Source organism: Talpa europaea, assembly GCF_964194135.1.
Source record: "Talpa europaea genome assembly, chromosome: 1".
NCBI classification, from domain to species: Eukaryota; Metazoa; Chordata; class Mammalia; order Eulipotyphla; family Talpidae; genus Talpa; species Talpa europaea.
The window spans coordinates 99593309-99802754 of NC_140073.1; the positions used below are offsets into that span (position 1 = coordinate 99593309).

The following is a 209446-nucleotide window of genomic DNA, read 5'->3' on the forward strand; positions in this document are numbered from 1 at the left end:
ATACCGGACTTTATTCAGCTGGCATTGATTGAGTGCCTTTTAATTCTTTTTGAAAAATGGACTTTCTGACATGTCTTCAAGATTCTTTCTCTTTTCATACCAGAGACTTATTGCCCATGCCATAGGCTCCTCTGAGGGATCCTTTTTTCATCTGTGGTGCTGGTTTATCAACTGCTGTGATTACAATGACCTTATGAACAAGAAATAGGTTCCCCCTTAAAGTTGTAGCACCACAGGTGGAAGAGACTTATAATTAAGTCAGTTGAGGAGGAAAGGAGCAGTATTCCTGTGAGTCCAAAAAGGCAAAGTAACTTGGCCAAAGTCATTTTGCTTACATAATGCTTCCCACCTCTATTAAGGGAGTTGTAACAGTCACACATCGAGAAGGTGGTTAACGTGAGTTGGACATCAGACATCTGTTGTTTGATACAAATGGAAAACTTACCAGGGAGAAGAGGGCAAAAAACAGAATATCATCAGTGTGGTTGTTATGGTGTGGCCCACCTTAATGGGGGTTGGGACTTGAAGTCCAGTCCCTAAACCTTACAGAGAGCACAATCGTCCTCCACAGAGCTGCATGAGAGAGGATAGGACCACATTCAAAGACTGTTCAGATTCTAGGTGGATCTTACAAGCTTTTGAAGCCTTAATGGGGTCCAGAGTTGATGTTAGCTTCTCCCAGTTCTCCTCGGATCTGTAACAACTATACATTCACCCTCCTGCCAAAGTCACCTTTACTTTAGGGTTTGTATTCTGTGCTGTCCTAGTCTCCTTCCTGCCCTCCTCTCCCCTAGTTCATTGAGGACTTGGGGGCAGCCACTCTGAGTCGGAGCTTTCAAGTTACACCTGCATGCACCGAAGACCAGTTCCACTGTTACTAAGTGTGTAACCTTCAGAAAATTGATTTCCCTAAGCCTCTTTCCTTATTTATAAAATTAAATAATAAACTATTTCATCGCTGAGGTTTTTGAGGACAAAATATGATTATGTATGTATATATAACTCTTCACCTTACCTGACACATTGTAAACACTCAGTAAATACTAGTTGTTAGGATGGTGGTTGATGTATGTTTCCAGTCCTGCCTCCATTACTGCAGTAGCCTCGGAATAGCTTTCCCTGGACCAGGCATCAATTTCTTGACTTCATTTTTCCCCAACATTCCTTACTTGAGAACATTCCACTTTGTCAAACCATGCTATTGGCTGTGTGTGGGCTTTATCATTGTTTGGAATTGTTCCACATCCAAAATTTCAAATTTAAGAGGACATACTCATTTTCAGTTTCCTCATTCCCTTATTCCAACTGCATTTGCTCCTTGAGCTCACTGAGAGACCATCTCTGGTTACCACTTCCTGTGCACCTTGACTCCATGGCATGCCACTCCAAGCACTCCATACGTGGGCCCTATTCCCCTTGTTGCACCTGCACTGCACACGCCCAGTTGCTGAGCAGTCCTCTCATCTCTGGGTGGGTTTGCATTTCTTCAGAAATGCCTCATGTATTTATTATTGACCAACTAGTGCAGAAGCATGCAAGGAAAAATCACTTCCTAATAAAATTTAATCAGAATATTAGGGATGTTTCTCTTCATCTTTTGTATCCTTTGGTTGTTTCCAGTGCATGGCTGTTGTGAATAATGGCTCCAGTAAACATGGGGATACATATATCTCTTCAAAACTTTTCCTGAAACAACTTGTAGTTTAGAACTTAAACATGAATTCAGACTTCATGCCCAGAACTCTTCAATTCACATTACTTGTGCCTTTAGATTTACTCTGCCTTTTAATAAGTCAGACTCATATAAATCTAAGATCAAACCTAACTGTAGAGATCAGTAGGTTAGAGGCTCAATTTGTAAGAGTTTTATTAAAAGAGGACCAGATGGGTTGGTCCTGTGTGTCTCAGGGAATAAAGTTCAGTCTGATGTTGCCATATTTTCCAGCTGTGCAAGTTAAGCAAAACCAAAGCCCAATTCTCATGATCACAGTTGTTTTCCAGTTGCACGATCAGTAGCCTACTTTCCTTTTCTCTGGTTTTTCTGGGAGAACCACCTGAATCCTCTAGAAGTTCAGTGACTTGTTTCAGAAACAATGCTAGGACCAGGGTTGTCTTTTGATTCCAAGACTCTTTATACTACAGGGAGGAAAAGTATGAGGGAGACCTCCTGGAATTTCAAGTATTCATCAAGGGTTGATTTTCCCCAACCTCACGGGATCGCTAAAAGAATGTTGTATAGGTTCTTGCTTTCAGGAAGCTTCTGTAATAAAAATTTCCATGAATTTCCAGCCAAAGCCAATGTCCCCTTTAGCTCCATCTTTGTCACCTCTCCTGTGTTCTGCTTTATTTTCTCTAGCTCTGTTCTATTCTAAATCTGGCAGTCTGCTTCACCTCTCACCGCCACCACCCATTTCCTTTCTTTTGATAAATACTAAAGGTTGCTTATGCAAAGAAAATTTCTCATCATAATTACACAGGGATATTATTTATGAGTCTGATACCCTGAAAAAATATTTTTGAATCCCTAAAATTGAGGATGTTTTTGATGTCTCTTCCTTCTCTGAAATGAAAAAAAAAAAGTTCTTATGTTTATCTCAGTTTCCAGTGCTTCATTCATAAATATTGCCACCCTGGTTTTATTTTAATAAAAGAAGGGAGGCACTCTTAGAAACAGGATTGCTTTGAGGTCAGCTGGTTTGATGGGAGAAGCTTCTTCTAATGGAGTATGCACAAAGTGCATGCATTTAGATACTCTGTAATTGGATAATAAGAATTTATTATTTAAGGGTAATTCAGGTGTGGACATGAAAGGGATATTATGAAATGCAGTATTTTGCTTCCTAGTATCTCATTGTCTGATGTCACATGGATTTAACTAACATTCTTGCATTCCTTGAGAATGAGAATATATAGGAATGTTCTTTGTAACTGCTATAAATATTGGTTAATTGCTTGATTTGGAGGAAATCGCTCATCTGTGTTCATTGCAGCCTAGTAAAATCTGTCAACAAATACTGAGAACAGAGTGGGTGCGAAGGCTGTGTTCTGGCTTCTGTTTGTATCTATTAAAGAATAAACATAGTCCCTGCCCTCAGCTCACAGATTTGACTTGCAATTGTGTAAACAGGCAGTATGGCACTCCAGAAGAGGAAAATTTTAATGTTAGTGTTCTGTGATTTCAGACAAGGTGGCCATGGTTACAATAACTGCCATTGTGGTTACAAGTTGAAATAGATTTTGTCTTGTTTTGAAATCATCTCACTGTTTTATGAAAGGTGATTTTCATTTTATATTGCCAGTATAATCTCTGTGCCGAATTCATAGTGTGGAAATATTGTGCCTGTCCTCAAAGACTTTATGTGTTAAATGATAAAAGAGGAAAGCTTGATAGTTGATTTAACTTTTAGGCACTTTAAAAGGAAGAATCTATGATATTGGAAATACAGGTGTCGACTGATGGTAGAAAAGCAAGGACATTTACTTGACATTAGGTATTTGGCTGTTAAGGGTGATGTCACATATGTTTTATTTTCTATAAATAAACATTATAGGAAATTTTCTCCCACTGGATAATTTCAGCTGTAATGTGGAAGCTGGCCTTGCCTCTCCTTTTCTGAGGTATTTAATTTGAGGTAATGGCAGCTGAAGTTCTCTATTTTCTGAAATTTTTATTTTTAAGTATTTAGATCTAACCATATATTTGTACTTATGAACAAACTTATAAACTTGTGTCATAGAGGCTAGAAATTATGGCGCAGAAATTGAAGGATTCGGTTTGGTCATTATTTCAGTTATATCTGTTCCTTTTGGTCTATGATATTTAAGGTAAAGAAGGACAATGTTTCTTATGTTTTATCCTGTAAGTACTTCACCCACCTGTATGGTTCTCTCATAGCACTGTGATAGCTTCTGGCAGTTTATTTCAGTCAGTTAGGCTAGCCATTTAATCAGCTGGGTCTGAATTACTGTGTCTGGAAGGCTGGTTTACATCATTTCTATTTGGCTCTTGGCTGTGGCAGGTCAGTGTGCATCCTTATAGGTGAAAAATGATAGTATTTGAAGTTGCTGTGGGGAGGAAAGTGTATAATGGTGCCCAGGGGCTTGTTCAGGTAGAATCTGCTGGCTGCCTCCACGAGACTGCATCACAGTGGTGTTTATATTCAAGAATTTACCACTGTCTTCCTTTGGTGCTCCACCTGGGACCAGAAATTTCAGTATGCTCCCTATCTTAAAAGGACAGTGCTTAGCAAAGTGACTGTCTTTAAAAAAGCCCTTCAGGGCCTCCCTGGTGGCACAGTGGTTGAGACCTGGGTTGTAAAGCTGCCCGCAGCCTCTGCAGCGCTGATACGATCCCCACCTGCCAAGCGAGGGTCCCACATAGTGCGCAGACCTCTCCTGCCACCCGCTGCTCCCCTCAGCAGTGTACTTCGTCAGTCTGCCTGTTCTGCTCTCCACTCTGGTGAATTCTCTCACCCTCCCGCACCTCTGACTGTACCCAGTGCTTGTATAAAAAAATAAATCTTAAAAAAAAGAAAACGTAAGCTTTTAAAAAAAAAAAGTCCTTCAGAGCTTTTGTTTCAAGCCAGAACGCTAGTTTATTAATTTATTCCCAGAATCATATCCGTGGACAACTCAGACAGCTGTAATGGTTATTTGACCAGTACTCATCCCACTGTTGTTAAGACCCATATTATTTGGTACTTCTCAGTGAAAGCAGAATCAGAACAAGGGAAAGTGGTTATTTGATGCCATGTTAATGCATCCAGAACTGGATGTACGGGGGGAACTGTGTTTATAAGTACATAAATACTTTGTGTCAGATAATCTTTTCTGCATTATGCCACCAATGTTGGCCCCTCTAGCCTCTAACTAGTTGCTCTAACTCATTCCCCTGATGGTTACAGTCTTTGTTGATGAGATTAAGTTGGGGTTCTGACTTTGAGACCATGGATGACTTTACATGTATAACTCCACTTTGATTCATGTTAATTTCAGAATTTAACTCATCATGAACAAACTTAGTTTTTTCCTTTCAGGACGCTGAAGTCGCCTTAATGTCAGCACTCAAATATAATCAAAGTTTCTCTAGGTCACAGTTTGATTAGCTTTTAGAATATAAATGTAAGGTCTTTCACTTGCTGTTTAGGTAGGAAAGCAATCTGATGGCCTCTTTCATTTAACTCAGGCCCACTGATGTGGAAGATGTGACTATCCTGAAAACAGCTGATTTCTGCCAAATAGGAACAATGGTGGGGGGTGGGAGGGGCAGTCTGTGATGAGATACCCTAGTCCTTGCCTTGTGGGATGTCTTTTCCGAGTGGCACAGCGACTCCGCCGTGAGTTGGTGGTGACCAGGGTGATAAATCAGGGACACCAGCACCACCAATGTGGGGCCCAAGCTGGTGGTCAGTGATCCAGGGAAGCTTGGGCTCTGGAAGGGTTCACTATCAGAGTCTTGGACAAGCTTTGTTGGCATGGCACCATCAATATTTTTCTTTGTCTTTATTTTTTATATATGTAGATTTTACTAAATGACAAATCTGAGTGTTGGTTGATTGATAGAAGACAATATCTGTGCTTACCAGACAATTTAGTTAGGATTTAATATTGGCCCCCCCCCCCTTTTTTTAATGCAATAGCCTTCTGCATTGTTTCTTTTAATTTCAGGAGAAATTTGTGTTTCCGCAGTTTTCCAGTGCAAGCACACTGTGGCCCTCTTCCAGATTCAATGCTGGCTTTTTAGGTGAAACTTTTAGGAAGTCTTTTCACCAGGGTTCATTCAAGTAACAATTTTAAAAAATAATTAGGCTCTTAGCCATGCCCTTTTTGTCTGTGAAGAATCTCCTTGGTATGATTTAACCCTAATAACTTCATTACAACTTTCTCCAAATTCTGGCTAAGATAATTATCTTCCCAGTATCTCTCAGGTTTGTTCTTGGCTCCTGGTTTTTCTTGCCTGTTTGTTTGCTGTTGTCTAAAGCTTTCATTGAGAGGGGAGGCCTGGAGCAGCTGGGAGGACCCTTGCTGGGAGTCTCCAGGGTTGGATGCTGGCCCTGCTGGTAATGAGCTGTGTGCACCCTGGGCAGGTCTGCCTCAGGGTCTCTAGTTTCTTTAGTGGGAAAACAAAGGGCTTGGAAAAATAAATACTGACCTGGACCAAACGATAAGAAAGATCATCCAATGAGCTTATTTTGTGTATTTCTGTGAATGACAAACAGCACACGGGGAGTCCTCATCCCTCTCAGTGGTCCTCCAAACCTCTGCTTTACTCTGAGGTTGAGAGGTTGTACTGAGGCCATTTTAAGCATTCAAGCTGCAAGTGCTGCCTTCTTAATAGTGTTGCTATTTCTCTCTCCCTCCCCTTTTCTCTCTCTTTCTCCTTCAGGAGCAACCTGCTTGCCTTTTACCATCCTCTCAGTGCGTTAGCAAGCTGCATGAGATGGGTAACTCTACCCTCTCAGGTTCGTCACTCTTTGTAATTGTCCAGCCATCTCATCTGAGTTAGTGGAGGGAATAGAGAACTAAAGGAGACTGGCTAAATGATGAAATAATGGTCCTTTTGTTCTGTCTTTTGCTGTAGGGATGGTTTCATGTTTCATCTTAGGCCTGGACCCATTGTGGTGTTTTTACATGCTCAGAACAATCCTGCTTAGAAATACAGCTCATTATTTAAAGGATTCAGCTGTAATGCCACAGGCCTGTTCTACTTACCTTCTCACCCTCCACCCCCCACAGTTATAGGTACTAAAAGTTCATTGTAGTGTGTGTTGTTTGATTGGATCCCCAGACATTAGTGTTGAAATGTAGTCCTACTATATTCATTTTACAAATGTTTATAAGGAATGTTTCATTCTGATAACCTTCCGGAATGTTTTCCTTTTTGTATAATAATCAGTAGCAGCTGTGAAACATGCCTGTAACCATGTCACTTCCTTCTTAACCATTATCTTTGGATTCTCTATTTTAATGCTTTCTTTTGATGAATTTGAGTTTGGAGACCCACATTTCTATGCCAGACATCTTACAGCAACGTGCCCGGATTTAGCTTACAACCTTAATTAGATGTGGAGTGCTGAGAATGCAGTTAGGGTTTTTCAAACTTTTATAACAAGACAGTGAAATTCTGATCAGTTTATTAAGTTATAAAGCATTCCTTTTTTTTTTTTTTAGCATTTAGTTTCCCATTTTAGCTTGTCTATAGAAAATTAAAGTAACGCTCAAGATAGCTTTATATTATCCTAAGCGATCTGTTTGAACACAAGTAACCTCTTGTATTAATATGCAAGTTATATTTGACTTACAACTCTTAATAATTCTTCCCTCTCCTCTCTTTTTCTTTAGAAGCAAAAGAGCATTGAAAATGTTGAAGGCTGTGCTGAAGAAGAGCCGAGAGGGAGGAAAGGGGAGCAAGAAGGAAGCAGGTATGTGTACAAGAATGAGCAGCAGGGTCTCCCTGGTGGCGCAGCGGTTAAGCGCTGGGTTGCGAAGCTGCCTGCAGCCCCGGCTGCTCCCCGGCCACCAGAGGAGGGTCCCACATGGCGCGCAGACCTCTCCTGCAGCCCGCTGCTCCCCTCAGCAGTGTACTTTGGTCCTTCTGCCTGCTCTGCTCCCCGCTCTGGCTCTGGTGAATTCTCTCACCCTCCCGTGCTTCTGCCTGTACCCAGTGCTTGCATAAATAAATAAATAAATAAATCTTAAAAAAAAAAAAGAAAAGAAAAGAATGAGCTGCACTGGTGTGGGGGGCATGAAGCAGCAAAACTCACTCCAGGCTGGGTGGATTTCACTGCTTTGGAATGGGTCAGAGAAATGATCTGGCTTAAAACAAATAGCATGCTGGAGGCTATAAGAAATGAAATACATTTCTGAGTTTTCCTATGAGAAGTGACTTTGAAAACTGAGTTGGGTTGTGACCCCAATCTTTCCCCAGAAATCTTTTAACATTCATAATTTTAACAAGTCATTCACAATGAGACAGTAAAGTTACTGATATTGAGGGATAGCAGGTGTGTCCAGGAATTTGGTTTCTAGAAAGCTCTTACCCTTTTCCCATACATGATTGCATTTTATATGTTTGACCAACTGCTGGCTGACTGGTCCTCATCTTTTGAGTATCAAATTTTCCTCCTAACAGGTGTGGCCCCACTCAATGCCAGACTGCTAGTTTTCATTTTGATGAGAGCTGCTTAATTTGGCTTGGATTTCTTTCCTGCTTGTAGAGTTCTGGTGCCTGTGTGCTCACTGAGACTCTGCACTGCATTCCATGTGATAAACTCCTCTAAGAATATTTCGGTGACCAGTCAAGCATTACACCCTATTTCTCTCTTTAGAGCTACATAATGTTACCTATATTACACAATAAAAATCTGTTAGTTGTGGGTAGATTTCCCTAACCTATGCCATTTCTTTCTGTAATGTAATGTTAATCCAAAAATGGCTAATTTTCTAAGTTATTATATATCAAAATATTTCAGTTTTAATTGTTATTAAAATATAAATAAGAATGCTTATTACCAAATAACACTGAATTTCATAGTTAACTCTAATCCAAAGGATCTTGTAATACCTTGTGATATTTTCTAAGTTTTTTTAATTTGGCTAAAATCTGTAGTTTTTGTACATATAAGAGAAAAAAGTAGCTTATAAACTTCTTGTTTATATGGAAACTGGACAAAATTTTATTAATTGGCCTTTAAACATTTTTGCAAAATGAGAAACTTACCTTAAAAGTTAGAGACTTTATTCTAAAGCTCTTCAGATTCCATTAGAAGCTTCTCTGTAATGCCTGGGTAAGAAGATACAAAGAAAAAAAAAAAAACAGTTTTTAATGATAGAAACAGGAGACCATGGTTCACTCTTAACCTTAGAAAATCAACCCCTAGCTTTGAATAATTAATTAGATACGTTACTATGGAGAATTTTCAGTTGACAAAATTTCTATTCAGGGTGGACATTTTTACCCTCTGCTTGGGTGAAGGCCAAAACATCCTTTTCTTTATTTCTCTGAATGCTGTTTAAAGCAATTTTTTTTTCCAGTTTTGGCTCATCTGGCACTCATCTTAAGAACTTTATGTGCTTCTTTGGATGCCTTTGTAATTTCTAGCCTAAAGTTAGATCCTAACCTGTCTGTTGGACTGGAGCTGCCAACCAGTGGGTTATTTTTCTCAGGACCACATGACATTCAAGCCAAAACCTCCTACTTAATCACTTACAATAGACCACTCTTTTTGACCAGTGCCAGACTCATGAAATAACAGTATATTAATGACTTTCAGCACCCTGCCTTTCAGACAAGCTAGACAGTGGACATAGTTTGCTTCTGAAGATTTTCCAGTTTTTGAGCATGTGAATTTTGAGTTTATTTCCCTCTCTTTAGGAGTAACTACTGCTTTTTCTGAATCATTTTATAATAATTTCCACACTATTACTTTTTACTAATGCAGACCAACTTGAAAAAGCATTGGGAACATTTCTCATAAAACATCTGTATAGTATGTGCCTTTTTCCTCTTAACTAGAACCTGGTTGTATTACTTGGGGAACAAAGCAGATGGAATTTTAAATGTTGATGAAGTTATGTCACAAAAATGATTGGGGGAAAATACTTTGAATTTAACCATTCATATGTTGAGCTCTGTGCCAACTCTCATTATGTAAGTAAAGCATAACTGTTTCTCTGTAAATTAAGGCTAGCTAATCTACTGAGACTGCTCTGAAACTTGGGTAATAATATTTCCTGCAATATGGAAATATTTTCCCCTACTGTTTCCAATTAAACCAATCTTTGTTGCTTAGACAAAGGAAAACTCATTGTTGTGTATTTGAACTCACAATCATAGAAATTTAGGAAATATTTATCTGAAATACTGAGTTCAGCTTTTCATGTCCTTTATAGATTGTTTTTATAGATAGTCAAATTACACTTTAATGTTGACTGGAGAAGGAAATATCACTGAATTAAATTCCTCAAAAAAGGAAAATATTTCTGAAGTATTGAAAAATTGTCATACCCTCGGCTCCTATCCTTGAAAGAAAATGTCACGTGTCTATTTTAAACTATGGGTAAAGTATTAGCTAGTATTGAAATACAAGTAGTATGCATATAAGATAATATGAATTATATACCAGGAGATACTATAAAAACTATGGAAAGTCATTGAATGAACTCTAAAAATAGCAAAATTCTTTTTTTCCCCCCAGAATAGATGTTTCTCATTATTTCTTTTGAAAGATTTATTTATACCTACAAGAACTGGGGTATAGGCCAGAGGTGGGGGGGGTGAGAGGATTCACTAGAGAGAGCGGGGAACAGAACAGGCAGACTGAAATAATACGCTGAGGGGAGCAGCGGGCGAGTCAGGAGAGGTCTGCTGCACCATGTGGGTAGCTCCCTGGTAGGTTGGGGATTGAACTCGTGCTGCAGAGGGCTGCGGACAGCATCATAGGTTGCGTCTTAACCCCTTGTGCCACCAGGGAGGCCCCTCTCATTATTTTTTTTGATAGAGGTGGAATTTCAACACTGTATATGATTTAGAGGAATAGGTTCACACCTCCTCAGATGGCTGTCTCTTCATCACATCCACCACTGAAGCTCTCTTATCCCTTTACAGTAGGCCATTGAGCCCTCTCCCAATTTTCCCTCTCTTGTAGCATCAACCCTGCAGACATATTTCTAGTGTTTGTTTTGATTTAGTTCTGTCAGTCCCTTTGTTTAATTTCTCTATACTCCACATATGAGTGAAATCATTGGTGTTGGTCTTCTGACTTATTTCACTCAGCATAATCCCCACCAGTTCCATCTCTCTTGTCTCAAATGGTAAGATTTAACCATTTTTTTTTTTTTAAATAACTGTGTGGTATGCTATCATGTACATGTGTATCTTCTCAACCCACTCAGCTGCCATTGGGTATTTAGGTTGTTTCCTTAACTTGGCTATTGTAAACAGTGCTGCAATGAATGACAGAGTGTATATATCTCTTTGAATTAGTGGGGGTTTTTTTGCATTTTTTTTTGATAAATACCAAAGGATGGGATGACTGAATCACATGGTATGTCTATTTTTAATATTTTGAGGCTCCTCCATATTATTTTCTTTAGGGGTCGGACAGTCCACATTCCCACCAACAGTGTATGAGGGTTGCTTTTTCTCTACACATTTGCCAACATATGTAGTTTTTTAATTTTCTGATATGGGCCATCATGGGAGTGAGGTGGTATCTCATTGTGGTTTTTATTTGCATCTCCCTAAAAAGTGACGTTGAACATATTTTCATGTACCTTTTGACCATCTGTGTGACTTCTTTGGAGAAGTGTGTGCTTAGTATTTCTGCCCATTTTCGGATTGTGTTCTTTTTATTGAGTTGTGTGAGTTCTTTGTAGAATTTGGATATTAACCCCTTGTTGGATGTATGATGTACAAATATTTTCTTCCATTCAGTAGGATAATTTTTCATTTTAATGACTTTTCTGTGCAGAAGCTTTTTAGTTTGAATCAGTCTCAGTTGTTTATTTTTGCTTTTATTTTCCTTGCTGTTGGCATTAAGTCCCCAAGACAACACTGAAGACAGTGCTGTGTAGTGTATTGCCTGTGCTTTCTTCTATATATTTTATGGCTTCTGGTCTCACATCCAAATCTTTAAATTCATTTTGAGTTAATTTTTGTGTATAGTATAGGGTAAGAGAGTGCTCTTACTTCATTTTTCTGCATGTGACTGTCCAGTTTCCCAGCACCATTTGTTGAGGAGACCTCCCTTTCTCTGTTGTATACTTTTGGCTAGTTTGTGGTAGATTAACTGTCCATATAAATATGAGTCAGAAATGGTTATAACAGAGCAAAAAGTGTTTAGTGAAGGCTATGGAATCATGTCAGAATGCAATTAAAAACTTTAAAATGTTTTTTGGAAAGTACATTTACCTTGTCCCCACCATTCTATCATTGCAAATGCGCACTTTATTTTTATTGACCTTGAGTTAGGCTTACGGGAGCAGAAATCAATACTAAACCATAATGTGGGGAGACCAGACATGGGCATTTATTTTTTTCTCTCGCTGATGTTATATTAGAATTTTTATCTGAAACAACTTAATGAGTTGTTAATATTTATTTTGAAGTTCCCCAGAGACATCTACAACCTTCTGTCACATGTCTCTTTAAATCTTTATTGTCAGAAAATTTTCAGGTTGCTATCATTAAAGATTATTTAGAGATAAAATAATTTTTGCACTCTTGAGAATCGTCTGATATCAACTCTGGAACTAATGAGAGTTTAGACTGACTGTATGAGCAACATAGAATACAATCTAGTCTATACAGCTGTGTTGTTGAGTAAATGAATAAGACAATTCTATTTTATCATAAAAACAAAAATTTTGTCAACCTTAGAACTGTACATATTTTATACCAAGGAAAATAAAACATCACTGAATAAGGAAAGGACAGGAAAACCTGAATAAATAAAAAGAAATAACATATTCCTGAATGGGCAAGTTCATTACTTTAAATTAACCAGCTCTTAAACAAAATTATTTTACCTATACATTCTACCTAATCCCTAATGAAATCCCAACTATTTTCTTTTAAAGACTTCGTTCTTTTTTTAATTTAATTTTATTATTTTTAAAATGAATTTTTTATATAATTCTTACATCATTTTTCATTTTTGCATAATATATACATTTTCATTTTGGTTATATTCCCTGTACAATTCCCACCCAGTTTTTCTGACCCTAACCCCTCTTCTCCTCCCCCGCCTCCCACTGTAGTGTGTCTCTGGTCTATAGTTGCTTGTTGATTTTTACTTTATTGCAATTAAGACTTCATTTTTTTTTTTTTTTCTTCTTCCGGGTGGGACCCTCGCCAGTGGCCGGGTATTGAACTGGCGCTGAAGAGGCTGCGGGGAGCCTCGCAACCCAGCACTCAACTGCTGTGCCACCAGGGGAGGCCCAAGACTTCATTATTTTTAAGAGCAACTTTAGGTTCATGGCAAAACCCAGAGGCAGATACAGAGATTTTCTGTATCCCCCTGCCTCTCCTTGCTCATAGTTGCTCTCCTTATCCATAGTCCTGCACCACAGTGGTTGATTTGTTACAATTGATGAACCTACATTGACACATAATCACTCAAAGACCATAGTTTACATCAGGCTTCACTCCTGTACATTGTGTTTGGACAAATGAATAATAATATGTACACACTGTTCTCAATCCATATTTTAATTGTATCAATTGTGAGTATCAGTATTTTTCACTGTCCTAAAAGTCCTGCCATTTCTTTCTCTCTCTCTTTATTTTTTTAAAGACAACATAACCAGTTGATTTAAAAAATTCACATTGAAGAGAAACATACTTAAACATAGCCCAGGAGAAAAATGAGAGTGAAGCAGACGCATCTAAATGGCTCAACCTGGTTCCCATGACTGAATTCTAGCTGTAAGAGAGGCTGGACAAGTATGTATTTGAACTTTCAGCATCTTGAGGCCAAGGTGGATTTTACCTCCTACCAGTATGCACGCTGCGCAGAGTTCTTCACTTGTAGACATTGGGCAGGTTTGTTCCTCCTTCAAAAATGTAGCCAAGCACAGATATCCAGTATAGCTTGTTATAATAGCTGCTGCTCCTCATAGCAAGTAAATGTCTCTGCTAGCTCTTATTTTGGACCATCCCCCTCTTTTTCTTTCTAGTGGTTTCCAAGGAGTGAAATATAGTTTTAGCTAACATTTGTGATATAATGAAAGCTCAGTTGATTGTGCTTTCATTTTTCTTTTAACCCTACAGAGACTGGAAACATAGGTGCTACTTCTGCCCCTTTTCTGTGAGACCTTTTTCCTGCCTTCTGCCAATCTGGAAACTATATTTTTCCTTGCTCTAACCAGCTCTTCTAGTTGTTCCATATTGGTGTGAAAGTAGTTCTAAGTTGAGGCAGAAGAACAAAGATTGGTGAACTTTTTTAACTGTGGTATTGCCACAATTAAAATAAGGAGTGATTAAGAAAAAGTAGCTTATTATGCAAAAATGTTCATTACTGTGTTCTTTTCTATTTATTTTTGTTCTTTTTTTTTCTTTTTCAGCAAGGGGGCTTGGTTTAAAGCAATTTATTAAAAAAATCCCAAAAAACAACAAACATTTGACCTTCACCTTATTTCATTGTTAAAACCCACCAGTTGGCTAAATACACTTGCAATGGTATTAATTAAGGCATGGGGTAGTCTCTAGGCTTGAGTGTGTGCTGAATCAATCTATTAACTTTGCATCTAATCCTTCACTTTGAATTTGTAGTAAAAGGAAGCTGTTTGCTGCTAAAGTTTAAAAGTCATTGAGGTGATTGTTAAATGTGGTATTTTAAGCCATTCCAGACTGCAGTCTGCTTTTCAGTGGTACCTTCTAAAAATGCCTCACTACAAACACTGCTTTGTTTTATCCAGAAAATATGAAGCTGCTTTTGATTATTCTGTGCTGCATTGCCCATTTTCTGTGGTTGTAGACTATTATTTAGGAATTTAGTGCAGTGACTGTCTTGCTGAGCTATGGATATTTGTATCTTGTTGTTAACTGACTCCAAAAATGTTTCCCAAGCAACAAAACAAGCAGAAATAATTCAATGTAAAGGTATTGTGTTTCTTTTTATCAGGCATTTAAACATATTCTGCAAAATATCAGGGTGTGATTTAAACACAGTGGAATAAATCTGATTTTTAGTAGGAGCAGGAATATTGTTTCTTCTGGTTTGTTCAGTACCTTCTTCATTTTTCTCTTTGTTCCCCAGACATGTTGCAAAGTTTAGAAAAAGTACACACCTTGGAATTAGAAGACATAGGTTCAAAACCCAGCTTGATCACCTTCCCTGTTTACTTGTACTTGGACAAATTAACCTTGCTGTGTCACGTTACAGGGGTGTTATCAGAGTAAAACAACTTTTTTGCAAAAGTGTCTAGCTTGTTATCTAGCATCTGCTCCATAATCAACAGAGCTTTGCTTTCTTGAGAAAGCTGTGTGGTTGTGGTACCTTAAAGAACAAGCAAAACCCTTCAGAATTTGTTCTTTTCCCTGTTGAAGAGAAAGCAGGAATGATCTCAGACAAATACTGATCCTGCCATTGACTTAGGATACTGGAAAAACTCTGTGTCATTTGTCAAATGGTGTTTTCTACTCTGAAAAATATTAATTTTTCCTTTTAGCCTATTTCAAGTACTCTATTCTTTTCATTGTGAACTTAAATGAAAGGCTTATTCCTTGCTTACAAGATTTAAGGAGTTAGCAGCAAGCAACTTTCAGAATGGATTTCTAAGTATAGTTTCTAAAGTTTTTGAGCGATTTCATCTCAACACATCCTTAATGAAGTTCTCTCTATATGGAAGACCTCATCTCCCATTTTTTTTTTTTTAAAGATTTATTTATTTATGTGTACAATAACTGGGTACAGGCCAGAGGTGCGGGGGTGTGCGTGTGAGAGGATTCACCAGAGACAGTGGGAACAACAGGCAGACTGAATGAAATACACTGCTGAGGGGAGCAGCGGGCGAGGCAGGAGAGGTCTGCTTCGTCATGTGGGCTGCTCCCTGGCCGGCCGGGCATCGAACTCGTGCTGCAGAGGCTGTGGATTGCTTCATAGAGCAGTGCTTATCCACTTGCGCCACCAGGGAGGCCCTCATCCCCCATGTTTTTTGTAGGTTCCATGTTTTATGGAAATACAAAGGGTGAAAGGGTTATCAAAAGGAACAAATGCTTAGCATTTTTTGTGGGTCAGGCACCTACAGAAGGGACTCAGCTGGTCCCACTTGCTTGCCTGTGAAAGGGCGTAATTAAAACTGCACTGAAAGGAATGCAAAATTAAGACTCATCTTGAATCTTCTACTTTTTATGTAGGACCTCCAGAATGTCAAAACACACTGAATCATCATAAAGGATTTGGCCAAAATCTTAATCTTTCTTTATTGGGCCTCTTCAGTTTGTATATGTGTAAGTGCAATAGGAAACATACTAGGGAAATATAAATTAACAATTTAGAATCCATTTTTTTGGTCAAATCTAATTTCACATCACCGTATTTTTTTTTTTCATTAAATCTACTTTCCTACTTAAATCTTATTTTGCATAAGCTACTTTTTTTGGCATAGACCACTTCTCAAAGAATTTTGTCATATGTGGCTTAATTCCCATAAAACTTCATATTTTAATTTTAAGTGACCTATTTGCATTTCTTAGAAGAGGAATTCTAAAGTTTAATTGCTATTCCACAGATGAATAAAAACTTGATTTCAGATACTGTCCTGACAAATACAGTTCCTGACGGAGGGGGCAGGTAGGCTACCAAAGATTTTGACCTAGATTGCCTTTTGTTTTGGTGGAACATGACTTTAAACCTGAGACTTTAGCCTTGCAGTTGTCCTACAGGATGAACACCAGAAGTATTCAGTTAGATAGACTTAGTTCTGGTGAGGAGCTTTAAACTGAGATACCCTTATTCATATCGGAAATCATGGAGTTAGAAAATAGGATCTGATTCTCTCCACACTTTATCCAGTATCCTCCCCTTTTTGGTGGCACCCATATATATTAACACCCATATAGGTTCAGAGATTTTGGCCTATGTTCTAGGGACCACACTACTGTTTGGCTTAGGGATGAAGAAAAAAAACATCTGAAAAACTGGTTTTCAATGCTTCACTCTTTTACAGCTTATTTGTGTCAGAGTTGCCCACTTTATAAGGATTTTGGGAGCAATTAGATGGCTAGATTTGGTATGAGATGGCATTCCTTTTGACCTGAGACTGACTCTGAACACAGAGTGCTTGGAAATGATGCTGCCTGTGATATGAGACATTCCACAAAAGTGGTTTGGGCACTTGGCTGAATGTTTTTCTAGTTTATGGTACTGACTGGTGGCAGAGGCCAAGAGACTGGATGCAAACTTTGAATTAAGGATGTTGAGAGAGCCACCTGCCTGTATATGGCAGACTTCCTGATGATTGTATTTTCCATTTCTCAAAATTGAAAAATTTATGTTAATGGTGGATTGTTTCCCACTGCCCTCCCTTCCCCAAGTGAATTTTCTAGATAGCATTAGAGGTACATAGGCAACTTCTTTTCAAGTACCAAATGTTAAAAAAAAATTTTTTTATTTTGCTTTTTTAAGCAAGTACCCTTTTTCTTCTATTATCCTTGTTAATTTTTTGACAGTATAGGATTTCTCCCCTCAGGTATGCCTTGTCCAAGTCTTCTCTCCAGGACTATTTTTAAGTTCTCTTTAGCTTCTCCTCCCCACTCAATGTTACCTTTCATTAGGTGGGTCAGGGAACATGGAACCTTCCCATTTTATGGAGATTACACTCTGTAACAGTTGTTCTCCCACCAACCAAACACCAAAGCACAAAGTCCATTGTGCTCCTCCACATCTAATTTCCACCTCCTCTTTTCTCTCCCCTCCTGGATGCCTGAGATCTGTGGTCAGCTTCCAGGGTTTTGTCTTTGTCTCATCCTTTGTTTGGTTGCTCCATATTTCACATATAAGTGAAACCATCCGGTATTTATCTTCCTCCTCCTGACTTATTTTGCTTAGCAAAATCCCTTCTGTTTCCATCCATGTTGCTGCAAATGGCATGAGTAACTTTTGTGATCCCTGAATAATATTCCGTTGTGTTGATATATCATGTCTTGATCCATTCATCTGTTTTGGGGCGTTTAAGTTGTTTGTATCTTGGCTATTATAAATAGTGCTGCAATAAATATAAAGGTACAGGTTTCCTTTTGAATTAGTATATTCATGTGTTTTTGTCTATGTCCTCTCCAGCACTTGTTTCTGGTTTTTGTTTGTTTTTTTAAATACGGGCCATCCCCAAAGGTGTGAGGTGGTATTGCATTGTGGTTTTGACTTGCATTTCCTTGATGATAAATTTTTTTTCATATCCCTGTTGACCATCTGCATATCTTCTTTGGAGAAGTGCCTGTTTAGCTCTTCTGATCAGTTTTTGATTGGGTTGTTTGATTTGCTTTTGTTGAATTGTATGAGCTCTTTATAGACCTTTGTTATCAGTTCCTTGTCAGATGTATGGTATGCAAATTTTTTTTCCTTCTTCATTTTGGTTACAGACTCTTGCTGAATAGGAGCTTTTTAGGTTAATATAGTCCCAGTTTATATTCTCCTTTGCTTTTCTTGCTGCCAGAGAGGCGTCCTCAAAGTTGTTTCTGAAGTTTGTCATAGTGTTTTGCCTATGTTTTCTTCTTTGTATTTTATGGTTTATTTTGATTTTTGAGGGTACATTTTGTTGTTGAGGTTTCAGGCCAATATGACAAAATATAGACAAGTGGTTAACAGCAGAAATGATTTTCAATGCATTTCTGGAAGCGAGAAATCTGAGATCAGGGTGCCATGATGATCTAGTTTTGGTAAGGGTTCTTTCTGACCTGAAGACAGCTGTCTTCTCCATGTGTCTTCACATGCGGGCAGTATGAGAAAGAGAGGAAGAGGAGAACGGGCATGCTAGTGCACTGGGATCTCTCCTTAGAAAGTCATTAATCTCATGAGCACCCCTCCCTGGCCAAGACTTCATTTAAACTTAGTGTGCTTCCTAGAGGCTCCTTCTCCAGATAATACCTCAGTGGGGGATAGGGTTTGAACATATGAAAGGGGGAGGGGAGACATAATTCAGTCCACAGCACTTGTCTTTATTCTGAGTTTGAATCTAATACCATATTTTATTGATGATAAAACACCATTTTATGTAATATTAAGGAAGAAACAACTGCTGTCAATTAAATTGACATAATACTTTTACCACTTGGGATGTTTGTTATACTTAAGATTTCCTTTATTTAGTTATTTTTGTTCATCTGAATTTTTTTTTTTATAAAATTGAAGGAAAATGTGAATGAAATGGTTCAGGTATTTAAAAAATTCATTCAAAGCCTGATTCTTCTAGGTTCATCTTTTTCAGCTATTGTCAATAACCATTCTCGCCCAGCCTCCTCATTGTCATTTTCACCATTAAGAGTGTTGTTGATGTAGCATTTCTTGAGTACTTCATTTTCCTTAAGATACTCTTTCAAGCTGCATTATGCATTTTTGATGCCATTTTTCCACAGTTTTCAAAAGGTTTTAATGAAAGGCTTTCAGATAAAATCCAAGACTTTTATTTCTTCCACAATAGACCTTAAGTAGTTAGTTGACATCTGGAAGAGGTTACAATTGTGTAGTCACTCTAGCAGATGCAATAACCAACGTTTAGTGTGGCTGCCATATTATAACCAGTGCCTGGCTGATGTAATTTTAAGATACCATCAACTATACATACGTTTCGGTTGTAGAAGAGTTCAAGAAAGAATGAATATGGGTCTTTAAATCAATGCCTAATACTGTGTGTGCATCTTGTAGAAAATACTGTTAAGAATAAAGTAGAGACATGGTCTCACTCATAGCAGGAATCTAGAAAACTTAAATAAGGGACCAGGAAAATGAATAACTATAAGATAGTGAAAATCAAAATCAACAAAAAACTATGAACCAGAGACACTTTTAGGGGGGCGGGAGGGGAGGGATTGGGGTCAGAATGGGGGGGCTGCAATTGTATGGGGAATATAACAATAAAATTTATTTAAAAAAAAAAAAAATAAAAAATAAGCATATGTGATTAAAAAAAAAAAAAAAAAAAAGAAAAGAAATTGAAAGCGTAGAAGCTGGAATATGAAGGTGCTGGAATATGACAAAGACATGTTTGTTTAATGTTGTACATCTGGTTGAAAAATAAAGACACTGGAAACAGATTATAAGAATAAAACAATGATTACTAGAAAGAAAAGGGGGGTGGGGTGGGTGGGTAAAATGGGTAAAAAGAGTCAATTATGTGATGATGGACAGAAATTAGACTTCTGGTGGCCAGCAAAATGGACTAAATGTAGATATTGATTTGTAAGGATAAATACCTGAAACCCGTATGTTGTAAACCAATGTTACTTCAATTTAGAAAATGAAAAGAGAACAAATAAACTTAGGTAAAATAAAGTAAAATAAAATAATGATGTTGGTCAAAAAAAAAAAAAAAAAAAAAAAAAAAAAAAAAAGAATAAAGTAGAGAGGGCCTCCCCGGTGGCGCGGCGGTTGAGCGCTGGGTTGCGAAGCTGCCTGTAGCTGCCCGTCAGCCTCTGCAGCGCCGGTTCGATCCCTGGCTGCTCCCCGGCCACAGGAGGAGGGTCCCGCATGGCGCGAAGACTTCTCCTGCTGCCCGCTGCTCCCCTCAGCAGTGTACTTCGGTCCTTCTGCCTGCTCTGCTCCCCACTCTGGCTCTGGTGAATTCTCTCACCCTCCTGCGCTTCTGCTGTATCCAGTGCTTATATAAAATAAATAAATAAATCTTAAAAAAAAAAAAAAGAATAAAGTAGAGAAACCCAGGATATTCTGTATCTTTTGCTTTATCTCTTTAAACACAATGTCTGAGTCTTTGAAAAATGACAAATAGTTTATTGTATTAATACATCATGATTTTGCCTTTGTGTATTTTTAAAAAATATTTATTTATGCATACAAGAGCTGGGGTGCAGTCCAGAGATGCGATGGGTGAGAGGATTCACCAGAGACAGAGTGGGGAGCAGAACAGGCAGATCTACTGAAACACTGCTGAGGGGAGCGGCGTGGGAGACAGGAGAGGTCTGCTTCGCCATGTGGGTCACCTCCTTGGCCAGGGATTGAACTCTTGCCACAGTGGCTGCAGCTTGCCTCATAGTGCTGCGTCTTAACCCCTTGCAGCACCAGGGAGGCCGGTCTTTGTGTATTTGTCTCCGTGTTCTTTTCTTAGTCATTAAACCTGTAAAACAGTTTTTTTTTTTTGTTTTTTTTTGTTTTTGTTTTTGTTTTTTAACAAATCTGATTATTTCAGTAGAATGTTTCCAGGCCTGGAATGAATAGTGACAGGAAATGAACTTGTATAGAAGTTTATGGTCCTTTTTGCCACATTGTTTTTCAGAAGGATTATATTGGTCACCACCTGTGTAAGCAGCATATGAGCTGCATGCTTGCATGGCTCTCACTGGTAGTGGGTATTTGTGAATTTTAATCATCTAATTTTCTGGGCTAAAATATTTTTTCACATCAGCATTTCTTTGCCATTGGTAGACCTCTTCATATCTTTAGTGCCCACTTATATTTCCTTGTCAATGATTAATTTTTATTTGCATTTCATGTATTTTTCTCCTGGGTATGTGAGAGGCTCCTCAGTCTGGTTCTTTTTTCTTTGAGTGGCCCCTGCTGTGTAGTAGTGCGGTTTTCTTAAGTCATTCCTAAGAAGGTGATCATTGAAGTTGCTACTAGGGAAACTGCCTATGTTTTGTGGGTATAAGTGTCTCTCTACATTGTTAAGATGTCTTGTTTGGGGCGTCCCCGGTGGCACAGAGGTTGAGCACCACGCTGCGAAGCTGTCCGCAGCCTCTACAGCGCCGGTTCGATTCCCCGCCAGCCAGGGCGAACCCCACATGGCTCAGTAGGCCTCTCCTGCCTCGCCCGCTGCTCCCCTCCACAGTGTACTTTGGTCCTTCTGCCTGTTCTGTTCCCCGCTCTGGTGAATTCTCTCACCCTCCCACCCTTCTGACCTGTACCCCAGTTCTTGTATAAAATAAATCTTAAAAAAATTGTGCCACTGTTAGAGATCTGCTAGTCTGATTGGCTTGTAATCAAGAAATTTATCGAGCAACAAAAATGAAAGCATAAACCTAGTCAAATGAATCATTGCTGTTTCCACAGTACTTGAGAGCATTCTGTCCCTCTGCACAGCCCTAAGTCTGAATGCTTCCTGCTACCTGGATGTACTGCAAGCCTGACTGCTGCTGAGCTTTTAGCAGCAGGCAGGGTTAGCTCCAGAGAGTTAAGCATTTTCTTTATAAATTGCTGTATTCTTAAATATTAAAAGTTTGTATCCATGGTGCATATTATCAGATTATTATGTTTAGGGATTCCCCCCCCCCCAAACTAATTTTAAAGTAATGAGATAAAAGATTTTAGATCTGGAAAGATCTTAAATGTTGAATTCAATGTCCTCATTTTTTTGAGGAACATTTGGAAAGGAGACACTGAACAGCTGCTTGGTTAAGCAATGATGGGATCAAAGTGTAGTTTTTGACTCCTGACTAGCTCCGTTTCTATGTCTCTGGCTAACTCCCTTAATTTTATCTCTAGTGATGACTTTGTAAATGCAAAGGATGATATATCCCTGAAATAGAAGATAGATTTATAATTTTTTTCCTTTAGGGATATATATTTTGATGTTTTTAATTTTCTAGAAGTTTCCCCTTATCCCTTGGGTTATTTCAGAGATTCTTACATGGTCTTGTATGGGAGAAAGAATTTTCCTTCTGTCTTTAAATTCTTTGACTAGTCTAATAATAAAAATGATATGAGATAGATAAACTAGAAAGACTTAAATTTCATACATACAGAAACCCCACAAGAACATGGAACTGCTTGATAGACAACTGGGCTTTATGTGAGACCTTGAGCTAGGGAGAAGAGAGTGGAGCCTGAGGTGGATAGCAGCCAGGGAGCTACCCACATGGCGCAGCAGACCTCTCCTGTTTGACCTGCTGCTCCTCTCAGCAGTGTATTTCAGTCAATCTGCCCTTTTTTGCTCCCACTCTGTCTCTGGTGAATCCTCTCAAATCCCCTGCAGCTCTGGCCTACACCCCAGTTCTTCTACACAAAAATAAATAAAAATCTTAAAAAATTTTTTTATGAGGATCATTGAGTACATTTTTAGGCTTTTTTCCCCCTATCAGCATATATTAATGTATAGGCTTTTAAAAAGTTGCTAAGTTTCATGTTAGATGAGTATTTTACAATTTATTTATCTCCCTCTTTCATAAGAATGGTTGTAAGAAAACACATTGACTAATAAGTTTGATCATTTATAAGTTTCCTAGGTTTTATCAAATTGCTCCTCCAAAAAGCTTATAGTTCCACCTTCAGTATTAGAGAATGCTTGTTTATTCACATGCTCACCAACACAAGTTATAATGAAGCTATGTCATGTTTACCGATATGATGGGCAAAAATGCTATCATGTTCTGATTATGCAGTTCTTTAGAATGAGTTAAGACACATTTTTTTTTCCCCAAAGATTCATTTATTCATTCAAGTACTGGGGTACAGGCCAGAGGTGCGGGAGGTGAGAGGATTCACTGGAGACAGAGTGGGGAACAGAACAGGCAGATAGAAGTACACTGAGGAGAGCAGCGGGCGAGCCAGGAGAGGTCTGCTGCGCCATGTGGGTTGCTCCCTGGCCGGCCAGGGATTGAACTCAAGCTGCAGAGTCTGTGGACAGTCTCACAGCTGCGTTTAATCCCCTGTGCCACCATGGAGGCCCATAATGAGTTAAGACACATTTTTATGTTTATTGGCCATTCGAAACCATACTACCTGTTTTGTCTTCGGACTGCACAGCTTACCAGCTATGTGAACTGAGCATATCACTTTTCTGTGCATGATGGATCATTTATGAGGTTTAAATGGTTATGAGGTTTAAATGTGTTATAAATGCTTAAATTTATGCTTAACACAGAATGTGTTACATAGATATTTGTCAAAAATAAAAAATTAGGTTTCTTTTTCTGTCTTGCCTGTTCATTTACTTCTCTTTCAGTTGGGTTCAGTAGCTGTTTTAATATTTTGGTATCTAACCATTGTTTTGTAGTTAGTTTTAAGCAAACAAAATTGTTAGATTTCTAGAAAGATTCATCTGAGTCATCCTTTATTTTTGATAGGATTAGGTAATGGACCTTGTTTTGAATCTAAGTTTCATATTGAAAACTGACTGAGTTTACAAATTTCAGGGCGGTCAGCTCTTTCTTTCCCTGCTTTGTGTGTGTGAGTTTTGATGCTGTTAATCTGATTGAACCTCTTAGAGCTGCACCCTTGCTCTAAGATACTAAAGATTAGAGAACTGGAATTTTCCCCTTCCCATCAATTAATTGTTACCATGGTTATGGGACTCATTAAATAGCACCTTAAATCCCTTCTGATTTATGGAAGCAGCATGAGGCTCTGCTGGTTTGACTTCAAGAAACTTTAGGTTAGAGTCCCAGTTTGAATGTACCTGCTATTCTCTTTGAACAAGTTATATCACTTTTCTCAGCTTCAGTTTTCGTGTCTATAAATTGAAGGTAATAGTTTGTTATACAGTGTTTATGGGGGTGTGGGAAAATGAAATTTGCTTTTTTTCCCCTCTGACTATCAGGCATGGTAATGTTGAAGAAGTGGAGGATGTGTTTTGTCCTTTACCACATGGTGTCCTTGGGCTGGAATAATACCCATTAAACAAAAAAGTAAAATGTATTCATTCAAAGTTGTAACAGACGTTTTTGATACTCAAATCTTCAAAGCTTAAGATATTTCTTAAGATATTAAATAAAGAGACCAGGAAATGAACCACTTTTCACCAGGAAGTGAATCCCTGGGAGGAAATATGGCAGTACTAATAAAAGTTATTCTTTGAGTATCTACTGTGTAAGAGAGCATACTAAACATTTACAGTTAGCTCGCATAATTAATACCTCCCATGATTATTAGTAGAGGTTAAAGAACCCACTGAGGAAAGCACAGTTACTGAGCTACAGAGCCAGAATTTGAACCAAACATGTCTTAGTTGCTACCACCTGTGTTCAGGGTTGTGGAGCTTAGTCAGGGCCCGGGTTAGGTTGCTGGCCTTCACTGTTGGCATTTCTGTATCAGTAAAATGCGAAGGATAATCATTTTTTTTCCTTTTAAGGTTGTTGGTTGTCCTGAGGATTCAGTGAGTTAAGGACTGCAAACAGTGCCTGGGCTATAGTAAGCACTTTATATAAATGTTCGTTTTGTGGTAATTCATAGTAATTTCTCCTTTATTCTGGCTTTTTGGTTTTCTATCCCTTGACCCACTGTTTCAGGCTTTAGTAAAAGTGGTGCCCTGGATATTTGTTTCCTTTGTTGCCCTTCCTGTGTGTCAGCCAGGACCTGGACCATTCCCTCTGGTGCGGATGAAGGAGCATTGTGGCCTAGGCCTGGCCTTGGCTGCTTGCAGCAGGTATGGTTGCTGTAAACCACCTGCGTGGGCAAGTGTTAGCTAGGAGAGGGAAGGGGGAAGGAATGTGAAGCCTGAATGCAAGGATTTGCCACCGGCATTCTCTAGATCTGTGATGCGATTGTGTGCATTCGCTGTGTTGTACCCTTGTGATTCAGTGTTCACCTTGGTTAACAAGAATGGACTCAAATATAGTTGGCTTGTGCAAGGATTCCTAAACCTGCCCACTTCACCTGAGATGCTCATAGTCCCCCCAGACCTCCCAGCCTGCTGTATTCTATTTAATAGTCTTTGAATGGCTGGTCAAGTTTGGGAACTTCTGGAATACTATTTGTTTCTTTGTGTAGGCCCAGCCCTAAGCAGTCTCAGCCATGGCAGAGGTTAGTGTATGTGACTTTGAAAACTCACAGGAGGAGGAGCTCCTTCATTATCTAGTAAACCCTTTTCTTGGCAGCACTATAAAGATGAGTTTGAAATACAAATACACAAGCAGATGAGTAAAAAGATTCCATTACAGAAATAACAGGGGACAGGATTTGATCAAAGTAATTTGTCAGTATATTTTATTTGGTTCTTGTGTTTATGCTGATTCATCATCATCATTTGCTTATTTTTCATTCTTAGAAGTTAGATACATAAAAAGTAATAGCTAGTGAATAGAATTTTAATGTTTAATTTGCATGAAACTTTATAGAAATTGTTAGAGGACTGCTTTCCCAGAGTGATCCGAAGAGAATGAATGAAGTGACTCACATTCCATTTTATATTTGAGAAATCATGATTAGATAGGAATGTTAATATGGCTAGCTGTGGTGAGACAATATTGACATTGTTGCTAAGATATTTTACCAGCCATGTCATTGAGGCTGCTGTTTTGAAAACTGAATTTTCTTTTTGGGGTGGTGGTGATGGAATGGGAATAGAGCAAATAAAGTGACAGATGCAGAAAATGTAAAGTCATCTCATTCTCGTTCCCACCTCCACCCTCCGCTAATACAAGCCTGAAAAGGATCTTGTTAAATAGTCACATGTGCACAATTGATTTAGTCTGCTTTCTAGAGTGTGCACTGAATTGGTTGTGTTGCTTTTTTTTAAACGTGGGGAAGAAACTTTAAATGCTGCCTAGAAACTTTGAAGCATTTTCCCCCAAATGTTTATAGATCCCATTTTCCTTGTAAGGAACTGAAATAAGATAAATGGTAACTGCTCCCTTTATTCTCCCTCCCTCTGGTAATGAGGCCTGTTGGCAGACAGCTTTGCTGACGGGACTGCCAGAGTTTGGATTTGAGTAGATAGTGAGGGGGTGGTGTACTGGTTATGGTATTGTTCTAGAAGTCTTTTTCCCTCCACTATTTTTCCACCCCCAAAATGTCAGCATGTCCAATATGACAGAATGTTCCTGGTGATTATCATTTGGAGAAACATGACTTGCTAAATTTTCTGTGGATGACAGAATTTTCCTTAAGCACTGAAAAGTACTCCATGCTCAATATGCACTTTGGTTAGGGAATCCATGATGTGGGAAGGCAGGTCAGTAGGATGCCACGGTGAAGAGATTTTAGGATCCTATTGCCTGGGTTCAAATCATATCTGGCACAAAGTGGGGACCATAGGCAACTTACTTGGCCTCCCTAAACCTTAGTTTTCTCATCTGTAATGAGGGGGCAATGGCAGTATTTGCTTCAAATGGAATAAGATGAATAAATAATGCATATGAAAAATGCTTAGCAAAGGTTCTGGCATACAAAGTAAGGTGTTAATCCCTACTAGCTTATTTAGGCCCGATACGTTGCATGAGCACACATGCATAGTTAAAGCAGAGAACTCAGTGTAAATCCTGACTTGTCATTTGGGTACATACTTACTGTGAAGTTTAAGGGTAAGTAAGCTCCAGCAGCCACAGCAGGGCTAGGCCGTAGTTGAGAGGAGAATAGCTTCAGGAGTTGCTGTTGGTAGTTACAGTCCCCAGCCGCCACATTGCATGGTTCAAAGGCACCGTGCACATAGATGTGAGAAGTAAGCCATGGTTTGGTCCTACCCTCATCATTCTTCACATCAATGCTCCCAAGAAAGTTCTGCTTAAAAAGTCTGTTCTAAATCAAGAGGGCATTTTCTGGTGGTTGTTTTTGAGAAGGTTTAAAGAGAATGGTTGGAGGTTAGAAACTGAAAGAAATCATAGGACCTCCCCTGGTAGCGCAGGCAGTAGAGCGCCACGCTGTGAAGCTGTCCTCAGCCTCTGCATCTCCAATTTGATCCCGGCCAGCCGGCGAGGGTCCCACTTGGCATGGCAGACCTCTCCTGTCGTGCCCGCTGCTCCCCTCAGCAGTGTATTTCGTCAGTCTGCCTGTTTTGTTCCCTGCTCTGTCTCTGGTGAATCCTCTTACCCTCCCGCACATCTGGCCTGTACTCCAGTTCTTGTGTAAAATATATAAATCTTAAAAAAAAAAGAAAGAAGTCATAGTATATAAGACAGATCCAGGGAAGTGTGTTTCCTTTTAAGTTCTCTAAAGTAAGTATGGTACGGCTTCACAGTAGCTGTAGGAGGAAGGCAGTCCAGGACTTCAAGGTCAGAGTGATAAACAGCAAAGACCACCCACCATCAGTGAGAACCCCAGGGGTGGGGAGAAGGTGGCTTTGAGTGGTTTAGGGTGGATGCACAAGGGCAAGTGTGAGTCCAGGGGGATTGAGTAGAACCAGTGAGGGCTAGAAAGAGCTAGTGGTGCCTGGAGAAAGGAAGAGTGAGCCCTTCTTCCTTGTGAAAGGGATTCATGAGAGCAGGAACTTGAGAGAGGTAGCCAGTCAGGGGTCTTGCTGGGAAACTTTAGGAAGTAAAAAGAGATGGATACAGATTTATATTTCAAATAAATGTTTAATGGAAAATAACATGTTTTATCTTACAAAACATTCTCATAAAAATGTCAGAATATCTGTCAACCGTAAAATGTAAGAGGAAACATCATCAATACTTCCACCCCCTTCAGAATAACCACTAACATTTATTGAATTTCCTTCTAGCTTTTGGTTGTGTGTATTAGTTGCCTTGCTATTATCAGGCATATATATAAGACCGGATTTACCGGCTTAATGTTTATTCCACATGTTTTTTAAAATCTTAATCATATGGTAAACCTGAGTTGGTTTTTTTTTCCTTTTGTAATTTTAGTTCCCTGGCAATGAAGATGGTCATTGTGTGTTATGCATGTGTGTGTGTTGGAGGGGGAGTTGGGGGTTGTCTGCTCAGTGTCACAATCATGTACAAAATTTTAGCCATTGTTAGCAAGTTCTGGCACCCAGCACTATTGTTTTAAGAAGTCACCAGATAAGTTAAGGGATTCTTTCTGTGCTAGGGGGTGAAGGATATGGTTCAAAAATCACATTTCCTGAATGAGAAAGGGGTGGAAGCAGAAGAGGGATAGCAAGTGAAGTGTTTGAAGCCTGAACTTGGGTTATAGTTTATTGCTTTATTGTTTTTAAATAATGTCCCACTGTTGAGTAGTTATTCTTTATTCTGAAGTAATTTTTTTTTCTCAAAATATAAATGGGCCATGTATTTTCTGAGCCTTGGAGTATCTGAGACTGTTTTTTGGTCGATACTGTACTGAATAGAAAACTTGGTGAAGTTTTAGGTGGTTTGGTCATGCTGTTTGCTCCCTCACATTTCATAGATGTTGCTTTTTGATCCCAGCTTTTGGTTTTGGAGAGAAGTGTTGTGGGTTAAATTGTGTGTCATTCTCCCCCACACCGCCTCCCAAAGACGCACTGAAGTTCTCATCCTGTATATTTGTGAACGAGACCTTATTTGGAAATAGGGTCTTTGTAGATGTAATCAAGTTAAAGTGAGGTCACACTGAAGTAGGGTGCCCCTTAATCCATGATGACTAGTGTCCTTATAAGAGGAGAACCTCATGCGACTCCAGAGGCGTGTTGGAATGATGTGTCTACAAGCCAAGGAGCACCCAGGATTGCAGGCAACTCCAGAAACTAAGAGAAAGAACTGGAGTCTATTTTCTCCTGTAGAGTCTTTGGTGAAAGCTTGGTCCTGCTGGGCACTTGGATTTTGGACTTCCAGCTGCCAGAGAAGTGAGAGAATAAATTTCTCACCTAGTTTGTGGTCCTGTGTTACAGCAGTCCTAGAATTTATCTCACGAAGTCTAGAGGCAATTGGGTTCTGATTCCTCTGAAAGTCTTAGTGATTTTGTAGCCTGTTAATCTTTTTATTTAACTATATGCTTAAATCAATGCTTGTGATTTTTTTTTTTCTTCAACTGTCAACTTAAAAGTCTTGTCAGGAGGAGTCTGGGTGTGGTCTTTCTTCAGAGAAACAACCTAGAGCATGGACATCCTTTTCACTTGTGTACTTCAATTAACTTTTTTTTTTTTTTATAGAGGCATGCTTTTATTTATTTATTTATTTGTTTGTTTGTTTGTTTTTTGTTTATACAAGCACTGGGTACAGTCAGAAGCACAGGAGGGTGAGAGAATTCACCAGAGCCAGAGCGGGGAGCAGAGCAGGCAGAAGGACCGAAGTACACTGCTGAGGGGAGCAGCGGGCGGCAGGAGAGGTCTGCGCGCCATGTGGGACCCTCCTCCTGTGGCCGGGGAGCAGCCGGGGATCGAGCCGGCGCCGCAGAGGCCGCGGGCAGCTTCGCAACCCAGCGCTCAACCGCTGCGCCACCGGGGAGGCCCACTTCAATTAACTTTTTAAAAATTTATCATGTCCTTATTTTCAGAACCCTTTTTTTGTTTTTCATATTCATAATCTTTCCTCACAAAAACTTCTAAACATGTTAGCCTCTCTCCTCTGCATGCACAGCTCCTCCTCAAGCTTGTCCCTTATCACTGAGTGGACTCTCATCAGTGTCAGTTCTACTCTTAGTGCTTGAGGTGCAGACCATAATTTTGTACTGATTTTTAAATTCCTTGCTCCTCTTCCTTTATTTTTACCTGCGGTATGACGTAATTAAGTAGGCACCAATTGAAAGGTATAGAGACCATGTTGTCCTCTTTCTATTCTATTGAGGTTGCCAAACATTTTGCTGAAGTTTCTTCATCTTGAGTCTTGAAGACAGTGCCTTTTACCAGTAAGCTATGTGTTTTCTCACTTCCCCCCATTTATTATTTTGGGGGTTGTTTGGGAGAAGCCTTTCACTAACGAGAAAAGAAATCACCAGCCCTCTCTCACCCCAATTCCTTGGTCCCTGCAGGTCGGCCTGGGGTAGAGATACAGGGGCAGACTCGAGCAGGAAGGGCTCAGTGTTGCCCCCACCCAGGGGGCTGAAAGCGTGGTTAGACCACCAGTTGTTGCAACAAAAAGGATGCTCCATTTTCATTCTTTTTTTTTTTTTTAAGATTTATTTATGGGGGTGAGAGGATTCACCAGAGACAGAGTGGGGAGCAGAACAGGCAGATCTACTGAAATACACTGCTGAGAGGAGCAGCAGGCAAGGCAGAAGAGGTCTGCTGTGCCATGTGGGTAACTCCCTGGTTGGGGATTGAACTCATGCTGCAGTGGCTGCGGAGAGCTTCATAGGTTGCGTTTTAACCCCCTGCGCCACCAGGGAGGCCCCATTTTCATTCTTAAAACTACTGGAAACACTGCTTTTCTGCTAATCCCTTATCTTTTGATATAGTTTGTGCTCTGTTTTCTTTTACTTTGTGGTTACATGTATTTTGTCAGGGTGTTGGGAGAGGCTTTGTTAGGGCTGTTATCAGTTGCACTTGCCAACAGAAACAAGAACACTTTCTTTTTTTTCTCCCACCATGTGTGCCCCACCTCCATACATCCTTGACTGTGCCCCACCTCCTTCCATCCTTGACTGTTCTCTTTCCTTTACCTCTGCATCCCTTAGCCCTGTGCTGCCTCATTGCTTTCCCTTGTAGCATCTGCTTTCTCCCATCCATCATCTACTCTGCCTCCCCTAATATCTTCTTAGCTTCCCTCTCCCTGCTACCTGATATTTCCCCAGGTTCTGGATTATTCTGTTTGTACTGCACCCAGGTACACCCACACTCCCCCTCTAGCAACAGAGAAGACTGAGCTGAGAGCCAGAATGAAGATGGGGAGAGGGGAAATTGATGCCTATACTTACCCAAGCCCATCGACCATGGGAGCAAGTGTGCCCAGCACTAACAAGAACCTGACCTTCAGAGCAGGGCACTGGTGCTCTTCTTACCCCCCTATCCTCTGCCCACCGCAGCTATCAGAAACCACGTGGTCAGCACCACCTGCCATTGATCTGTCCTTGTGGCATGAACTTCATTCACCCACCTGTCTAGTTAGGGCATAGGGCGTGGGTCCTCCATATGTGACTCAGTCCTAGGGAGTGTAAATTTAAAATATCTTTAGGAAACATACACACACAGAAAAGATAAAGGTATTTCACTTTGTATCTCCTCCCCACACTCACAGTGTGACCAGGATTTTCTGTTCTCTGGGGATTAGCTGCTTTTTGAGAATTAGTTATGACGTACGAATAATATTTTGGAAAATAACTTTCTTAGGTACATTTAACTTTCTTTCTGAAAATGCACATTAATAATCAGTAGCTTTAGGGCCTCCCCGGTGGCGCAGCGGTTGAGCTCTGGGTTGCGAAGCTGCCCGCGTCCTCTGCGGCGCCAGTTCGATCCCTGGCTGCTCCCCAGCCACCGGAGGAGGGTCCCACAAGGCACGCAGACCTCTCCTGCCGCCCGCTGCTCCCCTCAGCAGTGCACTTCGGTCCTTCTGCCTGCTCTGCTCCCTGCTCTGGCTCTGGTGAATTCTCTCACCCTCCCGCGCTTCTGACTGTACCCAGTGCATGTATAAACAACAACAACAAAAAAACAAACAACCAAACAAATAAATAAATAAAAACATGCCTCTATTTAAAAAAAAAAAAAAACAATCAGTAGCTTTAGCTGGATGCTTGGGGAGACATCCTGTAAGACTTAGAATGGTTTTAAAGTGCTTACTGTTGCAGAAAGAACCTCCTGAAGTTTCCAAAAATGATACTGGATCTTGTGGGAGGAAATGTTTCCCAGTTTTCTAGGTTTCTGTAAATATACATGAGTTATATGGTTATAAAACCTTATGATGGAAAATATGTTTAAGAAACATTGGTGCACTCCCTGGCAGGGACCGCACAAAAGATGCCCTAACACATTTAATGCCCTAGTTTAATGTATTGCACAAGTCTTATTTTCTGCAACTGGGTAGACAGAACATCTTTTCTCTTTTTATTCTAAGCTTCCATCTCCCCCCTCCTCCACCTTGCTACTTCAATGGCATAATAAATGGAAATCTCATTTCCTGCTTTTGCAGACCTATTTACCTGAATGTCTAAGCTCACCCTTGCCTTTCTCCTGTCTACTCTTTCTGAAATAGGCTTTTACTTTGATCTCCCTGGCTTCGTTACCCTCATTTTTATAAGCCTCTTCTAATCCGGCACTCCATGTACTTTTATCTGCAATGTTGGACATTGCCGTTCTGCATAGCCACCTTTCAACATGCGCCATCTCCCAGATTTGCATTTTCTTCCATTATAAATTAAAATCCCTTTCTGCAGTCTGTAATGGTGAAAAAAATTTAAAGAACCATTATCAAAAGGCATTTCTGCCAATTTAAAATGTCTTTGTCCCTTTTAATTCCATTATTTTTGTAAACTAAGACTTGGATTTACAGGTTGTACCTGTATGACTATATGTATTATTTTTGTTACAAACAGGAATACCCTTATGCCCCGTGCCCTTTCTGGTCTTATTTTTGGAGCTCAGAATTGGTGATTTTAAAATAATAAAATATCTTTGTGTGTAAGAATGACAGAGAATATATATAATCTATAAAGCATAAACATGTACAGTAAAAATGCACTGACCCCTTAAAGACTTTAACTCATTTAAAAACTTATCTGTTGGGTGGAACATTTTTTTTTCCCAAAATAAAGTTCTTACACATGTAGAGAAATGAGTACGTAAGAGACTGAGCTGGCCTATTGAGATGCCTTTATGGAGCAGTTCTAGCAGTTCTAGACTCCTTCTCCTTATGGTTAACTCCCAGATCCCGGCTTCCTGTCTGTGAAATAGTGCGATCGGACGAGATGCTCTGAGATTGAAACCATGTCGGGGTGGATGTGAGTGTGTATGGTGTGTAAATGTTTCATGGGAAACACCTGCCAGTGGAACTAAGAGGTGGTCTGGTAAATCATCGTGGTTGATGGCAGGGTTTATCCTACCCTGGAGAGGATGTTTCTCTTACTCAGCCTGGATATTTCTGCTACAGCAAGGGTGGTCGATCATTTAATTGAGGTGGGAAAAATACAGGGTACAGTCACAAAAGAAAAATATGGTTTTCAGGCTTAAAAGAAGTATTCAAGCCATGCTGATTGTTGCAGTGACACGTTTTTAATTCCTCTTAAACCACTTTAAATATCTGCTGAGGGATGTTAAATCAACCCCAGCATTTGTAGTGTCATGTTGCCCAGAGCCAATACTGTATAGTTTATATGGATGCCCCTAGGAGATTTCTGCCCCTGCATTGTGGTAATGCAGTTGGACTTCTTTGGAGTCTAACCCTTTGCCCTCTTGCAGTGAAGCACCAGGCTCCAGAGTTCTGGCTCCAGCTTCTAAGCCACTGGATCACTCGACTTGCTTCATGCTGTCTGTACATAAAACTTCTCTACCTGCTTTATGCCTTTCTAATAAGGAAGTTGAAAGTTAGGGTTCTTTAATTGTGTCTGAAAAACCAACAGAGCAACATGTTTGGGACCAATATTTTAGTGAGATGTCAAAATAAACTCAAAATAGAAACCCTTCTTTAAATCCCATTTCTGAGTCCCCTTTTATTGCAGACCACATAAAATCAAAGTGCTGGAGCACAGCTGTTCTAAATGCTGAAGGTCCTCATGGTTATAGCATGCTTTGGAAACTCAACCCTATCAGATTTTCAGTTAATGAAAATATTTGTTTTGCTTAACAAAGTTCCTGGGCAACATTTGTTATCAGGAAAGTCTTTAATTCTTTTACCTTTCAGATCCTGATTTCTCCTTTATCACATTGGGGAATTCCAAGGGATGAGTTTTACTTTTGTTTCTGGTATTGTTGCAATAGATGTCATTTCTCCCTAATTTTGTGTCCTCATCCAAGAAAGAGACTTGAAGTCTGAGTTTTTTTGTGTAAGTCAGAAATACTCCTGTGTGAATAAGAAAGACCGTGCCTGTCACAGCACCTGCTCCTGTGTGGGCCATCACATAGCCATTTGGCTTCTTGGCTTGGGGCTTTAGGCACTATAAAGGGCAGCTCTCTTCAAGCCACCTGAGAAATCAGTATCCCCTCCAAATTCTTTTTTTTTTTAAATTTTTTAAAAGATTTATTTATTCATACAAGCACTGGGTACAGTCAGAATCGCGGGAGGGTGAGAGAATTCACCAGAGCGGGGAGCAGAGCAGGCAGAAGGACCGAGGTACACTGCTGAGGGGAGCAGCGGGCGGCAGGAGAGGTCTGCGCGCCATGTGGGACCCTCCTCCTGGTGGCTGGGGAGCAGCCGGGAATTGAACGAGCGCTGCAGAGGCTACGGGTAGCTTCGCAACCCAGCGTTCAACCGCTGCGCCACCGGGGAGGCCCTCCAAATTCTTATTTATCTCCTAGTGTGTTGTTTTTGGTTTTTGGGGTTTTTTTTGCCTAAGCATTAGGAATCAGGTGACCAGATGCCATTCTTATAGGCAGCACATTTGCCTGCATTCCTAAAATCAGACTGATGTGGCAGTGGGGATGGGGCATAAGAGACAAGTATTAGGCCAGAAGAAACAACTGTTCCTCCATTTACAGTCTCCTTGGCATGGCACTGGCGGGCACTCAGCCCCAGCAGGACTTGGCATCATGGTGCACCACCCCCTGCTTTGCCTTAACATCCATTTCACTGCCAAACAGCTGAAGGGGAGGCAGCTGGGAAACTTCATGTCCTGACTCAAGACCTCAGAAAGTTGTGTTTTGAAAGATTTCAGGCTCATCCACAGTGGTCTAAGCCTAGCTCCTGGGAGCTAGTTGGTCATGGTGTTACAGCACCAGCTTGGGAGCCAGGTTGAGTGAGGGTTGCAGCAGGACCAGCATAGGGGCAGCACTGTGCATAGCACATGTGCACTCAGGGGGTAAGCATCTCCCTAACTCATGCCCACTTTCTTTGGGACAAAATGTTACTTGGGCGTCTGTGTGAATGTTCTAGTTATTGAAAATTCTTGTGAGGGTTTCCTGGTAATTTTCATTTTTGTTGCAAATACTAACCATTTGGGCATTTAGTGATAAATTTTTAGTTTCCCAATTTTAGTAAAGTTCCTTCAAGCATAGCTCACCCAGGTGAGACAGAAATTACCTTTCTGTTTCTGCCCGCTTGCCTGTTGCGGAATCTCTGGCTTTTCTGTTCACATTTCTGCTGGTTTTGAGTTGCCTTTGAAAGTCAGGCATGAGTCTGTCTGCCTGTTTTAACCCCCTGCCCCCACCCAGGTCTGTGGAAGGGGAAGCCCCTGACTTCACCATGTCTCTTCAAGTGAAAAGCATGTACAACAATACAGTTTCGAACTTGATGGTTTGAATTGAATCCCCTTTTGAGCCTTGTCAATGAAATGGAGTTCCCACCTGGTTGGATAGCTTTCATTTCAAAGCCAGGCCTTGGATTTTTCAGTCAGGCATGGTAAGGAACAGTTGGGTAGATTTTGTCAGAGAAATTGGTTTGCTTGTGGAAAATTTTCTAACTCTTTCCTGTTCTGCTATGTATAATTTAGATCACAAGGATAGTGACTGACCTTTTCTCCTTGCACTTCCCTACTCATACATGCTTGGGGAGGTGCGGGTATGAGGGAACAATAAATGGAGAGCACATTTCAGGAGAGGCTGATACTAGCCTACACATTCCCTTCTCTGTATTTTTTTCTTTGGCTCTACCATCCTAGAATGTTTAATTTCATAGTAGTAAGTTCATTCCTAAATTCATTGATGGATTAAATACCAGGGAGAACCTACTTAATAGTGAACCATGGTTCCAGACTCATGAGTAGTATTTTGGGTTAGTTGAGTTGTAGGAGGGTGGGCCCTGTGCTATGGGGAATGTAGAAGAAATACATGGTCTCAGGGAGCAGTAGCAAAGTAGGCTTGGTTCTTCATGACACATTCTTACTAGAAGGTAGTAGTGGGAAGCCAGAGAGCTGTGGAAGGGATCCAGATGTTTAAGTCTATTTTGCTGATGCTTCTGTAAGACCAGTAACCGCCTCTCCCTTGCTTTAGTTGAAATCAAAGATACTTGTGGGTCATTTATTCTTACTCCTCATCTGATCTTAGGTCACTGGTTTCTGTGACCTGTTGTTAGGAGTGAAACCAGCGCTGTTTGGTGTGATGCAGGAAAGGGATGAGGTACATGATTAATGTTTGAGTGGTGAAACTTGGATTTTTCCTCATAGGGTAAAAAGTCGTAAGACTGGTAGAGGGAAAAAAAAAATCATTAAAACATTAAACACACATATCGGGGGTGGGGGTGGGGGGTGGTTGTGTGTGTGTGTGTGTGTGTGTGTGTGTGTGTGATATCCATGTAGTTCTTGGCAAGTAAATTGCACCTACCAGTGATGGATGTTCTAACCAAATGTTTTTTTTCTCTCTACTCTAGGAGGTGACTTTGGTCCAGAGACTTCCACTCCAGTCCAGCCCCCTGGCCATAGTGGTGACTTTTTGAGCAGTCTTCCTATGGCAGAAGACAACTACAGGGTGAGCTTGGCCAAAGGAGTGTCAATGTCTCTGCCTTCATCACCCCTTCTGCCTCGACAGTCTCACTCTGTGCAATCAAGATCAAACAAAAAATCCCCAGGTAAATGCCCCAATTAGCTCTCTTGGTTATGTAAGTTAATACATGTATTGAAATTAAGCACAACTAGTGTTTAATAGGAAATCTTCTGGTTTAATAAGACATCTTCTGGGAGAAGGATTTTTTTTTTTTTTTAACAGTAACATCTAATATAATGAAAAAAAAAATTTTTTTTTTTTTTGCTTCAGATTTGAATAGACTCTTCAGCCAATATCAAAATCATTTTTATTGCCCAGGCTAGACTTTTACAACATTCCAGATCTTATATCAATATTAATGTTAAGCATAGGTTTTAATGCATTCTTGCTTATGAATTAGGGAATGCAATAGTCTAATCTCATTGTGGTGTATTACAAGGTTATGAATTTCCGCCAGTGTGTCTGACAACAGTATTTTTATTAACACCAAATGTTATATACTGATGTATATTCTTGATTACATGACCCACCATTTGAAGAGCTCTAAAATTGGTTTGTGAATATTCACATTTGTAAAGGGATGGTGGCAAGAGATACATGGATTCTCTGAATTGTTTCCTCCTCATTACCAACTCTCTACACTTATCTTTACCAGTAATACCCCAAACATGCTTAACATTGAGAGGTTATGACTCAGATGTGAGGAAAGCCTTTCCACAAAGCTGATACCTGGAACTGTAAACGTCTTTGATGTTATTTTAGTTTTGCTGAGTATTTGTTTCCTGAGGGAAGGCAGAATAACTTGGAAAGTTGTTGATCATAATGCCAGAGAGAGATTCTTCTCATTTACATGTAAGCATGTTTGGAATCATGTTAAAGTGTGCTGGGCTGTGGAATTGGTATATTTCTCTGGTTTCCTAAGTGTTTGTGTTACTTGATATGGCACATGCATTATTTCTGAATCATTTAGTGGATATTTGTGGTTTATGTGGGAGTAAAATTAAGAGAGGAAAATCTGAAAACTGAATAGAAATAGTGCTGTGAATTGGTGAGTGTCCAAAATGTTTTATTGTTCTAGAACTGTCTTATTTTGGACAGCATTGTTTACAGTGCAGTCATTAGCTGGAACTTGGAAACCTTTTTGGTATGAAGTGATTTCCTGTGCCAAGGAATTTGACCTGTTTATCACTATTTGGGGAAATTCCTGGAATGTCTTTTCTTCTTTCTTTGTCCTCCCTCCCCCGAGTGATATATCTCTGTCAGATTTCTTCTCTTCTTTTGACTCATAGTTCCCACACTGCCTCTCTTACAGGTTATTACCCTATTTGAATTGCTCTCTATAAATTGTGCACAGTATTTTACTTAGTCTTTTATCAGCCACGTAATTGTCCTTTAGAGTGTGTGTGTGTGTGTGTGTGTGTGTGTGTGTGAGATGGTTGAGAACAAGTGTGATGTCTTCTTTACATTGTTCTCACCTATATAAAACAGAAGAGAATCCTGAACCAGAGTTGAGGGTAATGACTAGTGCAGATTTGAAGTTTAGGGCAATTTACCTTCCTATAGCCCATGCTGCTGCAAATGAATTGGTGCTGCTTGGGCTTTAGGATTGTGAGCAGTGGAGAGACTCTAGGAAATACTACATTTAAGATATAATTTTAATAATAACAAATTCAGTGTTGGTTTCAGTGGACCTTTTTAAAATTTATTAGCCATAGTAGTGATTTTATAGATGTACATGTTGTAAAATGATTATCACAATAAAGCCATCACTTCACATCATTACTACTTGTTTACTTGGTGATGTTTTGGTGGGATGTTAGGTCTCCATGAGTGGTATGACAGGTCCTGGAGTGCGTGGCTGTGCAGAAGGGCTCAGCCTTCATGCGTGCCAGAAGGGAAATCCCTGACATGACCTTGTCTCCTCCTGTGTTCTGACCAAATTTAGGTCATCTTTAATTTTGAGAAAATCTTAAGTTTTTCTCCATAGGTGTAATATTTATTTCTGCTAAGTTCCTTACAAGGCCATATGAATAGGAAAGAATAGTTCTGCAGTAGTCAATCTTTTAATGAATTGAAGAAACTATTCTCCATTCTAAATGCTTTTTTTCCAAATGGTAATTAAATACACTAAACTGATACTTCTAGTGGAGCAGTGCTTGTGTATTGCTCAAATTTGTGAGCAAATTAGTGTCTCACAGTGGTAATTCGGCTTCATTATCTTGGTAAATTTACTTTGAAATGAAAGGTTAAAAACAGACATTCTTACTTAAAAATGGCAGTGATTCAAATACACCAGACAATAAACAATATCTTTTTCAGCGTCTAATACATAGGTTCCAGTTTAATCCATATTATTGGAAAAAGTATCTAGAGCCTTAACGTTCTACCTGCCTGTGAAAATAGTTGGCATATGTTCATGAACGTGCACTGGATTTTAAAACCGCCATCTATTAAAAAAGCTGGCACTTTGTTGCTTATGATACAATATAAAGGATGCATTTGCAGTGCTGCCCGTAGGCATTAGCTCTCACTTTGCTCTCCCCACCCCACCTGAGCAGGGACTGTGCTTCAGAAGATCCTCATCTATCAGACCCAGCTCTGAAATCACCTTAATGACTTTTGTTCTCATTTGTAAGGAGACACCCCCCCCCCCCACCTTTCTCTCTCTTTTAAGAAGGTGCTTTTTTAAAAAAAAAAAAAAAAACCAAAAAAAAAAAAACCAAAAACCAAACCAAACCAAACAAACCCAAACCTGTTTTACTTGTTTGGATAGCTGCTCTTCTCTAATTGATACTAATCTAGGAACTGCCAGGGACCTGAACTATTATTCTAGCAAAGGTCAAACACTGTACACCTCTGTAATGGGAACTATCCGAAGCCTATTTTTTTTTAAATTTTATTTTTATATTCCCCATACAATGCAACCCCCTTATTTTGACCCCAATCCCTCCTTTCCCTGTCTCCCCCCCCCATAGTGTGTCTCTGGTTCATAGTTGTTTGTTGGGAAGCCTATTGTTGATGAAAGTTGGTATGCTAATATGATTAGTGATTAACTCCTGGGCCATGGGAACTATAGGCCAGACAGAAAATTTTATTCACATTGCAATAGTGTGACCCTGAATTTTATGTGATTGGGTTTCTTACTTTACACTTAATTTTGCTGGCTATCTTTATTTAGTCTTCTTTCACCTTGTTCCATTTATTTATGTATTTTTTTGCACTGCTAGTTGGAAGATTCAGTTTTCTGAATAATGCTTCAAATTTTTTTTCCTGTTTTTTAAATGGAAAATACATTTTCTGACAAAGAAAACAAGGACCAGTATCCAATTAAAGTAGTTCTGTGGCTGTTGCAAGGCTTTTGGATTAAGAATTCATTAACATTTGTAATATATCCTTTTGTCTTCCAGAGAAGGGCAAAGCCCATTTCCTGTGGTTTATTTATTAGTAATATCATTAGTGGCTTTATATTTGAATTACATTTCCCAGATCACTTTGGGCCCATTACGAAACAATCAAAAGGTAGGACATGAATGAGAAGCAACCTTTTAAAATGCTGTGATGGTGTAGGGCAGCAGATGGTGAAAAGTGGGTGATGCTGCTTTTGCCTTCCTCCCTTGTTTAGGGAGACCAGGCAGTGCTGGCAATTTGTACCTTTGCAGCTTCCAGTTCCATCTCCATAGACAGAGCTGATGGAGAGGCTATGAAAGCCCCTTTGGCTGGCTGTCTCTTTCAGGGAAAAGCCTCAAAACTGACAGGCTGCAAAGTGGCAGTCATTCTGCCCGTGGGTCCTGGGACCCTGAATTGATGTCTACCAAGGCCCTCTCTTTTCTCACCAAAATAGTGTTTCTTGTAGAAAATTTGGAAATCCTGGCTCCTGCAAAGATACGGAACAACCAGTTGTGTTTTAATTTTCTAGTTTTTTAAAAAATATTGATTCCATTTAAATCTGCAACTGTATATTCTGTTTTTTTTCTTTCCACTTAATATTATAACATGAGCAATTTCAATCTATTTGAAGAGCTTAAGGTCCATTGTTTGAATATTCCATAATTGATTTTTAACAAATTTCCAATTGTTGAATCTGGATACATTATTATTCAGTTTAAAAAAATTATGGCATTAGCAAAATGTTTTGTTTTTCTGTTAAATTCCTATAATTTGCTAATTTTTCATTTTAATAAAATGCCTTCCAAAATTTACCATCTTAAGTGCTTTTAAGAGTGTAGTGCATAGTTATAAGGTCACTCAACAGTGTTGTGAAATCAGTTTCCAAGAGTACTGATTGGAACATTTTTGTCCAGTAATTTTTATACAGATCTGATAACTCAAAGAGTGGCAGATTCCCAGAAGTGGAATTAGTGACCTAAATGGACTGCATTTTTAAAGATTCTTGGTACAATCTGCCCAGTCACTTTACAGAAAAGCTGTATTGATTTCACATTCCCTCTAGCATTCTTTGAGAGGCTTCTTTTTTGAAGTTGACATCATTTGGGAATCAGCCTTAAATGGATGTGCTAGTAGGTTCTCTGTCAGGCCTAGTGACGGACTATAGAGAATTAGAGGAGCTGAGAGAAGTCTTTCTGGAGCCCTTCTCTTGTGAACTTCCCTTCTGTCTGCACTTCTCAGACAATTTCCATTTTCTTCCCTTCCACAGGACTGTCAGGGGAATTATCACAGCTGAGTCAGATCAAGTTCATGATCAGAAAAACACTTAGCTGGCTTCCAGTTTTTGCTTCCACGGTAGTCTGTTGCATGGGGAGGAGTACATTGGCTCATAGACATGTGAGGGGTGGCAAGACCTCCAGAGCGCATCCAGTCAGCCCCCTCTGCTGACATGGACACAGACTTTTCATCGTTGCAGCACTTGTCCCATGTGTAGGTTGTTAGTGGAGCTCGGCCTAATCCAGGTTCTCCTCCCCTGACCTCAGCACTCCCTCTGAGACCATCCGCATTACTCTGCTTGTGCGTTGTTGAGCCATGAGCTGTAAGTGACATAGCTTTGTGTTCTGGTAGCACACAGAGGGGGAGGTCGCCTGCCTCTGAGAGGCTTCTTCTCAGGAGGTAGAAAATGACACAGGAAGCACACAGTCCCAGTGTATGTCCACTTGTAGAAATAGCTAGTTCTATGCCCTGATCCCACCTCTGAGCAGTGAGGGCCAATATCAGGGCTCTGACCTTCAGCAAGGACAGTTCTTGCTGCTGTGGTGAATAGCAGAATGCTCATTTGCTCCTGGAGTTTTCTTATATGTGAGCTTCTTTCTAGGAGTATAGGTGATCCTGCCTGGACCTTAGTGCCATGCCCAGTGCCTAGGACTCTTAAAATTACAATACGATCTATTGGGGAATCCACATTACAGTGTAATAATACAGGTGTACAATTCAGTTGGCAGTAAAATGGGCAAATTATGAATCACGGGAGACCAGCTGTAGTGGTGCTCAGGATCCTGAACTTCCCTTGTGGTGTACACTTGGAGCATGGGTGGGAGGGGAGTACTGTTTCTCTAGGCAGAGCCCCTCGGTACAGAGACATCATGGGCATGGAGCCCAAAGTGTCTCAGATAAGATAGGCTTATTTCAATTCCTACATTTATACTGTTTGAGAAGTGTATTATCAGAACCACCTTTAGTTTCTTGGGGGACTTGACCTCTGGGTACAGCTAGACTTCTGTCTAGGACTTTCTGTCCTTGCCTCATGCAGGACATGCTCCTTTTGTTGTTCCGCGTTCACACACAGGTAGTGTGCAGAACTCTGCTTCACTGTGGAGCTAAGGACCTTTGCATGCTATTTATTCCCATGTCCTTGAGTCCTGGTTCACCCCTTCACAGATTGGTTGTAACCTTGGAGTCACCCAGTGAATTTTAAAGATAACTGAGGCCCAGGTCCTGCCTTCAGAGATTCTGATTTAATCCACGTGAAGTTTGGACTGGGTTTTGGGATTTTTATAAAATTTCCCAGGTAATTCTAACAAAGTTAGAGAACCAGTCATAAACAATGTGATTATTTCATAACTCCTTTTGAATAGTTACCTTTATTTTCTGAATTTTAGAAATAATGGTTGAGGAGGAAAGCACATTACAAAATTGTGCAAAATAAAGATACACTCCATCTTGGTTGCCTCTTTTGTACCCCCAGAAGGATGATACGTCTGACACTTTGTCTATTCTGCCTTGTTTTTGTAGTATGTAAAAGATGGATTGATTTGCTCATCTCCACCCCCCAGCAATAAACATGTAAAAAGTTTGTTTTCTACTAAAGAACCATATGAGAACATTCTAACATGTCAATATTTAAAGATCTCTCTGATGTTTTTGCTGGATCCAGACTATAAAAATGGGATCACTGGGTGAAAATCTGTTAATGTTGCGAATGAATTATGTATTGGACCTTTGTAATTTTTCTTTTGAGAATTTTGTCATATTTTTCCTTTATTTTACTGGGGTAATATGTATTTCTTACTGAATTATCTCAGCTTTTTTGTTTGTCTTAAGGCTATTGGTTATATTATCTTATTAAAAAGCTATCCATTTTTTACTTAATTAGGTTTATAGTTTTTTATGACTCGAAGTTTTTCATCTTCCCAATTCAAATGTAAACATTTTTCCATTGTGACTTAACCCATTGTTTTTTTTTAAAAACAGCTTAGAGATATTTTACAGGGCATGTATTTCATCCATTTAAAATTTACAGTTTAGTGTTTAGCATTTTTATAGGACTGTGCAACCATTGACACAATCTAATTTTAGAACATTTTTATCTCTGTTTAAAAAAAACCCATTTGCATTAGCAGTTATTCCTTCCAAACTCCCCCACCTTCATCTTCTATCCCCTTTGCCTAAGCAACCTCTAATCTATTTCTGTCTGGATTTGCCTATTGTGGGCATTACATATAAATAGAATCATATAATATGTGGGTGACCACTTCTTTCATGCAGTAATGTTTTCTAGGGTTATTCATGTTGTAGCATTTATCAGCACATCATTCCATTTTATTACCAAATATTGTACTGTGTGTATTATCCATCTCTTTAAAATCCATTATTCAGTTTATGGACATTTGGATTACGAGCAATGCTATGAACATTTGTATCTGGGTTTTGTGTGGATGTCTCCTTTCCATTTTTTCCTTGGGTAAATGTAGAATTTCTAGATTTCTTTACCTTTTGAAGTACTGCCAAATCGATTTCCATAGTGATTGCATCATTTCATATTGCCACCAGTCGACTTTGAAGCTTCCAGTTTCTCCACATTCTGGCTCACATTTGTTATTGCCAATCTCTTTGATTGTAGCCATCAAGTGCTTGTAAACTAGCATCTTGTTGTAGTTTTATTATTAAGTTATAAGAATTCTTTTCATATTCTAGATACAAGTTATGCAGTACATGAATATTTTTCCATCCTGTGGGTTGTCTTTTTCATTTTCTTGATGTAGTTGTTTCTGACAGTTTTTAATTTGATGTCCAGTTAATTTATTATTTGATGTTGAACTAACTAACCCTGTCCAATCCAAGGTCACAAAGATTTATGCCTAAGTTTCCTCCTGAAAGTTTTTTTTAAAAGATTTATTTATTTATGCATACCAGAACTGGGGTACAGGCCAGAGGTGTCAAAGGTGTGTGGGGGTGAGAGGATTCACCAGAAACAGAGTGGGGAGCAGAACAGGAGGATTTACTGAAATATACTGCTGAGGGGAGCAGTGGGCAAGGCAGAAGAGGTCTGCTGTGCCATGTTGGTAGCTCCCTGTTCAGGGATCAAACTCGTGCTGCAGTGGCTGCAGATAGCTTTATAGGTTGTGTCTTAACCCCCTGCACTCACAGGGAGGCCCTCTCAAAGTTTTAACTCTAACATTTTAACTCTAACATTTAGCTCTATAATCCTTTTTTAAGTTAATTTTTGTTCATGGTGTGAGGTTTTTTCACCTGTGCATATCCTCTTTCTCCTAGCAAAGTTTATTGAAAAGATTCTTTTCCCACTGAATGGTCTTTGACTAAATCATGGTGTGCCCTAAGCCAGCCCTGGACTTCTGCTGTCCCCATTGCTTATTCTCTTCCTTATATCCTAATTCAGAAATTCCTCCATCAGAGTTGACCTTTGGTTTGGCTTGCATCTCTTGCTTCATCCAGCCTTCCTTTCCCCTAAGAAGTAACTTATGTTCCTACCTGTAGCACTGAGCTTCCTCCTCCCTCGTACAGCCTTTTGTGGCATTTCTCTGCTCTGACAGACAATAAGCAACTTGTCTTCGTTTGGGTCTTGTCTTTGTTTCTCCTTGGAAGCCTCGAAAACAGGGTCCAGTCACTTCCTTCAGTTACCATACTGAAGGCACATAGGTGTGAATCTAAGTATGGGAGACAGTGCTCATAGGCTCCACATGATTGGTTGAAAATACTCAGGAGCACATGATCAATTTAAATGTGACAGGTGTCTCATAATTACAAAACTAGGAACATACCCTCCCCATAGCTAGAGAGAAATAATAGTTTAATTAAGGTCCTATCACTCTATCCGGGCTTTGCTGTTACTAGGCAGTGAGTGAGTAAAGGAGAGTATGTTTTAAACTAGATTTTCCAGTAGCTTTCTGATCCCAACTTTGTACACTTTTTATACTCTCATCCCTCCTATTTTCTCAAACTTTTAGTGTTTCTTGCTGCATATTTCCTGACATTTGGGGTTAATGACAACTGGAGGTTTTTATCCAGTCACACTTTGTAGCAGTGTCAGCTGCACCCTGTGGTGTGTCTGATGGCATCTAGGATGAACACAGTACCATGCTCAGAAATGTTTTTACCTCAAGAAAATAGGTGGAGACAGGGGCATGTGTGGTGGGTACTCTTCTTTTTGATAATTTCTGATTCACAGAGGAACAGAGAAGTCACAGAAGCCCATGGAAGCAATAGTGTATTTATGATTTACATTAATGTGTGTTGGTGTAAAGCAGAAATAGTCAGGAGATAAGATATATGTTCCAGCTTGTGTCATGAATTTGTCGTGTAATAAGTCTGTGTGTGCATCAGCAGGGATGCTGGCTGTGTTCCAGGTAGAGGGGCCAGGGTTTGTATAGACTGGAGATGGAATACTAAGTGAACACAGAATGGTGATCATTAGACAAGAACAGAATCGTTAGAGCACCTCACAGTAGGAAAACTGGCACCATCAGGTGAATTTTCATTATTGTGGCCTGGAGAGTTGAAACCAGTAAGCTTTGCCTCTGGGGCTTATGTAGAGTAGTTAACTGACAGTTCTACACATGGTGCTCTTTCTCTGTACAAGGGTTCTGGGAAATAGAATTTGGGAAACTTTCCTAAGGAGGTATGACTTTATTGTCACTTGCATTACCGACAAAGCCCTTTGTTTGTCAGAGGTCCTAAGTGTCAGATAGTAAGCACATTAAAAAAAAAAAAAATAGATTGGTATTTCTTAGGGACTTTAGAACTCAGTGGAAGGTACAGTCATTTCCCATTTACCCTCTGCCCTCACTCAACTGTTGAAACTACATTAACACATAAGTACCACCTAAGTGTGTAATGGTTCACTCTTGGTTTTGGCCATTCCATGAGTTGAGATAGATGACATGTATCTACCGTAGTCCCGTACAGAATAGTTTCACTGTCTTGAAAATTCTGTGTTTCACATATTCAGCCTTCCCTTCCCACCCCAACTGGAACCACTGATCATTTTAGTGTCCATAATTTGGCCTTTTCCAGAATATTGTATAATTGGAATTATATAGTGTGTATACTTTTTTATATTAGTTTCTGTTGTTTCATAATAGAAATAAAAATTTGTCCATGTCTTTTCATTACCTGAGACAAAGTTGTTTCCTCATAGAGCTGAATAATTTTCTGGTGATCTCTAGATAGAACTAACCACAGTTAGTTTATCCATTGGTCTTCCGAAATTGTGGTAACTTCTAGATTTTGGCACTTATCAAGCAGCTATAAAAATCTGTGTGCAGTGTTTTGCGTGGATATATTTCCAGCTCCTTTTGAGTAAATACCAAGGAACTTAATGGGTGGATCGTGTGATGCATTTAGTTCTATAAGAAACCATTAAACTGCCTTTCAAAGTGTATCATTCCCATCAACAATGAGTTAGAGTTTCTAGTACTCCACATCCTCATCAGCATTTGCTGTTATTAGTGTTTCGGATTTTGGACATTCTAATAGGTGTGTGGTACTGTCTCCTTTTATTTTAATTTTAACATTTATCATTTTTTACATTTTTTAGACATTATTTGCTTCCCCCCACCCCCTCAGATTGAGTCCCCATAGAATTTCCTTCCCCAAGGCACCTGTGCACCATCACCACAGTCCCCTGTGCTTGAGGCCTCCCTCTCACCCCTCTCCCTCCTCCTCTGTATGTCTCTGGTTTATAATTTACTGTTTTTGCTTTGTTGTGTTTTGTACTGTTATTAATATCTTTTTTACACTGATATCTTACTTGGTTCCCCTATATTCCTGTTATAAGTGAAACCATCTGATATTTTTCTTTTTCCTTCTGGCTTATTTCACTGAGCATAATTCCTTGTAGTTCCATCCACATTGCTGTGAATGGCATGAGTGTATCTTTTTTAATTGCTGAATAATATTCCATTGTGTGTATATACCACATCTTCTTGAACTGTGTTCTTTTAATTTGCATTTCCTTGTGATTTGCATATCAAAGACATCTTTACAGACACATCACCCAAAGCAGTGATAGTGAAGGCAAAGATCAACAGCTGGGACTACATCAAATTAAAGAGCTTCTGCACAGCAAAAGAGACAATAACAAAAACAAAGAGAAACCCCACCAACTGGGAGAAAATTTTTGCACACAACACTAATGATAAAGGACTGATTACAAAAATCTGCAAAGAGCTGATGAGACTCAACAACAACAAAGAAAATAATCCAGTCAAAAAATGGACAGAGGAACTAAAAAGAAACTTCTCTGAAGAGGAAATGCGAATGGCCAACAGGCATATGAAAAAATGTTCAACATCACTTGCAATCAGGGAAATGCAAATCAAAACTACCATGAGATACCATCTTACACCAGTGAGAATGGCACATATTAAAAAAACTAGCAACAACAAATGTTGGCGAGGTTGTGGAGAAAAAGGAACTCTTCTGCACTGTTGGTGGGAGTGCAAACTGGTCCAACCACTATGGAGAGCTGTGTGGAGATTTCTGGACCTACTAAACATAGAGCTTCCACAGGATCCAGCAATTCCACTCCTAGGTATTTACCCAAAGAACACAGAAACATCAATTCCATTCCACTCCTAGGTATTTACCCAAAGAACACAGAAACATCAATTCCAAAGAACACCTGCACCCCTATGTTTATAGCAGCGCTATTTACAATAGCTAAGCTTTGGAAACAGCCCAAATGCCCAAAAATAGATGACTGGATCAAGAAGATGTGGTACATATATACCATGGAATATTACTCAGCATTCAAAAAAGATAAACACATGCAATTTGCAGCAACATGGATGGCGCTGGAAGGGATCATGCTCAGTGAAATAAGCCAAAAAGAAAAAGAAAAATACCGGATGGTCTCACTCATAGCAGGAATCTAGAAAACTTAAATAAGGGACCAGGAAAATGAATAACTATAAGAAAGTGAAAATCAAAATCAACAAAAACTATGAACCAGAGACACTTTTTGGGGGGTGGGGGGCGGGAGGGGAGGGATTGGGGTCATAGTGGGGGGATTGCAATTGTATGGGGAATATAAAAATAAAATTTATTAATTAAAAAAATAAAATAAAATAAACTGATAACTGTTCTAATCAAGAAAAAAAATTTGCATTTCCTTGATGACATGCGGAGCACCTTTTCAAATGCATTTGCCACATTTTAGTATGTTTTGGATTACAGCCATTAATCAGACGTATCTTTCACAGGTATATTCTCCCAGTCTGTCTCTTATCTCATTCTCCTGACGTTGTCTTAGAGTAGACATTTTAAATTTTAATTTAGTACAGCTTATCAATTATTTCTTAGATGGATCATGTCTTGGGTTGTTTCTAAAAAGGCATTGGTATACCCTTGTTCATCAAATTTGCTCCTGTGTTACTTCTAAGAGTTTTATGTCAATAGTTTTGCATTTTACATTTAGGTTTGTGATCCATTTTGTGCTAATTTTTGTGAAGGGTGTAAGATCTGTGTCTAGATATTTTTATCTGTGTAATTTTGCATGTACACATCCAGTCCCAGCACATTTGTTGAAAAGCCTCTCCATTGTATTGCCTTTGCTCCTTTGTCAAAGACCAGTTGAATATATTTACATGGATCTCTCTCTGGGCTCTATGTTCTGTTCCTTTGACCTATTTGTCTATTCTTTGACCAGCACTACACTATCTTGATTACTGTAGATTTATAGAAAGTCTTGAAGTTGGGTATTTTCAGTTCTCTGACATCATTCTTCTTCAATATTAGGAGGGCATTCTCCATCTTTCCCTTAATTTTAAAATCAGTTTGATAACCACAAAATAACTTGCATGGATTTTGAGTGGGACTGTGTTTAACCTATAGGGCAAGTGGAAAAGAACTTGACAATATTGAGTCTTCCCATCCATGAATATAGAACATCTCTGCATTTATTTAGTTCATCCTTGACTTTTTTTTTAGTTTACCTCATAAAGATCTTACATAATTTTTAAAAGATTTAATCCTAAATATTTCATTGGGGAGGGGGCATGCTAATATAAATAGTATTGTGTTTAATTTCAAGTTCTGCTTGTTCATAGCTGGTATACAGTTTATTATTGTGTATCCTGGAGCTTGCAATATTCACTTGTTACTTCCAGGAGTTTTTCTTGATTTAGATTTTCTATGCAGAGAATCACGTTATTCATGCCACCCATGAACAAAGAAAGTTTTATTTCTTCCTTCCAAATCTGTATCTTTTACTTCCTTGTTTTGCCTTAGTGCCTTTGCTTAACTAGAATTTTCAACACGGTGTTAAAAAGGAGAGCCAAGAGGGAACATCTTTGTCTTGTTCCTGATCTTAGTAGGAAAGTGTCTAATTTCTAACCATTATGTATTTTATTAGCTATAGATTTTTATAAATATTCTTTATTGAGGAAGTTCCCCTCTTAGTTTACTGAGAGTTTTTCTTATGATCAGGTGTTGGATTTTGTCAAATGCATTTTCCACAAATACAAAAATGATGTGATTTTTACTTCCCCGTTGATATGATGGATTACATTGATTTTCAAATGTACCATCAGCCTTGCATACCTGAGTTGTATAATAAATCCCACTTAATGGTCATGTATAATTCTTATACATTCTCGGAATCAGTTTGCTACTTTTATGTTGAATATTTTTACATTTATATTAATGAGTTATTGGTCTATAGTTTTGGCTTTTTTTTTTTTGTCATGTTTTTGTCTGGTTTTGGGTGTTAGAATAATGCTGTCATCATAAAATGAGGAAGAATTCCCTCTGATTCTTTCCTCAGAAAGTGATTGTAGAAAATTGGCATAATTTCTTCCTTAAGTGTTTAGTAGAATTTACCAGTGAATTGATGTTGACTTGGTGCTCTCTGTTTTGGAAGGTGATTGTTGACTCAATTTCTTTATTACATAGAGTCCTGTTCAGTTTAAGCTCATTTTTTTGAAGTGTGTCTAGGAGACTAAACTAGACACAAATTGAGGAACTGTGAAACTGATTTTAGTCAACTGAGTTGTTAACAGTCCTGATATGTATACAAGTCTTTGTTCACCCTAGTCTTGGGCAGGTTGGAACTTGATTCACTTCCCACGTGGTACACTTGGGTAGGAGAGGTGAGGGTATGTGGAAGATGGGCATAATATTGGTAGTTCTCTTATAGGGTAAGCAAAATTTAAATGAGATGTAATGTGTAGGACCTGATACATACACACTTTTGTGATGGTTGCTATTTCACTGTAACCATCTACCTTGAAGTCCATCACCATCTTTCTCCATCTGACTTGGTGGCCATGAATGGATTCCCACCAGGGCTTCTCAACCAGAAGCCTTCTATGGAATTTCTCCCTCAGATCTGTTTTCTAGCAAGCATATGTCCTCTTGATGTGCAGCAGGCTTTGCTCCCTGTGAATAGGACATAAAAGTAACACAGCACCGTGACTTACCGACAGGGTTCCAGTCCTAGCTTTGCAAGCTACTACTTGTTTTTCACCTTCTTTTAACTTACATGTGATTCAAGTAGATGTGATTAAAATTTCTCATCTGTAAGATTACCCTATAAAGGAAGGCAACTCTTAGAAATAGTGATGCAATTGCAGAGGGTTAAGAAAGCAGTAGCTCTTAGCAGAAAAGACAATTAGGTGAAGCAAACGGGGGGATACCCAGTGGTGCCCTCATCGGTCATTTGTGAAGCTCTTGTGACCTCTCTATGAACATAAGAGATACTGATTCATGAAGGGTGCAGAGTGGGTGCTCCAGAATGCCCCAAATGTACTCACCAGGCAGTGAGAGCAACACTCTAGTGGGCAGTTACTTCAGTTACAAAGATACATGCATATGAGAGCAGTTAGAGCGGTTCTTTATGCAGGCAAGTTATAAGTCAGCCCGCTAGGCAGAACCCATTGTGTCGGTTCCCTTAAACACTCTTACGTTGCCCATGGATTCCATATGCAAACATACTGTCTCGTGATGGCATCATGGTTTTTCTTATGTCTTTGACACAGATTGTGGTTGATTTGGATGAGCACCAGATGAAGTAGATAGCTTGTAATTGGGACTGCTTTAAAGCAAAAATGCATACCTATTATATGAGGAGCACAGAGGGGCTGAGACTGGCAGGGGAAACAGCAGGTACATGTCTCTCTTCCTTCAGACACATCATTGTAGAGCACATGTAGTTGAATGCTAGTGTGGTAATTGTGCCCAAGTTACAATTCCTACTATACTGTTGCAGAGTAGTGTCCTTTGACAATGCAAGGAGGAAATATTATGGATAATTCTGTCTTGGGCATTTTAATGTTTCACAGATGTGAAACTGGATATTGAAGACGTGCAATAATCAAACGAAAGTATATGCCTATTGTACACATCCTAAAGTCTAGTGTTAATATTTGATATAGAAATTAAAGGCTTTGGATTGAGGCTTACTGGCTAGGAATCTCCTGTTGTGTCAGTCACAACATGATTTTGGACTTCAAGCATGTCAGCAAAAATTTAATAGCAATTTCCTTCACTAAAAATAGGTTATTTTTGCAAAATAAATGTTTTTTGTTACGGTGTTTTTTAGAGCAAGGTATGTATGTATACTTCAAAATTGGAATACATGTATGTATGTACTCTTGTGAGTACACTTACATTTGCGTGTATATATATATGTATATATATATACACACACGCAACAGATGGCGTGTATGTCTACTTTTTTAGAAGTTGCATTAGGTAAACTTCCATAATTTCATTCTTATTGTATTGCATTCTAAATAGAAAAGTGCTACTTAATCTAAGTAGTTTTGGGGGAAGTTTCTTTCATGATGGACAGACCTAGTTCTAGTGCCGAGTCCCTGTTTCCAGCAGTTTAGTGTGCTTGGAAGTTACATGGCGACCTCTCAGAGCCTTGGTTTAGTCATCTGGAAATGAGGATATATTATCTCAGTACATATCTTAGGATAGAGGGAACGTTTGTAAAGGGCCTGATTCCCAGAACCTGCTGGAAAAAAAGGTGTTGCTGTCCGTGATTTCTGAGAGTGGGTGGGTTGCCCCATTCCCCTTTGTCAGCTCTGTCATGCTGCCTCCTCTTCTGACTTTGTTTCTCTGACAAGGATTGCATGGAGGGCACCATTGCTTAAAATCTAATTGCTAATATTTGGATTTGGGTAAGGAAATACTGATGAAACCTTTCATCCTAGATTATTCATATTTGTGTCTGGGTGCGTTAAGTTCTGGGCATTGCTCTGTGGATGAGCTGACCCAGCTCCAGCTTCTGTGGAAGCATCTCATCAGATAGTTCATTGTTTCCTGTGATAGCATTGGTCTGGCCAAATGCCTTGTTTATTCTTGGTCCTTTTGGAGCTTTTATTGAAAGTGATAATGATAAGCTAGTGAGAATGCATGTCACTAAGTTTGGAGGAGTGTGAGAAGCGATTCACAGGGAATCAAACTGATTCCAAAGGTTTTAGGGGTACAGGTAGGGAAATGCCGCTGGCATCTGTGCATTGTTTGAGATGCGGATTGATTCTGCCTGGCTGTAAAAGGTGCTGCAGAGCGGCCACCTGAACCCTATAAGATTGTCTAGGAGAAATGCTATCAGCAGGCCAGGGCAAGGACACACATATTCAACAGTTTCTGGAGACTTAATATTTATTTGATGTCAGGTTTTACTGAGCATTTTTCTTAAGTGTGTGTTTTAAAAAGCAATTGAGTAATGGCAGGTCTTCTTAAGGTGGGGAAAATCTTACTGTAGCTTGAAATCCGAGTCACCTTGACTTAAACACTAAGGGAAACAGTAAAGACCTGTCCAGCCCAGCATGTTTACCCTGAAATAAAAAGCTGTCTAGCAGACTGCTGAAGAGAATCCTTTTTTTAATTTACATTTTCATATGCTTTCATTAGTTTTGTGGTTTACTTTATCTGTTTGCTCCCCCCCCCCCCAACTGGAAACACTTAGTTCATGTGCGTTGGCCTTTAAAAATGGACCCTTTTAAATGGACTGATGCCATCATGTCTTTCTGCTGCCCCAGCTCTCCTCAACTTGTTGGCAACTGATTTGGCAAGAGGCTTTTCCAGGATCCCTTTCACCCTGAGAAGACACTGTATAAGGGGATGTGGCCCCAATTTTTCTGAATGATTTCATGGACACCCTGAATTACTACAGTCTTTCTTTCACTTAGTGATTTCACAGGCTTCATAAAGATTTGTTTTATGCAGATTTATACTAAACATCAGGTATGTTTGGGCTCTGGCCTAAAAATGAGGTGTATAAAAAGGTAAATGATTACTTGGCCCTAAGCTTTGGGGACCTCCCAGTCTAGTGGGAGGTGACAATGATTTAGACAGTGCCTTGTCTGCACAGTGTCAAGATATCATGGAGAAGAGCGAGATTATCTTGGGAGGAACTGGTGCTAATGAGGTTCCTCCAACCCACTTGCTGCTGGAGGAGCCTCCTAAAGCATGAGTTAGGGGCAGTGTGGGCATCAGGCGCTTCCAGGAGTCAGGTTTGGTAGGAAGCTTGTCCTGTAAGAAAACGACAGCCCTACAAGTGGTCCAGAGGGCCTGTGTGCAGGTATGTGCATGAGTGGCCCACAGTGGGTGGAAGTCTTGAGGCTTAGTGGGGCAGGCAACCTTAGAGACAAGATGGAAATACTGTGGGAGCCAGGAGGATTTCTTTTTTTTGGGCAGTGGTTCTTCTTTGACCATTTTTAAAGTAGAGAGATGAAATAGATTTGGGTTTTAGGACAATAACTATTTTATACAGACCATCTTGGAGTTGAGATTGGTTGAATTTCTTGTAATGACTTATACATAGTTTAGTAAATTAAGCCCCTGCCATGGCGGAGGAGGTGGATAGAGGTGGAGGTTGATTTCAGAAGGTTTTAGGGAAAAGAATCCATAGGTTGTGGTGAGGTGTTCGTATGTAAGAGTTGGGAAGGAAGGAAGAAAGTGCAAAATGACTGGGTCCAAGGCCTGCTAGCCTTTTTATATCATGCACATATAGCACCTGCAGTAAATGGACTGTCCCTTGAGACACTGCCCTAGGCTTCCCAGCAGCCCAGAGACCTGTGGGGCCTAAATCTTGGCACACCATTCACTCATTCTCTGCACACCTGTTGGGAAGTTAAGGGCTCCAGCTCGGTTTTCTGGATGACTGCAGATTCAAAAAACGGTTGCACTAATGACTTTATGTTTTACCACATTTAATTGTTAAGGTCTCTCCAGGGTGGTCATTATTTTCATATTTTTGTAAGGACACTAAGGCTCTGAAAGGTGGAAAATCAACTCCAGACCTGGGACCCAAATTCCTGCTGTTACTCTCCTGACATAGGTTTGAGTGCTGGCGTAATTAACTACAGTGTGGACACACAAGCAGGCTGGTGAGTTTGGCTTTGAGTATCTTGCACCTTGGGTGTTCCACAGACCCTAGTTTGTGAGGAGCAGCAGGGAGCTGGAAATGCAAACTTAAGCTCAGAGGAGGAAGAATTTCAGGACATGGCATCTGTGATGGATGCTGTGAAGCTCAAGTATGATAAGGAGTGAAAGTGTGTTAGTTTGTGAAAATAAGGTAATTGATGACTTTAAAGGAGTGTCAACAAACTTTTTCTGTCAAAGGCCAGATAGTAAATATCTTGGGCTTTGAGGGCCATGTAGGGTGCGTTTAAACTGCTCAGCTCTCTCCCTGCATTGCAGATCAGCCATAGACTGGACATGAGTGAATGGTCAGATGGTGTCCTACTAACATTTTATTTATAAAAACATTGAGTGGCGTAGATCGGGCCTGTAGTCCATTGTGTATCAACCTGACTTTCACTTTAGAGAAAAGGGAACTAAGTATTTATTCAGTACTTACTAAGAACTTGTCACTTACAAATATTTTTTTTACCCCTGAGGTTAGTACCTGTACTTATAGTTGATGGAAGGACTGTAGAGTTTAGATAACTTGCCTAAAGGACTGGCTCGGATTTGAACTCCATTCTGCCTGATAAAACCCTGTTATTTCCACTTCACTTCATTGACTCCCAGAACAGCCTTAGGTCAGATTACCCCTCAAAAGGTACAGATGGCACAGCAGTCAGCAAGCTCTGCATTCCCACCATTGCCCTGTTGCACTAGTGACTTTGTTTTACCACATTTAATTGTTAAGGTCTCTCCAGGGTGGTCATTATTTTCATATTTTTGTAAGGACAACTAAGGCTCTGAAAGGTGGAATTTCAACCCCAGTCCTGGGACCCAAATACTGCTGTTACTTTACTTCATGTCTCCTACATGACCGTCAAATAGGGCAGAATTTTCCTGCTTTGCCCTTGTATTAACTGCCATAACAAAGTACCACAGACTGGGAGGCTTAAAAACAGAAATGTATTTTCTCACAGTTCTGGAAGCTTAAAGAGCAAAAACAAGATATGCACAGATTTGGTTTCTTCTGAGGCCTCCCTCATACCATAGCTTGTACACAGCCACCTTCTTACTGTGTCCTCACATGTTCCAGGTCTTTCTCTCTGACCACATGTCCTCTTACAAGGACACCACTCAAATTGGAATAGGGCCTACCCCACTGGCATCATTTTAATACTATTTCTTTAAAGTACTTATCTCCAAATAGGTACTGGGAGTTAGGAATTCAACACAGCAATTTTGGAGGAAAACATTTAAGCCCATTAAATAACCCTCCCCCTGCTGTGGCAGATGTCAAGGAACTATCAGGAACACAAACAGGAGTTCTCTTGTGTGTGAGGGTGTCTCTTAGTTTATCATTTGAATCATGGAAAATATTTATTTATTTATTTATACTTACATACATACATACATACATACATACATACAAGCACTGGGTACAGTCAGAAGCGCGGGAGGGTGAGAGAATTCACCAGAGCCAGAGCGGGGAGCAGAGCAGGCAGAAGGACCGAAGTGCACTGCTGAGGGGAGCAGCGGGCGGCAGGAGAGGTCTGCGTGCCATGTGGGACACCCCTCTGGTGGCCGGGGAGCAGCCAGGGATCGAACCAAATCATGGAAAATTTTAAATAAACTTTTAGTTTGGGATTTAAAGAAAAGTTGCAGAGATAGCAACTTGGGACTTTCCTGAGTGAGAGAGTCATCTCTTCTTCTCACTTATTTATAGCAGTGTTGATTCATAGGTAGATAAAATTTCCCTGTTCCCATGTGAGGAAACTCACTCAGGGGTACCCTGGCCCTTCCTCCCCACCTGCTGCCTTGTTGACTCTAAGTGAGGTTGATCAGCCTTTGCAGGATCTGAATATATTGGAATTCTTTTACGTCCAAGCTAAAATGGGAATGGAGTTGCTGCCTTAGCAGTTCTCCATATAGACTGTTGACCATATGTGTCAGAAACCTTAAAGAAAATGCATTTCTGGACTCACTGCTCCTGAACCTCTAAGGATGCAAGCATTTTCTTTACGGTGAAGAAATACCTGTTTGGAATTTGTCTGCATTAGCATCGAAGCAGCACCACCTTGTGGTAAACGCTGAAGCATCAGTGTGTTCTAGGAACAATTTCTGTAGATTTTTGTGCTACTTACCTGACCCCAGTGTTGTCTAGTAGCTAAAGTACTTAACAAAAAAGATATTTTAAGTTTTTGAAAGAAGGCTATCTTCTGACCTTGCTTTTAGACATGAATGGATTTACATCAAAAGTAAATGGTTAAAATTCCCAACAGTTCTTTTTGGCAACAGTTTTTTTGCGGTTAACTTTTAATACCAGTCTTAGACTGAGCTTTTCCCCTGATTGTTTGAAATTTCTTAATAGTTGAGGTATGAGAGTACAACAGGTTGAAACTCTGAACTTATGGAGCTGTGTTTCTGTAGTATAGGGAGGTTGGGGGCTTACTTTAATAACTTCATTCTTTGCCAAGATTTTTTAATATGCTTTTTCACTCATGCCTAAAATTTAAGCCTGTGTGGAAAGTAGCCAGGGGACTGGCTAATGCCCACCATGATGTGTGGGAACGCTCTCTGCCTCCTTGTAATGTTTACATCCATAGGAAGAGTCTTCAAACAGGAGAGGTGGGAGGTTTGGTGGGATAATTTAATACGACCTTGTGATTGGCCTGGGTGATTATTAGCAGGTGCTAAGTTGGAGATTAGCATGACAGCCTGTGAGAACAGTTTTGGCTTTTTTTTTTTTTTTTTTTAAATCAGTACGCAGCTACTTTTTGTTGTTGTGGGGATTCTAAATTGAATGTTAATCTCAATCAGCTTTTGAGAGTGAGGTATAGGGTAAAATGATAGTTGCTCTTACAAATGAGGAAAATGCTAAAGGACTGTAACTCAGTATGGAAAGCCTTCCCCTGTTATGTCGCGAACCCAGGACATTGGTAGAAAGTGCAGCATTACTGCTGAGGGGGTCCGTGCAGGGGGTGCTCATTCACTGAGTTAGGTGAGCAGTGTGGAGCTGCCTTTTTCCTGTGACTCTTCCTCTGGCTCCTGTCAGTGATGTCATGGGTTATCTATGTCATTTGTGAACAAGATTTGTCCTGTTCAAATTCAAGAGATAACAACTAAGCCTCCCAAATGTCATATTACTGCTGTTCTTTAGCTTCCTGATGTTTTAAGAGGTGTTTCAGATAATGGAAATCATGTGTGAGGGCCTCACCAAAGAGGTCAGAGAAGGATATTTGTCTCAGGCTCACAAGCCCAAACTCCGCCCTGCCCTTGCCGTCTGTCTCAGATGAGCCTGTCCTGGGACCGGGCATTGTTAGTGGCCACTTGGGTGTGGTGGGCCACACCAGTCCTCTGACTGTGTGCAGCAAGATTTCAGGCTGCTCCTGACTCAGATAGCCTGTCAGAGCTGAGGGCCACCTCTGTATAGACGCCAGGAACACAGCAGAGTGAGTTGCTGGGGACGCAGACCTATACGAGCAATGATAGTGAGAAGCACTGCAGGGGTACCTGGAACGTACTAGAATTTAGCTGAAGGGCCAGAAATGCATGATGGCTAGCCTTGCTTGGCAGGGGAGGAAGGGTAAGCAGTAGACAGTGCTGGACTTCAGTTATGGGAATGTGTTTTTCCTGTTTGTTTGAAGATGAGAGTATCTTGAACTCCTTCCAGTGAGCATTTTTAAAGTGAGAGACTGCCTTTCTACAGGAGAGAGATCATTAAAATGAGGCTTTTGATGTCTGAGAGCTCTATTTTGTGTACAGATGATGATATGAGTTTCAAATTAATGTTTAATATATTTTAGTTAAAAGTTAAAAACATGACTTTCTATAATTCTTCAAATTCAATTTGTAGATCTTGTATTTATAATCTAATTTTAAATCATTCATTTTATGTGTTTCACTTAGATCTAAACATTTTATATTGCAAGTAAGAATCGCAAAATGATCGGTCAGCTATGCCATATTTTTAAAACATCAAAAATTCTCTGTTAGGTGATAGGCTCCTTAATTCTGCCAGTGATGGCATACTTATTCCTTAGAGTAACATACTTGTATCAGTATGTGGAGTTCTACTTCCTCAGCTGTTCATTTAATTCTCAATTTTATCAAAGATACAAAATAATCAATATGATCAACTCAGGCAAGGTGAGGTCAGGACTAGTAATTCATGATCTCAGTATTTTGCTGTTTTAGTTTGGCTTCAAGTAAAAAATCTCATACACAGTTGTTTAAACAAGATAAAAATGTTTCTCTGTTGTTCATAGTGGAAGTAGGTGAATTTTAAGGTGGCATAAAGGAACCAGGATCCTTTCTTGTTGTTCACCATTTGTGTAGTTTCCTGTGGCTGCTGTAATAAATGACCACAAACTTGGCGGCTTAAAACAACAAACATTTATTCTATCACATCACTGGGGGCCAGAAATCAGAAATCAAGGTATTAATAGAGCAGAGTTGGACATCTCCAGATACCCTCCCTTGCCTCTTTTAGTTTCTGGAGACTCCAGTGTACCTTGGATTGTAGCTGCATCACTCCATTCTCTGTGTCTGTCTGGTCACATAGTCGCCTCTCTGTGGAGTGATTGGATCGACCCCTTTCTCTCTTTTATGAGGATACTTGTTACGGTATTCTGGGCCCAAGGATAATCAGAATCATCCCTTCCTCTAAAAACCCTGTCTTCATTGCCATACACACTTATCCTAACAAAAGAATATTTGCTTATTTCAGGTAGATGTATCTTTGGGAGCCATTTTTGGGCTACACACCCTCAAACCACAAGGTCACCTCATGGTCCAATATGATCATTCCTGGCTAGCATGTCAGTATTTCCTGCCAGGAGGAGCAAAGAGAGAAGAGCATAAAGGGGGCCTCTCCCAGCTGGGGCTGCTCCCTTTCAACAGTCTTCCCTGAATTCCTCCCCAATACTCCCGCTTCCTCCTCGGAGGCCTTGTTTTCCTGCTTACTGTCTTCTATTAATTTAATATCCTGTGCTGTTGAAGTATAATTTTTAAAGATGTAAAAGTGCAACATGCAAATATTAAAAGGTCATGTCAATAGTTTTATTTAGCTTGTTAATTAAGAAGGAAATGAGTAAGAAATTAAGGCCTGTTTAAATGAGAATTTGGATTAGAGATTTATATTCTTTGCCAGACACAATTCTTTTGCATTGCTGTGGACAGGAATCATTTGCATTGCTGTCAGTTTCTGCAGTTTGCAGAACTCTAAAATAGTTGCTTGAAAATCAATCAAGAGTATACCTACAGAATATGATGATCCCCCAGAATTTGCTTTACATAAACACCCCCCAGCACCCTACTGAACAGACACTTTATGATCTCGTTAGCCTCTTTCCAAGTACTGTATGCTTTTTAAGACAGTGGAGAGTTTAAAAATTAGTGTTCTTACCAAAGTGCTCCTGGCAACCGCTGAGCTATTCTCCAAAACTATAGCTTGCCTTTTCCAGAATGTCACATCAATGACATGATAACAGTCTCTAGCCTTTTGAGTCCGGCCTCTTTTGTTGAGGATAATGTATTTGAAATTCATCCATGTAGTGGTCGATACCTCTTTTTATTAAGTGTTATTCTGTTGTGTGATAGTACTAGAGTTTATCCATTTGTGAGGTGAAGGGCTTTGAGTAACTTCCAGTTTTTGATGATTTTGAACAACATGCTATAAATATGAGCAGATAAGTTTTTTTGGCAAACATACCTTTTCATTTGTCTTGGGTCAGTGCCTAATTGAGGAATTCTTGGTCATAAGGTATGTTTAATTTTATGAAAATGCCTGCTGTTTTCTAAAGTGTTTATACATTATGCATTCCCACCTGCAATGTAAGAGAGTTCCTATTATCTGCATTTCTACCAGTTTTTAATCATCACATTAAAATCATTATTGTTTAGCCTTTCTACTATATGTGTGGTGGTATCTCAGTGTCTGATGTTGGACCCTTTTGATGATCTCAGTCTAACGTAGTCAGGTTGTAACTAAAATCTGTGATTACTTTTGACCTAGTCTGACTTAACTTGTAAACCCTTCTGTCTAGAGTAACAATTCTAAGGTATTTCTCTATAGAAGTGGTTGGATTCTTCATCTATCTCAGCTTTTCTTGTCCATGATCTGGGTATCCTAAGCACAAGAAGAAGGGTTGGTTTTACATAGATGTGACAGGGTAAGTACTGGGTGCCAGAGCTGGTGAGAATGGCACTGGAGAAAGATTCAGGTGATTCTTTCTGTTGCCATTATCTCTGTGATGTAGGACATGAAGGCTCCAATGTAGGGTGAGAGTGGAGTGTGCAAGCATGTGTGTCTGAGGTTGGTGTGAAGAGGATAGAAAAGTCTTGACTAACCACTGTGGAGGATGAGGGAGTGAGGCAAAGGACTGCTCTCCCCCTGTCCTTTCCAGGATTGTCCTTTCCAGGGGGTTCAGGTCTCTGGCCAAAAGATGGGAACCTCTGGATGAACTGGAACATATATTCTTCCCCATCCCCAATTATTTTGTCCTCCATAGGAAGAATGAATGAGATCATAACAGGATTTCATAGTAGCTACTAAATCAATATTTGAAAAATATGCCCTTACTGTGTGCTTGTTAGAATGGCTATTGTCAAAACAACAAAAAATAACTACAGTTTGATGATGATGTGAAGAAAGGGAAGCTTTGTGTGTTATTGGTGAGATTGTATATTGGTGCAGCCACTATATGAAACATGGAGGTTCCTTGAGATTAAAAATGGAGGCTACCATATAAACCAGCAACTCTATTTACTTCTGGAATTTATTGAATGAAAATGAAAACACAAATTAGAAAAGGTACATCCACCCCCATGTTTAGTGCAGTATTATTTATAGTAGCTAAGATATGGAAACAACTTTAGTGTCTGTCAATGTATGAATGGATAAAGAAGTTTCTCTTGGCTTGTCTGGTGGGGCAGAGGGTTGAATCTCAGCACTAATGAAGCTGTCACCAGCCACTGCAGCACCAGTTCAATCCCCGGCCAGGGAGCTACCCACATTGCATAGTAGACCCCTTCTGTCTCTCCCGCTGCTCCCCTCAGCAATATATTTCAGTAGATCCATTTGTTCTGCTCCCCACTCTGTCTCCTCCTCTCACCACCCTTCCCCCACCCACACACACACCTGTGGCCTACACCCCAGCTCTTGTATGCATAAATAAATAGTAAGTTTCTCTCTCTCACTTTCTGCCGCCCCCCCCCCCCCCATAGAATACTAGTCAGACATAAAAACAGTGAAATCTTGGCATTTTCAGCAACATGGATGGAAGTTGAGGGCATTGTGCTAAGTGAAATGTCAGATAAAGAAAAACAAATACACTATGAGCTCACTTATATATGGAAAACTGTTGAACAAATTAACAAAACAACTGAGCTCATAGATACAGAGAAAAGATTGGTGGTTTTCAGGGGCAGGGGTTGGGAGGTGGGAGAGATGGGTTAAGGAAATCAAAAGGTACAAACCTCCAGTTATGAATAAGTCACGGGGACGTAGTGTTCAGCATGGTGACTGTAGTTAATAATGCTATATTGTATGCTTGAAAGTTGCTAAGAGAGTAGGTCTTAAAAGTCTTCTTCACAAGAAAAAAAAATTATTTTTGTAACTATGGTAATAGATTCTAACTTAAGTTTGATACATACAAATATCAAATTATATCATATGCCTGAAACATGTTTTGTTTCCATACCTGTAAAAATATCCTCAACTTAGGAAATTATTACTCATTTTTAACTTAAAAGCTTTTAGTTTATAGTGAATAGGTATAATTCGTTTTAAAAAAGTAAAAGTAAACCTTTTCAAAGTTAAATATTTGTGTATCTACAGCGTTCACAGCACTATGCTAAGCACTATAAGGAAGCCAGCAAGAGGCAAGGTTCTCTTCCTCCAGCTGCTTGCATTCTGTGTGAGAATGAAATGAGTAAACTACTGTCTCCCACTTGTGTGCCGCTCAGGAAGACCCTCCACTGCTGCTCTCCCAAATCACTAACTTGGGCTGGCAGGGGGCTCTGTCTAATCTAAATACTTGATTGCTAGCAGCTTCAGGACATGGGTAGGGCTAACCCTTACCCATGGTTTTCAAACCTGCACTGAAATCAGAATCACTCAGTGGTCTACTGTGGGGAAGGGGCACGGAGAATGTGCGTCGATCACCAGATTCCACAAGATGCTCGTCTGGGACCACGCTTGGGCACTGACTGTTCTGAACTCACAGGAAAGAATGTTCAAGAACCTGCCTTCTTTTTGGAGTCAGTTAACTTCCTCATGCAGCACAAAGCTCCTTTCTCTAGTGTGACTAACAGGACCCCCCTCCCCTGAGGGGCTCCTTCCTTAGCTCCTTAGAGAAACTCAAAATGCCCATTCCAGGAAGATCTCCAATCTTTCTTCTGGGAGAATCTTAAAATCAAGATTTGTGGGTATTCATTTATTTTTAACGATTTAGTTAATGATTCTTACCAGCAAAAGGAAACCAACTTCAGATATTGAATTATTTATGGTAAGTTACAATTACTAGCAAGAGTTAGAGGAGGTGAGTGCTAGTGACTTCCTCCCTGTAAACTCACTCAGCTGTGAATGAAAGCAGGGCTCCAACTGAGCCTGCCCTTACATAGTTTTATTAGCTGGCTGGCACAACGCGGCCATATAACCTGTTTTATGTGCCTAGTAAAGTTCCAGCCCTCTCCTTTTAGGGGGTTGGTAACCTGATAGCAGTTTGCATTCATGTTTACCAGTTGCAAGTATGACTATTTCTTAGATAAAGTATTGATTAGTTTTCTATTACTCTAAGAAATTACTACAAATGTTTCAACTTAAGACAGTTATCTCACAGTTCTGTAGTTTAGATGCTCTGCAACTTTGAGGCACAACTGGAACTTAGTGTTGGGTTTCTGGAGGCCCAGTTGATGATGTTGGCAGGGCTGCTTTCCCTTGTGGAGACTCAAGGGATGAAACACTCCCAGATTTGTGTGGGTTGGCAGAGTTTGGTGTTAGGTGGCCATAGGTTGAGGTCCCTTTTCCATTCCTTGTTGGCTCTCGAATGGGGATCGGTCTGACTTCTGAGCTATAGAGTTGCATTCCTTTGCTCATGCCCCTTTACTTTACTTCAAAGCTAGCAAAGTGTCAAGTCCAGAAGGGTTAAATCTTTCTCACGCTTTGAGTCTCTCAATACCTCTCCCCCTTCTGCCTCATCTTGCTGCCTCTTGGTTCTTTACTCTTCCTTTACTGCTTTTGAGGGTTTATGTGATTATTTGGGTCCACTTGAAATCTGTCGTCAGGTCAGCTGACTAGTAATCTTAGGCACTACTTGCATCTGCAGAGTCCTTTACAACAGACTGATTTTGTATCTAGGGGATGGGAACCTCGAGATGACTTCCTTAGTGTCTACCACAGACAAATTTCCGGTTATCCTGCCATTGTGCCTACTAGTTCTCTGTAATCAGCTGCTAGACATGGGGCCATTGACTTACTTAACCAAGGACTCCTTTCTGAGGACTTGATACAAGTCATGCAAGAGTCAGAGTGCTTTGCTCATATTTTCAAGTGAATCATCTTGCATCAAATATCATAAATTTTATCACTAAAAACATTTCCAACAACAGAAATACTATTAACATAGTAACTGAACCAGAGTGAACATCCACGTCAAACCTGGAGTGAGCGTGTTAGCGTGACCTTGGTGCAGGCTGGCAGTAAGGAGGGCTAATGGACCCACCTGTGGTGGCCTGCTCTTGAGTGTGGCCTTTTGATTAAAAGCTAGTTAACTGCTCCCAGAGTCTGCATTCCAGACAACTAATTGCCTTTAGGTGGTAGATTAAAGTCAGCTGACACACATTTATATCACTGTTTATGTTGAAGTGTTATGAAATAAAATTCAGATGATGTAATAAAGATCCCTGTTCCCTTAACTTCAGAGCTACAGGAAAGTGTGATCATGTCTCTTTCTTACCCTATGCCTGGCACACTGTCAACATGAAGCAGATTATGGTTGAGGAATAGAATGAATTAGTATGTTTTCATCTTTGAATATCTAAAAGCAGTTAGATACAGTATAGACACAACAGCATGACATCAAAAACCGTGTTGGAAGAAAGTGGAAATGTTACTAAGGTTATTTTGCTGAAGTAGGAATTTATCGTACTCTTATTTCCATAACCATACACACTATAAACTAAGACTTAAATCTTTGCCAACATTTATTTTAATGCTTCTTTATTGCAAGGAACATGCTGGATTTTGATACACTCGTTTCCTGCTAGATTTAAGTGCCTAATGACCATACACACAGAGCACAGTGCCTTGTGCATGGCATAGATGAATCAAAGGGTCCCTTCCCAATGAACTCTTAAATATAAGGCATCTGAAATAAGATTTATTGAGAATGGTGTCAGGTAACTTTTTATACTTCATTCATCATTAGCAGCATTTTCCTTTCACCTTCAGTTTTTTCTTCCCTGGAATTGTCTGAATTTCCAAAGACTTCACATCTCTTTGGGTATGGGTGAAAGCACAGTAGTAATAGCTCAGAGCATACTGACTTGCTATCCTCCTCTCCTTTCACAAGGCCCCAGGCCCTTGGAAAAGTATTTCTGGAAGTCTCCAGGGGGCATGTCCCATGTGTTCTTGACCAGGGGAGCTGCTGGGGCAGCAGATGCACCTCTCTGCTGAATCCTGTTAAGCTTGGCTAACAGTGTAGGTGCAGGAGTGTAGCTGGCTGTGCATCTGTGATTCTGTCACAATTGTGATCAGCACCCAGCACCCAGGCCTGTGGGATGAGGGGAGCCTCATGCTGCCTTTTGACGGTCCCTGGAATAGAGCCATTTCCAGCAGCCTTTTAGATTTTCATTTACAGCATCTCCCATGCTTCTTGCAGGAGGAATCCCAAGTGGCAGACAACACGCTGTGCTTGAAATTGCCCTTCCTTAGGGCCTAGGCTTTTGACTGGGTTATTCATCATCTGGTCTCTCTTCCCTCAAAGTGAAAACTCCCATGAGGCTCTCACCCCTCTCAGATTGGATTTTCCTATCCATCTACCCCAACTACCTTGACTCAGCCAGGGACATAGCAGGCAGGCAGGCAGGCCAGGTCCATGTTCCTGTGCTCTCTTTATGCTGTAAACTTAGACAGTCTGCTCTCCTTTCTCTGTCCCAGGCTCTGTTTCCTCCTCCCAGCCCCACAACACTTTCTTTTTGGGGGATACAGGAGCAAGAGGGGTCAAACTTCAAAGCTCAGTTTTTATATTGTGCTCTTCAAAAATTCAGCCCTGTGATCTGATAGTTACCATTTGGAATTGGCTATTTAATGACAATTCGTTTTCTTGATAAAATACCCGCCCCCCCCCCCCACTCATCCCCTTTGTATTTTTCTCATCTTGTGACCATTTTCGAATGAGAAATGAAAACCCAGACTAGATAAAATTGATAGAAACCTTTCCTGTGAGAGTTCAAGATGCTAAAAAAATCTCTAAAATGATTGATAACACAAAGTGTCACTTTTCATAGTCTCCAGATGTTGTGAAAAATGTAAGATATGCTTTAAATGCATTAAGTAGCCTCAGGTGTTCTCTGTTCCAAGTATTGCTTTCATATATATAATTATTTTTAACTGAAACATTCAGAAATGAAAAGTAACCCCTGCCCTTCTCTCTTTCACTGCCTGGAGATAAAGCCCAGTTTGGTTTATTTCTGCATTCCCTTTTAAAAAATGTTCCTTATATGGCAATTTCTAAGCAGCAAAAGAGTCAACTGTGTGATTAAAATGTCACAAAGAGTAGGGAAACTGGCCGCTGGGAAAAGGATGTTTGGAGATTTACATAAAGACCGAGGAGTGAATGGGGAGAATGTGTGCCTTCCAGCTTGCAGAAGGAAGTGATGAAGGGTGGTTGTGGCCACTTCCTGGCGGACACAGGCTCTGGTGTACAATGCAAGGAGCTGGCAGAAGTTCTTCTCTGTATGCTGAAAGCTTGGGTATCTGCAAGTTTATGGCACTTTTAGCCTTGTGAGTGCGGTTCTGTGTTTTGTTTTGTTTTGTTTTGTTTTGTTTTCCCATCTTCAGAATCTATTATCCGTAACTTGAAGAGCCCCCTTCCTTGGATCACACCGTAAACAATGGGGAAGAGGGGATGGCATCAGCAAAGGGATCCAGACTTCAATGAAGTGGGTTTATTGATTTATCATCAAGAACGATCCCCATTTATCTTAAATCTTATAAACTGAACAAATTGGTGTCTAACCACCCCTGGGCCTGCTTAGACCTTCCTTAGAAGGCCCCCTAGTGTGGGCTATATTCTGTCTATTTGATGCCCTACTAGTGTGGTCCTCAGTGACAGCCTCCCCTAGGAAGGATACATCAGAATCTGCATTTTAACAAGACCTGTGTGTGTTGTACCAGTGCCATGGATCAGCTGCCCAGGTTTGACTGGAAGGTGAGTTAGCTGTGGCAGGGAAACACATTGGCTTCCATAGAAGCCACTTTTCAAGCTCATACCGGACAGTCTTGTCCTGTTTTTCAGAGCCTATTGCCTTACAAGCTACTTGTTGGCATACCGTGCTTTCTGGGTGCTTATAATGTGGTATTACATTCTGGTTAACTTAGGAGTGGTTACCTTAAAGCCTTTCATTTTTATAAATGGAGGGAGCTTATTTCACCTTGAGGTAGCCTGTCTTTGGGAGTGTTGAGTATTTCCTCATAAACAAAAAACTGTGAGAAGGTTCTGGGTTTTCCAGTATTGATGACTATTGACAAGGAATGTGGCCACTTCATTTAGGGGGAGTTTTTCATTTCAGTGGCACAGAAATTAGTGTCCTTGTAGTTTACTAGCTGGTGAGAACCTGGGGATTACCTTGAAAATGTGATTGTTCAGGAATCCATCGTTTCTTTGGGGCTATGTCCCCACTTATGATTATTTCTATGTCTTTTCTCTTGTTGAGTTTCCCTAGAGAGAGGAATCATCCATCTCTTCCTAACATGGTGTGCAAACTTGGTGGGGGGTGGGGAGTAATGTATCTGGGACCTACCAATATGTACATAGAGTTTTTCCTTTTTAAGTTTTTTAGTTTAGTACTCGAGAGTTTAGCTCTGTGTTTCCATGTTTTCAGAACTTAGCCTTTCCAGAGAAAAACTCAGCCTCCAGTTTGAGGGAGCGATGGTCCCTGTCTTGGAAACGGGTGGGAGTCAAGGTCTGTCTTGCCCTTTGAAAAATGGAATTTCAGCCATCTTCCTTTCTTTGGCCCCACAGGTGTCTGTCCCAAGGTATCTGTGAGGTTGTGTGGTATGACTTTGCTCCATCCACTGCTCCTTGGCCGTCTATTTCCCATGTTTAGAAGTCTGGTTTCTTGCCTGTGGTTGTCTCCACTCCCCACTGGCCTCTTAAATCCCTTTACTACAACATTAATGGTGTTTTGAAAGGGATTGAAGGCAAACGAGTGTTCATCTACTGTGTTTAATGGAAAATGCACACAAATTCTCTAATGAGCTATTGAGAGGGGGAAAGAATAAAACCTCTATAGTTATACATTTATCTTGTTTTATGGTGTTTGGGGTTCAGCTGTTTGTGCAAAGCAATTTAAATAAAAGGATCATGTTGAAGAGCAGTTGTTTATAGTCACTTCATAATATTTCAACTCCTAGTAAAAGTTAAGGGAGATCAGAGACAAGTAAGTGTGAATAAAAGATTTACTGTCTTACCTAGCCAGGATCTGTGGATGATTAGGTGGTAGAAGGTTCCACTGCCCTGGCCTTATCTAGAATTGTTTGCTTCATCTGGATTTCTTGGTTTTGTAAGTGCTAAGTGGTGGTTCAGTCCATTGGCTTCAAAACCACACAGGCTACAGAACTGTTAAAATTCCTATTTTGCCATATGTGGGCTGTGGCAAATTGCTTAACTGATTTGAGCTTCAGTTTCCTATCTGAAGAGTGGGTGGGGGGGGATATTGCTTTCCCCCCCAAAGTAATTAGGATCATATTAATGTATTTAAGAGAGTACGGAATACATGTTTTATTTATTTTGGTATATTCTAGATCTCCTTTTGTATTTAGCATCACTGTTCACTGTCCAAGGCCTGGGAACCAGACTTACTTGCCCCCCTACTCTCATGCATTCCCCCTGTGTAACTGATGCGCAGGATGTGTGCTCATTCACCTATTTTAAGAGTGTACTTACTAGACAATATTTTTGAAGCATGTATGTGGTAGGTAGAATGGAGCTTGGAAGTAAATCTCTGGATTTGCTGTTGCTAGACCCCAAAGAGCGAAGGTGAGCTGACATTTAAGGTATCTTTGGGCAGTGGTATGCTTGCTAGTTGGTAGACTTGGAACCATCGCATGGTAGCAATAAAGGGCTTTACCTCCCTCAGTTGTTTAAATGGAAAAGAGCAGGAGCATAAGAGGTCTGTGATCTTTTATCCCACAGAGATTAGGTCAGGAACCAAAAGTTTAGAAAGGTTCCATTTTTATCTGCCCCAGTTGGGCACTATTTCCTAGTTTCTGTCTCCTCCACAGCAAATATTTTAGTTTCCCCTCTTTTCCTGGTCTGCCCCCCATTCATACTTATGTGTATGTGTGTGTTTTAGATAAAATCTTTATCATTACTTATATGCTGTTGTGTAGCCTACATCTTTCACTTATTTTGTGAGCATATTATCCCACCCCCGCGTAACCATTCCATTTTACCCTTAAAAAATTACCTTTCTGACTGGGGTAAATAAATTATTAAGGCAACCATATGATTAAATACTAGATTAGGCACTTTAAAACCATGATTTCTTAAGTTTGGAAAGAGATCCCTTTTGGTCAAGTACCATAACATTTCTTGATAACAGCCTATTTTTTAAGATAAGGCACACGACACTGCCAAGGAATTGGGTTGGTTTTATAGCAGTGTGGATGTTTCTGCAGTAAGCCTTTAGATGGCAGCATCTCTTGCCATAAACTGGATTCCAAATAGAAATTCTGAGATGCATAAGATGTTTGACACAGAGGATGCTTGGAAACCACCTGACTCACCCCTCAGTGTGTGGCAGCAGGGCGGAGACCCTGAGAGGCTCAGTGCTGTGGCTCAGGACTGGGAGGAAGAGAGCTGTGGGCCCCTGCCTGGCAGGCTGCCTCCCCCATTTCTCTTGCTCGTTTGAAATGTTCCCTGTCTCTGCAGCCTTGTTAAAAGGACTCTTTAAGTATAATGCCACCAAAGAAATGAGAATCAAGTGGGTGATTCTGAACCAAAATGTAATGTGATGTTTGAAAGGAGCAGGCAAATAGGCTTTTTTTTTTTAAAGCAGCTTAATTTAGATATAATACCTTACCCTCACCCATTTAAATTGTACAGCACAGCAGTTTTTAGTATATTCACAACATTGTACAACCATCACCACAACCTAATTTAGAACAGCTTTTATCACTCCAAAAAAGATGTCCCAGAGCCCTTAGCCATCGTCCCATAAGCCTGCATATCCCTCATCCCCTGACAACTATTCCTCCTTTGTTCTGTGGATTTACCTCCTCCTGAATTCTGTACGAATGGAATCATAATATGTAGTCCTTGAGGATGGACTCTTTTACTTATAAAATGCTCAGGTTTCATCCGTGTTGTAGCATGATTCAGTACTTAACTCCTTTGTGCAGCCCAATAATATCCCATTGTGTAACTATATTGTATTTTATTGTCAACAATTTGTTGATGAACATTTGCGTAGTATGTATAGTGCCATGTAATTCCATGCATGCTTATGCGTAATTTCATATACACACATTTTTTTTAAAAAGATTATTTATTCATACAAGCACTGGGTACAGTCAGAAGTGCGGGAGGGTGAGAGAATTCACCAGAGCCAGAGCGGGGAGCAGAGCAGGCAGAAGGACCGAAGTACACTGCTGAGGGGAGCAGCGGGCGGCAGGAGAGGTCTGTCGTGCCATGTGGGACCCTTGCCAGCGGCCGGGGATCGAACCGGCGCTGCAGAGGCTGTGGGCAGCTTCGCAGCCCAGCGCTCAACCGCTGCGCCACCAGGGGAGGCCCTTCATACACAAATTTTTGTGCCATATATTCACACAGAAGTGGGATTGCTGGGCCATGTGATAACAGTTTAACCTTTCAAGGAACTGTTTTCCAGATAGGCTGCACTGGTGCATTCCCACCCTCATGGGTGAGAATTCCATTCTGTCTAATTAAAAACTCCAGATTGTCTGATGATAGTCAGGGTTGAGGGAGAAGTGAGAGCAGTGACTGTCTCGTTGGGTCCTTGAATCACTTGCCGCACTGGCTGCTGCGTCTTTTTGGAGGCAGCTATGTCCTCTGCCAGGAAAGTAGTCATCTTCTCTGCCCCCCACAATCGCCGTGCGTAACCAGCCTGATAAAATGCTTGAGTTCTGTGGCCACTCAGAGTGTGCTGATCTTGCAGTTGGCTGTTTGAAATCCTTGCCTCCTGACTTTAGAGATACCAAGCAACCCAATCGTCTTTGTCCCAGTTAGAAAAAATATTCCAAATAAAAAAATCCTCCACCACAAGCTGTCCAGGTTTGAACATGTCAAAATCACTTAGTTGACGTACACCGAAGACAGCTGTAGAGACTTCACAGCGACAGAGCAGCTTTTGTTTTTGTCAGAGTTTACATTCTAGAAACTGAGCTTACCCGTGTCGTCTTTGGCAGCCCAGCCTAGACATTCCCGAGTCTGTGCTGAAATGACTGTGCTGTGTGTTCAAGGGAGGGGAAGGGGCCGGCTCTTCCTTTAGGCATATTTGGGTCCTGGTGAGGACACACGCTGTACATTCTGAAGCTTTGTTTGCATCTGGAAAAAATTAGCCACACTCAGATCTTTCCCACTGCAGGTCCCGTCAGGAAGCCCAAGTATGTGGAAAGCCCCAGAGTGCCTGGAGATGCAGTCATAATCCCGTTCAGAGAAGGGGCCAAGCCAACCGAGCCCAGTGAGAATGGTAAGAATCTGTTTTCAATGATCCCCCCACTAAAGATTTTACATAATGACACTCCATTTTTGAGTGAAATTTGAGTGCCTCTTGCAGGAATGCTTTGCTAAACTGAACGTATTTGGGCAGTTTTTCCCTTGGGCAATTCCAGAGATCTGTTTTAGCTAATGTAAATTCTTGTTTTATATGCAGAGTATAGGAATAGGTGAGTGGGTGCATATGCATTTGTTTATGGGTTGAATCTTTTTTCCTCTCAATTTTGACCCACCAGCCATTGGGGGATATGAAAAACAAGCCATTTGACTACTTCTAAGACTTTCTGTTTTTAGCGTTCCATCATTTTTAGAATACTCAACAACAGACTTGGAAAAGCTGAGACTATAGCTGGACAAAGCTTGCAATAACTAACCTTCTTAAAAGTATGGTAGCTTTGAAAGCTTTTTTTTTTCTTTTTTTTTTTTTTTAAAGCTTTTAAAAGTTTTCCTTTAGGGAATCTTAGTAGGGGCAAAAAAAAAAAAAAAAAAAAAAATCCAAATTGACTGAAACCTTTCCATGAAGATGTTGGGTGCTTTGCTTACCCCCACCCCCATCTGGAAATATGTGTAACATACATTATGAACTTAAAGCATTTCAAAAAAAGATTTATTTATTTATGCATACAAGAACTGGGTGCAGTCCCAGAGGTGTGGGGTGGGGGTGGTGGTGAGAAGATTCACCAGAGACAGAGTGGAGAGCAGAACAGGCAGATTGACAGAAATACACTGCTGAGGGGAGCACTGGGGGAGACAGGAGAGGTCTGCTGTGCCATGTGGGTCAGCTCCCTGCCTGGTGATCAAACTGGTGCTGCAGTGGCTGTGGATAGCTTCATAGTGCTGCAACTTAACCCCTTGCAGGGAGGCCCTCACAGCATTTTATAAATGCATTAATAGTTCATTTTTTAAAAGACAATTTAAGAATTTGCCTGTTTGTTCCTTTTTAAAAAAGATTTATTTATTTATGCATACAACAACTGGGGTACAGGCCAGAGATGTGGTGCGGGGCTGGCGGGGGGGAGGTGAAAGGATTCACCAGAGACAGAGCAGTGAGCAGAACAGGCAGACTGACTGAAATACACTGCTGAGGCGAGCAGCGGGTGAGACAGGAGAGGTCTGCTGCACCATGTGGGTAGCTCCCTGGCCAGCTGGGGATTGAACTCGTGCTGCAGAGGCTGTGGATCGCTTCAAAGTGCTGTGCTTAACCCCTTGCACCACCAGGGAGGCCCGTTTGTTCCTTTTTGAGGAGTCCTGAATTCACTACTTTTTTGTTTTTTGATTTGTGTGTTTTGAGTTTATATCCTATTTTCTGGTTAAAAAAAACCCCACGTGGTTACGAATCTTAACCTTTGTGGAAAGCCTATTTAACCCCCAAAGTGGACATAAGTCTATGTAATAGTTCTGCAAAAGACCTTGGGAAGACTTGCCCATACTTCCACGGTGGAATACTGGCATCTTCCTTGCCCTACTTGTGAGTGGTAAGGGTTAGGGTTAGCTCTCCCCACCACGTGTGTACTTTGAGTTACTGATGTTGCATGGAGGGGAGGCGGTATGAGGTAAGATGACATAGGATAATGGAGTGGGGGTGATGATGAAGATGAAATGAAAATTGACCTGGAAGGAGAAGGGAATGGCAGATGAACATCAGGAAGAGGTGCTCGGGATGCAGGGAGAGAGCAAGCGCAGGCGTTCTAGGCAGGGAGGAGGTGCTGTTGCCTGCATCTTATGATTAATTCCACCCTTTTCCTTCCTGTCCAGGCACTCAATTGTTTCATTTAGGTAATAGGTTTATACTAGGAGTTTGTTGAGGAGGGGCAGAGTGCTGGGTGTGTAGTGGTAAAGAGGGGAGAGTCCACAATGGTTAGGGCCCCCTTAGTTGTGAATTCATGTGGACAGGTTGTCATTGTGTCCAGCAGTTCTCTCATTTCTATTCTGGGTGTCAAAGGGAAAATAACCTTTTTGTCTGAACTGTGAATATCAATTATTGAATTTCCCAAGTTGCCCGTTTCAGAGTAAGTCTGCCCTCACCCTCACTCCCAGTGCTTTTGAAGTCCTGGTGGGTTATGCCCCTGGCATTTTAGCTGGCCTAGACTCCATGATGTAACCTCTTTCTCCCTAGCTGGGAGCATCTTTGAGGACATCTCTAGCAGTTGAAGACTCTCCTGAGGTGTAAGGGTGGGGGAGAAAATCAGGATTTTATTGTGCAAAGAAACAATAAAAATAAATCGGTCCCATTGTCAGCTTTTTTCCCCTTACCCAAATGCAAAATTGGCTGCCTTTCTTGGGAGGGGGAAGGGCGTAGAGGCTTCCTTATGCTTGACTGCCATGTGACCTCAATTCAAGCACAGTGATTGATACTGCTGGAGGAGGCTGCAGTTTGCTCGTGGACTCACTCCTCAGACCCATGCTCTTGTATGCAGCATCATCAGTCTCCAGTGGGGACTGAAATGACACGCCTGTGAATATGGACCAGAAGTTTCCATTGCATATAGAATTAGGAATCATTTTTCCTTTTGTAGGTATCTGGGAAAGGGATGTAGTTAGGGTTTGTGGGCACACTGTCCATCATGTGTGGATAGCTGTGATGGTGGAAGCCCCAGCAGAACTGTTGGTTGATGGGGAGGTAGTTGACTAACAAAATTAAGTGTGACAATTAGTAAGGGATGGTGTGTTTTGTAATTCCCACGGGATCTTTAAATTTCAATGGGGTTAATTAAGTTTGCCATATTAAAGTGTAAATTTTGTGTCCAGGTCATTGAACCTAAAGAGGAGACAAGAGCAAACTTAAAGTAATTCAGTTTAATATTATCCCAAGCATGTAAGATGCATGGTGGACAAACTCTAATTTCTGAGATTTAATATTGGCATCATCAGTGAAGTTTTAATTTAAAATTCTGGCTTATGATTTCCATATTTCCTTTGGGCATTTTTAAGTCTCTAAGACACTTTTTTCTGGGTGCTGTCAATAATACCATTTCAGTATTCACTAGACTGACAAATATTGAAAACAGCTTCTTGTGAAATTTCACATAGATTTGTAAAATAGCAAGATATTCCTTAATGTTTGAAATATCCTTCTCAAATTAAACTGCCTTGCTTTATGTCAGGTAGCTCCATAAAGTCTAGTGTTAACTCTGTGTTTGAAATTTTAATCAAAGTTAAACAAAACCATTTGCTCATTAATTTATAAGCAGTTTGCATAGTAACCATCTGGGAAATGGGTTATAATATGGGCAGATGAACATTTTTATTGTGAGCAGGAACCTGTTTATTAAAGTTTACATTCACCTAGAAAACATCTTCAGGGAAAGATACTCTGCTTTGTTCAGAATTTTAAATCATTTTTGAAAAATAACATTTTATACTCTGACAAAAAGAGTGATTTCATGAGGTCCTCAAGGAGAATGCAATCCCCAACAAAGTGCAATCCCATTTTCCCTATAAGATGGTCCTAATAAGCTGTGTGTCACATAGAAGAAGTTTTCCACAAATAAGCCACCTGTTGCTAATGCAACATAATGTTTAGGGGAAACTATCATTCACAAAATAATACCTCAGCCTTAAAGGAAAATTAAAAAAAAAACATAAATTGGAGACTATTACTACATTATAATAGGATTCACAGCTATGTTTCTTAGAATTAGGGGAAACCATAATCCATTTAGGTTTGTTTCAAGCTGTCATTAGCTACTTGAGCAAGCGTTGATGGGGAGGGGTGAGAAACTTTTAGTCTTATGAGTCATTGCTCTGTGAAGATAAATCTCAAAATATGATGAAACTTTTTTTTTTAATGGCAGTTTGGTTGGCAAGTTAAACTAACACATATGAAACTGCAGAATGATTAAGTATAAAACTACCTTATTGGGAGGAGGTCTTTTTAAGATATATGTTTAAGTAGTAACATCTTAGGTTTTTGATTATTCCTTCGGACTTTGAAACAGTTGTAGGGAATGAAAAAAATGTAAAAAAGAATGGTACTTATCCACCACTTCATTTAAAGCAATAAATAAATTGTATTTCCCCTCATCATATTCCCCGTTCTTTCCCAAGAGGTAGCTTTGCTCCTGCTGTTTTTTATCTCCTTATAATGGTGATGCACCATTTGATCAGTGACTGAATAAAGTTTTAATTAGTGGAAAGTACAGAAGGGGGACATACCTGCATTATGTGTAAAAAGAGACTAATGGTAGAGTAGCCATTCATTGTACATTTCCCTGAACGAATATTAATTACATCCCTGTGTTGTGGAAAGCACTATGCTGGGTGCTGCTTGAGATGGTTTACCAAGCATACACCCTTTCTTAATGGCGCCTACAGTCTGCTCAGGGATTGAAGACCTGAATATAGAATAGCCCTAATACAAGCTGGAAAGTAGTGTATAATAAACTGGCTGCAGATGGAGTTTCTGAATCTGAAAAGACTTTAACTGGAGCTCTGCCTTAACATTTACCTAGCAATAATGTATAGGATAAAGTAGGGCAAGATAGAAACTAAGATGAGGAAGGAGACTAAAATGAGGCTAAGGAATGGTTAAAAAATGATTTTTATAGTTAAGTGAGAGTTAGACCTCAAATTAGAACTGAATCAGGAAAGAAGGCGAATGGAAAATTCTTGAAGTTACAAGGACCTGAGAGCTGTAAGAGGAAAAGATGATGACCTCAAGACTTTGAGAGACTACATTAAGAGGAGGCTGAAGGAGAGGGCACTGTTTTTGGCTTGAGTGCCTTTATAGTGCTGGTGGAATGTCTAAGCAAAAGTGTCTATTGAGCAGTTGGAAAATCAAGCTAGTGTTCAAGAAAGTGCTCAGAATGTAGACTGTGCAGCCCTTTGTTGAGAGGAACATGGTGATGCTAGATGTGCTAGGCCAAGGTACAGGTTGTTGATAAAAGAGAAATGAGAAACTTTGGCATTTTATCTGTGGATAAGGGGCAAAAAGCATCAGCAAAGGGTAGGAGAAGGACCCCAAGACCACACAGTTTCTTGGAAACCATGCATTTCCCCTGTCTGTCTGATGAGACAATTTGCAAGGTCAAAAATGTACAGGCTAATTGAGATTACCTGTTTTTTAAAAAATGACTGTACTTCACAGGGTTGTTTGAGGAGTGTTGTGGTAAATGAGTTTGAGTTGTAGTAGGTGATAAGTTAATGGAGTTGGTGAGGGTAGACCTCTTTTTCACCCCAAGGAGTTGAGCAGATAAGGAGAGGATAAGAGATAAATTACTGGGGGCAGAAGGGTACTATGTGTGTCTTACGGTTTGTTTTTTTTTTTAATTTATTTATGCATACAAGAGCTGGGGTACAGGCCAGAGGTGTGGGGGGTGAGAGGTTTCACCAGAGATAGAGTGGGGAACAGAACAGGCATATTGACTGAAATACATTGCTGAGAGGAGCAGCAGGTGAGACAGGAGAGGTCTGCTGCGCCATGTGGGTAGCTCCCTGGCTGGGGATCGAACTCATGCTGCAGTGGCTGCGGATGGCTTCATAGGTTGCGTCTTAACCCCTTGTGCCACCAGGGAGGCCCTCTATAGTTTTTTATTTTTAAGAGAAAGGAGAAATTAGTACAGTTGAAGACTGAAGGCAGGGGTTCTCAAAGTATAGACTGTGAATTTTAGGCATCCCCAAGACCTTCACTGGGGTTCATGGAGTCAAACTCTTTTTTACATAATAACACTAAGAAGATATTTCCATTTCTATCGCATTGATACCTGCCCTGGGGTGCACCAGCAATGGTTGGTAAAACTTCTGATGCCTTCGTACAGACCAGGCTAGGGACACCTGCTCTCCTGGGGTACGCATGTATTTTTCACCACACATTTTCCTCAAAAATAATTCACTGAAGAATGTTCTTTCACAAAGCACTTAAAATGTTATTAAATCTTGACATTGAATATCCATTTTAAAATACTCTGTCATGAAATGGGAAATCCATGTAAACACTTCTGCTTACCACTGAAGTCTGATGGTTGGCTTGAGGAAAAGCACTTGTGTGTGGTTTTAATTGCAACCTGAACTAGCTACTTTTTTTTTAATGCAATGCTGTTTTTACTTGACAGACTGACAAATCATGGTTATTCAGAACTGGGTATTTGATACATTTTTTTCTCCAAAAGGAACAAAATGAGCATGTCACTTTAATTAAAAACAAAACAAAACAAAAAAACCTGACAGGATTAGTTGCCAATGATAAAATTTGACCTTTGAAATGAAAATTAGATTTTTGGGAATTTGCATCTGTCACATTGATCTTGGTAGTCTCCCTGGATGTTTCAACTGAGATCTGTGGTAATACTAATGAATATGAGTTTTTGGCATAGTATAATAAAATATGTCAACATTTGCAAGATCTTCAGTATTTTCCAAATCTTCAATGCATGATACAAAAATCTTACATGGGTAAAAATCCATTTGAAACATGAAACAAACTGCTGGATTTTTACTGTAATACTATAAAAAGTTCATTGATATGAATTGAGTAAACATTGGAACTAACCTTTAAGAAATTACTACTTGTTAAGTTTTGGTGAGATATCAGAGAAGAATGTCTACAATTAACTAAAAAGGGTCCCCACCCCACTTTCCCAAATACATGTCTGTCTGAAGGCACAATTCTTCACACACTGCAACCAAAAGAATAAATCACAGCAGATTGAATGAAGAAGCAGACATGAGAATTCAGCTATCTTCTATTAAATCAGACACTGCCATGAGATTTGCAAAAATGTAAAAATAGTAGCTAGCTTTTTAAATTCTAAAGTCATTTTTTATTAAAAATGTTAGTAATAATTTTCAACAATTTTAAATGAACTAATAACACATTTAAAAATTCTAAGTTTTAATCTCTACTGACAAATATCAACATGTAACCCACATAACTCTTTGAAGTCCTCAATCTTTAAGGGTGAACCCTGAGACCAAAAGTTTGAGAAGCACTGGCTTAGAGGAAAGAAGAGAGGGAGAAAATAAAAATACATGAGAAAATTGATCCAGAGTCTGATCCTTAGCTACACTTGAGGGAATGAAGACTTAGCGTTCAGTGGCACTATGACTAAAGAAAAAAAATCTAATTCAGGGGACATTTTTGAAGCAGAAATAGAAAGATTTGGGGTGAGTAAGATTAAAAGCTTAAAGGTGATTTGTATAGTGACTGTGCTTGTACCACAGCAGAAACCAGTTATCGACATCAATAGATCAGCTTTATGTATAGTTAGTCCTCTTTAAATATTATTTTGGGAGCAGCAAGGAGAAGGGGAACAGTGATGCCTTAGGAACAGCCAGAAACAAACAAACAAACAAAAAAACCAGGAAAATACTGGTTAATAGAAAGCACAGACGTCCAGAGGTTAGGCCTGAAGTACATCTTCCATGACATGGGTAGGGAGACACAGAATGAGGTTTAACCTCACAAGGCCTTGTCTCATTTAACAGACTTGACTTAGAAATACTGTCTTGGCAGCTAATTAAGTCATTTGTTCAATGTTACATAGCTAGTGAATGGCCAAACAATGCCCAGAGCTCTCTAGAGTTTGAAGATGAGAATGAAAAATAGGCATTGCTTGATGGAATGATTGTTGGTAATCTCCAGGGATCCTCACAGTTCTCATAGATCTGGTTTGAAGAAGAGGGGATGATTTACTAAGTGTGATGATTAGCAGCAAGTGTGGGCCAAGCAGGAGCAGTTGGATAATCAGAAAAAGGATGGAATTTATTCTCTCAAAGGAATGGGGAGTTCACAAAGTTATTTAAGGCAGAAAAATGATAATCAGAAAGCTGGGGTTTTTTGGTAAGAAAAATGTAAGCAGGGAGACAGAAGATGAAATAATAGAAAGTGGTGTTACAGGTGGTAGAAATAATGACCAAGTTGGATACAGCACTTTCATCTTAAAGATGTTTGGCTTACCAAGTGTTTCTCACACATATCTTTGAGCCTCACAACCTATAAGAAGGGGGTTGTGGCCCCTTCGCTGATTAAAAAAAAAAAAAAATTGAGATTCAGAGAGATTGACACTATAAGGAATTAAGGATAGCTTTAATATGGAGTGTTGTTTTTTCTGAGACTATAGCGAAGGACAAGATTTAAATTTTACTAAGTCATCATTGAGGAACTGGTTAGAATATGGACTGCTTCTGAGTGTTAATGCCTCAAATGTGGCCCAACAGATGTGAGTAACAAAAAAAAGGGTGATCCAAAAAATTCCATTTGCCTTTCTTCACTTGGTTATTCCTCAGTGGTGTAATATCGGGGATTCTATGAGAACATTATTGGAAGGAATGTCACTCTCCACTTGCCTAGTGGGTTCCTAGGGAGTGTGAAGCCTGTTCTCTCAACTCCAAAGTTAGACAGCATACATTCTTTGGATATATAAATCTATGAGATATAAAGTGTTGCTGACAAATGGGTTCTCCGTACCTAACCCTTATCCCACTAGGATAAGGTAAAGTTCACCTATTACTGATGAGGGATTTCATATTAATTATATGAATGAAAATAGATTCTCCGTTTAGTGCCCCATTAGATTTTGGTTTGGAATTCAGTTTGGGGATAGTTTTGGAGTCAGAATTAGTTTACAATCATGTCTGCTCACATGTCATTGTTTGATGATCTATTAGGGAAGTAGAAATGAATTTCCATTTCACAGTGGAGCATATTGGTGTGAGTTCCCAGGCAAGTCATCTGTCCTGTAATGGCACTGTCACACCTCAGCCAGGACTCCTTCCGCCAGAATGAAAGTTCAGTGAGAGAAAAGAAAAATGGGAACATTTGACATACATTAGGAATTGAGACTGAAGGGGATTTCTGAGGGGAAGGTCACTGGCTTGACATTTTAGAAGAGAGAATAATATGAAAAGACAGTTGGGAAGCCTTGCAAGAAATAAAATTGCAGTGACTTAATGGCTACTATAGCTGAAATAAAGTGTATCATCCTGATCTCAGGTAGGGCTTGTAGAACTTCGATGGCAGCACAGCCCATGTTGAACAATGAAGAGAACAAATTTATTATGAGTTTAGATTCCACCTATTAATTCATACATTAAACTTGGAATTGCCATCCCTTCCTAACTTGTCTCAGGCAGCAGGACTGGGTCACTGGCTATGCTGGGATATACACATCGATGTTTTAATGAAAAGTTAGAGGATCTGGGTTGTCTTCAGACACAGTGTCTAGGCAACAGTGACTCCATTGGGTCGCCCTCCCTCCAGCTGACACAGCATGCAGGGCTTCAGAGTGAGCCCCAAATGAGCCGTAGGCTGTGGCTGCTTTATTGTTAGGGTAAATTTCGTGGCACCCAAGCCTGTGCAGCTGCTCGCTGCCTCCACAGCAGCTGCCAACTGGGAGTAGTTTCTGGCTCTTTCCCCAGAGTGTTTCAGGTTGAACTAGAAGCTACACATTCTGGGGCACAGTCACAACTGGGTAGCAATATAGAGATTGTTTTGAAAGGAAAAGGGGGCATGTATGGAGTAAGAGAAAGTGCTGTGTTCTGCCCCCTCACCCACTTCTTCCCCTTCTCATCTGCATCCTGTTCCCTCCATAGATCCAGCTGCCATCTCAGATAAAGTAGCTGCCTTGCCTGAGCCCTGGGGTGAGGGAGGGTGGGACTGATCAGTTTCTGAAGTGGTTCAGCCTGTGGGTGTGCCTGGGTTGTGCTGATTTAGTTTGGTTTTTGCCTCCCTTTCTCAAAGGTCCATGTACCTTGAGAATCAAAATGTGATTGGAGATCTCTGGTGGGAAGGAACCTTCTAGAGTGGCTTTCAGGGTGTGGTTGACTCGCCCGCCCCTGGTGACTCTCTCACTCCTGTTGGTTTGGGTCCACTGGCCTTTCATGTTTAGAGTTTAACTCAAATGATCCAGGTGCATCAGGCTGTCTTAATCCAGTGCAAACTAGCCTTGGTTAGCTGTGTATTTTTCTAGAATAACTAAAAAAATATACACACTGGCAAATAGCTCTTCTCACCCCAAACATTGGGAGAGCAAGCAGAGGGTGGGTGTTTTCCTTCCTTGAAGCTTGCCAGCCTAATTTCCTTTGTAGCTGCCATCCTGGGAGCGAGACTTAGCAAAACTTATGAGTGAAGAGGACATAGATGATCTTAACTCTGTTATTTTGATTTTTGTGGTTCCTTACATAGGGCAGAGTCACCTTTGAACTCTGGTGGTGACACTGTAGCTTGAAGCTAGGGAAAACAGGTCCGTGAGTGTATGGGTTCAGCTAGAAGATTGAACAAAAGGGAACAAAACATTAAAAGATTAATGACTATTTTACATGTTACATATTGTTTTAAGTCCTAGCTTTGTAAGCATGGATTATTTAATACCTTACTTCACCCCAGTGGATGCTTACTTAAAGATGTGCGAGAGAGATCAAAATGATGAAAATGTTGAATATTATTTTGTTAGCCATAATTAAGTACCGTTAGGCTTTTGGACACAAGGTTCACCTACAGCTCAAGACTTAAACCCAACAGTAAAACTCCCTTAAGTGCAAAGAGGGAAAAGGCCAGAGAATGGCAAGGATTCCAAGCGCCCTGCAGTCTTCAGGTGGACATGCCTCCAGCATTACCGTGGATTAGTGTTACTGGAATTTTTTTTTTAAAGATTTATTCATTTATTTATTTATACATACATACACACATACATACATACATACATACAAGCACTGGGTACAGTCAGAAGCGCGGGAGGGTGAGAGAATTCACCAGAGCGGGGAGCAGAGCAGGCAGAAGGACCGAAGTACACCGCTGAGGGGAGCAGCGGGCGGCAGGAGAGGTCTGCGCACCATGTGATGTGGGAACCCTCCTCCTGTGGCCTGCCCCGGGAGCAGCCAGGGATCGAACTGGCGCTGCAGAGGCAGCGGGCAGCTTCGCAACCCAGCACTCAACCGCTGTGCCACCGGGGAGGCCCCTGGGATTCTTACTGTATTACTGTGATGTGTTGCTGGGACTCAGTAACATTACAGGGTCCTGTCTCCTGGAACACATTTTACTGGGATTTAAAAATCTTTGTTTCAGTGTGGATTCCTGGTGATTGACCCTTGAGTTAGAATCCTGGTTTTGACTTCCACTGCTGTGAGATACACTGTGTTTCCACGGGAGCAGTCATGGCCCGTCTATTTAATGAGGGCTTGGATTTCAGTTTTACCCCAACATCTAAGTAGCCTAGGCCTCTGCCAGCATGCCACTTACATTATGCTTTCCTTCAGCCTCCTGTGGGCTCTGGCCATATTGTGCTTTAAGAGCAAGATGAAGGGTAGCCCTTTTTCTACTGTTGCTGTCTGAAGTCCCCATTTTTCACATGGCATGGAAATAGGAATCGCTATCACATAATGACGCCGTGTTCTCTGATTCAGGTCAAATACTTCACCCTTTGCACTTGGAGTTTCTCTTTTACTGTTTTCTTAACCTGTCACAGCCTCTTAATTAGAATGTATTGCTCGAGGACAGGCAGCATTGTCAAACTTTGTGCATTTTATAAAAATACACAAAAGCGCCAGACAAGCAGCTGTAGTGCCAACTCATCCAGATGCGATACTGAAATTCCCCAGAGGGGCATCTTCATTGTTTTCTTTCTTTGTTCCAGAAGCAAAGACCGATAATGAACCGAGCTGTTCGCCGGCAGCTCAAGAACTGTTGACAAGGCTGGGATTTTTACTGGGAGAAGGGATCCCAACTGCTACCCACATAACCATTGAAGAAAAAAATGAAACCATGGTAATACCCCAGGAAGACACTGCATTTCATACCTGCTCAGAGGAAGAATTAAAGGGATAACCATCTTCTCCCCCTCCTGGGTGGGGAAGCCATTATTCAGTCAAATGATTCTGGGCTGTTGTGTATTGAGATTTATTTCCACAGTTTGTAGGTTTTTGCAGTGGGGAGGTGGGGAGAAGCAGAAGGGTGCAAAACTTAAGAAAACATCCACATTAACCTTCTAGTCACCACTGGAGAAGTGTGGCTAAAGGAGTTAAAGTGGCAAAAAGAAATCCTCAGTGTAATATATGACTTTTATCTTTATAGCACCATTCTTCTCATCCGGCTGCTTTGGTATATGCTTTCCTGGGCTTTTTTAGCAGTTGAGATTTTGAAGGGTCAGTGGGGTGAAGAAAAGATTTATAGCAGATGAGGCGGAGACAAAATAAGACGAGATCAAATGGTTCATCTACTTGGAGAGCACTCACCATCCTGGGGAGCAGCAGCCAGCCACTTCCGAGATGTGTGTGTTTGAATAGCAATGAGGGGCCAGAGCTTCTGCCCCCCTGCCAGGGTCTCTGCAAGGGTGTCATGTGTTGATTGAGATTGCAGTGGCCACCAGACTCCTTCCCCTGATCACAGGGCCCATAAATCTCCAGGAATTGAATCAGCTTGCAGTGCTTGTGAAACATTACAAAAACCGAATTCCCAGGTTTTCCGTACAGAGGTCAAAGAACCCATTTGTCTTCTGCAGACTTTAAATGAAGGAAGTCTGCCTGTTTACCATTTTGGTTTTACAGATGTGCCTTTCCACTAAATTATTTCTAAGACTGCCCTTATTAATAAAAAGTGAATTAAAGGAAGGGGAACAGAATAAGGTTATATTTCTCTTTTAAAACATGCAAGACTATATATATAAAGCTCCCTAGATTTTAAAGGCTGTTTTCCATTTTCCTGTTGTGAGTTTTGTTTTAGCATCAGCAACAAAAGAATGTGTGGCAGTGTCCTGTGTAAGCCGTGCTAACTCCTCCTTCCATTCGTCTTGCAGTGCACAGCTCTGAGCCAAGGCATCAGTCCTTGCTCCACACTAACAAGCAGCACCGCATCACCTAGCACCGATAGCCCCTGCTCAACCTTGAATAGCTGTGTCAGCAAGACGGCAGCCAACAAAAGTCCCTGTGAGACCATTAGCAGCCCTAGTTCCACCCTGGAAAGCAAGGACAGTGGAATTATAGGTAAGAAGCACATTGCTCGGTAATGTCATGGCTCCTTGCACGTCAGCCAGAGCATTCACCAGGCACTTCTTAACAGGGTTTTAGCGTGGTCTGTGAAGGTCGTCTGCCAGAGCCCGCCCTGTCCTTTGCAGAGGATACCGGCTCCTTGTATAGTCCAGAGAAGGAAGCAGCTTTTACATTCCTTGGTGTTTATTTGGTATCACTGGGCTTATTTGATAAGAAAGACTCCAGATAAAATCTGGCCTGTGAAATTGTAAAAACCTTCCCTCCTCACCAGTTGATTGCATTTGTGGGGTATCCAGACCCACAAGGACACATAACAGAACCATGAAATAGCTGCATGAATTGAGAAGTCCTCTCAGCCTTACCTTAAGATCAGCTATTTCCCCTTAGGCATTTGTTCTTTGGTGGGTTTTGTTTTTTTTTTTTTTTTTTTTTTAAACAATAGATCCTCACTTAACACCATCTATAGGTTCTTGGGAACTGACTTTAATGACTATAATGCTTGAATGAAATATATTTAGCAAAACAGTGGCATTCAGGGACCTGCTTTACAGTCATGCGCCACATGACATTTTGGGCAGCAAGAAACTGCATCTATGATGGAGGTCCCTCAATATGGCCCAGCTGTGTGGGAGTTATGCCATCAGTTTTATGTAAGAACAGTATGATTTTTTTTTTCTCCCAAAAAAATTTTTTTAAAGATTTATTTATTTATTTATACAAGCACTAGGTACAGTCAGAAGTGAGGGAGGGTGAGAGAATTCACCAGAGCCAGAGCAGGGAGCAGAACAGGCGGACAGATGAAATACACTGCTGAGGGGAGCAGCAGGTGGCAGGAGAGGACTGCGCGCCATGTTGGACCCTCGCCCAGCAGCCGGGGATCGAACCGGCGCTGCAGAGGCTGCGGGCAGCTTCGCAAGCCAGCGCTCAACTGCTGTGCCACCGGGGAGGCCCAGAACACTATGATGTTTGTACAGCGAAACTGCCTAATGAAGCATTTTTCATTTTGTATCCCTGTCATTAAGTGACATGTGACTGTAATGGGGTCTGACCACTGTTCTAAGGTTAGCTTTTTCTAAGGATGCCTCCCCCATCCCTTCAGCTACATTCACCACTGTGGGTCTTGGGGCACAGACTGAGTCCTGACTCTTAGGCTACTAATTAGTCACTAGGTGACTTGAGTAATATTTAATTGAGTTATTTGCATACTACTTTCCTTCTTTGTAAAATTAAGAATTCTTTAGTCCAGTAGTGTCTAATCCCGTCCAGAACCATCCAGAGAATTTAAGAACCCTTATTTTTATATCTCATCCAAGACAGACTTCATTTACCTTTCTGAAGGTGGGCCTGGGCCCCTGGACATCCAGCTTGGTGCCTTTTAGGTACCAGATGTATGGGGCCACTGGATGGATTGCTCATTTCAATAAAAGATTGAGCTGTTGAACAGCGGCCCTCCATTTAGCAAGTCACCACTTAGCTGAATCACACCCATGTCCTTGAGAAATATTTTACAATTTATTATGGACTGAACCCCACTTCCACAATCAAATGGAATCACATTTGAGCCCCATATTTTCTCAGTCACTGGCAATTTCAAGTACAATCTGAAAAGTTGCAGGTTTATCCAGTTTGCAGGTTTATTCTGTTTTGGAGATTGCCTCAAAAGATTGTGAGATGCCTGGGAGCGGATTGTGGGCACCCTGGTCTGGACCTCACTGTGGCTTTGTGAGGGGCCCCTCACCATGAGGGAGGAAGATGATGCCCTCTTCCCTCACTTTTCACTTGATCATCATCTTCAGTGGGTCTTTGTTTTGTTCAGTTTGATTTATTAAGATACAATTCACATACTATAATATTCACCCGTTTGAACTATTGAATGGTATATCCAGAGTTGTGCCACCATCCCCACAGTCTGATTTTAGAACCTTTTTTATGACCCCAGAAAGAAACTTTGTATACATTAGAAGTCACACTCTACTTCCTCCACCCACCTCAACCGATAATTTGCTTCCCCTCTCTATATATTACCTCATTCTGGATATTTCATAAAAATGGTTGACTGAGGATTTTTAGCAAATTTAAGTTCTAATTCTTCATTCTCATCTCACGCTGCTTCCCCTCCTGCTGTTTGGACTAGTCCAACTAATTTTTCCCTTTGTTACTTCTGTTCTCATGCCCTGTCTCTCTCCGAGCCACCTACTGTTGCTAGATCACTGGTGTTAATTCTATGGTCCCCAATGATTTTTTCCCCAGCCTTCTTAACTGTTCTGAAATATCCTCTCCTCTGTAGAGTTTATCTTCCTTTGAGGAGCCGGCCAATGCTACAAGGTTTCTGGTTGTGACAAAAATTTTCCAATAACAGAAAACCATCCTCATTCACTCATCATTCATCCATCCATTCATCCCTCTTTCTCTTGTAGAGATTCAATACTTGCAATTTCAAAAGTGTTCTAAAGGCAGCAGTTGCTGGTAATGTCAATAAAAGATTGGGCTGTCGAATGTTAAGACCCTTAATTAGTACTTAATGCTGTTCTACCTATTCCTTGTTTAGCCCTGCTATGCTTCTTATAGCGCCTCAATATTTTCCTTCCATTTATTCTTGTTTTATTATGTAATTTTGTTCCCACATGAATAAATACCTCATTTATATTATTTTGGCTACCTCCTGGGCTCCTAGCACAGAGTTGGGAGTGAGAAATTAAGAATCGTTGCTAGCATCAGGTTGCATTGAGGAGAGACTGTTAATTGGTTTATAAAGAAAATTCAGAATTCCCGTTCTCATTTGGCATTGTCACATCTTTCTAATGTCACCTGCACTTGAAGCTGTGTCTTGCCATCAGTGTTAAATTACACATTTCACGTCATTGAGGCTGTCCTTCATTCTTGGCTCAAGCCAATATATTGCCTTAACTCAGTAGAACATGAATAGTGGTGACAATCAAGATGAAGTGGGAGGCACAAGGAAGTGCTTAGTAAGCTTCTCTTCTAGGAAGACCCCCAGTTTCTGGAGACCGTGCCTCTTGCAGGGAGCAAGGACCATAGGTGGCTGAGAGGGGAATCACCATGCCAGGGACAAGGTTCCTCTGTTCTTTTCCTTCCATGACCTGCAGAATTAGAATCTGTTGCCAGAGAACACATTGGAGGTGTGTAGGGAGGAGAAGGAAAAAGCCTGTATTTCTTCTCTAGGCGGGCTGTCACCAGAGCTCTTTGAAGAGGCAGGAGTGGTGGTGCCTGGGGAGGGAAAGCACTTCCTCCTAAGTCAGTACAGGGTATGCAAGTTCCATTGCCTCTGAGGAGCAGGGACCTATGACTCAGGTGTGGTTCTGTGATTTCTGGGGGTGGGGTATGTGCTTTCTCTACCTGAAGAACATGCCTGTTTTTAAAAGGTGTAGCCTGGGAATGGCAGCCTTTGGGCATCTTAAATGTTTAGCAGGGTAAAATATTCAAGAGCACAGTCATCTTAGTGGCCAGAGATGAAGGTAAGATATCTTGGCTTCCTGCTCTGGAAGGCCTGGCAGCTGCTTGTAAAATAAGCTGGTTAGGATCCATGTTCCAAATTACATAGGGCCTGGAGAAGGGAGAAAGCAGCTTTCCATTTAATTTTCCATTTTAAGTTAAGATTTGTCAACCCAGAGAGCTGGGGTTGGACTGGCAAAGGTTTTGGGGGGTGGGTGGCATAAAGCTCACAGCTGCCATGGCATTTTAAGCTTTAAGTAGCTGCCGGCTCCTACGGGACTCAGGCTAGAGTTCCATGTACAGCTTTAGCAGTTTATTTTGGGGCATTTAAGGGAAATTTCAAACAGTGCTAACCCATCTTTAAAAATTCCTGGGCTGCCTCTTAGTATTTTAGCTGATTTCCACTGCATTGATTATATTTAATCTAATTTTTTTTTCAGCAGATGCTGCGAAGGGACGCTTGTGTCCCCACAGGTCCAGACAGTCTTAGGGTTTTCACAGTGTCCCCTGTCTATGTTCTGTGTCCACTGGTTTTGGCATATTACGGGTAAAGAGAGTTTGTTGTTTTTTTTAAAGGAGCTGCTTAGTGGGAGAAAAGGCAGGCTAATGACTATTGGGAGAATTGATTGGGCCCCCTCCAGTCTTTCTGTGTTTAGACCAGGGCTTAACAGAATCCTCACCACCCCTTGTTCCAACCTTACTGTGCTCTGCAGAGGGAAGTTTCACCATATCCTATTTCAGGAGGCCTAAGTTCTTCCAACATAAATGTCTTTAGAAGTATAATAATTCTGTCATGTAGAAATATTGTCTAAGCTGTACGGGATTATCTGAATTCCCTATGAATATCTTCTTTATTTTTAAGTAAAATTCCTTACTGTCTGCACATTAAAATCTTTGCCATTACCTAGAAGTTGGTATCTGACTTGCAAAGTGAAAACCATCCAAATGTGAAACCCAGGTGCACCCAATCACCATAAAGCAGCTTTTACATTACTTGCTTTGAAAAGGAAAACTCTATAGAGGATTAACTTTTAAAGGTGTTTCCTCCGTGCCTGAGAAAGCATCTTTTCTTAGCGATGTGCCTTTGAATATAACTTGCTTCCAACTGTTACAAATGGAAATTGTAGACTGTACTAATCAAATCACACGTTAGAAAAAAAATTATGCATTTGTATTTGTTGGAACGTGTGTGAAAACCAATGTGATTTAACAAAGCATCTCTGCCAGTAGTGAACGTTAAAGCACTTCTTGATTTAAACACTGTTCTTTATTGATGTCCAGGTCGTGATCAACATTTTTATGTGTCTGCTTTTTATGTATTTTATGTATCTTTTTCAAAGAAGTGGGCTCTTTCTCTATTTAGGAAGAGAGAGGATGCATATTAGATGAAGAGAAACAAACAAAACCTAGCTTTTTTATTATAGTCTTTAAAATTAATAAGTCCTTCCTATCTGCTGCTGATAGATGTGCCCTAGAGAAGGACTTCCAGGTGGCAATTAGAAGAATTCTGACTGAGGGTGAGGCCATCAAGCCAGTCATTCCTTCTATTCCCTTCCTTTGCTGTCTGCTTGTACCTGCTGACATAATCTCCAAATTACTTGTGTAGTGTCTGAATCTGCTTCCTTCTGAGAGGTGTGTTAGGAGAGCTCCATGCAGGGAGGGCATTCCGCGTGAACATTGTGGCTATGTCTTACCCACTGGGTACGTCTCCCAGGTGGAGCAGGTGTGTCCTTCTTCACCTGAGCCACCACATTCCACCAGGCCAGGTAGCTTTCAGGATGATTACATGCTCAGAATTTGAAGAGGGTTAAGCAAAAACCAGGGCTCTTCCTGCTGCCTCTCCCCTTTCTTTGGGGAAAATGGGGCCTTGCTTTCCTTTTTCTCCTGCTCACTTTGGAGCTGGAGGCAGGTATGAACTTAAGCAAGGGATGCCTTCATAGAAACACTTCTACAACCAAAGAGACTTGCAGTAAAATACCCGACACTTGATTGGTATCCTCCTGGTGCTTTCTAGAGTCTAATATTACTAGTTTATCTGCCTAGTTGCCTGGGACATAATAACAATGTCATTGTGGGTTGACTTGATCTTCCCACAGCTCTCCCCTGTGCTCTCCTAGGTTGTAAAATGTAGGTGATTCCAGAGGTAGCTGTAGACCTGGACTTTGTGTACCCAGGGAATTATCAGCTTACAAGTTAAAATTGGCCTTCATTTTCATTTTTCACTTGCAAACCTTGCCCATTTGAGTTATGCTAATGCCACTTTGTTGCCACCTGTATTGCCCTGTTTGCTACTCAATGCACATTCTCTGAAATTGATTTGGTAATAACTATTTAGCATGTTTCAGATCTGTGTTAATATTCATTTTGCTAACATTGCCTGCAATTTAAAAAACTCATCCTTAATTATAAAAGCTTTTTTTAATCTCTTGGGTGAAGGAGGAAAATTTGTCTTTACATATAATTCAGCAACAACATATGTAATGTGTGCAAAAGAAATCCTTGTTGATGATTCTAGTCAGCAGAGCACCTGTTGTACTTTTATTCAGACAGTGGTTGGATTCTTTAGGCTGTCCTGTTGGTATAGCAAGCATTTATTGGCACCTGCTGTGTACCAGGAACAAGTTTGTTGAGTACTGGAACAATAAAGAGAAGGCATAGTATCTATTTCAAAACATCCACCTATAGGACTAAAGAATGGCTTTCTGTCCTTAGAGAGTCTGGGCAAAATGTCAACTGCCTAGATGGGTTTGAAACATGGTGATGATTGACACCTCTGGTGGAAGACGTATGCTCTGAAGTAAATGATGATATCAAGTGCTAATAGGACCTTGTGCCATTGGTCTATGTCAGAAACTACAGTGTCTCTACCTGCAGTGCACAGGTTAAGCAATGTTTTACCAGAACACTGGTCCCCAGTTGCCTCTAGAAAATTTGATATTTAAATCCACAGGCTTCCTTTGGAGCCTCTTAGTTGCTGTGTCACACTGAGTTTGGGCAGTGTGGCTGAACAAGGCCGACCTGTCCTCCTCTCCCCCACACCCAGCCCAGGTGTTCCTCTAGGTGTTTCCACAGTCAAAGGACCTGCCGAATGCTGCTGTGAAGGCATGGCTCAGGTCCCTGGCCTGCTCCCTGCATGTCATAGCAGAGCAGGCCTTGCGCAACACAGTGAGTGCTGAGCTGGAGATTAGGTACAGAGATCTGTCTGTCACAAGCCAGAGCACAGGGCCCTTATGCAAGGCCAGAAGGGGAGCAGGGCTCTTTGGCGTGTCTCACAACAGCCAGAGGAACCAAGCTGTTGTCCATGGAAAGTGGCAGAAGGAGAAGCCAGAAAGTTCCCTGGAGCCACAGGTAACTCACACTGCCCTCCCTGCAGCTGCGGAGGAGAGTGTGCATGAGTGCCTTCTCTGGAGCCCTCTTCTTGCTGGGCTGAGGGAGATAAAGCAGCCATTCCAGGGAAGCTTTAGTTTGCTCCCCGTGTGGTGTGTTAGTTTCTGGGTGGGGTGGAGGGAGAAGCACAGTTTGGAATTTCTGTCCAGAGGTTTCATGCAGGCTTGGTTTCATCCATGCTGTCTTTCTCCCCCTTTGTCCCTTGAGAAAACCCAAAAGACACGACGGCAGCCTGAACCAGGTGGATGTCAGTGCTAAGGAGAGGGGCAAAACCTTCTGTCAGGTCCAGGTAGCAGGAATCTTTAGCATGGGTTTCCTTGACTGGCTCTTGGATATCTCTAATCTCATTTAGACTTTTTGCGTCCTCTTTTCAAAGTTGTTAGTGATGTTTATTCATCCAGTTAAAGGAGGAGGCATCTGTACTAGCTGAATGATGCTTTTTTTATTTATTTCTTCCCATCTCCCACTTTTATAAGCAGCCATTATGTTTGATCTTTAACCCATTGGTCCAGTGTCTTAACTTTTAAACTTTTCCTGTCACCATTAAACTGAATATAGAAGTTAAGAGGGGTTTGCTTTTCTAGTACTATTTTACTTTTCTTCAGCTATATGGGGAGGAAAACATTGAGTACTCATGATCTGTGAGGCACTTTGCATATGCTCTTGTATCTAATTTTGCCCGCTACCCCAAGAAGGATAAAGGACTCTTTTCATGGAGCCCTGGCTTTGGAAATCAAGACTGCAGTCAATCTATGAAGTACTTGAAGAAAATCCCATTTCTGGGTTGTTATTTTTTTTAATCCTTTAAAAATATGTATTTTGTGTGTATGGTTTATATTATAATAATTAGAGTGCTGCATGTTATTTATAAATACATGTATCTGGGATACATGCTCAAAATTTGCGGCTAATAGTGCAGCATAATCAGAACAGTGTGGCGCCCATGGAGGAGCACAGCAAGACATTCCTGCCCACAGGGATGTTAGCAGTGTTTAGTGAGTTGATAGGAAAAAGACTTAGAACCCAGTCCCTGCTAGGTAAGCCCTGTTACATTATTTATGTTGATTGTCACTGTGACTTCCTAAGAGTAGTTATTTATTTAAACTTATTCCCTCCCCAATGAATTTGAATGTTCACAAATAGACACTTGGTAGAACAAAATTTTTCTTTTTCAGTGAAGGTGCTGTGTGTTAGGGAAAGGAAATAAGGATAAGAGAAAAACCGAAGTCAGGAGTTAGGTTCTTACAACATTTTTGGCTTTTGCTTATAAGTTGGCAGAAAATTTTACTCTTTAAGTTTCTAGGTGGTCAGTATAAAGAAACAATCAAATATATGAGATGGTGGTTGTGAAGGGAAGACCAAAATGGTACCATTCCTAGTATTAGACACATTCCATGTGTCCAAGAGACACATCCCCTTGTGGACCCTCAAAAGGGAAGAAGCCAAGCTTCGACCTAAGACAAGTATATGTCTTTCTATACTTCAAAAGGAGCACTCTGCCCTCTGCACATGGTATATATTTGAGGACAAATATATGGCCCTTACGTCCTAAATATTTCTGCACTAATGCTTACTCAGTTTAATTTTCTGCTTAATGTTCTTTTAAACCTGTAATCTGACATAGGTATCATCAAGCTACGTATTGAGTCCTGGATTTACACTGATAATATTTTTTTTCCAATCCTATTTTAAATATGCATTTAAAAGAGGGAATAAAGAAAACTTGGTAAGGGAAAATAACTAAATTTTATTGTAGAAACTTACAGAGCAAAACAATTTGACTGAGTGGGTGGCCATTTTTAACAAAGCTGACTTCATGCACAGCAAAATATATTCTACTCACAGATACTTAGTGGATTTTTCTGTGTTGGCACTGTGTGTTTAGGCAAAGGGAATTTTTAAAAACACTGCATGTGCGATCAAAAAGCCTCATATTAGACATACTACTAATCGTGTGGGGGGGGGGTTTGAGGGGAGAGCGAGAGACTGGCAGAGCATTCTCTGTTTCTCCTAAGTCTGTTTCCGTATCTATAAAGCAGGGTTGATGGTTCTCAACCAATCTACCTCTTCTCGCAAACAGTATGATTATGTAAGTGTTTGGATAGTGCTGAATATGTTTGGATAGTTCAGAGGAAGTAGCACTACTAGTTCTGGTTAAAGGTGCTGTTTCTACAGAGGAAGATAAGTTAATCTTCAGCTAAACGATATTTTCAAACTACAGACTCAGAAGTAGCATACGAGTGTCCGTAGTGGTACCAAACTTAGCCTGATACTAAATTATGAGGCATGATCTATCACATAGCCTGATAAAACTTCAGGCCTGATAAATTGTTCCTTTTACAGAAGCTTGCATGTCAAAGGAGTGGTTGAAACCCATTCTGAGTGACCACAGCAAGATTTCATTTACAGAATGAAAACAGTTGGCATCTGTTCTGGCTGAAGGAATACAATGTTAGGATTTTTGAGTTACTGGGAAATTTAGCTATAATCCAGTCTATGCAAAGTGTCAAATGTCACTTATTTTTCAGAACTTCAAAAAAATCATTATAATGTTGCTAACTTGAAGGTGACTGGGTTAACTTAATGAGGAGTTTAAATTTCTGTTAGTCTAGAAGAAAAATGGGTGTGTTTGAGGAGCCTGGCAATTGTTGTAAGAACCAGTATTCACTTAAAGTAACAGACTGTGAAGCTGCTGGGTTTGGAGCGCTTATTGGGTCATGTAGGGAAACTGAACAGGTTGGGCTTTTTATATGGCCCCCTGGGTACTTCAGAACTTAATCATGCCTGAGCCAAGGTGAAAGTTTCCTGCCTAGGCTTTCGACCATATAGGTCATGTCTACTGTTTGCTCCCCAGAGAGGGATTTTGTGAAGAGGGGCATTGTTGGGGGAGCATCTTTAGAGGAGAACTGACTCCAGAGCTTCTCCCAGACCTGTGTCTTAGGACCCTGGTGATTGTGGTCAGTGGAATGTTTCTTAGCTGAACTTCATGAAAATAGTGGGGAGTCTCCTACTTACAGACATGTTATCAAGTTACATATGCTCCTTTTGGAATGGTGACCCCATTTGGGACTTCTCTTCCCAGCTGCTGTTTCTGCAGCTGCTGATCCTGGCCCCCCACCCACTCTTCTTCCTCTGCCAGGACCTGAAAGTTTCACTCATCAGGGAGGGCCTGGGCACTTGTCACTGTTTGGTAAGGATGGACCTATAGCAATCCATGCCGGCCTCAGCTGCTTCCTGGGACCCTGAAGTCTTGCTTCTGCTGCTTTTACTTGTATTAGGAAGCAGAGAAGTACAGTCCTTGTACCCACTGCTTGAGGTCTCAGTTAGGATTCAGATCTGTCGGCATTTGATTCTGAAGTGCAGGACACTTACAACAAATTAGGAAAATCATTTATTTTCCACCCCCAAGTAAAACAGCAATAGCAGTAAAACCAAACAAAAATCAACCTCACCCTTGGAACTTTTCCTGTAACTCGCCTGCTGTGATGCTTTTATGGGTTTTTTTTCCCTAACTAATTTCAACCTGTCTCCAGGAAAACCATTCTGAGCCCCAAAGACTGGACTTGTAAACTAGGGTTTATCACACAATGACAACTTACTGACCGAGTTGCCATAAATGATTAATTGCCAAAATAATAATAGAAATGGCATGAATGCAGTTCTTAGTACAGTCCCTGACATCTATAACCTTCAGTAAATGCTAGCGACTCCTAGGACCACCACCACCACTGGTGTTTTTAGGATAGATGCTGTCATACTTATATTATTCTCACAAGTGGGCCATTTTTTTAAAGTACAGTGAAGACCGTGATTGATTTCAGATAGATGGAGCGGTGGCTTCATGTTGCTGAGAGAATGCCTGGAAATACTGGAAGTAAATGACAGACACCCAAAAGGTGTGATAGGTCTATCCCAGATCAACTTACATTTTGGCTAGAGACATAATACCAGCCAATCTGAACCAGTAACGGACTTAATGTAGTGGCTGAATAGATGCAGTATCTCAGGAGCAGAAGTTTGCTCTTTTGTTCATTAATTCAATACGCAAACATTGTTTGAGTACTTAGTACAGACAAACTGTGCTGTTCAGAAAAGGAGACCTGATGGTCCTTGTTGGAGCACTTTGTAAGTAGAAAGTGAGCAGAGGACCGTAGTCCAGACTGGTGCAGCAAGAGAAAGCCAGCCTTCGAATTGTGGCACAGTGCTCTGTGGTCACAGCAAGGAAATTATTTTGTCTTTAGAGCATTGTAAAATAAACAAGACAATCTCTCTTTAGACCCTTTGATCTTCGATAACAGAAAAGACTATTGGATCTAATTCACCAGTCTCTGCTTATCCGTGTGTATCATCATGGTGTGTTCCAAGCTGCTTAATCCAGCCAGCTGGGTTCTGAATACACTCTGACCCCTGGTGCTACTCTGACCCTTGCTGCTCCCATTTAATCCTCAGTTAAGGGCTTGAGCCGCTGGAGCCCAAACAGGGAACACAAAGGGATCAGAGGACATGGCCCCTGCTCTCAAGGACACAAGCCAATGTTAGGTCCACGTGACTGGTGGTTGTGAGGAGGACACAGAAGTCTTACTGTCTTTAAACTGGAAGTGACTGCGTAGATAAACTATGTAGGATGAATATTGCTTCTTTCCTTTGTCATATGCCTCCTATTTTGCTAGGATGTTTCTCCATGCTGGCTAAATGTTAATCAAGCATCCCTTTCCATGCTTGCATTTTCCCTGTGCTGTTTACATAGAGGTTTTCCATTCTATGCTGCTAAGGGAACAAGTCAATCTGGGTTGTTTTGAACAGATGTTACAAAGTTTAATTCTAAGGATCAAATTCTCTGCTTGACTTTATAATTGTTTTTATGGATTTCTCTCCTGCATCTTTTCTGCATTAACCATTGTGTTCCCCCTGCCCCTCACCCCCATACACAAATGTTGTTAATTTGGAAAAACTTTGTAAATGTTCGAATGAATTTAATGAGATAAGAATTCCCTCCCACCAATACACAAATGTTGTTAATTTGGAAAAAATATTTAAAGCTTTAAAGGAATTTTAATGAGATATGAATTCTTCTGTGAGCAGTTCATCCTTGTTAAAAAGCGAGGATACATTATCTCCAAATTACATAGACTTACATTAACTCTCAGATAGTTTCAGACAGTGTTTTCATTATCTTCCTATCAGTTTTTTTTCCTTCCCTATAGAATGATTTAGCAGTTTATTTCCCTTGATAAGCAACATTCTTCTAATTTACCAAAGTACATTGTATGAAACATACTTTGATAAAAATCTTTGTGGACCGGAAAACTTTCCATTGATTGTGGGGAGGGCAGTGTGTGTGTTAACTCTCTGCAGCCCCAGCGTGGTCTGGCCTCTTTCAAAGTATTTTGGTCTCTCATTTCAGCCACAATTACAAGTTCATCCGAAAACGATGACCGGAGTGGCTCCAGTTTGGAATGGAATAAAGACGGAAGCCTAAGGTTAGGGGTACAGAAGGGTGTGCTTCATGATCGCAGGGCAGATAATTGCTCCCCAGTGGCAGAAGAAGAGCCCACGGGGCCAGCGGAGAGTGTGCTGCCCAAGGCTGAAGCCTCAGTTGGAGATGGTCCAGTCCCTTATTCTCAGAGCTCCAGCTCGCTAATAATGCCAAGGCCCAACTCTGTTGCAGGTAAGGCCATGCCTCTCCCCTTTGAAGAGTTACCTTGCTGGGTGTGAAGTGTAGCCTATGTTTATTTGGGATTCTAATTCAGATACAAGCCAGCTTTGTGATCTTGGATCAGGCACTTAGCTTTACTAGGACTTAGTTTACCCATTTGTAAATATGATAAGGCTGCACTTAGTGGTCTTTCAGTGATCCTTCTACTCTGGGATACTTTAAATCTAAGATTTACACAATGTGACTCTGTATGAGGGAACAAAGTATAAAAAAGCTCTTCCCTTGGTTTTGTTACTGTAAGCCTGAATAAATTCATGACCTTTTATTACACCTTGGTAAAAAGGAATGATTGTTGTGAGTTTGTTATATATATCTGCTCAAAGAATTTCTAATCCAACTTTCAGACTTATTATTTCATACAGATGGGAGGTTCAATTTCTGCATAATTCAGTAATAAAGGAACTTAAAGCTTACAATAGGCAGCAGAAGTAAGAGCCCTTGGTTGAGGAAATGAAAATTGGCAAGAGAGACAGGCCGTAGCAAGATGTGGCAGCTGGAGCAAAGAGAACTAATGAGCCCGTGACCATTGTTAGTGGCCCCACCGACCCATAGGTGGGTGGTCATCCAGCAAGGAGAGTGGCATCAGGAGGGCCAGGAAGGAACTCTGCATCTGAGTTATTCTGCCTGCTTTAAGGCCCTGAATTTCTAAACTCCAGTGTTCTTTGGTTGAATTTAGAAGAGGAACTTATTATGTTCATTTGCTATAAATGTAGCACTTAGAACTTCTCTTCCACTAACGCATGGAGCCAGAGTCCCTCTTTCTACATCAAAGGATTTTTCTGTAATTTATGCTGCTGCTTCAGGATGTGGTCTGCCACTCTGGTTGTTGGTGATGTTTTTCCACAATGAAACTCTGAAGCAGCTGATAAATAAGCAGCCCTAATGGAAAAGTTCTGAGGCACAACTCTAATTCACTTTCAAAGGCCGTAAAATGGCCTTGTTCCAGAAGAGAGATTTGGCATGTCTGCAAGAGAGAAGTATGGGGAGCTCTGTTACACACTGAGTGATGGTTCTCCCAAAGGCTTTCGTGCCCTTCCACTACCTGCCACATAATAAGTTGCACCCAAGGCATTTTACCATATTTCCCTAGTTAGGGTGAATGGTTCGTTTGTATTATCCCAGAACATGATAGCTTTATTGACTTCAACAAAACAGCAAATGTGTATTCAATTTAATGAAGTGATTTTAAAATTAGGAAACACATTAATACGTTAATTTACCAGTGTTAAAAGCACCCCATTTGGGGTTATGTTTTCTGCCCGAAGTTCTTTTATGTGGTCTCCTGCCATGTAAAGTGACAGTGGGTGTGAGCTGAGCTTTTCCAGGAGACTGCAGTGATTATAGAGCAGGGCTTTCTGATTTCTGCTGTGCTCATTCATTAGCTTCTACGTATGCATTTGAGCTAGACCTCCTGTGGAATGGGAGGGCTTTACCTCTGGGTTTGAGCACTGACTGACTGGCCTAATGGGTTTGCTTATTTCTTCACATATTTTATAAACTAAAAGCATAATTTGGAAGGAAACAGGTAAGTGCTCCACTTATGGTATCTTTTATCAAGCTAGAAGTTGGGTCGATTCTTTGCTCACTTTTCTACCCCTAAAGCTGAGCCTCGGTTAGAGGGAATGGTAAGATATTTCAGTATTATTGAAAAGCATACAATTTAGATTGTATCGACTGTCAGAAGCACTGTTTGTCCAAAAGCACTGTTTGTCCAGGGTTACACAGGACAGGAGGCGGCATTTGATATTAAAAAGATTGAAATAATATGCAAAGGACTGAAAACTCTTGGAAAAATGTAGATGTGACGATCTCTTCAAACACACATCACCATCTGATGGCAAGGTGTTTTGGTACACAAGAGCAGAGCTGGCAGGTGAGGGGATGGTGACGCCAGGCTCCTGCTCCCCAGGGACCTGGGCCCTAGAGGGTGAGGAGATGGAAACACGTTCCTAAGCTTGCCAGCCTTTACTGTCATGGAACTATAGTTGTTTGTTCATTGTCCAGTGAAATTTTTTTTTTTTCTGAGATGATTATAAATTGGGTAGGTTTGGAAATTGTCTTACTACGCAGAGATTTCTTAGTGAAAATACTTGTTAGAATGAAATTGCTTTAGAATGATGCAGCCAGGTTATTACTGTTTACAATGTCAAAATGTGTGACACGGACACCTTTTTTTCTTTATTAAACTTTAGAATGAGAGGACTTTAAAGTGATATCTTAGATAATGTGTAAGTTGAATAACTGGGTTCTGGTATTTTTGGCTACATTTTTTCCCCTTTCAGACACTTTCTCAATGGATCACTATGTTTAGTTTTCCAGGAAACCAACAAACATAATTACCATCCAATTTTCTTATAACTCTGGTAATTGCCCTGGACCTAATGGCGTTTACCTTGGATCTGCCAGTGCATGGTATTTCAACAGACCTTTTTCTTTGCTCAGTTAGAGATGTCTACTTCTGCTCTCCCTCCACCCATCCCCCCTCCCAAAAGTGCACAAACTTTTCCTGCAGCATCTTTAACAAGGCTTCTCTACCAGGTGTGAGATGTGTGTGCCAATAAGTGTATAGTTAAATTGTGGCAATGTTAGCATTGGGTTTACTGCAGCATGAAATAATTGCTTTATCTTCGCTTTTCCTCAGCCCTAAATAATGTTAGGGATTTTGAAAGAACTTACTGTTAAATACTGGAAGTGAGTATGATTCTGGTCTTTGTGATGTCCAAGAATCTGCATAGGTGTGTGTGAGAAGTAGTATGTGGTCCAAGTTACCTACTCTGTGACGTGGGGAACACTAGGGTGGAGCTTAGCACCGAGACTGTTGCTCCTCCTTGCCATCTCTCTCTCTCTCTCACTGACTTTGACAACACCTTAGGAAGCAGAGGTGGCCGGCAGCTGGTGGCTTACTGTCCTGCCAAGAAATGTCCATTTCAATGCAGCTCAAGCGTATTATTAGAAATAGAGACAGAACTGTGGATTCCTGAAGTCACTTTGTTGCATACCTTAGCTGAAGCTGGGGGTCGGAGATTTGAAACCTTACCATCTCCTACTTGTGCATTATACTAAGGCTTTTCTGCAACCTATTCTTTTGGAATACCCTTTATAGTTTCCTATAAAAAAAGAAAGAAGGGGAATAGGAAACCCCTCGGAGGCACCAAGGGGTTTTCGTGTTCTCCAGAGCTGAAGCAGCAGGTCTGACACCTGTGACTGGTCAAGTTCTAAGAGGAACTGGCTTAAGGGATATGCCTGTGGTTTCTCCTACTATGGCCTCCAATATATTGGCGAGGAGGCGTGCCAAGGAAAGGGGCCCAGGTCTGAGTCCCAGCTCCCAGGTAGGAGCCTAGAAATGTGTTCCAGGTTGTGCTATTATAGGTAGAGAGGGTGACAGGTATGGTCCTGGTGGCTTTCCAGGAAGTTTCCTACAACTTGGTGATGAAAGAGCTGGACAGAACTAGAGGCTGTCATTGGTTTCCCATAAGCAAGACCTGTTTGGATGTCTAGCATAAGGAATTAGCTGAGTCTTTCTAACAAAAAAGATATACATGGAGTATTGATATAAACATGTATGTGTAAGTAACGTGTGTGTAAACATCATGTGTAAGTAAGCTCTGGATTTGCACCCAAAGGGATCTAGAAACCCACGTGTGTACAGTTTTAAAGTCTAGATTTTAGGTGTGTCTACATTGGCTGGGAAGGTGAGCAGGACACATGATTGACTGCCCTTTGGCAGTACAGCCAAAGGGGTCACACCATCAGCCCCAGACCATGGAGCCAGCTTGTTGAATGAAGAATAAGAGGGTTGGTGCTAGTAGGAGGAAGAATAGGACTGCGGTCTTAGGAAGGTATGAAGGAAAGACCAAGATCAGGCAGCTGGTGTAGTCAGCAGCTGGATGCTGTGTCAGGCCATGGGACAGCCAGAGAGTTTTCAGCAGAGAGCTGGCCCAACCTGAAACTTGGACCCACTAATGTCTTCATTAGTACATAAGAGCCTTAACCCTTGGAATTCAAGTCATTCTCCCTCATTTGCCCTCAGATGACATCTGTATTATCCTGGAAGATAATGTTATGTTTAAAATTGACAGATCTTTATGTTGGGCCATTTCACCCACAGATCAAATTAGGTTTATTTATATTTCTCTCATTGTGACCTATGCTGTATATGTAAGTAAGAGGAGTTTTGTTATAGTTCCTTTTTTTTTCAAGTAAAGAACATGTACTGTAATATGTTCTTAAGGTTTGCTAAGAATTAGCAAAAATTTTTTGCCCCGGTAATTTTTATAATCCAACCTGTGTGTATGTTTGAACAAACCTTTAATGCTTTGAGTCTTAGTAATTCATTTGATCAAAGGTAAATGTGCTTATTTTTAGGATTTTAAAAAATATACCATACATATATAACAATGTCATATATACTATATTGTATTGTATATGTAGATGTGTTTGTATAGTGTTTCTTTATGGTGAAGTCCACATGGCTATTTATTTATTAAAGATTTATTTATTTATACAAGCACTGAGTACAGTCAGAAGCGAGGGGGGTGGGTGAGAGAATTCACCAGAGCCAGAGCGGGGAGTAGAGCAGGCAGAAGGACCGAAGCACACTGCTGAGGGGAGCAGCGGGCGGCAGGAGAGGTCTGCGCACCATGTGGGACCCTCCTCCAGTGGCTGGGGAGCAGCCGGGGATCGAACCAGCGCTGCAGAGGCTGCGGGCAGCTTCACAACCCAGCGCTCAACTGCTGCGCCACCGGAGAGGCCCCACATGGCTATTTAGCTGATAGAGCGGACTTGTGGCATTCTGTGCACTGGGAAATTGTACGTGCAGTAGCTGCTCAGTTAACAAGGAGAAATTCCAGCAGCTGTGGAGCTTTAGGGAAGACAGTTTGAAGTAAGCACTGAATATTTAATGAGTGACCTGGATTGTCAGGTTTTGTTATAAAAATTTATGGTGAAGTCTGTCTCTTCCAGGAATAATGGAGGATTCTGCAACCATATCAATGACTTCAGCTTCGGAATAAGGGACACTTGGTTTTCACCACTTTTTGATGAACTGGGAGGGGGGAACAAGCAAAACCAAAATCCCCTTGAAGTAAATTTTGTTAAAAGCCTGAACAAACTTGCTTAGTCATTGATAATTTAGAATGGTTTGGGTAGGGTGTTTAATTCAACTTTGAAAATACTGAACTTTGGTTTAATATTGCAGCAACAAGCTCAACCAAATTGGAAGATCTGAGCTACTTAGATGGACAGAGAAATGCTCCTCTTCGAACATCCATTAGGTTACCTTGGCACAACACAGCTGGAGGTAGGGCACAGGAAGTCAAAGGTACTTATCCTTCTGTCATAGTGGATAGGATGGGCTCATTCCCTTAGCACAGAAGTCTGCCATCACCAACATGTAAACCCACTGTATTGAAACAGGATGTTAAGTATGTGCACCAAATGTTTATCTATAAGGTACACTAGGCTATCCTTTTAAAAGTTTGGGGCTTCAAAAAAAAAAAAAAACGGTTTGGGGCTTCATTCTTAACCTATGTGGTTAACTTGCTTCTAGAGTTGAAACTTAAGCTTGCAATATGTTATTTGGAAGTAAGGGGGTCATTTAATGTTCACTAGGGTTTTTTGTATATAAACAAACAAAAGGCAATTTTGTTGCAGTTCCTTGGACAGAACTGGCTCCCTCCCAGCTCTGCCTGGCTGTACACTTGTGTGGTCAGCAGACACGCTATATATGCAAAACATCATCACACCCAGATGAGAGCTGGGTCCCTGACTCCAGGGAACACATTTCCATTTTGCCTACATGGTAGTGGAAGAAACTCGTCCTAAGTACTGTTTCCAGGAAGCTGATGAGACATGATTTGGTCCTTGCATCACTTTATCTGCTGTGTGTCTTCCGTGGGTCACAGGAATAGCTTAGGAGCATGAGAGTACTGCAGAAGTCATTTTAACAGGACGCTTTGTAAGACAAAGCATATGATAAATGAGGTAGTACAGAAATATTAATAGAAGCAGATTGGAAATACAGTTCCCTTGTGGGGACACTCACTGCTATACCAAGTGTAGCACAGAACATACAATGATTGAGTTTTTTTAACTATTAATATGAAGACATTCTTTTAAAATAATGGTCCTTTTTTTCCCCCAAAGCGCGATTTGCTCCCTACAAGCCACAAGACATTTTGTTGAAACCCCTGTTGTTTGAAGTACCAAGCATAACAACAGACTCTGTGTTCGTGGGAAGGGATTGGCTCTTTCACCAGATAGAAGAAAACCTGAAGAACACAGAGCTGACAGAAAACAGAGGCGCGGTGGTTGTTGGAAACGTGGGCTTCGGGAAGACGGCCATCATTTCCAAGTTGGTGGCACTCAGCTGCCACGGAAGCCGCATGAGACAGATTGCTTCCAACAGCCCCGGCTCATCACCTAAAAGTATGTCTATGTTTAATTACTTGTCTCGTTTATTATATTAATATAAGATAGTTGGAGGAAATTGCTGTTTGGATAGACATAAATTCCCCATTTTCCTCAACTTGTTCCAGCTGCTGCATCAAGTTTGTTAGAGAACTATGTGAAAGTGTCCATCTATCATAGAGCCTTCCCTGCTGCCCCCGAGGAGGCCAGCCTTCCCTGGCGTCCCCCGCTGGACGGCCTGTCTCCCTTTATCTGGGCAGAGGTGGGGCGGTGAGGCCTGCTCAACTGCCCTGGGGAATTTTTGGTGCTGAAACCCCAAGGGGGTTAGGCTCCTGACAGAACAAACCAATAGGAGTCTGGTGCAGAATTCTTTGCTCCCTTTTCCCACAGCCTTTGTCTTGTAAACTGGATTACCCAAAGTATAAAAACTACCTTAGAAATGGGATGGAATAGCCAAGGACTTGACTCTTCATGGCTTATTTTATGCACCAAAAAGCCCATTAAAAGAAAATGTCTAACAGTGTGAACAGGAGCCAAGGAACCATACAAGATTTAAAGAAAAATCATTTAATAAAGAAAGCCAGAAACAGCATTTCTCCAGGGAGGGCGATTGGGTGGGTGATGGAAGGAGGGGAATAGGACTGAGAAAGAAAACTTTATTCTCATTTGTAAATTTGCATTTGCTACAAATTCACTCTTTACATATTAAAATACTCTGGGTCTAATAAAGAAATAGATTCAATGCCACAGTCCCCATTTCTGATGTTGTAAATAATGAAACTGGTCTCTTTTCCCTGCAGCTTCAGATTCTTCCCAAGATCTTCCTTTCACCCCATTGCTTTCACCGACTTCTGGAAGTGGCACCAACACAGCTAAGACACCCCCTGGGGTAGGGGCTGACACCCAGGAAAGCCAGAGACCAAGAGAAGATGCAGCAAAACAGCTTGCTTCTAAGGTTCTCTCTGCTTCTGGGGGTGTCTTAGAGCAACAGTGAGAGACGGAGACTGGATTGTCTTTGGACAGAAGAATTATAAAGTACAGACAATTAACTACTTAATGCAACAGGATAACTTTTGATGACATTATGATAGAGTACTCCAAATAAAAAGTATTGATGAACAGAAATCTTTTTTAGAGCCATGACAAGAGACTTTTATTCTTATTAAACAGTGAATTAAAAGTTCCTCAGAGCAGCAGAAAACATTGCACTTGCCACAAATCCACCCTGACCAGCATGTGCTCTCCTCCATTGGGTATAAAAATAGGGAGCTTTCATGGACTTGGGCCTCTTCTGCCTGCACCCCATTGCCAGGTCCCCTTGCTTCCTGCAGCTTTCTGTCAAAGCTTTGTGATGGTGTGAGAGAGACATGGCTGGGGTTCTTTTCTTGTATTTGTTGTTATCAAGGTCCTTCTGAAAATTTCCATCTGCTCAACATCTATCACAGGTTCATAAGCTGAGCTCCTGCATTAAAGCAGGTAATTCTCACGTGTGCTGCCTGGGCAACCTGTTGTTGTAAATCAACATCAGTATTCACCACTAGAAGTCCAGCTCTGTCCTTCACCATACACTTGACCCCTGTTACCTATCTACCCAACCCCTCTTCCTTTCCAGTCTAGTAACCACTAATGGGTCTTATTAGAATCTGAAAATTTTTTGTTTCATTCATTTGTTTGGTTTCTCTATATAGCACATATAAGTGAAATCAGATAGTGTTTGTCTTATAATACCCTCTGTCATGGCTCCAAATTGACTTCACAAACTGTGGCTGGGTTGTCAGCTTCTTGTCAAACCCCGTGCTGGTGGACTGTGGTACTGCTGTGTCGCTGATGGTTTGTCCAGGCAGCTCATGTATGTTCTTGCTAATCTCTGTTTCCTAGGGTATTAATGATTTATTTAATCTAAAATAGGAGTCACATGGCAGTTCCAAACTGGCCACACCTACTCTTGCTTCTTGCTTTTTAAGAATCTGCAGACTTGGAATCTCATCCCAGTTCTTGCACTGACTATCTGTGTCACCTGGCAGGACATTTAACCTGTGTGTGTGATGGCCCCAGCCATGGCCAGAACCAGTAGTTCTTATCTTACTCAAGCAGGGGTCATCAGGCCATGTGGGATGGCAGGGACCCAGACTCTTCAGAAAAACACTTCATAGAAGTGTGCTTTGATCTTTTTTAGCTTCCTTACTTCATGCTTATATTCCTCCTTTCATGCTTATAATCCTCCTTTCTTGCTCATTTGAAAAGTGTTCGGTTTCTCATTTATCTGATGGTTCCTCTGACTCCCAAGAGAATTTGCACCTGCCACTTCCCTTAGGGTCTCTGACAGATAACCTGCTGCCACTTCCAGTCTCTCTCAACAAAGGAAGGTCTTCCTCCTCACAGCGGCTGAGCAGGAACTGCTGTCCCCCTACATGTCTCTACACAGTAGGCAGAAATTTGGTGTTTCCTGATTTTGACCCTTCACGAAATGTTCACCTTGGAAATTTTCAACTGTCACTTGGAATGTTTGTGTGGGAGCTGAGGGCTTGACCCAGGCTGCCCGGAGGAAGGCACATCTGTCTTTTCACTGCCCAGCCACTACTTTTACTATCTGCTTTTGGGGAAGCATCAAATGACTTTCCCAGGGAGATTTTTGACAACAAATATAGTGAAGATGACATGTGTGGATGTCAAGAACGTTGGATTGCTTGGAATTGCTTTAAGACAGGGTAGGCTTTAGGCTTTACAAAATGACTTTTATTAATTTATATTCAATACACAGTACTATGTGCTCATCTTAGTGCTAATCAAGATGGGTTTGTGGCTGCAATTAAAAGTCTGCCTGGAACTTGGCAAACTACATGAACAAATGAAGGAATAAATGAACCAATTAATCTACTTAATGACTCACTGTTGGGGATTAGAAGCAAGGTGTCTTATCTCTGTCCCTGTTTGAGAGCGTGGAGGGTGGGGGCCTGTGAAGAGGGTGAGGATGCTAACAGTTCTGCTTCCCGTAGGTCGTGGCCTACCACTACTGCCAGGCCGATAACACCTACACGTGTCTGGTGCCTGAGTTCGTGCACAGCATCGCGGCTCTGCTCTGCCGGTCCCATCAATTGGCTGCCTACAGAGACCTGCTGATAAAGGAGCCCCAGCTACAGAGCATGCTGAGCCTGAGATCCTGCGTGCAGGACCCAGTAGCCGCCTTCAAGAGGGGCGTGCTGGAACCGCTTGCGAATCTGAGAAATGGTACCTCAGAGCAGCCACCCTAACCCTCTCAGTACTACCAGAGCCTAGGGCTGTTCTCTGTAGGAGGGGTCTCAGCTTGGTCCTGGGTGGGAGTGGGGTGGAGGGCAAGGAGAGGATGTGGTACATCAGTGCACCTCGAGTCTCCTTCCTCAGGCCTTTCTCCCCAAGCTCCCTGCGTGCCCCCTGAATGGTGTAGTTTTAAATCACACATCTCTAATAAGAATTAACTCCACAGTTGAACATTTCCAAGGTAGCTAACTTGTAACAATGGGTTATCTAGGTGGCTTGTGCTCTATAAAGCATTGCCTGCATATTTTGTATTCTTACACTGCAGAGGAAAAATTTCATTGGGGAATTTGCCAGCAAGTTTTTTAGAGCCTCTGCTCAGTGAGTTGAACCTAATGCCATTTCTAGAAGTATCCCTTGCATTTTTTTTTTTTCTTTTTGCCCTGAAATGTTATGCAAGGGGACATTAGTGCTAGTCTGTGCCTTTTGGTTTCTCAGCTTCTTCCTATTTATTCTTCACCTTTTGGGCTAATTGACCAGCCTATATGGCACTTCTGCCAGAGGCGCTGAGAGACGGAATTGAAGCAGATTGGTCATTCCTCCTTGGTTTCCTGGGCAGAAAGTTGACTCAAATAAATAACTTGATTCAGACTTGTGGAAAGAGTTTGTACCCAGAATCTGTAAAGCAGGCTTGCTGTGTCGGCTGACTATACCGTCGGCCAGACGGTTCAGGGGCAGATTGGGGGAATTCTACAAGGGAACCTGGAGTCTTCCAGATTTCATCTCTGTGTGTTATCTTTGCTGTACTATCCCCAGTGCCAGGAGTTTAACTCTATCATATACATGGATGAGATTCTGCTAATGTGTAGAATGCAATATGTTCCTGAAACTGTTCTGTGAGAATTGGTTTACTTTTGGCTCTGTGTTCTGGTTTTCATTATAAGTTTAATAGAAAATATGCTTCTGTGAAAACCATCTCTTCTGCCATATGTAAACCTTTTTTAGTTTCTCCTAACACTTTTTGCTGTGCATTAAAATACCCTCGGTGGTACCATCTTACAGAAATGTAATTTATTAATTTAAAACAATTATTTTATCCTTTAGAGCAGAAAATTCCTGAAGAAGAATACATTATTTTGATAGATGGCTTAAATGAAGCTGAGTTCCATAAACCTGATTATGGAGATACGCTTTCTTCATTTATTACCAAAATTATCTCTAAATTTCCTGCCTGGTTGAAATTGATTGTGACTGTACGAGCAAATTTTCAGGTAAAAAAGGACTCTCACATCTTCTTTTTAAGTATAATTTCTGTTGTATTTTTTCCCCCAGGAGATAGTGTTTCTTTAGCCTTTAAGTCTTTAGCTTCTTTACCTAGGCTTTGGTGGAGGCCACGGGGCAAGCAGCACCTGAAGGTCTGATTTTGTGGGGTCGGGGGGGGGGGTTGTTTGGTCCCTCACAGTTCCCGACTACCTTGCTGTGAAGGGCACAACTGATGCCATCATGGAATTTCACATACAGCTTAGAAGCATGTGGCGGCAGAGACACTCACTGTGGATATGTCCCTGAAGGCTGCGGCCTCCACTGCGCCTAAGGCTTAGTAGCCTTGTCCTTGGACAGGCATCCGGTGCTGTTGCTTCAGTGAAATGGCTGCTACATGTGCCCCTGCCCTTTCTTGCACGACTCTGGTTCCTTCCTTTCTTGGTCATCTCAGAAGCAAGGGCCCAAAAGAAGGAGAATTCTCAAATCTTTTATCCAAGTTCCCCATCCCAGAATTTTACAGTGCTGAATACTAACATCTTACACTGTTATGAACCACTTAGCTGCTGAATTGAAAACTATATTACAGCTTTGAAATATTAGTCCATAGCGCTCTCAAACAGGCAAGAGACTGATCTTTTTATCCTCATTCCCACTTCCCAGGGCACATATATCAAGCCCTCAGGTAAGTTTGCTCTTAAGGCTCAACTGTCTTGCCAGATTTACTGTAATTCCGTTTGGGAAAGTTGTGGAGTGTAAAGTTATTCCTGCTGGAGTTATTTGCATAGGCTTGCAGTGGAACTTTTTTTTTTTTTTTTCTTTTTTTTTGATGAAGGGGAGAGGGAGGGATAAATGAGAGATTTTTAAGGTCTGTTCTGAAACAAGGTCTCTTTCATGAAACTCGAACTTAAGGTAATAACATGTGCAGCAAGATGAAGAGGGTGGTTTTTTTTTCTTTCATTTGAACCCTCAAATTATATCTTAACTGTTGATCTTTTCCCTCTATTCTTACCCTTTTTGGTAAAGACATTTTATTTTGCTTTTTGCCCTTTTATGAGGAATTTATTTTTAAGTAGCCTTCAGGTTCTTTGTTTCTCATCGAAAGTGGAGTTACCTCAGTTGAACTTGGTGTTTGTTTTTACAAACATTTGCTTTCCACGCTTTTCAGTCATGTATCACTCCACGGCAGGGGTCCTGTGAAAGTTTTCAGAGGTTCAGTTAGTGTTCATGTAAAGTGGGGTACTTACACTCAGCCTGCATCCTCCAGTTATTACATCAAATGATGACATGGACTGAAATACTTAGAAACTATAGTGGGAAGCTTTAAAAAAGGGGGGTGGGCAAACTCCACTGGTGGGTATTAGGAAAGTGCTCCTCTTTGGATGGGGAGAGACAGGACAGGGCAGGGCTTCTGGGAATGGTGATGTTCTCGGGGCCAGTTACACAGGTGCATTTGACATTATATAAAGTGATTTGTTATAATTTGTGCACCTCTGTATAAAATACTTCAATTCAAAAGTTTACTTAACCCCCTCCCCACCAGCAACTTTAAACATTGATAGTGGGCAATACTGAAGTAGGGCAGCTTTGCTAATAAGCAGGCTCACTGGAGCAGCCTGGGTGGGTTATGCAGCTCATAACTGATGTACAACCAGGCAGGACTCTTATCTCGGTAACTGACTGTTCTGAGATGTACAGAGTAGCTTGTGTTTGTCCTTGTTCTATAACCAGCTGTGCAATGTACCGATCCCCCACAGGGTCCCTTTGCCCACATGGCCCCTTTGCCCACATGGCCAGGTCCCTGTCATCTGCTTGGGGTGCAAATGTCAGGTTAGGCTCTGGGTCCTCAGATGAGGGCCTCGGGAAAGCCTTCCCTGATTTGATCTTGCATCAGGATTTCTTTCACATAAGCTTTTTATCTTCAACTTATCCTATTACATGTTTTAATACTAAACAATGAGTCCCTGAAATCCACCAAAATCCTCCTTGAAAGAAAACTAGTGGGTCTGGTTTGAAATGCTCCTGAACTTTTTGGAAAAAAAATCTCCATGGATTGACACTGTGGGCCTTTGGTTTTTTCCCGCAGGAAATAGTAAGTGCGCTGCCATTTGTCAAGCTTTCCTTAGATGACTTTCCTGACAACAAGGACATTCACAGCGACTTACACGCCTATGTCCAGCACCGGGTGCGCAGCAGCCAAGACATCCTCAGCAACATCTCCCTCAACGGCAAGGCGGACGCGGCTCTCATCTCGAAAGTGAGCAGCCACCTGGTGCTGCGCAGCCTGGGCTCCTACCTGTACCTCAAGCTCACCTTGGATCTCTTCCAGAGGGGACACTTGGTCATCAAAAGTGCCAGCTACAAGGTGGTACCCGTGTCTCTGTCTGAGCTGTACCTGCTGCAGTGCAACATGAAGTTCATGACCCAGTCCGCCTTTGAGAGAGCACTTCCGATTTTAAATGTGACCCTGGCGTCCCTCCACCCCATGACGGATGAGCAGATTTTCCAGGCTATTAATGCAGGCCACATACAAGGGGAGCAGGGATGGGAAGACTTTCAGCAGAGGATGGAGGCCCTCTCCTGCTTCCTCATTAAGCGGCGAGACAAAACCCGCATGTTCTGCCACCCGTCCTTCCGGGAGTGGCTTGTGTGGAGAGCAGATGGTGAAAACACGGCCTTCCTGTGTGAGCCCAGGTACACCAGGCTGCTTTCTGTCAGCTCCTTGCAGGGAGTCTAATGTGCAATCGGGGAAGGGCTTTCAAACACGATTCACTTTAATGGAAGGGTAACACAGAATGAATAATTCAGGAGGGACCATAGAAAATGTTCTTTGCTGCTGAACAAAAGCTTTCCTCCTTTAATTAATGGAATTTTAAGCCTTCTCAGAAAATTTAGATGAAAGGGAAGCCAGGCAATGCCTAGATGATATTTGTTTGCTGTACGTTCTCATCTAGACCCTGTCCCCCTACTCGGGGGTTATACATGGGAAAGTGTGATGTTAGCTCAAGGGAACAGCAGGCTTCTTTAGGTGCTATTCATAACTAGGTTTCTTTACCTGGCGGTCTGTAGGTGTCTTGAGTGCTCAGCACCACTACTGCACCACTGCTGCTGGAGCGGTAGCATCTTGTCCCAGAGAGAGGATGAACCTGCTGACCCAAAGGGGAGCACGCAGTCACACCAGCCACCTTGTTTTGGTTTTTCGATTTAGCTTTGGGTAACAAATGGGAATGCATTGTCAGCAGGATTGGGGCTCAGATCTCAGATGCCCCATTTACAAAGATGGTGGTAGGCACATGCATCCAGGGATTGGAAGTTTCCCCTGAGGATTTGCAGCAGGCCATGGTGTGCTTCTCCTCATTGACCCGGGAACACAGGGCAGTAGTAAGCCTATCTGCCTGTGGCCTGGTGCCAAACTGGGTGAGAGGTTGAGGAATTGGAGGGTGTGGGTGCCTTCAGATTAGGGTATGCTCATGCCTACCGCTTCTGCCTGATCCTGATTTGTCCTGCATCTTTGCTGTTTTAGCAGCCTCTGCTTTCTGTGAGACAGAATTGCTCATGACTCTTGTAACAGGTCTGGCAACCTGCAAACTGTCTCCTTTGTGCCAGACTAGGCATTTGACCAGATGCCGGGGTGCAAAAATGAAGAAGAGAATTAACACTTGTGAGCCACAGACCAACTTCCTCCCCACAAATAGTGACTTAACATTGGCCTAACTAGCCTGGCTGCCATTTCATGCTGTGATAGTGTTGTTTTGTTAGGTGACACTGGACCAGAAACTTTCCTTTTAAAACTAGGGCAATAAACAGTAACTTCAGGTAGCCAGACCATAATAACTAGGCAAGAATTGTGCTGTGGTATTTAAGTCATGTCTCTAGAGAAAATCAGATCACTTTTTAGGAAGGTCGGCTACAGTTGAGTTCGTAGAAACATAAAAATAAGTTGAGAGACTTGGGCGTGGGGTGTAGCTTTTTAACTGGGGTTTGAGGGAAAGTATCAGATTATAGTTGCACTTAAGCTGCTCTCTGGTATGGGTAGAAGGTGGCATTGATGTTATGCAGCCTTGGGCAGAACTGAGAATGGGGTGACTGATGGGTCATTCGATTTATAACCTGCAATCACAGACGCCTGAGTGCTGATGTGTCCCTGTAAGCTGGTGTGGGGACTGAGTAGGGACTAGGACCAGGAGTAGGCTGAGGCCCTCGGGGTGCAGAGTGTAAGGAGGCACTCCTTGTAATTGTGCAAGTCAGCATTTGCCCAGGACTGCGATAGTCCTTGGACTTCTTGGAGCAAACCGTGTATAGAATGATGTTGAAAGGAAGCTGCTGGATTCAGTTCATCAGTTTTTGTGGACCTATGTACAGGGTACTGTGACTGATACAGAGATTTCTGGGACAAGCCCTGGCTCTGCAGGGCTTCCCTCACAGGAGGTCTGCTGAGACAGGCTGGGAGGACACTGGGAGGGAGCCACACTGCTTGTGGGGCTTTTGGTGAGAGAAGCTTCCAATTGAGGGAGACAATTTCTGGGAAATGATTCAATACATGGTGACTTTTGGGTTGGGCCTTGAAAGATGGGGTAGCATTTCTCCTCTCACTCCAATAAGTTGTGAATTTGCCCCAGTTACAGAGAAGAAAAAAAATCCAAGTGCTAGAAGATAACATCCAGAGACAGTGATACTTCACTTTTAATTTCTGCCTGTTTCCATGCATTTCAAACATAGTCCATTTCATCTTTTCCGTGTTGAAATGACCATCCTGATGTTTTTGCTTGACACATCATGGATACATCATGTCTGTGTAAACCTCCAGGAGAAGGAGGTGCTATAGTCAGGGTGTTCAGCTTCAGAAACTGGGATTGATGTTGCTCTTAGAAAGTGTGAGAAGGGCAGTAGGCCTGGGGCTGGTTTTGCAGAGACGGAACTGGCTTTGGTTTTCAGTCGTTTGAGCTCATGGTGTTGGCACAACTCCCAGCAAAGGTACTTAGCTGAGTGTGGCTTTGCGGTGGACACAGTGTGGCCACAGCCTGAGAGTGAGGATGGCTTAGGCCCAGGTTGGAAGTGGCCTGACTGGAGTGATTCGGGCCAGGTTTAACCGTGGGACCCCAACAATAAGGTTGTCAAAGATGTGGGTACTGGAAGGGGGCAGAGAACAGTTTCCATAGAGTGAGGGAGCCCCAGAGGTGGGGATGTGGGAGGCTCTCATCTGAGGGAAAAGCCAGCTTGAGTTCTAGGGGGTAGATAATGCTCACGGAGCGCTCCAGACTCTAACAAGACATTGCATGGGACACTGAATTGCAGTGTGGCCTTAAAAGTCCTGCCTTTCCCAGCATATAAAAAGCAGTCTTTTGGTCTCTACCTATCTTGATTTCCTCATCTCTAACATGGTTTATAACTTTGAAAAACAGGCATGCCTCTGCACAGGTAAATACAATTTAAATGATTCATGCTTTTGATCACCCAGATTAGGACCTGCCTGCTTTTCCTCAACAAATCACTACCTCAGTGTTGCCAGGTTCATAGAAATCAAAATAATTCACATCGGCTTGAAGTCTCTGCTGTTGGGTTAAGCAACCCTTAGCATCCTTTTCAGATTGTCTCAGGCAAAGGCCTGCGTGGAGTCCCCAAAGAGAAAGAATGATTCCTGTATATGTGGAGGTGAAAGTTCGTAGATGGGCCCCTTCATGAAAGAATTAGCCTGGATTAATTGCTGGTGTCAGTAGAGTGTGCATAGAAACAGCAGACCCACTCATACATGTTAGCTTTCTCCCCCACTCAAGTATCTATGTCCCATCAAGCCCGGACTTCTATGTGCTCCTGATCATGCACTGTTGCAATGCATGGCCTGGTTTTGCTTTCCTTCCCTTTGTAACGCCTTGTCCTTTGGCTCAGGTCTGCCACCGCTGGTGCTCATGCTGAGGGGAGGCCTGAGCACCCAGCTCAGTGGTAGTTCTGTTCCATCTGTCCATTTGTACTTCCATCTATGCAAGAATTACATATGTTAAGTGTTGGGCATTTGTTCCCTATTGTGACTGTAGCTATGATTTAGACAAGGCTTCAAATCTCATGGCGTTTACATTTTTTTTTTTTTGTAGTAGACATAAATCAACAAATAAGGCAAAGAGGGAGTGACGGATGATGAATAGGAGTGGGTGGCTCCAAAGATACAGACCTGCTCTGTCCTGGCTTCTCTCTGGGTCTCTCCACAGACTTGGGGGGATCCAGACAAGCTCTTAAAATGACTTGAATAAGCAGCATTCACCACATTTTGTAAAAGGCAGCTTTTCACCCATTTTGTCTGGTGGTGCTGCTGGGGGACAGTTCAGGGGGTCAGCCATGTGGTGACCTCCACACCCCAGGGCCTACGGGGCAGTTGTGATGGAGTGGAGTCTCTGTCACGGGCTTTGTGTTTCTCATCCTAGGAACGGACATGCTCTCCTGGCGTTCATGTTCTCTCGGCAGGAGGGCAAGTTGAACCGGCAGCAGACCATGGAGCTCGGCCATCACATCCTGAAGGCACACATTTTCAAGGTGAGACACAGCACTGTGATGCGGGATTTGTTGATTCCTTGTTGTCATTTTGAGTGTCCAGTTTTGGACACTTTCCACAACTTTAATCAGCCCTCCACAAGGCCCGTGAGAATCACCACCCCCTCTACCTCCCTGAAAGTAGCCACTTCCCTGCCTTGTAATAATTTCCTTGCATTTCTTTATAATTTATCACTCCAGTGTGTGTCTGAATACTATGGGTAAGTTTCACTTTTCCCCTTTAAATCTTTTAGATTTTTGCCTGAAGATTCCCTGTGTTCCCTTATTTATTTGTCAAAGGCCCTGAATTACTTAACCTCCATAGTTTTGTACTGCCTGGATTTTCTGATGGTGTCCTTTCTTCTCATGGCCTAGTTTAACATGTATCTCTTTCCCGTGGATTTCCTATCCTTTGGTAGTTTTATCTAGAGGCTTAATCAGGTTCAGGGTTTTTTTTGTTTGTTTGTTTGTTTGTTTGTTTTTTTGAGGGGCAGAATGGCACCATTACTTTTAAACTTAATTTAAATAAGATATTGTGAATTACTTGCATCAGAATGCATAGCACTTGTGCTTGCTTCTCTTGGTGCTGTCAGCTGCCACCCGCTCTGCCTGAACACATGCACTCCATAGGGGGTTACTGAATAGTGACACTGTACCATGTAGCCTTCTTTTAATTTACTGCAGAACTTCTATAAGGAAAAACTTCATCTCTTGCCATCTCTTTCCCCAGCTATACAGTTCACATAACTAAAGCACACTGACTCCTTGACCATTGATTTTTTGGGCAGGAAGGCTCATAGGTACAGGCATTCTTGTGCACTTAACAGAATTTGCCACCTGCTAGCACTTATCTGCATCCTCTGGGACATACCTCTTTCAGACCACTGCAGATGGGAAAGGATGCAGAGGTTGATTTCTCTCTGATTGCTTCCAGGGGCTCAGTAAGAAGACGGGAATCTCATCAAGCCATCTCCAAGCCTTGTGGATTGGGTACAGCACTGAGGGGCTATCTGCTGCCCTTGCCTCTCTCAGGAATCTCTACACTCCCAATGTGAAGGTGAGCGCCAACTCTGCAACAAAGCCAGAACCCCTGGCCATTCTTCCCACAGACTCCTGCACTGGCTGGTGGCCAGAGGTGGAGAAACTTCTAGTGATGCTTTTTCCCTGATGTGTATCACACAGAACTAAATGCTCTATTAGGGGCTCTCTGCTGGGAGCTTAGCTTTTGCTCAGGCAGGAAGTTGTGGGTGGTCAGGGATGCTATGTGAGCATTTGGTGACTGTTTCAGAGCAGATGTGACAAGGAAGCAATTCACAAAGGAAACCAAAGGTCCGAAGGAGCTTTTTAGGAAAATTGATTTTTCAAAAGTATGTCCCAGGTTTCTAATCCAGGCTATCTTATGGTTCATAGGAAATTAAACATTGATGAGTGACACAAAGCCATAGGTGTATAGATGAAAACTGTTCCTGAAGGTTTTGTCCGTGGGTATTTATGAGTTTGGAAAGCATAGCAGAGTCAACCTGCCAGTGAGCCAAGAGCTTCCTCACTCTTGGCCAGTATCTGTCATGTCATAATATCAAATGAGCATTTTAGGGTATGTTTTCCTTCTTTATTTAATGCAGTCTAAGAATAAAAAGTACACAGTGGCCAAGTATGTGCTAATAAGACAAAGGATGACTTCCACAGTGTTTGGGAATTACTAGTTTACATTGTAACAGCTTACAACCATCTTTTTCAGTGCAAAGTAAAAGGAGATTGTGTCTTCCTGATTTAGATTCCTCACTGCTAAACTCCAGGCCTTTCTTCCCCCAAACCCCACCTGCCCTGCTGCCTGCAAAAGCAAGCAGGTATTTTTCCAAGGAGTGGGTCCTCCCTTCAATTCACCACCTTGAAAATGATCAGACCTGTTCCCCCTGTAAAGCACCAGGCTGGTCCAAGGTGGTCCTGCAACAAAGGACATGCCAGACTCTGGAAATTTCTGGACATCTGTCTTCCACTTCTCCTCACTTTGGTTCATCAAATGCACCTGCAAGGGGACCTCATGCTCCAGAGATGGCTCCTTCACTCCCAGGAACATACTCATGGGCTTCCTGCTCCTCCCTGCATCTACTGTCCAAACTCCTGCCTTTCAGCACCTACACCTGGGTGTGTATATGGGGGTCTTGCCTTATGCACACTTTCCCACATCTGGCAGAGGTGTGCTCTGCCACCTCTTCTCCCACCCCTGCTTTCCAGGTATTTCTTCTTTTTAGTTGAGATATAATTGACCTATTATATTTGTTTCAGGTGTATCTCCTAATGATTCTGTATTTGTATACGTTGCAGAATGATCACCATAGTAAGTCCAATTAACATCCATCACCAGACATAATTACAAGTACATTTTTCCTTATGATGAAAGCTTTTAAGATTATTCTTAGTAACTTTAAAACACACCACACAGTGTTAACTGTAGTCACCGTGCTCTCCATTACATCTCCACTTCCTGCTGTATAAAGGGGAGAGTATGACAATGACTGAGGAGCCTGGGTCCAGAAGAACTTAGCAGTGCTCTTCGTCGGGTCAGTGCCCAGTGCTGGGGCTCTGTATCGATTACAGAAAGTCCACTCCCCGCCGTAGTGGGTGCAGACGGTTTTTGCAAAGCTAAAAGTGCCACCCTGTGCAGGTGGACTCAGCCTTCATTAGGGCTCCAGGCCTGATGAGCAGCAGGCACTTTGGCTTTTAGCCTGATTTGCCTGGGGGCAGCGCACCCCAGAGAAAAGCTCCTGGCAAGCCCTGCACTCTGCCTGCTCCCTCATACATTTTCACTCACTATCTGGATTTGAGGGTTTGAATGCTTGCCTCCCAACAGAACCCCATGGGGGTGGATGGACAGGCAACCTGGTTTTTATAGTTCCAGATAACTAAGTCCAAACTGCTGCTGTTAATCAAAGAAGGGAACTTCTTTGTAGATGGAGTCACTCCAAGGAAAGGTGGGGAAAAGGGCTGAGTTTAAATTAACCTTCACATAATGAAGTCCCAGTTACTGTTATAATGTTGTTTTATCATTCCTTTCAGCTAAAGCATATCTTTTGATTTTTCCAAAATTAATAAAACTGTATAATGACAGCAAGGAGGAAACATGAATAGCAATGGTAATATCTGTTTTCACTAATGTAATGAATTATGGGCACAGAATTATTTTAATGTGGAGTTAAGTAAATGGAAAATGTGGCACTCTGTTGAATATGAGCTTTCTAGACAATAAATTAAAAGGTATGGATTAAAATGTAATGAGCTTGACCCTCCCGGGATTATAAACTTTTCTCTTGAACGTACTTGCAATTTTAAGAGTAATTCATCTTTACTTTGTTTTTGTAGAAACTCCAGGATGACCTACATCTATACTAGCCCCCAAATTATTTAACTTGGTTATAGAATTTTAAGGCTCCCTATTATCTTTGTTTCTTTTATCTTTCAAAAGAAAAAAGGGTTTTCACAGAATCTTGAACAAATTACAGTAATTTAAAATTATGCATGCAATTAAGGGACCTTTTTTAGAGAGCATTAAATGTTGTCATACAGGAATGACTGTCATTTTGAACAATAATTGCAGTTTGCCACTTTGGTAAATTAAAGTGACTTGCTCAGGAATGATTACGCGGTAGATTACTTGGATTTTAATTTCCGTGGCATGCCAGTGATTTCTGACAGTGTGGTCTCCCATTATCAGATCAGGGTCATGCCCGCCGGGCCCTACCTGTCCTCTTGGGTCCCTGCCTCTAGGCTCCCAGCCTCCTGGTTGTTTTGCTCACATCTCACTGTCTCCCAGCCTCAGCTTCTCAAGGCGATGGACTCGGGGGAGTTCAGGTTGACTTTCCTCTCAGTCAAGGGCAGGGAGGGGAGTAGATAAGAGTTAAGTGTGGATTTTGGTCTCCCTTCCCTTAGTGTAGAGGAGCAGGCATACCTGCCTCACTGTGTTGTATTGATGGGAGCGGCCGTGGACACTCACTGAGAACACTGAGCAGCAGGGCTGACCGGCCCGTGCCTCTGTTCCTCATGATCCCTGCTCCTCATTTGTTTTCTTACATTTGTTAAATCCAATATTTTATTAATATTGCCACTGAATGTTACCTAATGAGAGGCATTTTATTGTGATGACAGGAAACTTTCCATGTACATGGGGGGAGGTGTTGAGCGTGGACACCTAAAGCCCTTCCTGGAGTGCAGAGTCACCTCCACTGGAGTGCGGTTCTGCCTCTAGACTGCCCTGTGGCAGCGGCAAGCCTGGTGCCAGCTGGCCTGCCCTTACCCTCTGACACTGTCTTCTCACTGGTGAAACTAAGGCACAGATGAGCTGTGGGAGACCTCACTGAGGTTGTAAAACTCTTGGAAAATTACCTGGCATGTACTCCATGTTCAAGTGAGTTCCTTTTATTGGTGCTTTACTCCCTTCTGGAAGCAGTGGTGACTCTGCTAGAGGCATGTGAGAACTCTGGATGTGCCTGTTGGTGGCTGTTGAGCAGAGCTGCCTTCACGAGGCATGGACGGGTTCCAGATGACTCATGTCTGTCCTCAGATAAGCCTGGGGTCTCCCTGGTGCCCTGAGCTGGTGAACAGCCCAGGTGGGTAAGATCCAGGTCACCAGGCACCTGGGACCGTACTTTCTGCTATGCCTTGCCAGGGACTTGGACCCTTTCCTCTAAATGATTTCGTGAGACGTGACTGTAACACCGGCAATTAATATTTACTTAGCACTTACAGGATGCTGAGGACTGTGCTAGTGCTCTGTGTGTGTGTGTGTGTGTGTGACACATTCATTTTTAATCTTCATCACATCACAAAGAAGTAAAACTGTTGTTGACTCCAGTTTTTGAATGAGGAAACTAAGGCTGAGGCGTTAGCAGCTTGCCCCAAATCAGATAGCTGGCAGGGTTCCTGGTGCTCTGCAGATGCATCTATCACTGAGGTGTTTACAGTCCTGGCTGCCAACTGGAATCTCTTGGGACTCTCTGTGCCTCAGCCAAGTCAGAATCTCCAAGGGTGGGGCTCAGGCGCTGGAAACTTTCAAGCTCCCAGGTGGCTTCGGTGTGTAGCAGGGCTAAGAATCATGCACTGGGGTAAGATCGCAATCTGGGGGCTGAGTGGTAAAAAACATGTGCTGCATTGTACCAACAGAAAAAATATTTTTTCCAAAGAAGTAGATGAATGTGATTGATGATGAACATCTTTAGGGAAGGCTAAAGGTAACATCTTGTGAGGTATTCAGCAAGTACTGAAAGTACATTCTCCAACATTGTTAGCAGAGAGTACCTATTGGAGAGTATGGATAGCACGCGGCTGTTTTCTTGAAGGGACCTGAAACAGAGACGTTGAGCAGTTTCCTGAAAATCACACAGCACGTTATTCAAGGGGCTGATGGAACACATCATCCATCACCATTTTCTTAGACTTGTGAATCTGATAGGATTGGTGGGCAGGGAGAGGATTCAGGCTGTCAAAGTCACCCAGGGAATTTACAGACTGTTTCTGCCTGACCTGTGGTGACCAGATTCTAACCTGCCCTTCAGTGATGTTACGCATGTTTTGAAAAAACTACCAGGGTTCTTCTGTACTCCTCTTACTAAGAACTGATTTGTAGGTTTTGATAAAATCCCAAGAATTTCTCCACCATTGTTCTAGTCTGTCTATAGAAAAAGTAGTTCCTCAAAGGGAATAGCTTTCTAGAAACCTATCTTGATGAGCACTTAAAATTTTAAATACTTTTGAATCCTATCCAAGTCTGGTTCTGTTTTTAAGAGCAAAGCTATGTGGGTTGTGGAGCAGGTTGACAGGGATTAGGTTGCTCACCCAAGGTCATGTGTGAAATGTCAGTCAGTCAGGGATGCCTTTTCTAGTTTTTCACCAGTGTGTTTTCTGCTTTTCCATCCACTGGTGCTGGGTGGTGGTGGGGGTTGGGTGGTTGATGCTTAGCTGGGTGGAACTAGCAGATGGCCCCCTCTGATGGCTTATGGACCCTCTCCTGCACTTGTGCGTGCTTTGCCCTTCCTTAACTGTAAGTGATGCTTTCCAAAATGTGGGTATCTGTGTCCATGGTGTCTTCTGTTTTACCCTTTTCTCTGTGAACATCTGAATCTTAGAGCCATTGGTGCTGTGAACTAAGCTGAGTGGAGAGTGTGGAGGAATAGAGAGTGCCTGGGGTTAATGCACGTACACAGGTGTTTGCAGAAGTGGGATGTGTTTGTGAGGAAGAGTGGGAGTCTTCTATATAAGGTGGGGTGACATCTCTCTCGTGTCCTAGCTTTGGAGCAGAGACACATAGGATGTGGTTCTTCGTCACCTGCATTTATGCGAAGGGCAGATGGAGCCGTAAGGGTAAATGTTAGCAGGCTGGGGCCTGCCTGCCATTGTTATGACAAGCAGACCCAGAATGACCTCAGTAGGGGGGTTGGCAATGGGAGAAGCAAAGGGAAGGGTGCTGGGAGAGGAGATCAGAGAGGGAACTGGAGGACTAGGCCACATGGGTGCCAGCTCTATTAGCAACCAACACCTCTTCAGGGATACATTTTGTGTCCTAACCTGCCTACCTGCTTGTCACACTGTTGATGTGTAATGTTGCCACCTACTAATTTTTCTATCAGTTTGTAAATACTCTGTCAGCTGCTCCTGTGGTTGCATATCATTGGAATGCCTTGAATTTTGTATGCCTTGGCTTCCTGCCGTATCTTTTAATGATCCCGGGTCTCTCTGGTCAAGTACATGACATGGTCTCTGATTTTCACACCTTGTAGACAGTCTGGAGATCTGCCAGGATCTGTCAGGAGTGATTGATGTTGGTCAGGAGCATTGAAGGGAACTCTCAGAAACACAGTGGGTGTCTCCACAGGTATTTTCAGGAGTGTCATTTTTTTCAGTGATCTGGAGATTTGGAGAAGATACAGTATAGCTAAAATTTGCATAAGGTAGCCAATGACTGTAATTTAAAATCTGTGAAGAACTTGCTCCGATATCTGGATCTGAAGAGTTTAGTGGGAGGTGGATATAGTATTTAGTAGGAAAAAACCAGGTTATTTTCAAGGAGTCTTGTGCTGCTGACTGTCCCAGGACCATATGTACATTTTCCATTGTATGTACCGACCCATTTTCCTTTGAACATTTTCAGGTGTTCTGCCTTTTCTTGTAGGTACACTTCTTTGTAAAGAAAAGGAGAGTATTTGTATTGATTTTCAGTTTTGTTGTCTCACTGTTAGTTAATCCTGGGATTGCTAGAATAAAATGTTATGTCTGTTATTTTGATGAGTGATTTTTTTTCAATGTGCAACCCAGACCAAGAGCATCAGTATCACCAGGGAGTCTGTTAAAAGTGCTTGTTCTCAAGTCCGACCCCAAATCTATTGAATCAGAATCCAGCAAGAGGAGCTGGGGAATGTGCTTTAGTAGTAGCTCTCTTATAAAACTGAATCTCTGTACTCAAGAAAACAATCCTCATTTCCACCCCCCCACCCAACTCCTGGCTGCCACCATTCTGCTTTCTGTCTCTATGAGTCTGAATACTCTAGATACTGCATTTATGTGGGCTTCGGTATTATCTTGGGGCTGCTTTATTTCACATAGCATTGTGTCCTCAAGGTTTACCCTGTGTTGTGGTGTGTGACAGAATTTCCTTCCCTCTAAGGACTGTATGATAGCCCATAATATGTACCTACCACATTTTGTCTTTTCAACCATTGACAGACATCTTAGTTGGCTTCCCCGTCTTGGCCGTTGTGAATAGTGCTGCAGTGAACACGGGAGTGCAGGTATCGCTGCAGCGTCCTGCTTTTATTTCCTTTGAACATGCAGCTTTTCTCCTTACCCAAGGTTTCTCTTTCCACGCTTTCAGTTACCTGTGGTCAACCACAGTCCAAAAATACTATATAACAAGACATTTTGAGAGAGACCACGTTTACATAACCTTTATTACAGTAATATAATTGTTTAATTTTGTTTAATCTCTTATTGTGCCTAACTTATGGATTGAAATTAGTCAACGGCATGTATATAGAGGATACAAGTTAGTATATAGTATAGGGTTTTAGACATGCTCTGGGAGTCTTGGAATATGTTCCCTGCAGATTACGGAGATGTATACCCTGAAGTGGAATTGCTAACTCTTGAGAACCCTTCATGCTGTTTTTCATAGCAACTGCACCATTTTACGTTGCCACCACCAAGAATGCATTTTCAGTGCATTTCTAGGTGACACTGGCATACACCCAGGTTAGAGAACCACTGCATTACAACGAGGATACAGAAATTAATCTTGTTGGGGGGCATTATCCAACAGGTGAGCCGCCTCCTGATTTTGGGAGGGGCCAACGTGAACTACAGGACGGAAGTGTTAAACAACGCCCCGATCCTGTGTGTCCAGTCTCACCTCGGCCATGAGGAAGTGGTCACTCTGCTTTTGGAATTTGGCGCTTGCCTGGATGGAATGTCGGAGAATGGCATGACGGCGTTGTGCTATGCCGCAGCTGCTGGCCACATGAAGCTGGTGTGCCTCTTGGCCAAGAAGGGGGCGAGGGTAAGCTCAGCCAGCTCTGCTGTAGGGGAGGAGGCGGTATATTTTTACCTCCTTGCTAGAATCCTTGTAGCTGGGGCAGGCCTTCCTTTTGTCATCCGTGCTTTGTCGAATTGCGATGATCTGGTATCATCCCGTAAACAGCAGGGTGGCTGGGCAGGCGCCTGTGAGCATGAGTTCCTGAGGTGGGCACTTGGGTGCACAGCCCCGGAGAGAAGAGAGGGGTGTGTGTTTTGTTCATCAGTTCTTCCTCTGCTTAACACTGTCCAAGTAGAAGTGGGGTTCAGGGTCCCTCCTGGCACCAGTGATATGTTTGGGGCCATTCTTTAAAAAGCCTGCAAGTAGGAATCTAGAAAACTTAAATAAGGGACCAGGAAAATGAATAACTATAAGAAAGTGAAAATCAAAATCAACAAAAAACTATGAACCAGAGACACTTTTAGGGGGGCGGGGGCGGGAGGGGAGGGATTGGGGTCAGAATGGGGGGGCTGCAATTGTATGGGGAATATAACAATAAAATTTATTATTAAAAAAAATAAAACAAAAAAAAAAAAAAGAAAAAAAAAATAAAAAGCCTGCAAGTGATGATCTGGAACTACCTGAGAATTTAATGTGGTAGTGGGCTGGTTGAAAGATTTTAAAGGCCTGGTAATTTTAACCCTTTCCTCTTTTTATTGTTTTATTTCATGTCTCTTTTTCAACAATAAAATGAGCTTTCTGGGTCTTACAAGCTGTGTATTTGAGTGCCTGGCTGTAGGAGCCAGATGGCGGGAATCCTCATTTCTCCACTTGCCAAGCTAGGACTTCGGGTGGGTAGTTTAGTCTGTGTCCCTCAGGCTTCTCATCAGTAAAATGAGCACAACAGCATTAGCTATGAGAGGGTTTGAGCATAAATTAATCGACGTATTAACGTTAATGTGAATTAACCATTATTAAACAAGTTATTCTAGAACTGCCAATGGCAAAAGACCAACTGAGCTTGTGATAATCTATTTAGATTTACTATTTCATGGGGCGCAATGGAGGTTAGAGAGAATGTGCTTTCTGATAACAAAAGGAAGAATTCACGGATACTTGTCTTGCTTCTTTATAGTCTATTAGGATATTTAAAGTTGAACAAAAAGATAATTAGGCTTTGTAATAACTATGGGAGTCTTTTTGCTTCTTCTCTGAAAAATACATTGAGTCAGATGGACTTCTGCTCTTAGAGGAAGGGAATGTTGCTGTGAAGCCCTCTTGGTGTGTCACGGCACATCCCCACCCCACCATTTCCATATGTGGCTTGGTTTTATTCTGAGGCTGGCAGGGCCCCTCCCATCACAGCTAAAAGCTCTGTAGGAGGAGGGCTGGGGGTATGCAGGTGTCTCTTACAAAGCCTCAGGTGAGGTGCACAGCACCCATTTGCAAGCAAGGTGTGATTGACCTTGAGCTGGGCCCAGAGTTTCCCAGGTAGAGACAGGGAAGGATGGGTTGTCTGCTGCCTCTGGGCTGCATGTACATCTTTGTGAGGTGCATGCATTCATGTACAGTGGGCGAGGTTCTCAAATGGCACTGGTGGTGTACCTGTGTTCTCAGAGGAAGGGTGATGCTAAACTGTGACCCTTTCCTGCCCCTGCCCCAGGTGGACCATTTGGACAAGAAGGGCCAGTGTGCACTGGTGCATAGTGCCCTGAGGGGCCACGGTGACATCCTCCGCTACCTACTGACCTGTGAGTGGGCGGCGGGTCCGCCCCAGCCAGGGGCACTGAGGAAGAGCCACGCCCTCCAGCAGGCCCTGACGGCGGCCGCCAGCATGGGCCACAGCTCGGTGAGTAGGGGCCGCCGGGTGCCTTCTGGGGACACCGAAGCCCAGTTGGTCAGATGCTTTGCCATTCTCACCTTCTCCTGAATTCTAGCCTGTGATGAACGAAAGGAATGAAAGAAAAGGAGGATTTCAAGAAAGAGCAGTTGATTTGAGGTATAAAAATCTATTGGCATTGCACCCTTCCCACGAGGGAAAAACAGAAGAGCGTCCAGACTGTGGGGTGCCGCGCCCACGGGCACTGCGTTCTCCCTGGCTCTTCCATGAGCCTCATTCTCTGCTCTCCCTTGTCTTCCTTCCTTCCCACTTCTATTTTTACCCTTGAGCCCTACTGTCTTTTTTCTTTCTCTTGATTCATTCTTTTGTCCTTATGATCTTTTAAAAATAATCACATGGAATCCTAATTCTAAAATTGTTCTTGAGAATTTGAAGGTTTTTTAAAAATAGAACTTCAGAGCTCTGATAACACGTAAGGATGCTTGTCATTTGCATTTCCTACTCTGAAGGAAAACTTCATGCGGTAGTTAAATACAGCACTTACTTCTGGTGGATGTCACTGTTCCTCAGTTTGAAGATTTAATTGTCATCTCCTGACCCGTGTGTCTGTGAATTTAATAACATTTACCCGCTCTCTCTGCCCTGTTTTTCTCACTCAGTATTGTCTTCAAAATAATAGTTGCTGGTGTTGGGGGGCTTTTCCCTTATGATAACTTAAAGTAAATTTGGGTACTAAGCTGGCTGGCTGACTTTTAGCATTTAAAACACAAGGACAGTCACGTGCACAGGTACTGCACACACATGTGTGCACACTGCTGGCTGGCTAACTTTTGGCTTGTTTTTGAAAACAGTTCATTGCAACTAGCACAGTATATTGCAATAATTGGAATGCAGAAGCATGCATACAAGAGAATGCATCTGTCTTCTATGAAGACAGGCATAAAGAAAGATTTGCAAGAATATGAAACAATACCAGACAACTTGCATATTATCTGTTTCAGTGTAAAAACTCATATATAGAATGTGTTAAGTGTTACCATGTTATGGGTTTATTGTTGCTACTTTAAAATAGAACTATACATATTTTTAATGCCTGTATACATAGACGCACAGAGAATGTTAAATACACATATCTGGAAATGTAGTTGTTTTTTACTGTTTCTTAAATATGAATGTTTCCAGAATGTGAAAAGCCTTTTAGAAAGGGCAGTGACCTTTGTCTTCATTCATGTTCAGTGCATCTTGATTTAAAGCTGGGGGGAGGGGTGCTGTGCAGAAGCCCCTCAGCACAGCCAATGAAAGCTGCTGTCCTCCAGCTCCCCCTTCCTCTGACCCACACTCCTGTGAGGTCAGGTGTGTGTGGATAGACACCTCAATAATTCAAGACAGTCTTCCCATTTCAAAATGCATAATTGCATCTACAAATTGCCGCTTGCCACATCTAAAGTATCTTTTACAGGTTTCTGGGGCTAGGATATCGACATAGCGTGTGTGGCGGCGGCGGGGGTGGGGGCCCCACAAAAAATGCATATTGGGAGGCCAGCCTCATCTTCCTCTCTGACACCGCGGCTGGCAGGGTGAGTGCTGGTTCCGGGCGCAGCTACATGCATCCCCCAGGGATGGACACTGCCTCCAGATCCGTGACCCAACCTCCTCTTTGACCAGGAGGGTTCACATACAGAAAAGAAGAGTGTGTCAGTGGAAAAATATCTGGACAATGCTGTTGATTTTATTTTATTGAAGATACACATCACCTTGTTTTTCTCCCTTGTGGAAAAATTGGATTCACCATCTCTGGCATTTTATGCAGAAACTGCACTTTGCGTCATCGCCCGTGTCCTTTGTTGATTAGGCTGGCATATTTGGGTCATGTTGGAATTCATTAGAATTGTGAGTACCTGGTAATCCTGAACACTGTTGCTGAAATTCTTGGAGTTTTTTTTTTTTTTTTTAATTCTTCTCCAAGTGTAAGTGTGAATAGCATATGAATTATGCTTGAAAATGGTTTTCATTATATTTTCTCTCCTTGTGCAGCATGAGATAATCATGGTTAAAAAACAACACACTCTCTCCTCTGATATACGGATATAATAAGCACATATGGCTATGGGAACTCATTAAATCACCTTGCCACTTCTGACAGGTGGTCCAGTGCTTGCTGGGGCTGGAAAAGGAACATGAAATAGACGTCAATGGCACCGACTCGCTGTGGGGAGAGACAGGTAATTATGGTCCTGCTGCTCGTAGTCTGGGCCTGCTTTCTTCATGTTTCAGCCCCCATTTTGGTCTAATTGTCTTACGACTGACTTGGGACACATGCAGCACTGTGTTCCTTTAGCATGGGTATTTGAAGTTTAGAGCTTTTAAAACTTCTCAAATGAATAGTAAAACTTTTCTGGGAGCAAATAAAGTTGAAGTCATTTTGAATTAGACTAGTAATCCTCCGCATTGGGTTAATATCAGCTAGAAATACCTAAGAAGGTTCGAGTTCCTGCTTTCCATGTCCTAACCAACCTGGTCTTCCTGGGAATCCCACAGACAGAACAGGTGGGAACTGCTAACCCCATGTTCACACGAACCAAAGGTGTTCAGCACCGAGGATGTGCCTGCCTTGTGGACTGAAAGTAGGACCCTGCCGCCTGAATGCAGGCTCTCAGGTTCGTTCCCCTGGAGGCAGGCATGAGTGTTCAGCTGTAGTGTGGGAAGGAAGGCTGGGTCAGCACATCCTAATGAGGACCTGAGGTGGTTACTTGTCGGATTGATACAGAGCAATCATGTTGAATTTCCCATCTGACTGAATCGGTATTAGAAATGTGACTTTAACTTATGAGTTGTTTTTTAATCGTGTAACGGAGAGTGTTTAGTATGCTTTTGTACGCTGTGTTCTCTGTGTATCCACAGTATATGTGACTTCCATTCCTCTTGAACAGATTTATTTATTTCAAATGCCTCTCACTTCCTGACAGGCCAAATGGTGGTATGTAGAGTTTATCATCTAACTCACATTTTAAGAAACGCCTCAGAGATTCTCCTGTTGGGGCGTGCAGGCTCACCCTTAGAGCTGCCCTCCCCTTGGACAACTGCCATGTGCTTGGCTTCTCCATTATGGTGCCAGGAGGAGCTGGCATGGTCCCTGCTTCCAGGGAAAACACAGGACCCCAGGTGGGACTGGATTATGCAAAGTGCTATACATGAGTGTAGATTTATTGCCACTTTTACTTTATGGAATCTTTCCCTTATTCTTTTAAATAGTATAGGCTGTATCTAGTTTGATGAAAGAAAAGTTCTGCACATCTCCATAGTGGGCAGCACTCAGCTGGGTAGGTCAGTGCATGACATTGCTTTGTATTTACCTGAGGCCCAAATCTCTGCCCTTTCATCACCTAGTCAGCAACTTTGGACAAGGTAATCTGCTTCCTTATTCAATGAGGAAAATAGTATCTACTTTGTTCGCATGCTGGTGAAGACTAAATGCACCCATGATAAGAGCCTCCCAGGGCACTTGCACCTAGATTTCTGATTTATAAATGTGTTGGTTTTGTACCCAGTTCCCATCAGTGTAGCAGGTTTTCTTCCACACCGGCAGGCAGTTCTCCAGTCAACAAATTGTCTTACAGACCAGCCCAGTGTCTCCAGGACACTGCCTGCCTGGAGATAGCGCCAGCTACCACAGGTTAAGGGTTCAGGTCTGCGAGACTGCCCTGCACTTCAGATACCAGCTGCAAGTCCAGGTTATCACTGGCTGTAGACCAGAGGTTCCCACAGCTACCTCCTTGGGTTCAATGAATTTTCTAGAGCCAATCACAGAACTCAGGAAACCCATTTATTTACCAGCTTAACAATTTATTACAAAGGATATTAAAAGATAGAATCAACAGTCAGATGAAGAGGTACATTGGGCGAGGTCTCAAACAAAGGACCTTTTGTCTTCATGGTATTGGGGCAGGGTGGCATGTGAGAGCATTATGGTTCCCAGCCCTGGAAGCTTTCCATCCCTATCCTTGTGGGTTTTTATGGAGGCACATAACAGAGGTACAATTGATTAACTTACTGGCCACTGGCAGTTGATTCAATCTAGGGTGGAACTGAGTTTTCCAGTCTTCTCATCATGTGGCTGGTTCTTCTGGCAGCCAGCCCCTATCCTTATGTGATTTCCAAATGTTACCTTATCAATGCAGCAAAGACACATATGTCACTCTTACCACTTTGAAAGTTCCAAGATATTTAGGAGCTCTGTCCAGAAACTGGACGGAGACCAAATATGTTTATTATTATAAATCACAATAATATAAGTAGATCTAGGGTGAACCCAGTACTCTTACTTTCTTAACAAGCATCACAGGTGATTTCAGGTGACTTCAGGTAAACAGGGAACCCCAATGAAACTGCCTCACTTACTGCAATGACACAGAATGAAAGGTGCATATGGATCATGGTGGGGATTAATGCAGTAATCTTAATAATGCACATTCAGCCCAAATGGGAACCTCCTACAGTTAATACTAAAGATGTTTGTTTGTTTCTGGAAGAAAGATATCCAGGGAAGGGCTGTTGGTGAGTACTCTCTCTGGTCTCCAATGACCACTCCTAAATTTCAGTATCTACCCCTTTGAGAATCCGCGTAGGCCAATAGCTAAAGAGATTTTTAAAAGAAACGACAGACTTTCCATCATTATTTAAATATATAATTTCTTATTGAAGTAACATTGCATTATGCCATTATGCAAGTTTGATGTGTGACATGAATGTAGTTTATACTTATTTTGATTGATAATCATACACATCCAATGAACTTGAATGAATAGGTGAATTATTCAGTCCCTCCCTTCCAAGACTCATGATAACCTTCATACCACTTTGCAGCCTGGGTAGTGGTTCATACCCTTTCTCTGGAGGTATTACTGTGAACTTCCTCACTCTAAAGAGTTTTAGAGACTATGTAAACTTAAACCAAGGAAAAGCTAAGTGCTATTTCCCAGCTTAGAGGCCACGGTAGCTTTGCATAGACTGCGGAGCAGTAGAAGTAGCCCTGCCTTCGCTGCTCTTTTCTGTCTGGTGCTCTTCACTACATTCCTTCAGAGAGGAGCACCACAGTCATTTCTCAGCCTTTTGACTAAGATCAAGTGCAGAGGTAGCACCAGTGCTACCTCTCACCCTTCTGCCTTCTCGGTCTGCGGTTGTCAGAGGAATACTCTAAAATCTTGCAAAAGTTTTTGATGAGAAAACATCTGCAAACACGGGGCTTGGTGCAAAGGTGTTCTGCATTTGTGAGCATCGTGAGGTGTAGGCTTAGGGTCCAGCCATATGGGGTCCTTGATACCTAACCTGGGTGCCACATGCAACAGGAGGCTGTGGTCCTGACGGTGTGAGCAGTGGGCAAGCTCGCTGACGCATTCCCACCGGCCACAATCCTGGTACTTCGCAGCTTGTGGGCTGCGCTGACCTGCACCCTGCTTCTACTTGCCTGGGACCCTCGGATGTGAAAGCCATTGTCTGGCTTCCTGGTTTTGTTTGGTCCTCATTCCAGGGTGTGGCCATTGGTGCTTTGTGTCTAAATCATTCTAGAAAGGAGCTTGTTTGGCTCTCGACAGGCTCTAGAGTAAGCTGAGAGTGATTCTGTAGGGAGTGTGGGAAGATGAGGGAACAGCTGGAAGCTGCGTGTGAATAATGTGGTTCATTCTTTTTCTTAAACATTGGTATGACTTTATGCAGTCTGTTCAGTAGACATTTATCAATAAACAGCTTGACTTTAAAATACCAGCTGACAGGGTTACCAGGCAAGGGGTCTGAGGGAATCTGTGGCTCACTTGTCTGCTCTTGAAGGGCCTGCTTGCTCTATTTAGGCAGCCCTGTTGTCCTGTTGGGAGCCCCCTACTTGCCCACCTCTTCTCACAGCTGTATCCAGAGGTGGGGATGCTAAATCCCTGCACAAAGTCCTCTCCCCTTCCCTGCCAAGAAACAATAGCCTTGCCCTCCCAGTCTGTCTACTTTATGTTGCAAAACTGGTTTTCATGCCTCTAGCAAATGGGAAGCAGCAGGTCATCAGTGAGAGCTGGTGACAAGGGACTGCCAGAGAGGAGGGATCGCAGGGAGCCACAGCCCCTCCGCATCCCTCGTCTCTCTGGCCAGTCCATGTGGGCACGATGAGAAGAGGGACAGGCTTGTGCTCTGAGCCCCTCCGGCTGATGACCCAGAGCCCACCATCACCGACGGGGACAGTGCTTAACTCAGGTTTAGAGACAAAAGTACATAGCAGGTTTTTCATCTAAAATGGTAATGGTGGTTCATTTGTGGGTTTATAGTAGGAAACCCGTAGTTGTTGACTTTTTTTTTTTAAACTTGCAGAATATCTCTCTCTCTGTTGGGCAACAGAGAGCTTCATCAAGGAAGTTCTCTTTTCACTTGTACCCGGGGCCATTTGCTTCTTATGTTTAAAGACCAACCCTTCAAAAATGAGTGCCCCAGTCTCCTAGCTCTTTGGCGCTTCTCAAGCTCACTCAGAAGTAGAGGCTGCTCCCTCAGACAAGAACCATCAGGTGCTGTGCTACGGCCTTTTCCAACATCCGCAGCCAGGGCCAGGGACTGTTGGCTCCCACCGAGTCCCATCCCCCGGAGTTACTGTTTCCAGCCAGTGTTTGATGTGAATCAGCCCAATCGAAAATGGTCAGAGATGCTTCACTAGTGAACATCAGGGAATTGTTGCTGTGAATTATCAGAGAAACTGGTTCTTGCTCCAGGCAACTCCAGGTTTGTGGGCCTACTGTCTGTGCTTGTAGTCAGAATTTTTCATTATTTTGGGAGACTAGGGCCCTTCATTTCAGATTTGCTGTTTTGCATGCAAATAGGCCTGTCTTGTGACCTCAGAATCCTTTGGGTTACTTTGCAGTTTCCTTTGTAGTACTTAACATTTAGAATTTTTTTGTTGACTTTGCTTATTTGATGAAAGGTTGCTTTCCCCCACTTGGGCTTTAGGAGCACAGAAATTTCCATGCTTCTTGTGGGTCACCTGTGTTTACAGTGACTGTCCCATTGGCGTTGTCTAAGGGAAAGTCTGTGATGACAGGGGCTCTCTATTCCCGCTGTCCAGCGTGGTGGCCACTAGCCACAGGTTTTGTGTAGTGCTGGTCATGTAGGTGTCGATCATGTGGACAAGTGGCTTTCACGACAACAAAGCCTAGTGACTTTTAGGCAGCTGATTTTAACTTTTCAAAAGAATTTGGGAAAGTTATTGTCATTGTTGGAGGGGAGGGGTAGGAGCTTGGTAGCTCAGGAGGACCCCATCCCCCCAGGTCCAGGCCAGATTACAGGCCAGACTAGATGCTCTTGTCTTAGCTGCCTGTGCAGCACACATGCTAACACTTCGTTTGGTTGCTGGATTTTACCTTTGAGAACGCAGCTCTTGGCAACTAAATTTGGTGTGGGCACAGCAGACAAGACATAGCGGTCCGTGCCATCCCCACCTTTATGTCCATAATGTCTCCCTCCTACTAACACCAGCCCAGCTGCCCCCCACCCATGTGCTGAGCCCTCAGGCTGGTTCAGCTACCCCATTGGAGATCCTTCTGACTGCTTCAGAACATCCTGCCAGCTGCCTGGAGTTGGGCTTCACCTTGTAGAGGACACCGTCCTGCCTACAGGCCGATTGCTCCCCAGGCTGCCCCTTCCCTAGTCTACTAAGGAATGCCCTTCAGAGGCAGCTTCGTGTCTGACTGAACTACCTCATTTGAAGTGTTCTTTTCTGTTGTCCTACTTTAGTTGGTAACACACTTTACTTGGTAAATGCTTTCCAAAGGAGTTTAGTCATTGTGAATATTTTTTCTTTTGCCAAAGCTGTTCAGAATACTTAATTTACCTCTGTTTCCAAAAAGGGCTGACTGTTTCCCATTGTAAATTCCCAGTGTAAAATACCCTGCCTGCCTTTCCGTAGCAGGTTGAAGCCATTGCGCTCAGCATATATGCTTATCACAGTTCTCTAGTCTCTTATTCTGCAGAAAATTCCAGGTAGGAACTGGATCTTGAGTCCTGGATCTTGAGTCTCAGGCATAACCTTGTCAACTAGATGGGGTGTTTCCAGGCCAGTCTTGGGAAAGGGGTCCTTGCTCTTGTTTCCTTACTGGGCCATAAAGTAGGGTAACGATTTGGCTTTCATTGACCTTGATGTTTTAAAAGTTACCCTCTTGTCTCCATGGAGCTACTTCTGTTCCCCATGTTGGCTCTGCCTGTCCTCTCGGAGATGGGGTGTCCTTGAGCTCCCACCTGCAGGTGGATCCAAGGCAGGGGCAGCTAGATTGGTCATACCCAAGCCACACGTCTCGGGACAGGAATGCCTTACTGTTGGTTTAGAAATGACCCCTTGTTCGTTCAAATTTTACCTTACATGTTTTTGGATAGAGGAGAGCTGTTATTTGCTAAGAATTTCAGGTCAGAGACTAGAAGGAAAGCATTTGTCCATCTTGTTGGGACATGAGGAGAATATGTGCTTTGGAATTTGCTAACTGTGTCCCATCAAGAAAAGCGAAGTGACTTGCTGCTGTACAGTTAAGATACTGCATTTTTGGAGCTCCTAAGACCTGGCTAGAATTGTTGGAACATCCTTGTCAAGGCATTCCTTCCTCTGCCTGTGTTTGTTTTAAGAAAGTGCAGATTAGTGGAAGTCCTGGTTTCTGTCAGTATAAACAGAGGGAGAAGTTCTTCACTATACTAGCCATAAAGGCATGGAGACAGGTGACTCAGGACCACTCTTCTCACGAGAGGGAGCAGGAATCAGCCCACCAGCCATCTGTCTCTTCCTGTAGGGCAGATGAAGGGCAAGGAGCGGGGTACCCACAGCTCTTAGGCACAGGTGAGCCAGTCACTGGACCAGAACTCCTGTCCACCTTCATCAGGTTTTTGTTGTACGGAGAGGCTGTTATTCTAGTGAGTGAGGGAATCCCATCTATTCATTCAAAACAAGTTCTGCTTTCTGTATAAAAACGTGTGCCCATCTACATTTGGTAGCTTCGAATCTTTACCTTCAAACCTGTTTGTTCTTCTGTTAGTCACTCCTGGAAGGACTGTAGATGGTGCATTGGCACTCACAGAAAAATCACAATTGATTTTCTTTTTGTAAATAAAATTTTATTGACTTACCGTTGGTTTACAATACTATATACTTTTGGGGTACATCTTCACCTCTGTGTTTAACAGCCTCACCAAGGTTCTATGCTTTTTCCACTGTCAGGTTGATGCCTCCCCTTACTACCCTCCCCCACCATTTTTCTTCACAGCCTGTATTATTTTTGTTGTGATTTGTTAGTTGACTTACTTGGGTTTCTTTATATTCCACATATGAGAGAAACCATCCAATAATGAATTGTCTTTCACTTTCTGGCTAACTTCACTTAGCATAATCACCTCAAGTTCCATTCATGTTCTCACAAAAGGCAAGATTTCATTATATTTAGTAGCTGAATGTAAATGACTCTTTCAGATTCTTTTGGAATGATATTTGGGTTCTTCTTGTCCTTGTCTTTTGTGACTGGATGTGAGCTTGTGAAGGAAGGAAGATTCCGCCCTCTTTTTCAACTGTCTTGGGTGTGGAGTCCTGTGTGTAGCCGTGTCATGCTCAGCACGTGCTTATCCCCCTCGGGGGAGCACCAGAGCGGCACACCATGCGTGCTTTAAATAATTGGGTGTGTAAGAGGATCTTTCAAAAATGGGAGCATTCCGAGTGCATTTCAGAAGCCGCAGCTGTTCAGAACTGTGCTCTTCTGATAGATTTTTAGAGCAGAGTCTTTATGAAATGTGATTTATGTTGTCTTCATGTTTTAGGAAAGAGTTTTTAAGTTGAATTTATGTTATTTATAGCACACAGTATTCCTCAAAGGATTTGAAAAGGTTTATTTGAAATAATACATGTAAAAACGGGGGAAAATTCAGTCCAGAACAGGACCCAAGGAACAGCACAGATACTCCCGCCAGAAGGCCTTGTTTGTTGAGCTAGTGTTATGGCCTCCAGGATGCCAGAGAGCAGAGTTAGAAGGGAACTTGGTCTTCGTGCATTATTCTTTGTGGGTGGGAGAAAGCTCATAGTTCTGCAGAGAAAAGCATTTCTTGGTACTCTTGTTCTAAGACAACATTCATAGTCTATTTGATTAGCTGGATATTTTAAAAGGACACTTGCTGGAGGCACCAGTGTTGGAGTTAAGAGCTCAAATTCCAGACCAATTCTGACTGTAAATCCTACCCGGGCCTCTCACTAGCTCTCTGACCTTCTGCATATTGCGTAACTTCTCTGGGTCTTACTTTACTCATCTGTGAAACCAGGATGAGTGGTACTTGCTTCCTAGAGGTTAGTTTTGTATTAAATGAATTTAGGAATTTGCAGGGACATGAGCATCCTATAGGAAGCACTTTACAAGTTCATAGAATAGTATTCAAGTATGTCAGGATCTTCCTAATTTGATTGAGAGCATGGCTATGGCTTCATGCAGGTGACCTGGGTTTAATTCCTAAATCTGTCACTGGTTGGAGCAAATGGTATGACCTGACCTTTCCAACTAAATTCCTTCACCTCAGCAAAATGGACATAATCATCATCTAATGCTAAGAATATGTGTCAAGATTGAATGAGAATTCATCCATAGTGTTTTGCACAGAGTGAGGCAGTTGTGAGTTTTCAACAGATGTTATGTTGTCAGGGTTGTGAGAAATTGTTAATATTATTATTGTGCTATATTCAGTGATGTATTTAGTACTTAGTAACTTGATTGAAAATTTGAATGCTTAAGTCTTAGAATCTTATTTTGCAATTGTTTTACAGATGTGAAGGATAGAATTTTGCTGATAAAGTCTTGTTTAGTGGTAATTATGTATTTTATTTCTAAAGAATTCCTTGGCAATTTGAGGTTGCTGTTTAGTCTTTACTCCATACAAAGATCAACAGCATGGTTTTACAGCAGAACTTAGAGCATGTCCAGAGAATTCTGGTTTCCCAGATTTGGTTTCTGCCTTGATTTAGCCTCTCATTGATAGCTCTTTGTGAAACCGGATGGGGTAGGATGGCCGTGCTTCTGTGCTATGCTGGATTGCAGCCGGTTGGCTTATAACAGAGTCCCTCTTTGACCCCAGCCAGGCTAGCCTCTGCAGCCCTTCTGGGAGATCTGTGCCACAGGAGAAAAGTAAGGAAGGGTCATAACAATAAGGAAGGTGTTCCAAACAATGACTTGGTGAATTCGGAGAGCATTTGAGTAGTGCTGGCTTCCCGTTCAGAAGGTCACCGAATGGTCATGCCCCTCCCAGCCCAGGCTTCAGTCAGGGATGGGGGCTTCAGGAAGCTTCTCAGGGGTTCCTCTCCCAGTGCAATGACATTTTTCAGTAAGAGCAACCTTGATTGTGTTTTATTTTATCCTTTACATTGTTGTGGAATAGATCAAATAACTGCCCAGTCTTTGTGGAGTTGAAGAATTTATAGCTGTTGGGAAGTTTGTTCTCCCTTCCCTCAACAATGGAAGGAAATGCCTGACAAAGCAAGGCTGTGAGATGAGGGTTTTAGAAACCTTCACCCTATGCCTAGAAGCTGGCGGGGCATTGGCTTGTCTTTTTTGGGGAGGTGGGGGGTACACTTTCATTCAGTCAGGACTTTGGGCCCCTCTCTCTGAGGCCTTCAGAGACCACCCAGCTCAGACCTCATGGCAGCAAAGCAAACACAGGCCTTGATCAAAGTAACAACTCCTTAGTAGTTTAGTTGTTAGAAAGTGAAGAGGAGATGGCCTGCCAGTCCTGGAGAGTTTTTAAAAAATCTTATTCCTGATTACATTCTACCTTTTAGATAAAATAGCTGAGAAATACCCGGCATTGCAGGCACGCCTTGATTCTTCTCCATTTGCTTAGTGGGGCTTGTCCAGGGAACCTCCAGTTGAGGTCCCTACGTCACTGCCTTTGTCACACCAAATGGTTGCCATTGTGGCCACAACTAAAGGAGCATCCTGAAACTTACTACTTAGACACTTCTAGGCTTTCTAAAAAATCTTCTGCTCATTTTTACAAAATAGGAGGGAAGCCGGCATAATAGGAAGTAAGTTGGCCCGAGTAAGCTCAAGTATACAAGTCAAGCCAAGCCGTCCTGTCCCGCGCTGCTCAGCCAGCAGGGGGCGCCTTTCTGCAGGTGCACACGCCTCACTGCTCTCCACTCCGCTCCGAGTGGGCTGCGTCATCAGTGTGTAACATAGGAGAAGGTCCCTGTGCATACTGACTGTCACCCTTCTCTCCACATCTCTAAATTGGTTACAGAGGCAGTGATGGGGGAAAATGCTCCATGGTCACAGTGCTTTGCCCAGGTAGCCAGTCCCTGGCATGTGAGTGACAACTCTGCCATAAAAACGCTATGACTGCCCTGTTTATGGAATGACTGTGTTTCTGGCACTGACAATTGAGTTTTTAAGAAATCAAATCTTTGCCCAGAGAACATTAGCGTGAAAAAGATACGAGCAGACAATCCATGTTGACAAAGAGCCTCACCTCACTGGTGTTTTCAGTACGTTCATACTGTTGCACGCCCATGGGGTGTTCTGAAAATGAGCATCTGCCGTGACAAATCTGCTCGTCCTCTGAAAACAGGACAGTATTTCTGGGGTAAAATCACTCACGATTGTCAGAAAATAAATGCTCTCATGGGAATTTAATTATAAAAGTGCCACCTTGTGCAGGGTTTTGCGGGTAAAAAAAATTATGTCCCAAATCAGTACTAAGAAAGTGCCTGTGTGTTCACATTGATTTTGGAATCAGTTTCATACTGAGTCTTCTTTTTCCTCCATCTCCGAGTTTCACTGGCCAGAAGACAAGGCGCTGCCCTGCTGCCCAGCATGTTCTCCTCCGCCCCGTACCCCTCCCATTTTTGCTGGCCAGGCAGCATGTGCTGGCCCCTTTAGATTGCAGTGGTCAGCTCAGAGGACAGCCTCTTCTGCCGAATAGCTGGAATTCCTGCTTAGAGCTAGGCCTCGACTTTGTTTGTTTAAGCACGCAGTTGACTGTTCTTCAGTCCGGCGTGTTTCCGAATATGGTATTCTTAAATGCTTGTGGTTGCTGAAACTTGAGATACACCCTAGCCTCAAGGGTCGTGAGTGTTAGGGCCAAAAATATTCAATCTGAAGAGCAGAAGGAAACACAGGTCTTGTTGTTTAGCGGCATCACTACAAGAGCCTCACTGAGAATTTGTGCAGAATGTGGATCCACGTAGGCCAGGCAGACTGGTAGCCTCTTTCAGCCTGTGCTCACCAGGTGTGTCTCACCTCAAAGGAAGTTCACTCACTGCGAGTTGGGCTGGAAAGGAAGCGAGCAGATCCAGCCCTTTCGCTGGGGCTGGGTGGCGCTCTTGACCGTCCACTCCTCAGCTGTCCCAGCTCTGGCTGCTCTGGCGCCTCTGTGAAACACACGGCCCTATTTTTAGTGCTGGGCTGTCATTTCTGATGTGCTGCCGTTGCAAAAATTCAGTAGCAGCTGCAGCCAGCATCCTGATTTAAAGGCTTCGTTTATAATGCAGACAAAACTTGTTTACCAAATAAAGAAGAATGGAATGTTAGGGGGGATCGACTGCTCTCGGCCTCATGGCATGGAGGCGTCCCACCACCCGTGTCCCGGCGCATGTCTATGTGTGTGTGCACATGTGCACTCACGCATGCGTGCTGCAGATTCTTCATCACAGTCAGCTGTGGGCAAAGGAGAGGAGCAAGAGGAGTCCCAAAAGGAGGAAACTGGCAGGGGGATAGCAGTTCCTGGTAGTGCTTAATGCCCAGATCTTTCCTCTTGAGCTTCTCGGAGTCCACCGGGATCACTTATGCAGGTGCCCCTGGGCCCACAGTACTGTCAACTTAGGAACCGTTGACAGTCGTATCATTTCAGGAACTAGTTTTCAAACATTTGGTTATGGGATCTCCTACCTCCATGTGCGTGCATCAGTAGGCGAAGCTGATGTAATATTCTGTTAATGGTGTTTATTGGCAAGTTTAGCGTTTGATCAGTGACCTGGGCCCGTGTCTGTGACTCAGCTGGGAAGGGCATCCTCAGTCCACTTCACATTTGTGTTTCGTTCTGGTTGTACTGTCCTGAGAAAAGTCAGTCATGCTGGTGGCAACTGTTATTTACATGGATCTATTTGTACTTGTAAGAAATTCTTTGACTGGACAGGTGACGGGAAAGCAGTATTAAGACTGCCCGGTGACAAGTCGCTCTGGACACACATTCGCTACCATTGTGGAGGGGGCGGTCTGAGGGCCAGAAGCAGAGAGTAGCCGTGCCCTTCTGGAAAAAGAGGCCTTGCTTTCCCCACCGTCTTACCCCATCTGATCTCCAAATACTTAGGTTCCCCAACAATGTGACTGCCTGCCTCCTTCCCTCCCTCCCACGAGAGCCTCTGCCTTCCTAACTTTACCTGCACACGAGGCCCGGTGTGGGGACCTCTGTTGTGCATCCAGGGGGGCGGCCCAGACTTTGCTCTTCAGAGAAGCTGCTCTTTGTCACGGAGAAATAAAGCCCACATGTCAGGTTACATTCTTTCGTATGTTTGTGGCTCTTGGGGTGGAACCCTGGCCAGGCCGACTGGCACGGGAGTACGTACGGTTCTCTGTCCTGGGACGGGGTGAGAGAAGCACTGAGGGACCCAGACATGTATGTGCAAAGCCGCGTTCCTGAACAGTCGGCTCCTGTCCTCAGGGCCAAGGAGAGTGGGATGCAAACCCAGAGATTTGCAGCTATGCCAGGCCCTGCTCTTCCTAAAAGGATGACCAGATATGGGCTCTTCCCTGCCTGCTGCAGCAGGGCTGTTTACTCTGTGTGAACAAAGTCACCTGTGTGTATTTATGTTGTGTGTTGTTTCCTTAATCGACGTTGAGTTTGGGAGAACGGCCTATTATGATGCGTAGCGGAGTTAGCACGGCTGTATAGTATGCCACTGCGTGCACCGTCATTTACTCATGCGGTCTACTGTCGATGGCCATGCTTTGCTTCCACTTTGGGGCTGCTCTGAGCGCTGGTGCACACTCTCCCATGCACACCAAGGGCACCTACAGGCACATGCTCACAAGTAGGGGTGCTGGGTGGTAGGATATGTGCAATTCCACCTGACTCACTAGCATCAAGCTGTTTCCCCGGGGCAGGCCACCCAGTCCAGCAGTGCATGAGCGTCCCTGCTGCCGCACGCCCATCTCTCCATGGCTGATGAGCTCGAGCGCTTTTCATAAGTTCACTGAGTTTCATCTTTAGTGAAGCACCTGTTCCTGTGCTTTCCCCACAATTCATACTGAGATGTCTGATTTGTAGCAACACTTGATCTGTTCTGGAATCTGGAAATTTGTAGACTTGAGACTGTATTTAAAAACAAAAGTTGTCGCAAGCACACATCAGGAATGGAGCCACAGCCTGACGCTCCATCCTCTCCCCTCCTCCTCAGTGTGGGCCCCTAGCTGCTCCCTTCTTAGGCGTCTCCTTCCCCTGCCCTCAGCCCCTTTCTGTCCTCTGAAGAGCTGGTCCTGGGTTGTCCCCAAAACCTCCTACTGTCCTCTTCTTTACATAGTAATTCACATGATATTAGCAGAGGCCCCGTAAGAACTATGACCTGGTGTGAGGGCTTGGTGAGAACCCTTGCTCTGAATTGTCCTTCCTTGGTACCATTTTTCTCTTACCTGTAGCTTTACCACCACACAGCACCAGCACTACCAGAGCCTCTCTGCCTTCATGATCACATGGGGCTGTTTGTCCAAGCCCTCTGCAACCTGGCCTCCTTTCCTGTTTTCTAAACATTCGTAATGGCAAGTCTTGATTTGTCACAGGGATTCTAAAATCCATAAAGGCAGGAAAGATGTGATGTGCTCACCGCTGACATCACTAACTATTCTAGTTGATGGAAATTGATGACTTTAGGGTAAGAGGCCAGACTGAGCAGGAATACTGATTTCTGGGGTTGCACTGTCTTCTGTTCATCTCTTGCTAGAAAAACAAATATTAAAATAAAAATTTAGTGGGCCTCCCCCATGGCGCAGTGGTTGAGCGCTGGGTTGCGAAGCTGCCCGCAGATTCTGCAGTGCAGGTTCAATGCCCGCCTGCTCCCCGGCCACCGGAGGAGGGCCCCACATGGCGCACAGACCCCTGCTGCCGCCCGCTGCTCCCCTCAGCAGTGTACTTCGGTCCTTCTGCCTGCTCTGCTCCCCGCTCTGGCTCTGGTGAATTCTCTCACCCTCCCGCGCTTCAGACTGTACCCAGTGCTTGTATAAATAAATAAATCTTAAAAAAAAAAATAAAAATAGAAATTTAGTGACTCCTAACTCTACACTTTGGGCTGGACTCAGTAAGGCTGGTTTACTTTTGCTCACATAGCCTTAGTTGGTGTAGCTTGCTCCTCTGGGTAGCCGTCCAGGATGGCACACACAGGATGGTCATTTGTTGCTGGTCATCCGCCGCGGGCTCGTCTGGCTTCAGTCAACCACACTGGCTTTCATTCTTACCCCTTGGCTCTCACCCCGTGGCTGCTTGGGCTTCCTCACAGCATGGCCTCAGAGTTATAAGAATGAGTGTTCCATGGACGGGGAATTGGCCCACCTGAAGCTGGGCCCAGACACTGCCACGGCGTCATTTTTGCCAGGGTCTGTTGGTCAGAGCTGCCCCAGAACTCATCCAGATTCAAGAAGGGGAGGATACAGACTCTTCCACTCAGTGGGAGGAGGAGAAGAGAATTTGCGGACACCTTTAACCACCACATGCTAACAGACTCCTCCCTTGTGCCTTCCCATAGCCCTGACTGCCGCTGCGGGACGAGGGAAGCTGGAGGTCTGCGAGCTGCTGCTGGAGCGTGGAGCTGCCGTGTCTCGGACTAACCGAAGAGGGGTCCCACCTTTGTTTTGTGCAGCGCGCCAGGGGCATTGGCAGGTACCCAGAGGACCCCTGAGCGCTTCAGAAAGAGTAAATGGGAGTAGAGTTCCCTGCTGCTTATCTCCCTGAGTTACATGAGGCTACCCGAGCCCTGTCTGTCCTTTTGATGTTCTTGGCCCTACTTGAGAAAGGCACATATTCCATAGACCTAACAGTCTCACATGTAGGCTGGTAACCAGGTGAGACACCCACACTGCTTCCTTGATGGGGTATTAGGAGGACCCCATCATGGTAGTAGAAGACTGCTGTATGTCCGCTGTTGGGATTATGTAACACATCTGTCCAAATACTGGGAGGAAGAGTGGTTTGCTTGTACTTTTTGGAAAAGAAGTATTTTCCCCTCTGGTTGAGCCCTGCGATTTAAGCTGGTTTCTTTTTCAAGGAATGACATGTTGCTGCCTTTCATTCCTCGAGAACTGCAGTTCAGTCACTTATTCCTTCTTTCTATAAACAGTGGCCATGGACCCACCCCATCCTAGCATCTGGTTATACACAATCTATGAACACATCAGCGGAGTCTACCATGTCTAATTCAGGAAGCATTTTCTAGCTCCAAGTTTACAGCACGAAATCAGATCTCTTCTGATGGCTACCAGCTCCACTGGTAGATGCTTATGCGAGCTCCTCACTAAGGTTTTGGCTTTTCTCCTTCCATTTGCAAGAGCTTAGTTTGTACTGTCCATTCCCTTCACTCTCACAACCTCTGGATGCTGGAGCTGATCCTTTCTGGTCTCAGTGTTTCCTAAGTCGTGGAGAAGTTTGGAAAGCACTCATGGTGCATCAAGGCTAAGAAAGCATGAGCATTGCCAGGGTGATAGAGCTTCCCCTGCCAGAGAGACTGGACTATGCTTGGATCAGGCAGTGTCTGCTGGGAGGGTGCTCAGAGGAGACACTGTTCAGTTTCTTCGTTTTTGCTCTCCAGTCCTGTCCAAAGGCATAGTCTTGAGGCTGAGAGTCTCTAGGAAGCTTTGCAGAAGAATTCCCAGCCTGAAAGGCCACCCCCAAGCCCTAAGTCTTAGAAACTGTAGGAAGAACCGAGCTCAGCTGCAAATCCTTGGGCACCGGGACTGACTCCCTTCAGCTCTCTTGTCCCTGATGCTCCCGCCGGTGTCTGTCCTGCCATTACTAGATTGTGATTGGCATCCCTGCTCCTCCAAATTACTGTTTCTGCCTGGTATGTGCATGCTTTATAGAGAGAGTAATGAATTGGATGTGTCGACAAGAATATATATTTGGAAGGGATGTTCAAAGGGGTATAACAGAAAGATTTTACAGTCTCACAGATTACACAGCACAAAAGTGTTTTTTTAAAGATTTTATTTATACATACAAGAACTGGGGTACAGGCCAGAGTTGTGGGGGGTGAGAGGGTTCACCAGAGATAGAGTGGGGAACAGAACAGGCAGATTGACTGAAATACACTGCTGAGGGGAGCAGCGGGCGAGTCATGAGAGGTCTGCTGTGCCACGTGGGCCGCTCCCTGGCCGACCGGGGGATTGAAGTCGTGTTGCAGTGGCTGTGGCGAGCTTCATAGGTTGCATCTTATAACCCCTTGCGCCACCAGGGAGGCCCATAAAAGTGTTTTTAAAGAGCGTCCTTTCACTACTTTTAATGGTGGACAAACCTGCCTGGGTATGGAGAGCATGATTTAAAATGCAGCAGGAAGGATGTCATTCTGAGTATTTCTTTCAGATCGTTAGGTTACTGCTGGAACACGGCTGTGATGTGAACCTAAGTGACAAGCAGGGCCGGACGCCCCTCATGGTGGCTGCATGTGAAGGGCACTTGAACACCGTGGAATTTCTCCTTTCAAAAGGTAGCAAGCAGCATATCTGCTCCTGTGTGGGTTTCTTTCGGAGCAACAAAGAAAAGGGCTTTGGCAGCTCTATTCATTAGTTTCCTATTCAAATGGAAATTTTCCAGCACACACACTGGTCTAGTGAGTAGCTCCTGCAGCCCCTGTACCCATTACTCAGCTCCAACAAGGGGGATCATCTTGCAGTCGCCTTCAGATTTCACAGCCCGATCGCGAGGCAGTTCAGGCCAGTGTTGGCGGGGAAGGAGCGGTTTGCTTCTGGGCTTCGTCTCCCCAGCGGTCACCTGTGAATGGGCTTTTCTTTCAGGGGCTGGCCTTTCTGCTCTGGACAAAGAAGGTCTGTCTGCATTAAGCTGGGCTTGTCTGAAAGGTCACAAGTCAGTGGTCCAGTTTCTGGTCGAGGAAGGAGCTGAGATAGACCAGACGGACAAGAACGGCCGCACTCCCCTGGACCTGGCTGCCTTCTACGGAGACGCAGAGACTGTAGGTACCCCGCGGGCGCGCTGGCCACCTGCCTGTGGGCCGGCTGCAGAGGCCAGGAATGGAACATTTCCTTGTGTGAGCCTGTGCTGAGTGTGGTCAGCATGCGTGTGTGTGGTGGGTGTAGCTCTCGCTTTCCTCCGAGTCTGTGTCATACAATCTATTCCAGAACTGCGGGGGAGATTTTTTTTTTTTTTCTGGAACAGTTCTAATTATTTTATTGCAATAACATTGGTCTACAATACTGTGTCTGATTTAGGGGTATAGGTACACACCTTCTCAGATCTATGTTATGGCACCACAGCCACCTCCAAAGCACCCATAATCCTTCACCTTAGTCCACTGGGCCCCTCCCTTCTTTGTGTCACCCTCACATCCCCCTTACGGTAGTCTCAGTTCTGTGGTCGGATTTCTGAATGCATATAGTTAGTTTTGTCTCTTTGCTTTGTTTCTTTATATTTCAGTAAAGATTTAATAGACCCATAAAAGCCTTAAAAAACCTGATTATAAACTGCACGCACAGCACACACATACAGGAATATGCATACATGCATATGTCGTTTTATCTGTTTTGTTTTTTGTGCATGCGTAGTTTTATTTTACAGTAATCAATTTAAATAGAATTCTTGTATCAATCATTCAGAAATCACTCTTATGAGAACTTGCTAATCAAATAATTAGCTGTTTTTAAAGTGATGTGGCATTGTCCAGAAAAAAATGTAAACTGCGTAGGGCACTCTTTTTTTTTTACCAAGTACCTAAGTCTAACTGAAGCAGAAGGAAGAATACCTCAATGAGCTAAGAAACAGTAAATGTCTTTCAGGGTAGAGACATGTCTTTGTCAGGTCCTGCATCTCAGGCACCCAGCAGGGACGAGGACCATGCACTCCTGACAGTTACTGTTTAGGAGCAGTTAACGGTGTCCAGTGTAGGGATTGGCTAGAGAAACAGGTGTTGTGTCTCTGGAAGCCATGGAGCTGGGAGCAGAAGCCATCATGTCTCTCCCTGCACAGCTGTGCCTCCATATTTTTTAAAAGTCAGCGATGTTTGAGTTAAATGATCCTAATTTCCTGGACTTTGTAAACTACAGTTAATGTCATTTTTCAAAAACAGCTATTTAACTGAACCTCACATATTCATTTTTCAGCTTATACTGTCTTACTTAGTCCTACAGTTCATCAACATCAGGGAAGCGTAAGGGTGCTTAGTATTTTAGTGTCATTTTGTAATTTGTGGTAAAAGGAAATAATAAAATGTACTGTCTTAACCATTTCTCAGTCGAGAACACTTCACATTGTTAAACAACCAGTGCCCAGACTTTTTCATTCATAAAACAAACTATCCCGTTAAACAAATCCTCATTCCTGTCTTCCCCACAGTGTCTGGGAACCAGCTTTCTTCTTCCCAGGCCTGTGAATCTGACCACTCTAGGCTCCTCATCTCAGTGGAATCGTATAAATAGGTGTCCTGTTGTACCTGGTTTATTTCATTTAGCCAAATACCATCAGGGTTATCCATATGCGTAGTATTATGTCATAGGATTTCCTTCTTTAAGGATAAATAATATTCCACTTTATGTATATGACACATTTTGTTCAATTTTCAGTGGACACTTGGGTTGCTTCCACCTTTCACTGTTGTAAGCAGCGCTGTTGTGAATATGGGTGTCCCCTTAGTTTTTTGGATCTATAGCCAGAAATGGGATTGCTGGCTTACCATGGTCATTCTGTTCTTTGTCAGGGAGCCTTCCATGGTGTGTCCTTAGTGGCTATGTCACGTTACATTCCCACCAAAAATGCACAAGTTTCCTGTTTCTCTAGATTGTGGAAGACACTTATTTTCTGTTCTGTTGTTGGTTGATAGCAGCACTCCTAACTGTGTGAGGTGATACCTCTTGTGATTCGAGTTTGCATTTCCTTAATGATTAGTGATGTTGAGCATCTTATTGTATATAGTGTGCTGTCCATTTGCATATCATCTTTGGAGATTGTCTATTCAAATCTTTTGTCCATTTTTTTTTTTTTTTAATAGAGGCATGTTTTATTTATTTATTTATTTGTTTGTTTGTTTTGTTTATACATGCACTGGGTACAGTCAGAAGAGCGGGAGGATGAGAGAATTCACCAGAGCCAGAGTGGGGAGCAGAGCAGGCAGAAGGACCGAAGTACACTGCTGAGGGGAGCAGCGGGCGGCAGGAGAGGTCTGCGCGCCATGTGGGACCCTCCTCTGGTGGCCGGGGAGCAGCCGGGGATCGAACCGGCGCTGCAGAGGCCGCGGGCAGCTTCGCAACCCAGCGCTCAACCGCTGCGCCACCGGGGAGGCCCTTTTGTCCATTTTTTAAATTAGGTTATTTGTTTTGTTTTTTGAGTTGTGGGAGTTCTTTATGTTTTGGATATTAATTTTTCTGATGTATTTTGAGTGGCCAGTGGCCTATCCAGCAGACCCAGCAGAAGAACCTAATTGGCTACAGGCTTCTTTTTTAGTATGTAGAGCAATTTGAGTAGTCAAAGTGGTTTTTTTTCTGTTGTTCTCTGTTTAGTTCAAGTGACAACTGTTTTTATCATTTCAAATGATGGTCTCACACTTGCCACCTTTAGAGTCCCAATAGTTAAGTCTCTATTTAAACCTTAAGGTATGTTGTACACAGGCCTGTCTGATCCCAGGCTGCTTATTACTCCAGGCTGTGTGGGTCTGAGTGTGTGAAGTGCCTGTTGCCTAAACCTGCCAGCCCTTTGGAGCTACTAGACGGTGTGTGACTCTGAGTAATTGGGGATGAAAAGATGTGACAGTATCTACTTTCTGTGGCCTTGGAAGTAGGGTGAGAGATATGATGACACATGCTTGTACACCCGGTGCTGTCCCTGGGAACCTTCACCTGCCTTCCCCATTGTTGATATTAATTCACTTAACATCTCCTGTGTTTTCTATCAACTTCATTTCCATTGTGGGATCCCGAGTGAGCAGAGGCAGCAAAGATCAGAGAACAGTAAGACTTCCTGGCTCCTACACCAGGATGCTGAGGCAGATGAGCTGCTCCTCAGGGCCTCTGTCCTCCCACTGCAGGTGCTGTATCTGGTTGAGAAGGGAGCCGTGATTGAGCACGTGGACCACAGCGGGATGCGTCCCTTGGACAGAGCCATCGGTTGTCGAAACACATCAGTAGTGGTTACACTACTGCGGAAAGGAGCCAAGTTAGGTCAGTAAAACACCTCAGTTCCGCAGGGAGATACTAGAGTGTCACTGGGGACCATAAAGACGTGCCTGGCCTCAGGTCACAGTGTCAGGTGTTTGTAGAGCTTTCCTTCTCTGAGGCTCACCTAATCGCAGTCATCTATAATGCTGTAGATGGGAGAAAGCAGAGGCTATGGCAGAACAGTCTTCAGGGTGCCCAGAGACCATTCCAGGGGCGGGGTCAGGAGTGTCAGTGGCTGTGGAAGCTCACTGGTAGTTCTGACGAGCAGCCAAGTTTGAGAACCGCCGTGCTGGGGTCATCCTCGCCAGCTTGGTAGGGAAATAGCAACACCAGCACAGTTTCTGTGAGGAGGTCTCGTGATTTACTAGAGACCAGAGAGTGGGTCACTTGAGGTAGTATTGGGGGTGGAGAGACGTGAGCAGGGAGAGCCCCTCGCATGCAGCTGCTTTGGCTATGTCACAGCCTTCAGAATGTGTGGGCACGAGCACCTGAAACTGCTGCTCGGATCGAGTGTGCTGGACCCTTGGGCAGCAACGGTTCCGGGCAGGGGCTGCCATGGAGATGACATGAGCTAGTATTACTAGGCAGGCCACAGCGGCAAACTATCCTGAGCAGTTTCATGTCTTAATTTACCTCTCACTTCCCTTTAAGTGGGTAGTGACACCACCAAGTTACAAAGGAGGTAAATCTTCATTAAGGCCTAGCGAGTGGCAAGTCACCATTTGAACCTGAGCCACCTGACTCCCTAGTGTGTGCTCCTCAGCGCCACCCCCCTGAAGTGTTCAGAAGAGCCTTAGAAAGAAGATGGCGGCAGGACCGTCGACAGGAGAGACAAGTCTGACATGGACGTGAGCAGGGAGGGCCTGGAGCTTGAGTGCTGGGAAGGGGGCAGAAGGGCCGGAGCACTGACGTCTCCAAGTAGGTTGTAATGGTGATTGCAGGGGAGGGCAAGACCATGTCAGACAGGCCCTTCCACTTGCCAGCAGTCATGATGGGCGCCGCAGGAAACTGAGGTACTCTGGAGCCTCTTTGAATTCGTCTTGCCCCAAAGCCCCATCACAGGGGAGGGAAGGGTCACGGCTGCTCTGATGCCTTCGTTGCCCACTACTTTTCTACCAGAGTAACACTTTGTGCTGCTGCAGTACCCTCCTCATTGCCGAAGCGTAAGAGTTTCCGGGGAAGCCACCTCCCCACGTCCTGCTCTCTGTCCGCGTGACGTTGTCACTCAGAGGCCCACAGGACGCACAAGCAGCGCTCCTCTGTGGCTGTCTCAGCTGGTTGCCATCTTAGTTGTGTTAGAGCCACAGAAGTACTGAATTCCTTTCCTCCAAGACTCTGAAGTGCCTCTAACTGCATGTTTATTTTGCAGGAAATGCTGCTTGGGCGATGGCCACTTCCAAACCTGATATTTTGATTATACTTTTACAAAAATTAATGGAGGAAGGAAATGTGATGTACAAAGTAAGTGATGTTGCCCTTTTCTGTGACATAACAGCCTGTGAGCCACCTCTTAGTTGGGCACATGATGGACAGAGCTGTGCCCCTGCTCAGAATACATGTAGCTTAGCTTGATAGGACTTCCCGGGGACGCTGGCCTCATGTCCAGGCTTCATCATCTTAGTGGCAGTACCTTCAAGGTAAAAAGCACGTCCATTTGTGTGAGCGCCAATTACTTCTGAACAAATTCTTGCAGCTGTAACAATGACTCTGGCTGGGGGCCTTGGTATGAAGGTGGATTGCTTCAGGTTTCCCTGCCCCACCATGCAGCGTGGGGCTGAGTCCCTGGGGACATGAGACCCACAGGAAAGGAGTGCCCACTAGTCATTTCTGTGAGAAAAGAACCATTATGTCTCCCACGCCTTTATTATATCTACACACTTCTGGAACCTGCAATTGCTGCTAGAGATATTTTTACTTGATATTTTTACTTAATATATATAATACTCAGTTATTCAGCGGAGTGAGTTTTTTTTTTCCCCATTTTCCCTTGGAAATGAAAATGCGATTTACAGATTAATAAGCGTTTAAGTTTACCCAAATAAGACATCAGTTTAGAGGTCAGTGGTCAGCAAACGTCTTTATTAAGGGTCAGATGATAAATGTTTTGGACTTAGCCTGTGGTCTCTGTCACAACTACCCAGCTTTGCTGTTGCAGCATAAAAGCAGCCACAGATAATAAAGGAGTGTGACTGTGTCCCAGTCAAACTGTAGAACAGGTAGTAGGCCAGATTCAATGCAGACAGGTGCTTAGGACATTGATAGAGAATCACCTTTTTCCCCAGGTTGTGATAAGACATTATTAAAAGATTATGAAAACCAAAAACTAGAGTATGGCCATTTGCATCCTTTCTGCCGTGAGGGTGCTGTATTTTCTCTGTTTTAGATTTTGCCTTTTCTTTTTTTTAATAATAACAAGCAAATAGGCATATAGCATGACCCAGCAGGGTTTCTGGCTTGGAATCAGTTTGAAATTGAGTTCAGAATGTGTACCGTTCTGGCTTTGAAGTGGTTTTAATATGAATTTTGGTAGGCAATTATGTTAGAAATATCAAGCCATTTTCAACAGACTTCACACCTGCTGTGAAACGGAACTGACTGAGCAAATGGATTTCTTTAGCCTTGAAAATGACGTGTGGAGCTGTTCTGATTTTTAGAGCCTGAGCTTAGTTTCCCTTAACAGAAAAATTACTGTTCTACAGCAAGACTCTACTTGCCTTAGGAACTGCATCATTTTTTTCCCCACTTGATTTCTATTAAACTTAGTAATAAAATACCTGAAAATGAGAGTTCATTCATGAAATGGCTTTGAAAAATGTATAACAGGGAAGATCATCTGATGTATTAAGATCGATAGTTATCAATTTGGCAATTTACCACCCCTTCCTGCTACTTTCTAACTGTGGGAAGTGCTTGCTGGGAAGCCTGTGCTGACAGTGAGGCTGTCGATGCACGCTGGTTAGTGTGTGGTTGCTGCTGCGCAGTCATTCATTGGGACCCTTGAAACAAGAGTGAAGGTTTGGGGTGGTGGGGGTGGGGAACCTCACCAGGATTGTATTCCTCTTGGAGCTTCTGAAAAGATAAACTTCTGTGATTTTTGTATCCTAGAAAGGGAAGATGAAAGAGGCAGCCCAGAGGTACCAGTATGCCTTAAGGAAGTTTCCTCGAGAAGGATTTGGGGAGGACATGAGACCATTCAATGAATTAAGAGTTTCCCTGTATCTCAATTTGTCTCGCTGCCGAAGGAAAACAAATGTAAGCTGTGCCCCTCTATTTCATCCTTTAATAGCAAGGTTTTCCCAGGGGGGAAGAACATCCTTCCACAGACCAAAAGATGCGACGTGCTTTCTGACTTGCTTGCACATATTGTGAACCTGGCATATGAAGCTGCTTCCCTTACATGACCATCTTTTGCCCACTGACACTCCCTTCCCCTCAAGATGTTGAGAGATTGTGCTTGGGGCAGTTTCCTCTGCTTCAGTGATGAGAAGCAATGCAAACTGCTCCACCCTGTCCCAACTGAATTGTCTGCACATACTCGCCGACCTTTCAGCTCCGGAGGAGGGTGAAGCCTGCCAGCCCCTCTGAGACTGGAGTGCGGTGCAGGCTGCTGCTGCCTCGTGGGCCTGTTTTTACCACTGTTCTCACCTGCTCTCGCTCTCTCCCCTTCCCTCGAGCTTTGTTTTTCTAATGGAGCTTCTCTTAAGAAAAGTAATAAGCTTTAGGACAAAATTCCAAACTTACTTTCATCTCTCTGCAATGATGTCCCAATTCTCTCCTAACCTTTAGAATGAAACTCCTATTAAAAGGTTGCCTATAATCATGTTTCAGTGCTGCTTTTGACTCATGTGTTTAAATATTGACACCAGGACTTTGGCTTGGCAGAAGAATTTGCTTCCAAGGCTCTCGAATTGAAACCAAAGTCCTATGAAGCCTTTTATGCCAGGGCAAGAGCGAAGAGAAATAGCAGGTACTGTCTGGGGCCAAATCATGTGACTAGAGATGCCTTTTTGTGTCTCTGTGGTATCAAAGTTGCTGGTTGACTTTGGGGGCTTCTGGCTTACATGCATTACTCAGATGCCTCCCAGCTCATGATAAATTGGTAGCTTCCAAGAGGCAACTAGTGGATATTGTCACAATGGTTGAACTTATTTTCTCCTGACTGTTCACTGACAACCTCCCATTCATCCCAGTTGACACTACAGGATACAGTTCCTAGATTAGTCCATATGGTCAGTGAAACTGCCAACAGGAGACATTAAGAGGAGGCAGTGGGGCAGTGGGGAGGAGTCAAAGACTGGTGAGTACAGTGAGAGGGGATGGTGATTCTGACGCCCAAGCCAAGGATTCAGAACTGTTCTCAGTCCCAGCCCAGTGGTCTTTACAGAGACGGCCTGGCTCTGGCATCACACAGAGGTTCAAATCCAGCACCCCCACTCAGCTAAGCCATACAGAATGTGTCCAGAACTCACGCTGCTGATGCCTTTTTTCCTTTGAGGAGTTGTAGATTTATGCAGTCTAGTTTTGTGAAAAGTTAGTACATTAGACCACATTCTTCCAAGGCTTATAATTTTTTCTTCTTTTTAATATATAGGCAGTTTGTGGCAGCTCTGACTGACTTGAGGGAAGCAGTGAAACTCTGTCCCACCAACCAGGAGATCAAGAGACTTTTGGCCAGAGTAGAAGAGGAATGCAAGCAACTCCAGAGGAGCCAACAGCAAAAGCAGCAGTGCCCGCCTCCGGCTCCCCCCAATGACTCAGATAACGAAGAGGATGTCACAACCCCGGTATTAAATGACCACTTTGATCTTGAGGAGGCTGAAGAAGAAGAAACCTCTCCTCAGGAAGAGTCCATTTCCCCGGCTCCTAGATCCCAGCCATCCTCATCTGTCCCCTCGCCATATATTCGAAACCTTCAGGAAGGGTTACAGTCTAAAATGAGGCCAGTGTCCCCACAGAACAGGCCTGGAATCAGCAAGCCCCTGCGCGAGCCTGTAGCCCAGCCAGGGCTGATTATGCAGCCCACCAAGCAGGCACAGATCGTGAAAACCAACCAGCACCTGGGCTCTGGACAGTCTGCCTTGAGAAATGGTAGTACAAAAATTCAGGTCTCTTCTCAGAATCCTCCTCCGAGTCCCATGCCAGGTAGAAACCCTGCAACTCCTGCTGGTAGCAGAACCCAGCACCTAGAGATCACAGGTACTTTCACTCTAGGAGCTGGCTCAGGCCACTTTGCAGATCGCCTGGGGCCCAGCCACAGCGTCCAGCTGCAGCACAGTGAGAGTGTGGCTGCGTGTCCTTTACCCAGCAAGATAAAAACCGCAGAGAGGCTTCTGGCTCATGCCTCCTCCGTGGCTGCAGATGTAGCCCCTTTAAATCAAGGCGGGCCAATGAGTGACATGCGACACCCAGCTTCCCTGGCCAGCTCAGGCTCTTCTGGTTCCCCATCTGGCAGCATTAAGATGTCAAGTTCCACCAGTAGTCTGACTTCAAGCAGCAGCTTTTCAGAGGGCTTCAAGGTCCAAGGACCAGATGCTCGAATGAAAGACAAGGTGGTTAACCAGGTCCCGAGCGGTACGGCTGAGCACAGACCACGCAATACCCCCTTCATGGGCATCATGGATAAGACTGCAAGGTTCCAACAGCAGAGCAATCCCCCAAACCGCACCTGGCACTGTCAAATATCAGAGGGGCTCTTGACAAACACATCTTCTGCAGCTGGCCTGCAGGCCTCGAACTCTGAGAAGCCCACTCTCAAACAAGCAGGAGGATATACTAGCCAAGCCAAAACCTGCTCTGCTTCTACCCTGGGTGGGAGTGTTCACAATGGTGCACAGGTGAAGGAGTTGGAAGAAAAGAAGTGCCAAATGCCAGTGCACTGTCCAGATAACAGGATAAATAAAACTGTGTCTCATCTGTACCAGGAGAGTATCTCCAAACAGCAACCTCACATCAGCAATGAAGCCCACCGGAGTCACCTCCCTTCAGCAAAACCAAAGCGATCATTCATAGAGTCGAATGTGTGAGCCTTGAGAGAGATGCTTTTGTAGAACTTGGAAAACGGTGTGTTGGAGACAGACTGGTGGTAATCAAATGGTGTCTCATGAGAAAAATTTCATTTTAGCCATACCTTTTTCCCCCCCTCTGATGCCATTTTCCAGATGCCATTATCAAACAGGTGGGATAAAACTTCTTTAATAGCTAGCTAGAAGTCACCATAAATAAGAATGCTAACCAGAATGGAAAACTACAATTAGTTAAACCTATTAAATTAAAATTTTAAGACAGTCAAGAAGACATTAATGCTAATTTCTTATTAAATTGGCTTTTCCTCCCACTTTTCTCCTAGCCTGTGCTACATGATAAAAATCACAGTATTTCTTAGAGAATATACATGTCTAGTGATAGGTTTAACTCACGACCTAATAGCCAAAGGGGAAAAATTATATTTTCAAGTTGCCGTACCATTAAGTCTAATCCCAACTTATATATAGATAGATAGATAGATAAAATTAAGATCTAAGTGATTTCTAGCTGAATATAAGTGTGACTATAAATGTTACATAGTTGATTTTTTTTTGTTAAGGAAAATAAACTTTCCCTTCATAGCAGTTCCTTTAAGAGAATTAAACACTCATTTCCATGTTTGTTTCTTACTCAAAATATTTTTATAGCACCTTTTTTTGGAATTAAATTCATGCTTCAAGATGTTTTTAATGTTTGGAAACAGTATAAGCCATTTGGAATCACGATTGGTGGTCAGAGTGGATTACGATTAAGACCAGCATTCTTGGTGACCTGTAAGTTAGCTCTCAACTGGTTCTGAAACTGCTTGTAACAATGATCGCACCCCTGAAACAAGCCTTCCAAGGTCCTTAAAGGACAGTATTTAATTTGGATACTTACGGTATGGTTGCTTATTGTTTTTGTTTTATTATACAATCACTGCTTTATAGTCACAAGTTGTACATATTAAATAGCCAAGTTGTATTCGGACTTGTAAATATAACTATTTCAAGCAATCTTTTAAAAAGTCATATATTTGCATGTTCTTTGTAAGCTTCATCCATGCTGGTTATTGCACTGAACAATATATTGTTATGGCATGTTAACAGTATACCAGTAACGGCACTTTATCTCATATATACGAACACCTTTGAGGTGCTACTTAGGTCCAAACTGATGTATTATTCATTTATAAAGATGAGGTACAGGAATGAATCTTGGTTTAAAGGTATTTTTATATGAAGATGATGTGCTATTGGAGGATGTCAGAATGCTAGTTTGAGAGGTAGGAGTGTATTTGTTTTCTATGTTGGGGTGTGAAATTTATTTTCCAGAACTGGAGAGAAGGAAGTTCTATATTTACAGAGTGTTTTTACAATGATTAGTTGTAATCAAGTTCCTGTGAGCATCATTATGGTTTTGTACAAAAAGGAATCTTCTGGTGTCATTCTTCAACATTTGTTCCTGAGTATGTACATATAGTACTCTGTACAGCTTTATTGTTTTTTATAGGCTTTTCATGAGTTCTGCTATAACTACTATGGCTTATTTATTGTTTATTGTTTTCTTTAATGTTTGTGAAAGTCTTACTCTTCTGTTATGTAGTTTTGTTTTCTGCACAACTACTGTACTTTTCCATACGGAATAAAGACTATTAATAGAATTTGTTTCGCATTAAATGAAACAATGGGTAAGTGGAGAATATCCTGATCTTGCCTTGCTTTTCATCCTGGGTGATCCTGTTGTTCTAAACAGTGGAAAACACATTGTTAGAGTTACTACTAAATGCATATTTAGTTTCATTTAATAACTTCAGAACAAGGGTGGCAACTTCTAGAAACCCCAAACTATTCAAGGGTCTAAATTAAGTCTTTTGTCTGAAAGTAATGACTTATTCGTATTCCTTAATAATAGACTTCAAGTTATTGTCCGGTTACTGATACTACTATTAAGGTAAGTAAATTAATTTCAGTACTTCTTTAAAGCTATATATTTAAACTAAGGTTTAAAAAAACTAGGTGGAAAGGGAAAAGTATTAATAATTGTTGTCATTGTATGACTTTTCCTGTAAAGCAGCCAGTGTGACTATTAGGAATAATGGTACATCATGATTTTTATATATTCTTAGTGAAGATACTTGGTTCAGTTACCCCAAAAAGAAGTTTCCTTGGACAACTACTAGTCAGGTGAGTGCTGCTCATGCGCGATCCCAAACCAGCAGGCCAGAGAGTCCGCAGAGGGCTGTTGCAGTGTCCCTTCCTGTAGTGGATGGAATTTTGATTTGTTTGGTGTTTTGCTTATGTGTTTGTGGAGGAGTTGTTTGGCTTTGGTTTATATACCAAACTAGCATTTCATTTTAGTAAGTTATTAATAAGAAACTCTCCTGGTGAATCATGGAAAAGAAAATCACTGGCACTTTAGAATTAGGTGATGTTTGTGGTTTGGGTCACTTTTGGTAATTTTTATGTAAAAACCATCTATCCTTGAGAAAGTGTTATCAAAGTGAGAGATTTGGTCTAGTGACCAGCTTTTATCAATTAAAAAAAGTCACAATTATGTTAGCATACTTTCTCTTTAGAAATATATAAATATAGAAAACCTTCCCATCTTTTTTTTCCTCATAGATGAAAAGCATCTGTAGTATGGGGTGGGGGGAGGGAGGAACTCTTCTAAAATCATAAATTGTGAATTCTAGCTGTGGCACAAGGGAAGTAAATCCATAATACATCCGAATGACAAACTTTACAAAGCAGCAATTCAAAAGGCATCTGAAGATTTCTCTGGTAAGTACAATTTCCACCTTTCTCTGAACATATGTCAGTTATAGTCTATAAAATACAGGAAAAAACGCAATGATATAATTACATTACTCTTAATTTTTAACAACTGCAATAAGGATTTTGGGGGTATATACAGAATCTTGCTCCCTTTATTGTAACAAGCTTTCTCAATAGTGGCCTCTGTCCCTGTAAACAACTCGTGACAAGTATATAAGTCAGAACAATCTCAACTTCCTGAAATTGAGGCTTTCTTCATGAGTGAATGCTTATCCAGGTGTGGTAGTAAATAACAGTGTGTTGTATAAAAATGTTATGTTGTTACCCTAATTTAGAATTCTTGACATTCTTATGTATTATTCTAAAAGAGGCTAATTTCCCACTTTATATAATTCAGCAAAGTCTAATTGGCATGTTAGTGATAATTAATTCCATGTAACCACCTTGCAAATTTTGAGTCCAACGAAATGCTCCCATTCGACATATCATGGTTATTTTCTGAACTTAGTCATAAACAAATCTGCAAACTCTTTAGATTCCAAAGAGCAACTTAATGGCTTTTTACTGGAATATGACCTATAACAAGAATAGATTTGGGCATTGCATTTAAAGTAAAACTTTATTACTCTACAAGATTTTTTCAGTACTACAAAAAGACATAGTAAAAAATAGACAAGTTGTTAGATGTATAATTCAACCATACATTTTTAAGGAATGAAAATAATAAATCATCCTCAAGGTTTACCTTTCAACAATTCCTGGTTAGTATTTACCTTTAAATCATTCAACTGAAAATATAAGTAATACAATATAATATAAATGATTTATTTTTGATGTGTTTCTAACCATCGATTGATGGCCATTTTCAGAGTCCGATTTGGTGTAAGTACCATTGAAGGAAGAACAAGATTTGTCATGGGACTTGTACGTTTCTTTTTGCTGATCCAATTTTCCATTGCTTCCTTTTCATATGAATAGCCATCTAAAAAATAATAACACCACATACATTATTTGCAATATAGAAAAAAACTGAGTGGGTGATGACAACTCCATTGCCACAGCCGTTACTATGATTAAGTGGTATGTTGTCTTGTACAACTACTCTTAAAATATCTTTGCCACACTACTCTAAATTCTGAGATGCTTAACATCGCACAGATTTCCTTGAACCAGTGTCATAAGCACTTGAACACTACAACGGAAAAGATTAATAGCCCCATTAGCTGTGTGTTTAAATTAATGGCTAAAGATGAAAAAGCCTTAGGAATAACTCACTAAAATTTTCTGACACACGTAAGAGTCAGGGAAAGATACCCAGAAATTATAAAACTCAACCCACTAAGGAATCAACATAAAGATTTATGATTCAAAAAAAAAAAAAAAGCTACTAGCTAAGGTTTTTAATGCCATGTTCTTGCAAAATTCTTTGCTTTTGTACATGTTGGAAAGATGAGTTTTCACCTAATTACTTTCATTTTAATACTTGGTAGCTCTTAAACAAAATCATATTTCCAATTATATTTACACAATAACCTATTTTCATCTGCAATGCATACACTTTTAAGCTAATAACGCCAATATACTGCTAATATAAGACTGAGAAAATTTATGATTTCTTTCTGGCGCTTCCTGTCACCAAGATAGACCCACTAGGGTTGTGTAATTGAAATACTGTGTTTGAAAATTACTTGGAAAAAAAGATTCCATTTGTTACCAACTTGACAATTTTGTCCACTTGCCTCCCTTTTTATCTTAAGATTTCAAAATAAACACTAAAACAAGGCACATCCGGGAGTCTACTCTCCCCATTTTGGTAAGCATGTATTAGGACTTTGAATCCTTTAAAAAATATATAAGCAAATGCATGTATATACACAATACATTTACAGTCTTACAGAAAAGCTGGTTGGTTGGTTTTTAAACTAGTTCTTGCTTTTCTCCCTCCCACAGAAGCCTCATGTGGAGGTACTGATGGACATCTGGGTTGTTTCCAATCCATGCCTTTTATAAATAGTGCTGTAACGAATAGTCTCAATTTGGGGGAGAGTCCAGAAATGACTACTACGTCAAAGGTTAAATGTGTATAAATTTGCTAGATATGCCAATACTTTCTATGCATAATAGCACTTCTTATTAGAAATGTTAAGAGTGCCTTTCTCTGTAGATCTTCACCAAGAGAATATTACCAAACTGGGTATTTACCAGACTTTCATGGGCAGCATGATACAGTATATCAAGTTGTGGAAATGAACATTTTTTTCCTCATGTTTTAAAAGCCACTGGCTTTCCTTCCTATGAAACTGTTCTTATTTTTTGGCCTATTTTTGCCCTTAGGAAGATTTATTTAATTGAGATACAATGACCATTCGTTTCAGGTACACAACATAATTGGGTATTTGTGAAATGATCACAGTGAATCATTAACTAGACTCTTAATACAAATCGTTGCTTTTCTCCTCTGATGAGGACTTTTAAGTTCTAATGTCTTCACAACCTCTAATACAGAATGCAGTATTAACTATAGTAGCCATATTATATATTACTTTACCACTGAAAGTGTATCTTTTGACCACCTTTGCCTACTCCAAACTCCAATCTGTTCTCTATGAATTGGATGTTTTTTTCATTCCACATGAAGTAAGCTCATTTCAACAGATTTTGCTTTGGAGATATAATTCACATATCACATTCCTCTATCAGGAAACCTTATATCCATTAGCAGTGACTGCCTTCTATCTCTGAATTTGCCTATTCTGGACATTTCCTTTAAATAGAATCATAACATAGTGCCTGGCTGCTCTCACTTAACCATGCTATGGAAAAAGCATGTAAAATTATAACGGATTTTTTTGTATGACTACATCCTATTCTGTTATATGGAGAGAGCGCATTTTGCCCATTCACTAATAGACCACTGAGTTGTTTCCACTTCTTAGCTATAAGGCTGCTATGAACATTTATCTGCAACTTTTTGTATGACTATATCTAGGCATACAGTTACTGGGTCAAATGGTAACTTGATTTTGAACTGTCAGCAGCATATTCTTGCCAACTCACAGTATTTACATTTTTTTTCCTACCCTGGGGTGTGTGTAGTATCTCATTATGGTTTTGATTTGTGTTTCCCTAATGAAATTTAACCTTTCCAAGTGCTTATTGGTGATGTATGTATCTTCCCAGAAATGTGTATTCAAATCCTTTGCCTAATGTTTTTATTTGGGTAATATCTGTCCTACTGTTGAGTTGTAAATATAGTTTGAGTAGGCACATACATTCAGTATGCTGAGTATAGTGATCCTCTTACACTGTAGCACACTGGTCTTAAGTTATGCGTATGTTACTATGTGAAATATTGTGAGCTCAGTGACAATAATAAAACTAAATCTAAGAGTATATAAAAGGGCCCACTTGTTCTTTAGTTACATGCCATGTGGTGACATGTTGAGTTATATCTGGTGCTTAAGTATGCTTAGTATTTATGAATGCCCACTGTGCATTAAAGGTATAATTTTTATTTTGAAAATTCAGTTTGCTACATTAATGTACATTCTCCTTACACTGTGTATTGCTATGTTCGGGACTACATAGCTTGTCATTGTTACCATGGTGTTTGATATAGTATTCTATGTTTTTTAAAAAATTCCTTTGATCTGAATTGCAATAGTCATTTTTGCCTATCTTTTTCACTTGTAACTGTCTTTTTAAAGACAAAGTCAACTTGGTGCTTACTACTGGTATGTTTGATAATATACATATATAACAAATTATTACATGAACTGGTTTCATCAATTTTGATGCTTAGAAAGGCTGTATAGTTAACTTTACACACTAATATTTTAAAAAAAGACCCAGCTTATTGGTAGTATCTATTGATGCCTCACTTACTCGTATTAGCCAGTAGTCTTATTCTCTCAGTATCTGTCTACTCTTTATTTTTAATAGTTATATTGCATCTACATTGTTACAGCATAGCAAACAAAAATTACTGTCATTTTTTAGAATAACACAGGCTTCCTACTTTAGCAAAGCCATAGGTTTTAATATCACCTCTCCATGGTCTTCTAGTGACTTTTTGGAATAACTGGCATTTTCTATTGATAAACAGTAATGTTTCTTGTTTGTTATCCAAAGTAGTAAAAGTTATTATCGGCCTCTAAGTCCATGTTCCCAACCCCACCTACACACAGCCTTTCAGATAAACAACTGAAAATACTGTAATCAAAAAAAAAAAAATACAGTTGACAGTTAATTTTAAGACACTAGGATGTCATGCATGACGTTTACTGCAACTAGCTTATTTGAAATCCAATGTATCTTGGCAGGGAGGGACTCATATTGCTTCACAATTTTAAATTGACCAGATGGGTTTATTTTCATCTAAACAGTGTCATCTGAAATTCCTGGTTTGTCAACTCAGTTTCTTGGTTTAAATCAAGAGTTATACAATAGTTTTATGCATCTCTGTTGTCCAAGAAAAAAGCACACTGCTGCACACCTGTCACCCTAGGAAATGGGCAGAACAAACACAACACTTCTCTGAGCTCTGTGCTCTGCTCCCAAGCCAGAATTCCACAGTAATACTTGACTGAACACTAGTGACAAGAAAGCAAGATACCATTAGAAAGGCACACAATTAGCTATGTGAGTATTAATCAATAGACTGCACCCAGGTACCGTTACCGAATAAACTCAATATGCACCAGCAGTTTCTTCTTGGGAAGAAACTGATACACCACTTGAATTACTTTCTAAGGTCACACAAGAAAGGAGTGACAGAGCTAGGATTTAAATCCAGGCAGTCTAGCTCCACAGTCTATGCCCTTAATATACATGCTACCTGGCGTTCTGGAAATAACAAATATAGATGTTACAATTTTTTAAACTCAATTGGAAAGTTAGATAGCATAAGACACTGCAGAATTGATAAGCAGAGCAGTCTGAGAAAATAACCAAGAAAGGCTATGGAAGGTATGTATAGAATGAGAATGGCTAAATGGCTTCTGATAAAAGAAACATTGTGTGCCCTGAATCAAAAATACATATCAAAAACAAAGTGAAAACAATCAGAGATCATACTTGTACTACAACAAAAGCAGCCAAATAAGGTGTTCTCTATACAATTGAGAATAGAATAAAGCAGGTGGTCAGACAAATGAGTTGTAAATGTGAACAAGTTTTAACATTTTAGTGTTCAGAAAAGACCTGAAAGGCATGAAAGAACATCTGACTAGTGTAAAGGTGTTATTTCACCATCCAATTAGTCTTTCTGTAATTGTAGTCAAAATTTCAGTGAGGTTATTTTGTACAATTCTAATGTTTATCTGGAGGTCTAAATGGGCAAAAATATTTAAGCAAAGGCATCCTCAGCATACTAAATACTTCAGAGTTAATGTTATGGAACATTCATACTATGAGATTCTATTTCTGATACATTGAGTAATAGCAAATTTTTCACTATATGTCATGTGTTACAGAACAAAATCTTTCAAAATATTTCTGTATTGCTTATTTTCCAGCAACACTAAGTGCTTTCATAATTTAAAAGGATGGGTGAATGGTCTCCTGTGGCAGTAATTCTATAGATGTAAGATAGGCCTTGTGAGCAATTTGCAAACAAAGGTAGAAAAAGGAACCAGAAGCTCACAGGAATTAAAGATGGGGACAGAGTATTGAAAGATTTAATTCAACTTTTCCACAGGGAACACCTCAAAGTCACACAGGAAAGCTAAAAATAAATGGTTAGGATTATGCTAAGGGAAAAAAAACTAATCCCAAAAGGTTTTTTACTGTATGATTCCATTCATGTAAAAACTTAGGAAAGGGAGTAACAGATATAGTTATAAAAAAAAGCAACTCAAAGGATATTTAAGGGTGTGGAACTGTTTTAGTATCATTTTGCAAAATATTGCCCATCAGAGGAAAATAAGTCTAGTTACTATTATACAAATGTTGAATCATTGTTATATAATGAAATGCCAATCAGTGAAAAAAGATGGATAAAATTCACTGAAAATAGAAATACTTAAATGAAACCAATACGTTTAACAACTTCCTGTCATCACAGAAAATATGAAAGGCAAACGAAGAAACCAAGTAACTAAGCAAAAAGGAGCAAGAGCCAAGATTAAAATGAACAAGACAAAATACTGTCAAGAATATTTTAAGGTGAGAACATCACAAATCTGATGAATTTATTAAAAGCTAAGTTTGAATTTGTGATTAAAAACTTTCCTACATAACTCTTAAGGAAAATAGTAATGCTATGCAAACACAGAAGGAACATTTACCAATACATTTTGAAGCCCAAGTAACCCTCACACCAAATCAATTGGACATTATACAGAACCTATAACCAATATAACTTATGAACACATACAAAAGGACAACACAAATGCAGTCTAGCCATATATAAACATAATTCAAAACCCTAAAGATCTCACAAAAAAACTTATCACAAGATTCAACATAAAAATCAGTTGGGTTCCATACACTAAGAAATTAAGGAAATTACATTTATGAATGGTATTAAAGAATTAAATAGTAATGAGCAAGGAGGTGAAAGACTTGTATACTGGAAACAATGCTGAAAATGTAACAACACTGCGGATCAGTCTCCCCTAAAGGTCAGATGGACTTTTCTTAATTGCCCAAGCCTCCTTAAAGGTCCATTGAGACCCTGTGGACTTTGGAAAGTCCATTACCATTTCTTAAAAAAGTAGTTTCAGTTGTTTACCCTTTTCCTCATCAAAGAGGCAATGAATGCTCACCCTTTTCTGACCTACAAAAACGCAGTTTGGGAGGTTATCACTCAGTTGTAGGCTTATCAAAGAACATGTCCTCTCTGAGAAATTCAGGGTGAGTCATCCCCTTCAGGTGATATGTCCCCTCTCATTTGATGCTCCACTTCCTTAAACATAGGATAATAGACCCCTGGCTTTGCCCTATTTTGGTTTAGAATTAACAGCCATATTTATTTGTTCACCTGTCTAGCCTCAAGAGTACAAATGGGATGGGGAGATTTTTGGTTTTTCCCCTATGCCCTGACAACACAAATAAGACATCCCATGCTCTTGAGCTACGAGTCTTAGTAGTTAAAATCTGATAGGGGTTGAGCAGAAAGGGTGGGGCTCTAGTAGGGCACTATGCGTAATAGTGTAAGAAAATTCACAAACACTGCTTATAGCCTGTCTATTCTAATTTTCCAGCCCAAGGACATGTCTGGAGGAGTGCTGCAAAACATTACAATCAGAAGGCCAGACTCAACGACATACTTGAGACCAGATGTCCAGGAGAGCAATAAGGAGCTCAAGGAGCCAGATATCACAAACTCCTGGCAGTGATGAAGGCCTGCTTACTGCTGAACAACTGTCTTTAACTCACAAGAAGCCAGCTGGAAATGAAGTGTTACGGTGGTTTCTTTAGGGTGTTAACTCCTCCTCCTCCCATCTTCCATATTGCTGGCTGTTTGATTAAAGCATATCTTAAAGATTCAATTCCTGTCTCTGATTATTGGATTTGGTAGTGACAGGAGGCCCGGCCCTGGACTTTAGAAATACAAAAATTCATCCTAAAATTCCTGCCGAATTGTAAGAGATACTGAATAGCCAAAGCAATTTTGGGAAAAGACACTTGATGATTTCCAAAGTTATAACAAAATGACAGTTATCGAGAGTATGGTACTGGCATAAAGACACATGTATAAACTAATTAGTTCAGAAAGAACAGTTTCTTCAAATGTTTGTGGGAAACTGGATATGTACATACAAAAGAAGAAAGCTGGATCCTTACCTTAGATCATATACAAAGGTTAAAACAGATCAAAAACCTAAATGTAATAGCTAAAATAATAAGGCTCTAATAAGAATATATAGGAGAAATGCTTCCTGAACATCGGATTTGGTGATTTCTTGAAACTAACAGCACAGCCAATAAAAGAAAATCAAAATGAAAAACATATTAAAGGACTACAATAGAATGAAAAAGAAATCCATGAAATGGGAGCTATCAATGCCTTATCAGATATGATTTGCAAATATATCTAAAATATATAAAAAATACAACTCAATGAAAAACCACCAGATTGAAAAGTGGGCAAAGGACTTCAATATTTCTTCAAAGTACAACACAACCAGTAAGCACATAAGAAATTCAACATCCCTAATCATTAGAGAAATGCAAGTCAAAATTACAATGATGTATCACCTCATATCCATCACAATGGCTAGTATGAAGAAAAATGCCAACTATTAGTGAGAATGTAGAAAAATTGGAACCCATGCACTAGTGGGGGGAATGTAAAATGGCGCAGCCACTATTGGGAAGGGTATGGTGGTTACCTCAAAATTAAATATAGAATTACTACCTGAACTAACAATTCCACTTCTTGGCAGATATAGCCTTAAGAACTGAAAGCAAGGACTTGAGCAGATATTTGCACACACTATTCACAGCAGCATTAGCCACTAGATAATAGACAAAAAGGTAAAAACAACCCAAATGTTCATGACAGGATAATTTGATAAACTAAATATAGCATATACATATGATGGAATATTTTTCAGCCTTAAAGGGGACAGGCATTTTTACACATTACAATGTGAATGAACCTTGAAGACATTACACTAAGTAACCCAAACACAAAATAACAAAGATTTTAAGATACCAAGAGAAGTCAAATTTAGAGTGATGGATATTAGATTGGTGGTTTCCAGACACTGGGTGAAGAGGGAAACAAGAGTTACTATTTAGGGGATATACAGTTTGTGCTATACAAGATGAAGAGGTTTGGAGATAGATGGTTGATAATGGTTGTAGCTGCAAAACTCTGAATATACTTAATATTACTGAACTGCACACTCGTAAAATTTTATAATACATATTTTTTACATTTAAAAAAGTCAATGAATATAATGGTGGTAGCAGAATAATGGTCCCACAAATACATCCACATCCTATAACCTGTGAATGTGTTGCATTAACAAGGCCCAGCAAAACAAAATTAAGGTTGCTCATTAGCTAATTTTAAGATGAATAAATTAAGCTAGTATATCTAGGATGACCCAATCTAATCACATGAGTTCTTAGAAGTGGGAGGTAAGAGCATCACAGAGATGCAACCCATCACTCCTGTGTTTGAAGAAAGAAGGTCATGAGCCAAGGAATATAACAGCATCTAGAAGCTGGTATAGTAGTTTCTATTGCTTCTGTAACAAATAATAATAAACTTAGGAAACTTAGAACAACCTAATTTATTACCTTGCAGGTCTGTACTCAGAAGCTTGGGTGTAAGTAAGCAAGTTCAAGTTCCCTCTGGCCGCTGTCAGGGAGAAATCTGTTTCCTTGACTTTATCAGCTCCTAGAGGCTGCCTGAATTCCTGGGCTCAAGGTCCCTGGTCACTCCAACCTCTGCTCTGTTGTGACATCTCCTGTGACTCCGACTCTTCAGGACCATTGTAATTAAATGAGTAATTAAACGAGATCCTTATCTTAATAGGGATAGCAAAGTGTCTTGCCACATAAGAATGTTCACAGGCTCTGGGGATTAGAGGCAGAAACTCTTCGGGGAACCATCATTTTGTCTGCCACAGCTAGGAACAGCCCCAACAATCAACCAAAAACAGGGGCCTGTGAAAAACCTACAGTTGCTAGGAATTTAATTCCACCAACAATCTAAATGAACAAGAAATAAATTCTCCCCTAAAACCTCAGCAAGGACTAGAACTTGCCACCATGTTGATTTTAACAAAACCATGAGACTGTACTGGGATATCATATCTACTACTTTTGAGGTTATTTGTTATGGCAGCAACAGAAAGTACAATAACCTATCATAAGATACAGGAGAAAAATATTTCAATGGGTAAATATATTTAAATGCTCAGCAACTTAAGATAGAAGAGAACTTTAACTTGATAGAGGGTAGCTAACATCACATTTAATGGTGAAAGAATGAATGTTCTTACTCCTTGCTTAGGTTAAGGTGAGAATGTCTACTTTCACCACTTCTTTTCAACATTGTACTGGCAGTCCTAGTCAGTAAAATAAGAAATAGGAAAAGGTGTAGGGTCATGGTGAGGAAGGTATACATATTGGAAAAATGTAAGAGAAATATAACTGTACTTGAAGATTACATGATTATGTCAGGAGAAAAATTAAAGATAAAAATGTTATTAAGATCACAGTATACAATCAATAAAATCAACTATATGAAACAAGAATTTTTAAATTGAATTTTTAAAACTGCTACTTATAGTGTTATAAAAATATGAAATATGGACGGATGATATTGGGGAAATTAGGTTTAAACACTAAACACTGAAATACAAAGTACTGTTACAAGAACATAAAAAAGACCTAAATGAATGGAGAACTTTATCCTTGATGTCAATTCCAAATTAATCTATATAGATTAGCATCATCTCATTCAAAATCTTGGCAAGCTTTTACTCTGAAAACTAAAACATTGCTAAAACCATAAAAGATAAAAATAGAAAGACAGCCTGTGTTTATGAACTTGAAAAGTTAATATTGTTAAAATGTCCTACTATCTACAAGATCTACTTTGCAACAATACATAGAGTTAACACTACTGTACACTTAAAAATGGCTAAGATGGTAAATGTTATGTTTTTCATTTTACCATACACACAAAACAAAACCCTGGCACACATTATTGTAGAAACTGAGAAAGTGATTCTAAAATCTAAAACGGGGGGGGAGGGGGGGGCGGAGCAACATGGCCGCAAGGAGACTCTGCGAGTAAGATCTCCCATTAAAAAAAGTTAATAGGGAGGAAAAGCGGCAGGTCCCAGTGAGAACTGGGACACGGAAGATAAACGGACGACTCCAGCAAACTGCCCAAAGAAGAAAGTTGCCATAAAAGAGGACCAGAAGGGAGGGAAGCGCAGAACCCTGCTCCCCTCCCCCGCCCACAGAGGCGGCACTCTCCGACCGGCAGAGAGGAGGGAAACAACAAACCAAAACGGCCAACAAGAACAAACGACGCAGCAAGCGGGACTGTGAGTGGAAAGGAACTAGTGCAGCCACGACACCCCGTGAACGGGAGCTAAGGCGAATCCTGCAGGATTCGCCGCGGCGGTGAGCGAACGGCTCCGGGTGCCATTAGAGAAGAACAAAGACCCCGGGAGACGCGCACACAGCCCAGGCTGCCGGTAAGCTTGCGGGGAAAGTGGCGCGCTCGGCGCGCTTGAAAAGCAAGTGCAGACCAGGATCGCGGCTGCCCAGGTCCCCGCGCCTGCGACCTAGGCTTGGGAGACGACCTAGGCTTGCGGGGAGACGCTCGGAGGTCCTCACTGAGGTGAAGGTCTCTCCCTGAGTAAGCAGGAACCAGGCGCCCAGGCACGGGAGCGGTGCAAAAGGGGCCATTCCCGCGCCACTGAACTGGGCTACAGCCCGCGTCCTGGAACTGAGGGCTTTGGAACTGAGACACGGGGCACGAAATTAGGGGCGTGGGTTCCCCACGACGGTGGGGCACAAGGCAGACACAGCACCCCAAAGCCGTTGAGGTGTACCCTACCATCCCCGCTCTGCTCCCTGTCCCACGGGGTGGAAAATCAGCTCCCCAAGGGCTCTAGGAGAGATCTCTGGCGCCACCTAGCGACTTGAAGCCAGCAGAGGCTCCTGGAGGAGCTAGTGGCCAGCTGGGGAGTTAGCCCACACCCGGCCCCTTCCGAACAAGTAGTCTGAGCCCACAGGGAGAGCGAGCACCCACAGCCAGGGCAGACCAGGCACGCAGAAGAGTGTGCCTGACACTGGACGCGCAGGGAGTGTGTCCCACATCACCATTTTAGAACAGGGACATTTCTTCAGTAAAGACTACCTGCAGAAGGCTTCCTCAGGAGCCAGAGGTGAGCGGGGGAAGTTCGCCCACGCCAGACCCCCTCTGGCCAGCAGTCCAAGCCCAGAGGGGGAGCAGGAACCCACCGCCGGGGCAGACCAGGCGCACAGGGGAGTGTGTCCCCACATCGACATTTTAGGACAGGGACCTTTCTCCAATAAAGACTGCTTGAAACTGACAGATGACTCCTGGAGGAACCAGAGGGGAGCAGAGAAGCTCACCCAAGATGCCGGCCAGTCCCAACTACACAGTGTCCCAACGCATACGGCAAATTAGAAAACAGACAGTAGGGAGGAGAAGAACCACACGCAACCTAGCAACTCTCCAGAGAAAAAGCACACCACAAAAAGAAAACCAGCCCCCAGATTGCAACGACAGTAACATGGAAGAACTTCTGAGCCTTCCAGAAAGAGAATTTAAAATTGCCGTGATTAAAAAACTGACAGAAGTCATAAAGGAAAACAATGATAAGGGAAAAATAATCAACGATCAGAAGAATGCAATTGAGTCCCTAAAGAGGGAAGTAAAAGAAATGCAGGAGATCAAAGAATTAGTGGAAGAACTAAAGAATTCTGGGAAAAGCAATGAAAGCAGAATTGATGAAATGGAAGAACGAATAAGTGCTCTTGAAGACACAGAAATAAAAAGAACCAAAACAGAAAAGAAAAGAGAAGTACGAAGGAAAAAGAATGAAGAAAGACTTCGGGAACTATCTGACTCCATGAGGAAAGGAAATATAAGAGTTATAGGAATACCAGAAGGAGAGGAGAGAGAAGTAGGAACAGAGAAAATATTCAAAGAGATAATTGAAGAGAACTTCCTAAATGTGAAGAAGGAGCTGAAAATTGATATACGAGAAGCAAGAAGAACACCAAACTTCCACGACGAAAGGAAAAAATACAGCAAGACACATAATAGTAAAGCTCCCAAGAATCCAGGACAAGGAAAAAATAATGAAGCTGGCAAGAGGGAAGAAACAGATAACATTCAAAGGAAAGCCAATCAGGCTGACATCAGACTTCTCCGAAGAAACACTATGGGCAAGGAGAGAGTGGAGGGACATAGTCAACAGACTCCAAGAAAACAGATGCCAACCAAGAATACTCTATCCCGCAAAGCTCTCCTTCCTCTTTGAAGAAAGAATATGGACCCTCCCAGACAAACAGAAACTCCGGAATTTCATTGCAACTAAACCCCCACTCCAAAAAATACTACAAGGAGTCCTAAAGCCAGAACCTCAGAGGGACGAATAACAATGAAAGAAGGCCCCCCAAAAAAAAAAGTTATTAAAAGAATAAATAAATAAAATCAAAGGAAAGACAAACACAATGGCAAATACAGATGTTAACATATCAATATTAACTCTAAATGTAAATGGGCTAAACTCTTCAATAAAAAGACACAGAGTTGCAGCCTGGATTAAGAAACAAAACCCAACCTTTTGCTGTCTCCAGGAAACACATTTAGCTACAAAAGATAAAAATAGGCTCAAAGTTAAAGGATGGAAAACAATCCTACAAGCAAATGGACCAAAAAAGAAAGCAGGAACAGCTATACTTATATCAGACAAAACAGATTTCAAACTCAAAAAGATAAAAAGAGACCCCAATGGTCACTAAATTATGATCAAGGGGACAATACTTCAAGAAGAAATAACACTCATTAACATATACGCACCAAACGAAGGAGCACCAAAATATATCAGACAACTGTTGTCCTCTCTGAAAACAGACATCAGAGAAAACACATACGTAGTGGGAGACTTCAACACACCACTATCAACAATGGATAGATCAACAAGACAAAAAATAAGTAAAGAAACCAAAGCTCTAAATAAGGACCTAGAGCAATTGGGCTTAACAGACATCTATAGAACACTAAACCCCAAAAAAACGGAGTACACATTTTTCTCAAGCGCACACGGATCATTCTCCAGGATCGATCACATACTGGGGCACAAGACAAACATCAACAGATACACCAAGATTGAAATCATATCAACCATCTTTTCTGACCATGAAGGCATCAAACTAGAAATAAACCATAAAAAGAAGGCAAGGAACTTTCCTACCTCATGGAGATTAAAAACCACACTACTGGAAGACCATTGGACTAATGAGGAGATCAAAGAAGAAATTAAAAAATTTTTTGAATTGAACGACAAGGAGGACACCAATATCCTAAATGTATGGGATGCAGCAAAAGCAGTAATAAGAGGAAAATATATAGCAATAGAAGCTCACATCAAGAAACAAGAAAGAACTCAAAGAAACAACCTAATCTCGAAGCTCAAAGATCTAGAAAAAGAAAAACAAAAAAACCCCAAAACCAGTAGAAGAAAAGAAATAATAAAAACCAAAGCAGAAATAAATGAAATTGAAACTAAAAAAACAATCCAAAAGATCAATGAAACCAAGAGCTGGTTCTTTGAAAAAAATCAATAAAATTGAAACTAAAAAAACAATCCAAAAGATCAATGAAACCAAGAGCTGGTTCTTTGAAAAAAATCAATAAAATAGACAAACCCCTAGCCAGGCTCACAAAGGAAAAAAGGGAGAAAGCACAAATAAACAGGATCATCAATGAAAGAGGAGAAATCACAACGGACACAGCAGAAATCAAAAGAATAATCAGTAACTACTATGAACAGTTATATGGAAACAAGTTTAACAATCTAGAGGAGATGGACAAATTCCTACAACTCTACAATCACCCAAAGCTAGATGAAGAAATAGAACACCTAAACAGACCAATTACAATTAGCGAAATTGAAATGGTAATCAAAAACCTCCCCAAAAACAAAAGCCCAGGACCTGATGGATTTACAAATGAATTCTACCAAACATTCAGAGACGAATTAGTGCCTATCCTTCACAAACTCTTCCAAAAAATTGAGAAGGAAGGGACGATACCAAACACGTTCTATGAAGCCAACATTACACTAATACCAAAACCGAACAAGGACAACACAAAAAAGGAAAACTACAGGCCAATCTCCCTAATGAACACTGATGCAAAAATCCTCAATAAAATTTTAGCCATCAGAATCCAACAATGTATCCATAAGATAATTCACCACGACCAAGTAGGATTCATTCCAGGGGCACAAGGATGGTTTAACATCCGAAAATCAATCAACGTTATCCAACACATCAACAAAAAGAAATATAAAAACCATATGATAATATCAATAGATGCTGAGAAAGCTTTCGACAAAGTGCAACACCCATTCATGATAAAAGCCCTTGAAATTCTTGGGATACGAGGAACATACCTCAACATCATAAAGGCCATCTATGACAAGCCAACAGCTAGTATCATTCTCAATGGAGAAAAGTTGAAAGCATTTCCATTAAGATCTGGAACAAGACAAGGATGTCCACTCTCACCACTGTTTTTCAATATAATACTGGAAGTCCTAGCCAGGGCAATAAGACAAGAGAAAGACATCCAAGGAATCCAAATAGGAAAAGAAGAAGTCAAACTATCACTATTTGCAGATGATATGATAATATACATAGAGAACCCCAAAAACTCCACAGAAAAACTAATTCAACTCATCAATCAGTTCAGTAAAGTGGCAGGATACAAAATCAACATGCAAAAGTCAGTAGCTTTCCTATATACAAACAATAAATCTGAAGAAGAAGAAATTTAAAAAAAACATCCCTTTTATTATTGAAACAAAAAAAATCAAATACTTGGGAATAAATCTAACAAAAGAGGTAAAGGACCCATACAAAGAAAACTATAACACACTGTTAAAAGAAATAGAAGAAGACAACGAAATGGAAAGACATCCCCTGATCTTGGATTGGAAGAATAAACATTGCATTGGAGCAAAGAAAGTTTGTTCAATAAATGGTGCTGGGAAAACTGGGTCGCTACATGCAAAAGAATGAAGCTTGACCACTACCTCACACCATACACAAAAATCAACTCAAAATGGATTAAAGAACTAGATATAAGACCAGAAACCATAAAATACATAGAAGGAAATATAGGCGAAACACTATGTGATATGCACATCAAAGACATCTTTAGACACATCACCCAAAGCAGTGATAGTGAAGGCAAAGATAAACAGCTGGGACTACATCAAATTCAAGAGCTTCTGCACAGCAAAAGAGACAATAACAAAAAAAAGAGAAACCCCACCGACTGGGAGAACATTTTTGCACACAACACTAATGATAAAGGACTGATGACAAAAATCTGCAAAGAGCTGATAAGACTCAACACAAAGAAAATAATCCAGTGAAAAAATGGGCTGAAGAGCTAAAAAGAAACTTCTCTGAAGAAGAAATGCAAATGGCCAACAGGCATATGAAAAAATGTTCAACATCACTTGTAATCAGGGAAATGCAAATTAAAACTATCATGAGATACCATCTTACACCAGTGAGAATGGCACATATTAAAAAAACTAGCAACAGCAAATGTTGGCGAGGATGTGGAGAAAAAGGAACTCTTCTGCACTGCTGGTGGGAGTGCAAAGTGGTCCAACCACTATGGAGAGCTGTGTGGAGATTTCTGGACCTACTAAACATAGAGCTTCCATATGATCCAGCAATTCCACTCCTAGGTATTTACGCAAAGGACACAGAAACATCAATTCCAAAGAGCACCTGCACCCCTATGTTCATAGCTATTTACAATAGCTAAGCTTTGGAAACAACCCAAATGCCCAAAAATAGATGACTGGATCAAGAAGATGTGGTACATATATGCCATAGAATATTACTCAGCATTCAAAAAGATAAACAATGCAATTTGCAGCAACATGGATGGCGCTGGAAGGGATCATGCTCAGTGAAATAAGCCAGAAAGAAAAAGAAAAATACCGGATGGTCTCACTCATAGCAGGAATCTAGAAAACTTAAATAAAGGGCCAGGAAAATGAATAACTATAAGAAAGTGAAAATCAAAATCAACAAACAACTATGAACCAGAGACACTTTATGGGTGGTGGGGTGTGGGGTGGTGTGGTCAAAAGAAGGGGATTGCAATTGTATGGGGAATATAAAAATAAAATTTATTTAAAAAAGGGCCTCCCCTGGTGGCGCAGTGGTTGAGCGCTGGACTGCGAAGCTGCCCGCAGCCTCTGCAGCGCCAGTTCGATCCCCGGCCCCTGGGGAGGGTCCCACTTGGCACGAAGACCTCTCCTGCCTTGCCCGCTGCTCCCCTCAGCAGTGTATTTCGTCAGTCTGCCTGTTCTGTTCTCCGCTCTGGCTAATTCTCTCACCCTCCCGCGCTTCTGACTTTACCCAGTGCTTGTATAAATAAATAAATAAATAAATAAATTATTTTTAAAAAAAAAGATAGTATCTAAATATCTTTCTAAAAACAAATGAATGGCCAATTGGAACATGAAAAGATGTTTAACATCACCAGTTACCAGGAAATGCAAATCAAAACCACAATGAGATATCACCTCACAAATGTTAAAATAGCTACTATCAGAAAGACAAGAAATAAGAAGTATGGAAATGGGGGAATCTTCATACACTATTGATGGGAATGTAAATTGGCACATCCACTATGGAAAATAGCATGAAGTTTCCTCAAAAAAGAAAAATGAAAAAGAACTACCATATGACCCAGCAACTCCACTTCTGGTTATTACGTGGAAAAATTAAAACACTAGTTCAAAAAGATGTAAGCCCCTTATGTTCTTTGTAACATCATTTATAATAGTCAAGATATGGAAACAATCTAGGTATGCACTAAAACATAAATGGATAAAGATGAGGTGGCATGTATATTCAGTGTAATACTATGCAGCAACAAAAAAGAATGAAATCTTGTCATTTGCAACATGAATGGACCTTGAGGATATTATGCTAAGGGAAACAAGCCATACTAAAAAACAAATAATATGTGATTTATGACAAGGTAGATGAGGGACTCACTTTACACACCTCTATGTTATTTGAAAAAAATTTTTTTAAAGATTAATTAATTTATTTATACAAGCACTGGGTACAGTCAGAAGCACGGGAGGGTGAGAGAATTCACCAGAGCCAGAGCAGGGCGCAGAACAGGCACAAGGACTGAAGTACACTGCTGAGGGGAGCAGCGGGTGGCAGGAGAGGTCTGTGTGCCATGTGGGACCCTCGCCCAGCGGCCGGGGATTGAACTGGCTCTGCAGAGGCTGCGGGCAGCTTCACAACCCAGCGCTCAATTGCTGCACCACTGGGGAGGCCCTATTTGAAAATTTTTTTAAGATCTATTGTTTTGTAATTAGAGGATGTTTGCAAAAAGAACAAATGTTTTCCATCTAAACATAGATCAAATTCAAAATTCCAAACGTAAAAGCTTTTTTAAAACCTGGAAGAAAATATTTACACTTTTAGGGGCCTCCCTGGTGGTGCAGGGGTTAAGACGCAGCACTATGAGGCTATCTGCAGCCACTGTGGCACAAGTTCGATCCCTGGCCAGAAAGGTGATCCGTATGGCGCAGCAGACCTCTCCTGACTCGCCTGCTGCTCCCCTCAGCAGTGTATTTCAGTGGATCTGCCTGTTCTGCTCCCCACTCTTGTCTCTGGTGAATCCTATCACCCTCCCACCCTGCATCTCTGGCCTGTACCCCAGCTCCTGTATGCATAAATAAATAAATCTTTAAAAAAAAGAAAATATTTACACTTTTATAAATGAAAAATGTTCCTGCCTACAAAAGTTCAGAACAAATAGACAAATCAAATATAGTAAAATGGTACTAATAAAGACCCCATATAATTCCACTAATAATGCAGACAAAATATAGATGGTTAGTATTTAAGTTCCTCAAATATTTGTCAAAGGTGATGAATAAATATTTTATATCAAGCATGTTTAAATGTTAAACTGCCAGTTAGAAAATTGTACTGCCTCCCTAGCAGAGAAAGGAACACCAGTTTCAAACAATCATTTATGAGCAAGAACAGTCACAAAATTCAATGATCACAAAACTGAAGAAAACAACCACATTTAAGTATATTGCTGAAAGGACTCTCATCTATAGAAAACAACCAAATAACAAATCTAACAACTAACTGGAATAAACTATTGTTCTTCACATTAATAAAATATTCTGATCGGTTAATTCTGCTTTGGGGCACATGCCATAAAATGCCATGAAAATAACCCTAAGTAATGGTAACCACAGAAAGAATCAAGTACCAAGATCCCCATGCAATGTCATTTACAAAAATAAAATGCATTTACAGTAGAAGAATCCAACAAACATAACATTGCCATGATGGAACAAAGTTATTAGGTGAAAAGTATGTAGACTAAGTCAATATTCAGAAATGTGTAGTTTTATACCAAAATAATACAGATTTACTGATTATAGCTATGTTTCAACAATGTTTTTTCTACTTTTATCTAAATCTCTTCCATGCAGTTTATTCATAAAGAAATATACCATGTTCAATAGTTCACCTCAGAACTAACAAGTTTTAAAAAAGAGAAAAAAACAGAAAATACTTAAAAATGAGAATTTTGAAAATTTTCCACATTTAAACAAACTTGTGTAAGCTGTCTAAACTATTATTCATTTAGCACATTATATGCCTGGAAACTCGGAGCTGCATCACACATACCTGAAGCGATGACAGGATCTTTCATAAGCTCCCTAGTTATTGGGCATATAAATTCATCAGGAATTCCAGAAGAAAGGGATTTCACCTCTGTCCTGAGCTCCTCAATTTTCCTCAGAACTTTACTGCGCAGGCCTAGAGATTCTAAAAAGAAAAATCATCTGTTAAGGTTGGAGGACTATTAGTAACCTTTATGCAAGTTTTTAGCAAACTAGAGAGATTTTATCTGCTATAACCAAATATGTCAGACATACTATTTTACCCCATGGAACTGTTTTCTTCATAAATTCTTTACTGAGTCTTTGCAGTATAGGACAGTATGTGATTAAAATATAATAAATCAGGGGCCTCCCCTAGTGGCGCAGCAGTTGAGCGCTGTTCTGTGAAGCTTGCCCGCAGCCTCTGCAGTGCCGGTTTGATCCCCGGCTGCTCTCCAGCCAGCCACCGGAGGAGGGTCCCCCATGGCGTGCAGACCTCTCCTGCCGCCCGCTGCTCCCCTCAGCAGTGTACTTCGGTCCTTCTGCCTGCTCTGCTCCCCGCTCTGGCTCTGGTGAATTCTCTCACCCTCCCGCGCTTCTGACTGTACCAGTGCTTGTATAAATAAATAAATTAATTAATTTTTTTTAAAAAAAAGACATGTTAACAGGCAAATTCTTACAAACTACATTACTGGTTGCCAGGGGCTAGAGAGAAGGGGAATAAAGAATGATTGCTAGTGGACAGGGATTTTTTATTTTTTGAGCTAATGAACATGTTTTAAATTAGATGGCAGTGATGGCTGTGTAGCGGTATGAATACACTAAAAATGACCGCACTGTACACTAAGAAAAGGGTGTGTGAATTATATCTCAATTTTTTAAGTATATGTTTTAAAATTTACAGCTATATAGTGACCTTACCAACCCAAAGAAATGCTAGGTAACATTTCTTTTCCATAATCTAATAAAAATATAGTGCCCTTCCATTCAAATACATATACTAGATTACTGTACTAGAATATTATGAAGAAAACATGAACTCAACTAAAACTACTTCAGAGTAAGTTACAAAAAGTTGCTTTTAAGCTCGCCTATCTTTTACTAATCTTACCAATTTTCAAATCATCTGCCAGACACTCTTTGGTGAGACTCAGCAGTTCTCTTCCATCAATGTTATTCACTTTGAAAATATCAACAAGATCCTTTAAACCTTGTGCACAAAGCCAAGTTGATACATCATCCTCTGACCAATCTTCAATAAACTGCTTTGGTTGATATTCTGTGGTCCTTGCTTAAAAAACAAAAATATACACAAGTAAAAAGGCAGTGAAATAACAAAGAAAAAGTATTCCCTTTGTAAGCATTTTCACTTTGCATTACCAATTGAAACTTCCTTAAATCTGTTTTATCATTTTAACATCCTTTTAATAAAAAATTAAAAATGTATAATTAAAGCATTATTTAATAGTACATTAAATATTACTCTTTGGGAACTTTTTTCATTTAGGAAGAACAATTTTTATTTATTATATAAAATGCTTATCAATAAAGGTATCCTATTTACTCTGCCACCTGTCTACTAGCACTACTTCTTGGTTAATTGTGATAGTAATAAAAACAAACTCAAATTATGTGTCAACACTGCTCGATGAAACCAAAATAGTATTATAATTCTGTTTTGCTCTCAGGCTATGCTTATCTGAAAAATTATATGCAGTGTAAATAAAAATATTATAAAACTACGGTAGGTGTAACATATAGATGTGCATGCAAAAGAATTTACCAACAGTTTTAGTGTAGATCAAGTACTTTAACTCTAGCTTCTCTAAAATTGTTTTTAAATTACATTAAACTTGAATGTACACTTTTTATGAAGAATAGCAACATGAATAATTTGTCAAAAAATTAGTGAATTTCTGAATTTTAAAAAATTCTTTTAATGGTGAGTGGGTTGAATTGGGTTAAATATGATGTCTTTACTAACCTTGGGGAAGTGTTTCCAGGTCAAATTGCCAGATGTTCACAGTTTTGTCCATTGAGCCAGTAGCAAGTAAATGAATATTCGGTGCAAAAGCACAAGTTGTGACATACCTAATTAATAAAAACAACTAGTATGTGTCTATTCTTGGACTAATTTCTTAATTATATTAATAGAAAGTAAGATTAAGTTCAAACCTAGTGTGATGAGTCAACATGTGAAGTATATTTTCAGTGTTCTGGAAAAAAAAAAAAAGCTTTTTTTTACTGAGGAAAGAGTAAAGTTACTGATAAAGGTTCCTTTGACAAATGTTCATATGACATATGCATCTTATTATTATGAGTCACTAAAGTTGAAACTTTACCTAATGAATAAAGAATAGCATGTATAACTAAATATCACATATTTATTTTTATTTCTCTCATTTGTCAGCACTGTTGTTTACCGTCCTAGAATTTTTTAGTATATAAGACTCTGGGCTTTTGATGATTTGTTTGAATTTACTAACAGTAACCTAAATGTCTACTATGTAAAATAATTTTTATTTTTGCTACAGTATTTGATTTATATCCCTAACAGGAATAAGTAGAACTAATCACTTAGATTTTGAGTACATTGAGGTGTTTATCCATATCTAGATGTATTTAACTGAGTTATACATATTTTATGGAGAAATTTAATGTTAGCTGTTTTTATGAATGGAAAATCTAATGGAAAAGCCTCTAGAAATACTAAGATCTACTTCACCTACACTGTTTTCAGTTTCCTGCTAGAATTCTCTGTGATGTGAACTTCTATATGAAAGGCTAGTCCTAGCTTCCTTGTTTGACCCACTACACTTTGATGACTTACATCTTCATCTTATTTGCTGGTATAACTACAGCCTGAACTTGATCATTACAAGGCTACACTCAACAAAGATTTCGCTTGGGTAAGTATTTCATAGACTACATTTTCATGATAAATAAAATTTTTATACCTATGTAACTTGATCTTTATTCACAAGAATCTGCCAAAAACTCTTATTTTTCCAAATCCATTATAAACCTATCTTCTAAACTCTAAATCCAGTCAGAACTCTAACAGTGGTAGGCTACTTTCAGGTAGACTCTAGAGAACATTCATCCTTTGCTGTTACATCCTGTTGTAAATGCTTAAGAATAACTTAAAAGTGATTTTTTTGGATAACTGATCCTCTTTAAATCTGTGTTGTCTTTGAGCACATTAAATATCTATCTTAAAATCTTTATTGAAATGTTTAAAGACCTGTCCCAGAATCAATATTTTACTTGCCTATTTTGTCATTTCTGAAAATATATGTATTATAGTCTTGAACACTTAACAGAAAAAAAAAGTATACAATTTCTTTTATCTTGCATAACTAGAGAAGTTTAGCTGACTAATAAACACAATTAAATAGATTACACATACAACATTTTGAAATACTTACAACATCATACACTATGACCGACTTATCCACTGATCTTTAAAAGAAAAAAGAAATTATGGGTGAAAAGTTCTACATATCATAGTACAAAATTTATGTAATTAGTATTTTTTAATCACTTTAGTATTTTAGAAAAAGCTAAAATATCAAATGTGATCTTTTGTATGTATGTATGAACTTTTTTCGTAAATGACAGACCATATATGACATTAGAAAATTATAAATTTTATTAGACCACAAGTATATACTATTCATACTATATAGTCATGAATAAGCATTTGACACAAACCACATCAAGTTAATAATTCAAAGGGAAAAAGGGAAAAACCACAAGGACAAGCTACTACTTCTACTTGATGTTTGTTTCAGATACCATTGTTCTTTATCATCGATGTGGCTATGCCTTAATTACTAGTGTATGTTTAGTCCATTCCTAAATATACGGATAAGGTGTACACACATACATATATTTATATACATATTGATAGTGACTCTTTGAAAACTAATCCTAAACTTGAAATGGATTTGAGGAGACTTCCTGTAAGAGTGCAAAAATCAAAATCTACCACCCAGGATTATTCTAATGATGAAAAAAAGATACAAAGAAAAACATACTATAGAAAAGTACATAATTTAAAACAGATAAATAGCTTCCACATAATACCTTCTCCCCTTTGCAAAGAGTCTTTATGTCGCCATGATATATGTTGCAAGATGAGAAAACACATCAGTAATATAAGTGTTAGGAATCTCTGTACAACTTTAAAGTTTGTACTTATGATTTTGAAAAGGCAGATAATTATAGTCCGACCATGGGAGTCAGACCCTTTAAAAAGCAAAAATTCCTTGTTTAATTGACTATGCAGAGCTGATGATAGATTTTGACTACAGAATCTTTGTCACATGTTCAAAATACAAGGTATAACTTAAATGTTCAAATACAAAATAAATCATAAGAAAATAGAAAGCATATAAATTGATCTTGAATATCAAAAAAGGATTACAGCATTAAATATAAAATTCCAGTCAAAAACTGAAATAATGATTATTAGCAGCTATTGATAAATATTTATATGCTAGATATAATTTAGGGACATTGTTAATCAGTCCTAAATTTCTCAAGGAATAAAGTATTACTGAAATCTCTAAAATTTTTAGGAAAAACTCCATTATGTCTAAGCAGCCTAAGAAATTCTAAAAGAAAATTCCCCTTTCTGAGACTACCACTAAGTACAATTAAAACTACCCCTTCTTGAAGCTATATCACTAGAAAAGCTGAGTAATCAATTGTGATCTTTATGCGCATTGTTCTGGGAAATCAAATCAGGACAATAAGAAGAATCCAATGTGGGTATAACAAGCAATACTAAAAGCATATGACTGAAATATCAAGCACCATAAGTATCTGCTCAAGGAATTGAGACAATCTTTTAGGCAACTGATAGCTATCATGAAGACAATGGAGTAGGTTTGCTTGCTGATGAGGTGCAGGAAAAGCAAAGGCCAAGCATGAATTCTTAGGTGTCTACTGAAACTAAGCAAGAAGAATGGGGGTAGGGGTAGAGACCAGCAGACTTTTTTTTTTAATAATTTATTTATTTATACAAGCACTGGGGTATACAGGCCAGAGGCACAGGAGGGTGAGAGCATTCATCAGAGACAGAGCAGGGAGCAGAACAGGCAGGACTAAAGTACACTGCTGAGGGGAGCAGAAGACAAGACAGGAAAGGTCTGCCTCGCCATGTGGGAATCTCCCTGGCCAGCCGGGAATTGAATTGGCACTGCAGAGGCTGCGGACAGCTTCATAGTGCCGCGCTCAACCCGCTGTGCCACCAGGGAGGCCCCTTTATTTATTTTTAAGATTTATTTATGTATGCATACAAGAGCTGGAGTGTAGGCCAGAGGTGCGAGGGGAGAGGAGAAGTATTCACCAGAGACAAGCAAATCGACTGAAGTACACTGCTGAGGGAAGCAGCAGGTGAGACAGGAGAGGTCTGCTGTGCCCTGTAGGTAGCTCCCTGGCCAGGGATCAAACTCGTGCTGCAGTGGCTGCAGACAGCTTCATAGGTTGCATCTTAACCCCTTGCACCACCAGGGAGGCCCAAGACCAGCAGACTTTGAGATAAAAAAAGATTTAAAACTCACTTTCTAGGTCATCTAATTTGACTAATGGGAATTCAAAAGAAGATGCAACAGGATTTGATAACTAATTAGATTTGCAGGGGAGGAAATGAGGATTAGAGAAAAATAGTAGTTTCAATATATTTAAGATTTGGAAGGCCAGGTGAATTAACAGACCACCATAAACAGACACAAACTAAAATAATTTGAATCTAATGAAATAAAAAACCTCAAAGTGTTCTCCAAATTGAATTAAAATTCCAGCATTTTGGTGCTCTGGCCTACGCATTTCCTGCCTACTTCATATAACTCTTTCCTCAACTTTTCAGTACTCATATTCCATCACATTCTGCCCTATCACCTTTATCCCACATTTCTCTTCATGAAGGAACCATCAGTATTCAATCCTTTTGATACTCCATTCCTACAATTTTGTGGTACTCTAAAACCTCAACTCTGCTCACTCAAAAATACAAGAAAAACACACCAATTATATCTAGATGGTTACTGGATGAGAGCAACAACACGTATAGTTCTTGATATAGAAGAGCACATAATCATCAATTTATGGGAGATCAGTGACACAGTACAGATACCCATGTCACAAGTTCCCTAAAGCATTTTAATCCAAACAAACTTTATATAATGGCCACAGATACTTAAAAAAAAAAAAATCAACATATATTTCTTGTGGTCTAGTTTGTTCCTAAAGTTTAAAGATTTATTTTACACTCAAGCATTTTTAATTTTCAATCTATTTATGTATGCTTCTTCTCATTCTCTTATAAAGATAGCAAACACAATATAAAAATTATGTAAGGAAATTTGCTAGAGAACATAGGACAGGAAGAGGTAGGGATGAGAAATGAAGATTAAAATTAGTATCCAAAATTTATGTCTTAAAAATCCAGTCCAATTAATTAACGTAGGGTTATAAGTTTACTTCTGAGCTTTTTCAATAGCAATTCAGAAAAGGAAAAACAAACTATTACACAATTTAAGATACAAGAAACACAAACCCAATGCTTGGAAAAGAGATACCAATTCCTTAGAATGAAATGAACTAGTTTTACTGGAGTGTTTAAGAGAGAGAGGCACCATGAAACATAAAGGTCCTCAGCAACTCTTCCTGAATGAAAATGGTTAAGTTTCAAATAGGTATTTTGTGTTGTCCTTCAGTGCAGGCCAATGGATAAAATTCAATTCAGGGAAAAAAAAAAAACAAAACAGAAATCAGAAAACCAGTGGGAGAAGTTTAAATGATTTCATACAATTGTCCAAAGTTGTAAATAACAAATAATTACAGGTACCATTATAATATATAATATTTACTAAACATGTATTGAGCAATTATGTCCCAAATTTAAGCAATAAATGCTTTGCCTGCATTTTCTTATTTAAGCTTTATAATAATCTTAGGAAGAAAGTGCTATTATTGTCCCCATTTTATAATTCAGAAAAGTGAAGCTGAAAGAAGAGCTGGATCTAGTTTGCTCAAGGTTACACAGCTAGGAAATAACAGAGCTGGAATTAAAACTTAGTTCTGTGTGATCCTAAAACTCATGTTTTCAGATTTTATAGTTCCTAGAAAATCTTCCTTCAAGAGTATATTAAAATTAAAATTGATTCATTACATATGCATACCCCGAAAGTATAGCCTTAAAAACTTACAAAGCAGATGGCAGGGCTATTCAAGTTTCACTAACGCTTTCACAAGACATCTAACTTCAAGAAATGTAATATCAGAAAACCCTCCATGTCAAATTCCAATATGCACATTTAGGCTAAATGAATGGGCTTTTCAACAGGATTGTTAACAATACTGAAGAGAGTGTAGTGGCAAAAAGACGATTTGCATTTCGGAAAGGTGTGATTAAGCCTTCTTATGTTAGGCATTACTGAGCAAGAGAAGGTTGTTAAAACTACTCATAATTCAGGACAATAAAACTATTGTCCACATTTATAACATAGATAAAACAAACAGCATCTTGTTACAAAGAGGGGAAACACTTCCAATACCTTATGAAATACAATTCTTGGTATCCCTTTCCCTTCTGCTAAGCAGAAATGACAGATGACTGGAAATTTTGGAGGAAGATGCTGAGCTGTGTGGCTTAGTCCCTTCTGGATTTTCTCTTTTCTCTGATCTGCTCCTGCAGGGGATGTCTGTCGTGCTCTATGCTGCCCAAGAGCAGGTGGTGAGCCTGTTGGGTGCAGATCTACAGTCATATAATCTAGTCTGCCCTGTATTTCTATCTCACTGGTTTTCACTGAAGAAAAGAGGGTGCCATTTATTGAACTCTGAAAATTCTGGCAATGATGGGCATTTAAAAAACTGATATGGAAACCTAACAGAACTGAGCATTTATGAATAGAAGCCTCTATTTGAATTATATAAAGTCTGAATCTTCTTGCTTATATAGAAGCTAATACATATAATGTTCATTTTATCTAGCTGGTTCAAGAGAAGTAGGGTAGAATAAAAGATAAAGTCTGGTAAGGGGCTACACTTAGCGGAAGTGCTATTAGAAGAGAGATGTTTAAAAAGATGCAGGGGAGGAAGTTCCTACATATTTTGCTCCAAGATATATGATGCCATCATAGCTCCTAGGGCAAATGGAACATGTGAAGCAGATGTAAGACTATCTTCTGCTAACCTGGATGGAAGAGATTTTTCAAAAATATAAAAACAATGCCACTCCTTTCACTATTTTCCTAAGGAAAAAAAATACTACGTTGATATGCAATGCGTTTATTGTTTTTAAATTAAAGATATTTTGGTATGTTTTCAGTTTTATTCTCTGTAAATAACTATATTATACATACACACACATACACACAAAAGAGCAAAAGCTCTTAAGGCTCAGTTTTAAGAGAGTCAAAGAATCCTAAAACCAACAAATAAAAGAATCACAGACCTAAATCATGATTTGCTTTCTTTACTTCACCTTAGTACCCATCTCCCATAGGTAGGCAATGCATGTTAGAATTGCTTTAAAAGTTTCAAGTGTTCTCCAAAATCTACTCTATAAAATTACAGCACCCTAAGTCCTCTATCATTTCTACAACCTATTTTTCCCATCTTCAATTTCCCTTACCCCATTTTACATTCACCACACATTCTAACAGTTTCTTGCCTGTTGGAAAGCCCATTCTGTCCCCCAATCCAAATATATCTGCATATATAAATTCTAAACTGCCTTTTTTATTGACACCCCATGTCTATGAGCTACACAACCTCCTCGGTACAATTTCTGATCTATAATCCCATTCTGCTGTCACTCATTTTTCCTATCTAGTCATTTCATATATTTTTTATCTTACCGTTTTTTCCACTGTCTCCCTTTTTCTCCTAAGTATCAAGTCTATCTTACCAATGACTTTTAATCATAAATGGAATCTATCTTTGACCAATTAACTTATTTACTGACTCATCAGATATGACTTAAACATCTCAATTCTCCTAAAAGACCTAATTGTTTATATTTCACCAATTTACATTTCCAACTCACTCACTTGCTTGTATCTATATGATCTATTATAATTGTCAGTGAGTTAGCCACTTGAGTCATAAAAACTTGAATTTCATACAATTATTTTGTCAATTAACTTTTCTTCTGAAGAGTGGAATGCATAATATGTCCCCCAAAACAACAGAAGGAAATACATTTTTTTTTTAACTTTCTACTAATTTCAATTCTAGGTCAAAGGAAAACTATTTTCATCTTTTAAGATGAAGAGTCACATCTAAAATTACACAACATAACCTACAGTTGAACCGTAAATGACAGCAGGGCTAGGGACACCAACCCCACATCAGACCTTCAAAAATAACTTATAATACAGTCCTCTGTATCCATGTAAAGTGGACTGTGCAGTTCAAGCTCATGTTGGTCAAGGATCAACTGTATTTGGTTGATTATTTGGCAGTGATTGTAACAAGTGGAAAAAAAAACTTGTCATGCTTAGTTCAGGGCATTTTAAGTGGAGGTTAGTAGCCAAAATATCTTGGAGCCAAAGCTGTTATGAAAAGCCATGAATGTGGGTTTCAATGCAGTGGTACAATCAGACAGGAAAGTTTTACAAAATCCAATAGCAGAAGAAAAAATATATAAAAGTATTCAAAAGGAAGATTAAAGTAATTGAATCAAGCCACTGCACCCCTAACCAACTGCTTTACAGAATACAGCTTTGAAAATTAAAAGCCAAGATTAAAATTTTCAACAAAGAATTTGGTATCATAAAAAGTGACATAGTGGATCTGAAAAAATAAGCAAATACAAATTCTAGAACCAAAAAATAAGGTATATTAAAGACTTATTACCAGTTTAACATCAGTAAAAAAGGAACTATCAGAACAAAGCACAAGATATAAAAAAATGAGAAATACACAGAAGGGAGGGTAAGAGTAAGAAAGTATTAATTGGTGTCCCAGAATTAGAGAAGATAAAGAGGCAACATTTAAAGAGATAATTAAGAAGGCTTTCCCTGAACTGATGAAATAGCTTTCTAAATATTTAAGAAGCTCAGTGAATTCCAAGCACATTATATAAAAAGAATTCTAAATCTAGACGCAAAGCAATGTACAGAAACCAGAGTAGTCAGCAGAAAAAATATGAATTACATCTAAAGGAACAACAGAATAAAACTGATTTCTCTACAACCATCATAAACGAGTATGTCCTATGTTATGTTTGTCCCAACAAGCCAAGGTTGTTTTAACATTTGAAAAAAATCAATGTAATTTACCATACTAATAGAATAAAAGAAAAATTATGTCATCATTTTAAAAGATGCAGAAAAAGTCAATTGATAAAAGACAACATTTTTCATGATTTTTTACACTTTTCATGATTTCTTACAAACTTGAATATTTAAAAAAGCTTATCCCAATTATACAATGACCATGAATAGTGTTTGATAATGAAAGCTTTGCAATGAGAAATCAAGACAAGAATGGCTGTTGTCTCTATTTCCATTATCCAGTAAGTAGTTTAGTGAGGCATAAAAGATATCAAACACATAAGCATTAGAAAGGAAGAGACAAAGGCCATCATTGACATATGATTTTGTGCATAGAAAATCCATAATTAGAATCAATAAATCCATCTTTCCATATATATTTCTTTACATTAGTGAAACCTTGTATAATAATGAAAAAATTACATTTTTGAAAATAAAAGAAACTCTACATATAATTATTGAGAGAAACTGAAAGGCTAGTACGTTGAAAAAAATGCTTTATTTGTGGATTAGAAGATTCAATATCATAAAAATGTAATTCTCAAATTTATTAGAATGAATATAATCACAATCACAGGTTTGGGAAGGGGGGGAATTGTAGACCATCTGGCAAGCTAGTTCTGAAATTTATATGCAAGTGTCAAAAAGCCAGCAATAATCAAAATATAAAGCCTTGGATAGACAGAGTGGCATGAGAGCAAGTATAGAAAGAAAAATAGAAAAAACTACTAGGCCCACACATACACTGTCAGTGATTTCTGACAAGCTGTCTATCAAAGTAGTAGAAAAAAGGATGATCTTTTCAATATATAATGCTGAAACAACTGGATGGATATGGAAAAAAATGAAACTGGATTCCTATCACATATCATACCCACAAATTAAATTTGAGAAGAAAAAACAATCAAGGTTTTGGAATATAAGAAAATACCTTCGTGTCCTCAGAATATACAAAAATTAACTATACAAAAATTAACAGTGAAAGGGCAAATCCACAGGATGGGGAAAAGATTTATACCACATATAAGAAATAGATGATTCATACATGGAAACAGAAAAAGGAAACATCTATACATTAACATGCACACACACACGTGTATATATAAAATAAGCAAAGCAGTAAGAAAAAGGTAACCCAGGGGGCCTCCTTGGTGTTGCAAGGGGTTAAGTCTCAGCACTATGAAGCTATCAGCAGCCACTGAGTTTGATCTCCGGCCAGGGAGCTACCCACATGGCAAGGCAGACCTCTCCTAACTCACCCACTGCTCCCCTCAGCAGTGTATTTCAGTCGGTATGCCTGTTCTGCTCCCCACTCTGTCTCTGGTGAATCCTCTTAGCCCCCCACACCTCTGGCCTACCCCAGCTCTTGTATGTATAAATTTTTAAAAAAAATCTTTTTTTAAAAAAGAATAAGAAAAAGGTAACCCAGAAAAATGGTCAAGAGACATGAATAGATACTCGACAAAAGAGGAAATACATATACCAACAAACTTCTTAAAGGGTTCTAAACTCATTTTTTTTTTTTCAGGAAAATACAAAATAAAGCCATTGTCAAGTAACATTCCACATTCATTAGAATGGCAAATATTGAAAAAACCCACAATATCAAGTACAGGCTAAGATAGGAATTAACATTACTGTTAGTATTTAATCACAGGAGAATTTTAGTATTACCTGCCAAAGTTGAAAATCAATTCCATCTATGAACCATCTATTCCATTGCTATGTATTTATCTTACAGAAAGTCATGAACATGTGCAATGGGAAATATGAACATAGTAACAGAATTACTACTATGATGCTCCCAAAATGGAAATAAACTTCATTAAAAAGGACAAGCTATTGCATATACATGCAAAAGAATGTTACACAATTAAAACCAACAGCCCACAGCTATATGCAGTAATATGAACACATGTGACAAAGTTGAGAAAAGGCAGACACAAAATAATTCATATTGGATGATTTCCATAAGTCATTTTAAAAGAAAAGGCAATACTGCTTATGAACCTGAGCTTTTGTCATCAGAAAGGTGTACTTTCTGATGGAAAGGACTTCTGAAGGAAAGGACTTCTGCAACAGAATCAGCAGAATTCTACCTGGCAGTGTTTTACACTGCTATGCCTCATAGTAGTTGATTGAGCTATTCTTGACATTTTATGTATTTTTCTGTTTGTCCTATTTCATATCAAAACAGTTTAAGCAAATTAGACAGCTTACCCCGAGACTAGCATCTGTCCATTATGAGAAAAAGCACAAGCCAGAACAGGAGCACAGTGTCCACTCAGTGTACTTTTATATTTTAACTCAAAACCTGCAAATAACAAGATGAGAAAAATTAGCAAGAGATCCACACTTAGAATTCATTTTTAAGTCAAAACTATTTCACTTATTTATCCAATAAATACTCTTAGTACCTAAAAGACATGAAAATGAAGAATTCACTAAGCAACTCAGATAATTAGAATGCAGTGATTAACTGTTTTTAAATGTTGAATAATGGGCTTAAAAAAATGGTATATTCACCAAAGGCTGGGGGTGGGGGCGAATAGGGAGGGTTAGGGGGTAGGAGGGTGTTAAAATGGGTATCTAATAAATATATATTAAAAATATATATCACATATATTTCAGTTGTCAAAAGAATCAAGTGCCTATAGTTCATTAAATCTGATATTTTCTCATTACATAATAAAAAATAATGAATGGTAACTAACTCAAATTATAATTTCAATATATTTTATAATATTCCTAAAAAGTATAACAATAAAATCCTCTTTATCCTTTTTTAAAAAGATTTATTAATTTATGCATACAAGAGCTGGGATACAGGCCAGAGATGCGGGGGGGGGGGGGGTGGTGAGAGGACTCACCAGAGACAGAGTGGGGAACAGAACAGACAGACTGACTGAAACACACTGCTGAGGGGAGCAGCAGGCGAGGCAGGAGAGGTCTGCTTCGCCATGTGGGTTGCTCCCTGGCTGGTCAGGGTTCGAACTCGTGCTGCAGAGGCCGCAGATTGCTTCATAGTGCGGTACTTTACCCCTCATGCCACCAGAGAGGCCCCTTTTTATGCTTTTTATAATTACTAAACAGAATTGTCACAACTATTTTAAACATAAACCAAGGAAATTCAATATATTTTAGTGACAACCTATAAAAATAATTAAAAAGTTGGCGTGGGGAAATAAGTGAAATCTGTAATTCTCTCAGACTTAATAAACACTTTTTGGAAATGTTAATGATTCTGAAGAGAACATTTAACTAAACACAAAGGTCATTAGAGCGGGTAAAAGCTTCAACCTTAGAATGAAAAAAATACTTTTTGTTTTCCTAATCTGAGAGCACAGATGTGAGCAATAAAGGCAGTGTGTGAAATATACATATCAGTAAATAGGCATAATCAAACAAAGCAAAAATACTGACAAGATGCAAACCAAATGAAGACCTTTAAAATTTGCAGTATGATCCTAATAGGCTACATTCTCAAATATAAGACCCATGTATCTATTATTCCTCCCTACATATAAGCAATTAAAATAATTAGCTGCAAATGTTAACTGTTTTGTAAAAAGGTTTTAATTGCACATGTTTATAAACTGTTTTGTGTTTTTAAAGAGTTAGTGTAAAAATACACTTTCCATACATTGTATGAAAAGCTCTAGTCTTGAGCAATTAAAATTTATTATATTCAGTACATCCAAGTAATACTATATTCATGTTTTCTTATAAGAATCTTATGTTGGGCCTCCCCGGTGGCACAGCGGTTGAGCGCTGGGTTGCGAAGCTGCCCGCAGCCTTTGCAGCGCTGGTTCGACCCCGGCTGCTCCCCGGCTCCCGGAGGAGGGTCCCACACGGCGGCGCGCAGACCTCTCCTGCCAGCCCGCTGCTCCCCTCAGCAGTGTACTTCGGTCCTTCTGCCTGCTCTGCTCCCCTTCTCTGGCTCTGGTGAATTCTCTCGCCCTCCCACGCTTCTAACTGTACCCAGTGCTTGTATAAATAAATAATAATAATAATAAAAAGAATTTTATGTTAACAAGAGCAGAAGGAAAAGGTAGGATAGGCCAGAGAAGTAATGGAACTGTTATCCTCAGCGTCATATCACCGAATACATTAAAAGAATATATGTAACCTCATAGGCAGTACATTTTCACAAAAAAAAGAAATTATTTATTTCTTGATAACAGACCCTTCTCCATATACTTATAATGAAAAAGATTCTTTCCTTGACCAAACTCTAGCCAGGCCCTACCGAACACTCTTTTTAACTAGGCCTTAACCTTAGCCTTTGAAGACCTGAACAAAACTAAGACAGATTCTAAGGGCTCAACGTTGCACCCCAAGGATGACTCTAGTCTCTTTAAAGTGCCTGTCTGAGAAAACTCAAAGCTGCCAAAAGAATTTATCGTTTGTTCATACATAAAGATCGGGCTCCTGTCTTCAGCGTCTATGAGAGCACAAAAGTTCAACTTGCAGAAAAGGCAGTTCACTAACCCAGAGAGGTTTCACGCTGACCGGCACCCACCACTTCCTGCATTTTGTTAACTTTTCATTTTCCTAACTCCACAGAGTTCCCACTTACCTCCCTCCCTATTCTCCTTTTACAACACCTCATCACTTCTGTACAAAGCAAAGTCACTATGAACTGAGCTCATGCTGGATTCCCTTCCCTACTCGAGTAGAAAATTACCCTTAAAATCTAGCCTTATCACTTACCACTTGTCAAAGTGTCCTGCTTTTTTATCTTTGCCAATACTGTGAACAACGAAATGTAGGTTTGTGGTTTAACTGAAGTTTATTAAACAAACAATAAGACAATTTTTAGGCATCTGAAGCAAGATGGCTAATTGACCACATGATTTCAGAGTTCCCATTAAAATAATGCAGGAATTAATAAAGATGTAAATTCACATCAATGAAAAGAATGGGAAAAGAGGCATCAGTAAACCAGAAATTGAAACCAATTTAGGGAAAGCAGAAAGCAAGTGAATGGATAAAATATTATCTAGCAACAGCACAGAGTACTGAGAGGGGAAGTGGAGGCTAAGCCCAGAAGAATACCAATTTACCCTAGAAAACCTCAAAAGCTTTAGGATTATTAACAGTCAGGGAAAGGGAACATCAGAATGACACAGAAAAATTAACTAAAAGTCTGTTTAGGAAACGCTTGTCTACCTCCAATCCCTCGAGTCCACCATTCTATGCTGCAGGAGGGCCAGATGCTTCTCCCAGGCATAACATGTCTAAAGAAAATAAGGACTGTCTAGGGAGTTCAGAGGCAGTTCCAGAGCAACAAAGACTCCCACATTCTCTAAGCTCCCTAACAGGGCCAACAACCAGCTCTTCATCCTAAAGGGAAGCCAGCAACAACAAACCACCACAGGCACAGAGCTTCTAAACAGCTTATTACTTTTTAATTCTTAAATGCAAGTAGAATAATAACATCAGTTCATATTGAAGAAGGAAAGATCAGAGTAAATCAAAAAAAGGAACTAAGAGCAAACCAAGATGATCAGGAAACAGAAGGTAACTTCAAAACAAAGGCAAAAAATTTATAGTTGATACACTGAGAGTTTTGAGATGACCTTGATTCATAAAACAGAAGGATGATACTATAAAAAAAGAGATGAACTTTCAAAAATAGAAAATTAATAGGATAAAAAATTCACATGGAGTTAAAAGGTAATTCTGAGGAATTTTTCCAAAGTAGAAAAAAAGATAAAAAGAGAAATGGTGGAGGTGGGGCACAGACATAAAGAATCAAGTCAAGGAGCCCATTGAAGTGAGTTATAAAGAGAGTAAAGAAGAAATTATTGAAAAATAAACACTGTATTCTTGAATGCCACGTTTCTTGGCTGAAGAAACAGTACAGTGCATGGGGGAAACATCAACAACCCCCCCAAAAAACTACAGTGAATACATTTTAAATATGGTGGTATAAAACAGTATTTATAGAAACAATGAAGGCTACTTAAAGGGTTGAAAACAGATAAAGTGACAAGCAGTTGCCTCTGGTCTGTGTGTGGTGATATAAGATCATAATCAGCAATGAGCATCCCATTTTAAAACATATTTTTAGTAACTTAACTACCTGGAGTAATAAAACTAAATAAAACATAAATATTATCTGAATTACAAAAATCTTAGAGAACTACAAATGAATACATACCTAATGTATGGGTAAAAGAAACAACCCACATCTTGATCTGGCAATCTTGACCACACGATGCCAATTTAAAAAACTGAAGACCTTGTTCTCCATCTAAAAACATAAATTTGTTAAAATTCAAAGAATTGATAAAAATATACAAGCTTTAAAAACAAAAAATAGGGCCTCCCCGGTGGCGCAGTGGTTGAGCGCTGGGTTGTGAAGCTGCCCGCAGCCTCTGCAACGCCGCCGGTTCGATCCCCGGCTGCTCCCCGGCCACCAGAGGAGGGTCCCACATGGCGCGCAGACCTCTCCTGCCGCCCGCTGCTCCCCTCAGCAGTGTACTTCGATCCTTCTGCCTGCTCTGCTCCCCGCTCTGGCTCTGGTGAATTCTCTCACCCTCCCACGCTTCTGGTTTCTGACTGTGCCCAGTGTTTGTATGAATAAATAAATAAATCTTTAAAAAAAAATAAAAACAAAAAATATTCTATTTCTTATACTGAGTTCTGTAAATTCTATTCATTTAAATCATATTTACAAGAAATATTAACACCACACAGTCTGTAAAAGAATTTCTTTCTTACAATAAACGTCAAAGGATTATAACATTAGCCCCTGAAGTTGCTACAACAAAATGCCCTTTTATGTACCTTCCACTAACATTAAAACTCAATGCTTCTAAATCAATACTGAGTCACTAAACCTAGGGCATCAGCCAAATCAATTTAAGTCTATGAGGCTAGTGTTGATGGAAAAATTTAGGAAGAAATGTCAGTTATGATAACATGTAAATGCATAGTCATCCCCAGGTTAATTTTTTGTAGAATACATTTCTTTCTTTTTTTTTAATATACAGAAGAACTGTGGTATAGGCCAGAGGTGCCAGGGTGAGAGGATTCACCAGAGAGGGGGAGCAGAACAGGCAGATCTACAGATATACACTGCTGAGGGGAGCAGCAGGCGAGACAGGAGAGGTCTGCTGTGCCGTGTGCGTAGCTTCCTGGCCAGGTATTAAACACAGGTCACAATGGTGATAGCACTGAGACTTAACTCCAGGTCACCAGGGAGATCCCCATAGATAGAATACATTTATTTCTTAAAAGCTCAGTCTGTAATTCACATGTAATGAAGTTTCATCTGATTTCATTAACACAAAGGGTACAATTATAGAAATGCAAAACAACCATCAATTGAGTCCATCCAAATTGATGGAAAATATTAGAGAAAGTAATTAGTTAAATTTGGTGTCAATCCACTAGTTTTTATGCTGGTTTAAATTATCAAAGCAAGAATAAAATTATGTAATTTCAATATATCATCATATACCCTCTAGATACATTCCTAAATATTTGTGGATATTGATGTAACCAAATCAATTTTAAATGAGCTACACTTATCACATATGCAGTTTCAAAGGAAATTATCACCTACATACAATAAGACACAATTAAGAAACCTACTGAAATTGCACTCTAATTTTGAAATTTCAGTGTATGACATGTAATTTATACACCTACCTATGTAAAATAAATTTTTCTATGGGCTATCTTGTTGAAAGCACATAAATTTTATTAACATACAAAAAATTAAGGATTTTTTCCAAAGCCATGGGACATCCACATTTCAATCATGTTTTTGTAGCACAGGTTAAGCCAAAGAGCATCCTTTCTCAGAGATTTTAATGGTTGAAAGAAATTCCTAATACAATTTCTGATAATCATTAAATCTTTTGACAGCAAAACATGACTAAAGGAATGATTAAAGGAAAATTTTTAAATACTAGAATTTGTTTTCATTGTTTCTGGATTTTTAGATCCTTTGAAGTTAATTCTGAAATTTTTAAGTCATGATATTCAATTAAGACAATGAAAAATTATGTACTTAAAATGTGCCTCTGTTCAATATTTAAATTATATGTAGAAATATCCCTTTCTTGAGGAAAATATTTAAACTATAATAAGCTAATCCAAACCCTTTATCATTTAAGAACTGGACAGAATTGATATTTATTCTGTGGCACAAACAGGGTTATTTTTTCTCATTTCAATAAAATATCACAAAGACAGAAGAGTTAATATATCATGGCATTTATAGATATTAATACCAAATATAACAAAAATAAAATTACCTATTCTATATTTTAAAAAAATATAGCCACTCCCACAAATCCCCTATAACACTTTTAAAGGATATATCAATCAGTTTCAGGGAATTACACATAAGGTTAATATCTATTTCAACAACAGCTGGATTAAAGAAACTAAGTAGGAATACAGACTGAAATTTTATTGAAAGAAATACAATTCCAAAATGTATTCTCAAGCAAGGCAGGGATGAGTGTTACATTTATTTTAGTATCTCACCTAGAATTCTCTGCCTGGTTTAGTGAACCAGGCTCCACCAACTACAGTTCCCTCTAAATATATGACAAGGATGTCTTTAGGTTTAATATTAACATAATAATGATATTTTATTTGAAAATCTATTTTCAGATTTATAATCAAGATAGAAATCTAAATCTCTACACATTTATGTAATTCATCAGAGACTCACTGAATACATGTAAGATTTGGAGAAGGTACCACAGAAATGAAAGAAATGGGGCCTCCCTAGTGGAGCAAGGGGTTAAGCATAGCACTATGAAGCTATCCACAGCCTCTGCAGCTGAGTCACCCACATGGCACAGCAGATCTCTCCCACCTCACCCTCTTCTCCCCTCAGCAGTGTATTTCACTCAGTCTGCCTGTTCTGTTCCCCACTCTATCTCTGGTGAATCCTTTCACCTCCAGCACCTCTGTCCTGTACCCCAGCTCTTGAATGCATAAATAATCTTTTAAAAAAGAAATGGAAGAAATGGTTATTTTAGGCTGGTCTTTGAATAAAATTACAAAACAATGAAAGGGTAAAATTATCAACTTTAAATTAAGTAGGGAGTTTAAGAATGGGTTCATGAGGGCCTCCCTGGTGGCATAGGGATTAAAGTCTCAGCGCTATCAAGCTATCACCAGCCACTGCGTCATGAGTTCCATCCAGGCAAGGGAGCTAACTGTCACATGGCGCAGCAAACCTCTCCCGTCTTCCCCCTGCTCCCCTCAACAGTGTATTTCAGTAGATCTGCCTATTTTGTTCCCCACTCTGTCTCTGGTGAATATTCTCACCCCCTATACCTCTTACCCCCTATACCTCTATAGTTCTTGTATGCATAAATAAATAAATTTTAAAAAAAGAATGGGTTCATGAAATGGAAATCTAGTAACTTGCTAAATGATAAAAATTTAAAAAAAGGGCCTCCCTGGTGGCACAAGGGGTTAAGCAACACACTATGAAGCAATCCACAGCCTCTGTAGCACAAGTTCAATCCCCGGCCAGCCAGGAAGAAACCCGTATGGCTCAGCAGCCCTCTCCTCTCTCACCCCTTGCTCCCCTCAGCAGTGTATTTCAGTCAATCTGCCTGTTCTTTTCCCTACTCTGTCTCTGGTGAATCCTCTCACCCCCCTCACCTCTGGCCTGTGCCCCAGCTCTTGTATGCATAAATAAATAAATCTTTTAAAAAAATTCAGCAGATCACTAAAGGAATTATTATTCATCAATTTGCATTTCAAGGACTATGTACCATTCTCCTTGAATAAAGCATACCCAGGCCCTAACCTAATAAGATTTTAAAATCTAATAGGAAAAACATTATTAAGCAAATGAATATATAATTTACATGTAATATAAAAACAAATATGTAAATCCACATTAATATATAATTTAAAAACTGATTCTTAGCTAAGTACTATAAAAGAAAATATGCAAAAAAGATTTCATCAAAATGCTTTAGAACAAGTGCAAGGGTTAAGAGCAGGAAAGGCTTATCTGAAATCTAAAGGATGACTACTAGTGAACCAGGTAAAGGGTCCACATGTAAAATCCTTGGATAAATCTTACAAACATTCAAGGAATGAAAGGAGGCCACTGTAGCAAGAAAATGCACAAGCGCAGGTGTGGTTTGGATTGTGGCAGGGAAACAAAAACATGGTTTATAGACATTTGTTTTGGACTTGGTATTTTATTTTCCCTTGTTCTTATTTTAACAAGCAATTGATAGGTTTGAAACAGATGTGTGCCAACACCATCCTACCTAGACTGCCTCCACCTGAGCTGTCCAATTAAGACAGTGATTATTTTACATGTGCCTTTTGAATGCCTGCAATGTGGTTAGTCTGAATTGAGATATGACAATTTATACACCAGATTTCAGAAGATTCAGTGCCAAAACATAATAAAAAAACACTCTTAAAATATTTTAAATAACATTTATATACCTCATTAAAATACATTCAAATATATAAGATGTATTATTAAAATTTCACTTACTAGAAATTTTTCAGTCTCCATCTATATCCCACATTATAATGCTACAGGGCAACAAGACTAATGGGGCAAAATCAGAACCCCCACCCTAGCACAGACGAAGGAAACGTCCCAATTTACTGAATCTATTTAAAAACAATGATCTAGGGCCTCCCCAGTGGCGCAGCGGTTGAGCACTAGGTTGCGAAGCTGCCCGCAGCCTCTGCAGCGCCAGTTCGATCCCCGGCCACCTGGTGAGGGTCCCACATGGCACGCAGACCTCTCCTGCCAGCCCGCTGCTCCCCTCAGCAGTGTACTTTGGTCCTTCTGCCTGCTCTGCTCCCCGCTCTGGCTCTGGTGAATTCTCTCACCCTCCCACACTTCTGACTGTAACCAGTGCTTGTATAAATAAATAAATAAATCTTAAAAAAAAAAACAATGATCTAGTGGCCTCCCCTGGTGGCACAGCGGTTGAGCTCTGGGCTGAGAGGCTGCCCGCAGCCTCTGCAGCGCTGGTTCGTTTCCCTGCCACCAGTGAGGGTCCCACCAAAAACAAAACAAAACAAAACAAAACAAAACAATGATCTATATTCAGGAGTTTTAGTTCTTTTTCTAAAAATTGTGTTTTTAAATAGCTTACAAATTTAGCTATTGGAAGACTAAATAGTAAATAGAAAATACAGTGTCTTTAAACCTTAATTCACACTTCTATTTGAACAATCTATTTAAAATACAATGTATTTTAAAATCACAGTATTTTTAAAAATCACAGTAAAACAATTTAAGTTAAATTACCTAAATTACCATATTCAAGGAATCCAGATCTACTGTACTGAGTTATCTATATAGTAAAAAACACTAATTTCCCCTGTTTTTTTGTGATTTAATTTTGATCAAAAGAGATAGAGGATGATTCCTTAAAAAGAATGAATTAGAAGGGCTCCTAATTTTAATAACCAAATGGAAATAAATGAAAGAACTAAATATCATATACAAATTACAAATAGGACTGAGTAGTACTTCAAAAAGTAAAATAACTAACCAGAAACAGGCCGTGAAGATATATCGCAGCAGGTGATTCCAAGATCATGTCCTTTTTCACTATGCAGACATCTCATTTTATCATCCCACACTGTTAAATCTCCACATGAGGAGCCAGTGACAAAGAAGTTTCCATCAGGGGAAAATGCACAGGCCACCAAGGAACCATCCTTAACACTACCACATCTGAGATAAAAGCAAAAAAAAAAAAAAAAAAAAGGTTTTCATTTCAGAACATCTTTTACTTTATATTACAATCTCTAATAGCAACCTGATACAATAAAAAAGTATACAAATGGCTTTATAGGACTTAAGAGTAACTGATGGGTATAGAACTATCATTTTTAGATCATAGGCAGAGATATGCTTTCTAGAAATGAGATTTAAAGGCTATCTTAACTAGTGTGTTGAATTCTAAACTATAAGGCTACACCACACATCATATTTTTCCATACAGCAAGTCAGTATTAAACACATTAAAACCTACAGAACTAAAATAAAGCAATGACAACCAACAAAATCTACTAATATTTTTTTAAAAGATTAGACTTTTTATTGAAAATATGTCTTAAAATCATTTAGAAACAGCAGTTAGATATTTCATCTTCAAATATAAATTCCTTAAAAAAGGAAAATGTTGTGGAAAAAGTTATTATCAAGTTAAAATTATTTTGGGAAGCAAGGAGGCACTGTGCTGATAATATATTTTCTCAACTAGGAGAAACTAAACTGGTAAAAATCCAACAATTACTGCACTGTCCCATCCAGCATTTAAACCTATATCGAGGTCTCATTTTATAATGTTAATTACTTAATTAAGGAAGTCACAATAGTGGGAAATTCACCACCTAGAAGTGAAAGTAAAGATTTCTTACTGACATATATATTTCACTCATATAAAATAACTTAGACATTTCATTTTGTGCTTTTTCTTTAAACTGTGTAACACCATTTAAAACTTAGCACCTTCTTCAACCCAATGATCTAAACCCAAATGAGCAACAGTTGTTTACCCCAGCTGGTAGTTGTGCTCTAAATGTTGCGGGGAGGAGAAGATACATTAGGCTATTTTAATTGGTAACATTTAAGTTTTATGAGTTTTAATGTACTCAATGTCACTATACTGTACACTTAGATAATTTTGAAGGTAAATTTTGTAACTATATATCTTACCACAATATAAATTCATAATAGTACATGGTTTTCATGTTGGTAAGTTGCCAGAGAACAATACTAGTATAAATTAATTGATTTTTTTGAATCAAAAAGGAGTTTTTAGCATAATTCTTTTTAGAAATGGTAACACCACCACACTAATCACAAGGTTTTTTTCTTTGGGGCTCTGTTGTTCATTCACCCAGCAAGACTCCGGAGCAGTAAGTAGCTCTTCCTTAAGTAACACTGACCTACCATTACTTAATTACTGAGAACACCTGAGCCACAAATGACAAAAATAAAACCTAAAAATAATGGATCTTACTCAAAAGATTTTTCTTTGCCTGACTCCTACAGTAAAAATCCATTAAAATCTAACAAAGTTAACCTTTATTTTGCAAAAGACTGGAAATTTAAAACGCTGTTAAGAAAATCTACAAGAATTACATTAAATGTCTGTTTTTCTGACCTTCAGAAGAGAGATCAAAAGACTTTTCCCTGTGATTGCTTCTTAACGTCATCAAAATATTCTGCTTTGTAATTTTCCAACAAACCTCTTAGTAGGATTAAAAATGGAAAAAAACATTTAAATATTCATACCTATATAACTTGTATGACTGTGCATTCCACAAAACAACAGTTCCATCAGCTGCCCCTGATACCAAACAAGTGGAGTCTGGGGAAAACCGGCAAACCCTCACGGGGCTGCCACTGGGCTGTTCCATCACTGCCAACATCTGTCCATTTTGAGGATTCCACAGAACTGTGGTACCATCTGTTGAACATGAAGCCAAAATATGTCCTGAAGGGGAGAAACAGCACCAGTGGACAGTATAGGTGTGAAATTTCAATGGAGAGTGCGGCAGTTCACTAAAGTCACTTAGAGAGTACAGACGAACTGTTTTGTCCAAGGAGCAAGTTGCCAAGAGGGAAGAGGAGAAGGCACAGCAGTTGACATCATCACCATGATCCGCTATCGTATGAATCAGTTTTACCATGTTCTTTATATGAAGTAAAATACCCTGCAATTTTTAAATAAAGGTTACTTCATCCTAATAACCAAAGAAAAACAACACGAGCCCCTTAAAAGGGTGAAAATCAATTTAAGAATTTGCTCAATTAAAGGTCCTAAATTCGTATTTGTAAGGGACAATCTATTATACAGGGATAAGGATAAAGACAAATAAATATGAGACATAATACCTGATGATGATCACAGTCACCAATAAAGTTCCCTATCCTGAAAAAGAACCTGGTCAATTAACTTCAAACTGATTTGACACTGACCAACCAAAACTTTGGATTATTTACTGAAGCCTTTCCCTTAACTAGTTATTTTTTAATACAGCTTCATGCCAGATCTGATAATCCCAACCAAAAAGATTTTCCACTATTTTAACAAATTGCTGCTTCTTCCACAGGATGGAGCTAAGGCTATTGTTCTGCCTTTAAGATCCAACGGCGGGGTTACCTCATAAAAACAAGAAGTTTCATTCAAAATTTAACTGGCAATGTTGAATATCATATTAATGGTTTGTCCTTTTGTATGATAAACCATAAAATGATATAAAATATTTGAGGTGGAGAATCAACATAAAATTAATAGAAGGAAACCAAACTGAAAGAGTGGCAAAAAATGAGGCTAGAGTACACTGGGAACAAACATTCCTTACCATGGCTTACAAAACCCTGTATGGTCTGGCTCTTGCCTGCCTACTTTTGCAAGCTCAACTTCTGCCATTTTCCCTCTTCTTCCTTTCTTCCCAGCCTCCCTGGTCAATGGTTTCTGGTCTTTTAGCTATTCATAATGGGGTTTTCTTATGCTGAAATTCTCTTCTCTGCTTGTGGGATCCTCTTTCTCATACAGATCTCAATTTTAGTGTCACTCTTCAGAAAGCCCTCCTTAATCTAAAGTAGCCACCCTCAAGCTAGCACACGTATTTTAATTCTAACTATCAGCATCGGATGTATGCTATTTGTCTCCCAAATAACAAACTTTGTAAACTCCAATGATGTAGAGATCTTGTCCATGTTAATCATTTCTGTAACCACAGCATGTAAAACAGTGTCAGGCATCTACTGCCCACAAATAAGTATTGTTACGTTTTTTTTTTTTTCAAAATGCCATTAAATTCTAGCCTTTAAATATTATATATGAACTTAACAGGATACAATTAGAAAATCAAAAATAAAGTTAGATATTTTTTAAAATACAATAGTGGAAAAATGGCATAGAAAGAGGCAATCATCAGCCCTGAAGGAATAGTTATAACCTGGGGCTGTAAAATTTGTACTTCTTGTTTCAATCTTTACAGAAATCTCTGTAAACAACAGGATGGTGCATGCCTTTTCCCATTGCCATTTTATCCCAAAAGTTCAACCTCTTTTTTTTTTTTTCCAAGCAAACTCCAAGTCATTAAAACAAAACCACGAAAAAATCCTGGTAGTTTACCACCTGTGTTATTGCACTGAAAACAAGATCAGGTGGTGCTTTCTGGAGAACTCCCAAATCCCAACTGTGCAAATGCACACAGGTAATTTTCCAAACCTTAGCTTGCACACTAATGTGGCACTCAGCTCCCTTCACGATTGGAGGCCGTACAGTCGCCTCAGACAGTTCCAATCTGCTGAACAGTTTTGAAAAGCTCTCTGAAGTCTATCCCTACCTGCCTTAGGGTGTGGCCGCCCATTCAGCCCCCAGCTGTCAAGCCTTCGAACCCTGGCCAACTCGCCAGTGTTAACACAAGCATCTCCATGCAATCCAAAGCAAACCCGAAAAATGCCAAGAACCCCCGCCCCGCGCCGCCCCCAGAAAGCCCGTGACTTACTCCCCCGCACGCAGGGCCCAGGCTGCCAACTCAGGGTCCGCCGAGCCTCCACTGCCTGAGCTGCCCGAGGGAAGTTCCCAACGCCTCGCGCTACTCCGGGCCGGCTGGAAGCTGGGCCTTCCGGGGCGCCGGGCCCGGGGGGGCCCAGATGAGGTTTCCACGCGACTCCAGGAGCCCCCACCCTCCCACTGCTGCCCCCCAGCTCCCGGGCTAAGGTCTCACAACCGTGCCTCGCTCCCGATCTGTCAAGGTCCCTGCCGCGCGCTTAAAGCCAACTTCGAAAAACAGGATTCGGCCACCGCGAGCCGGGGCGCCCCGCGGGCTAAGGCCAGGCGCGCTCCCCACCCGCCCCCGCTGGAGCTACACCAGCCCGTGGACGCAGCTCTTTCACCTCCGAGCCCCGGGCTCGCGGGATCCGCCCTCAGGTGTCCGGCCAGCGGCGTGGGTCACGTGATGCGCAGGTGCGGTGGGCGGGGCTGGCGCCTTGGAGACTCGGGACCGTAGGAAACAGGACGCGCCCCTGGGGGGGGGGGCGGCTCCCGCCCGGCGCATGCGCACCTCCCGCTTCTGGTGGGGCGGAGTCTGCATCCCGGCGGGTCCGGAATCCCTGATGAGCTCAGGCTCCGGGGGGCACTTTGGTTGCGGCTGTTCCCAGTTGAGGAAGTTGAGGTGCGAAGGTGTAGTGAGTGCTTGAGCCGTTGTGTCGACTGTCCGTCTATCCTGGCTTGAAGTTTTTTTTTTTTTAATTTATTCACACAAGAACTGGGGTACAAGCCAGATGTGCGGGAGGGTGAGAGGATTCACCAGAGACAGAGTGGGGAGCAGAACAGGCAGACTGAGGAAATACACTGCTGAGAGGCGCAGCGGGCGAGACAGGAGAGGTCTGCTCGCCTTGTGGGCTGTTCCCTGGCTGGCCCGGGGATTGAATTCGTGCTGCAGAGGCTGCGGATTGCTTCTTAGTGCGGTGCTTAACCCCTTGCGCCACCAGGGAGGCCCCCGCGTGAAGTTTTTTAATCTCTTTCAATTCCACTGTTTCTCCGCTCTATGGTCTCAGTGCTCAACCTCACTGGCTGGTGTTTACTGTTGAGTGTAGTGCTCAGCAGCCCACGACTTGGTGTCGTCTGCCGCCACCTTTGTAGTACAGTCTCCCAAATGCCCCTGAGGCCCAGTCCTGCTGTGCCCGCTGCACACGGACAGGTCCAGATGGATATAGTGGAATCTCCTGAGCCCGACGTGTCTTCAAGGTTCTTGGAGAGACCATGCTTTCTGTGTGTAATTGACTAAAAAGTGGTCCTGCCAGCCGGTTTGGAGATGCAAAGTTTGTCCAGGCGAAAAATTTTCTAGACATCTCAACCCTCGTTAATTAGGTGCATGACGTGTAGCAGCAGGATGAGCACAGTGCAGGGCAGACGCCTGCAAGAGAGAGTCCTAGAGCCTTCGGTGGCTTTTCAGCCTTTTATTGCGATTTACCAGGTGCACAGCAAGCTGGGGTATTGGGGGGCCGGGGGCTGGCAGGCCTCCTAGCCCCCAGTGAGTCCTCGCTCTTCCTGGGCTCTCCACGGGTCTCTTATGGCCTCTGCTTCTCTGCTGGTTCTCTTCCTGGTCTCTTTCTCTCTGCTGGCGTCCCATGCTGCTATCCTTATAAGCACAGTCTTAGCCCAGGTGAATCCCATCTACATATGCCCACACCCTATTCCTGGTGCCCCATCAGGCATGCATTCAGGACCACAGGGATCCATCATCAATGCTAACGGTGAAGGCAGAAAAGCCAGATACTTCTTTACCTTACCCTACAACATAAGTTCAGGTGAAAATCAAAGACACTGATAGTTTTTATTTTTAATCCTGACATCTTTTTTATTTTTAATTCAAATTTAGAATTTAATGAGGAAACATTTTAAAATTATCAACTTGAGGGGGAAAAGTCATTTATTAAAGAGTAGTAACTTAAAATACTCAAATTTTAAATGAAATTGCATTGATAAAATAATTTGAAATGAAAAGGGCTAAAGAAAAATGGGGCCTCAAAGTTTCATGATTTTGACACATTCCCGTGATCTTTAAACTGATAGGTGAGTGCATCATGATTGCCTACCTAAGTACCGCCAAAATGGGGTTTTTCTAAAGACTTTTGTTTAAATAAATAATAGCACTCTGTAGAAAATATCCAAAATATAAACAGAAAAATGCTAATAATCATAAAACTCATAACCATTTAGATAACATCTACTTTTGGTCTTTCATTTATATCAATGATTTTACAAAAAGTCTTGCAAACCACCTTTTTAAACAAACTTGCATCCTATTTTTCATGTCTAAAATTTCTTCATTAGCTTAATTTTTTTCTGCTTAGTGATCTACATGGAGCCATAATATAATTTATTTGAAATTTCCTTATTGTTGGATGACTGTTTCAATATTTTAGAGTTTTGTATAAATATTAAATGACTTTGTACCTACATCTTGATCCACATTTATAAACGTTACTTAAGATTTTGTAAAATAGAAGTGGATTGATGGACATAAGGGTATAAAGGTTATTAATAAATAATGCTCTATTGCTTTTCATCGAGGTGGAATGGTTGATACACCAAAGTATGACTGCGATTGTCATTCCCACATTCTTCACAAAACGAGTAAAACCTTTATATTTTCACTAATTTGATGAGCAAAATTGCTTAAGTAAAATATGTAAAAGAAACCCCTGCCAGAAGTATAACAGTTTAACAGGGTGACCTCAAGGCCAATATGGTCAGCTTTGCCTGTCCTGCAGGAAAAGACAACTTCAGAGAGGGAAACCCTATTATAACTGATCTCCAGTCTATGAGTTTACAATTTGAGAGACATTATTTAAAATATCTTGTCGGTATACTAGAGAAACACTGTTAAAATTTATGGAGATCTTTGATCGCATGAGTGAAGTGATGATCTCATAGGACAGTCTCAAAATTGTTGGAACTTTGACTCAGAATACTAAAGATTTGGATATTTTATGTATTCTTTGACTCAATTATATAACTGTGATCAGCAATTAATCTATTATCAATCTTTTGTTCTGCTCCATGTAATAATACTAGTTGATCTATACAGAAGCTAATTTCATTTTATTGAGGCATCGTTGATTTACATCACTGTATATAATTTAGAAGTATAAGATCACACACATTGTAGGGTAAGGAAAAAATGTCAGGCTTTTCTGCCCTCCCACCATCAGGATAGATGATGGATCCCTGCGGTCCTGAGTGCATGCCTGATGGCGGGCACCTGGAATAGGGTGTGCGCATAGGTAGATGGGATTCACCTGGGCTGAGACTGCTTTTTAAGGGTGGCGTCACCGGGGCACCAGCAGAAGCGGAAAGAGAAGCCGAGAGAAGTAAACGCAGAGAAGCAGAAGCAGAACCACCAGAGAACGCCAGAGAGCCTAGACAGAGTGAAGACTTGCTTCCGGCCCCCAGCACCCCTGCCTGCCATGTACCTGGTGAATCCCAATAAAGCCTGCAAAAGCCACTGAGGGCTCCAGGACTCCTCCTTTACCCGGTCTGCTTGGAATCATAGAAAACCTGCACTGTGTCAGTCCTGCCTTTACACACATCCTCCCAGTGTATGTTCCATCACACATACCACAAAAGCACCTATAATCCTCCACCATTAAAATCTGCCACTCCTACCACTTCTCCAGGTGGATCACATTTTCAGTCTCCATAATAGCACAAGACATTATTGACACAGCTGCCCAAACTTTCAGTGGGTAAAAAGGTATTCCAGTCTTTCCATTTTTCCTGGTGGTTTTCATCATGACATTTCTCAAAAACAGCGTTTCACCTTTGGACCCCAGGTAAAATATACTAGCAGTCTTTTCTGACCATTACAGATTATTCCAATTCAGATTATTATATAAGGGTTTCCAAGATCCCCTTGCTCTTTTATACGTTCCTCTATTGTGAATTCTCATTCTTTTCTACAACCCCGGCTTAAGTGATAGGATATTAAGGATGTTAAGCCATACTAGGTCTACTTTTTCCCTCTCTTAATCCAATGGTTTGACAGTCTGTATCAGCCTAGCATATGGTACAGTTACAACAAATGCCAATATCTCAGCAACTTAAGAAAAATTTCTTGCTTATGTGGTATGTCGATTGTGAATTGGTAGGGAAATCTGTTCATTATAGCTAATCAGAGGTCTAGGCTAACAGACCATCAGTTATTTTGAACATTATAAATTACTGTGCTAGAGGGAAAGGAGAGAAATTAAATGCTTAGCTAGCAAGAGACACCAGATACTTTCATTGGGATCTTTGTTCAGAATTAGGTTGTCAAATGACTCCATTCAACTGCCAGGGGTATAAGAAATATAATTCTACCATGTGCCTGGGAAGATGGAAAGCTGAAAGTCTTTAATTTTATGGCATTAATGACTGTACTACATGATAGATGCTTTTTCCTTTGAAAGGAAATGAGATCAAAGTTAGAGATCAACAGCAGCAGTCTGGAGAATTACAAAGAAGCTCCACTTTGTGGCATAGTGTTTTTTTTTCACCTATTGGATTCATCTGGAATCTCTTAATTAGACCCTTGATCATAATCTGAGCCTCTTCAACAAGTCCCAGGAAACAGCTGCACTCTAAACTTTAAAATATGATTATAATGTAATATAACTGCACTTTTCATGAATTCTTGTTCATCATACATATACAATAAGAGCTATCCTCTTCAAAGCAATTGTTTTGGAAAATCAACTATTCTTGTATAGCTGATATCCAAAATACATTTAGAACTCTAATTTTGTCACAGTGTTTAGACAGTGTGCTTGATTCTACTGAATATCTTCCTTGATTGGAAGTCTTATTGGCAAAGTTTTTTTTTTAATATGTCAGATATTAAGTTGGATCCTGGGTGTTTCAAAATGTGTGACACAATTTCTTACCGTGGGAGTGGCGAGACATATGGCCCATAACAGCAATAACCCATAATTTGGGGGTATTGTGAGTTCTAGCTTGTGGAGAAGGGATGGTTCACTCCCAAGGACATCTCATACTCATTGTGTTCACTCTATGCTCAATACCTTTTAGGTGATTCAGTCTTTTCCCCAGCTTCCATGAAAACTAGAAGCCTAAAACAGGCTACCTGAATAACTGGGAAGTAACCTCTCCCAGTTATTCTGGGAGTTGATATTCTGGTTTATGTTTTACACATTAAGTTCAGTGCATATCAGCTATGTAGTTTTTGCTATCTCCGAAGCAGATGTCAAGCAAAACTACAAAAAAGTGAATTAAAGTTGACGCCACTAATATTAGAGAACTTGATATTTTTCAAAACATGGTATTCAAATTCAAAATATATAACAAATTGTTGATGAAAAATAACCTCAATAAATACTAAACATTGGCTGGAGGTATGCGGAAAGCATCCTTTTTCACTGCTGTACATGTTAACTGGTGCAGTTATCTGGAGATTTATCAATAGCATGGAAAGTTAAGTGTGCACATGCCTAACAACTTGGGGATTCCCCCATGTGTACAAAGAAACTCTTACCTCAGCACATTGGTTATCTATTTCTATGTGACAAATTACTCAAAAATTAAGTAACTTAAAACAATAATAAACATTTATTATTTCATAGTTTCTGTAGGTCCATTCAGGAGTGGCTGAGCAGGGTAGTTCTGATACAGGGTCTTGCTTGAAGTTGCAGTCCAGATATTGCCTGCAGCTCCAGTCATGTGAATATTTAACTCGGTATGAAGGATCCACTTCTAAGATGCCACAGTCAAATGGCTGGCAAGTTGGTGCTATTGGTGTACCATAGGGCTACTAGTGTCCTCACAACACAGGAGCTTAACCCAGAACAAGTGATCCAAAAGAACAAGGTGAAAGTAGTATTTTATGACTTTGTATAGGAAATCATACCATCATTCTACCATATTATGCTGGTCACACAGGCTAGCAATATGGAAAATGATGAGACATCCAGGGCATGAATTACAGAAGGTGAAGGTCATTTGGACCTGGCTTCTACACATGGGTTCAGAGAACATATGCATGAAAACACTCACTGTAGTTTTATCAGCAGTGACAAGCAGACGCAGGCACCTTATTTCTAGAGAAATCTGAACATGAAATGTACATGCCTGTGATGGAATACCTTGCAGCAGTCTAAAATAATGAACTAGATTTACATATTTTCTCAACTCAAAAGAAAAAGAAATAGAAAAAAAATTTTTATAGCATAATGCAACTGATACAGGTTTAAAACACTATATATATACACATATACACTATATACTATACACATATCTATAAAGATGTATATTTTGCTAAATATATGAGAGTTTGACTGAAAAGACAATAAAAGTGGTTGTATATAGGGAAAAGGGAGTCGAAGAGGAACTGAAGAAGTAAAAAGTGAAACAAAAAAGATTTTACAAGAGTTATGCTGTGTGCCACAAATTGAGGAGTTACTTCAATTGTATGCAGTTGAGATTTAAAAAGCCTTTTAGGGCAGAATAGTAATGTGGCCAAGCAGGCAAAAGAAATTGTATTGCAGGCAAAACTCCTAGTAAATGAGGTTCTATTAGTTTCCCTGTGCTGTATTTTTTACGACTCATACTCTCGTGGAACAAGATTTGATTCTCTTAAAGTACCTCCCTTATTTCCTTGTTGGGATGAAATTCTTTTAACAGAACATAAACTTTCTTTCTTATAGTTAGAACATATCAAAATCAATAAACAACTACGAACCAGAGACACTCTATGAGGGGTGGGGGGGGGGAAGTTGGGATTGGGGTCAAAATAAGGGGGTTGTAATTGTATGGGGAATATAAAAATAAAATTTAAATTAAAAAGAACATAAACTTTCATTTCTCAAATGGAGATGTTTAAGGTGCAAATAACCTCGAGGGAGGTTAGCCCATGAATAAAACTTGTAATAAGGAGTAAATGATTGATGACAGATTTCTTTGATAAGAATGTATTTAATGGAAAGCTAAATGAACAGGGCTTTAAATGTCTTGAAAAGATATGGGGGGTTGAAGGGGTGGAAAAGAGAAGGAACACAGCAGGGCTCTATTAAAATTCCAAAGACAGTTTAGATTCCTGGTAATTTGATGAAGATTAGTGCTTTTACCAAATTTCATTTTGGGTTTAAATAAGAAAAAGAGATCATCTTGCATTTATGGTCATTTAGTTCTTTTGAGATAAAAGTGTACACGTAGATACATTTTTACTATGGTTAATAACTAAAATATTAATTTACTCTATATGTTGCTTTAAATTGATATTTATATCCTGGGCTTAATAGTAGTGGATTATTTGGTAAGTTATCTGTAGTTGGTCACTATTTGAATCATAATCTAAATCTAAACAGAGAACAGGCTAGTTTTTTGTAATTTAGAGCATTCAGCACAAAAATGGAAAAGGTTAGGGTAAAGCCTAATGTTAATGAACTTACGCTGTGTGTACTTGTAATTTTGTGACAGATAGGATTTTTTTTAATATCTGAGAGCAATAACACTGGTTTTACATATGACAACAGATCAGAGATAAATCTTAACAATTGTTACCAATTGAGAGACTCATGACAACTATTTCTGCTTAATAACAGCAATGAGGACATGAGTCCAGTGTAGCCAATATTTACTAAACTTTCCTTTTTTTCAGCAACATATTTATTTTTAAAAGAAAATTATCACTCTTGAAAATTTGTTCTGTGTGTGTTTTAAGTATTTTCTCATTTGCCCTTCAGACACCATACATGTTATTACCAAGCCACTTATACACCATCTAATACAAACGAACATAAGTGTGTATCACCCCTAAGGCATAAAACTCCCATGAAAAAGACTCCCCATGGAGCATCTGGTAGGTCTATAAACACCAAAACCACTCACTTCATTCACAGCAGCACCTTGTTTCCTGCTCCACATGGCATTTTTGATTAAGCACCAACCCCTTAAGGCATCACTGCAATATTTTGATTAACAGAAACTGACATATTTATATAATAACAGCTGATTTTCAGTCTTAACAAATAATTTAGAAAATTTTCGAAATACTCTGTGGCTTCAAAGC

At 40.8% G+C, this 209446-nt stretch overlaps 2 protein-coding genes across 7 annotated transcripts; one reads left to right on the forward strand and one right to left on the reverse strand.

Moving 5' to 3' along the window:
- Window positions 1-7048: 7048 nt before the first annotated feature.
- TANC1 (tetratricopeptide repeat, ankyrin repeat and coiled-coil containing 1) lies at window positions 7049-153414 on the forward strand (the record flags this gene model as incomplete). Of its 4 annotated transcripts, none has more annotated exons than XM_084235053.1 (25): window positions 7049-7421; window positions 36653-36850; window positions 71638-71742; window positions 83336-83466; window positions 84494-84680; window positions 96931-97194; window positions 102440-102541; window positions 103387-103668; window positions 104451-104605; window positions 106647-106878; window positions 107989-108155; window positions 110231-110838; window positions 114561-114669; window positions 115601-115723; window positions 122972-123208; window positions 124827-125012; window positions 127147-127225; window positions 141766-141899; window positions 143595-143718; window positions 144026-144201; window positions 147262-147394; window positions 148761-148852; window positions 150497-150643; window positions 151258-151358; window positions 151983-153414. In XM_084235053.1, exons 1-25 carry the CDS (start codon window positions 7280-7282, stop codon window positions 153412-153414), a joined length of 5646 nt encoding a protein of 1881 aa, XP_084091179.1. In that variant the 5' UTR covers window positions 7049-7279. The 4 variants fall into 4 exon arrangements, with proteins under 4 accessions (XP_084091179.1, XP_084091180.1, XP_084091182.1 ...); XM_084235055.1 differs by having other exon boundaries at window positions 7346-7421; window positions 102440-102562; XM_084235054.1 differs by lacking the exons at window positions 71638-71742; window positions 96931-97194 and having other exon boundaries at window positions 102440-102562.
- Window positions 153415-156995: 3581 nt separating this feature from the next.
- On the reverse strand, window positions 156996-199552 carry WDSUB1 (WD repeat, sterile alpha motif and U-box domain containing 1; the record flags this gene model as incomplete). Of its 3 annotated transcripts, XM_084235434.1 has the most annotated exons (6): window positions 156996-157153; window positions 175615-175755; window positions 176701-176880; window positions 192045-192137; window positions 197401-197585; window positions 199155-199552. In XM_084235434.1, 6 exons carry the CDS (start codon window positions 199550-199552, stop codon window positions 156996-156998), a joined length of 1155 nt encoding a protein of 384 aa, XP_084091560.1. The 3 variants fall into 3 exon arrangements, with proteins under 3 accessions (XP_084091560.1, XP_084091561.1, XP_084091562.1); XM_084235435.1 differs by lacking the exon at window positions 192045-192137; XM_084235436.1 differs by lacking the exons at window positions 156996-157153; window positions 175615-175755; window positions 176701-176880 and adding an exon at window positions 188095-188192.
- Between the last annotated feature and the right edge of the window lie 9894 nt (window positions 199553-209446).